The sequence below is a fragment of the Strongylocentrotus purpuratus genome, unplaced genomic scaffold, assembly GCF_000002235.5.
Source record: "Strongylocentrotus purpuratus isolate Spur 01 unplaced genomic scaffold, Spur_5.0 spur5_scaffold_12, whole genome shotgun sequence".
Lineage (NCBI taxonomy): Eukaryota > Metazoa > Echinodermata > Echinoidea > Camarodonta > Strongylocentrotidae > Strongylocentrotus > Strongylocentrotus purpuratus.
Window position 1 is genome coordinate 26,510,672 of NW_022145597.1, and position 245,180 is coordinate 26,755,851.

General features: G+C 37.0%; 12 protein-coding genes and 1 long non-coding RNA gene across 16 annotated transcripts in view; 5 read left to right on the forward strand and 8 right to left on the reverse strand.

The window, feature by feature from the left end:
• The window catches only part of LOC105438134, an 11,127-nt gene extending 1,273 nt beyond the window's left edge, over positions 1 to 9,854 (reverse strand). Inside the window, exons 1-10 of the mRNA XM_030982238.1 lie at positions 9,702 to 9,854; positions 7,817 to 7,976; positions 7,199 to 7,328; positions 6,275 to 6,450; positions 5,488 to 5,746; positions 3,826 to 3,965; positions 2,820 to 2,972; positions 2,234 to 2,371; positions 1,501 to 1,598; positions 1 to 650 (exon numbers count right to left, since the gene is read on the reverse strand). The exon at positions 1 to 650 is cut by the window's left edge and continues 1,273 nt beyond it. Of these exons, the coding sequence (XP_030838098.1) occupies positions 21 to 650; positions 1,501 to 1,598; positions 2,234 to 2,371; positions 2,820 to 2,972; positions 3,826 to 3,965; positions 5,488 to 5,746; positions 6,275 to 6,450; positions 7,199 to 7,328; positions 7,817 to 7,958 (1,866 nt within the window). The 5' untranslated portion in view covers positions 7,959 to 7,976; positions 9,702 to 9,854 and the 3' untranslated portion in view covers positions 1 to 20. The remainder of the gene's footprint in view (positions 651 to 1,500; positions 1,599 to 2,233; positions 2,372 to 2,819; positions 2,973 to 3,825; positions 3,966 to 5,487; positions 5,747 to 6,274; positions 6,451 to 7,198; positions 7,329 to 7,816; positions 7,977 to 9,701) is intronic.
• A 46,755-nt stretch (positions 9,855 to 56,609) lies between these two features.
• On the forward strand, positions 56,610 to 61,834 carry LOC105438085 (galactose-3-O-sulfotransferase 3-like). Its single transcript, XM_030981450.1, has 3 exons — positions 56,610 to 56,935; positions 60,563 to 61,187; positions 61,814 to 61,834. The coding sequence occupies exons 1-3, from the start codon at positions 56,610 to 56,612 to the stop codon at positions 61,832 to 61,834; spliced, it is 972 nt and encodes a 323-aa protein (XP_030837310.1).
• Positions 61,835 to 68,511: 6,677 nt separating this feature from the next.
• Positions 68,512 to 88,225, forward strand: LOC100888984. The gene is made up of 9 exons (XM_030982239.1): positions 68,512 to 68,607; positions 72,866 to 72,964; positions 81,463 to 82,542; positions 82,926 to 83,157; positions 83,909 to 84,016; positions 84,836 to 84,980; positions 85,627 to 85,780; positions 86,415 to 86,559; positions 86,997 to 88,225. Exons 2-9 carry the CDS (start codon positions 72,950 to 72,952, stop codon positions 87,173 to 87,175), a joined length of 2,058 nt encoding a protein of 685 aa, XP_030838099.1. The 5' UTR covers positions 68,512 to 68,607; positions 72,866 to 72,949; the 3' UTR covers positions 87,176 to 88,225.
• Positions 74,463 to 79,447, reverse strand: LOC115922733. 2 transcript variants are annotated; one of them, XR_004063586.1, is made up of 4 exons: positions 79,340 to 79,447; positions 77,970 to 78,121; positions 77,145 to 77,279; positions 74,463 to 74,662 (listed from the first exon to the last, which is right to left on the reverse strand). It is a non-coding gene; the product is annotated as an uncharacterized LOC115922733 (long non-coding RNA). The 2 variants fall into 2 exon arrangements; XR_004063585.1 differs by having other exon boundaries at positions 77,955 to 78,121.
• A 2,270-nt stretch (positions 88,226 to 90,495) lies between the features above and the next one.
• LOC105443534 (neuronal acetylcholine receptor subunit alpha-9-like) lies at positions 90,496 to 94,392 on the reverse strand. The gene is made up of 5 exons (XM_030981451.1): positions 94,352 to 94,392; positions 93,667 to 93,776; positions 92,731 to 92,984; positions 91,750 to 92,034; positions 90,496 to 91,183 (listed from the first exon to the last, which is right to left on the reverse strand). The coding sequence occupies exons 1-5, from the start codon at positions 94,367 to 94,369 to the stop codon at positions 90,546 to 90,548; spliced, it is 1,305 nt and encodes a 434-aa protein (XP_030837311.1). The 5' UTR covers positions 94,370 to 94,392; the 3' UTR covers positions 90,496 to 90,545.
• A 10,644-nt stretch (positions 94,393 to 105,036) lies between these two features.
• Positions 105,037 to 114,954, reverse strand: LOC579552 (aqualysin-1). Of its 2 annotated transcripts, none has more exons than XM_011676830.2 (10): positions 114,873 to 114,954; positions 113,771 to 113,883; positions 112,603 to 112,725; positions 111,786 to 111,912; positions 110,649 to 110,758; positions 110,084 to 110,222; positions 107,884 to 108,068; positions 106,757 to 106,928; positions 106,077 to 106,182; positions 105,037 to 105,612 (listed from the first exon to the last, which is right to left on the reverse strand). In XM_011676830.2, exons 2-10 carry the CDS (start codon positions 113,876 to 113,878, stop codon positions 105,609 to 105,611), a joined length of 1,074 nt encoding a protein of 357 aa, XP_011675132.2. In that variant the 5' UTR covers positions 113,879 to 113,883; positions 114,873 to 114,954; the 3' UTR covers positions 105,037 to 105,608. The 2 variants fall into 2 exon arrangements, with proteins under 2 accessions (XP_011675132.2, XP_030838489.1); XM_030982629.1 differs by having other exon boundaries at positions 106,073 to 106,182.
• A 2,959-nt stretch (positions 114,955 to 117,913) lies between these two features.
• Positions 117,914 to 127,278, reverse strand: LOC579612 (aqualysin-1). The gene is made up of 10 exons (XM_779717.5): positions 127,158 to 127,278; positions 126,852 to 126,964; positions 125,168 to 125,290; positions 123,939 to 124,065; positions 123,429 to 123,538; positions 122,936 to 123,074; positions 120,912 to 121,102; positions 119,779 to 119,950; positions 119,290 to 119,396; positions 117,914 to 118,242 (listed from the first exon to the last, which is right to left on the reverse strand). The coding sequence occupies exons 1-9, from the start codon at positions 127,261 to 127,263 to the stop codon at positions 119,290 to 119,292; spliced, it is 1,188 nt and encodes a 395-aa protein (XP_784810.3). The 5' UTR covers positions 127,264 to 127,278; the 3' UTR covers positions 117,914 to 118,242.
• Positions 127,279 to 131,770: 4,492 nt separating this feature from the next.
• Positions 131,771 to 140,487, reverse strand: LOC579680 (aqualysin-1). Its single transcript, XM_779782.5, has 10 exons — positions 140,397 to 140,487; positions 140,102 to 140,214; positions 139,121 to 139,243; positions 137,250 to 137,376; positions 136,565 to 136,674; positions 135,988 to 136,126; positions 134,694 to 134,884; positions 133,525 to 133,696; positions 132,944 to 133,050; positions 131,771 to 132,113 (listed from the first exon to the last, which is right to left on the reverse strand). Exons 2-9 carry the CDS (start codon positions 140,210 to 140,212, stop codon positions 132,944 to 132,946), a joined length of 1,080 nt encoding a protein of 359 aa, XP_784875.2. The 5' UTR covers positions 140,213 to 140,214; positions 140,397 to 140,487; the 3' UTR covers positions 131,771 to 132,113.
• Positions 140,488 to 159,188: 18,701 nt separating this feature from the next.
• On the forward strand, positions 159,189 to 166,984 carry LOC579754 (aqualysin-1). The gene is made up of 10 exons (XM_779851.5): positions 159,189 to 159,309; positions 159,522 to 159,634; positions 160,471 to 160,593; positions 161,655 to 161,781; positions 162,648 to 162,757; positions 163,084 to 163,222; positions 163,782 to 163,972; positions 164,926 to 165,097; positions 165,852 to 165,958; positions 166,653 to 166,984. The coding sequence occupies exons 1-9, from the start codon at positions 159,204 to 159,206 to the stop codon at positions 165,956 to 165,958; spliced, it is 1,188 nt and encodes a 395-aa protein (XP_784944.3). The 5' UTR covers positions 159,189 to 159,203; the 3' UTR covers positions 166,653 to 166,984.
• A 13,218-nt stretch (positions 166,985 to 180,202) lies between these two features.
• Positions 180,203 to 187,986, forward strand: LOC115918540 (aqualysin-1-like). Its single transcript, XM_030982240.1, has 10 exons — positions 180,203 to 180,323; positions 180,535 to 180,647; positions 181,484 to 181,606; positions 182,667 to 182,793; positions 183,642 to 183,751; positions 184,078 to 184,216; positions 184,787 to 184,977; positions 185,931 to 186,102; positions 186,857 to 186,963; positions 187,655 to 187,986. Exons 1-9 carry the CDS (start codon positions 180,218 to 180,220, stop codon positions 186,961 to 186,963), a joined length of 1,188 nt encoding a protein of 395 aa, XP_030838100.1. The 5' UTR covers positions 180,203 to 180,217; the 3' UTR covers positions 187,655 to 187,986.
• A 4,313-nt stretch (positions 187,987 to 192,299) lies between these two features.
• Positions 192,300 to 208,741, forward strand: LOC588746 (26S proteasome non-ATPase regulatory subunit 1). The gene is made up of 17 exons (XM_030982242.1): positions 192,300 to 192,412; positions 194,363 to 194,406; positions 195,425 to 195,498; positions 196,991 to 197,054; positions 197,556 to 197,661; positions 198,157 to 198,359; positions 199,165 to 199,242; positions 199,772 to 199,906; positions 201,708 to 201,871; positions 202,432 to 202,510; positions 202,923 to 203,063; positions 204,275 to 204,363; positions 205,632 to 205,884; positions 206,450 to 206,561; positions 206,959 to 207,035; positions 207,851 to 207,910; positions 208,502 to 208,741. The coding sequence occupies exons 1-17, from the start codon at positions 192,394 to 192,396 to the stop codon at positions 208,724 to 208,726; spliced, it is 1,923 nt and encodes a 640-aa protein (XP_030838102.1). The 5' UTR covers positions 192,300 to 192,393; the 3' UTR covers positions 208,727 to 208,741.
• A 2,688-nt stretch (positions 208,742 to 211,429) lies between these two features.
• On the reverse strand, positions 211,430 to 244,050 carry LOC105440540 (5-hydroxytryptamine receptor 2A-like). 2 transcript variants are annotated; one of them, XM_011670843.2, is made up of 4 exons: positions 243,778 to 244,050; positions 226,008 to 226,057; positions 213,847 to 214,263; positions 211,430 to 213,395 (listed from the first exon to the last, which is right to left on the reverse strand). In XM_011670843.2, exons 3-4 carry the CDS (start codon positions 214,187 to 214,189, stop codon positions 212,317 to 212,319), a joined length of 1,422 nt encoding a protein of 473 aa, XP_011669145.2. In that variant the 5' UTR covers positions 214,190 to 214,263; positions 226,008 to 226,057; positions 243,778 to 244,050; the 3' UTR covers positions 211,430 to 212,316. The 2 variants fall into 2 exon arrangements, with proteins under 2 accessions (XP_011669145.2, XP_011669144.2); XM_011670842.2 differs by lacking the exon at positions 243,778 to 244,050 and adding an exon at positions 228,101 to 228,161.
• LOC105439081 lies at positions 218,941 to 221,298 on the reverse strand. The gene is made up of 3 exons (XM_030981452.1): positions 220,732 to 221,298; positions 219,645 to 220,231; positions 218,941 to 219,306 (listed from the first exon to the last, which is right to left on the reverse strand). Exons 1-3 carry the CDS (start codon positions 221,258 to 221,260, stop codon positions 219,025 to 219,027), a joined length of 1,398 nt encoding a protein of 465 aa, XP_030837312.1. The 5' UTR covers positions 221,261 to 221,298; the 3' UTR covers positions 218,941 to 219,024.
• Positions 244,051 to 245,180: the final 1,130 nt, after the last annotated feature.

Sequence of the window (245,180 nt, forward strand, 5' to 3'; positions counted from 1 at the left end):
ACACATGGCAATGAATAGACTTACACTACCATTGAAGCTACATTTCCAGCATGACTAGCAACTAATCGTTTAGGCGGCATTTTCAAAAGAAGTCTTTTCTCATACTTTTCCCTCTGCTTCTTCGTCTTCATCTCCCTCTTCTTTCTCTCCCCTTCTTCCTGGTCCTCGATAAGCTGATCACTATCTCCATCTCTACGAGTCATCCTCATGCCATTGTTGCTATGGCAGGCAAGTGTGCCTTCATCATCATTTGTACTGTTGATACTCGTGTTACTGTCGATAGGCATTTCTCCAGTACCACACCCAGAGACATTGCTAGGCAGCTCTTCTGTGCTACTCCCACTCACATTGTTGCTAAGCATTTGTCCTAGGCCACTCCCACTCACATCGTTGTTTGGCATCTCTCCAAGGCCACTCCCACTGCTGCCATTGCCATGCACTCCTTCTGGGCTACTCCCACTGATGCTATTACCAAGCTGGTTCTCAGAGGAACCAGCATCTTCCATCTCCTGCCAGGTGATGCAGGGACACACCCTCACGATCTCGGCCAGACGCCGGTGTCGCTTGAAATGCTCCCTGGTGACGCCTCGGTAGAGGATCGGGATGATTCGACTTCTCTTCCTTAGAGTCTGGTCAGCTGCCAAATCAGTCTAGGTGGGGGGGGGGGGGGGATTCAAAAATTACAACAACAATATTAATATAATTCTATAGTGCTGTATTTGTCAGCTCAGGTTCCCATGGGGCTTGCTCAATGCATACATACATCAGTTAAAGGGGTGTAGCATGGCAAATACTGGTTTACCCCAACTACGACTTCTTTTGGACAACTGCACGTAAACGAATGGACTTGATTAACTAGCGTTCGTGAAACAGATCAAAGTTCTCCTGATACTTTGTATGTTGCCCACAAGTGAATATTGTGGTCGCGTCGTTCGTAGTCGTTTTATACCCGATTGGCCCGAGTCAGGCCACGAGAAAGACACATAGTCTCGTCATGCTACACCCTCCTTAAACCTTGAGGTGCACTGCTAATGGTAAATAAATGTACAGTTATAGTTTGCTTGTGTTATATATTATAAATGAGCCAGCATGAATTCTGAATGCTGTATTGTTTATTCAAAAGGAGACATCTGGAAGAATAAATGCACCTCTTTGAAAAATTTCACATAATTCCAACTTGCTTAATATTTAATTTTCAAATGATCTTGGTGAATTGCATGTACTTATCAGTTTAATTAATAAGTCAAAAGTGAGAGCCAGCACCCCTGGCAAAACCAAATCAGGTATCTAGCTAGCATAATAAAATAAAAAGTGCAAAAATTCTGTTTATATACCCCACGGTAAAATATTTTTACTTACAAAGGGTCAAGGAATGTATGATATCCTTCATTTTTCTCACTCAGTGTTCTTCAACTTGTCATTAATATTTGTTGTACTTGTACCCGTAACCCTGAGGGAATATTGCACCCCCCCCCCCCACTGTAAGTATAGCTCACTCACCAATACTTCACTGTGAGAAGATGTTGAGTATTCGGGAGAGATGATGAGAATACATCGTCGGCTTCGTTTCATGCTGACAATCTCCTCCGCTATCAATGCTACAAAAGATGGAGAAGAATAGCAATGGATTATAAACATACAATCATGAAGGTTCATCTGGGGGGTGTTTCACAAAGACTAAGATCGACTTTAAGTTGGACTTAACTATGGCAGGCCATTCATGCCACTGTTTGCTCTCACCATTTACTGGCATTAGTCTCTCAAGGGGCATACAAATCATGGTCACAAATCTACAGAATTTACATTTCTTATCTTATTTACATTTACATTCATTATTGAAGGAAAAAAAGTTATATCTAAAGATCATAAGTCCAACTTAAAATCGATCTTAGTCTTTGTGAAACACTCCCCAGTATTGGTAAGATTTATGTTGTTAGGTAAACTTTTGATCTCAATACATAAAATATTTACCTCCAAAATTGCTGTTCACTACGCCCTAAGTCAGCAACATGACCTGACTTGACCTTTCTAACCTAATTGGCAATAATTGGGTAATAAAATTCAAAAGTAAGTAGCCCCCTAGTCTTTGTTGAGAAAAGGTTTGAGGGGTCTGTCGAGATTGAACCTACGACCTTTGTATTTCACATCAAGTGCTTAAACCACTCCACTACAACACCTCTATTCATTCATCTTCCAGCAATCTATTGATACGTCTGAACTGGCATTTTCTTACCTTCTCCTGGTATAGCATGCATATCTCTCATCCATGCATCATAACCCTGCTGATGGAGGCGCTGCGCTACGGCAATGGCAAACCTCCCATCCTCCGGTGAGTCGCTGAAGCTGATGAAGGCATCATGTTCCATTCCATCTACGTCAGCAAGAAACATAGGGAGAGGAAAATCAAATAAAAGTTAGTCATTACGTCTGCTCGCAACATATATTGAAAGTTACAGAGATGTGAAGTATGTTACGCTTTACGTCATAAAACAATAACGTTGTTGTTTTTTCTGCATCATGTCCGAACAAGCCTTTAGTATTTGATGGGCTTCAGCTAATATGAGACTGACAGTCAACACAATCCACGACCCTCGAGACACACAATATCAGGGGCTTGGGCTTTCTAAAAAGGTATTTTAAGACAATGAGATCAACAGCCAATGAGACTCACACTTTGATCTTGCGGGCCTTGTGACAGATCTTCTTAAGGTTCCTAAGACTGAAAATAATGTTCCCATTGGCTGTTCATCAACCCAGCTGTCCAAGAATGGACAAATTGGTATCGGGATGAATGGTAATTTACCCGTTGTAGATCTTACCATGTTCTTCAATCTTTCCAAACCGATTCTTCCAGTAGAGCTGTAGAGTCAGATGGTATTTGTGACAGGTCACTGTTACCACGGTAACAACCAAGAAGATGACAGTCAATGATACCACGACGCCAACAGTGATCTCAATCATCGTGTCAGGTGCTTGCAGTACAAACAAAAAATAGAATCAAAATTTACTTTGATGATACTGTACTTAATAATAATGATAGAATGAGATGCAATACGCAAAGATTGCTCTGGTGACCACCTGTATAGAATCATTATGACAGATTGCTTTTTCTTTAAAAATTAAATAAAATAAACTTCACATTGATGATTGAGGTTACATCTTTCTTGGTCTGTATGGGCTTTCTTTAGTAAAGTCCAGTGAAGAAAATTTTCATGGAATTTATTTTGTGCCATATCGTATAATTAAAAAACAAACACAAACCAATTTGGCATACCCGAAAGTAAAAATTAAGTCTACACAGTACACATAGATATTGAGTTTTATTTTATATGAATACCCTTGCTATAACACAAGCTCTGAAATAGGAGTTTGTCCAATATTTATATTTTTGTTTTGTATTATTTAGAATGACTGCTGATCTTGAAATCTCACAAGTGTGTTACCTTTCTCAGACTTAAGATTCATTAAAAAAAAAATAGAATTAGATTTGTGTTGACTTGCAAATGCCTGCATCAACCTTTAAACCAAATGCTCATCCTAACATCCTGAAGTAAGATTAAAGGGATCGTTTAGGCGCCTTGAATCAATTCGAGTGGCAGTAATCACGCATGCTTCCTGCAATGCTATGGAAGGCCGTTGATGACTTTATTCACATGCCCCAGACGAATGGAAAAGGGCACACGTGTGCTAACTAACAGGCAGACGTCTACTAATTGACCAATCACCGCCTGTTATTTACCAGATGTGTGCAAGGTGGGATAGTTGATCTCTGTATTAATCCCATGGAATTAAGATAATTCAGCTGTCAACAGATTAAATACATACCTTGTGAGACAATGATTTTTATGGAGTCTCCCTTGTATGCTCCGTTGAGGGTGTAATTCCCAGTGATGACGTAGCTACCAAACATGCCTGATGTAACATCTCTGATTATTAACTGCCTTCCAACTGCAGCTGGAAGATTGCTAGGGGGAAACAAAAATTACAATAATATACAAATGATGCATGGCAATGAGTTCATTATACCATCTACAGTATACGCACTCAAGTTGAGGCTCTGTGCATCTATCGTACACAGAGTCAGGCTGAGTACGATACACGTATAAACAGCCTCAACAAGATCGAGAGAATAGATCTTGTAATGAGCGAATGAAAGTACACATCATTTGTTCTATACATTAAAACACCTAGATCCTTGTTATTTGACGTAAAATGAATTCATTTCAAGATTGTTTTTTGTCATTATTGCTGACGAATAAACCTAAAGTTGAATAGGCTTACTTTAGCAAGCACACAGAGATAAGCAGACTTCGATTCATACACATTAACCAGTAGTACTATCCAAGAATAGGCCCACATACAGTATAAGCATACTAACCTCTATGTAAACTGCTGAGCATCACATACTTAAAAATCATTGGATAGTACTGGAAACTATTGCACGCTTTTTCATGAAGAAAATGTGTGGTAGTCTCAGTAAATGAATCACATGTGATCGCATTCGACCAATCATTTGATTAGGATCTAGGAGTGTTTGGATAATACGTGATAGTAGGGATAGGTGGAGGTGTCGTGGTTTAGTGGTTCATTCACTTGACCCTCAATCTAAGGGTTGAGGGTTCAAATCCCCACCTGGCACTTCTGTCCTTTGGCAAAATATTAATCCACATTTACCACTCTCCACTAAGGTGTTAAATGGGTACCTGGTAGGATGCAATAAGTCAGTGTAGTTTGAGCACCATTGTGGACAACTGAATATTGGGGCCTGGCTGAATTGCTCCCCAGGAAGTGGAGAATGTGCATACGTTATGTGTAGGCAAGCAGCCTGAATTCAATGACCGGGGTAAAGATGTGATATATGTAAATCGCTTAGAGACATTGTCGAAGTATTAAAGGTAATAAAAAGTTTGGGTATGGGGTCATGAATTTAGTTCAAATGAACATATTGGAAGCATATGCGATCCTAAATAATTCAGTGATCGCTGTCGCCGTTGAAATCGAGTCTAAAGTTATGAAATTGTAAATAATACACTCTTTATGTTGTATAGCTCCCTCTCAAGGTCAAGATATTAATTAAGCTATAAAACAATGTTTCTTGACTAAAATTGACCGATTAGATATTCCCGTTTGGAAATTATATATCACAACTACATATTCTGAGATTTTCACGGTCGCAGCTACCATTGTACGGCCATAGGCGCTATTTGAAATTTATCAAAATTTACCGGGAGCACTGGTAAATTTTTATATTCAATATTTCTCGAAAGCAGAAGCGTTTTAGGGGCTAAATTTTCTAGTGCTTATAATACATCCACAGGGGCATCCAAATATCATTATCCACCAATTTTCAAAATTTCCTAAAACTTTGTATTACCTTTAAACTCATTAGAAAAAGGGAAATTTACAAGCTATTCCTGATTTTTCCTATTTCAAATCAAAGATTTTTAAACTCAAATCGAATCGAATCAAATCAAGAGACATTCTTACTATGTTTCAAAACAATCTCTGGAGTAAGTGTTGGGCGATTCCCAATACCGGCTCCCATCCTCATCCTCTCCATCCGTCAGCTGATTTACAGGTACCAGATTCTCATCTTCATCCAGCTTGTTCCATCTGACTTCGGTTACATGAGATTTGTCACCTGCACAGAACTCGCAAAAAAGGTAGACGTCTTCCCCAGGTTTCACCGCCATATCACTGCAGTTGGCATGGTCAATCGTAGATGGGTCATCAGTGAATTTCTCATCTGTCAGAAATGATTTTGATCCTGCATTAATCGTTGTTCCTTCATATGCTGCTTAGCATTAGGTTTTGGGTTAGGTTAAGGGGTTTTAGGTTAGGTTTAAAGTGAAGTGATTGGTCTAGGGGTTAAGACTTTGGCTGATGTAGGAAATTGTCACAGGAGCATGTGTCGTATAATCCTTCAAAGCATTTGAAAAATTACTAATCTAACATTGAATTTGTTATCATTATTAAGATCATTATTATCCTCCTCCTCCTCCTCCTCACCATTACCATCACCATCATCATTTTCATCTTCATCATCATCATCATCATCATCATCATCATCATCATCATCATCATCATCGTCATCATCATCTTCATCATTAGTACTGTTAATTGAGTCAATCACACTCTTCACTAGAACATGGGACACTGGCAAAGTAGAGGCTATGATTGTAAGCAATTAAAAAAAAAAATCATTTGCTATGATGAGGCTACCCAATGGATATAAGACCATACCATAATACCGTTCCCCTGTCTTACCACATACCTTCTACATACACATGGAATGTCCTCTGTATCGTCTCTTCACCATTGGACACCAGACATGTATAGTTCCCGATAGCCTCTTTCTGTGTGTTGGTTATCTCCACGGTCTGATTACAGTCTTTCAGACTCGTATAACATTTACTGCTGCCAGGCATAAAACCAAACGGGAACTCAATCCTGAAATGAATAATGTGGTGGTGGTTATTTTACCTGACTGCTAAGAAAGCATAAATGCTTGTAAGTAAGCAACCAGATGGCCGACGGCTTTCGGTCATCTCCGAGGGACCTGGTAATGAGGATTAATGCCTTACCAAGGGGCACTAGCACATCGACTTGGTTTCGAACCCGGGTCACCAGATTACGAGACCACTGCTCTACCAACTGAGCTATCACGCATCTCAATATGATAGTGGAGAAAGACTAAATACGTACAACATAATTATACTAAGTATTGGAATGCCAAAGCGTATTTAGGGGACCTCCACTCCCCCCCCCCCCTTATCATTGAATCACTTGGCATACTTCAAGTATTCTACCAACAACAGAATTGCCCCTTTATCAATTCCACAGAATTGTGCCACTCCACTTGCAAAACAATTCATAGATCTTCCTAAGATGCTTCAGTATTGTTTTTCTGGGGTTGGAATCAAGTGCTTTATTTTGCTTTGAAATAACCTTGTTTTAAAGTTTCATTTGATGGCAACCCTTCCATTACAACATACATTGTTTAAAAGTAACACAAGTTTATATGTAGGCCTACATGTATGTAGATTGATGAAAAAAACAAAAGCAGAGTCATGTTTCATAAAACTTATTATCAATAACAGGTGTCATTTTTCTATAACAAATTTGCTTAAACATCAATTATTGAAACTTCTTAATGATTTAGTTTTTCATGTTCACAGTTCACAGAGAGTTTAAATACCTGTCATCCTTCAGCCATGTGATGCTGGTGAAACCCTCAGCTTTGCACAACATTGACGGATCCATGTATTTCCCTCTCAAAACGCTGATGTCTAGCTGAACATTAGGGTATTTGAATTTCAAAGAGCTACCTGTGTGGAAAAAGAGAATGAAAACAAAGAGAATTAAAGAGATCCTATACATGTAGGCCCTTAAAGGTAAAGACCAGTATTGGAAATGCCCCAATTTCAAAAAATGAAATGGAAGCTCTCATTACCAATCATGTGAAAGAATATGTTTTGACTAATACATGATGATAAAAAATTTGCTGGGAAACCACCTACTAATTCATATATTTGGTAAATTTGTTTCTCTCATGGTCTGTGAGAGATATAGGGTAGTCCCATATACGTTTTTCTGTGTAAAGTGCTTGTAACTTTACGAAGAATGGGCCAAATTTCTGATCATTTTGATGAATCCAGAACCTTGCAGATGCTAGATGCTAGATGATCAACTTTTTCTGATCGATTCCACAGACCACAACGTTTCTTTCACAATGCAATCGCATGACCATAACTGGTCTTTAACTTTAAAATACAATCTGCCAGATTCTGGACTTTTGAAGCTAATGAATGCTTACCATTATGATTTTCTTGGCAGTTCTCTATCTTTACACAATCAGTGGATGCTCCAGTGATTGGAAGATCAGGCAGAAGAAGATAGACGATAGTTGGCAGAAGACAACACAGCATGCCATGTTCCTTCATCGTGTCAAGAGTCATCAGTTTCTTCCAGGAGAACTGCATTAAAGAAAAGAAAAGTTCCGTTTATTTATACTTCTCAACTTATTGAATGGTTTATTAAAAATCCTGAAAATAGCAGCCCGAGAGCTGAATTACATTCAGTTTACAACAAAAGCACATGAAATACATAGGAATAGTGAAACAATTATTACATACAGTTTTATAGGAGTATACATACAAAGATAAAATTAATAATATATAATATTATTAAAAAACCAAGAATAATTAACACTATTCTGAAAATTAAAATATAGAGCTGTGATATCTTTTATATTACTGGAACTTAATAATGAAAGAAATCATGAGGAAAAAATTAAAACCAGTTTAATAATTTTATGCATACTTTTTGAACAAAACATAAAAAGCTAGCCAGAAGCTTGCCAAAAAAGTGTACAACAACCATTGTATGCAAAGTGGATTCCATCTATAGAGGATCCATTAGGCCAAAAAACAACATGTTAAAGGTATTACAAAGTTTTGGTATGGGGCCATGAATTCGGTTCAAATTAAAATGTTGGGAGCATATACGTTCCTACAATATTCATTGATCGTTGTCGCGGTTGAAATCGAGTCTGAAGTTATGAAATTATAAATAATAAACTCTTTATGTTGTATAGATCCCTCTCAAGGTCAAGCTATTAATTTAGCTTTGAAACAATGTTTCTTGACTAAAATCGACCGATTAGCTATTCCCGTTTGGAAATTATATATCACAACTACATATTCTGAGATTTTCATGGTCGCAGCTACCATTGTACGGCCATAGGCGCTATTTGAAATTTATCCAAATTTACCGGGAGCACCGGTAAATTTTTGTATTCAATTTTTCTCGAAAACAGAAGTGTTTTAGAGGCTAATTTTTTTAGTGCTTATAATACATCCACAGGGATATCAAAATATATCAAAATTGTAAAGATTTAAGCATCGATCCTGCCTTTATGAAAAAAAGGAAGGAGGCCCTTTTTTATATATATTTTTCAATTTGGCTGCTCGCCACCTCTTCGAAGATGTTTGGAAGGGCTATTTCTCAAGATAGAATAGAATTAAAAATTGTTTTTTTAATTAAAAACAAAAAAAAGCAGATGCCCTCAAAAAAGGAAGCACGCGGGGACACTATAAACATGATTTTTTTTTTTTTTCTCGCCTTATTCAGTGAATGGAATGGCTGGCAAACAGAAGTTGTTTTAACATGAAAAAGATAGAAAAAGATGACAAAAGACTAATATTAATCAGTCAACAAGGCATTACAGTAGCAAATCTAAATTTCTAGCTGCCAAAAGACCATGAGGGGGGGGGGGGGGCATGTTAACCGCCATGCTGAGCTGGGGAAGATTTGCAAGATGTAGACTATCATGTTTATTAGAATTCCCCATATTGGCAAAAATCAAGCTGTTATTTCTGTCTACCCATGCCCATAATCTCCATGTGAATGAAACGATTATGAAATATACATACCGTCATATAATATCACACACATTGGCAACTATAAAATGTAAACAACCGATTAGCCGGAACCGCTCCCAGACCCACCAGGTTAATTTACAGCAAGCAGCCATTGAGGAAAGAAATAGCTTCCACGGCCACGAGGGGTTCGTTCGGGCTGCTGGCCGCGCCCGACCGGAGGGCTTCGTAGCACAGGCGTAGCTGACTGTCCCAAGCCCAGTGACAACAGAAATATACTCGACTCAGCTTTTCCGTTTATAATTATATATTAACACTCACCTTTAAAAATACTGTGATTCCAGCGAAATGATTGTCACTCTAGAATCATCACGTGTGTATTGATGCCAAACATTATGATGCATGATATGTTAGACAGTACCAGTATTAGGCAGTAATTGTAACCGGACTCTTTAAAATGGCAGTCTACCCGGATTCTAGTTCAGAGAATTAATCGAGTATGTATATGCGATGGACACGCGCGCATGCGCATGCGAATTGACGAGCACTAAAGTTTTCCCCTATAAACTAAAAGTAGTACATTACGTCATACATGTTATTGGTTGCTGGCGACTTCCTGGGCGGTTTTTCATCAACTAAAATCAATTTCGATTTTAAAAATCAATTTTAAGGCCGAATCAGTTTTAGCTGTAAAACCGATACTTGTGAGCTGTTTCATCAAATCGATTTTAAGATCGATTTTAGGGCTTACACCCCCTGGATATGTGCACCTGTGGGTAGGTCCATGCAAGCATCATTTAAGAGGGGGCATTGCGGCCTTACTCTGCAGATGAGAAGTAAATTAACAGGGTAATTAGCCAGGGACAGGGTTTCGTTACACGTTCTTTTCATTTTCCATTCCCCTTCTCCATCCCCCTCCGTCATTTTATATAGGGCAGCCTGGGCGGCACGTATAAATACCCTCTCCCAGATTTATATTATTTAACCACTATTGATGACGAAACGATCCGAATATAATTCTTAAACAGTGTACCCAACCCCCCCCCCCCCCTTCCCCCTGCATGGGCGGCCAGGTGGAAAAAAGGGGGAAAGGGGGAAAAAGAAGAAGCAAAAAGTAAAACAGTAAAACGGCGCGATTTTGGAAAAATCCTGGATCAGCGACTGGGTCAGCCCCCCCCCCCCCCCTTGGCAAAAAGCTAGATCTGCCCCTGGAATTCATATCGTTTGTTGAGGTCTTCCCCCTTCACCGCCAACTTGAATTGCAGTCACTGACAGTAGGCGTACATTAACGTAAGTGACGGGTCTTCATGTCCTTTTGGTTGTGAACCGACAAGGGGGAGATGGGAGATGGGAAGTTAAATAACAGTGGTATTTAGAAGGTGGCTGGGAGATCCGTGGGCGCGAACTCATTTCTGGTGATATAATATTTTATTCATAAAACCCTCACTGGAACTTGATAATCCCCGTGATAATCTTTTAAATTCGTATTCAAGATTTTAGATGTGATTCTGGTTTTCAATTTGTTTTAAGTGCCGTTTTGCATTAAAGATAAACTCCAGTACTGGTAAAAAAAAAAAATTAATTCTCACAGAATCAAACAAAACTTACACTGAATGTTCAAGATTACAAATAAATGACATGTGCCAAACAATTTTGGAAGAAAATGTATACTGGCTGAGTAATGAGCATAGAAAGACAAGGAAACCAAGGCAGTACCATCCCCGACACCATGTGTGTTGTCCCATATATGGCTTTCTATGTGAGTGTTTGTTACTTTACCAAGACTCGGTCAAATTTATTATGATTTTGATGACTCCAGAACCTTGCAGTGCACACCAATACTTACATGCTACATGATCAACTGTTTCTGATCCTTTCACACCTTTTCTTTCACAATGCAATCGCATTACCAGTACTAAAGTTTAGCTTTAACTCGCTCCCCTCTTTTTTGTTACGATCCTAGTCTAATATATACTTTTGCTTCAAGTATGTGTATGTCTATCGACAGTTGTATGCCTATGGACAGTTCTGTGCCAATTAAGTCTGACCCTGTGTCCTGTGTCATCTCATCACTCACGACTACCCCAAGAATAATATCATCCAACAACAGTTCTTTCCATAACCACCCTCCCTTCCCTTATCCAGAAATGATAACCTCCACCTTATTATATTAGATGTTATAAATATTATTTCACTTTCGTGTTTATTCTCTGTCAGCTTCCTGAAGACTTTGTGCGTCTAATAATAAAGACACACTACTCTTTAAAACACTCGCTATATTCCATTCTTGCTCTCTTTCAAGTTCCTTCCGAATCTTTCTCCCCGCATTCAAATTCTACTCTAATTCAGATAACTATCACTCAAAACACTTTCTATATTAAAAATTCAGTTATCGTGAAAAATCACATACTCTCCAGTCTCCAACGACTTTATTACAAGAACGACAACCTCACTTTCACTACTCTCACTGAAACAATAATGAACATATCATACTATAGGTTTCAATTATACTGAAAGCTTCTTTATTGAATAACAAACATTGACAACCAAAGAGCTTTGAAAAAATTCAATCCAAACACAATTTCTTCATATTTCTCGTCGAGAATTCATATAAACGGATAAAATATTAACCACTGATCTGGGTCCAAGATTGTGGTGATACAAATTGATACAAAAATTAAATCGAAAAATGTGAAAAACTAATTGTTACACGTTTGTAGTTAATAATAATGGCAGTTTCAAGAGAGTTGTGCGTGATTTCTATATGAAACATCAGGGGTGCCGTGAGAGAAATTTTGTTACATCTAAAAGTTATTTTGGAATAATATCGATTAAAACATCATTTTAGTTTACAATTCTTATAAACTATTGACCACTGACTGTGTCCAAGATTTTGATGATACAAATTTAACTCGAAAATGGGAAAAGGTCTTTGTTTCACGTTTGTTACAAATTTTGAAAGATCAAGTCGATGCCAATTTCAATATTGCAGAGTTCTTCAACAGGTGTGCCGCGAGAGGAATTTAGTTATACATGCATCAATTTATTTTAATAACGTCGATATCGCAAATTAACTTTTGAAACAGACTTAGAGTATGCTGTTTCATAAAGAAATAGGAAATAGCACTTTGCAATAAAGTTTCAAAAAGTGTACTTCTTTCTCGCTGGCATTATTTAGAAACGGGATAATTTTAGGATGTGTAGTGTCTGAATAACGCCATTTTCGGCAATATTATCATTCTATTATCCAGTTTACGGTTGCAGTCTGAGCATGAGCAGATAAAGGTCATTCGTACCCAAAAGGTAAAACCCACAGAGATGAACAGGCGCGGATCCACGGGGGGGGGGGGGGGGGGGGGGGGCGACGGGCCGGCCCCCTGGCTTTTTTTCGGGATCAAATACAAAAAATAAATGATGCATATACCCCCCTTCCCACTGAGCGAGATATTGGTAGGCTCGATTTTCACATTTTCGGGGACATATACCCCCAAAAAATGATGCTCACTACCCCCCCCCCCCTCCTCCCCCTCCCACTGAGCGAGATATTGGTCGGCACGATTTTCACATTTTAGGCCCACCCTATCGGCAAATCCTGGATCCTCCCCTGGAGATGAATACTGGATATGCGCTCATGAAAGTTATGTAACATTATTCATTTATGCACCAACGGTACATTATAAGATACGCAGGTGGAAGTATTCTTTTCAAGAGGGCAAACAAAAGGTATTCATGAAGCACATCTAGGACTTTGGCAGTTAGTATTCTAAAATGCTCAAAGTGGAACTTCTCCATGTGTAAAAGATCTGTGGATATTTGGGGTCGTTTGTACCATTTGCCATTTTTGTGTTCATTGTTCTGTTTTCAAAGAAATAAAAATGAGGATGAATTACAGTAGGTCATAATTCTAATTCAACCCAATTAGATAATTAAGCGCACAACGCCTGATTACTAAGCGGCTGACAGCAACAAGCTGCCGCGCGTTACGCCTCTCTTGAAAATCACTGTCAAAATGCAGAAATAGATAAATAACAACAAAATATAAAATGTCATGTCTCAATCCATCTTATAAGCCTTCATGACAGCGCCGCGAACGCTACGGTAATACCTCAACATGCCAGCGTCGTTGAAGTTGAAACCGTCAGACGAGAAAAGCCTGGTGTGATTGAGCGCAAAAGAGCGATGGCGCCAAAAGTGCACGTTCGGCAAACCTTTAAGAAATTTGGCGAGCAGACGGTTAGTGTCTTGTACACTTGCGTTGAAGTTCGGCTTCCAATTCGGCACAAACAAACGCGGGATAATACTACACACGAGTACATGACGCACGCCGGGTATGCGCGCAATACGAAGCGCAAGATCGACAATAGAAAGCATGGTGGATTCGGTAGTCGCGCGCCCGTCACACAGGTCGTTGGACCCGAGATCGAGCACCACGGCGTCTGGCGATAGATTCCAAACGAGATCAAGCTGTGAAGACGCGGAGAAGACACTGCCCGGCTGATCATGGCCCACATCGTGCATGAAAGAGAGAACGGAAGATTTCTCGAGACTGAGGTTATCCCGCTTGGGATCGCGCGCGATGTACTGATTGAGACGGCTGATGTAACTGTGACCGAGTACAAGAACAACAGGAGGTTCGCGATCGGAATCGGAAGAGCAGCACGACATACTATCAGCAGACATTTCGGAATACGTCGAAGCTTGGAGAAAATGCGAAGTAATAACGTTTAAACGGGGAGCTTTGGTGTAAATAATGCGGTAATTTGAGAGATTTCAAGAGCAAGCTAGATGCAGCGTGAAAACACGTTCGAGAAGTCACAGAGTAGACTGAAGATTTACAAGAAAAGTGTAGTATTTTATAGAAAACCTCGCCATTGAATTTGCGACGAAGTGCAAAGTCAATGCGGTTGGTTAAGACTTAGCACCAATGAGGTTGCTCCGTCCCTATGACAATAGAATACAACCAATTAACATTCTAAAGCTCGCCCGGAATGCAGGGGGCGTGGATGTGAAGGTTACGTAACAACGTGATTGGTTCAGACTTTGCACCAATGAGAGAGCTCCGCCCTAATACAATGGAAGACAACCAATTAACTTCCGAAAGCTCGCCCGGAATGACGGGGGCGTGGATGTGAAGGTTACGTAACAACCTGATTGGTTCAAACTTTGCACCAATGAGAGAGCTCCGCCCTAATACAATGGAAGACAACCAATTAACTTCCGAAAGCTCGCCCGGAATGCAGGGGGCGTAACAATGTGATTGGTTCAGACTTTGCACCAATGAAAGAGCTCCGTCACCAATACAATAGAAGATAACCAATTAACATTTGATAGCTCGCCCAGAATGCCGGGGGCGTGTGTGTACCAGTTACGTAACGTCCATCTAATACAATCCAATGTCAAAATTGAAAGTGATGCTTTTGTTTAAAATCACGACCTGATTAACAGGTCTCGTAAAACATAGCATGTTCGAGAGTAGAATTATTACTTAGTTTACGATGCCCATGTTAATATATGTATTTATGAATAATGCATTATCGTTGTAAATACTTGTTATATTCTCTCGTAACTGTTGATAAACAACAGAAGGATACTCGTAACTGTATTTGAACAAAGTGTAACTGTAATAAACCTTTGTTTAAATGCTAGAATCATAGTCTCAAAAAAGAGGATCGAACGTCAAAATTGGTCACTGTTCATATCTAATAGGTCTCATTTCCATGGCTCTAATGTGTTTTTTGATTAGATTTATTTATCCCCATCTCATTATCAGTATCTCATGATACATTTTGATTCTATAGTTAACACCAAAAAATGTAATAATTCATATTGGCGACCAAAAAAATATATTGAGAAGAAAATAAAACTGATCGTGAAAAGAGATCAATAACTAATTATCTAAATGTAGGCCTATGTGAAAATTTCTATTTTGTAATGTAGTATATAATTATGTAATCATACTTGGCAATGCATAAATCCATTATTCTTAACCATATATATATAATCATAATATAGCATCCTGTCTCTATCTATGTAAATATAAATCATTTTAATGTATTACTGACAAGGATATTGTATTTATTAGAAAGTTATCAACATAATCTGGTCAGAAATGGTTTCTTTCTAAATTGTTTAATTCCAAATTCAATTTTTTATTACCGTTTTTATAAACATTTCAATTACAAACTTTTATTTATACCATCAACCATAGTTTCCATCTTTCATCTTTTCCTTTATTTTTCTATTCTTATTTCTTTTTCTTTTTTTTTGCTCCTCTTTTTTGTCTTTTATCATATCAATTTGACCAGTAAATGTCTGTTTTATTTCATAATTGTTTATTTGACATTGTACTATTTGCATGTATTTTTATATAATTCAGTTTTATTTCTAAATTCAAGATGTGTCTGCTTTAAGCTGTTACTTTGAAATTTGTATCAATAAACCTTGTCAATCCCATTCAATTCAATTCGATTTCACAGTTTCATTGATTTCATTTACTAGACTTAGCACTGAATTCATTATGAAGTAACAGTGTGTGTCAGAAATAAGAAGAAAAAAAACCATGCCAATCGTAAACTGGTAAAGTAAAAACAAATAATTTACTTCATGAAATAGACCAGTTTACAACCTATTCAAATTGTACATGTATGCATACTTTTAATATAAATGTTGTTCCCGACAACCCTAAAGCTTGATAGAGTCTTGTTGGGACTTCACAATAATGAATATACAACTTAATATATGCCTTTAAACGGGCAACCAACACTTTTGTAAACTATGAGGGCTCACCAGACAACTCTTTATCGGATCTCGATCTATCCGCCATTTTCAATTTAGCATTTATTCGGTTATGATACTATTATTCCTTATTTTGCCTATTCAAATTATTCGTTTGATCTCGGAATACGATTTTTGACAATGGGGTTCATTCAGTGTTTGTTTCAACATGAAATATAATGTATGATTGGTGTTATGTAATCTTACAACCAGCCCCCTCCCTGGTTTTGACCTGTGTCATCCCGGGTGTCATGTAATCACTCACGACTATACCGCAATAATAATATCCGCTAACAACTATTCTTTCCACAACCTCACTCTGTTCCCTTATCCTTGAACGATTACCTCCACCCAAACATGATTAATATATATTATATGTCATATAATGTAAACAATTGTTTCACTTACTCGTGTCCATGCACTGTTAGATTCCTTAGGCCGATGTGTCTAATAATTATATAGACACACTACTCTTTTAAACACTCGCTGTATTCCTTCCATCCGCACTCTCTTTCTAGTTCCTTTCGAATCCTTCTCCCCGCATTCAAATTCTACTCTCATACACCCTATTTATATAACTATCACTCAAGACACTACCTTTATAAATAAAAAAAAAATCAGATATCTTGTAAAACCACATGCTTTCCAGTCTCCAATGATTTTATTACAAGAACGATTACCTCACCAATACTCAATTGAATAATAATCAACATCTCATACTTTAGATTTCAAATATTAAACAGAAAGGTTCTTTATTGAATAAAAAAACATAAACAACAAAAGAGCATAACATAAAATCAATTCAAACACAATTTATTCATGTTACACGTTGGGAATTCATATACACAGGTAAACAATTAACCACTGACTAAGTCCAATATTGTGAGGATACACAAATAATTCGAAAATGGGAAAAACTATTTGTTACACGTTTGTAATTTACAGATAATCGATCACATCGCAACTTCGTTCGAGAGAGTTGTGCGTGATTTCTATGAAACATCAAATAGGGTAGCGTTTTTCAACAGGGACGCCGTTGAAGAAATTTAGTTACATCAACAAATTATTTTCGATTCACACCGATTTATTCATAATTTTAGTTGAGAATTCTTATAAACTAATATTTTTAACCTCTGACTGGGTCAAGATTGTGCTGATAAAAATTTAAATCGAAAATTGGAAAAGGTCGTTGCTACACGTTTGTTACTAATTTTGTAAGATCAAGTCAATGCCAGTTCCAAAATTGCACGGTTTTTCTACTGGACGGTGTGTCGCTAGAGAATTACCAACAACACATTTTTGTTTAATAACGTCAATATCCTAAAAACAAAACTGTTGGAACTGTTATAGTATGCGGTTTCATGGTGAAAAAAAATAATGGTGAAGGAATACGTAATAAAAGTGTACTTCTTCCTCGCTCGCATTATTTAGAAACAGGATAATTTTAGGCTGTGAAGTTTCTGAATACCTACATTTTCGACAACAAGGTACCTTGAAAATTATCATCCTATTTAGCAACGAGGGGCCCAAAGATATTTTATTATGTTCGGATTACAGTATATGTCATTCTCATGATATCATTGGAAAACGTGAGGGGATTGAGTATGTACCTATCAAAATGATAACAGAGTGGAATTTACTTTCTTTAAAAAATGCATTTTGGCGAAATTTCTCTTACAACATGCCAGAGAGTCGAAAATGCAACGAGCAGCGTATCTTATTCCATGTTACGTTTTTTAAGAAGAAAAAAATGAAAAATTGAAAAATGCAACTCGATTTGACGCATTTACATGATGACAGTAGGTCATTATTCTAATTCAACCAAACTAAATAATTAAACGCACAAGGCCTGATTAATAAGCGGCTAAACAGCAACAAGCTGTCGGGCGTTTCGCTTCACTAGAAAAAATGTAGAAATAAATAATAGAAAATACATGACATCATGTACTTCTCAATCCATCTTATAAGCCTTCATGACAGCGCCACGAACGCTACGATAATACCTCAACATGCCAGCGTCGTTGAAGTGGAAGCCGTCAGACGAGAAAAGCCTGGTGTGATTGAGCGCAAAAGAGCGATGGCGCCAAAAATGCACGTTCGGCAAACCCTCAAGAAATTTAGCGAGCAGACGGTTAGTGTCTTGTACATTCGCGTTGAAGTTCGGCTTCCAATTCGGCACAAACAAACGCGGGATAATACTACACACGAGTACATGACGCACGCCGGGTATGCGCGCAATACGAAGCGCAAGATCGACAATAGAAAGCATTGTTGATTCGGTAGTCGCGCGCCCGTCACACAGGTCGTTGGACCCGAGATCGAGCACCACGGCGTCTGGCGATAGATTCCAAACGAGATCAAGCTGTGAAGACGCGGAGAAGACACTGCCCGGCTGATCATGGCCCACATCGTGCATGAAAGAGAGAACGGAAGATTTCTCGAGACTGAGGTTATCCCGCTTGGGATCGCGCGCGATGTACTGATTGAGACGGCTGATGTAACTGTGACCGAGTACAAGAACAACGGGAGGTTCGCGATCGGAATCGGAAGAGCAGCACGACATACTATCAGCAGACATTTTGGGATACGTCGGAGAAAATGCGAAATAATAACGTTTAAATATTATTCGGCAAACGGGGAGCTTTGGTGTATATAGTGCGGTAATTTGAGAGATTTCGAAAGCAAGCTAGATGCAGCGTTAAAACACGTTCGAGAAGTCACAGAGTAGACTGAAGATTTACAAGAAAAGTGTAGTATTTTATAGAAAACCTCGCCATTGAATTTGCGACGAAGTGCAAAGTCAATGCGGTTGGTTTAGACTTAGCACCAATGAGGTTGCTCCGTCCCTATGACAATAGAATACAACCAATTAACATTCTAAAGCTCGCCCGGAATGCAGGGGGCGTGGATGTGAAGGTTACGTAACAACCTTTTTTTTTTTTCTTTGCCTCATCAGAGGATTTATTGATTATATATACATGGTTACATTCAAAGATACAATACTACAAATCAAATTTACATAATCGCAAAAACATTATTATTGTCATAACAAAGAATTGAAATTAAGTTTTGCTTTGCAAAGCAATTGAATCATAATTAACATACAAATTATACTGATAGTTTTGATTCCCTTTCTTTTTTTCTTTTTTCTTTTTTTTTCTTTCTTTCTTAAATAACACCCAACAGTTCTTTTGGTAAAAGCTTTCTGTTCATCTTTAAGTTTGATTTACTTTCCATTCTTTTTATAATTTCTCTATGGAGATTTTGTTTAGAAGCAACTTTTCTCTTGTCTATCCCAGTTATATTTCGTTTAACAATCAATTTATAAATGGTCCAAAATGCTATTGTAAAGAATAATATACAATGACTTTCACAATCTATTTTGAGTAGGTGTTGGATATTGAGCGTCAGTATCCTTACTTTGTATATATCTCTTAATATTTCTTTGATATGTTTAATGAAGGGCTCAATTAGTTTGCATTCTATAAATGCGTGATTCATATCCTCTTTTATATTACATGTTGGGCATACATCGTCATTGGATATTCCCCATTTGAAAAGATTACTTCTTACTGGCAATAGGTTATACAGTAATTTCAAATTAAACTCTCGTAATTTGCTTTCTCTAATTTGAGCAAGATTACGCTTGAATACCTTAGACCAATCAATATCTACATTAAGTTTTTTTCCCAATAAAGGCAACATGTGTTAGTTAATACAGTTCTTGAAGGAATGAGTTTATAGAAACGATTGCTACTTATATCAGTAACATGTTTTACCTTATTTGCCACCAACAGATGTGGAACATTGTTTTCATTTTCTTGTCTAGTATAATCATGCATAAATTCTTCTTTTAAACTATTGACCCATACAGGAGGTATCGCTCGTTTAAGTCTTGCATAGTCGAACATTGCATTGCATTTTCGTTTGGAATGCACCTGCGATCTAATATATTCTGTTGACCGAAAGCCATCTCTCGTAAAAAGGTCTCCTAAATATACTAGACCACTGTCATACCAGCCTTTATAAAAGAGCGACTGATTATCATACACCACATGTTTGTTGTGCCAAATAATCTGATCTGAAACTTTAACTGGTTCATGTATAGATATACAAACATCTTTCACTGTAGTGCAGTATCTAATCATTTCCCATGCCTTTAAGATTTCTACGTAAAATGACGGAATTTTCTTTTGAACTAGAATATCATTAAGTGTGGTTATATTATAAGAGCAGTTCAGCAGTAGCTTGATGCTTCCCAATAAGTTGAACCAGTAAGAAAAAAATGTTTTCCACGCTCCATTACTCTCATTGAAAAATCTACCTAACCATTTCATTCGGAAGCTGAACAATTGCCTTTGTATGTCAAGTATTTTTATACCACCTTTACTGTAGTCTTCCATAAGAGAAACCCTTTTGATTTTTTCTGTTTTCCCACTCCAAATAAATTTGAATATAATGCCTTCTATCAACTTCAAAAAGTTTGGAGGGATGGAATCAACCATGATCAAGTGAGTAACTTGGCTGAGTGCTAGACTTTTCAGTACCGTGACTCTTCCAAAAATGGTTAAGCTTCTTTTTGTCCAGCTATCAAGAATTTTCCTCAATTTTATCAACTTCTGCTCCCAGTCCATCTTTAGAGCTTCATTATTATTAAAATATATGTAGTGACCTAAGTATCTTATAGGTTTGTGGGACCATTTCAGATCATGATTCTCTACGTAACAACCTGATTGGTTCAGACTTTGCACCAATGAGAGAGCTCCGCCCTAATACAATGGAAGACAACCAATTAACTTTCTAAAGCTCGCCGGAATGCCGGGGGCTTGGATGAGAAGGTTACGTAACAACGTGATTGATTCAAACTTTGCACCATTGAGAGAGCTCCGTCACCAATACAATAGAAGCTAACCAATTAATTTTCGATAGCTCGCCCGGATGGCGGGGGGTGTAGGTGTGACAGTTACATAATGACCATCTTACTATGCAAATGCCAACATTGACAGTGATGCTTTTGTTTAAGATCATGAATTGATTAACAGGTCTCGTAATACATAGTAGTTGAAACATGTTCAAGAGTAAAATTATCAATTAGTTTACGATTCCCATTATGTATTTATGAATAATGCATTTTCGTTGTAAATACTTTTTTATTCTCTCGTAACTGTAATAAACACTTTTTTAAAATACTACAATCTTAGTCTCGAAAAAGACGATCGAGCGTCAAAATTGGTAACTGGTAACCGATCATATCTAATCGGTCTCATTTCCATGGCACTAATATGTTATTTGATTGATTTAGCCCCATATCATTATCAGTATCCCTTGTGTTTGTATTGGGTTTTTACAGACGTGTTTCAATCAGATATGATTATTTACGTCTGTGGACTGACCTTTAAACGTCACCGTCCGAAAGACGTGACTCAGTTTCGAATCTTCGTCCTCGGCTGAATCAGTTTGTAACAGGGGTTTGTAACTTCCACTGTTAGCTGGATTACAAGCGCACGCCACAACGCCTAGTTAGTCAGTATCCCATGATAGATTTTGATCATATAATTAACACCAACAGATGTACTTATATTGTTGAATGCCATTCAAGGTCATTGTAAGGCTCATAAGCTTTCTGTAGATATGAATATCTTCATATTTAGAGATCTCCTATGAATGTCAACTTTGAGAATGTTCAGTACTAGTGATGCAGTAGTACCGCAGTACTTTTTTTTTTGCCAGGGTTATACATTCAATTAAATATAACCAATGACAAAGCACACTAGATAGAGTGATTTGAACTAGGTACCGAAGAAAATGGGAGGAGCCTACAGCCTCGCTAGAATGTCAGATCCCCGGAAAAACAGTCTATTTTTAACGTATTTATCGGAAATGAACACCTGTAAATGTAATGCAGGATCAAGTCCAACGTGTTTATCGGAAATGAACACCTTCATCTAATGCAGGAATTAAAGTCCAGGGGTTGGTTAGCCGTTTCCGGCATACTAACGGGAACATAATTAATGCTGTTCAACTTTTAGATGTATACAAAGTCAAACTAATAACCGTATAAATGATCAACTTAACCCAACTCCTCTATTGCTATAGCGCCCCCTTTAGGTCAATATGTTGCCCAAATCAGCGTAGCACTACAATACATGTTGGAAACAGAGGGGTCCACTAAAAAGCAATGCTTGTACAAGTGTGAACACCTCAAATGATACTTACATGTAGAAATAATCTGCTCACTACCAGAAGAGAGTAACTCCTAGATTTGAATACAGAGTTAAAACCCTTCTGGCTCTCAGCAGCTGAGCTGTAATCTTGAACATTCAGAGAAAAATCATTTTGATTCTGTATCTATTCTCTGTCATCGACTGACCTAAAGACGACCTCTTGAGATAAAGGCAAACAAATGCACAATTTATCCAGACAGTTGTACGGAACACATTCCTAAAAAGGAGAACAGAGCTGGCAAACATCATTTATTCTTACCTTTTTGGTACGTGAGTATTTGCTACCTGCTCTTAACTTTGAGATATATAAAATACTTGTCTTGTCTAAAGGTAAAAATCAATCAAAATTAGCTGCAGTAATTTATAATTTCAATACAGGAACATTGAACATGTAACCACTGTGCCATTGTGGTATTATGTTTATCATGTAATCGCTTTTTATCGTTTATAAAAATATCAACCTTGAGACGATAGACAAAGTATTACGTGAGTGATGGAAGCAATAATATTTGGAGATTGAATATTTGCAGTTCCTACAATGCAAGTGATTTATAAAGGGTGAAGTTTAGAAAACTAATTACAAAGTTCACTGAAGATAGTCATAACATTTTTATTGTTGATATAAATTTGGAAAAAAATAACATATAAGAGCTACGAGAACCAGCATGTGTGGTGTTATTCAAACCGATTACATGCGTTTCATCCATGAAATGTGTCACAAAGTCATGAACACAAAGTCACAAAGTCTGTCAAATTTACATTTCTTTTTTCCATTTTACCTCGCAGCTTGTAACCCTTCACACCAGAGTGATTTCATGTATCTCTTCTTTCAGATCAAGAAGGACCCTAGGGTGCAATTAAAACCCCGAAAAGTCGTAAAAGCTTTTGAATCCGTAACGGCTATCGAGGCCCTGCTCGAAGAGAGGAGCAAAATTCGTCCAAAATTCACCTTGGCGTATGTCCCTTATTTGGCTTCAAAGCTCATGCAAATCTTACATCGCATTAAAAATGATAATGTATTCTTCAAATAAATAACAAAATAGGCATTTTTCCGTTTCAAAGGTCGGTGAATCTGTGCTCGCTTGCGTACGAAAAATGGAACGCCACCCGGTCAGCCAATTAATTTTCCCACGAGGGCGCACATGCGATTATTAATGATGAACATACAGTCATCCTTGTCTTAGCGGCCATCTCTCGTTAGTAGACACCTTCCTATCAGTGGCCACTAACATGGGCGTCAATCATGGGGCGGACTAGAAAAGGGACGTGTCCCCCCCCCCCCCCGAATTTGTTTCATGGGTGGGGGACACAATATTAAATGTGATCCACATGTTTTTGACCTCCTTTATCACAAAAAGTTTTGAACTGTGTTAGATTAAACCCTGTGTCTCGTTGCCCATGGCCCAAACCTATATCACGTTTTATATAATGCGAGGGTAAATCTTATTGCTTGTTGGAATTTAAATAAAGCGTATAATAATGTTGAGCTCCACCAGCAGGACCAGACGGTCTGAGAAGCTAACAATGCAATTTGTGCAATTTGGTATTATTTACTTTTTGTTCTCATTTTGCTGAAAATCAATCATATTTAACTAGTATATTTATATAATTCAGTCGTAATAAGCTTCCTGAGAAGAGATTGGTAGTGACGTTAAAGGTGTCTGTCTATGCGCGCCTAAGTTATTTCAAAATGCCCCTCAGTCATAATAGAGTCAAAGACTATCTGAGGGTTTGCGTCATATCACCATTATGGAACTAATATAATAACCGCGCCCATCTTCACACGTTGAATATTGGAAAACACTTAACACCCGATAATATAGACATCTGTGTGGAAACCCTATGTTGTTTGAAGGCTAGAAATCCCTTGTGCTATTAATTGATAGTAATGGTGATGATGATAATGATAATGCTTTATTATTGTTATTATTATTTTCATTTTTATTATCTGTTATCATTGTCATTATCAACTACATTATCATTGGGTGGTATTCCGGTAGCGCGTACTAAGTTAGCGCGTACTTAGTCCACACTTTTATGGAGTGCCTGTTGCCAACTCATTTACCCTGTACGGATTTTTTAAATCCTGCAATGAAAAGTGTCCCAAAATTAATTTTGCAATGAAATGGAAAGAAAAAGATAATATGAGTATGAACTGAATTTCAACAAAGTCTTTTGTAGATTATCGTGTCATGAATATTGAAGGAGGAAGATGAAACATAGCATTCCATAAAAGTGTTACCTAATATTCTTGTTTAGTCTGTACTTAGTCCCTGCTTATTTTATGAGAATACCACCCATTATCTTTTACATTATGATTGTCATAGTCATTATCAATTCTATCATTATTATTCTTATTATAATTTTACTGTTATTGTTGCTATTTCAGTTATAAATTGGAATGTATGTTATAACTCAAATAAGAATTAAGTGGTGCAAAGGTGCCCCTCCCCAACTCATGCAGTAAATGACAATTTGTTTCCCTCCTTTCTATATATACCTTTTTCACGAAGTGACGGTAGCGAGGAAAATCGTAACGCAAAGTGAAAGCAATTTTTTTTCACTACCGTCACTTCGTGAAAACAGCGACGCCTAAAGGAATTCCCATTGAACTCTATGCATCAGTGCACGAAACGATCCCAGAATACATCTGAAATGGGGCCTGCACGTAGTATTCGGTTATTTATATATTGACAAAAGCGAGAATCAGTGTATTCATATCTTAATGCTCTGTCGGACAGACGCATTTTTGTAGTTGGAAACTGTATTCGTCATTGCATTAGGACGATACTATAGCGACAGTAGCGAGTGGTCCAGTGTCTCCCAAACATTTTTAAACTGTTGATTGGAAGACCCGGGTAAGTGATTAATACTAGGCGTAAAATAGACAGGTTTATTAATTTCATTTATACTTATTTATATTATATATTTTTAGTTGGAAACTGTATTCGCCATTATATTAAGACGATAGCGGCAGTAGCAATTGGTCCAGTATCTCCCCAACATTTTTAAACTGTTGATTGGAAGACTCGGGCAAGTGATTAATATTATGCGTAAAATAGACAGGTTTATTAATTTCATTTATACTTCTTGAATAAATGTTTCTCTTGACAACTCAACAATTTTATGTTTATATTTATGTTTTTGTTATGTTTTAATCATTGCTTGTAAGAAAATCTATGACAAAAAGGGTACCGTCCAAACGTGAAGGCCATTTATAGGGGACCCTTCAGAAAAATATGGATATTTCAACTTACTAAATCCACCTGCCAAGCCAGCATTTTTTACCGCTGCTGAAACTTTGCAAATATAGGCCTTATCAAATTCAAGCCTCCTCATTACAAAGAAAATTCATGAAGACTCCCTGTTTTTCTTTGTAACATTTCTGGCAAACCTGCCATAATTATGGTCTACAACTCTCTTCAAAGGTTCGTAGCAACGCTTACACAGAATGGCTAGCTTCACGGAAGAGAGCCATGACAAGAACGATTAATGATAATCACATACACTTTCGTACTTCATATTGTAATATGTTCCTGATTGATTACAATATACATTGCAAAACAATTCATGAAACGAAGCTAAAAAATTCTTCATTATTGTCACTGCATAGTAGGAGTGAAATACAATAAATTATACTCTCTGTTATTGTGGAAAATGAAAATATGAAAGTGAATAATTAAGGGAATATTTTAAGTTTAAAGTAAAAGCAAAATGTCCTCTTTACACAAAAAAGGAAAGGAAACTAAAATAGATGTTTTGTTAAGATATCTTGAGAAGCTCCAAGAATTTTTGGTAGAAAATCAAGATGATGAAACGTTAAAAGGAAAATTTATTTGTAAAGAAACAGAGTTAGAAAAAAATACATAAAGAATATGTTCGCGGAATAATGGTCCGTTCAAGAGCAACATGGATTTCAGAGGGAGCAAAGAATTCACGTTATTTTCTGAATGTAGAAAAAAGGGAATTTTAATATTAAAGAAACATATATAAAACGTGATGTTATTACAACGGAGCCATCTCAAATATTGACTGAAGATCCTATGAAAACTTGCACACTTGTAACATTGATAATGTAATTATCTAGAGCACATTGACAAATCTGGATATACCTTGTACAGCCAAACCTGCTTTAGAACCCACCTGTATAAAAAAAAACACTTGTCTATACAGACCACAATTTGTGTTTCCCTTGAACAGCTTTTCCAATTAAAACCCCCTTTTTGCTGTAACTTTCAAGCGGCAGATATACATGTACATTCCTTTAATAAATCAATTCTGTTTGGATGTCTTAACGACACGGTCTTCTTATAAGTACTACAATCCGGTAAATTCAAGGATATTGTGTCACAACGTATATGGATTAAGTCTGCCTCAAAGTAGACGATAATTATATTTTATAGAAAATGGTATGATTCAGGAGTTAAAGAGAAGGTCGAGTTCTAGGGAGAGGTGAAGACTGATTTATGAGCGTTTACATTGTTATTATGCAGGTGTAGAAGAACATTAGAGGGAAAAATGTTCCTGGAAAGCAAGGCTCTCCAAATGCCTCATATTCTAAATGTGACATGTAACAGCTTAAAAACGTGGGCCTCATTCTTTACGTCACACGTTTGTGTAATCCCATATACATCTTTCTGTGTACAGTGCTTGTTACTTTAACCAAGACTGGGCCAATTTTAAAATCGTTTTCATGATTCCAGAACCTTGCAGTAAACACCAATACTTATATGCTACATTATCAAATTTTTTCTGATTCCACATCGAATCAATCACAATACAATCGCATGACCAGAACTCAACTTTATCTGTAAATACAAACATGATATTTTGAAAGAAGATGTTAGCTTCAAAACATTTTCAGAAATTCAACATGATTTTAAACTGAATTTTATTAATGTGAGGATGCTTTGGATATAGCCTAAGTCCTGAGAACTTACCTCAATGGCAAGACCGTTCTGTTAAATCATTCAAAATCACTTTAAAAACAAATATTCGAACATTTCAATTTAAATTCATTCACCGGAGAATTGCTACAAACGAATTTCTTTTTCGTATTGGTATAAAGACATAACCAAAATGTAATTATTGCTTTACATAAAGGGAAACTTCATGTTCATCTTAAAAATTCATCTTAAAAAATGGAAACCCATTGTGTAGTCTTAAAGGACGCCCTTATTTTCATTTGCCTTCATCCAATTTGTTTACATTTATGATTCTGACTTTAATGTACTATTTGGAACTTGTTAATTTGTAGAACACCTATGAATGTATTTCTATTATTTCCTCGTTTAAATGAAGCAGCAATAAAAGTATTAAAAAAGGCCTATATTGACATGTATTGAGAGTGTCAAATAAATATATGATAATTCAAACCTATGATTTCAAATCTTGATTAGTTCTAAAAAAATTAACACGACATACGCAATGAGAACAGTCGGGCACTTAAAGATAAACTTGAGTTCTGGTAAAGAAAGAAAATGAATTCTCACAGAAGCTAACGAAACTTACACTGAATGTACAAGATTACAAATAAATGTCACGTGCCAAACAATTTTGGAAGAAAATGTATTCTGGCTGAGTAATGAGCATAGAAAGATAAGGAAATCAGGGTTGTACTAGCCCCGACACCATGTGAGATGTCCCATATACATCTTTCTGTGTAAGTGATTGTTACTTTACCAAGACTCTGCCAAATTTATGATGATTTTGATGACTCCAGAACCTTGCATTACACACCATTACTTACATACTATATGATCAACTTTTCTGATCCATTCCACACCTTTTCTTTCACAATGCAATCGCATTACCAGAACTCAAGTTTATCTTTAATTGAGAGTAGACCGAGATATCGTATGCTGGCATGTTGCTGACATATTTGCCCGTCAAAAACTCCGGGTCACCTGTTTTATCCTTTGATATGCGAAAGGAGATACCAACGCCACAAGCGCTTAGTCAGGTTACTTTGTAAGAGTGGTAAAACACTCTATAAGAAATAGCTATTATTGTTAAAATAATGTTAATTTATCAAACGAACATTTCAAGATTTAATATAGGACATCCCATCCATTTTAACACATTTTCATTCAATTTCGTCCCCAAAACTTCCTTAATTTGCACGTCTGAGTCAATTTCGTCTTTGGTCATTCATTTTCGAAAATTGTCCAATCAATTCATAATTTTGCTTCCAATTTCAAGTTGATACAAACACCGATACAAACAAATCATTTTCATAACAGGTCCCGAGCAGCGGAGCAGGAGGAATTGCAGGTGTGGAAACATGAGAACTTCCTTGAAAGTTCTCTTCACCTTCGGGGGCTCGTCCATCGTCACTTTGTTTATCGCATGGACGTCGATTTTTCAGCAATTAAGCCTTCGACCAGCTGGGTGAGTTCACGATGTGGCCATGTTTTACTCCATACGATGATTTTAAAATTAAATAAATTTGCCACTCACCATCCGGGATGGGGTGGATGGGGCAGGAGGGGGGGGGGGGGTATCAGAAAAATACGGAGTATTATATGGTAAAATGTATCATGTATTGGTTATTGTAATGGGCTTCTCTCTACCATTCCCTCGACTAAATTGGATCGTGTGCAATGATACACAGAATACAATTTAGATTACTCTTGTTTGTTTTCAAAATATCCACCTCCACAATATTTAGATACCTGTTTGAATTTATATACACCTGCCAGTGCCAGGGCATTGAGGTCAGCCGGTAATCTTCTCCGTATCACATATTAAGTTTCCCGCACATTAGCCCGTGAAATTTACTGTATCTGCTTCAATTAAAATAAGCCAGTCTCCATCTGTTACTACATTCAGAAAGGCTTTAAAAACACATATTTTTTTGCAGTTTGTAGTTGTAAGACTTATTACATGTATTTTACATGTATAAAAACACAAAATCCAAGAAAGGCATATTTCATTATGTTATTTATGTTTTAGGTTTATACATGGTTTCTCAAAAGCCATGCATTTTGTAGACTTGAAATTTGGCACACTAATAGACCTGAAGTCTTTAATTAAAAAAATAAGAAATAAAATGGATGTCACATTTGACGTGATTTTTACATCTTTTTATAAAAAGACGTCTTAGAGACATAAACTTGTATCAATAGTTTAAATCGTACGGACATCTTTACATATTTTTTTACATCTTATTTGGTTAAAAAAGGACATCTTCCAGACGAAAACTTGTACCAATGGAAGACGTCATAGGGACACCATTTCAATGTCCTTTTTGTTGTATTGCTGGTCAGAGACTAGATTGTTGGGACGTCTTTAAAATGTGGTTTAATACCAACAGAAAACGTCATAAAGACTTCACATCCTTACATGATCTGTACGTCTTTTTTGTCCTCTAAATGACATCTATATGACCACCTGATACAGGAAGAAAGTGTCAAAATCACTTCATAAATACATTCTGAGCAATCACACAGTACAATCAAAGCGACAAATGTTGCATCACATAATATATACATGCAATACAGAAAGTAATTTTTATATTTTTAATGTACATGAGTATGGTATGAAAATGGATAACACAGAAATATATAATTCTTTTTTTCTATACCTTCTTCTTCTTATTTTCAATAAAATATCAGATGGGAGGTTGATATTGATTTTTATACGTAAAATTGCAATATCTTCATTTTGTACAAGTTTGCACGATAAAGCCTCATTATCGTGCAAACGTGCAAGTTTTACACGTTGCAACATTTCTACATTACTTAAATTCAGCACCAAATACACACATTTTCAGGTGGAGCAAAAAGATGGACAACGAAAATGAAGCAAGCCCTTTTTTCCATGTCATCCCATGGTCTATATCTGAATAAACCAATAAAATACAACAGCTAATTGTTCATGCTGTACGTGTGATTGTTGTCCCGCTTTACTTGTGATTTCCAGCAAGCTCGGTCTTGATTAAGACCATTCCACTACCTAACAGTACGTGTTAATGCTGTACATAGCAACCTTTCCTAATTGGTTCCCGTTTCTTTCATAATGTAGGCCTACTCGCATGGCCAGTACCCCCACCTTATCGTAATTTTTGATTACTGACATATGAAGATTAATACGCCTTTTTATCTCTCCCATAGTAAGAAGAAATTAGGAGGAAGACGTTAAAAATATTTACATTATATTGATCACAAAATGACAAGCAAGCGAACGGGCAAGCCAAAATAATTTGTCTACTGCATAAAATGAAAAGAATTGTATGAATTTATATTCTATTCAATTCAATTTAAAATAACCATTACTTCCTTCTTATCCGTTTAAGAAAATAATATCACTTCACTAACGAAAGCACTCAAATATAATTGAATGAGGCATGGTCCCTGAAAACCAGTGACGAATGTCAGTATCGCAAATACGTTATGATGACATATGGGGTGGATATGTGCGCATTATAAATGTTGTTATTATTATTATTATTATTACCCTATGTGAACATTGGGTAATTTAGGCACTTCATTGGGGTATTAATATTGCCCTTGAGATTATTATTTTGTATATATGTATATATATACGATCGTATTCCAGCACGCATATTCAATAGAAATCAATGTAGTTATTAGCAGATACTGACTCATTCACTAAAGATAAGAAACTTCCCTTATTGCCGCCTCCCTGCATGGGAGGAGCGTAGGAAGCAGCGATGGTTGAACGTGATTCTGCAGTAAGATACCCATCCTCGCCCGGCGTGCTATCTCGAAACAAGGGGCTGAAAGGTGGTGTTACGACGGTTGTGCACCGGAGTGAAGTTAGAAAGATATTCGATATTCGATATTCGATATTCAAAATGCGAATATAAAGCCAGTTTGATATTCGGATTTTCGGATATTCAAAATATCTCAATTCAATACACATAAACATATCTGATATAAGCTTGTTTTAGGTACCCAACCCCTATTGACCGGGACCATCATCTGTTGTCTGATAGATATGAAAACAACATACATTTTTATATGACTTTTATCCCGGTCAAAAGGGGATAAGTCACATATCTTAGCAAAAAAAATACATGTCTCTCTTTAAAATATAATTATTCCATACGCATGCATATATGGGATAACGGGGCCTTTTTTTAGGTACCCATCCCCTATTGACCAGGAACATCTTCTGTTGTCTGATAGATATGAATACAACAAACATTTTGATATGACTTTTATCCCGGTCAAAAGGGGATAAGTCGCATATCATCAATAAAGATACCGGTCTGTCTTTAAGAAATAATTATTCCATACACATGCACATATCGGATATATGGGCCTTTTTTAGGTACCCATCCCCTATTGACCGGGACCATCATCTGTTGTCTGATAGATATGAATACCACGAACATTTTTATATGACTTTTATCCCGGTCAAAAGGGGATAATTCACAAATCTTATCAATAAAGATACCGGTCTGTCTTTAAAATATAATTATTCCATACACATTCACATATCGGATATGTGGGCCTTTTTTAGGTACCCATCCCCTATTGACCGGGACCATCATCTGTTGTCTGATAGATATGAAAACAAGAAACATTTTGATATGACTTTTATCCCGGTCAAAAGGGGATAAGTCACATATCTTAGCAAAAAAAAATACATGTCTCTCTTTCAAATATAATTATTCCATACGCATGCATATATGGGATAACGGGGCCTTTTTTTAGGTACCCATCCCCTGTTGACCAGGAACATCTTCTGTTGTCTGATAGATATGAATACAACAAACATTTTGATATGACTTTTATCCCGGTCAAAAGGGGATAAGTCACATATCATCAATAAAGATACCGGTCTGTTTTTAAGAAATAATTATTCCATACACATGCACATATCGGATGAATGGGCCTTTTTTAGATACCCATCCCCTATTGACCGGGACCATCATTTGTTGTCTGATAGATATATGAATAAAACATACATTTTTATATGACTTTTATCCCGGTCAAAAGGGGATAAGTCACATATCATCAATAAAGATACCGGTCTGTCTTTAAGAAATAATTATTCCATACACATGCACATATCGGATATATGGGCATTTTTTTTAGGTACCCATCCCCTATTGACCAGGACCATCATCTGTTGTCTGATAGATATGAATACAACAATCATTTTGATATGACTTTTATCCCGGTCAAAAGGGGATAAGTCACATATCATCAATAAAGATACCGGTCTGTCTTTAAGAAATAATTATTCCATACACATGCACATATCGGATATATGGGCACTTTTTTTAGGTACCCATCCCCTATTGACCGGGACCATCATCTGTTGTCTGATAGATATGAATACAGCAAACATATTTATATGACTTTTATCCCGGTCAAAAGGGGATAAGTCACATATCTTAGCAAAAAAAATACATGTCTCTCTTTCAAATATAATTATTCCATACGCATGCATATATGGGATAACGGGGCCTTTTTTTAGGTACCCATCCCCTATTGACCAGGAACATCTTCTGTTGTCTGATAGATATGAATACAACAAACATTTTGATATGACATTTATCCCGGTCAAAAGGGGATAAGTCACATATCATCAATAAAGATACCGGTCTGTCTTTCAGAAATAATTATTCCATACACATGCACATATCGGATAAATGGGCCTTTTTTAGGTACCCATCCCCTATTGACCGGGACCATCATCTGTTGTCTGATAGATATGAATACAACGAACATTTTTATATGACTTTTATCCCGGTCAAAAGGGGATAAGTCACAAATCTTATCAATAAAGATACCGGTCTGTCTTTAAAATATAATTATTCCATACACATTCACATATCGGATATGTGGGCCTTTTTTAGGTACCCATCCCCCATTGACCGGGACCATCATCTGTTGTCTGATAGATATGAATACAACGAACATTTTTATATGACTTTTATCCCGGTCAAAAGGGGATAAGTCACAAATCTTATCAATAAAGATACAAGTCTCTCTTTAAAATATAATTATTCCATACACATTCACATATCGGATATGTGGGCCTTTTTTAGGTACCCATCCCCCATTGACCGGGACCATCATCTGTTGTCTGATAGATATGAATACAACAAACATTTTGATATGACTTTTATCCCGGTCAAAAGGGGATAAGTCACATCTTATCAAAAAAGATACATGTCTCTCTTTAAAATATAATTATTCCATACACATGCATATATCGGATAGCGGGGACATTTTGTAGGTACCCATCCCCTATTGACCGGGACCATCATCTGTTGTCTGATAAAAATGAAAACAACAAACATTTTGATATGACTTTTATCCCGGTCAAAAGGGGATAAGTCACATATCATCAATAAAGATACCGGTCTGTTTTTAAGAAATAATTATTCCATACACATGCACATATCGGATGAATGGGCCTTTTTTAGGTACCCATCCCCTATTGACCGGGACCATCATTTGTTGTCTGATAGATATGAATAAAACATACATTTTTATATGACTTTTATCCCGGTCAAAAGGGGATAAGTCACATATCATCAATAAAGATACCGGTCTGTCTTTAAGAAATAATTATTCCATACACATGCACATATCGGATATATGGGCATTTTTTTAGGTACCCATCCCCTATTGACCAGGACCATCATCTGTTGTCTGATAGATATGAATACAACAATCATTTTGATATGACTTTTATCCCGGTCAATAGGGGATAAGTCACATATCATCAATAAAGATACCGGTCTGTCTTTAAGAAATAATTATTCCATACACATGCACATATCGGATATATGGGCATTTTTTTTAGGTACCCATCCCCTATTGACCGGGACCATCATTTGTTGTCTGATAGATATGAATAAAACATACATTTTTATATGACTTTTATCCCGGTCAAAAGGGGATAAGTCACATATCATCAATAAAGATACCGGTCTGTCTTTAAGAAATAATTATTCCATACACATGCACATATCGGATATATGGGCATTTTTTTAGGTACCCATCCCCTATTGACCAGGACCATCATCTGTTGTCTGATAGATATGAATACAACAATCATTTTGATATGACTTTTATCCCGGTCAATAGGGGATAAGTCACATATCATCAATAAAGATACCGGTCTGTCTTTAAGAAATAATTATTCCATACACATGCACATATCGGATATATGGGCATTTTTTTTAGGTACCCATCCCCTATTGACCGGGACCATCATCTGTTGTCTGATAGATATGAATACAGCAAACATATTTATATGACTTTTATCCCGGTCAAAAGGGGATAAGTCACATATCTTAGCATCAAAAATACATGTCTCTCTTTAAGAAATAATTATTCCATACGCATGCATTTATGGGATAATGGGGCCTTTTTTTAGGTACCCATCCCGTATTGACCAGGAACATCTTCTGTTGTCTGATAGATATGAATACAACAAACATTTTTATATGACTTTAATCCCGGTCAAAATGGGATAAGTCACATATCATCAATAAAGATACCGGTCTGTCTTTAAGAAATAATTATTCCATACACATGCACATATCGGATATATGGGCCTTTTTTAGGTACCCATCCCCTATTGACCGGGACCATCATCTGTTGTCTGATAGATATGAATACAACGAACATTTTTATATGACTTTTATCCCGGTCAAAAGGGGATAAGTCACAAATCTTATCAATAAAGATACCGGTCTGTCTTTAAAATATAATTATTCCATACACATTCACATATCGGATATGTGGGCCTTTTTTAGGTACCCATCCCCCATTGACCGGGACCATCATCTGTTGTCTGATAGATATGAAAACAAGAAACATTTTGATATGACTTTTATCCCGGTCAAAAGGGGATAAGTCACATATCTTAGCAAAAAAAATACATGTCTCTCTTTCAAATATAATTATTCCATACGCATGCATATATGGGATAACGGGGATTTTTTTTAGGTACCCATCCCCTATTGACCAGGAACATCTTCTGTTGTCTGATAGATATGAATAGAACAAACATTTTGATATGACATTTATCCCGGTCAAAAGGGGATAAGTCACATATCATCAATAAAGATACCGGTCTGTCTTTCAGAAATAATTATTCCATACACATGCACATATCGGATAAATGGGCCTTTTTTAGGTACCCATCCCCTATTGACCAAGAACAACATCTGTTGTCTGATATATATGAATACAAAAAACATTTTGATATGACTTTTATCCCAGTCAAAAGGGGATAAGTGACATATCTTATTTAAAAAGATACATGTCTCTCTTTAAAATATAATTATTCCATACACATGCATATATCGGATAGCGGGGACATTTTGTAGGTACCCATCCCCTATTGACCGGGACCATCATCTGTTGTCTGATATAAATGAAAACAAGAAACATTTTGATATGACTTTTATCCCGGTCAAAAGGGGATGGGTATCTAAAAAAGGCCCATATATCCGATATATGCATCTGTATGGAATAATTATATTTTAAAAGAGAGACATGTACCTTTATAAATAAGATATGTGACTTATCCCCTTTTGACCGGGATGAAAGTCATATCAAAATGTTTGTTGCATTCATATCTATCAGACAACAGATGATGGTCCCGGTCAATAGGGGATGGGTATCTAAAAAAAGGCCCATATATCCGATATATGCATGTGTATAGAATTATGATGTGCTACAGATACCTGTATCTTAATTGAATAAGATATGTGACTTATCCCCTTTTGACCGGGATAAAAGTTATATAAAAATGTTTGTTGTATTCATATCTATCAGAAAACTAATGATGGTCCCGGTCAATAGGGGATGGGTACCTAAAAAAGGCCCATATATCCGATATATGCATGTGTATGGAATATTTAAAGAGAGTCATGTATCTTTTTTGATAAGATATGTGACTTATCCCCTTTTGACCGGGATAAAAGTCATATCAAAATGTTTGTTGCATTCATATCTATCAGACAACAGATGATGGTCCCGGTCAATAGGGGATGGGTATCTAAAAAAAGGCCCATATATCCGATATATGCATGTGTATGGAATTATGATGTGCTACAGATACCTGTATCTTAATTGAATAAGATATGTGACTTATCCCCTTTTGACCGGGATAAAAGTTAAATAAAAATGTTTGTTGTATTCATATCTATCAGAAAACTAATGATGGTCCCGGTCAATAGGGGATGGGTACCTAAAAAAGGCCCATATATCCGATATATGCATGTGTATGGAATATTTAAAGAGAGTCATGTATCTTTTTTGATAAGATATGTGACTTATCCCCTTTTGACCGGGATAAAAGTCATATCAAAATGTTTGTTGCATTCATATCTATCAGACAACAGATGATGGTCCCGGTCAATAGGGGATGGGTATCTAAAAAAAGGCCCATATATCCGATATATGCATGTGTATGGAATTATGATGTGCTACAGATACCTGTATCTTAATTGGATAAGATATGTGACTTATCCCCTTTTGACGGGGATAAGATCATATCAAAATGTTTGTTGCATTCATATCTATCAGACAACAGATGATGGTCCCGGTCAATAGGGGATGGGTATCTAAAAAAGGCCCATATATCCGATATATGCATATGTATGGAATTATGATGTGCTACAGATACCTGTATCTTAATTGAATAGGATATGTGACTTAACCCCTTTTGACCGGGATAAAAGTCATATAAAAATGTTTGTTGTATTCATATCTATCAGAAAACAAATGATGGTCCCGGTCAATAGGGGATGGGTATCTAAAAAAAGGCCCATATATCCGATATATGCATGTGTATGGAATTATGATGTGCTACAGATACCTGTATCTTAATTGGATAAGATATGTGACTTATCCCCTTTTGACCGGGATAAAAGTCATATCAAAATGTTTGTTGCATTGATATCTATCAGACAGCAGATGATGGTCCCGGTCAATAGGGGATGGGTATCTAAAAAAGGCCCATATATCCGATATATGCATCTGTATGGAATAATTATATTTTAAAAGAGAGACATGTACCTTTATAAATAAGATATGTGACTTATCCCCTTTTGACCGGGATGAAAGTCATATCAAAATGTTTGTTGCATTCATATCTATCAGACAACAGATGATGGTCCCGGTCAATAGGGGATGGGTATCTAAAAAAGGCCCATATATCCGATATATGCATGTGTATGGAATTATGATGTGCTACAGATACCTGTATCTTAATTGGATAAGATATGTGACTTATCTCCTTTTGACCGGGATAAAAGTCATATCAAAATGTTTGTTGCATTCATATCTATCAGACAACAGATGATGGTTCCGGTCAATAGGGGATGGGTATCTAAAAAAGGCCCATATATCCGATATATGCATGAGTATGGAATTATGATGTGCTACAGATACCTGTATCTTAATTGGATAAGATATGTGACTTATCCCCTTTTGACCGGGATAAAAGTCATATCAAAATGTTTGTTGCATTCATATCTATCAGACAACAGATGCTGGTCCCGGTCAATAGGGGATGGGTATCTAAAACAAGGCCTCGATATATCCGATATAATTATGCATGTGTATATGGAATAATAATATTTTACGTAAGACATGTATCTTTTTTGCCAAGATATGTGACTTATCCCCTTTTGACCGGGATAAAAGTCATATCAAAATGTTTGTTTATTCATATCTATCAGACAACAGATGCTGGTCCCGGTCAATAGGGGATGGGTATCTAAAACAAGGCCTCGATATATCCGATATAATTATGCATGTGTATATGGAATAATAATATTTTACGTAAGACATGTATCTTTTTTGCCAAGATATGTGACTTATCCCCTTTTGACCGGGATAAAACTCATATAAAAATGTATGTTGTTTTCATATCTATCAGACAACAGATGATGGTCCCGGTCAATAGAGGTTGGGTACCTAAAACAGGCTTATATCAGATATGTTTATGTGCATTGAAATGTTATTTTTTGAATATCCGAAAATCCGAATATCAAACTGGCTTGATATTCGCACTTTGAATATCGAATATCGAATATCGAATATCTTTCTAACTTCACGCCGGTCAATTGTGCGGGTACTTTTATCAGCGCTGCTTCCCGCGCCGGCCGGGCTTTGGTCAGAGGCGTTCGCGTAGCCCTGCGTTGGATCGCAGGATACCTCGCTTATCGTAGGGGTAGGAGATCCATGGTTGGAAACAACGCCATATACAGCGCCTGTACTGCATGTACCCGGGGTGGTAGCGGGGGAACTAATTTCTCCTATATCAGCGTATTCATGGTATGAATGCCCATCTGTAGAGCACTGGTATGTCTGAGCGGTGTGAGGAATCCGTTCAGTAAGACTCGGCAAGTGAGATTGCACCGTCAGAGCCTGACGATGGCGTCTCAGTGATAGAAGCCCCATTCCAATGATGATAGCGATGGAGATTGGTAAAGAGATATACAGATACATCCAACCTGTCAAAAAATTAAAAAATAAATAAACAAGAAAGTGCTGTTATTTATTGTAATTTGTTGTTATCATTATCATTATTATCATTGCTGTTATTACTATTACAATACATTAAAAAAAAAAAAAATCATTATTAGTAATAATATTATATCATTGTTGTTTTTATCATTATCATCACATCGTCGGCCTTATGCCAAAAGGGCCTTAACCCGATTTTGGGGGTTATTGAGAAAGGGAAAGAAAGAAGAGGAAGAAGAAAAGAAAAGGGGGAAGAAGGAGATCGGGGGGGGGGGTGCGAGAGAGAAGGAAGGAAAAGGAAAAAAGAAGAGCTAAAAGGGACCAAAAAAGAGGAAGAAGAAAAAAAGGGTGAAAGAATTTCGATGCGGTGTTCGAGTAGAATTCTGTGAGATGATGATATACTTTCTCGTAGCTTGATGTGACGAGGTGTCTCTATCCAGATATCTGTTGATAGTATTATAGAATATAGAAGCCTGAAATGACCTTCTGCTCGTAACCGACAAGTCACCGCATTAACATTAAATTGCAAATAGTGTTCAACAACACGATGGTGGATGAAACTTTCCAATATTTGAAGATATATGACCTTCAGACCATATTGTTTCATTATTTTTTATTCAATCAATCAACGTCAAAGAATTGATTTATCATCGCTCTTCAATTTATTATTTCACCTTTTAATGTACTTTCATTCTTATGAATCACGAAAGAACACTGAATTGGATTCTTCAATGTTTGTTTTGATTAATTTCCTCCCCTTTCCTTCTCCCTGTTTAATACTGATAAATTTCAATTTTTCTTAATCAAGGCCTTGCCTCCCAGGCTGTTGCCTCCACCCGCCCCCGCTAAAAAAAGAGAGAGAGAAGGAAGGAAAAGAAAAAAAGGAGAGCTAAAAGGGACTAAAAAAGAGTAAGAAGAAAAAAAGGGTGAAAAGAATTTCGATGCGGTGTTCGAGTAGAATTCTGTGAGATGATGATATACTTTCTCGTAGCTTGATGTGACGAGGTGTCTCTATCCAGATATCTGTTGATAGTATTATAGAATATTGAAGCCTGAAATGACCTTCTGCTCGTAACCGACAAGTCACTGCATTAACTTTAAATTGCAAATAGTGTTCAACAACACGATGGTGGATGAAACTTTCTAATATTCGAAGATATATGACCTTCAGACCATAATTGTTTCGTTATTTTTTATTCAATCAATCAACGTCAAAGAATTGATTTATCATCGCTCTTCAATTTATTATTTCACCTTTTAATGTACTTTCATTCTTATGAATCACGAAAGAACACTGAATTGGATTCTTCAATGTTTGTTTTGATTAATTTCCTCCTCTTTCCTTCTCCCTGTTTAATACTGATAAAATTTTCAATTTTTCTTAATCAAGGCAAAATATTATTTTCATATTTTCTTTATGCAAGACAGGAAGAGAGAGAGAGAGAGAATATGTTAAGTGAGAATTATCGAGTACAACTATGAATTGCATCCTTTACAATATTTTTCAATTCGCTGAAAATATTCAGAATATGAATATGATAAATCCACATAATACACCAACGCTGTTCAACGCATCCAACGCTCCAACCATAGCCCATACGCCAATGTACCATATTTATCAATATGAAAAGATTTTTAAATGAAATTTGAAGAAAAATCAAATTTACAATGCACTGACAGGCATCAGTTGAAATCATGAATTCTCTGTGACTGGCTTAGCACTAGTTTCTGAGGGACCAGTCACTAAAGAGAAAATAAAGGGAAGGGAAATTGAAAAAGAAATAAATAAAAGAAGGGGAATATCAGTTGCAATTTTCCTGCCAACAAGTTGCGGATCGGGATGGGGGTGGGGCAAAAGGCCTTTGCCTCCCCTCCCCCGCCCCCGCTAAAAAAAAAAGAGAGAAGGAAGAAAAATGAAAAAAGGAGAGCTAAAAGGGACCAAAAGAGAGGAAGAAGAAAAAAAGGGTGAAAAGAAGGGGAGATAGAAAACCTAAAAGAGAGAGAAGGAAGGGAAAGGAAAGGGAAAGAGGAGAGAAAGAGAAAGAAAAAACGTAGGGGAGATCAGTTGCCAACAAAGTGTAAATCAGGGGGGGGGGGACACTGGCGTACTGATTGGGGAGGGGGCTCGGGGGAAATAAAATTCAAACGTGGTTTATTTCTAATTCCATAACGGTGGTTTACACATAATGCTGAAATGACATAATTTTCCGAGATTCTTTTAGTAAATTATATTTTTTTATGCGTTTGTTGTAAAATGACAAATTCCTAAATTTACAGCCAGGCAAGAAATATGCTTCTTGAGATGCCTAGGGGCCTACACGTCAGGGCCTGCGGAACGGCGGGGATCGGGAGCCTTGAGGTCCCTCCCCCCCCCCCTCCACTTTTTTAAAAATAGTATGTAAAGAGAAATGGAAAGAAAGAGAGCAAGTAAGAAAAAATAGTTAACTGCCAGTGTCACAACAAAATAAGGTATTAACCGTAATTAAACGCCTAAAATCCCTGAGCTTCCGGGGCTCTGGCCCTGGACCCAACCGAGGGCCCCAAGGCGGCCCCCTTGATACTCAGCTGACCGTAATTTAGTGCCTAAAACCCTTGAGCCGAGTCGAGAACGGTACAGCGAATCGTCTTCTTTCTTTAATAATTTTAATGAAACGTCAAAGCTTTCGCGCTTCGCGCGGGAGGGGGGGGGGGGGGGGGGGGGGGGTGGAACCGAATTCAGACAAGAATTAAGAATCGAGAACGGTACAACGAAACGTCTTATTTCTCTAATAATTCAATGGAACGTCAAAGCTTCCGCATATCGCGCTCGAGGGGGAAACTGAATTCAGACGAAGTTTATGAATCGAGAACGGGCAACGAATCGCCTTCTTTCTCTAATGATTTAATGAAACGTAAAAGCTTCCGCGCTTCGCGCGGCAGGGGAAAAACTGAATTCAGACGAGGATTATTTTCGAGAACAGTACAACGAATCGTCTTCTTTCTCCAATACTTTAATGAAACGTCAAAGCTTCCGCGCTTCGTGCAAGAGGGGGGGGGGGTAAACTGAATTCAGACGAGGATTATTTTCGAGAACGGGCAACGAATCGCCTTCTTTCTCTAATACTTTAATGAAACGTCAAAGCTTCCGCGCTTCCTGCAAGAGGGGGGGGGGGGGTTAACTGAATTCATACGAGGATTATTTTCGAGAACGGGCAACGAATCGCCTTCTTTCACTAATGATTTAATGAAACGTCAAAGCTTCGGCGCTTTGCGGAGGGAGTGGGAAAATTGCCCCTCCCTGCACCTCCCCCCCCCCCCATTACGTCAATGCTGGTCACCATTACGTACCAATATTTGGCTCGCATAATTTCAAATTTGCCCCCCCCCCCCTAAGAAATCCTGGATCCGCGCCTGCCCGTGATGACATTCTCTCCATTTCTTCCCGTTCTGCACATAATGTCCTCCTCATTATTCGGAGCAACCTTATTTACATTCTTTCTTTACTTTTAGTCTTTACCATATCCTTCCAAAACACAGGGGCGGATCTAGCTTTTTGCCAAGGGTGGGGGGGGGGGTAAACCAAATGCGATGTGGAGCATCGTCCATTGGCCGCATAGCGGCGAGGCGATTTTCGTTGTTGCTATTTTTAACCCTCGTAAGTGATGTTTTCCTGGCATCTACTAACATGCGGAGCATCGTCCATGAGCCGCGAAGCGGCGAAGCGATTTTTTGGTGCTATTTTGAACCCCCGTCGGTGATGTTTTCATGGCATCTACTGAAATCTATTACTACTGTGTAGGTCTGGACACATGATAGCATTTTTCTATGCACATCACATTTTCACTTGGCAGCCCAAGGGGGATCGGGGGATTTAACCCCCTAAACCGCCTAGATCCGCCCCTGCAACATCTTTGCTGATCTTCGTCTCAATATTGATTTATTGGTCGAGTTACATTATTTGCTGGTCTTTTAGAACAACCAGATTTCAGAGGATTCACACTTTTCACAACGAAAAACTTCTCGATGTTTCAGTCCTTGCGCGATCGTCTCCAGCTCCAGCAGATATTGGGCGTCATCGTGCACACCGGTACTACCGGCGCGCCGCGGCGCAGTATGACGGCCGCATTAGCTGTGCACTGCGAGCTTCCGTAATTGTTTGTATCGGTAATACTCATAGAGATGGGAGGGAAAGCGCCATCTAAGTTCCATTTCATTGGTTTAAGGTTTGAAAATTGATACTCAATACTTTTTTGCACATAGCATGTAAAATTCTGAATATTTTATAACACATTTAATACATTTCATGTAAAACTTAATAACTTAACACATTTTATCGAAATTGGCTTCAAAAACAAAAAAACGACCACAAACTTTTGATTATTAGAGAGGCCAAAAATTTAAACGCGATTATCTCGGATTGGCCAAAAGCAGTAAAGGCCCTTTTGGCATAAGGCCGACGACATTTACTATTATCATCATCATCATCATTGCTATTGTTGTCATTACTATTTATTTAATTTGCTGCAGGGTTTTCTGATCATCTAGCAACTGCCCACTAAATAAACAGTTAAAGACAGAACAAAAAATACCTACCATTCATTTGATTATCTTCTTCCCTACAATTCTGGTTCAAAGTGATCCGAAGGTTTACTACAAAGAACAAATCGAAACTAGACTTTAATTCGTCACTTAGACGAATTAGGTGATACGTATGATAATGGTTTGCATAACGAATAATACATTACACGATATATTATTTTGTAAAATGCTTCTCCCATTTATATGCTTCTCCCATTATGATCTATTCATATGTCAAGATTAAATTGTGTCTCCTTGATCATCATGGATCTAGGGAAGATAGATTGAAACAATATATGACCTTTGACCCTGTGCAGTAGCCAGTTACACATTTGACTCTAATTTACATCATGAAGAACACCTTTTGACGATTTTATCTTATTCAAAGAAATGAAAATGTAATTGATAAATGATTATCATCATTATGATAATGATGATCATGATGATAATGATCATGATCATGAGCGCAATCATGACATCTTATTGAAAAAGATGAGGATTGATTTAGATAGCATATAGTCTCAGGTACAACATACTCTAAAATCAACAAAATTCAAGCAGAAATAACGGCGATATTGCTCGCAAAAGACAGGAATGTAGACTCCAGATTTGAGAAAAAGTCATCTCCCATAGATTACACGCAAAAAGTAATGGATTAAGTGAAAATAGGGTAATAATAAAGTAAAAAGGGTTTTTTATGACATTATTTGCGATTCTACGTGTTTAAATAATCAAAGGAGATGGTACAGTGAAGGTCAAAAGGAAAAAAAAGTGAAGAAAAAAAATTGTTGGAGACACCCGGACTCGAACCAGGGATCTCGAGGTTGGAAGTCAAGTGCGTTACCGATATACCAAAACATCTCCCATAGCGATTACACGTAAACGGGAAATTGAATTCTGAAATCCTACATTGCAAGTGAAATATGAGCATAATCCCGGCATCTAATCGAAAAATAAATGCTACACTTGTGATAGCTCATTGTCTCAGCTACAACATATCCGAAGCTCAGCGAAAACGAAGCTAAAACATTGGAGATTTTGCTCGCGAAAGACAGGAGTGTAGAATCCAGTTTTGAGAAAAAGTCATGTCCCATAGAGAATACACGCAAAATGTAAAAAATTGACATGCCTCCTTTAATCGCAAAAATACACCATGATACTTTTGTCAAAAATAAAAATTGTGAATATTGCATTTGTAGAAAATTGTCTCAGCTAGAACATATCAAATTTAAAAAGAAAATTGATCAATATTTACAGAGATACAATCAATTTTCCAAAATTATGCTGACGTCATAATATGCAAATTGAAATTTTGAGTTTGGAGGCCATTATGATGACGTTATGAGTTAATTGAGGGTCAAATGAGACATGAAATCATATCTCCAACTTATAACCTATCTAAATATGAAAAAATATTGGGAGTTTCTATCTATTCTGAAGAGTTACAAAGAATTTTGTATAGACATGTTTTTGCTCATGTATTGTGGATAAAGATAACGCAGGTCCGCGCGCGCTGTCAACTTTGACGGACGCTCATTGCGTTATTAAAAGGTGAACAAGTTATCAAAATGCTTGGAAAGATGTACCAAATATGATGATAGAGAACATTCGGCGATTCTATGTTGCAAAATGCTAGTACGCGCAAAAAACGCGCGCGCATGCGCGTTTGCGTGATTTTTTGTCAAATGCTCCATATGGCCTGAAACGTATGCAAAAAAAATTTGGGATGATTTGGAGCATTTTAATTTTTTTCGCGCGCGTAAACGCGCGTACGAACGCGCACGCGCGCATTTGCGCACGTTTATTGATCTGAAATTGACCGGATGGATATTGATCTTCTTCCTGATAAATATGAATGAAAAATTCCTTTCCGTTATGAAGATATGATCATAAGTTTATTTTCACAAAATGGCGCCTGGATGACGTCACGATAATTTTTAGTCTTTGAAAAGTCACGCAGTTCTAAGTTAGACTAAGATCTATCATCATGGCAAGTTTCATGATAATGGCTTTATTCAGTCTTGAGATATCCTGCGAACAAATTCGAGGAAGAATAATAATAAATAAACTAGACTTTAATTCGTCACTTAGACGAATTAGGTGATACGTATGATAATGGTTTACATAACGAATAATGCATTACACGATATATTATTTTGTAAAATGCTTCTCCCATTTATATGCTTCTCCCATTATGATCTATTCATATGTCAAGATTAAATTGTGTCTCCTTGATCATCATGGATCTAGGGAAGATAGATTGAAACAATATATGACCTTTGACCCTGTGCAGTAACCAGTTACACATTTGACTCTAATTTACATCATGAAGAACACCTTTTGACGATTTTATCTTATTCAAAGAAATGAAAATGTAATTGATAAATGATTATCATCATTATGATAATGATGATCATGATGATAATGATCATGATCATGAGCGCGATCATGACATCTTATTGAAAAAATGAGGGTTGATTTAGATAGCATATAGTCTCAGCTACAACTTACTCAAAAGTCAACAAAATCCAAGCAGAAATAACGGCGATATTGCTCGCAAAAGACAGGAATGTAGACTCCAGATTTGAGAAAAAGTCATCTCCCATAGAGATTACACGCAAAAAGTAATGGATTAAGTGAAAATAGGGTAATAATAAAGTAAAAAGGGTTGTTTGTGACATTATTTGCGATTCTATGTGTTTAAATAATCAAAGGAGATGGTACAGTGAAAGGTCAAAAGGAAAAAAAAGTTAAGAAAAAAATTGTTGGAGACACCCGGACTCGAACCAGGGATCTCGAGGTTGGAAGTCAAGTGCGTTACTGATATACCAAAACATCTCCCATAGCGATAACACGTAAACGGGAAATGGAATTCTGAAGTCCTACATTGCAAGTGAAATATGAGCATGATCCCGGCATATGATCGAAAAATAAAGTGTACACTGGAGATAGCCTTTTGTCTCAGCTACAACATACCCGAAGCTCAGCAAAAACAAAGCTAAAACAACGGAGATATTGCTCGCGAAAGAGGGAAATGTAGAATCCAGTTTTGAGAAATAGTCATGTGCCATAGACAATACACGCAAAATGAGAAAAATTGACATGCCTCCTTTAATCGCAAAAATACGACATGATACCTTTGTCAAACTGGAAAATTGTGGACATTGCATTTGTTGAAAATTATCTCAGCTAGAACATATCAAAATTTGCAAGAAAAAAAATCAATATTTACAGAGATACAATCAATTGTCCAAAAATATGCAAACGTCATACTATCAAAATTTAAATTTTGAGTTCGGAGGCCATTATGATGACGTCATGAGTTAATTAAGGGTCAAATGACACATGAAATCATATTTACGACCCATAATCTATCTAAATATGAAAAAAAATTGGGAGTTCCTATCTATTCAGAAGAGTTACAAAGAATTTTGTATAGGCATGTTTTTGCTCATGTATTGTGGATAAAGAAAACGCAGGTCCGCGCGCGCTGTCAACTTTGACGGACGCTTATTGCGTAATAAAAAGGTTAACAAGTTATCAAAATGCTTGGAAAAATATGCCAAATATGATGATAAAGAAAATTCGGCGATTCTATGTTGCAAAATGCTAGAACGCGCAAAAAACGCGCGCGCATGCGCGTGAGCATAATTTTTTGTCAAATGCTCCATATGGCCTAAAACGTATGCAAAAAAAATTTGGGATGATTTAGAGCATTTTAAATTTTTGCGCGCGCGTAAACGCGCGGATGAACGCGCACGCGCGCATTTGCGCACGTTTATTGACCTGGAATTGACCGGTAGGATATTGATCTTAATCATGATAATTATGAATGAGAAATACTTTTCTGTTATGAAGATATGATCATAAGTTGATTTTCACAAAATGGCGCCTGGATGACGTCACGATGACTTTGAGTTTTTGAAAAGTCACGCAGTTCTAAGTTAGACTAAGATCTATCATCATGGCAAGTTTCATGATAATGGCTTTAGCCATTCTTGAGATATCCTGCGAACAAAATTGAGGAAGAATAATAATAATTTCTTCTATACAGACACAAAATAAATACTAGACTTTAATTCGTCACTTAGACGAATTAGGTGATACGTATGATAATGGTCTACTTAACGAATAATGCATTACACGATATATTATTTTGTAAAATGCTTCTCCCATTCATATGCTTCTCCCATTATGATCTATTCATATGTCAAGATTAAATTGTGTCTCCTTGATCATCATGGATCTAGGGAAGATAGATTGAAACAATATATGACCTTTGACCCTGTGCAGTAACCAGTTACACATTTGACTCTAATTTACATCATGAAGAACACCTTTTGACGATTTTTATCTCATTCAAAGAAATGAAAATGTAATTGATAAATGATTATCATCATTAAGATAATGATGATCATGATCATCATGATCATGATCATGAGCGCGATCATGACATCTTATTGAAAAAATGAGGGTTGATTTGGATAGCATATAGTCTCAGCTACAACATACTCAAAAATCAACAAAATCCAAGCCGAAATAACGGCGATATTGCTCGCAAAAGACAGGAATGTAGACTCCAGATTTTAGAAAAAGTCATCTCCCATAGGGATTACACGCAAAAAGTAATGGATTAAGTGAAAATAGGGTAATAATAAAGTAAAAAGGGTTATTTATGACATTATTTGCGAATCTACGTGTTTAAATATTCAAAGGAGATGGTACAGTGAAGGTCAAAAGGAAAAAAAAGTGAAAAAAAAAAGTGTTGGAGACACCCGGACTCAAACCAGGGATCTCGAGGTTGGAAGTCAAGTGCGTTACCGATATACCAAAACATCTCCCATAGCGATTACACGTAAACGGGAAATGGAATTCAAAAATCCTACTTTGCAAGTGAAATATGAGCATGATCCCGGCATCTAATCGAAAAATAATAGAAACACTTTTGATAGCTCATTGTCTCAGCTACAACATATCCAAAGCTCAGCGAAAACGAAGCTAAAACAATGGAGATTTTGCTCGCGAAAGACAGGAGCGTAGAATCCAGTTTTGAGAAAAAGTCATGTCCCTTAGAGAATACACGCAAAATGCGAAAAATTGACATGCCTCCTTTAATCGCAAAAACACACCATGATACTTTTGTCAAAAATAAAAATTGTGAATACTACATTTGTAGAAAATTGTCTCAGCTAGAACATATCAAAATTAAAAAGAAAATTGATCCATATTTACAGAGATACAATCAATTTTCCAAAAATATGCTGACGTCATAATATGCAAATTAAAATTTTGAGTTTGGAGGCCATTATGATGACGTCATGAGTTAATTGAGGATAAAATGAGTCATGAAATCATATCTCCGACTCATAATCTATCCAAATATGAAAAAATATTAGGAGTTTCCATCTATTCTAAAGAGTTACAATGAATTTTATATAGGCATGTTTTTGCCCATGTATTGTGGATAAAGATAACGCAAATCCGCGCGTGCTGTCAACTTTGACGGACGCTCATTGCGTTAATAAAAGGTGAACAAATTATCAAAATGCTTGGAAAAATGTACCGAATATGATGACAGAAAAAAATCGGCGATTCTATGTTGCAAAATGCCAGTACGCGCGAAAACGCGCGCGCATGCGCGTGTGCGTAATTTTTTTATCAAATGCTCCATATGGCCTGAAACGTATGCAAAAAAAATTTGGGATGATTTGGAGCATTTTTAATTTTTGCGCGCGCGTAAACGCACGGACGAACGCGCACGCGCGCATTTGCGCACTTTTATTGACCTCAACTTGACCGGACGGATATTTATCTTAATCGTGATAATTATGAATGAGAAATACTTTTCCGTTATGAAGATATGATCATTAGTTGATTTTCACAAAATGGCGCCTGGATGACGTCACGATAATTTTGACTCTCTAAAAAGTCACGCAGTTCTAAGTTAGACTAAGATCTATCATCATGGTAAGTTTCATGATAATGGCTTTATTCAGTCTTGAGATATCCTGCGAACAAATTCGAGGAAGAATAATAATAAATAAATAAATAAATAATAATAAAAATCTTGACGAAATCAAAAGGTGATACGTCTACGTACGTATCACCTAATAAATAAATAAATAAATAATAAAAATCTTGACGAAATCAAAAGGTGATACGTCTACGTACGTATCACCTAATAAAGTCTGAGTTTTTTTTAAAAGTAGTTATGTAGCTATCAGTATCAGTATTTATTTAAAGCTAGAAACTATTAAAACAAAGAACAAATCGAAACAAAATCTGTTTTTTGTATAGTTATGTAGCTATCAGTATCAGTATTTATTTAAAGCTATTTAACTATAACCTATCAAAACTATATGAACTGAACTGCAGGAATAATTATAATAATAAACTGATTCTGATTGACTGGTTGTAAATATTTGATTAAAAGCACTTTAAACTTGTCAAAGATAAAGAATCGCGATTTTAAAAATGAATATTTCAAAATATATTTTGCCCATTCCAGTTAAAGCATGTTGGGTTCAATAAGTTATGCGTGGAAAATCAAACAAATACAAAGTTAGAAATAGATCAAAGATCACTCCTCTTGGTATAATACTTTTTCTAATGAGGCTTTTGACCTTTAAAGTGAAAAGTTAAAACATCTATCAAACTGACACATTGTAAAGTTGAAGAATGTCAATTCGTATATAGGACTGAGTTTAATGAAATTTCAACTATTCAAATATTCAAATATAGTTTTTGAAATAATACTACGATTACTTAATTATATTGTCACTTTTTAAAAGATTAGGGCCAGAAAACTGTGTGAATTGATAAATACATCCGAATGCAACATTTGTCGTTATAAAAGGCAGTTCGATTTTAGATCACCTCTTTAAAAGAATGGAATTCTAAGTACAGAAATTATTTCAGATAATTTTGACATCCTTCAACTTGAAAATGTCTAATTTTGTTAGTCACACCGCCAAACCGACACTAGTATACCCACTCCAAACCTACTCCATACCGACTCCATACCGACTCTATACCCACTCCAAACATACTCCAAACCTACTCAATACCGACTCCTACCGACTCCATACCGACTCCATACTGACTCTATACCCACTCAAAACCGACTCCACACCGACTCTATACCTACCCCATACCGACTCCATACCCGACTCCATACCGACTCAATACACACTCCAAACAGACTCTAAACCGACTCGAAACCGACTCGAAACCGCCTCTATACCGACTCCATACCCACTTCATACCGACTCCATACCCACTCCATACTGACTCCATACCCACTCCATACCTACTCCATACCGACTCCATACCGACTCTATACCGACTCTATAACAACTCCAAACCTACTCAATACCGACTCTATACCTACTCCATACCTACTCCATACCCACTCCATACCGACTCTATACCGACTTCATACCGAATCTATAACAACTCCAAACCTACTCAATACCGACTCTATAACAACTCCAAACCTACTCAATACCGACTCTATACATACTCCATACAGACTCCATACCGACTCCATACCGACTATATATTACCGACTCAATACACACTCCAAATAGACTCTAAACCGACTCTAAACCGACTCCAAACCCACTTCATACCGACTCCATACCGACTCCATACCCACTCCATACCCACTCCATACCCACTCCATACCTACTCCATACCCACTCCATACCGACTCTATACCGACTCTATAACAACTCCAAACCTACTCAATACCGACTCTATACCAACTCCATACCTACTCCATACCCACTCCATACCGACTCTATACCAACTCCATACCTATTCCATACCCACTCCATACCGACTCTATACCGACTTCATACCGAATCTATAACAACTCCAAACCTACTCAATACCGACTCTATAACAACTCCAAACCTACTCAATACCGACTCTATTCCTACTCCATACCTACTCCATACCCACTCCATACCGACTCTATACCGACTTCATACCGAATCTATAACAACTCCAAACCTACTCAATACCGAATCTATAACAACTCCAAACCTACTCAATACCGACTCTATTCCTACTCCATACCTACTCCATACCCACTCCATACCGACTCTATACCGACTCTATAACAACTCCAAACCTACTCAATACCGACTCTATTCCTACTCCATACCTACTCCATACCCACTCCATACCGACTCTATACCGACTCTATAACAACTCCAAACCTACTCAATACCGACTCTATACCAACTCCAAACCTACTCCATACCGACTCCATTCCTACTCCATACCTACTCCATACCCACTCCATACCGACTCTATACCGACTCTATAACAACTCCAAACCTACTCAATACCGACTCTATACCTACTCCATACCTACTCCATACCCACTCCATACCGACTCTATACCGACTTCATACCGAATCTATAACAACTCCAAACCTACTCAATACCGACTCTATACATACTCCATACAGACTCCATACCGACTCCATACCGACTATATAATACCGACTCAATACACACTCCAAACAGACTCTAAACCGACTCTAAACCGACTCCAAACCCACTTCATACCGACTCCATGCCCACTTCATACCGACTCCATACCGACTCCATACCCACTCCATACCTACTCCATACCCACTCCATACCGACTCTATACCGACTCCAAACCGACTCCATACCCACTCCAAAACGACTCTATACCGACTCCGTACCGACTCCATGCCGACTCCAAACCGATTCTTGGCCATTTGTGTCAATGTACTTGTTTGTTCGGTTCCCCAAGGACAATGACCCTCCAGGGACAATTCCCCCCCCCCCCCCCGAGGACAACTACCCCCAGGAAAATCACCCTTCAAGGAATTTGCAACACTCTGACGTATACTGCGAGCTTATCTCCAAATTGCTTTTTACAGAAAAATTTCATAAACTTTCATTTTCTTAGTTATTTATGAAGTTCGATGGGGGGGGGGGGGGGGGTCCTCAATTCCCCCGATTCTGCCACCGAGTAAAGTACATAAATTACTTTTTTTTTAGAGATTTAACAATACATTGCGCGCAGCTGAGTCTCCCCAGCAATGATATTATGATGTAAGATTTAATTTATGCATCCTCTGTAAATTTTCTAATCGGCTGATCGTGTATTTGTCTTTGTATGTAAATTGGGCCCTCATTCCTGACCCCAAATTAAGGTTTTCTTCACGTTATACACAGTGCGTCCCAGAAAAAAACGAAACCGAGAATTATCGATGTTTTATCATAACTTAATCACAACTATAATTAATAAATGACACATATTTGTAAAGCTTAGATCCTCCTTTTTCAGTTGATGCAACTCATATAATGCATATTTCACGCAAGAGTGATTAAAAACAATTTGAAGAGAGGAAACTAAAAAGTCATTTTTAAGGCGGTATTTGAATTTCTAAGAGAAAATCACATGATAAAACATTGATTTTCCTGGGACGCACTGTATGTATATGGACATATAAATATATATATTTCCGTTGTCATGCTGAAGTAAAATATGTTTTCTTGTACAGTAATTTATTTTGAAATAGAAATTGCCTTCAAGTTATATGTACGGTGCCCGGGACAGTGCCATGTCAAAAGAAAATATCCGCTCTCTGGTACATTCATCTCATTTGATTGTGTAACTCCAGAGCAGCGGTGAACGTTGGTTTTTATGAAAAACAAATATCAAAAACGGTTAGAGAATGTAATTACATGAGAAAGGAATTTTTAAAGATAATTAAGTGTCTTTCTTCGTCGTTCGCTGACACTTTTTTGACAGCAAGGCTCCCGGATATATATTATATCTTTTTCTCGAAATGACATTGTTACCAAACTTATTGCATTTAGGAACATGATAAGTAAGGGCAACGAGAGACCCGAATAGCCTCATATTCGTGTATCAAGGTCATGACCGAATATATCATTTTTTAACATTCATGTACATTCGGCGGCGAGGTGCCCGCATACAGTATTTTAAATCGTTTCTAGTGTGTTGATTACAAACTAATTTTTTACCAGTTTGAAAATGTCTTCTCCTTTTTTTTTAATATTCTTGTTTGTTCGCTAAATTAAGAAACAAATGTGCCCATAAAATTATGTGTAAATAGCACTTGATGAGGGCCAGAGTGATGTAAAATAAATAGTCTGTGAAGAATTTGGGATAAGGAGAAACTTGTCATTTCTTAACAAAAAGTTGAAGTAATGGTACTCCAGGAAAAATGTATTTCCATGCATTTTGAGACGCGCTGGACAATAACTTAAAACTGTCATCCTTCGTGGAAAACAGCAACCGCACTGGTGTTGCATAAAATTAAATGGAAATGTGTAGTATGAGGAAGATAACGTGCTATAGAATTTGAACGAATGTGGGTCCATGCATGGGATTTTATGGGCTCGTAGCCACCTCTCGATGTGTCAGTTCCTAATTGTCCTCGGGGAGTATTTATCCGGGTGGGGGGGGGGGGGTGTATTTTTCCGAGCGTTAATTGTCCTTTGGGGGTTGTTTTCCGGGGGGTTGTTTTCCATGGGGTGACTGCCCAAAGGGTTATTCTCCTAGAATCGGTGTGACTGAGGTATACATTTTATATCAGCCTGATACGAATTTTCAGTTTGAGTTATCAAAAGTGTCAACTATTTTTTGTTTTGTTGTGTTTTTCATTTTTCTTGCTTTCTTTTCCCCCTTTCTTTTCTTTTAACGAGTAAAATTTTATTGAAAGTTATATATTTTTTCAATCATGATATATGTTAAAATATGATTTGATGCCTCACCTTCAAACAAAGTCATAACGCCAATGCCTACACATTCAGTTGGAACCTGGTATCCTACACAAGGAAGTGAACAGTAGACACCAATTCGCTCTACGCAGGTCTCTTGACAAAGACAATAACACTTTGAGCCCCGTTGCATTCCCGCAAGAGGATATCCAATATCCTGACATCGGTCCAAGCAGATTGTTGAGGTCGATGCGTTGTCGGACATGCCCACATAGTGAAGGCTTTGATGACATTCAGAAGAAAAGCAAGCCAGTGGTGCATGTTCTGTAGAAGGAGAGATACCATGGCAATAATATAACCCAGTCGCTACAACGAGACCGGCTCGCGACCGACGGCAAACCAAACAAATACCTTGAAGTGAGGATTGACCCAGAGTCAATCACAAGTATGTTTAATAAAATATAAGTGTGAACTGTTTGATGTTTTCAATCAGTTACTTTATTCGACATTATATTCTTTTGAAATGTGTAAAATTTGCAATGTTTTGTTTGTTATATATTTGTAAAAATGCCACAGAAAAAGAAAATCAAACAGAAATAAATAAATCAAATCAAATCAAATCAAATCAACTATCATGATGACTGAACAATAATTATATGTTATTCCATCAGTGATATAAATATGCTGTTTAGGGAAAAATTTAAACTTCTTAAATGGCACAGAGTCAATAATAAGTCAAATGAATTAAACAAAAGTGTATACTATCATGAGAAATTATTGATCAATATAGGTCATTCCAACAATAGTAGAAATATGCTGTTTAGGGGAATTAAAACTTCTTAATTAGCCCAGAGTCGATCACAAGTAAAATCAATGAAACAAAAGTATGTACTATCATAATAAATGGCCGTTCAATAAAGGTTTTCATGGTGAAAAGTGAAATTCTACATAAACCTACCTTCGATACTTTCTGCACACTGGATGGGGTCAGAACAAATCGCGTAAGATGGTGATATAGATGATATGAATAGGACGGAGAAGAGAACGATAAAGCTGTCTATTTTCATTTTCGATAGAATTGACAGTCACGGTGAGGAAAACTGCCTTGACGGAATTGCAAGTAAAATGGATCTGTAAATTGTATTCAATTATTTGAGCAATTAAGAGACTGCTTTGCTTGTACGGCGTTGTAAGGTAAATGTTATCATGTCAGAAACTGGAGAGAAGGAGGGAGGGGGTATCACGCTTTCGGGGAAGTCATTTGTCAAAAGTTGTCCAACGTGATACCACATACGAGAGTGGCACGATGATACACAACTTTCGCTTGCGTCTTGATTGGGCCTATTTATCAAGAGCTGAGAGTTACTGAAAAAAAGTTACTTTCAAAAACTCAAACTAGAGTAAAAAGCTCCTTGAAAATCATCAACTGCCCACAAGAAGGTGGTAGGAGCTATGTATTGCCAGTGACAGTAACGGCCGCTTTGCGGGCAGCCGACGAATAACTAGCCTCTATCATTTAGGGAAAGTTATTTGAAGCCATGGCAACACCATATAGCTTGGACCTGAAACATAAAAACGACTTGTAATCAGTCGTAAAATTACATTGGATCTCCAATATTTCATATATTAAGGAAGATGAACTGGAAAGGTAAGGGACAGTAGCGACTGCAAAGTGAACAGAATATATCAAAAGTCCTCTATTATGTCATCCCTATGTCGTGTCCTTTCGCATTTCGTTAACATGCTGCCACCCTCTTGATAATACCAGTGCCACTTCCATTGCTGGACCCACTTTACACCTCTGCTTTCAGCCGTTTCAATATGGTTCATCGTTTTAATATTGTTTTGATTTAAAGCTACCATAATGACTTCACATCTTCATCACAACGCAGAATTGATAGAAGTGAAACCCATGAATGATTAATTACCGTTCGGTATCATTCAGTTTATCAATTGTTCAGTAATTGATATTAATCACAATCGTGAACCTAGCCTTAGACGCAGATTGTATATTTCAATTGCTCTGTAAAGGGTAATTAATTATCATGCATACATAAGTTTACATTGGCAGAGCCCTCGTACCTACCACACTTTACTAAAGACGCACAAGACACATCACCGTCATCACCGATGAAACTCGCTTTATAATAATTATCGGTCATGTACCCCTCCATCTGTCTTTTCGTCCAGTATTCATCTGCTTATAACCATCGCTTTCTCTTTAACAGATTAATACCTTCTAGCTGGCCCAGATGAGCCTTTATAAAACCTCTTTAATGAACTCTCATCAACTAATACTCTCCCCCTTTCTCTCCATTCTCTTTTGACTCCCACTTTATTTTTCCTGATTAATGCTTTCCATATCTTCTCGCTTGTCTACCATCTTTAATAATCAATTATCATCAATCCTTACCCCCTTCTGTCCGTTATCTCTTGACTATCCCTTTCTTTCTCCCAGACTGATGGCTTCAGTACCTTCTCGCGGGCCCACTGAGCCCACTTGCTTCCCTCACCACAAGGTGGTCTACCTCAAGACCCACAAAACTGGTTCCACAACAGTGGGTTCCATCTTCAATCGCTACGCCTTCACCAGAAACCTCACCGTTCTTGTTCCGCTTCTGGGGCACTTCGTGAACTGCCGGACACTCTTCAACACCAAGCAAATCACCGAAGGGGGTGGCAATCATTCGAAGAAGGAGAACTGGAGTTTCAAAACGGGCTACGATATGCTGACTAATCACGCTCGGCTCGACAAGAAGGAGATGGACAAAGCGTTCCATAATGCCAGGTTATTTAGTTTAATTTCATCTTTGTTTCTACATCATGATCGCAAAGGCCTTTAAGATATCAAGCTTTGACAACTTTTAAAGCTCCATTGTTTTTCAAATTCCTGTAATATTCATTACAATATGCCATTCTTTTGCAGCGCATATTTATCATGATACAGTGTGTAGATGCGTTTTCAAAGGACGTTGGACTATTATTCCCCTGGTTTTAACTACAGCAACAGTAGCGCTCAGACTGAGTATGCAGGGAATACATCCTACCAAGTACCAACTATCTATACTTGGATCGCGTTTGGCAAAATGTATATTAGGGACTTTTAGATTTACACGACAAGAACGTGGACCATCACCTGTGACATCCTTGTAAGGTAATGTGACGTCCTTTTAAGGCACTGCCGGGCAGCGCATATTTTTTTTACACAACTGTTTAGCCATTTTCGCGAAAAAATTCCAAGAAGTGCTCTGGTAAAAGAGTCTAAGTCGTCAGCGTACATGTGCAAGCACGTACACCCAGCGAAGGGAATAGATGATAGAAAGGGGAAAACAAGGATAGTTGAGAGGATGGAGAAGGAAAAACAGGGAACTAAGAAAAGAGAAGAGGTTAAGTCAAAGGAAGAACATAGAAATACATAATTGAAGAGCTAAGAGGATCATAGATCTAGACTAAGGAAAAACTGGGAAACATAAGGAGAAAAGGAATCTATCACGGATTAAAACAAAGAAATAGATGACGAAGGAGAAAAGGATAGATTGAAGGAGAAACAAAGAAATACATAAAACAAAAGAGAAGAGGATAGATTGAAGGAGAACACAGAAATACATAATAATGAAAGAGAAGAGAGGACAGATTTAACCCGAAACGAATAACGAGTATGTACACATGTAGCTCCAGCAATCCAACAAAACTGCTAAGGGTAATGCTAGACTCTGTCTCTAGTCGTTTGCACAGTTTATTTGACTGAAGTGACTGAACAGTTGTGTAAAAAAAAATATGCGCTGCCGGGCATGGCCCAGTGCCTTAAGTCACACGCAGCAGTCCACGTACGCTCTCGTCGTGTAAATCTAAAAGTCCCTATTGTCTTGAGTGAGGACGTTAGTGCTGCGGCAAAGTTCCAACTCCGTGGTATACAGTCAGGAGACTTATTCAATAGACCACAACTTCTCATGTTGGGATTGTCACAGCTTATGTAATGTCGTCGTCATTTTTCAGCATTACAACTTGTAACGCGAAATGCTAGTGGAATTGCCTTAAATTAAGGGCCACTCTAACCCAACTAAACATAGCCTTTCAAAACATGAATACACCTCTGCTTATTAATATTCCAGCCTCCAATTGTTCAGAAAATCTCTATATTGACCAAATTGTGATAATAACCATCAATTTTTCACAGATCTCACGCTTCCTGGGCTACACCCCTCGAAAAAAGGTAAATACGGTCACGTGACTTGTTGACGCATTAGACGTCATTGCGGGAATGTCCTTGTATTTTTCATATAACTGAGGATCTTACAATCTCATTGTAATTCATAATTAGGAATAACGAAATGGCCACAAACGTTCTGGGGTTATCAAGTGCATTTTTTGAAAATTTAAATTGGTTTATTGTCACAAAATATGCACTGGACATGTAAGTGCAAGGACTGATATTATTCAATTTACAAAACGAAAAATACAAAATATCAACACGAAAATCGAGAGGTATATTTCACACGTATGTATGCCTCTATTAGATAAATATTTCCATTTATACAAGTCGTGTGCATTAAAACATTTTACAGTATGTATCTTTCATAATGAACTGAGAAGTGGGATAATCATAAGGCATTAAAATAAATTGTATGTCCTTAATACTGTCATGTATAGTTTATGGCTAGGCACTTGCTAAAGAAGTATGAATTTGAGTAAAATAAACATTGGTTTACGATGAAAAACCTTTCACCAACTGAAGAAAATCAAATTAATCCCTTGTATCTCCTAAACCTTATGGCTGATTGTTCAATGGAAACGACAAATTCATCTATAACAACCATTCTGAAAAATATGGTGACAGCCCCCTCCCCCCCCCCCCCCTGCGTTCATGTTCTTAGTTGAACTTAAGAATTTTAATTTAGCAAAGAGTGTGCACCAAATCAAGCCATTTATGCATCAATTTCAACAAAAAAAAACTTCAACTTCTGAGGGGGGCAAACCCCCCTCAGAAACCCCCTGCGCTCTTTTCCTGTTAATTGAACTTAAGACTGTTTTCTTTTTAATTTGGCAAAAATTATGCACCAAATCGAGGCATTTATCCATCAATTTAAAACAAAAAATCTTCAACTTCAGAGGGGGCATATCCCCCTCAGACACCCCCCTGCGTTCTTCTTCCTGTTAGTTGAACTTAAGACTGTTTTCTTTTTTATTTGGCAAAAAGAATGCACCAAATCGAGCAATTTATCCATTAATTTCAAAAAAATCTTCAACTTCTGAGGGGGGGGGGGGGGCGAATCCCCCCTTAGACACCCCCTGTGTAAGAGGACTTTTTTTTTTTTTAAATTTGGTCTCGAAATTTGAAAAATTGACATTTTGCTTCGTCTTTAAATTTAAATTTAAATCAAAAACAAAAATAAGAGGGGGGGGGGGGAGTTGCTCCAAAATACACACATAAACAAAAATGAAGGTCTAAACAAAAATCTATTTATCGATAAAATACATATTCATGACGCTCACATCCAATCAGAATGCCGCCTAGGGTACTTATTTCGTCTTCAAATGATCCAAAAAAGGCGGAGCCTAATCCCATTCGTGTAATGGTTTCCGTGCGTGCTGCTTTCCGTCTAGTAATTATATTTAAATTTCTTTAATTTGGTACCGGCGATAGGGTGCGGGTGCGCGCGCGTGCGTGAAGTAAGCGACCGTTAATGATCATCATCAATTCATAATGTGAATTACTTTCATGAATTTAATGAGGATCTAAGATAACAGTCGCTTACTTCACGCACGCGCGTTACCCGCACCGCATCTATGTTATGCACTTGTATTATGCAGCGGTTTGCCTTGAAACCTGTGAGAAATGTATTTTGTCTTCGTTTTTAGGAAAAATACTCCAAAAAATATAAGAAAATTGACACGAAACAGGTATAAAAGATAACGACCTCTAAATCATGATCATTATTTGAACAATTGTTGAAGACTTAGTTGATTTTTGTTATTTTATAGAACTTATAGTAAGGTATCTTCATTCAAGTGCTATGTTATGTTGAGTATAATGCCAGTGTTGTCTCCTGCAGTGACGTCATATGCTATTGCGCAATACAGCTCCGAAACTGGGATATTTTCTGAGCGTTCTGAGTTGTCATTTTTAAAGCTAGATTCCAGAATTATTGATGATTTCTAAAAGAAAATCATAGTCATGTTCGGAATCTACGTCAAAGACTATTCTACATGTCTTTTTTTTCTTCATTTTTTAGCCCGTTTTGGTTAGAGTGGCACTTTAACTTTGTTTTTTGAAAAGTCCTTGTGATCGTGTGCATACACTATATATTTCGAAAACAGTTCAAAGTATGACAGTAATTACTTTAATGATGTTATCATTATTATTATCATAACTGATATCATTATTATATTTATGATCATCATCATTATTCTACAGGTACGTGACGATTCTTCGCGAGCCAGCAGCGCAATGGCAGTCGGCCTTTAACTACTTTGAGGTCTGGAAATCGATGCCCCAGTCGGAAGCGCCTATGGATCTTTTTCTTTCTCAGCCGAAAAAGTACTTCGCGCATGTCATGTCGAAGAGTCAATACTTCAAAGTTAGCATGCACAACGAGCAACTCTATGACTTCGGTTTGGAGCACAATGACACGGACGACGAAGAGAAAGTCATGAATAAAATTCGCGAGCTCGAGTCCGTTGTCGATCTGGTGATGATCACGGAGTACTTCGACGAATCCCTTCTCTTGCTTCGAAAGCTACTCTGCTGGCGCATGGAAGATGTAGTTTATCTGAAGCATGGGGTTCGCTCCGCAGACTATCGGAATAAGAACAACGACAGCTTGGCAGATAAGATACGCGAATGGAACAAAGCAGACTTAATGCTCTACAACCATTTTAACGAAACATTTTGGCGAAAAGTTCTTGAATACGGACCTTCATTTTCCCAAGACTTGGCCAATTTAAAGAATATGCTCTCAGATACCTTTGATACGTGTCTCAATAAAACCCGAGTTCTAAAGACTGACCGGAGGGCAGAGACGTTTGCCAAGAACAAGAACGCGCCAAAGATTTGTGACCGCTTATATATGGGAGATGGACAATATACCAATATTTTCAAACATCGCATGGAAGTTCAAAATATATCATTATATAACAATACGGGGGACCAACAATGTCACTAACACATTCGTTAGGAATAATGATATAAAACTATATGTTAAAAGTATAGACCAGTTTTGGAAACGCCCCCTCTCAAAAATGAAGTGGAAGCTCTTATTACCAATCATGTGAAAGAATATGTTTTGACTATAAATACGTGATGATATATTTCGTAAATTATATTATCTATCCTGACCGGATAGATATCGCACACGTGTCGCGTAGTCCCATATACATCTTTCTGTGTACAGTGCTTGTAATCGACGACCAATATAAGAGGTCTTGTAAATTACGTTATTCTACTGTACATGTAATAATAATAATAATAATATTTAATTTATATAGCGCTTAATACAAATGTCTCTAAGCGCTTTACAAATATACTATTACCCCGGTCATTGGATTCAGTGCTTGCACATAATTATTTACCACGTCTCTTCCATACATTTGCCAGGTTTGCAAGTTGCAAAAGAAATCAACTTTTAGTTTATGACAGAGATTGTATTATTTCCCCTGTTGTTTTCAGAGTGTAATTGACGACCAATAGAAGAGGTCATGTAAATTATGATATACAACTGTACATGGACTAACACTTATTTGTCATGTCTCTTTCATACATTTGCTTGGTTAGCAAGTTGCCAAAGAAATCAACGTTTTGTTTATGACAGAGATTGTATTATCTCCCCTGTTTTTTCAGAGTCTAATCGACCAACAATAGAGGAGGTCATATACTGTAGATGTACTTGCATAATTATTATTTTGTTGCCATATCTCTTCTATACATTTGCCAGATTAGCAAGTTACCTAAGAATTGTTTTCTTCCCTCTTTTCATGTTCTTTAAAGGCTCACTGCACTACTTGTAGCTACTTGCGCCCTCTATATAACAAACAATGCCTAATCGGTGACCATTGGTCCCCCATGATCCTCTTTTTCTTATGTTAACTGAGAGCTAAGTTGATGAGATAACCACCTGTCCAGTGACCTTGCAGGGCAGTCTAATCCCTCCTGTAAACTACGGCAGATAAGCTTTAAAATCTGCTCGGTTTACCCCCACCAATATTTTGTTGTTGATATTATCACATTGAATTGGAATTATTGGTTTATTACTAATTGTGTGCGGAGGGAAAATACCAGAAATTTGAAATGATTAAGATTGTATCTTCAAACTGTTTTCATTGAATTAATGATTGTTTAAAGATACCTTTATTTATTTCATCATGCATTTTTGTTTTGTTTCATTTAGCTTTTCTTTGCTCTCATTTTCTTCTCTCTATACGTTTCAAAGAGGACACACTTTCTCTCCCTCTCCCTAGCTTCTCTTCCCCGAGAGTCACTCATCTGAGTACCTTTCCGAAACTGATAATCCATTTAATGTTCGCCTTAAAACATAGTATAAATAAGATAGTATGAATGATATGAACATATTCCCATTTTATATGTTAGAAGACGATGACTTACTATTCTCATCATATGATTCTCATTGTACACTAGATAATTCAGACGAAAGTGATTCGCTTGATGCTGATTCTCTAAATTTCGATGAAGCTGACTATGGCAGAACATTTATGGACTTGACCCCGGAGTACAAATATTGTGCTGACCAAAATGACCCTGTTCCCGCACCCTCATCTTCCCGATATTTTACTGTGAATCAATTATTTCAAATTCTTCAGAGTTTGAAAATAATTTCTCACTGGTGCACTTCAATATTAGAAGCTTGAGTAAAAATATTGAACATATGAAATCCGTTATATCCAGTCAACAGTTTCCATGTTCAATTCTTGGTTTGTCCGAAACATGGTTACGTAATAAACCTCATTCATGTTTTTCTATTGATGGGTACAACATGGCCGTTAATAATAAACTAAAGCCCCTTTCACACCGGATCTGCGTAGAGTTGCGTAGTGTTGCGTACCGACTACGCCGAAGTTAAGCTGCGTACTCATGAATAAATTGATGCTTCGGCGTAGTCCCTGCGTAGGTTTTGCGTAGGCTTGCGTATAGTTACGTACCCTTTGCGTAGGCACCGCGTACCTACGGCGTAGGCAATTGGCGTAGGGTTACGTACGCTTGCGTAGGCCTGGCGTAGGGTTGCGTAGGCCTGGCGTAGGGTTGCCAAAAGTGGCATTTGGTACACGGTTTTGACCGTTATTTTTTCAATTTTTTTAGTAGGTATTAACAACTGCTGAGGCTAATTTGCAGTAATGTTACATTGTTCAAGATACTATTTTCCAAAAAATGCAGGCATTTTTGTGGATGTACTACATTATTATACTCATTCACAAGGGTAATAAATGAACTTTCTGTTGATGTACATTGCAAGGTCACGTGATGTGATTCGATACCTCAAAACGCCAACAAAAGAGCGCTTATTTTGATTTGTGAATAAATGTGGACAGAAGTCTGATATTTGTTGACCATATCCCTTTTTTTCACTCATTTGTAAATATCATTCCATAACAGTTTCCTGAAAGTTTGAAGACGATAGCTGTTGTCCTTTGTCCGTAGCGTATATGTATGTGACAATGTAATGATATAAGTGTTAGTCATTTATTACTTCTGACATACACACTCACTCAGTCTCACTAACAGAGTGAGACAAAATTATTTCTTTGCTCATTTCAATTAAACAAAATTATTTTACAAACATACAAACAGGGCCATAAACGTACACACAAGCAAACAAACCGACACAAATACATACAGATTTCCACAAAACATAATAACATTTCGCATGAGGCATCAGTTTGTGAGTCTTATCTCTGTTTATTATATCAACAGCCTGAGATGTCAACATCACAAATTGAATAAACCATAACAAGCAAAACATGTCAGTCTGAAAATCCTTGTAGTAGTACAAACATAATTACAAGCAAGAATACAACATAAAGTCAAAGAAACACTTTTTCTTCATGAACAGAATAAATGTGAGAACGCACACATTTAAACAAAAATAGCATTTCCCTTCAAAATAATGATCAATACCTGCCAAGTTTACATCCAGGTATATACAACAAAAAATCTTTATACGTTTTTAATGCTTCGTCGGACTGGCGTAGGGTAGCGTATTGTTGCGTAGGCTTAGCGTACAGTTGCGTATGCTTGGCGTACAGTTGCGTAGGCTTGGCGTACAGTTGCGTAGGCTTGGCGTACAGTTGCGTAGTTTCTGCGTAGAAAGTCTACGCCGAAGGTACGCGAAAAAATATAAACATGTTTAATTTTTTGCGTTCATCTCGCGTACCCATTTTCGTCCCTCCGCGTACAGTTGCGTAGGGTTGCGTACGATCGGCGTAGTCGCTACGCAACTCTACGCAACTCTACGCAAGGCCCGGTGTGAAAGCCCCTTTAATAGACGCGGTGGCGGAGTGGCATTGTAGGTTTCCACTTCATTGAACTACAAAGTAATATCCGAATTAAGTTACATGACAGATGCAGTTGAAACGGTATGCGTAGAAATGAGTGTTCCAAACGGGATAAATATAGTGGTAGCAGTTGTTTATCGACCACCAAATTTATGTCACGACGATTTCATTACTTCTTTACAGACAATAATATCATCAAATTATTTACAAGACAGGTCTTCTTTTATTATGGGAGACTTTAATATAAATATTTTGGATGAAATCAGAATTTATTCTGCAATGAATTTTTGGACACTTTGTCCTCGCAATCCTTTATGCCTCTCATGAATAAGCCTACTCGAATAACAAAGACAACAGCATCGCTTATAGATAATATATTTACAAATATATATGTTCAATCTATTTCTGGTATCATAATCTCAGATATAAGTGATTTTCCCAATTTATACTCACCTATCTTTCAATTATCTACAACACAGAATGGTCCTAGTCCAGGTTGTCGTAAGTTAACTGGTGAAAATATTGATAAATTTAAACAAAGCTTATTAAAATTCACTTGACAGGGTTGAGGTTTAACTTCTCGCGATGTAAATGAAGCATTTGAACTTTTTCTTGAAATCTTCAATCGATATTATGAAAGAGACTTACCTGTTCAAAATACAAGTAGGAACTCAAATTATAGAAAGACTCCACGATCTCCATGGATAACAACATCCTTTTTACGTTCAATTAATAGGAAAAAATCGCTTATTTTACAAATTCAAGTCCAAGCCGACAGAGTCAAACAAAAACAAAAACAAGACTTATAAAAATACCCTAGTTAGCATTTTACGTTATGCAAAAAAAGATTACTTCTCTAAAAAATTACAATTTCATAGAAATGACATTAAAAATACTTGGAAGCTAATTAACAATGCACTTAATAGAAACAGTAATAAACAGGATATTAAAGAGATTTTAGTCGGAAACCCTGCTTCTATTGCTGAGAGTTTTCAAAATTACTTTGTAAATATAGGACCTAATCTTGCACATGCCATCCCCACCTCAAATCAATCATTTTATTCATTTCTAGATCGTCGAAATCCTGTTTCTCTTTTTTTGTCCCGGTACAAGAGGTAGAGGTTATTGATATTGTTAGCAATTTAAAGAGTAAACAGAGCACTGGATATGATGGCATATCAACTTAAATGGAACTCTGATAGGCGTAATGTATGATGTTGTAATGCCATCTGATCATAATGCATTTACATGTAGGGGAAATGGACCTTAGGTAGGATTGTATGGAGTGTATCCTGGGACTGTTGGAAAGGCTAGGACAGTTAAGGTAAAGTCTAAAGGGGCAAAGTATCGAAGTCCACTGTTCAGAAGATTGCAGTAATATACCCAGCAGAAGGTTACGAGGAGGATTAGATTAAGTACATCGTAAGTGATATTACATGTACATTCGTTGTAACAATTATTTTCAGGGATTTATACTGGAAATTATTTCAATTGTTGGTTAAACTGAAAAATATTATATCAAAGCTAAAAAGGTATATAATCCGGAGCATTGGGGTTTGAATAGTTGTCTTGGTACAACAAATATTTTTGATACCTGTATGTAATTTGTAAATAGTCTTCTTTTACATTTATTAGGATTTTTCCCCATGTTTACTACCATTTTAGTGGTGGGGGAGGATGGTTTGTTGACAAACCAGGAGATAGCTTATTTGTTTTCCTTTTAATTTAGAAGACACCGTAGCGTATTTCACATCTACCATAGAGCGCAAGGGAATTATGCTGATTCTAGTTCTGAACGACATATTCGCAGATGCCATGTTTCTTTCGTTTGGAAGAGACATTGTATGTTACATGTACCATCGCAATACTTTAAAGGTAAAGACCAGTATTGGAAACGCCCCAATTTCAAAAAATGAAATGGAAGCTCTCATTACCAATCATGTGAAAGAATATGTTTTGACTAATACATAATGATAACAAATTTGCCGGGAAACCGCCTACTAATTCATATATTTGGTAAATTTGTTTCTCTCATGGTCTGTGAGAGATATAGGGTAGTCCCATATACATCTTTCTGTGTATAGTGCTTGTAACTTTACGAAGAATGGGCCAAATTTCTTATCATTTTGATGATTCCAGAACCTTGCAGATGCTTGATGCTAGATGATCAACCTTTTCTGATCGATTCCACAACGTTTCTTTCACAATGCAATCGATGACCATAACTGGTCTTTACCTTTAATTTTGTTGAGCTGACGTGTTCCCCTCTCTTTTATTTAAACCCCTAATGCCCCTCTTATGTATGTTTTAATTGTTTTCTTTTGGACTCTCGGTCTGTGCCTGATTTAGTTATTGCACAGCTCGAGAGTCCCTGTAATTGTCATGATATATACTTTAATTGTTGTTATTGTTTATATGTCATTTTTGCAATATTTAGGGATGATAGTTTAGTTATTCAATATTTTAACTTATGTAACTTATTTTATTATGTATATTTGATTTAAATTATATTTTGTACCCGAGACAGGTGTCAGTCTTCGGACTGTTTGTTCTTGGTTTTTGATGTGTCTTGATTTCAATAAAATCCTATTTATATAATAATTCATGATATAGTCGCTGCGAGGCAGATGACGTCATTCACATTTCCCCCACGCGACGCGCCTCGCCCTGTCAAGTTTGTCTTGTCGAACATCAGAGAAAGTGATAGAAGGAAGAAACGAAGAAAAACACAAGAGAAGGTGACAGAAAGAAGAAACAAAGAATAACATAAGAGAAGGTGATAGAAAGAAGAAACAAAGAATAACATAAGGAAAAACAAAAAGAGAAAGTGATATAATAATTAAATCAAAGAATAGCATAAGAGAGGTTATAGAAGGAAGAAACAAGGACTAACATAAGGAAAGACAGAAAGAGAAAGTGATAGAATCATTAAAACAAAGAATAACATAAGAGAAAGGAATATAATTATTAAAACAAAGAATAACATAGGAGAAGGTGATAGAAATGAGGAAGAAACAAAGAATAACAAAAGGAAAGACAGAAAGAGAAAGTGATATAATGATTAAAACAAAGAATAACATAAGAGAAGGTGATAGAAGGAAAAAGCAAAGAATAACATAAAAGAAGGTAAAAGAAGGAAGAAACGAAGAATAACATAAGGAAAGACAGAAAGAAATTTTTTTAAATAATAGATAATGGAAAGATAGAAGAGAAGAGAAGATGAAAGATGAAAAAACAAAAAATAACATAAGGAATGGTAGGAAAAAATGATAGAACGATGAAAAAAATTACATAAGAAATGGTGATAGAAGGAAAAAAAGAAGAATTATAAAAACAAAGAATAACATAAGAATAGAAGGAAGAAACAAGGAATAATATAAGGAAAGAGAGAAAGAGAAAACGATAAAGAATAGATGATAGAAAGATAGAAGAGAAGATGAAAGATGGAAAAATGAAGAATAACATAATAAAAACAGAAATAGAAAATGATAAAAGGAAAACAAGGAATAACATATGACGGAACAGGACACGATAATGACGTCATAAAATCATGATTGAGATCTCCGTTCGTTCAATCGAATTTTAGCGACCGTGATTCTGCAGAATTACGGACCGAAACACATCTTTTTCAGCGTTTCATGTTTGTGTTTTTATAACACGTTTTTAAACACGGCCGACGAAAGTCGCTTGAACGCAACCGTGTTTTATTATACTAAACGTCTTTGAAAACCGTGACTCTATACTATATAGGGTGAACAAGTCTCGATTAAACCGTAGGTCCATGATTGAACGCACCACTAGCGCGCGTGTAATAATGTGTGGGTGTATTGTGTGCACGTCCGATCCGCTCGTATCGCACGCACAGATCATAACATGTGTACAGCAACTAGAAGTCAGCACAGGAAGTGGGATAGGCATACCCTGAAGAAGGCTCCAATTGATTGCGGAATATTGCAGGTACGTACCCAGATAAACTATACTCTCCTTCTTCTTTTTCTTCTTCCCTCTTAATTCTTCGTCATCAACTTCTCCATTATCATCTTCTCCATCATCATCTTCTTCTTTTTTTTTTTTTTTGTCTTCTTCTTCTTCTTCTTCTTCTTCTTCTTCTTCTACTTCTTCTTCTTCTTCTCTTTCCTGATATTATTGACATGTTCTTCTTCGTGTCTCTTGCTTGTACTTACTTGCTCTTCTTGTTCTTCTTGTTCTTCTTGTTCTTCTTGTTCTTCTTGTTCTTCTTGTTCTTAGTGTTATTCTTGTTCTTCTTGTTCTTTTTGTTCTTCTTGTTCTTCTTGTTCTTCTTGTTCTTAGTGTTCTTCTTGTTCTTCTTGTTCTTTTTGTTCTTCTTGTTCTTCTTGTTCTTCTTGTTCTTAGTGTTCTTCTTGTTCTTAGTGTTCTTCTTGTTCTTCTTGTTCTTCTTGTTCTTTTTGTTCTTAGTGTTCTTCTTGTTCTTAGTGTTCTTCTTGTTCTTAGTGTTCTTCTTGTTCTTAGTGTTCTTCTTGTTCTTCTTGTTCTTCTTGTTCTTAGTGTTCTTCTTGTTCTTCTTGTTCTTCTTGTTCTTCTTGTTCTTAGTGTTCTTCCTGTATGTGCATACAATTGAAAGATAAGTTTATATTCATATTGTCCACTTTAATGTTTTCATTGAGAGTATATATTAGCGATTTGCATCATCATCATCATCATTTTCCTCGTAACGTGTTTCCACTGTGCGCCTACACCCATGCGTTTACTATACTGGATATAATTAACAATGGACGGGTTCACAAATATTCTGTTTACCTTCCTCTTCAGCATCTTTTCAAAGGGAAAAGTTGATTCTGGCTCTTTGTTTGTTGCATAATACGTCGATCAAACATTCAAGGGAAGGAGGGGGAGATGGCCGAACATGCCGTGTGATAAGTGACTCGTTCACGTAGCCCACCTCCCTGCGTAGCCTAATAACTGTTGACGTGGTGTTATTAATTTGCATTTCCCCCAATTTATAAAAGTGCCCGTAGTAGTAGTACCCCGCAGCGATTGGGGGGGGGGGGGGGGGAGGCGCCCATAGGTTTTGTACACGAACATTTCAGTAATCTCTCGTGTACACATTTTTGACATTTATTTTCGAGAAAAAACAGACTTATAACACGTGTGTCCAGGGGATTTTGACTTTTTGAGTTTTACTTATAGATTTTTCTTGCTGGACTTTTTTTTTTCGAGCAAAAGGTGCCTTACAACACGTGTTTTGATGGGAATGTTGTCGTTTTTAACTTAACTCGTGTGTTTTCATGGGAATTTTACTTAGAGATTATTCAATATCCTGCAGACTTAGTTTTTTCGAGCAAAAAGTGAATTACAACGCGTGATTCTATGGGAACTTTGACGTTTTGAAGTGTACTCTGTGTTTTTATGGGAATTGTTGACGTTTTGAATATTAGATAAGTATTTCCTTGAAGGACTAATAACACATGCGTCTATGGAATTTTGACTCTTTGACTTTCTTTCTATATTTTGTGTTAGACTTTCTGATGAATGTTAACAACGCCGTTGGAGGTCGGATCAATATATTATTCGATCAACTACACTGTTAGTCATAAAGGTGGAATAATTATTTTTACCACAATTTAATGCATGGCCCTACAGAGGATATTTTCCTGTTGGGGACCGGGGCGAAATGCAATGAATTATTTATAATTTATTGCATTTTCTTTGTTTTTTGTATTTCTGGGGGCGGCCCCAGGATCAAAACCGTGTCGATCAGCTATATTAGTGCCCTTAATTAGTGGCATTAATCCTCATTACTGTCAGTTATGACTGATAAACGTAGGTCCCTTAGTTGATTAGCATAGTAGCACACACATGCTTTAGCAGTCGCCCCCCCCCCCCAAAAAAAAAGAAGAAAACACTCGCAAATTATTATTCAATAAAGTCTGATAATGTATACTATTATCTAGATCTATTAGGAATAAATCAGTTTTAAAATCATTCCATAAAATGAAGGTAAAAATAATTATTCCACCATTATAGAGGAACTGTGATCCTCGCATGGCAACACGAGGAAGCGTATTGTACAGTCTATTTTGTAAAGGTGTTGATTTTTGAACAAGTCTAGACGTCTAGTGTCTTCTGCATTTGAATTACCTCTTTTCAGCCATAGTACTGTTGTTTCTTATTGATCGTGCATTTAACTTTATAACCCTCTCACAAGACTTGTATCGTCGACTTCTTTGCACTTTCCCAAAATACTTTGATATATGCAAGGCTGTGTTTGAACTCTCTCAAAACATCATTCTAGACTTACTTTGTATGTCTTTTTGATTATTCTGACGCAGAATACACACATCAATGAAAACAACACCATGATGTTGTACAGAAATTTTACTTTATTTGTTCCGTTTCAACGTGGACAACTTCATGCAAAACAGATTTGAATACAAAGATAACAATTACAATTAAGTTATGTTACAAGAACACGGAGATAAAATATACAAAACATTTTTAACCAGAGAAATAAAACCTAAGAGCAGTTATAGCAGTGAGTATGGGGATTGCCATAGGATTTGTGCAAGATTTTTTGTTCGTTCTTATACTATTTCTTATTGACTCGTGTACAAAAGTCTTGACATAGTCCATTTTTGTAAAAAACGGAATGATCAACACGCGTGTCTAGGGGTTTTGACTTTTTGAATTTTACTTTAAAATCTTTAGGAATTGTTTACGTTTTGAATATTGGATGGGTATTTTCTTTTTGGAACTGACTTTTAACACGCGTGTCTACGGAAGTTTTACTCTTTGACTTTCTTTCTATACTTTAGATCAATATCTATTGTTCGATCAACTAAATAAAGGAACGTGTATTTATCCATACTGTGATCCTCGCATGGCAACACGAGGAGGCGTAACGTAACCCATGTGTCAAGGGTATTGATTTTGTATAGGTATAGTGTCTTTTGTATTTGAATTACCTCTTTTAAGCAATAGTAAGCTGTTTCTTATTGATCGTGCATTGATTTTACGAGCCTCTTCAGGTACGCTGGAAGCAGTTTGGGATTAGGGGGGGGGGGCAAACATTCCAGGGGGCTCACCTTCCAGGGGCATTGACGTAATGAGCAAAAACGTTTAAAAGTGGCCGGGGGGAGGGGCAGAAGAAAAATCTGCATCACCACCACTCCTACACGTAACATGGAGGCCCCGCGGAACGTTTTTCAAAGTAGAGTATTAACGATCATGAAGAGCGTAAATTGGCGTGGGGTCCAGGGTCTGAGCCCCGGCAGGGGGTCAGGGGCTGATAATGTGATGTGTTGTAAGTCAGTTTTTATCGAAAAAGTCAATTACAAATTCGTGTACGAACCCTATAGCCGTCCGTCTACTCACTGCTAGTACATTATTTTATTATTTTCACTGTAAATATATTTTAAAACATGTTAACATAATTGTACAGCATACATAATAAATAAGTATAAATATCTTTAAAACTTTTAAAAACCTTTAAACTCAGAAAGATCGATTCATGTACAACAATGCACGCAACCCCATCATTTCCTAAATTCGCAAACTCAAACGGAAATAAATCTTTTCCTATTGATCTTACGACCTTTACTATACTATACAAACATATTATATATATATATATATATAATGACACATTATAATTACCTTGGGGAGCACCGAACTTCAGCTACGAGCACAAGACCGCGCGCGATACAGGCAGAAAGTAGATCAGTAAGACATCATGAAACGATTTCAAGATGGAAAACAATTATCCTTTATTAGGAAGAAGTAACACGTCTTCCTATCGACAAATAAGATGTAATCTTTAACAGAAAAAAGTGTATCTCCTAAAAATATAAAAAGGGCAAATGAACGAAAAGGCTTACCAAACCGACACAACAAAGAACACCACCATATCTTTATATTTGATCATTTCCATTTTATTCCAGGTAGAACCAAACAAGATATATCATTATATAAAAACTAAAAAAACTAAAGCGGCCATGTAGCTCGAAGCGAAAACGGTCAATGGCTAATCCATTCACTCTGTACGTCCATGTAATGTACATGCGTACACATGTGCCTTAACCTTCATCTGCATAGGAATGCAAAGCATCTTGTAACCTACAAAAGGAAATTACATTCAGATATTGCCTCTCAATATGTAGAAAATTAACAAGTCTTCTATTTGTACTACCTTTCACTTGAAAACTTATCGATGCTTTATTGAATGTTACCCTTTCAGATATCGCCAATACATGTATATTTGTCGGGCATCGTGAATTGTCATTTACACACCTTTGTGGAGAGCTGATCATTGTCTTGCAGGATGAATATAAAAAAAGTAAGTTTTTCTTTTATGTTTTTGCATGAAATTATTTTTAACCATACATGTTAATTGTTAATTAGATACTTTTAATCTTTTACTTTTACTTTGGTTTGAGTCATAAAGATTATGTAATGAATACACCAGTTTACGGTTCTGGGCGCCATTTTAATTTACGAGTAAACGAACCAAATGGCCTCTAGAGGTCAGTGGTTAATGCGTAAATTAAGATTGCGCCCATGCAAATTATTGCGCGCAGGCAGTGATGTTATCATAATGGGCGCAATCTTAATTTACGCATAAACCACTGACCTCTAGAGGTCATTTGGTTTGTTTACTCGTAAATTAAAATCGCGCCCATGTCTGCGCATGCGCACTGTTGTAACCGTAAACTGGTGGATTAAGTGAAGGGCATGATGACCCTATTATGCTATTTCGTTATAAACGCAAAGACCGTTCGAGATATCTCAATGCAACTACAGGGCACTAACCTATTGTATATCCCGTAAAGGAATCATATATGTTTGGATAATACATAACACGATATTGTCATGTTCGCATATTAAAAAAGATAATGCACAATTCCTGATAGCAGAGACTGGTAAATATCACGTCATATTTACGTCTTGTACTACGTCTTTAAGACGACATAACACGACGTCAAAAAGACATGATTTTGCACCCGCGCACGTCGTCATGAGGACGTCATATTTTGACGTGATTTTTACGTCTTATTAGTCAAAGAAAGACGTCTTTAAGACGTCAACTTGTACCTTAGGAAGACGTCGTATGGACGTCATATTTACGTCTTACTAGTCAAAGAAAGACGTCTTTAAGACGTCAACTTGTACCATAGGAAGACGTCATATGAACGTCATATTTACGTCTTTTAGTTAAAGAAAGACGTCTTTAAGACGACATAACACGACGTCAAAAAGACATGATTTTGCACCCGCGCACGTCGTCATGAGGACGTCATATTTTGACGTGATTTTTACGTCTTATTAGTCAAAGAAAGACGTCTTTAAGACGTCAACTTGTACCTTAGGAAGACGTCGTATGGACGTCATATTTACGTCTTACTAGTCAAAGAAAGACGTCTTTATGACGTCAACTTGTACCATAGGAAGACGTCATATGAACGTCATATTTACGTCTTTTAGTTAAAGAAAGACGTCTTTAAGACGACATTACACGACGTCAAAAAGACATGATTTTGCACCCGCGCACGTCGTCATGAGGACGTCATATTTTGACGTGATTTTTACGTCTTATAAGTTAAAGAAAGACGTCTTTAAGACGTCAACTTGTGCCATAGAAAGACGTCGTATGGACGTCATATTTACATCTTTTGGTCAAAGAAAGACGTCTTTAAGACGTCACCTTGTACTACAGAAAGACATCGTATGGACGTCATATTTTGTCGTGATTTTAACGTCTTATTAGTCAAAGAAAGACATCTTTAAGACGTCAACTTGTACCATGGAAGACGTCGTATGGACGTCATATTTTTTTCTGGTCTTATTGGTCCAAGAAAGACGTCTTTAAGACGTCAACTTTTACCCAAGAAAGACGTCCTACAGACGTCGTGAATACGTTGTATGGACATCAAATTTTGACGTGATATTTACATCTTACTGGTCATTTCGATGTACCTTTTATCCTTACATGATCTTTACGTCTTTTGTGTCCTCTAAATGACATCTATATGACCACCTGATGAAGGAAGAAAGTGTAAAAGTCACTTCATGAATACATTCTGAACATTCACACAGTAAAAATAGAGCAACAGATATTGCATCACATAATATATACACATGCCAGACAGAAAGTAATTTTCATATTTTTAATGTTCATTTATATGGTATGAAAATGGATAATAAAAATATAGAATACTTATGTTTATACCTTCTTCTATCTAACTTGTCTTCTATAAATACAAAATCTTTCCATCACCATCCTGAAACTTCTTCCAAAACATGCTGTATAAATACCTAGTGTATTTCTGTCAGTCTCATAATTGATTTTAAGAAAGTTAACAGGCCATCACAAAGATATTTGTTTCGTTATAAATTGTGCTATTTCATTTCAAATTTAATTCAGATACAAGAAAATATGATATATATTGGCTTAACTTATAAGTCTTGCGGTTGTGAGAAGCAGGTTAGCAGCATAGAGACTAGGTAAAGCTACACTGATACCCGCAGTTGTTTAGTAGACAAGAAAACATCAGACTGGGAAGTTCCTCATATTCAGCAAAACAGCATAGTGGAAAGCTGGGCATTCATCAGTGCAGCTCTATTTCTTCTCCATGCTGCAACACTGCTCCTCACAACCCCAATACTTTAATGCAGATAAAGACTATAACATAAAACAAAAGGTTGTTGGAAACAATTCCTGAGCATGAAAGATCAATACTTGTTACATACAAGGGGAATATCTAAGTTTATGGCAAGAATTCAGTATAAAGTATAAAACTATACAATCTAAATCACACACAAGAGAAAAATGGCACAAATGATAAACACATGGCTTAGCTAAGTTATTTCTTACACTCAAAAGGAACAAGTTGGCAGCAAGGGGAACAGGGACAGCTTCACTGATACCTGCAGAGTTTTCTGATGATGGTTGCTTGCCCGTTGAAACCACGATGTTCACATTTGGCGATACAGCATATTAGAAAACTGTGCAGATATCAGCTCAACTGTACCTATTTTCTGTGCTAAAAACCTGCTTCTTACTGGCACATGACTTAAATACAAGAAAAGGCATTAGTGGCAACATTCATATTTTATAAATATCATCCAAAAAAAATTGTTGCAAATACAGAAGCTGAAGTTCAAGTATAAAAATACAATTTCTATCAGATAACATTCCCGCCAGTACGAGTGGCTTTGTTGGGCAATTCCAAGGTGACTGTGCAATAATTATTCAGAAGATATTTCCAAGTTTAAGATAAAATAGCAAACATGCTGAACAAGTTTAGCACAAAGAGATACATTCTATTGCTAATGTCACAACATTCATTTGGCACGTTTGAAACTCCTGGGGGGAGTTTCACAAAATATTAATTTAACTTAAATTTTAACAGCGAATTCAATAAAGGTAAGCCATATAGTGCTCTCAAAATCACAGATACAATCCAAGAATTTTATACTTTTAACTACCAAAAAATTCTCAAACCACAAAGATATTTATGGTTTTCTTTGAAGGCGCCACTGTGTGTCACTCTTTAACACTTCATTCTCCCAATAAATTTTTGAATTTTCCCCCAACCGTTTTTCCATGAAAATAAGATATAAAACAGGCCTTTAAAAATCTAAGGTATTAGAGCCAATTCTTTTCTTTGTGATGATTTACATTCACCTAAAATTTAATTAAATTATAATAATATAGTTGGAAGAATTAAGGAATCGATCAGATCAGTTGTTCCCAATTTTTATCATCAATAATGGTCTTTTTTCACTCAAACTTTCAGATTATCTTTAAGTGTACATATAGCATTGAAGTCAATACCTTAGCACAATTGTCTCTCATCTGAACAATTTTACCACGTCCCGTTAAGGCTTGCTCAGATATGATGCTGCAAAACAGTCAAAATCACAGAGTTTTTTAAATGCTGACATAGAGTTCAATACGCTTTACATAGTGTATATTATTAAAAAGAGCTCACTGAATTTGCGCAGTCCAAAACATACAAAGACACGCACCGGTAGGTCCTTTGTTGCCATTCACTTTACACATAAAACCAAACTGCATCATTTTTGAAATTTGTTGGAGGTTCACGTGCCGTACCTGAACAAGTCTTAATTGCTTAATAATGGATTCGATTTGTATTGCATTTACCTCACTCAATTTTTCTCTATTACCAACTTACAATGTATATATAATTTGCAACATGTTTTAAGAACTGATATGAAGTGAATGGGGTGGGGGGAGGGGGGTGAGCATGAGACATTATGAAACAGGTCAACTTCATGAATAGTAATTACAAATATCCTCAAAATACTGGAATCTTTTAGACTTTTACTCAAATCGTTATTATGTCAGTTCGTAAATCCTGTAATTCATTAAAATTGCAAGTAACATGACTGGAAATTTCAGTTCTACAGCTTATCCATTCAGGTTTGTGGCTACACCTCACCCCTCCCCCTCCCCCAATCTCTCTCTATAAAGTTTAATGAAGTGAAAAAATAACCTTTCTCTAGCAGTAAAGCTATCGGGTGAGTGTAGAAATATTCCACTTCAGCTTGGACTTGTGGGTTAGCTTTTGGGTGGAATCTCCTGCATTATGCACTGTTTTCAGATCCAAGGAACATAGACGCAAGGAATTCTAATGCATGAATAAAGCAAAAAGAAAGGAATACAATTTAAGAAAAACTTTTATATATTTTAAAACTGGAACGTAAATAATTAATTCTGTCAGAAAAGTACTGCTTGGTAAGATTTATCAGAAATAATTTCTTATTGCTCACAAACATAAAGTCAACACACCTTTGGGTTTTAAACATTTGTGGGCAATCCAAAACGTGATTCAGGATTTTGTTTGGTTAATTATCAATACAATTCTAGTTTCAGCGATGCCAGTTAGAATTGATCAAAGGACCTGAAAAATCACCTAGAATGAGCTAGCTTGTACACAAAAAACCTAAACTATGGTATGAAAATAACTCCTCAGGGCCTGAATTCAGGCTATTGCCTGAAAACTGGCATTCCTGTAGTTTGCTGATGAGGGTAGAATGAAAGCTCCTTGACCTATGCTGAAGGGTAAAAAAACACTGTTTGAAACTCACATAATATTGTCGGTTATTGCAACATACCTGCAGGTTTTAGTGATCTAAAATTAATTGAATTATAAATATATTTGAAACTTAGGACAAATAACTGAAATAAGCCTTTCAAATGAAATGAACCATTATGTAGTGTCTAATTCGTCAGTGTCTCAGTGATCATGCACAATATGACAAATAAATGTACAGAAATAATACAAGTACATGTACACATTTACCGATAATGGCTTCACCTGTTTCAAGAGGCTGCTGATCCTTAGGGAAGTAGGGAACATCTACAAGGTTGAGAGAAAGTAGCATTTTCTGCATGTTTTCACATCAATATACTGAGGCCACAATTTGCTTTGAATCCACTTCTTTGACGAAAGATGTTAAAAAAAGATGCCTACAAATAAATGAGAAAATGAATAAAGTTAAAACAAAATGAAAGGTTGATAATGTATGCATGTGCAACACAAATACTACAAGCTTCTTTGAACAGCCTGTGGGGAAAGAATTTTGTTTACCATTTACAGGTCTAACCGATTATTTCCAGATAAGATTTCTGTATACGGTAGCCTATTAGCTAAATTTGCTGTCTAAAGACTGTAGAAACAAATTGTTTAAGGTTACATGTTTGTGACACAAGTCACTGCTTTATTCCTCTACGTATCGACACGCAATGTTCAATTTTCAAACATCTGGGCCAGGGCCGGTACTATAGTACACTTTCTCACAGGTTTCACTGTAAACCGCTGCACATTACAAGTGCATACCGATGGTGATTGCGGGCGGGTGCACGCCTCTGTGAAGTTATCTACCGTACAATGAGGAGGTAGATCACTTCACACAGACTTACGTGCCCCCGCAACCCTCCATCTGTATGCACTTGTATTGTGCAGCGGTTTGCCGTGCAACCTGTCAGAAAGTGTATACTACAATCAACGTTTTTCCCGAAAAATACTCCCCCCAAAATAAGAAAAATTGACCAGAAACAGGTTAGAAACATAACGACTTTTAAATCATGACCGGCATTATTTGAACATTTCATGAATATTTGCTTGATTTGGGGTAGGCCGATCTAGACCTATGTTTTAGATTTTTAGGACTCTCACCGGCCACGCCATGGGTCACTGGTCAAAAAGTCTGGATATGATTCTGAACTAGTAGTAGATCTACAGTATTGCTTGGAATAAAGGAGTGACTGCATGTATTATCCATCTTAGGTGTGACTTAGCAGTAGACCTACCTAGTGCCAAAACTTTCATCAGTTTGCTTCTCTTATTTTTCTGCTTTCTTTCAGTTTTAGAGCAGTTGTATATTCGAGTTAGATTTCCCTTTAAAGCCATGCAGCCCATGTGTAGGCAAATGAGTAAACTTTTTTGCTTTAAATAATGCCCCATGCCATGCATCCCATCAATCAAAACCCTACATAAAAATACATATATGGGATCATACATTTCGAATCTAGTCAGCAAATGTTGAAAGTCCGAGCTCACTATCACTGACATAAGATCATGCATTACAGTAACAAAGAGTCTACATATCAACTTTTCAGAATAAAAAACAGTAACTATAGATTTATGTACTTTTCGTAAATAAATTAGGTAATTCTAGGACTTACCCATACTGTAAATTTGCAGGAGAAAACGAGAGTATTCAGGAGGATGATACTACTTGCAACGGCTTTTTCACTCTGAATTCAAATACATTACATACACACAGTGCAATGCAATTGCAATGCATTGTAGTCCTACGCATTGCCTTGAGTGCTGAATGTACCTGTACACACACGTACGTACACATTCCCGTTTGAAATAGCAAACTAGATGCGAGCATGTATAGTCTTGATCCATATTGCAGACCTTGGTGTGAAATTGGTCCACTATTAATGACTAATGACATTTGAGGGGGGGGGGGGCGGGGGGGGGGGTTGTTCCCTATTTTTAATTCTGATAATTGCCCTATTTACTTTGACTTATGCTCATATTAGATGTTGTAGTCTTAACCCAATTATTATCTTTTAAAAAAAAGTTATTAGAGACGTCACAATGACGTCGTTATAACGTCGTCCTTACGACAATAAAATATCTTGGAAAAATAGTCTTTAAAAGAGGTCATAATGACGTCGTAATGACATTGTCAATACGACAAAAAAAAAATTGGAAAAAATAGTCTTTTAAAGACGTCGTCGATACGACAACAATTATCTTGGAATAAATAGTCTTTAAAAGAAGTCATAATGATGTCGTAATGACGTCGTCAATACGACAACAAATAGCTTGGAAAAAATAGTAATTTAAAGACGTCATGATGACGTCGTTATCACGTCGTCAATACGACAACATTACATTGGAAATAAAATAGTCTTTTAAAGACGTCAAAATGACGTCGTCGATACGACAAAAATTAGCTTGGAAAAATTAGTATTTTAGAGACGTCATAATGACGTCGTTATCACGTCGTCAATACGACAACATTACATTGGAAAAAATAGTCTTTTAAAGACGTCATAATGACGTCGTCGATACGACAAAAATTAGCTTGGAAAAAATAGTCTTTTAAAGACGTCATAATGACGTCGTTATCACGTCGTCAATACGACAACATTACATTGAAAAAATTAGTCTTTTAAAGACGTCATAATGACGTCGTCGATACGACAAAAATTAGCTTGGAAAAAATAGTATTTTAAAGACGTCATAATGACGTCGTTATCACGTCGTCAATACGACAACATTACATTGGAAAAAATAGTCTTTTAAAGACGTCATAATGACGTCGTCGATACGACAAAAATTAGCTTGGAAAAAATAGTCTTTTAAAGACGTCATAATGACGTCGTTATCACGTCGTCTATACGACGACATTACATTGAAAAAATTAGTCTTTTAAAGACGTCATAATGACGTCGTCGATACGACAAAAATTAGCTTGGAAAAAATAGTATTTTAAAGACGTCATAATGACGTCGCTATCACGTCGTCAATACGACAACATTACATTGAAAAAAATAGTCTTTTAAAGACGTCATAATGACGTCGTTATCACGTCGTCAATACGACAAAAATAAGCTTGGAAAAAAAAGTCTTTTAAAGACGAGAAAATGACGTCTTTATGACGTCGTTAATACGACAAAAATTATCTTGGAAAAAATAGTCTTTTAAAGACGTCATAATGACGTCATTATCACGTCGTCAATATGACAAAAATTAGCTTGGAAAAAATAGTCTTTTAAAGACGTCAAAATGACGTCTTTATGACGTCGTTAATACGTCAAAAATTATCTTGGAAAAAATAGTCTTATAAAGACGTCATAATGACGTCGTAATTACGTCGTCCATACGACGTACGACGTGTTTACCACTTTACGACCAATTTATGACGTCTTTAAGACGTCAGTCTGCTATCAGGGTTAAGGCTATAGAAGTTGCCTTGTTTGATTTTCAGAAAGTCTTTAAGATCGTGTTAATAATTAGAGTACAATTATTGGTACATGGTAACGGAATTTACCATATGATATCATTGTGGATTTTTAAGACCAAGCGGCCTCTACAGTAGTTCCCCCACTACTAGTAGCAGCAGCAGTAGTAGTAGTAGTAGTAGTATAATTAGTAGAAGTAGCAGTAGTATAGAAGTAGCAGTCGAAGTATTATTAGTACCTTTTGCGGATGTCTCTTATATCCATTTAACATTTTTCGTTATCCATACATTTGGTTTTTATCCGATTTCTTCTTAACCTCTCAGGCAAAAAGATGGTTTCTTATTCTCGTGGTATCATCGTGTTTAGTTGTCATTCTCCTCATCTTGAGTGGCTACCGATTTTCACATCTTCATGACCACACCCTACTCCTTGACTGGAAGAACGGCCGCTCCCAGCAACAAGGTGTGCGTGGTGTGAAAACCCAGGCTAGGAATCGAATCCCTGGTCAAACGAGGGAACCGGTAGATTCAATACATCTCACCCGAAATCACCATGTAGGGATACATGAATCCAAATACGACAAGAAAGATGCTGTATCAAGTAATCCGGGAATTCCCCAATCGGATGTTTCAGAAATGTTAACATTAATCGGTGACCAAATATGGAGACCTCCGATGGAAAATCTAGCGAGTGGGAAGAAAAACAGTGGTTCTCTCATGTTAGATAACCATGGTAACAAACAGACCAATTTAGCTGAAACAAATGTTGATGCTGCACACGATATGGAAGGAAAAGCCGATTTACAAGATTTGGAAAGTTCAGTATGGGGCTTACGTTCAGCAGAAAGCGCTGCTAATTCAGATGACATTGGAGAGTCGTGGATAGCGGATCAACAGATAAAAGGGGAAACGCAGCACAATAACCAGGGCGAAGATTTCTACCACTCGGAAAGTTTAGTGTCGAATTTCTTTTCAACAAAAAGCCCTGTAAAATTTATAAATGTCAGTAGAGAGTCGTGGATAGATCAGAAACAGACAGAAGACGAAGCAAAGCAGCATCATCATAACCCTGGCAACTCATCGACATTGGCATCAAGCCTGTCAGCGCGGACGTTCAAGAGAAAGGTGGAAGTTCATCACAGACAATTCCAGCTGTCTAAAGGGTTCCGAAATCAACCGGATGGTAGGGACATTGGTGTCATCAAAGATGAACATATTCGGCATTTTGCTTCCCAGAAAACATCTCATAAGAAGATGTTCTCAATGAAAGAAGATGTTGTCATGGAATTGATGCCAAAGTATACAAACATGCCTCCTGTTTCTCAAACCGAGTTCCTTCAGTTAAAAGCAAATGGTATCCTCCGTCGAAACATTTCAAGGGAGCTTTTCAACTTGGCTCCCGAGGTATGATGATTTGTCACTTTTATTGGTTCTCTATCCATCTCATTCCTCAAGAAGAACAAGAACAAGAACGAGAAGAAGACGAAGAACAAGGAAGAAGAAAAAGAAGAAAAAGAAAAAGAGGAAGAAGAAAAAGAAAAATGAAAAAAGTAAGAGGAGAAGAAAACTATTCCATAATACATGCAATACGATATGTAGTAGCGTTTAAACAAGGTATTGTTTGCGAAAGAAGGAAACTATAAGTGAAATATGTTACTAGACTAAATATTGATCTTGGATCTTTATCCAATGGTTAGAATTCACTTGGAAATCTTGTTTGTCACCAGTGTGTTACCCATATATTCGGATATAATGACGTAACACTTTTTTTTTTTTTTTTTTACCAGGTATTCTTGAAGACACCACTAACTTTCAGCAGACAAACAAGGGGACAGTGCTGGTTCGTGAATGACGTCAATGCCTCAGCCAATCAGAGGATGCGCTGTTTGCCTTACTTCTACGTCATGGGCATGCCCAAATGTGGGACCACTGACCTCTACGCCAAAATCGTTCGGCACGATTCGGTTGTAAATCTTCTAAAGGAGCCCCATTGGTGGGCTAGAAAGAGAGTAGGACGAGGTAAGAGAGATTTTTTATGGTAGTGGAAGCGATGGTGTTGGTGGTTGTAGTGATGGTGGTGGTGGTGGCGGTGACGGTGGTGGTGGTGGCGGTGACTGTGATGTTGGTAATGGCATTGGTATTGATGATTGTGGTCGTGGAGGAAAAGTAGGAAAATGTTTGCAGTGTTGGTGTTGTTGGTGTTTTGTTGTTGGTGATGGTGATGATAGTAATGGTGGTAGCGTATTAAAAGAAAGCGATATATTTGTGGTGTGGGTGGTGGTGATGCTTCTGGTGTCGTTGTTGGTGATGGTGGTGATATCTATGCTGGATTGCTGGTGATGGTAGCAGTGGTGATGATGGTAGTGGCGGCTGGAGGGGTGATGTTGGCAAAGACATTAACCTGTTGACTACTGAATTCTATAAGTCCCATAGGCTTTTCACAGGGACCCCCAGGTTCCCGTAAGCAAAGTGTTAACCTATCTCCTTTCTACAGTTTGTCTTCAGAAGGAGCCGTATTGTTGAACCAGTGAAAAACTACCCACTACTATTTGTCACCAATCACTTTTGATACGCCTCTCCCTCTATAGAACAGGTCTTCTGAAGGGGAGAATATCGGCTGACAATATTAAAACATCCGTCATTGTGCTTTGTCATTATACGCAAAGTGTTTAGAATGGTAATAATAAAGAAATCAATATTATCATAGACGTATTGTAACCTGTCTATGCAGAATGACGTATGGAATGCTGATGTTTCCATTTTCCTCCAGGTATTAAAGGTGCAAAGAGAAGACTTTCCTTTAATGATTATCTTCATCACTTTTCTAATGTTGTCGAGGCGGTCTTTACGAAGAGAAAACCAAAGATATACGTAGGAGGTGAGACAAAATTATTTAAAACATTTTCCTTCCTAATCTATTACACTCCTATATCAACTATTTGCAATACTTAAAATCTCCGATTCTTTTCTGTTTTCTACGTATATTTGATCTTTTTGTTCGCATTATTTCATGTGCAGTATTTATTTTTTTTCTTCTATCGCTTTCTGTTCTTCATCCCTCTATGTGGCTCACTATCTTCTTCCCACGCTCCCTTTCTTTCTCTCTCTCTCTCTTTCTCTTTTTATGTTTCCTTATCTTTATTTTTCTCTCTCTCCATTTCCCCCTCTCTCTCTCTCTCTCTCTCTCTCTCTCTCTTTCTCTCTCTCTCTCTCTCTCTCCCCCCCCCCCCCATCCCTCCCTCTTCCTCTCCCCCTCCCTCTTTCTCTTGGTATCTCTCTCTCTCTCTTTCTCTCTCTCTCCATCTAGCTGTACCAATTATCTATATATATATATATATATATATACACTTTAGGTAATATTTTGTCAAACTGTCCCAAGCTCACTTTTTTGATATATAGAACCCCGTCTCATTAATAAAAGCGTACTTTATTGTTTCGACCAGGCTTTGACAATTGATACAGACAACAAGATCAATGACGTAACATTGGTCCATCTATGATGTGACACTTGCATCCTGGGGGCGAATTAACAAGGACACCGATAAAGGCGGAGGGAGGTGGGGGATGTTGGAGGAAGTACAATTATCTTCTTTTTGCGTTATTCTTGCTCTCCCCATCATTTCTATCATTCATGGGGGGGGGGTGTACCCTGTGCTGTACCATTGACCAATTTTTGTTTATTCACATCCTTATTTAGGGGATGGATCTGCATCTACCATGTGGTATATCTTGCATTACATCGGCGTGAAGGATAAGCCTGACTATCCAGCCCTTCCAGAGATAATCAGAGAGATTCAACCGGAAGTCAAACTTATTGCAATGCTAAGAGAACCAGTTCAAAGGTCACTTTCGATTTTTTTTTTTGTCTTTCTTTTCGGGTTTTTCTATCACAACGATCGCGAAGATTTGAAAACCCTACCTAATGCAATGCCAATAGCTTTGACCATCAGGCTAACAGTAAACTGATGCATCGGAACATGGTTTCTATTGGGTTTACAAAAGGGTTCTGAAATTGCCCATGAGTTGATTACTGGAAAGGTTTTCGATCGGATTGATCTCCGCTTTTGTTCAAAACATCACAAAGACGTGGCAATAATTAATACTAATAATAATTCACCCGAATGTTCAACAGTACATTAGCTGGTGAAGAGAGCCTTCTACATGATCTTATTTTCTTTTAGTGATCCTTTAGCTGATAGGTTCGTTTGCTTGTGTGTTTCAGTATTTTTTCTTATCGCTACACCATTTGTGTTTCTAGAAAAGAAGGTAAATTATTGAAACAAAACAACTTCTATAAAGCATCCACGTGTCCAAGGCGGTGAAAATATATTTTAAACGTAAATTACAAGCTTTGAAAAAACGGTGCTTAGTACTCAGCCAATCTTTGACAGAATTATTCTATTACACATTTTGAAATTTGTAACTTTTTCAGCAACAGCGGCGCTAAATACTTATGTTATCTCTTCTTTTCATTCATTTTCTATCCAGGCTGTATTCCGATTATATGTATTTTCATCACAAAGTGGTGAATGCCAACGACTTACACAACCTAGTAGAGTCTTCAATTTCCAATTTCACAAGTTGCACCAAATCGCACTCATTAAGATACTGTGCCGGGAAAAGAGTTCGTGCCCAAGAGGCAGTAAGTCCACGCCCCTCTTGAGGACTTTTTTTTGGGGGGGGGGGGTGGGAGGGGGTGGAATCTTGATAATTTTCATAAAATAGGGCAGCTGACCGGGGAACTTGCTGATACATTGTAAGTGCACATACTGAGACAACCATCAAGGATATTCTTTAATGGGACAGTGAATTCGTATGGTAGTCTCATTCCAGAGTTATCATTACCAATTACCTCATTATTTTCTTTCCCTATTTATAAGACTTCATCTTTTTCTTTTTCAGCAAGATTTGTAGGCATTTTTGGTGTCTTCATCATTTGGTGTACATTAAACAAAAACACTTTGGCCCAGTGCCGTATTTATGGATGGCCCCCGTGGCAAGCAATGACATTTAAGCACGATATTACTAGAACCTGAATGCAACGCAATCTAACTTGTGAATTGTGAGTAGTATTATCCTTCGTATCATTTATTCCCCCCCCCCCCCTTATTTTTCCCCATTTACCTTTGATTTGTGTACATTTTCGGGCGTGTGTGTTTGCACCCCATTCAAGTGCCGCCCGGGCCTCGAGCCCCCTGCACCCCCTCCCCGTAGATGCCTGTTTTGAACCTAAAATTCGTTGTTTTATCGTGTTTTTCCTGCTTTTGCTTGTACAGAGGGTTACTGTTGGGTTGTATTCGGTCTTCCTCGCTGATTGGCTCAAAGTCTTCCCACGTGACAGCATACTGATACTGCGCCTGCGCGATTGGAACGCCAATTGTTTAACGCTACTCCCGAAAGTCTATGCATTCCTTGAAATAGGTATGTACAGCCATCGTGTTCATATTTTTTCCTATCATTATTCGTCGATGCATAATGTTCGGATTCCCGAATAAGATATCACTATTAACATGATTTAAAGATTGAATATTTGTTTGAAATTCCTCCATTTCACATGTTAACATTCCAATTTTGTCGAGGGATCGACATGGGATATGAACAAATTTCTATTTAAACTGATTAATTAAAGATTAGCTTTACTAATCCAAATGGATTATTGGAAGTAAAATATATTCATGAGACCATCATTTGCCAAAATTTCGACAAATGCATTTTGTATTTCCTTTTCACTTGACAGGTCCTAAATATCTTTTGATAATTTGTGTTCATACGTTAACAAGTGTAATAATTGAATATTAAAAACGAAAGAAAAAATGAAATAAAGAAAGAATTATCAGTATCAAAATACTTTTCAACAGAAACACTATCGGACACGGCAATCAAAATGATATGCAACTCCTGGGCCCAAAACGTCAATTCAAAGACAAAGTTTCCCATGATGAATGCTACAGTTGAAATACTCTCCGATTTCTATCGACCTTACAACGAAGATCTTGCTGCATTACTTCAAGATGATCGATTTCTATGGCTGGATTAGCTATGTTCATGTTAATTACGATTTCTTGTATACCATGATTACAAAAAGTGAAGAAAGATCAACAAATGTCAATACCAATAGCCTGGAAGAAATGGCTTGCTACGTGTTACGAGTAAGTTTTCTAGAGGCAACGCAATAGATTATTGACTTTTGTTGTTGCCCCAAAGCCATTGCGATCGTGCTGTATATACCATCTGTTTTTTAACCTGTAAGAAGGTAAGGTAGAAAGTTTTGGAAGGACTGCGTTGACCTTTTAAAATATATTTTTCAAAGTTACAAAATTTACACTAGCAAGAAATTCATATCGGGATATTACAGGATCCAATGCTGGTGTAATACAACATATGATAATTATGTATAGTTCAACTAAAAATTGCCCCCAAATCCCTCGAGAAATTGAAATTTCCTGTTTTAGAAAATAGACAAGTCTAGAAGAAATTGAATTAGTCGAGGATAGAGGTAACTTAACCCTTTACTTAAGAAAATGGGACAACTTCCATAGTTAAAGACGGCGAGGCAAATATTTCTATATCAGACTCAAACATTTAATATAATTTGGTCAGTGAGAAATGGAAGAGAATGGTTTTTCCAACAACTATGTAGATGTAGTTGTGCTCGGGAAGGGAGGGGGAATTGTGGAGTTTTGGGTATGGAAGGAGGGGGAGGATGGATAGGTAATATTGTATGTGTGCATGCGTGTCTGTGTGTGAGGCTATTTTTTGAAATATTTTGTATTCAGTGCACAACAAATTATATTGTTATAAATGAGTAATAATTTCCAGCTGTTTATAATTCTGTTTATTTTTCTGTGATAATTAGTAACTAAACGTAGCCTATATATGCTTTGTTATGCATTTGTAATGACTTGATAACAAGATGTAAAATTGAAAGAAAACTTTTAAATGGTTTTATATTTCAAGAGTTCTGATTATGTCATGACATATCATTTGAAAATATTGTTGATCTCACTTTTAACCAAAGCTAACCACCACTTGAGAAAATGACGTCGACGTACACACAGTAAATAAAAGCTGGCTGGAGTGAAAAGTAGCCCTGACTTAATGAATATGTCTTTTTCATTTTCGAGTTTATTGCGATTAACATTTGGGATTCATACAATAATATTATTTGCAAACAATCATTGCGAGATTCAACTTATGACATTGATTATAAAAAATTATGCTACGAAAAAGAAGAATCTAAGAAAATAACGTTGGAAGTGACCTGTGTATTAAAAGCACATGTTGTCGGGCCTACTTGGTTTCCTTATCTTTCTATGCTCATTATTCAGCCCCTTTCAATTTCAACCAAAATCGTTCGGCACATGTCATTTATTTGTAATCTTGAACATTCAGTGTAAGTTTTGTTGGATTCTGTGAGAATTTATTTTCTATCGTTACCAGAACTCAAGCTTATCTTTAACCAAGCGTCGCGACGTGTCCTGTTATTTGAGTAGAATAAGGGCCAGAATACCTGATACACTTTGCTAATAAATGTCGCAAGAACACAGCAAACATACATTTGAAAACAATAAAATCACTCTTTTTCATAACAAAATCCGTCCCGCAGATGCTCGAGCTAGAATAACACAACAGTTTTCTTCTACCACTCTCTTCTTTTCTACATTTTTCCTACACGACCAACACTCAACCAAAAAAAAGGTTGTCCAAAGCATAAAATGGACAGATATTTACAATTGTGTTTTATACTTAAACCGTGCTCAACTTAATAATATATCGGTACATCGTATAATTAGGAATATCAAAGAATCCTAGAAATAATGTCCAATACCCAAATCCATACACCCCTCCTTTCTTGGGCCTACATAATTTTTGTTTAGCTCATCGTTAACTTCATAACCATAGAAGGAAATGAGGCTAAATATTTTTTTACCTCCTGATGAGCACACCGAGATACATTTCTAAATATATGCAGAGACGATTTAGACAATAAGTTGATACTGACATAGAGGAACATTATAACATCAACTACGACAAGGTCCATTTGGGCTAGCAAAGATTATGTAGATGATGAATTGTTAGTTGACATAGGAGATTACTACAACATCCTTCAGGATGACTATATGCTATTTGAGCTAGAGAACCATTTCTAACATCCATGTGTTGCTTGTCACGGAGGACCATTACAGCATATTAAAGATAAAGATAAAGTTGAGTTCTGGTCATGTGATTGCATTATGAAAGAAACGTTGTGGAATCGATCAGAAAAGGTTGATCATCTAGCATATGCTTGTAAGTATTTGTGTGTATTACAAGGTTCTGGAATCATCAAAATGATAAGAAAAATTGGCACAGTATTTGTAAGGTAACAAGCACTGTTCACAGAAAGATGTATATGGGACTACACAAACATGTGGCATACAAATCTGTCCCGATTTTTATGTTGTTACATGCCATATTTAAAATATTAAGGCATTTGAAAAGCCATGCTTTTCGTGGGATTTTTTTATCTGATGTTCTTCCACTCTTGATAACGCTCACAGATTATTTTTTAATTCCCAGAACTCAACCTTCTCTTTAAGGACAACGTAGACTAAGTAGATGATCAGAAAACTATTTCAAATTCAGTGTGCTAGTCGGGCAAACCATGAAAACATCAATTCGGACTGACAAAGATTATTCTCATCTTAGTAGTTGAGCTCTAAGAAAAATTATAACATCTATCAGCCTATAATGAAGACATAGATTATGTCGAGGGTGAATTGCTAGTTTACTCGGGTCAAGCTCGCTATCCATAAGGATCGCTGTTCATAAGGACCACTATTCATAACGACCGCTATCCATAACGCGCGACAAAACGAATAGCGTTCCTTTATGAATAGCGGCCCTTATAAATAGCGAGCAAACCATAGACAATTTACCTCGCTATTCGTAAGGACCGCTATTCATAAGGACCGCTATTCGTAAGGACCGCTATCCATAACGCGAGACTAAATGAATAGCGGTCTTTTATAAATGGCGGTCTTTATAAATATCGAGCAGACACCGTTGACTCTGAGTTAGGAGAACCATTTTAGCATCTTTGAGGATTGTGACTTGTTTATTATGTAGATCATCAACTCCTTTTCATTTTGCGAACTATTACGAATTTCCTCAAGGATGTTAATGATGGGTTGCTAGGTGACCTAGTGAACCATCCCACCATCCATTGATAGATATGAAGAACCATTATAACATCATTTACAAATGAACTCATGATGTCGATGAGTTGTTAATTGAACTCCAAGAAACATCACAGCATACATAAGTCCATGACGATGACATGGATTGTGTAGATGGTGATGGGTTGCTTGTCTTAGGTGAACGTTCCTTTTCACATCCTTGTTGCTAGTCCTCGAGAACCAAAAGTGCTAGTTGACCTGAAGAACCATCACAACATCCATGAGGATTACACACACGATGTAGATGATCAGGAAGAAGCGGTCCACCACTCTTGCCACATTCTGCCAATCCGATGTAATCTGTTCGTCCTGATCTCTATCAGCGTACCGACTGGCAAGAAACTTTACGTTGTTCTGGATGTCCCTGAAAGAACGATCCTTCCAGCTATACTGACGATGCCCCCCTCCACTATCCCCTCTTCCATTCCCACGACCTCCACCACCTGCTCCGAGTCCTGTCGTACCTCCCGATCGGCCATGCAGCCCACCGCTGTCAAGGTCATTACAGATGTCTCCAGACCCAAGCAGTGTCTCTTCTTTGAGGGCGTAGTCCGTCGCCGAAGCGGAGAGGGATTCGTTATTGCTGATAAGCTCGAAGTGGATCCCCGTGCTGTGGACACCAGCAGGACCAGTGGGTCGATCGTAGAGACTTCCTGTTGAGTTCTTGGACGATTCGACCCTCATACAGAGCATACTGCTGAGGACACGTAGGAACACATGGCGCACCCATCGAGGTACAGGAGAGCGGCGATGGTGTAGGCTGAGGACCAGAACAGTCATGACTGTACTAAACGACACCAGGAATATCGTGATGATGTAGTACCGGGCTGCGGAAAACAACACAAAAGTCCTATTATGTAAAACTGTCCAAGATTAAAGAAAATACTGTAATTTGTGAGATATAAGGCATATTTATTATCAACGGTGGGGAGCATCGTCAGGTAGTAAAGCAGTAATTCACTTTAAATCGGAAATTTTAAAATGCTAGTCAAGGACATATGCCAAATTACTCATAGTTCGGTCTAGTAAAAGAGTGTGACAACGGGATACTAAATAGGAAGAATCTATGGCTATGTTTTGAGCCTCAACGAGTAGTTGACTTAATCCTCCCCCCCCCCCCCCCCAAAAAAAAAATAAAATAAAAAATGTTTAGATATTCAATCGCAATAACGGGCGTTTGACTGCCTAAAATACTGACCTGTTTTACTACATAGAAACTGAAGCCCGATAGCAATTCTATTTTTGAAGACTTAGTATTTTCGCCAGTTTTATGAACTTTGAATAAACCAACATCACGCTAATGAGCTGTGACTCGTATCAATCCCCCGTGTCATACTTCAAATAAATAGCCATATTTTATTCACCTGAGTCCATGAACTGCTTAAAGACTCACCTAGAACTGGAATATTATCACTGGTGGCCGGCATGTTCTCTGCGATCACCAGCATGAAGACTGTAAGGGAAAGGAGAACCGTGATACCCAAAGACACCTTCTCCCCAGAGTTGCAGGGGAGGATGAACTCCAGCACTGACATCATCGAGATCATGACGCATGGGACGATCAGGTTGACGACATAGAACAGAGGCTTCCGACTGATGTTGATGGTAAAGGTGACATCAGGGTACTCTTTATCGGGACAGCAGGAGTACACCTTGATGTTGCTATGAGCTTTGATACCTCGAGAGAGAGAGAGAGAGAGAGAGAGAGAAGAAAGAAAATTGATACAGACAACTTTATTTTTTGGGTAGTCGTATTGATTATTTCAGATATGACGGGGTAAACCGGGGCGGCTTTCTTATGATGTAAGTTGACGATGATGATGATGATGATGATGACGATGATGATGATGATGATGGTGATGATGATGATGATGATGAAAATGATTATTAAAGGTTGTAATTTATCGATTAATGATGGTGATGATGATGATGATCTTGGCGATGAGGGTGATGATTATGACGATCATGAAGAGAGCTTCTGGTGATAGTGATGATGGTGCTGATGATTATGTTAGTGATACTAATATCGAAGAAGAAGAGGATGAGGATGTTGTATCGACGTCACTGATGATTGTAAAGGTCATGTACATGATCATGATCTATTGCATTACCATAAATCTAGCTGGGAAAGATCATCCCAGACCAAATCTACTGGGGACCATATCTGCCGTCGAGTAAACACAAACATCAAGATCGCAAAGACTGTCGAAAAATCAGCCTAAGGCCAATACCAATACAACACTGTACAGCCCTGAGAAATCACGATCGGATTAGGTAATTCATTAGTGTTACATCCGCACATTTCAATATTAAAGTGACGTACATTGTCTTAGGTTTGTTTTTTCAAAAGTAGTTGCAATCTTGTTAGACTTACTCGTTGTGTCCCACTCTCCATTACGCTGCTCGGTGGCCGAATCAGCAGTTCCATCTAGATAGTCGATGAACTTCCTATCATGTTGCCACGACCCCATCTTGAGGGCGCACTCCTGCTGGTCAAACGGGTAGTAGTACACATTGATACTGCATTCGCTGATCATGGTGAGGGGGGCACTCCAGTCAACGGAACCGTCGCTTTTGACAATGGTCAACGTCTCCACTGTCATGAGCTGGTCGTTGTTCGATTGGCGACTGGGAAGGAATCATAATACATAATTTTAACAAAAGCTATTGATCTTAATACATGTTGATCATTACATGTGTATTAATGAGTCAATTCCTTAGAAGCATACATAACTTGGATATTGAACATTCATGACAACTAATTAACTTTGAATTTGACCCTCTGATCTGAGATAAATATGTGCTGATCACTATCAATGTGCATTTTGTCCTTTTGTCCTTTTGAATTGTACTTAGGTAAAATTCCACGTTTTAAAACAAGGTGTCAGTGATGAAGGCTATTCAGAATATTCTGGTGATTTCGAAAATGCCCATCGGACAATTGTCATCCGAGAATTTGCTCGGTTGGGACCATCCATCCTCGGAATATAACAGAATCACATGACAAAGAAACAGTTATTGCCCGGATAAAATAATGTAATGATTCGTACACGTAGTAATATATCTGTAACTGAGAGGGCCTGCGGTCCTGAAAAAGCGCTATATAAGAACTAGCTATAATTATTATTAATTAAAACATAATTCACCCAATCGACTTGATGTGAGAGAGATTTCAGTCGGGAAGTAGGTATCATGAGGGACAATAATCGTGATGGCAAATTTCATCACGGCTTGAAATCGTCCTGGGTGAAGGATTGTCCGGAGATGGTGTGATTTGTCCGGAGCAATTGTCCAGATATTGAAAACTCACGTGTTATAGAGAACAGTATCTGGCAGCCATATCTTGCTTGCGGGTATACGAAGAACTGTAAGGTTGTTGTAGGCTCGGGGCTCCCACATCAGATACTCATCGCGCCACCTCTTCAGAACGTAGGAAGAACATTCAAAGGAGAAAGATAACACTTTCATCACCGGTTTTATTTCGCTAGTCAGCCATATCCTTTCCTAATAGGCCATTTTCGTAATGTAACCAATTTCAATGCATAGGTCTTTGTGAAGTGCCTCAATACAAATTATTTCATTCACCCGATAAGAATAACAGTATTTCAATAGACAGAATCCAAACTGCACACATTAGTTGTTGCCAGGTAGAACAAACATTATGGCTTGACCCACCTAGCAACACTTAATATATGCAGTTGCATTCTGACTATTGAAATTATATTATTCTTATCAGGTGAATGTAATAATTTGTATTGAGGAAATTCACAAAGGATTATGCATTAAATTACGTTACATTACGTTATATTACGAAAATGACCCATTATGCCATCCTTATCTTAATTCAAATAATTAGATACTGTAGCAATTTAATACATCATAATTAAATGCTTCCATATTGTTCAGTAAAGTAAAGACAACTTGGTATAATATACTTAAAGTCGATTAGAATTAAAGTGCATTTCATACTTTGATTAAACAGTGACTGTACTTACCTGTGTCAGCCAGACCATCGTACTCAAAGTCTGGTATTTTTCGTTCTGTAAAAGGAAAAAAAAAATCATTAGTAATGGTATAGTAAAATTGTAATTACCGTATTATTATCATTATCATTATCCTTATTATTATATTGAGCTGCTTTTCACCCATCCCTTCTCTCACCACCCCTCTCTCTCTCTCTCGCTCTCTTTCTCACACACAACCTTGCCCCTCGCACACACACACCCACACTCTCTCTCTCTCTCACACACAACCTTCCCCCTTGCACACACACACACACACTCTCTCGCTCTCTCTCTCTCTATCTATCTTTCTCTCTTTGTCTTACAACCTTGCCCCTCGCACACACACACTCTCTCTCTCTTTCTCTCTCTCATTCTCTCTCTCTGTCTCACAACCTTGCCCCTTTCACACACACACTCTCTCTCTCTCTCTCTCTCTCTCCCTTTCTCTCGCTCTACCCTCACACATCCCACCCTCTCTTTCCCTCTCTTGTCGCAAACAAATCAAGTGACAATGATCGTAATGATTGGCTTCCATGTTTTCGCTTGCTTCTTAAACGCATGACCTACAGTCATACCAGTTATCTCACTAACACGATTATTGGGCCCGCCGCAGTACACTCTCCTCTTCCGTTAATCCAATTTAGGCATCATTATACGTCCATTATCGCGTGTTCTTGCGCATAATAGTCTATGTAATGATTTTCTGTGTTCTGATTTTATCGAACGGGCGGGGCGGAAAATTGTGCATTTGAGAGCGTGTACAGTGATATTTAGAGCATTCGTGGGGATGTTCTACAATTTTCTTGTTTTCTTTTAAGGTAGGGTCAAGGTTTTTCTCCGAAGTTTGATTAATTTTCTCTAAGCATCTCTTTCAAGGTATCCCCGAAGAAGTTAAGATCTTCGGAAGATAGGGAAAATAATGGGACCCTGCTCTTTAATCCCTTTACGCCATGGTTGGCTGTTTAGGAATGTTACTAATTGCGAAATCATTGAAGTGTGAATGATATATCACTGTCTTATGAATATTGACAGCTGCGATACAGACACCTGAGGCTTTAAAACATTTCATGTTTTACAGTCTTCTCCGTTATGTTTTTAACAAAATCAAATTGCATATTTTTGGTTAAACCGATTTTCACATTATGACAGAAATAAAGAAAAAGAAAATAAAGAACAGGGAAAATGAAAGAAATGATAAAAGAAAGAATAACAGAAAGAAAGCCCCTTATAAAGTGTATTATACAGGTATAGTTCCAAAGACCTAAAACTTACCAAACACAATACAGTCAACTAAAAGAGCTTGTAATTCAAACGAAATTTGTCCCTTTGCTCCGTCAAATATTGCAATTTCATTGTCCTCTGTACAGTACTTTTATACATGTTAGGTAAACGCTAGTACAGTTGAACTCTATCATATAATAAGGACTTTTAGATTCTGCACGACGAGAACGTGGACTGCCCTTTTAAGGCAATGTGACGTCCTTTTAAGGCACTGACAGTGACGTCACATTGACTTAAAAGGTCAGTCCGCGTTTTCGTCGGGCAGAATCTAAAAGTCCCTAATGTATCGTAGCACGTTTCCAATCTCTAAACCTTAAATCATTCCTTTCCTCTTTCCTTCCCTTCTTTGTCTATTCCTCTATTGTATAGTTAGTTTATGTTATTACTGACTCAGTTGTACCGACACAAGCCTACTCTAAATGGAATTAACTCCTTCTTCCGTGCTTTAACATACTCTTCAAAATTATTGATAATAATAATAATAATAATATTCGGCTTTTTTATAGCGCTTATATAAACGATTGTGTCTAAGCGCTTGACATGAATACTTTTACCCCGGTCATCGGATTCAGGCTAACGCACACACAACGTATGCACATTCTCCATTCCCTGGGGAGTATTCCAGCCAGTCGCCATTTTACAAACGCACACTTGCTCATCTAACCACATTAACTATATATCATTGATAAGTTATATTGTTTTTTTGTGTTAATATACTCCTATTGTGATCGCAAAGACTTCAGAAAATCAACCAATTGCAATTGCTTTAGCCATGTACGTCCTCTATCCATCGAAACGTGCGAATGTCAAATAATATATTACAACCTCCGAATATGATTTATATAGGATATTTTCAAAAGCGTTTTGAAAATGCCCTTGAGTGGTTCTTCGACGTTCTTTGCGATGGTGTTGCTGTGTTTACTCGACGACAGACGCGGTTCGGAGCTGATTTAGTATGGGATGATCCTTCCCAGCCAGATTTTTAGTAATACAATAGATCAGGATCATGACCATTCATGAAATCTACAGAACATCCTCCTCCTCTTCCTCTTCCTCCTCCTCATCATCAACACGACCACTATCATCATCACCATTGCGATCATCATCATCATCATCATCATCATTATCATCATCATCGTCATCATCACCATCACCATCAACGTCATCATCATCATCACCATCAACATCATCATCATCATCATCAACATCTTCCTCATCATTATCATCATCATCATCATCCATCATCATCCATCATCATCATCATCATCATCACTAATGTCTTTTGGCAAGACGTTAATCTACATTTGCCACTCTCCACCCAGGTGTAAATGGGTACCTGATATGCTTGAGCGCTAGTTACTTTGGCAGCTCGGCTACGACCAGGGTAATATGTGTAAAACGCCATGAGCATCCGAACCTGACGGATACCGGCGCTATATAAATAACCATATTATTATTATTATTATTATCATCCTTATCATCATCGTCATCATCATCCTCATCATATAAAAAATGGAAGAAACTTAATATTACTTTGAAACGTATTGAATTGAATGTCTTTCCTCACCACGTCATTGATCTGTCCTACATAGAGTTCCACAGTGACATTTACACGACTAGTCTCGTTCAAGACTGGCCTTGCAATCCTGTTATACTTGTGGTTAACGAAGAGGTCCTCAAGTAGCTGCTTCTGCTCGAGCGAGGCAGCAACTGAAACAAGATGTGAAAAGTAGGCAAATTATTCATATTATATTGACTGGGCTTGTTCGACTCGGGGCAATATGATCTTAGCTTGGTCAATATTTCTGATGTACCCCGAAAGAAACCCTGTCAATATAATTATTATTACCCATACAAGACATTTGTTTACAAATTATATACAATATTGGCGATTACACAAGCTTGATCCAGAATTTTAGAGGTACTATATTGTTAAAAAATTAACTCACAAATCACAAACCAAACAATACAGACAACAGATTATGATGTCGGAGAAATGAACATAACCAGGGGAATAATTTGTGTTAAATAATAAAATGAAAATCAAGACTAGCTTTTTAAATGTCGTTCAATAGAAGGGTGATGAGAAAAATAATATATACATTTTCATAACAATATAAGTGCACTTAGCACGGAATCAAATTTAATACCATGACAACAATAACCATTCGATGTAAGTAGGTTATTGTCGTCTGGTATAGCGAGAAATCATTTCCTTTCCTATTCGTCATCATAATCGTGTCTTGGGGGCATAAATGACACCTTTTCATCTCTTGCACAGCCATGCCCGTCTGTAGCTACGGACCGAAAGTAGCCTTGTTATGTGTGGTCACGTCGGGGGCGGAAACGCCTTTTGGCTACTGACTGAAATTGATTTACTGAACGTTTGTTTTCTTTTTTTCTCTTTTCATTTTGTCTCATTACATAACGCCAAACGATTCAGAAAATATTTCGATCGATTTTATCAATATTATGCTTTCACAGTCCGAAATGAATGAAATGGAACCCAGTCGTATGTAAGGAAATGCCATTCGTCCAAAGCTGTGATTGTGATGAATGGAATTATCTTAGATAGCTGATAGATGTGCCTCTCAAACTCCTTTTATTATATATATTTTTTTTTTACTCAATACTGAAGTGAGACTATACAACAAGTTGATGCTAGTATGTCGTTGTCAGTTTGTCTAAACATTGATATATCAGTCATTTCAAAACAGCTCGAGTAACTGTTCTGTTCATCAAGTGACACGTATTCTTATTTCAGAATCGATATAAAAATTATCGACTCCGAATTTAAACACCGGGAAAGGGGGGGGGGGGATGGCAATGGAAAGGGATACTCTTTCAATTCACTTTAAAAGTGGGAGGCCTTGGAAGGTTTTGTGTCATATAAATACGCTTGAAAGAAACACTTTCACAGCCCTCTTTCCCATCACTCTTGCTTTGCTTTGTTTGTTTGTTTTGTATTTCAGTTTTTGCATCTTTCTCACTCTCTCTCTGGCGGAGTTTTTCTCTTTTCAGAAGTTATACTGTTTTTATTATTGTTTCTTTTATTTACAGATTATATCATGTCATTTTCAAGCAATTTTTTTTTACTTCGACAGATGAAGCGTTTTTGAAAGAAGAAAAATGAACATGAAATAACTAAGTAGTTTATCATTATCATTATTACTATTATTGTTTTAAGCGAATATGGAAATGCATCAAAGAGTTGTTTTTATTAGCGATGGATGTTGATTAAGAATTATAATTTTGTATTGTATCTTGATTATTCTGAATGTGATGTAAAGTCAGTATGATGTAAATTGCATGATTTTGATTATATGTACCACTTCTGGTATTAAGGAAATTAAACACCTTATACACACACAAAAAACACAATAATATAATATTTCGAGCAGCTAGAAGTAAGAGCACACTTTGTTCTTCTTCTAGCCATAGTTTATCTGTCCATGTATTTTTTATCATGCTTAAAGTGAACGCCGAATTACAAAACCCAAATTGAAAATGATATTACAATAATCGCTATGATGACTTCTTTAAGACTTTCGTTATGGGATACCAGTCAATTCCATCGATTTCAATAAACCCATCCATTTCTCAACTCATATGTCTGCTACCCCCCCCCCCCTTTTTTTCTCTCTCTCTCCCTCTCTCTCTCTCTCTCTCTCTCTCTCTCTTCTCTCTCTCTTTTATTTCCGTCTCATTTTGATATCGTCCCCCCCCCCCCCCGTCACCGGGCATGGTGGCTCAGTGGCTAGAGCACCCGCCTCATGAACGGGAGGTCGTGGGTTCGAACCCCGGCCGAGTCATACCAAATACTTATCAAATGGGACCTTCTGCCTTCTAGCTAGGCTCTCAGCATAATATATTGGAGAAGGGTATTAATAACATATTATGTTATACAGGGCCCGCTGGAAGAGCAGTTTCATAAACTGAAGTGGCTACTCTGGGTAAATAAAACGTTATTATTATATTCTAGTTTTATGTTGTCTCTATATATAACCACTCTCCCCCCCCCCCTCTCTCTCTCTCTCTACTTCATTTTCAATCTTCTCCCCAAGTTCCTCCTCCTTTCACCACTCTCTCTCTCTCTCTCTCTCCACACCTTCCCTCGAGTGCTCCCTGGCTCCCTGTTTAATGCTCCCCTGTCATGTGCTTGATGAGATAAGGATTCTCGCTTTGCTTTTCTTTCTGTCCCATTATCATCTCTTATTACCGATCTGCTTTCATCTCTGTCTCTTTTCCATTCCACAATTTCGCCACCTCCCCCTCTCCCTCTTTTTGTTATTATCTCTCTCTCTCTCATTCTCTCTCTCTCTCTTACACTCTCACTCTCTCGTTCTTTCTCTCTCTCTCCTCTCTCTCTCTCTCCTCTCTCTCGCTATCTCTTTCTCTCTCTCTCTCTCTCTCTCTCTCTCTCTCTCTCTCTCTCTCTCTCTAACCATCCTACTTAGCCAAATGCTTTCACGCAACGTTATATCAGTGCCATGGGCTATCCCTATTATGCTCAGGCGTTTTGCTATCTCAACATAAATACACTCAAGGAATTTAGCCGCCAAAGTTATGTTTGTGACGGTGAAATTTAATTATTTTTGATTCAGACGTTGCGATCTGGAATTACCTCAGGTTGTTTGTCACATATACGGATTCAGGGTGGAGTATCCTGCTGTGTGGATAAATGTGCGTATGTTTGTGTGTGGGTGTGTGTATACATATTGAAGTCGACTAATTCAGCTCAAAAGCAACTCAAGTTGAATAGTGCATTAAAAACCCATTTTACTGTTATTTTCAATTTCCGATGGTCCTGTTTACTATTGTTTTAAAATGCAAAAGATTATTTTGGAAGGACCCATGATTTATTAAACTTGCAGCATATCTTTAGAAATAACTCTTTAATTGTTTTAAATGTCTGTGAATTTTTGAAAATATTGGCAAATTTGACTTTTAGAAATACAAAAATAAACAGGGTTTCACTTTGTTTGCCCAACCAGACCATGTGGGATTCGCTGGAACTCTCTCACACACAGAAAAAGAATCCTCTTTTTCTTCCGTTTTTTTTTCTTCAATCTTACAAAAATAACCATTTAAACAAACAAAAAAGAACACTCTCACATTTATCTCTCTCTTACGCTATTACAATTGGAGCATACACTCTCTTCTTATTATACACATGATATAATGTCGTGCTTTTTTTCATAATTATACACTGATGTATAATAAAACGTGACACACATACTATACTATTTATGTATCTTACTTATAAATGTATCTAAGTTTAGTAGTTGACTCGGGACGCCCAATTGGAGTCGTCTGCCACCTTGTCGGTACGATCGTTGTTGTTGCTCAGAATCACATTGAAACATAATAATTATGGACATTGTTTAATTGGGTGTCAACTAAAGCGGGTACACCCAAGCATTTTCGAGTAGATTTTCTACGAATTCTACATTATTCTCTGTCAACCATTAGGCGCCACAGCACAGTGGTAGAGCAGTGGTTTCTTAAACTGGGATATCCCGGGATCAAAACCAGGCCGATGTGCTTGCGCCCTTTGGTAAGGCAGTAATCTTTATTACCATTGCTTTAGAAGAGGACATGAAGCCGTCGGTCCCCTCGTTGCTTACTTTTTTTGAAGCATAAAAATGCTTGATTTGTAGTCAGGTAAAGACAAACGATCATATAATCAAACAAAATAAACTCCACCCCCAAATTTCGGTTCACCACTAGTATTAAAACATCATCGTTCGGTTTGTTCAAAACAATTTTTAAAGTCTTGTGAAGAATATATTTGTCATATTTTCTTCGTCCCAAAAGAATATGATGTTCCTGGATGTGTCTTGGTTCAATGAGTGATTCAAATAATTATCAATCAAAGGTCTGAGGGTTCGAATCCCAACCCAGCACTAACGTCTTTTGATTCACCATTAATCCACAATAGCCACTCTCTACCAAGTTGTAAATGGTCAAATGGCAATTGCGGGAGGAATAATAATTGCATGGCGCTCATAATGAATATTTATGCAGATAAGGCTTCCCTGAGTAAATAAAATTTTGTAAAAAAAACATTTATAAACCGTACAATTTTATCTCTCTCTCTCTCTCACCCACTCTCTCTCTCTCTCTATATCAGCCTAGCTTTATGTACAGATAGAAAACATTGGAAGTTGATTTAATATCTTGCCCTTATTTATTGGCCCTCACTTAACTTTCCACACTATCTTGGGAATCTCAAAAAGTAGAAAAGAAATCTCAACGGAAAAAGAAAATTTCAACTTACCTTCCTCCAAAAATAAGACATCATATATTGCCAGAGTAAAAAAAATGAAGTTGAGCAATCTAGAAAATGTAGTACTCTCTCCCATCTTCCCTGCTTGGGATGACTGACCCATACAACTCTCCGATGATAAAGTAATAGACACCTACGGATAGTCGTACCTCCACCCACAGTTCCGCTTACCCGTGCTCAGGATTACCCATACCCTTCGAGCAGGACGAATGCAGAGAAGGAGGTCGAATCTGTCGAAGATGTGATATTGTCGGCCACTTTCGCTCAAGCCAGCAGACGACATCTGAACGATACTCTTGTGGTGGTATGACTTTTTTTTTGCGTGCGCTGACGCGGTCGTCGTGAGGACGGTTCGCGCGCCTAAATCTTTAAAAGAAAAATATCTTCAGATGATGTCCTCTGATCCAGTAGGAGCTATACAATGATGATACAAAATACAGCAATATTTATAATGATGGTGGTGATAAAGAAGATGATCATGATGATTTTGATAATCATTATGATAATAGTAATGATGATAGAATATTAGGAATTACAATGATTCTTTTTACACACACATGCGTGTATTAAAAGTATGTAATGGTCTACGTACGGGTTATATAAGGTTGTATACAGAGAGAGGAAAGAGAGAAAGGGAGAAAGAGAGAGAGAGAGAGAGAGAGAGAGAGAGAGAGAGAGAGAGAGAGGAGGGCGAGAGTGAGAGAGAGAAAGGAAAGTTTCTTTTAAAGGGAGGGAAGGAAAGGAAAATCGAGAGAGAGAAGGATGTGGATAGGGAAGAGAGAAAATGACGAGAAAATAAACTCCTAGACCGCTTCCAACACCTCTTAGGAAAGTCATTTTTAATTTTCAGAGTAAAACCAGAGGTAGAGGTAGGGTGGAGGAAGGGTATATAGAGGTAGGATGGAGGGGTGGTAGAGGTAGGGTGGAGGGGTTGTAGAAGTAGGGCGGAGGGGTGGTAGAGGTAGGGTGGAAGGGGTTGAAGAGGTGGGGTAGTGGGTTGGTAGAGGTATAGGTGGAGGGATGGTCGAGGTAGGGTGGATGTATAGTCGAGGTAGGATGGAGGGGTGGTAGAGGTAGGGTGGAGGGGTGGTGGAGGTAGGGTGGTATTAGAGGTAGGGATGTAGTAGATGTAGGGTGGTAGGAGAGGTAGGATCAAATGAGAGATAAGGGTGGAGACGTGGTAGAGAAGTGGTAGAGGTAGGGTGGATGGAGGAGATGAAGGTTGGAGGGGTGGTAGAGGTAGCATGGAGGGAGAAGATGAAGGTTGGAGGGGTGGTAGAGGTAAGGTGGACGTATAATAGAGGTTGGCGGAGGGGTGGTAGAAATAGGGTGGAGGGGAAGTGGAAATAGGGTGGAGGGGATGTAGAGGTAGGGTGGAGGGATAGTAAAGGTAGGGTGAGGTAGGGTGGAAGTAGAGGTAGGGTGGTGGCAGAGATAGGTTGGTAGTAGAGATATGTCCATGATTCTACCAATATACCAGTTCGTAATGAACACATGGTACGAGTTCAAATGATCTTAAGTATCCACAGACATTCGGGAGATGGCGCTTTTTGTATTTGAGAATAATCGCTGCCAATGTGATAGCCGTGCTTTATGATTCCCCCTTTAAAAAAAGAATATTTTCACTTGTGTAGGTACCATGCATGTCATATAATTCACTTTTGATTACGTAATTTTCATGACCTCCGAGTCTATATGTTGTAGATTGTAGGCTATCATCAAAATAACTGCATACAAACATACACAACAGGCCCCGCGAAACATTTTAAAAATTGTGGGGGGGGGGGAGCTAATGTATTTACCATCAGGTAAGTTCAAGTTCATCTTATTCAAAACCACACAAAACATGATATAATCTTTCACCTAAAAAAGAGACTGGCAATATACATTAATCAACATAATTATACTAACTTGATTACATCATAAAATGAATGGTTTTAGAACCCCTTTAGAAGCTAAGCTTGTGAGCGGGGCCCTTTATAGTCAACAAAATACATTCATTAACAATATTATGACAAGGTGAACAAAAAGAATATAACGTAATACAAGGGATGGAAGTATTAAGCTATAGAATAATAGAACACACACACACGCATCCTTTCTCTCTCTCTCTCTCTCTCTCTCTCTCTCTCTCTCTCTCTTTCTTGCTCTCTCTCTCCCTCTCTCTCTTTACCCCTCCCTCTCATTTTCCCTCTCTTCCTTTCTCGCCCATACATACATACATATTAATATTTATATAGTGCTTTACATAAACATGCTCAAAGCGCTTTACATTCAATTCAATTCAATTTATTCATGTTTCCAACAAAACATTAAAAATCAATTATAAGCATTTAAAACAAATGTAAGAAATGCATTTTGGAAACAGAGGGGTCCACTAAAAAGCAATGATTGTACAAGTGTGAACACTGTAAATGTGTTGTAGAAAGCTGTGTAAAGTAAAATCAAAAAAAGTTGTGTAAAACATGAACCACGCCTGGTTCTTACAGTACACAACCTCGCTCACATCACACACAACTCCACACAACGCCTTGTCAAAAAAAAAAAAACAATTGCAAAGAATACTAATAAGTTTTGAGATTTTCCTCAACTGAACCGACTGAGGAGCAGGAACAAATGCTTAATGGGAGACTATTCCAAATAGTGGGACCAGGAAAAAATATATTTTGTCGACCCTTCATCGAATTGATGCGGGGGATTTGCAGAAGAAGAGGATCTGACCTTGGGCGTAATGAATATCTTGATTGCTGGATGGGACAAAACAGACTAGAAATATAGGATGGGATAAGGTTATACATGGATTTATAATCAAATAGTCCAACTTTATACATTATTCTCTTGTGCATACTCTATCTCTCTCTCTCTCTCTCTCTCTCTGTCTCTCTCATTCTCACATTCTCCTTCCTTTTATCCAAAATATCTTTCTAACTCTCCAGTACTATATTAGATTACTGGAAAATATTAGAGAGGAGCACCCCTCTAGCAAATTCCTTGTTTTCATCTTGTATTTTCTATAATTATGTCAATCCATAGTACAGATCTATTCTATATGGCTGTACACAACCCTTAATGTTCCACATGAAAAGAAAAAAAATACAAGCTTTAATCAAGAGAGATGAGGTCTCATCAATAGTTTAATCGTTAAAGAAATAACATGGCGCTAGACGAAGCCAAGAGTATAGAACAAACTCGGAATCATCGCGAAGCTTGGTTTTAACAATAAACAATATAACATAACAATATATAAATAAATAACAACATTACAATAAACTGACAATAAAATTGCTAGTCGGATAAAATAAGATATTTATCGAAAATTATAGATCCTCAAGATACACTGCTGAAATCCTAAACACTTTGTTTCTTTATTATTCCTGTAGACATACAATTTGAATAACAGGCCTTTATCCGTACCCAGAAGATTTCCTAGTCATCATAGTTTTTCATTTTGGCTAGGTAAAATACGTAAGTAATTTTAACCAATCAATTTATGGAAAAACTATTATCAACAATACAGTCGGGGGGAAATGTGATTATATTATTGTTAGTCGTTATTTTTATCACTTAAAAATTTGATATGAAGTGGATTGTGTCATTGAATCTGATTGGGATAAAATGTCTGTATTTTTGTATTTCAGTGATTTCTTTTTTTGGTCAGCGTTAGAGGAGCCTGTTCCATCACCTGAAATATAAAAAACAGAATATACTTTTTATTAATAATAGTGGTAGTGTAAACAAACATTGAGTTTATATGAGGATATTCCAATCATATTGATTTCATGATCCTTATGAATCACGCATTGATCAAAATTGCAGGGAATTGTTTAACTCTGAATTGCAAAACATTACTCATAATTTCACCAATGCGAGTTCACAAAATAACTTTAAATATTTATATATATATATATATATATAAAAGATCAAAGATCAAAAATATTATGTGTTGTTAAGTACGGCAAACCATGATGTTCGTCATACCTAGCAACGAATAATGCATGCAATTCGCATTCCGACTATGGAAACACGATTATCTTATCAGGTGAGTGGAATTATTAGTATTATACGATGAATAATATAAAAAAAATACGCATTAGATTTGTTAACATTACACAAATTATCTACTGTATAATTCTATTACCAACCTACACATAGAGAAGCTTGTTAGGGCATGCCGAGGACAGCCAGCCCAGCTTGTCTTTGTTGCTGTACGCTAACAAGTTGTCAGTGTTCTTGGCGTAGAGGGCGATAGCACCTGTAATCAGAGCCATTGATGAGCATTGGTTAGTTTGAAAAGTTTGCAAACAGAACCCATAGTCAATCGTTATGGATAATAATCATGATCATAAGTTTGTATAAACAGCAACAAAGGTGACTTCACGTTTTACATATCATCTTTATTGTGCAAAAAGAAAAGGGAAACACAATATAACTCTAGGTTACGTGTTTTTAAAAAACCGTGTACAGGACAATATACTACATTGGAACATGAAATATACATAAAAAGTAATTTAAATAAAATTGGAACGCAATGAACAATAATGATGAGGATGATGACAATGATGATAATAACATTGTTTATAATATTGATGATAGTAATGATAATGTTAATGATAGTAATAAAAATAATACCAACAAAAACAATTTTTAAATGAGAATTTATCAAGCTGTTGATTACGGGGAGATGGTGCAGTCGTCTCATTTTCTCGTGCGTTTCCCTTCTCTCTTTCCCTTTTATTTTTTTTACACCAGTCGATTTTTTTTTTCGAAGGGGAAGGGGAGGGGGCACGTGTCCCCGAACCCCATATTTCTTTGCCTCTGACACTTACCGGCAACATGCGGGCAGGCCATGGATGTTCCGCTCTTTTGTGTGATTTCATAGTCAGTACGGTAACCCAGCGAGTCTATGTATAACCCAGGGGCGTAGATGTCTAGGCAGGGGCCCCAGTTGGAGAACTCAGCACGCAAATCTTTCCAGTCAGACGCCCCTACGGTGATGGCCTGTTACGCAGATCATTAAATATACTTCCGTTTTTACTTAAATTAAATTAATGAAAGAATACATGAGACTGATATGCAGTGTGTATCCAAAAGAATTGTACCCAACTTTGGTAGCTTCTCATTACAAGCGCCTTTTGGATGGTGATGTTAAAGGTCGGTCCCCAGACGTAAATAATCATATCTGATTGATATTTTTTTTCTTTTTTTCTTTTCTTGTAATTGTTTTTTAAAATTGATTCCAAACAATACAAATAAATGTTAGAAATGAAATACAGTTGTTTTTCCTTGACATGAATTCAAAACATTTTCATTACATAAATTGTAAAATTGATGAAGAAAAAAAATGAAATCAGTTGTAATACAAAATAAGTAACCCCATCCAACCAAAGACACTACTAATAGGATAGGCATTCTATAGCGTCGTCTATCTAGAAATTCTATTTCGAGGCGCACTTATTATTACCCTGGCTTTAGCCTAGCTGCCATTACAGCGCTCTAGCATTTAAAAGGAATTATTTCCTTGTACTTGTAATTCCTGCACAAAGATTAAATTAGCTAAATTTTGACCATTATTACAAGAAGCGGGTTATTGTTGTGTACTAAAACTCGTGTCCTTTCCAGCCCAATTTTATGTATGTTATTACCAAAGAAAAAGAAAGACAATCAGCCACTCAATAGTGTCTGACAGTGAAGTCTGGAAAGTAAACGGGTTTACTTGCATTACGTTAACGTTTACATTTCACAGATATGAAATACTTGACATATAATGCAAAGTTCTACAGAATTTGATGTTTTCTGCAAAAAAGGAAACACTACCTCATCAACTCAGCTCTCAATTGACATAAAAAAAAAGAGGATCATGGGGGACCAATGGTCACCGATTAGGCATTGTTTTCTACATAGAGGGAGCAAGTAGCTACAGGTAGTACAGTGGGCCTTTAAGAGCTAAACTTACAGAGGGGGCAGCCGCAGGAGAATGATCGCAGGCATTTTCATTCTCATTACCAGCCGCTACGGCAGCGGGAACTCCTGATTTGACCAACTCTTCGACGGACTCGTCCATTGATCTTGATTTCCCGCCACCAATAGACATCGATGCTACGGAATATCTGTTAGCGTATTCTATCGTGTAATCTACAGCTGTTGATAAAATGATAATAATTATTATTATTGTAGTAGAAGTAGTCATTGTAGTAGTAGTAGTAGTAGCAGTAGTAGTAGTAGTAGTAGTAGTAGTAGTAGTAGTAGTAGTAGTAGAAGTAGGATTATAGTAGTAGTAGTAGTAGTAGTTGTAGTATAGAAGTAGTAGTAGTAGTAGTAGTAGTAGTAGTAGTAGTAGTAGTAGTAGTAGTAGTAGTAGTATCAGTAGTAGTAGAGGTAGTAGTAGTAGTAGTAGTAGTAGTAGTAGTAGTAGTAGTAGTAGTAGTAGTAGTAGTACTAGTAGTAGTTGTAGTAGTAGATGCGGTAAATCATCAATAATTCATAGAGAAGGTTGAGTTTGGGCTAAGGAGAACAATTAATTTGTGAGGTTTGTTTACATTCTGTTTATGTTAGTGTGGAGAATTAAAGTAACATCCCATTAAAAGGATGGCTCTTCATATGCCTTCATATTCGAAATACATAAGTAGCAAATTAATGTTGTAGAGCTTGCTTTCAAGCCATATGTTTGTGTATTGGTATTTCCATGGGCACTTGTCTGTGTAAAGTGCGTGTGACTTTTATCAAGACCGGGCCAAATATTTTCTATTTTCTTACAATGTATAATATGTTATGTGTATACTTGTTAAAGGTTCTAAGTCCCATTTGCAGGCCAAAAAAATGAAAAGGTTAAATTCCAACGGCATTTGAAAGACAATACTAATTCAGAACTTCCCTCAAAACGAAAGGGCTTGAAAATGTCTTTTAGAGGTAGAATAACGACCATTAGTTGTCGAATCGACTTAAGTAATTGCAATCACTTAATTAATAGTCTGGCTTTCAGACCATTTTACCGAATGGTCGTACGTTTTGTGCTGCACCAAGATTCAATCAGTTTAATTTTGGCCATTACAAGTAGTGGGTTATTGATGTAGACAATTGCTCAAGTACCTGTTAAAGCTCATTTTATGTATGTTATTACCTAAGAAAAAAACGTCAGTCAGTCACTCAATAGTGTCTTACAGTGAAGTCTAGAAGTTAAACGTGTTTCCTTGCATAATTTGAATACTAGGAAACTGTTATTGTTAAAATTTCACAGATGGGACATACATGACATATTCATAATTCCTATAAAGTTCTACATAATTTGATGTTGGCTGCAAAAGGGACATATTCTTTAAGGGGTCATTTTTAGTAAGCCAACTAGTGCTTTTCTTGATCCCGCCACTATTATTAATATGTATACGGTATTGATTTGTAAATAGTTTTTAAAGTAAAAATTAAATTGATTTGAATTGAATTGAAATGAATTTCGTAACATTTAATGATTCCAGGACCTCAATGCATACCCTAATTTATTCAAGAACGAGCTTTTCCTATCGCTTCTACAACGTTTCTTTCACATTGCAATTACATGGCCAGAACTCAACGTTAGCGTTAACATGATTGCATATACTTTCGAGAAATCATCTCAAGGACATGTTCTTCAGTACACTATTTTTGTTTCGGGGGGGGGGGGGGCCTCAATTTTGTGTCACTTGATATTTTGGTCTCAAACAGAAATAAACGAGAATCTGAGGACATCTAAACAGTTAGTAATCAAATCTTTTGACTCCGTTTTGAAACCCTGATATGCACACCAAACGAAATTATTAATGCTTGTGTTGACATTGATCAAAATAGCGTTCGTATAAACAGGAGAAATATCATTCATCAAGAAAGTCCTGCTCATTGGCGACAAATCTAGACGATACACGAAGAAAGAGGAGAGGCGATGGCTCGGTGGTAAAGCAATGGTCTCGCAACCGGGAGGTTCCGGGTTCGTTCCTAAGTCGATGTGATAGTGCCCTTTGGTATGGTATATCTCCTCATTACCAAGAACGTCGGAGAGGGCTTTAGGCCGTCGGTTCCCTGGTTGCTTACCTACAAGCTTACAAATGTTTTCATAGCAGTCAGGAAAACCATCAAACCATCAGACCATCAATTATTTTAAGTCGGCCTTAAAAATGTTATATTACCCTTGATGATCCAGCTGGTGGTCGCATAACCGTTGCAGTCGAAGACCTTAACACTATAGATAGTGACCTCTGAAGCAACTCCGTAGTTCTTAGCGCCGACTGTTCCAGCACAATGGGTTCCATGCCCGTAGCAGTCATACTAGTGTTAACAAAAAAAGAAGACGTTAACGTAGAAATATCAGGTTGAAATTTAGTCACTGCTGGGCTCACCCACTTTACAGTTGCCATACAATTGTATACTCGTGCTAGTAATAAAGCTACGTTTATCATCAATCGACCTCACTTTATTTTGTAAAATGTACAGCAAAATGGCTGACATTTAATTGTTAATATTACTAATAATAATTGAGTATAAGATAGACTTAGAACACTATAATTAAAGACTTCGTTGAGACGTGTACAGGTGGAACAATATTCGCCCAATGGGATTCCACAAGTTATGATCATAACTTGAAAAAGACCTTTATAAATGACTTGTTTCATCTATAAACGTGTTCTTAGTCTATTGTATAAATATATACATATATATATATATATATATATATGAAGTAAGAAGCAAACTCACGTCATATTTGTCAGCAAAATTTGCAACCTGGTAGGCACGCCCCTCGAATTCGTTGTGGCTCTCTCTGATACCTGAGTCGAGTACCCAGACTGTGTACCCTTTGCCAGTAGCTTTGATAGAAACAAACAAAATTAACATGCGACTAATTTGTGCGCTGACAGGTGGCGTAGATTGCCTGATGTATAATTGCTTCAGCGACTGATGCTGTCTTTGACGCACCCGGTGAGGGCGACACTGTACTAAATATACTATTATTATTATTATAATTATTGTTGTCATTATTATCAATATCATCAAATTATACAATTTTATATCATTATTGCTTTTATTATCATTATCATTATCGGCGTTGTGGCGTGCGCCTGTAATCCAGTGAACAGTGGAAGTTACAAACTGATTCAACCGAGGACGCAGGTTCGAAACTGAGTCACGTCTTTCGGATGGTGACGTTTAAAGGTCGGTCCCCAGACGTAAATAATCATATCTGATTGACACACGTCTGTAAAAACACAATACACACACACACACACACACACACACACACACACACTATGATTATTAATATTAAAACTACCATTTATAGTTCTATTGGTAATATTACTCCCATTATCATTGTTGTTATGTTTTTTTGCTGTTCAGTCAGAGAGCACGATTTGTCTACAGACAGGCACAGACGTCGTATACACATCATGGACATGATCAATCCTTCATAAAAACTCGCTAACCATTTTCTTGTATTTATTTAAATCTTTCACTAATTTACGCCGTTTTCAAAATTATCAACATTTGGTGAGGTGCTTATTTACTCTCCTATCTCTTATCTCTAGGTTCCAAAAGTCAAGTGTTTCTTATTTTAGGTGTCGTTTGGTATTGAATAAAACGTAATATATTAGGTTTTAAAGGGTTTACAGCCGGTCTGCACCCTCTCCCTTTATTCCACCACTGTTTTCCTTTACCAAAGGAGATGTTGTGATGTAGTGGATACGTCGCGGCAGTAATGTCCTTTGGCAAGGCATTAATCTACATTAGCCTCACTCGACCCAGGTGAGGTAATTACAGTCAATTTGGATTCGAAGACAAAGAGATTACCGGGTCACGGATATTACCGCTAGACCAAACCCACGCCTTTTTATTTACCGAAGGGGTTATATCGGCCGTCGAGTGGAAGATTGGTTTGGTCGATACGGTCTAGCCCCCACGTGACCCCCTGAGGGCGGTAGATACCCTCTTGTTCAACATACTCAACGGCAGGGAGGTTGCGGACCTGTGGAATAAAGCAAAATCCAATATTTACTGAGTAGGCATAACTTTTAATAAGCATAAACCCTTAAATTTGAAAGTTTTCGAAAGGTCTATACATCAGCTTTTCCTCCTCAAAGTGCCAGCAAAGCCTTAATCAGAGTGTTCTGGATCAAAATATAACAAAATAAAAATTCACTAAAAGGTGACACTAAGGTGTCATAAGGCATGCTGCGGCATTCTGAAGACAATTGAATTATGGAGGCGAATATTATGACATACAAAACGACGATACGCATTCATTGTTTGATATAAATGCATAGAATTTGGAGGCATCTACGACGTTTCCAATACATTGCTTCTTTTCAATACATCCCTTTCAATTAGTGCACCTTCAGATTGCCTTCCGTTTCCAATATTTCGCAGAGTAGATGAGAAAATACGATTAAAAAGAAACATTAAATAAGGTCCCAGCGCTTACTATTCAAAATATATTTTCAAAGTCACTTGATCACATGTCAACATGTCATCCAATTTCATTCAATGATCGAACAGTTGGTAATGATTTTAGATGTCATTCGAATGACCCCCCCCCCCCCGTCTTGAATCTTAGAATGCGTAAAACTGTAATAAATATAATTATTATCATGCTAATAGATAGAGATTAGTAAGGTTCAACTCAGAACTAGGTAAATTGAGTTAAAAACTAACTTACAATGTCAAGTACATTATCGGCGAGTTCGGCGGCAAATCCATTTAGAGCGCGACGAAACTTGTAACCAATTTTTCCGCCGAAGAGACTTACAGTAGTGGTCATTTCATCAACGTTGATTCCATTCTGTTATGGTGGTTATATAAGAGCACGTGATTATACTTATACTTACACAGTTACAATTGACATAAATTATTCACTAATTTTTTTTAAACGTATACATGATTATCTCTAGAAACCCTGGGCCTATATTCATAAAAGCTTACTGAACGTAGTTGGCAACTAGTAAGCTTTTTAACTGTCAAGTATGCACTAGTATGTTTTCATAAACCTTATGTTTTGGTTTGAAAGTAGGCCTTATTCATAAATGTTCCCCAGTTGTCGACTAAATATACTTCAGTTGTGAACTACATCAAAATGGTATCTATAAAACTAGGATTAATTGGCAACTAAATTTCTTCCTAAATTGAGAGTTAGTTGGCAACTCATCACCTTATCACCGACTATCAAAGGGGCAACAGTGGTCAGAAATTATAAAATCGGAAGAGATTTGTCTCGAAAAGGGAAGAGGAAGTATATTTCAAGACAGGAGATTACCCACAGACAACCATAATGTAGTGATGCAGAATAGCTTAGTGCCATATTATTTTAATATCCATATATCTGGCGTATTTATTAATCTTTTTGTACAAAATGTAATTTATTTTACAGCCACATTGAAAATCTTTATCTTCAAACGTGGCCATTATCATACAATCTTTTGCACTGTGTGTTGATTCACTGGCACATATTTTGCAAGGGATCTTCACATCAAGAGTCCCGGTAGAATGTTATGCATGGTCAGGCGCGTACGCAGAGGGGAGGGGGGGGGGGCTACCCCCTTCAATTTTGTTTATATGTGTATATTGGAGCAACCCCCCCTTGGTTTTCTTTCTTTTTTTAATAAAGCAAATAAAAAAATAAAAAAAATAATGCCAATGGCTAAAAAAGGTGACCTTACCCCCCCCCCCCCAAAAAAAAAAAAACACGAAACAAAATGTCAAATTTTCTAATTTCGAGACCCCCCCCCCCCCCCCCAAAAAAAAAAAAAAAAAAAAAAAAAAATTACCCCGCCCTCCCCCCCCCCCCCACCCCCATGTTAGAGTAAAAGTAAGGTTAAGAATAGATATACCTTTAGCTTTATGATGTACTTTCCCGGGACGGGCTCGCTGTTTTCTAAAAGAGGCGCCAGGTCAGCAGCGGCCGCAGCCACCAAGAGAAGAGAGATGATAGCACGCATCGTGACTGAAAATGGTAAAATATAAAAGATGTAGACATTATAATAATGATAATAATAATAATAATATTTAATTTTTATACAGCGCTTAGTACAAATGTCTCTAAGCGCTTTACAAATGTGCTATTACCCCGGTCATTGGATTCAGTGCTTGCCCACACACGCTGTGTACACAATCTCCACTCCCTGGGGAGCATTCCAGCTGGGCGTTACTTGACGCTCACAAGCTATTTGACCAACAATGACGGCCGCATCCTACCGGGTACCCATTTGACACCTGGGTGGAGAGTAGCAAGTGCAGGTTAATATCTTGCCAAAGGATATTAGTGCCGTGTCGGGATTCGAACCCTCGACCTTCGCACCTCTAGTCAAGCGCCTTAAACCACTCGACCACGAGTACCTAGTACATTTGTATAGCGCTTACAACTAGGTTTCTAAGCGCTTGACATTGTAATTATTATAACCCCGGTCATTGGATTCAACTGCTAATCCGCACATGCTAGTGCACACGCTCCGCTCCCTAAGGAGTATTCTCGCCAGGCGCCATTATACACATGCCAATCCAACCACATCAACGTTCTCATCCTAGACCGGGTACCCTCTACACATTGGTTTTCATACCAGACCATTATAAACAATTGACAAATTACAGTACATCTTTATCACTTTTTTTAATTTTTTTATTTTATGGATCCATCTTTTATCATAATCCACCAGATTTTGACGGTGTACTCCATTACAGCCTTCTCATTTTTCTATGTGTATATTTTACATAATATATGTGATAATTGAAAGATGAAGAATAATGAAATCAGCACTGATCTTGTAAAGACTAAACTCATTTAACGATGAATGAATTAAATGAGACTATGAACAACTTACATGATTCTTGGGCTAGGAAGATTTCACTGAGAAAGCTTCGGTGGTTCTTTAGAGTAAAGATCTTATAGACAACCGATCTATCTGAATCAGTAAAATAATAACTTGAACAACTTACCAGGTTATAAGCCTTGAACGAGTGATAGTCTCAAAGCTTCAGTAGTTCTTTAGATTGATGATGTAGTAGAAAACTAACTAGATCTGCTGATTGGCTGGGTGATACAAGTATTATTTTAAGATGCTTTATAGGAACAGGTGTATCATTCCCGTGGCGTACGTGTAGTACATGGGGTGCAAAGGTGAGGCACTGACTTGCAATGCAACGTAAGCAATATCTTTTATTGCTTTTGTCTCTTGTCTCTGTCAATAATTTTGTTAGGAGTTTAATAATTGTATGAAGAGGTACTACATCTTATTGTGGGCGGGGTTGGGGGTAGCGCAAAAGTCCAAGTCGTCCCCGTACCTAAAACAGGAGCACCAAATAAATAACAAAGATTATGATGATGATGATGATGATAATAATAGTAGTTATAATAACAACAACAATAATGATAAAAGTAACAATAATGATGATAATGGTCATCCGCATGATAATAGTAATTCCCTTCTATCGTAGTACATATTGCATGATGATAGCGGTTAATATCCACTTATCATTGGCGTTAAATGAAGCAGATAAATACCAAAAAAAGTTCAATGTTTAATTTTCGGAACAATTTTATGAACGTAAGCAGGTTCCTTCTTCAAGGAGGTTATACCAAAAAAGAAAAAAAGAAACTGTTTATCAATTGCAGTATAATCCTCTTAAAAAAAATATTTGTCATATATAAATATATATAAATGTGTGTGTGTGTGTGTGTGTGTGTGTGTACACGTATGTAAAGATGGGTCGTTGTAAGAGCGTGTTTGTCTGTATCTGTGTATAGGTATTGCCTATTACATATTATTACATATTAGATAATTATTTTATTTCACTGATTTTAATGAATTTTCTTTGCCACTATAAAAAGAAAAAAAGCGCCAAATGTTCTTTCTATAATATTATGTACAAAATACCTTGATCGTACACTTCCATTTTGTAAGGCATACTGATAAAGGTGTTTAAAGAAGTCGTTGAAGAGAAGTGCTTCCGCATAATCATAGTTTCGTCTGTTCATGGTCAAAAGGGCTAAACTATGGAGTTATACAAACATACAGTATGATCTGCTTACAGCTGTGAGACAAGGTGAAAATAAAATTTGCATGAAAGAGAGGACGAATGGAAGTATTTACCAATTATAATGATCTTTTATTATACATGTAAAACAAAGGGGATATAGACAGGTACAAGTAATACGAATTAGTCTGAGACAATGTTACAATGTACTAGGAAATCAACCTTTCCCAATGTCCTTTAGATAGTTCTTTTCAAAATACAATCACGCGAAGATATTGATTCGTGTACCTAGTTTTCCTTGAACAAATACACCAGGGGCTCTCTCTGTGTAACATATCAAGTTATTTCGAAAATAATTAAATATCATATCAGAGGCATCTTGAGAATAGACAGGTGGCCTTGTTTGATGGTTAAAGTTGAGGTCAGAGGTCGTTGTTATTGCACATGGGCCAGACATCTTTGAAGATAATGTTGAGTTCTCCTAGGTGCAGTATAAATTGTGAGTTTTTATATAATTCTTTAAGCTTATTTTCTTGTCGGTTTGGAAGAATATTAGAATTGAAATGTCCCCTGAATGGATTGCTTTGCAAATTCCCTCATATGAAATATGACGAATAATGAAAAAATAGACAGAAATGTCAAAAAAGGATAAAATATTTGTGCGTGTCGTGCATCTAGTGTCGTGCATCTGCTAGAATAAGCCAATTTTGTTACAATTTTGACGGTTACAAATCGTTATCGTATATACCAGTTTTACTACATAATTAACATTTCCTTTTAAATTAATGAATAAGTTAATAATTTTAGGGCTGCAAATATATCAAGCATAATGTTTAAGATCTAGTCGTCCTGCAGCATGTTTATCTAATTAATATTAATTATACATTAAACATTTATTTCTTACCTTGATTTCTTACCTTTTGTATATAATTTCATGTATTGAATTGGAAAAATGTATCAAATTCAATTCAATTCAATCAAGGATTATCAAAACATGACTGGCAGTCATAAACACACGCACAGCATGGTAAACGGACAAATTCAATGTGATTTGTGGTGGTGCAATATCAATAATATGCAATGAAGAGTTTGGTACGAATTAGGGTGTCAAAACTGTATAAGTTTAGATTTGCATTTGAATTTGAATTTTGAATTTTGTTAAACACATTTATCCAGCCTGAGGATAACCATATCTATTTAGTATAAATAGTGTTTCTGCACACGCTCACACACACGCACACGCGCGCACACACACACACACACACACACACATAATATACCATTGATATTGAGTCAAAATCTGTATTTCACCAACTCGCTGTCTCTCCCAAACTCTCATCCCCACTCCACCTTTCCTCACTCCCCCACATTCTCTCTCGCTCTCTCTCTCTCTCTCTCCCTCTCTTTTTTCACCCTCTCTCTCCCTTCTTATGTATCTATTACTTTATCTTTCTTTATTTCCTTTCTTTAATTGCTCCAACCATGGTATTGCCATCCATCTCTTTCTTCCTTAATCGTTTTCCATTTCTTCGTCTCACTCTCTTCATTTAAAACTTAGCCATTATCTATCTCTTCAACTCTCTGGCTATCTGTCTAATAAATCTTTAACTTATTTAAACTTCAAATTTAAGATTGATAGTAAGGTTAAGTTATTCGTTTATTTTATACCTAGGGACAGGTTTATATTAATTCTGAGAATACGGACCATTATGTTGATCAGTTTGCAAATACTTAATCTGTTTGGTTTAACGAGTACCGTAAGGTTAGGGTCAAGTTTATGTAGCATAATGGCAGGAAAATTTTACTAGGGGGTTGGCGCCTTTAAAGCTGTCTATTGGCTTTACTGTTTCGAGTTCTTGAGAGCCATCGAAGCAAGCTACCAAGAAACAAAATCTTTGTTCAGCTAAAAATGTTAGTTGAAACAGCCCAAATACCTTATATGTTGTTTTGACACTCAATGGAAGACTACATATGTTTTAGAAAGGAAAGCTGTACAAGTTAAATAGGGTTCAATTGAAATTTTATTCAGTAAAGAATTCGATATTTTAATGGCACTTTTATAATGTGTTTTATGACTTTAAAATACCATTAATACACCACGTACATGTTTTACTTTCTAATACAAATAAATTGCATGTTACATTGTTTTGAAGGTTATCATTTGCAAAGCGAAAGAAAATGTGAAGTTGTGAAACGTAATTGAGTATCCAACTAACGCACTTCAAGAATAATAAAAAGAAGATGATGATTTGAAAAATGAATCAAACGCAATTTTGTTTTTTCTGTTCCCATCTCCTTATCTCTGCTCTAAAGGCCCGGCCAGCGTCACCATCTGAAAATCAAACACCAGAGCAGAAAATTTACAAATACTAAAAAGCATCTACAACTAAGTAGAATATTACTAATTCGCAAAACATATCGATAAAGATACCATGAGCCCCAACACTGGTGTTTTCGAAAATATAATGTTATTTTTATGATTTTTTGCACTCTTGCTTAAAACAACCCTTTTCAAACTGCGTTTCACTAATCAAAGAATTTTCATAATGTGTTTAATGTGAGAATATATTTATATATGTATATGATAATTATGTTATTCATGGATATTTCCGTACGGTATTTAGGTTATGGATGCGAAAGCTAATGTGCTTCGATTAGCAAGTGTGCGCTTGTAAAAATGACGCCTGGCTGGTATCCTCCCCAGGGAGTGGAGAATGTGCATACATTGTGTGCAGGTAAGCCTGAATCCCATGACCGGGGTAATAATATATATATATCTGTAAAGCGCTTTGAGAGGACCTTCGGTTCTGAAAAGCGCTATATAAGAACTAGCTATTATTATTATTATTATATTTTCATATTATATCTATATCCTAACATCTCGCTTGCTCATATCTAATTTCGATATGATTTGCATAAGACTAAACAACGTCGTTATTATATTTCAGTTTTAAATTCTGAAGCATTAATTTTACCATGATTGAAATGGTGCTTTATAAATACACATGCATATTATCACTTATATGATTACTGCTATTATTATCATTATTATAATTTGTATTATTGCCATCATTATTGTTATGTTAATTATCAAAATTAGTAGTAGTAGCAGCAGTAGTAGAAGAACAACCTTCTTAATAGTACAATTTTAATACAATTGTTATTATTATTAATAATATCACTTTTTTATGATTATCATTACGATGATAATTATTACCATTACCATTAGTTTTATTCTAATGGCGTAATCCATGAAGTCTACACACCCACAAAATAGATGTCTAGGCTGATCGGAACGGCATGCATGTACACGCAAACTTTATATTTTTATAAACATGCCAAGAATGAGAGAGAAAAGAGAAATAGGAATTGTACCCACCTAGACGTAGAGGAGCTTGTTGGGACTTCCACTTCCTGTGTTAGAAATCTTGTAGTTGGAGGTGTTTGCAAGCATTTTTGAACTGGATCCGTAGCAAGCAATGGCACCTATTAAATATGACAGTCAATAAAACGTAACGAAAACCATTTTAGTCATGAGGACATAGGTCTCCGCTTCGTAAGCAACAAAACATTGAAAATGGATCATGTCCACGAGTTCCTACCCCGAGCTCGATCAATGACATTCAAAAATATAAACTCATAGTTTAGACGGAATTTATAGCCAGAGATTGGCTGGACAAGTGCAGGGATCGAATCAGAACATAGGATACATGGACATACAAGAGCGGTTCAAAAAATAAAAAATAAAACTTGATAAAAACCAACAATTACCTACAGATGTACATGTGAAATTTCCTCATTATATAGCGTGGTCCTATTAATTTGGTGAAGATATAAAACAAGAAACAATTTAAAAATCCATGCATACCAGCAACATGAGGGCAGGCCATGGAGGTCCCGCTGATTGTTTTGGTAGCACTGTTACTAGTATACCAAGTGGAGGTGATGGAAGTACCAGGAGCAAAGAGGTCTACGCAGCTTCCGTAGTTGGAGAAGGAGGAACGCTTATCGCTATTGTCGGTAGCTGCAACAGTGATTGCCTGCAATGTTACAGTGTTTTCTTCGTTTAAGCTTGACAATTGATGAGAAAGATGACGATGATGGCAATGCCAATACTCATCAAAGTAATATTAATATGAATAATGATATACATAATGATAGTGATAATGAAAATGATAATAACAATAACAATAACAAAAATACATGTAAAACTTCAATTAAATTCCATTCAATTTGATTTACTCTATTAGAAAATAAAAAGTAGAAGTCCGAGGAATAAGCATTTGACTGTCAAGTGGATTTGGCGCCTTATAAATCTTATGTATTATTATTATTATTATTATTATTAAATATTCACGATGTAAAAATGGTCAGTAAATCGGATCATTGATTAAAAAGGAAAAGTTATCAAAGTACAAATTACAGAATCATTACAAATCAATTCACACTTTAGAAACAAAACGTTTATAGTTATACAAAATAGAAGTAAAAGATTACTCGAATACTAAGCTGAAAAGTAGTTTGTAGAAATATTGATGATGATGATGATTCTACTACTAATCATGATAATAATGATTATAAGAGTTTATATGATGATGTTAATAAGTTAGATGTATGTTGTCATAAGGGTTTTCTCTAAAAAGAAACTTGCTATATTGTGAAGGTGTCCAAACCATGCCATATGGTAATATTCTGTTTTTTCTTCCTTTTTGACAACACAACTGAAACTGCTATACCAACCATATTCAATATTTTATTTTGAGTTTTGTCCGTAGGCCTACGCTTGAAACGGAACTGGCTGAAGGCAATTGGAAAAGATTAATTACCATATGTAGTACATAAGATTCTTTGAAGTGACGTGTAAAGAGAACACAACAGACCTTTTTTTTAATCACAATAATAAGTTATCTTTTAAATATATCAAAACGTATAATATGAAAAAGTTATCCTGATCCGTATGGGCCAGTATTAAATTAACCTTCATACAATGGTTAAACTTACGGTGGATTCACGAGCTGGAGACTGATTGCAAGCATTCGTATTGTCATTACCAGCGGACACGGCAGTTGGAACTCCTGCATTGACCAAGTTCTTGACGGCGTTGTCCAGGGAAGTTGAGGTGCCTCCTCCAATAGACATCGAGGCAACGAGATTCGAATTCCACCTTGCAGCATTTATTACATAATTTATCCCTGTGAAAAGGAATTAGACCCAATATTTGAAGAAAAAAAGAAAAACGGGCGTCAATCAAACTTAATATAATTGTTTTGACATGTTTGTTGTAAACTTGGCAGATACACCCCTCCCCTGCCCAATCGCTATTTTTCAAACTTTACCGATGAGTCTAAAGGCGGGATGAAACAAATTGTGATCATCAGGAGTAATCATGAAAATGTCTGTCCTTCCGACTTTTAAGGGAGATTGAGTAAAGGAGATGATATATTTCTCACTATCATCAGCATCTCAGAATGTTTCAAACATAGCCCCCTCCTCGTGTCTTCAATAACTGTTTGGAATCAATGGGAAAGATCATCGAAACTGGCAAGTTCTGTGAAAACCTTTAAAGATATGGTCAAATGATCTTGTAATGTACGTTCCCAATAACAGAATGCTGAGAGGACTTGATTCTGTCTCATGATTGAACTCTAACTTTTATTTCTCATTATATGTCGCCTCATTTCTGTTGTGTGAATCACACCTTTGATTTCTTGACGCGTTTATACACAACTGTTCATACAATATATCCTTCATCATATTTGATGGATTTTGCTTCATGGTCCTAGGACAATTACCCCCCCCCCCCCGGAAAATAACCCCCGAGGACAACTACCCCAGAGGACAATTACCCCCGAGGACAACACTTACCCCCCCCCCCCCCCACCCCCGAAGGAAAAATATGCCCCTTAGTTTAGCGAACGAACAAGAATAAATAAGGAGAAGACATTTTCAAAATGGTTACAAATTGGAACAAGAAACGATTTAAAGTTCTGTGTGTCAGCACCTCACAGCTGAATATCCATGAATACAAAATGATATATTCAATCATGACCTAGATACACGAATATGAGGATATTCGGTTCTCTGGCTGCCCTTATTTATCATGTTTCTAAATGTAATGAGTGTGGTAACAGTGTTATTTCGACATAAAAGATATGATAAATATATAAGGGCGCCTTGCCGTCAAAATGTTTTCAGCGAGCGATGAAGAAAGATACTTTAAATTTTTATTTTCTCATGACATTACAAACTCCAACCGTTTCTGATATTCATTTTTCACAAAATCAACGTTTTCCAAAAGATGTTGTTATGTAACTAACTTTCTTTTGCGGCACCCCGGCTGAAAACAAATGCAAAGAGCAGATATTGATTTTCTTTTGACATTGCACAGCACAAGACTGAATGAATTTTATAAATAACTAAGAAAATCAAAGTTGATGAAATTTCTGTAAATAACAATTTGGAGAAAAGCTTGCGTCACAGTGTTAACAATTCCTCGGGGTAATTGTCCTCGGGGGCTAATTCTCGGGGGGGGGGTATTTTTCAGGAGAGGGGGGGGGGTAATAGTCCATGGGGGAAAATGTCCTCTGGTGGTAGTTTTCCGGGGGGGGGGGTAATTTACCGGGTAATTTACCGGCTGATTTTCCAGGGAGTACATGTCCTTTTACGGTTATCTGTACATGGCATACGTAACGATATTACATATATGCAACAGTATTTTGTTGTAAAGACTCCACAAATACAAGTAGATACTTATTTTCTTCTTTGTTTCGTTCTGTTACTGTTATGGATATATATTCACGATTGTTATGGGATTTTGTTGTAACCAAACAGGGCCTCGTGGAAGACCCCCAGTTTTGGTGAAAATATGTTACCCTATAAGAATGTCAGAATTACTTCAATAAATAAATCTCGGTAGTACAAACATAAATCTTATTTTTTCGAAGTACTATTAGAGGTTCCAGAATCGAGATATCGTTACTTAATGTTAAATCACATTTAGCTGGCAATATAGACGTGTGTTTTACCATTGACAATGCCACTGGTACTTCCAGAACCCGCACAGTTCAAAACCTTGACTCCCCTGATTTGGACTGATTTGGCCACACCGTAGGTACTGGAGCCGACCGTTCCAGCGCAGTGGGTTCCATGCCCGTTGCAATCTTCCTGTAGTGCAAAGCAATTCAATTATTTTTAGGTCTATTTGTTTCATATCCCAATTTCAAAGGCAATTGTAAGTATGTAACATTAGTAAGGCTATAACCCATTCCCTCACAGCCAAACTTCATTATGTAACGTATTGCATATAGATAAGTTTAACGTCAGTTTTTAATCTAGCATTAGAGATTAAAAAAACAAAAACATGTTTCGCTTGCAGAATCCCTATGTTAATAGAAAAAAAAATACGATGGTACCAACATACTGCACACACAATTTGTTTTTGTTTTTTTGTTCTACCTAAAACGTTTAATAATCTACACCAAAGGAAAGAAATCGAAAATATATACACATGTTACTCACGTTATTCCCGCCAGCATAGTTTGCCACTTGCTGCGCACGACTACCGAAGTCATTGTGGGTCGCCCTAACGCCGGTGTCGAGTACATAAACAGTTTTCCCACTCCCCGCTCCTGTGAAAGATATGAACAATAACCATCATCAGCATCATCATCATCACCATCCATAATAATAATAACAATTATACTAATAATAATAAACCCAAAGTTCTTTATCAAGATAATCTGATTGCCACGAAAACTATACGCTCTTCCTGTATTTTACTATTCCATACACACACACGCACACACACACAAACACGCACACACACACGCACACACGCGCGCGCACAAACAAACGAACGCATAATACAAACAACTAGCGATGCCATTCAAACTGTCGAGACTGTCAGTATCTTTTGAAATCGTTTGTTAAATGATACCTCTAACGTTTTGCACAATGTTTATGTCTGAAATATTTCCCCTAATGACTCTTTATGTTACTGATGCTGTAAAGGATTGTGCTGTCTCTTACCGTTATGTGATGAATATTTGTTGTTAAGTGGGAGACTTCTTTGGTCGATACGATCCAGGCCCCATGTGACTTGAGCACGGTAGACACCATCTTGTTCAACATACTCAACGGCGGGAAGTCGGCGGACCTGCGTGAAGGATACATATCATACGTTTATTTGATATTATCGCTATCTATTCCGTTGAAAATGGCTGCTGTCGGCCTCAATCAACATTGCATTTATTTCAAAATTAAAACGGACAAGCATATTTGAATAATGTGAGGTAAAATTCACAAGAACCAGCGGAAGGAGAATCTTTTCACATGAAAATTGTTAGCAAGATTGACAAATTTGGTTTATAGGGGTTTTCAATTAATAGGGAACGTTTTATGACGCATGGTAGGAGTTCCTACCAATCAAACTGCTTTCTAAACAATTCGTATTAGTTCATGTCTGTCTTTAAGAAGTCATTATGAACGCCAATCAAATGAAAAATATGTGTGAAACGTTATGTTTGTGTTCAATTTGATGTTTATAACAGCTTGCTCAAAACTCTGGTATACTACCATTTCTAAAAATACACAGTGAAACGTTTTTTTCTACAAGGGGTACTCCCAGTGGATGTCTTTTAACATTGTTTCACAAAAATATGTCTAGAACAAAAAAAAAGAAGATTTGAACAGTTTGGTATCATTTCTCTTCTGCAACGTTTGCAATCGAGCGGTACCGGTGAAATCTGCCCTCTGTTATTGGAAGTATGCTAGTCCGTTTTAGGGCCATCCTGTCTAATGAAATACCTCCAGCCCAAAGGCAAAGTTACAATAAGGCCCCTCTAAAACAGAATAAAAAACGTGTGATTTCCAAGGCAGCAGCCAACAACATTTTTGTATTGAGTATTTGAGAGACAGAAAAAACATATCCATCGGGCATGCGCTAGCCACAGAAAATTGGTGGGAGTGAATCTCCGAGAAGCTCGGTCCTGCTATTATTCTTGTGATAAAAAAAAATATGTGTCTGTTTGCATGAAGTACATTGAGAACAAAAAGTGACCCTAAACTTAAAATGTTATTGGAAAAAGCATTCATGCTCGAATCTTAACACTTAAAAGAAGGATGTTCAATGACGCGTTCTCTTCTCACTCCAGATAAAGAAGAGTTTCAATTAAACCCCTCTCTCCTCGCTGCAGAAGCCCATGGGAGAAGATAAAGTGAACCTAAAAGTAGGAAGGTGACCTAAGATAATTACTTACGATATCCAGGATATCATCTTCGAGCTCTGCAGTCAATCCATACAGAGCGTCTTTGATAATGGAACCAACTTTTCCGCCGGAGAGACGAACGGTAGCGGCCATTTCATCAACGTCGAATTCTTCCTATATTAGTAGTTGATAACATGTTGTTAAGTCAATGTAAAAAAAAGTGTTACCCATTCCTATTTCACTTAATTTCGTTTCAAGGTCAGTGCTTTCCTTGAATTGCTGTCTTGAAAGGCACAGCGAAAAATATGTATTTAAAAGGGAAATGTTATGAAGTAAGCATTTGACTTTAAGTGTGCAATGGTATTGAGTCTCCTCTACACGGGGCCTCCATTTATGTCCTATTTGAGGGACTGGGATTGTTCCACTGTAATCTAGCCGGCGTCTATGGAACATGGGAACGCAGGCTTCAATCATCTACTTGGTTTGGATCCAAACCTATGACCTTTGGTTCGACTGGCAGTTGGTTTACCGACTGAGCCAACTCGCCTTCTGGAATAAAAAAGGACACAGGCCTTTTCTTTTTTTTGGCTTGGTATGTTTAATTGCACAGTACGTTGGAGCAATTAAGGTGGTAACTTTCCAGATCAAAACATTGCTATTATGAATCCAATTTCTTGATATAGGTTAAGAATATCGAACGAAAAAAAGAACGTTGTTACTTGCAAAAAAAAACATTCCATTCTAATTGTTGGGTGTAGAATTTATTAATTCATGTAAAAAAAAACACGTGGTTTTCGTTCAAATAACGTAAGAAGAATTAGTGTCTCAGTTCTGAGAGACTTGGAACAGTTGACTTATTATCGTCATGTAACACTAGATGAGCAGTGACGTAGAAATAAAAGTCTCCTTACCTCAGGCCCCGTGGAACGTTTTTCAAAATTGGGGGGCTAAAGTATTTACGATCAGGTAGAGCACAGAGATCAAAGCTATCGGAGCGTAAATTGGCGTGGGGTCCAGGAGGCGGAGCCCCGGAAGCTCAGGGGATTTAGGCATTTAATTACGGTCAGATTAGCATAATGTCATTTTTTATTTGTGACACTGGCAGGTCACTATATTTTTGCTTAATGACGTGAATCATGGTCTGAAGCAATATTTCATTCAAATGAGACACTTGCTAAAGATTAACATATTTAACGTTGAACCTTTATTTTTATGAGTACATTTTATAAGTGAAAAAAAGGTTTGTTTAAAATATAATACAAGCGAGTAACTTATCATCTTTTTCTTTCACATATTTCTAAAAATTGTGGCAGATTCATTTTTTTAAAGCAATATATATATAGGCAAAGGTAACGCTAAATTGCGTGTTTGTGTCCCAGGTTCACCAAAAACCAAATCTCACGCACATATTCTGAAAAAGCAGTGGGTAATTGCGTTCCGCAGGACGCAACAACGTTTTCCAGGTTGGTAACACAGGCTGGAGAAGAATCATTTTCGGTATCGTATACTGATTATAATTTCAATGATTTACGCATCTTTTCATTCTGTCCTTATAATGTAACAGTAACGACCTATCTGTGACACTAATAAACGATTTGCATGAGACTAATTTTATTCTGTATAATTTGCATACATGCACAGATTGAAGAAGAAAAACAAATGAAAAAACAATGACAGTTTCTTCTGGTCTCGGTTTCAGGATATGATGGTGACATTAAAATAACTTAATACTTACATTCAGCTTGATGATGTACTTTCCTGGAATGGGCTCAGAGTTCTCCAACAGAGGGGCCAGTTCGGCAGTGGCAACAGCCACCAAGAGAAGGGAAATGAAAAAACGCATCATGACTGGAAGAAAAAAAAGACACAAGAAATAATGAATGTCCGCTTGAGAAATGGTTCTGAACTGATTGGAACAAAGACGGGAATTATCTGAAGATTTCTAAAGATATCCAGCCCTAGTTTAGATGTGCTGAACATTCCGACTCTTCCTTTGAAGGGTCAGAAAACATATTTTGCCCCGTGTATATGAACAACTTACCAGATTCTTGGCGTCGGACGAGTGATGATCTGGAAGAAAGCTTCGGTTGGTCTGCAGAGTGATGATCTAGAAGAGCACTGATCAGATCTGGTGATGGGCTAGGCATGATGAGCTGTATTTAAGTCTTTTGAGAGCAACAGATGGAGCTTTCCCGAGGATCGCGTGATGCAACGTGCAACGTGCTGGGCAAAGGTGAGAAAAATCGACGTGATAAAAATGTTACCAAGCAAGATTAATCAGTTATTTTGTCTCTCTTATTATTTTTAATAAGTTAAAAGGCGTAGATGCATTTATGGATTTTGGTATATCTCTCCTTTTATGAAAACTGTCTGTTAGATTGTATTTTTATTATTATTTAGTCAATTTTAAATTAGTTAATAAGGTGTGGCTAATACGGAACCGAGCGATGTACCATCGGTGCCTCTCTTTCCAAAGAGGAGATTTATCAAGGACAAGTGAGACTAGGAATACAAATCTTGTTATCCTCTCTGTTAATATTATGATAGGCATAAATCCATATACACGGTGATCAGTAGTTTAGAAGGGAATAGAGTACCTGGGAGAAGGCATATAGATGTACCTTGCTTTTAGTATCAACCTATCTATTAATAAACATTATGAAAATATCTTACTAAATCAACTTTACAATTATTGTTAGTTGAGTTTACGGTGTAGTTTTAGGTTATGAGTTGCCGATAAAGTTTGATTAATTTTTATTACCATTTTTTCATGTAACGACTGTGACAATGTGGTCTTTTCTGAAAGATTTTTTTAAATATCTCCTCAGAATGTAATTGATCAGTCAATCAATCTCTATGACTCTTTAGATGGAACAATGCATTTCTGAGAAAAAATAAACTTTATCCATCAAGAATTTACCATACTGTCAAAACTTGGAAAACTTTGTTTGTGATTTTGCTCGTCCGCTTTAAAAGCTCTCTCATTAATTTGCTACATCATGATGGCCTACGTGCAATAACCATTGAACCTGAACACACTAACCTTCTAATATAAACCACACCTGCCCATTCTCAAGATGCTCCTGATATGATGTTTAATTTTGGAATAAATTTAACTCAGAAATATTGTTATCACAATATATGTAATAGGTCATGAAGATATGGTTATGTTATCTTTGCTCAGAGAAGACAAGACATGTGAACTATCGGTTGTATAATACGTGCTCTATCGACAACTGCTCCATCGTCAATATTCTAAACTGATCGAATTCGGAACTTTATTCAACTTCGACCAAACACTGTACTTACCCCAACTCTGAGACTAAACCTAACCGAAAAAGCCAATAAAAACGCCATACTCTAGCCCTATACTTTTGACGAAATAAAGCCAAGAGCAATGTTGTATCACTGATTCAATTCATAGACTCTCAAAACATAAACAGATTAATTAGCAGCTTCGCCAAAATATTTGACAAGGTTTTATATATAGAATCGGGGGCATATAGGTCTTAATTGGGATGAGTATAAAAAAAATTTCTTCATGTATTTGCTTATGCACAGGATGAGTACATTACTTTATGAAAGATTAAGTGAATATAGATTATACCAAGACCACAAAGAATACAATTATTCTGATGTACCATGAAATCAACCTTCCCCAATCATTTTAGACAGTTCCTTTCATAATACAATAACTCGAAAATATTGATTCGTGTATCTATTCTTCCTTGAACAAATACATCAGGGGCTCTATCTGTGTAACATATTAGGTTATTTCGAAAGCATTTTAATATAAAATCAGGAGCATCTTCAGTATAGACAAGTGTCCTTGTCTCCGGGTTAAAGTTAAGGTCATATGTCATTGTTATTACACATAGTATATACAGCTTTAAAGATAATGTTGAGTTCTCCTAGGTGCAGTAAATTGTGATTTAAAAAAAATATAATTCTTGTAGTTTCTTTTCATGTCAGTTTGCAAAAATATTAAAGATGATATGTTTCCTGAAAAGGACTGCTCTGCAAATGCCCTCAAATGAAATATGACGAAATATGACAAAATAGACGGAAATCTAAAAAAAATGGAACAAATATTTACAAAAAGAAATCGAAAAAATGGTTTAAATATTTACAAAATGAAATTGATGATGCGATATCAACGGGTAATACAGTTGTTAATAACAAAGGTTCCAGTGTGGCATGTAATATTACAAATGGAGAAATTGTCTCATGTTTCGGTTATGAAAAGTCCTGCTAACGTTTCCTTATTAAATACATTTGTGTATTCATTATCGCTAAGAGAGGCTCACCGACTATAAAGTCTGTTTGGTTTTTTATTCAGAAGGTAGAAACCAGCACCAAAAATTAAATAGACGAAATCAGATAAGGAATAGCTGTGTTTGTTTTACAATATTATTATTAAAATTATTAATGTCAAAATCGCTTATACTTCGATCATTTAAGACAGATTCGATACAAGAAATACATGATGACGAATTCGATTTTGGTTAGCGATAGATGATCATTATGAATAATTTTTCATTGTTTTTATGCCATTTCTATACATAGAGTTTTAATTCCATCACAATGATCTGTTCAATGACGCAGTTTGTATTGAAGGCCATTCTTATTGAATAGTCCAACACAACCTCATCGACCTAGCGATAAACCGATGATAAATTATCAATTATCAATTCCCCAATTGCTTTGACACAGTTTCTCTCACATATATTGAATTAAAGAGAGCAACTATATATTCTAACCCCTTTTCACATATCAAGCCGTAAACTGCCTCAGAACCGCCACGGCAAAATCATAAAAAATCCTTTCAAATGAGCGTTAACATGGTTACGAGATGACGGGTAGGGTAGAAAAAAAAATACCCGCGCCCAACAGAGGCCCTACGCATTTAGATAAATTATATTTCTCTCTTTAGAAATCTAGCCATCTGATTGGTCGAAATTGCAGTCGTGATTTTGGATATTCCCTTATTAGAGACGAACAAATGGTCAATAGTTCATAAGTGATAAATCAATTTTGCTGAGATCCCCATTGGTTTACGTGTAACAATTTCTTTGTGCGAGCACGGACACTATACAGTGCTTTTTGTCTGCGATTCCCAAATGATTGAAACTTTCAGTCATTTTTCCAGCAAAAATAGAGAGACAGTTCTTCAGATTTCCCGTGATGTTTTAACAAATCTTTACTCAATAAAAGGATAAAGTAAGAATTCTTGGTAGATTTTTGTTTTAATTCGGCATATAAAAGACATATCGACTGCTTTAACATTCGAGGCCTGGTTGTTTTATAGGCCCGCCTATAAAACAGCAAGTTGCGCACACGCTCCCTTGATCATGTAAAACAGCCAGGCCTCTCAAAGCAGTCGATATTTCAATACTATATAAATGTATGTGTGTATTTGCGCCACACTGTGAACGTGTGTACATGGAGCCATACGCGAGATATGGTGTGTGTATGATGAGTATCATGCCACTGTACGAGACTAGTTAACAATTGAACAAACAAAAGAAGTACTGCCCTCGACGAACGATTGCAGGCAGAGGCAACTCAAGGAACAAAATGTTTAATTATTAGTCATTATTTTAATTAGTTATATTGTTTTAAATCTAGGGTTAGGGTTAGGGTTAATATACTAGTTGTTATGATGTCTGGTTATATATAGATGTCCTGATATATATTTACTTACATACATATATTCTTTATACCAACTTATATATACATACATATATATTCTATATACCAACTTATATATACATACAGATGAATATATATATATATATATACGTATACACACACACACACGCACACACACACACACACATGCGCGCGCGCGCACATGTGATTCACCATCGATATTGAGCTAAAATCTGTATTCCAACAACTCGCTGTCTCTTCCAAGCTCTCAAACTACTCCGGCACTCGGAAACCTTTTCCTTTATCCAGCTTCTTGTACTCATACATTTCCTCACTCCCCCACTTTATCTCCCTATCTCTCTTCTTATGTATCCATTACCTTATGTTTCATTATCTCCTCTCTTCAGCAGCTCCTCACGGTCTTGCCATCTATCTCTTTCTTCCTTTATCGTTTACTACTTCTCCTTCTCACTCGCCTGATTTAAAATGTTGCCATTTATCTATCTCTTCAGCCCTCTATCCCTCTGTCTAATAAAATCTTTAACTTATTTAAACTGCAAATTTAAGATTGAAAGTAAGGTTATGTTATACTTTTGGTTATACCTAGGGACAGGTATGATTGAAATCTGAGAATACGGACCAATATGTTGATCAGTTTGTTGATACCTCATCTGTGCTAAATAGAAGTTCTCTTACGCATTTGTGTATGTATCTGGGCTTGGTTTAACCAGGGAGGTTTGAGTTTAAACTCACACCTCTTTGGTTTAAAGAGTACCGCAAGGTTAGGGTCAAGCTTATGTAGCATAATCACAGGGGAAATTCTTTACTTGGGGTTGGCTTTACAGTTTCGATTTCTTGTGAGCAATCGAAGCTAGCTAGCAAGAAACAACTTCTCTTTCATGCTAAAAAATATTAGATAAAACAGTCCGAATACTAATGTGCTGTTTTATCGCTCTTTGCAAGACTACATATGTTTTACAAAGTAAAGCTGTACAAGTTAAATAGGGTTCAATTGAGATTTTATTCGGTAAAGAATTCGATATTTGAATGGCACTTCTATATTGTGTTTTATGACTTTAAAATACCAATAATACACCACAGACATGTATTTTTAGAATATAATTTCTATCTGATACAATTAAATTGCATGTTACATTCTTTTGGAGGTATCATCTGCAAGGCGAAAGAAAATGTGAAGTTGTTGCAGGTAATTGAGTATCCAATTAACGCACTTCAAGAATAATCAAAAGTAGATGATAATTTTAAAAATGAATCAAACGTAATTATGTGTTATCTGTTCCATATCTTTTTATCTGTGTTCTAGGGGCCCGGCCAGCGTCACCACCTGAAAATCAAAGAGAGAGCAGAACATTTATAAATATCAAAAAGCATCGTTAACTAAGTAAAATATCACTAATTCACAAAACATATTGATAGAGATAACATGATCGCCACCACTGGTGTTTTTGAAAAACAGTGTGATTTCATTTTGATGATTGTTTGCACTATTTGCCTAAAACAACACTGTTCAAACTACGTTTCACTAATCAAACAATTTTTATAATGTGTTTAAATAATGTATGTATATTTCCATATGGTAGTTATGTTATTCATGTATATTTCGATATAATTTGCATTACAATAAACAACGTTGTAATTATTTTCGGTTCTACGACAACTTATTTTCAGGTTGGATTTCCCTTTAATCAACAAGGGGAATTTCATTTCATTTTTTTTTTTTTTTGGGGGGGGGGTGGTTATTGTCATAAGGGGTAATTTTCAGGGGTAGGGGGTAATTTTCCAAGTGGGTAATAATATCATTATTATGATTAATACTATTATTATCATTACTATAATTAGTATTAGTATTATTATCATCATGATTATTATGTTTATTATCATAATTAGTTGTAGCAGCAGTTGTACTTTTCGTAGGAGTATACTTGTTTTATTATTGTTGTTATTATTATTAATATCACTTTTGTTATCATTATTATTATGATTATTACGATTATTATTACAATGACTACAATTATGATGTGTAATCCATGCGGTCTACCCTCCTATAAAATAGATTCGTAGGCTAATTGGAACTGCATGCAAGTACCAGCATACTTTAGATTCATAAAACATGCCGAGAATGAGAGAGAAAAGAGAAATAGGAATTGTACCCACCTAGACGTAGAGGAGCTTGTTAGTACTTCCAAATCCTACGTTAGAAATCTTGTTGTTGGAAGTGTTTGACAGCATACTTGAACTGGATCCGTAGCAAGCAAGGGCACCTATAAAAAATGACAGTCAATAAAACAAAAAGAAAAATCGTTTTAGTCATGCAAACATAGGTTTCCACTTCGTCGACACAAAACATAAAATATAGACAATGTGTGTCACGGAGCGTACTAGTAGGCCGGGTGCACACGAGTTCGTTCTCTAGCTCGATCAATGACATTCTCGAGTATGAATTCATAGAACCTGTGTAGACAAAATTTGTTGCCAGAGATGTGCTGGACAAGTGCAGGGTTCCCGAATTTGTCCGAAAATCAACTTCGACACAGCACTTGCATTTTAACATAGATTGAATAAAAATATAGAATACATGGACATACAAGAGCAAGTCAAGTAAAAAAAAAAACGTAACATAATAAAACTAACATTTATCACAGATGTACTTGTGAAATTATCTCATTACATAGCGTGTCCCTATTAATGTGGTCGAGTTGTTTTAAAAAAAAAAACTATTTAAAATCCATGCATACCAGCAACGTGTGGGCAGGCCATGGAGGTCCCGCTGATTGTGTTGGTAGCACTGTTACTAGTATGCCAAGTGGAGGTGATAGAAGTACCAGGAGCAAAGATGTCTAGGCAGCTTCCGTAGTTGGAGAAGGAGGAACGCCTGTCGTTACTGTCCGTAGCTCCAACAGTGATTGCCTGCAATGTTACAGTGTTTATTTCTTCATTTTAGCTTAATATCAATGAGAATAATGGTGACGGTGGCAATGGCATTACTTATTAAGGTAATATTAATATGAATAACATTGATAGTATTAATGATGACGATAACGCTAATGACAATATTAATACCAATACAAAAGACATGTAATCCTTCAATGCAAATCCATTCAATTTAATCTATTTAGACAATAGAAGATAATATTCCGAGGAATAATTGTTAAGTATTCACAACATAAAAATGTTCATTAGATAGGATCAATGATTAAAAAAGAAAAGTTAATAAAGTAAAGAATAATTAAAAATCAAATCAAACTTCGGTAACAAGACGTTGATAATTGTGCAAAGTAATAATTAAAGATTACTTAAATACTTAGCTGAAAAGAAGTTTGTAAAAAGTAATGATGATAAATGATGATGGTATTAGTTCCATCATTACCGCTACTTATGGTAATAATAATGAAATAAAATAGATGATAATGATGATGCTTAGAATAGCAGTCATCAATAAGCATTGAGCCTACTAAGAATATTCGGAAATCATCAAAGCTTGAATAATTTACGGTTAGATGTATGTTGTCATAAATGTTCTCTCTACATAGAAACATGTGAAACATGCTACATGGTGAAGATGTCCAAAGCTTTCGATGAGGTAATTTTCTGTTTTTCCTTTCTTTTTGGCAACTTAACTAAAAACTGCTATACCAACCTTATATTCAATATTTTATATTGGATTCTGTCCTTGCGTTTGAAACGGAACTGACTGAAGGCAATTGAAATAGTTTCATTACAATATGTAGTACATAACATTGCTTGTAGTGACATGTATAGAAAACAATATATACCTTTTTAGACCCAAAATAATAGGTAATATTTACACATATCAAAAAGTATAATGCGAAAGAACAAAGGAACTTAATAATCCTGATATGTAAGGGCCATCATGAATAAACCGTAATACAATGGTTAAACTTACGGTGGATTCACGAGCTGGAGAATAATTGCAAGCATTCGCGTTGTCATTACCAGCGGCCACGGCAGTTGGAACTCCTGCATTGACCATGTTCTTGACGGCGTTGTCCAGGGAAGTTGAAGCGCCTCCTCCAAGAGACATGGAGGCAATAAGATTCGAATTCCACCTTGCAGCATTTATTACATAATTTATCCCTGTGAAAAGGAATTAGACCCAATATTTGGAGGAAAAAACAGATTATACGAACGTCAATAAAAAAGGAATATGTATGTTTTGACTTGTTTGTGGTAAATTTGGCAGATACCCCTGCCCCGCCTTAATTGGTATTTTTTTTTAAACTTTCACCGATGAATCTGGAGCGGACTAAAACAATTTTTTATCATCAAGGAATAATCAGAAAAAGAAAAATATCTGTCCTCTCAAATTTTAAGAGGGATAAAAAAACGGAGATGATATATATATCTCTCTATCGTCGACGTCTCAGAACGTTTTAAACATAGCCCCCTTTTCGTAGCTTTTATAACAATTTGGAATCAATTGGAAATCGAAAATGGCAAGTTCTGTGAGCACCTTTAAGGATTTGGTCAAACGGTCTTGTAATATAATGTGTCCAATAATAGAATGCTGAGAGGATAATATTCTGTCTCATGATTGAACACTTACTTTTATTTCCCATTATATTATTAGTAGAATTTAGCTACTATATTCAAATACTATATTCATTCCAATTAACGTTTATTATTAAAAACGAGTTCAATTGTGCAATATATGCAATGTAAATATGTATTTAAACCTTGTGGTATCTCATGTGTAGCTTTATGTTGACACGGGATCGTCTTTCTACTATGATTATGAGCTCCCGAAACTATACGATGATATTTTCTAAAAACATAAAGTGTCTAAAAAGTAACCATTATATTTCACCTAATTTAAGATTATCTGTACATGAAAAACGATATTACAAATATGTAACAATATTCTGTTTTTAAAAGTCCACATTCGTATGCATAAATGAATAAACCTATTTCCATCTTCGTTTCGTGTTGTTACTGTTGTGAGCATGTATTCATGATTGTTATGGGATTTTGTTGTTACCAAACAGAGCCTCGTGGAAGACTAACACTTTGGGTGAAAATGTGTGACCCTGTAAGAATGTCAGAAATATATAGATAAATAAATCTAGGTAGTACAAAAATATATCTTATATTTTCGAAGTATTATCAGAGGTTCCGGAATCGAAATATCGTTACTAAATGTTAAATCACATTTTGCTGACAATATTGGGGTGTGTTTTTACCATTGACGATACCACTGGTACTTCCAGAACCGAAACAGTTCAGAACCTTGACTCCCCTGATTTGGACTGATTTGGCAACACCGTAGGTATTGGAGCCGACCGTTCCAGCGCAGTGAGTTCCATGTCCGTTGCAATCTTCCTGTTGTGCAAAGCAATTCAATTATTTTCAGGTCTATTTGTTTCATATCCCACTTTCATAGGCAAATATAACATTAGTAAGGCTACAACCCATTCTCTCACAGCCAATTATTGCATATTGATAAGTATAAAGTCAGTTTTTAATCTAGCATTAGTGATAAAAAAACCTGTTTCGCTTGCAGAATCCCAATGTTAAGAGTAGAAGATTGTACCACCATACTGCACACACAAATTGAAATTCATTTTTCTTCTACGTAAAACGTTAAAATATCTACACTAAAGGAAGAAAATCTAAAATATATACACATGTTACTCATGTTACATACGATATACATACTGCACAAACAAATTGAACGTGTTTTTTTTTCTACCTAAAAATGTTGAATAATCTAAACCAAAGGGGGAAAAAAAGATATATATATATACACATGTTACTTACGTTATTCCCACCAGCATAGTTTGCCACTTGCTGCGCACGACCACTGAAGTCATTGTGGGTCGCCCTAACGCCTGTGTCGATTACATAAACAGTTTTCCCACTCCCAGCTCCTGCAAAAGATATGAACAATTATCATAATCGTCATCATCATCATCCATCATTTTTAATAAAAATAAAAATAATAATAGCAACCCAAAAGTTCTTTTTAAAGAATATGTAATTGCCATGAAAACTAAGTTCTTCCGGTAATTTACTATTCCAAACATACACACACACCCACCCACCCACACACACGCACGCACGAACACACGCAAAAGTGTGCGCTTGTAGAAGTGACGCCTGGTTGGAATGCTCCCTAGGGAGTGGAGAATGTGCATACATAGTGTGCGGGTAAGCCTGAATCCGATGACCGAGGTAATAGTATACATATATATATATATATATATCTGTAAAGCGCTTTGAAAGGACCTTTGGTCCTGGAAAGCGCTAAATAAGAACTAGCTATTATTATTTGTATTATTAAAATCAAGTAGTGATGCCATCTAAACGGTCGAGACCGTCAGTATCTTTATTAATCGTTTGTTATGTCGTACCTCTGAAATTTTAAAAAATTTGTATGTCTGAAATATTCCTTTAATGACTCTTTTATATTACTGATGCTGTAAAGGATAGTGCTGTCTCTTACCGTTATGTGATGAATATCTGTTGTCAAGTGGGAGACTTCGTTGGTCGACACGATCCAGGCCCCATGTGACTTGAGAACGGTAGACACCATCTTGTTCAACATACTCAACGGCGGGAAGTCTGCGGACCTGGGTGAAGAATGCATATCATACATACATTTGATAATATCGCTATATATTCGTTTGAAAAGGGCTGCTGCCGGCGTTAATAGATATTGCATTTATTTTAAAATGAAAACGGAAAAATATATTCGAATATTGTGAGGTCAAATTCACAGGGACACGTGAAAGGAGAATCTTTTCACATGAAAATTATTAGTAAGATTGACAAATTTAGTTAATAGGGGTTTCCGATTAATAATGAGCATTTTGTCACGCAAGGTTGGAATTATAACCAATGAAACTGCATTCTAAACAATTCGTATAATTTCACGTCTGTGTTTAAAAATTGAACAGAAACGCCTGCAAAATAATTTTAAAAAAACATGTGTGAAATGTTATATCTGTGTTCATTTTAACGTTTGCAACAGCTTGCCCACAACTCTGGTATAATACAATTTCCTTAACTACACAATGAAACGTTTGTCCTTCAAGGGGTGCTGCCAATGAATGTCTTTAATAAAAATAATAATGGGTTCTTGTATAGCCCTCATGTCCGTCAGATTTGACCCTCCTGGCGCTCCCGATTATTACCCTGGCTTAAGCAAAGCTGCCATATGGCGCTCTAGCATTTCAAGGAATAAAATAAGTGTGACAAATGTAGATTTTATGAGTATGTTCGTCCATTTGAGGCAATCCTGCCTAATGAAATGCTTTCAGCCCAAAAGCAAATTTACATTTAGCCCCCTCTAAATACATTTTGTTAAAGTAAAATTTTCGAGGCAGCAGCCAACAACATTTATGTATTGAGTACATATAGCTCCGTTTAGTCTCATTTGAGAAAGCCCCCTATCGTCAGAGTCCAGCAGCCTAACATGTACGTTAGCCTAGGGACTATTACAAACAAAAACGCTAAAAATTCATTATTTTTTGTTCAAACGAAAAGCACATCCACCCCGACGTACGTTATCACTAGCTCTTTCATTCGAACCCTCATGTCCCATTGACTTTTGAAAGTTCACCCACCGTAATTTGATAAAAATAGGTCGCAAGCTCACCATTGCCAATACAACACATGTACAACAAGTCGAACTTTGGACTTTGTAAGGTTATTCAATCACACGAAGGATAAGAAGCATGAATTATCATAGATCAGTTCCGATGTGTTTATTATGTCCGAGTTTATTAACAGAGGGGTGCAATTGTGCACCACATCAAACTCCCCTACTTTTTAATTGTTTAATTATCAGATATCAATGATAGTTTAAAGATATGGAAAAGGTTCTTGTATTTTATATTTAGCAAAGCAATCTCACATTCAAAATCACTATCAAATGTCGTCTCATCCGCAGATTGCCGTCTGCTATATACGCGAACTAGCTACGTTTGTGCTGGCAAAAATGAGACAACCGGAGCAATATGTTTGAGAGTTAGCAAAAGATATATCTATCGGACATGCGCTTGCCACAGCAAATTAAAGGGAATAAAAATCCGAGAAGCTCGGCCCCTTTTTGCATGAAGTACATTGAGAACAAAAAAATGTCTCTCAACTCAGTTTAAATTTTATTGGAAAAAGCATTAATGCTCGAATCCTAACATTACAAAGAAGGATCTTCAATTAGGCGTTCTCTTCTCATTCCAGGAATAGAAGAATTTCATTAAAACCCGTGTCTCAATCCCTCTCTCTCTCTTTCTCTCTCCTTGCTGCAGAAGCCCATAAGAGAAAATAAAGTGAAACCTAAAACTAGGAAGGTGACCTAAGATAATTACTTACAATATCGAGGATATCATCTTCAAGCTCTGCAGTGAATCCATATAGGGCGTCTTTGATAATGGAACCAACTTTACCCCCGGAGAGACGAACGGTAGCGGCCATCTCATCAACGTCGAATTCTTCCTGCAATAGTAGTTGATTACATGTTATACAGTAAAGCAATTTGTTAAAGCGTTACCTATTCCTACTTCACTTAGGTTTGTTTCAAGCTCAGTGCCTTCATTAAATTGCTATCTGGAAAAAACACAGCAAAAAATACTTTAAAGGGAATAGTTTTGAGGTAAGCATTTGGCTTTATATGTGCAATGATGTTGAATCTCCACTACACGAGGCCTCCATTTACGTCCTATTCGAGGGACTGGAAGGTTTCCACAATATATATAGCTTGCGTCTATAATATAGGGGAACGCAGGCTTTAATCATCTACTTGGGTTGGATTCGAACCTACGACCTTCGGTTCGACAGGCAGATACTTTACCGACTGAGCCAACTCGCCTCGTGGAACAATGAAGGACACATGCCTTTCCATTTTTAGCTTGGCATATTTAAATGCACAATACGTTAGAGCAATTAAGGGGGTAACTATCCCGAGCGAAATATTGCTATTATAAATCCAGTTCTTGATTAAGGTGAAGAATATCGAACGAAAGAAAACGGGCTTTGTTACTTGCCAACAAATATTCCATAGTAATTATTGGTCGAAGAATTTATTAATTTATGTAAAAAAAAATGTTTTTTAATTGTTCTCGTTCTAATAACGTAAGACAAAATCCTTCAGTTCAGCCAAGCTTGGAACAATTGACTCATTATCATCAGGTAACACTTGATGAGCAGTGACATAGTAAGAGAAGTCTCCTTCGCTTTGTAATGTCTAAGTCGTGATGTTGACCACGAAACCTATTGCTATTATACAAAACTAAAGTTTCTTCTAGTCTCGGTATCAGGATACCGGTGTTGATGTTAGAATAACTTAATACTTACATTCAGCTTGATGATGTACTTTCCTTGGATGGGCTCAGAGTTCTTTAACAGAGGGGCGAGTTCGGCAGTGGCAACAGCCACCAAGAGAAGAGAAATGAGACAACGCATCATGACTGAAAATGAAAAGACACACGAAATAATGAATGCCCGATGGAGAAATGGTTTTAAACAAATTGGAACAAAGACGGGAAATTTATGAAAATGTCTGCGATATTATTTGATGGTATTTGAATGTCTAGCCTTAGTTTGGAAGGATCAGAATACATATTTTGGCCCGTGAATATGAACAACTTACCAGATTCTTGGCCTCGAACGAGTGATGATCTGGAAGAAAGCTTCGGTTGGTCTGCAGAGTGATGATCTAGAAGAGCACTGATCAGATCTGGTGATTGGCTAGGCATGATGAGCTGTATTTAAGTCTTTTTAGAGCAACAGATGGAGCTTTCCCGAGGATCGCGTGATACAACGAGCTGGGCAAAGGTGAGAAAAACACGTGATAAAAATGCAACACAAGCAAAAACTTTTCTTTCTATTGTAAGTTCTTTTAATCTTATAAGAGTATAAATGATTTGTTATCTCTCTTTTTTTAGGGGCGTAGAGGAAGGTTTGAATTCGGGTACCTCCCTCCTTTCATGAAAACAAGCTGATTAGAATTTGTTCAAACTTTTATTAAGTCAATTCTTACGTTTGTGAAAATAGTGTTTTATTATTTTGTCAAATTAACGGATTTTGGTAGTCTTAAAGCCAATTGCTTCTCTGTAAATTGATAATCAAAACTTCTGAATATTGAAAAAAGAAAAACTATGTTAGATATGTTAGTATATTCTCGTCAGCTGTTAAAAGTTTACTAAAGTTGGCTTAGTTGGTTTGCTTGCATTGCAAAACATATCCAGGATGACTGCTGTATTAAAAATGGAGATTCAAACGAATCGAATCATACTGTTGTTACTTAAAATAAACATCAATAAATAACGGTATTAGATATAAAGTATGCGTTAAAGTTTGCCTTATAATAATTTTGTGAGCTCTCATTGTGTGTAATCATTCCAATTTCTTTACATTATCTACAGTCACTTTGGGATAGCAATGAATATTGATCATATTTACATTTAAAAAATGCGGGTGTAAAACGAGCAACTGTATTTAAGTGCAAATATAGAAAATATTCTGAGTTACCCATCCCCTTATAAAATGTACAATTATGCCTCTGAGCCTCCGATTATGTAAATCCAGTGTTTCAGAGCTTCCAGCATTTCTCGTCAAGATTCTGAATCATTTATTTGTACAATGTCAAAACAATGATGGATGGACTGACGCAATTACTTGACGTTTGAGTAAATAAAATTGGATGGTGTTTTCTTCATTTATCTCATTTTGGTGATAGGACAATTATATTACAGAAATTATTTTTGTGATATCTTGAGAACAGACAGATGTCGCTGTTTGCTGGTTAGGGTTAACGCTCTTTCGTGTAATAGTTCGACCATTTATCCCAGGGTCCTGTATCGAACCACCCAGGTCGCCATTCATCCCGTACTTAAAAAATCATGATTATATAATCTAAAAAAGTGCATGATCAGCCAGAAAAGTCAAAACAGTTTTACTTTTTTGTTTGCCCGCCACGTTTTAGAAACTGGGCACTCGTAATCGTGAGTTCGTGTAATGATTATGACAGTATGGTCTTTTTTGATAGATAACATTTCTATCTTAAGTTCTCTGAATTTTATTGATCAGTTGATCAATATATATGACTCTTTAGTTGGATCAATAGATTTATGAGAAAATATCAGTTTCTATCAAGAATTCACCATATTGTCACAACTTTGTTGGCAAGAGTATATTTAACCTACATTATTATGTTGGTGAAATGACATTTTTACCATAACAAAGTGTGTGTTTTTTTTCGTCCGCTTAGCTCATGAATTTGCTACTAGCATGAAAATGTTGCCCTGTCATGTGAAGTCAGGGCCTAAAAAAGTTCCTTATTTCAACATTAATAATATCGTCACCATGGCCTACGTGCATTAACCAGTGAACTTTAACACACTAACCTTCTATCATCAAAACCATCCATCAAGCAATGGCACCTGTCCATTTTCAAGATGCTCCTGATATGATATTTAATTTTGGAATATTTTTAAACTCAGAAATATTGTTATCCATATATATATATGTAATAGGTCATGAAGATATAGATAAGTAATATTTGCTCGAAGAACACAAGACTTGTGAAATATCAGTTGTATAAAACGTGCTCTATCACCAACTGCTCCACCGTCAATATTTTGACCTAACCCTAAATTTTTGACGAAATATAGAAGCCCAGAGAGTTTTCTATCGACGATTCCTTTTGTAGTGGCTTATAACATAAACAGATCAGCTATCATCTTCAGCAACATATTTGATAAGGTTTTGATGCATAGAATCGGGGGCATATATGTCTAAAATGGGATGGGGATAACCTTAACTAATTTGTTTATGTATTTATTTATTCACACGTTTAAAAACTTTTCTGCCTGATCATGCACTTTTGTCAGATTAAAGAATTATGATTTCAAAATACGGGACAAAGTGCCGTCTCGGGGTGGTTCGATACGGGACACGGACTAAATGGTCGAAATATTTCATAAACCCGGAATGTCTGGTCATCACCCATCCACGTGCAAAAAAAAACTATTACACGGAAAGCCAGCGACAAGTTAATGAGTCTGTCATAACAGAAGTTATTTTAGTCAATAAGCGATCTTCAAACAAAACTGATAGGGGTGGCAATTCAACACCGATAAGACGTTGAGCAATTTTCCTAGGACGTTCCAGTTTAGTTTTGTCTGCTTGTGTGAGATTTTCATAAAAACAAATGAGATTGAATAGAAGAACACTTTGAATGATATACTGATAGAAAAGATGCAAGATCGTCCTGTCAACGTTAAATTTGTTGAGCTTCCTTAGAAAAAAAATCCTTGTCAGCTAAGTGTTTCACGAAACCGTCTTTGCCAAGATGAACGACAACTTCCGCGACAGTGAGTTGTCACTCCTCCGAACCCGTCATATCTTTTTTAATTGCTGTAAAGCGCCATCACAAGTCAGTTTGTTGCTATTCCATGGGCCGCGAAATGTACGATTAGTTTCAATATCATAATGAGAAAAATATAGACGAGTTCGGTACGTAATTCTCTGGGATGCTCATTCTGTATGAAGCATGAATCCCTTAATTAGCATTGATCTACTACGATGTTTATGCTCTTCACATGTCTGTCATTTTAGTTCCAATAATATTCGATAGGTGACCTCATCATTGCCTTATTGGTCATATTTCATTGGCTATCTATTTATATTCATCTTTGGGGAGGGGGTGTGGTTGAAACCGAATTAGCCATGTACGTGTAGGCTTATGGATATGCTTACAAGATATATTGTGGACGTTTCTTAGAAGTTTTTAAATTTAAGTCACATTTTCTTCTGGCATTCAAACCATAATTATGGTAAGCAAACCAATTAAAGTACCCTTTTTAATTGATAACAGCAATGTATTATTTTTTTATTCATATCATTTCTATTAAACAAAGCTTACAATATTATTGATCAATTCAAATTCAAAGTTTATTAAATACTCTTCATAAACACATTTAAAACATAGAAATACAGAATGGAATGATAAAAAACAAGATAGTGATATAACATGAAATGCTAAATGAGAATAAACCTTGAATTATTAAAATTACCCATATATGAACGGCTGCCCGATAAAAGGGGAAGTGGTTTCTTGAAGAAGAGCGATTATCTATCACTAAAGAAACTTGGAATTGAAAAAACAAAAGAAAATAGATAGAAAGTACAACATCATTTGTATGCCTAATTGTTGCGATAACTTGGATGTGACGGTGATGGTTAGCGAGAAAAGCTCCTGAAAATGACATATGATTGGGGAGAAGAGAGAGGGGGACGATCCCAAGGGGTAGGAGGTAGAAGTGAGAGAGTGAATATGGTATTGGAAAGGAAAAAGAGAGAATATAGTGAGCGAAAGGGAGAGAAAAGACACGCCGAGAGAGAGCACGCGATAAGATAGAGATAGTGTTATGTCAGATCAGAGAAACAGGGAGATGAAATGAAAATGTAAATTTGTGATATTACAAATTATACAGAAATGTTGAAATCATTAAACTATAACTATCAATAAAAGAGATAAGAATTTTACACACCGTTGTCCATAGTCGATTCTTTTATTAGGATACCATCATACCTTTGGGGCCTATGTGCATTATTGTCCCCTCTCTAATAATTTCTTCCAAATTATATTTTCAATATCAAATCAATTATATAACGAGTATTTATGAGACTCTAGAATAAAAACTGGCTGAGAAAAGGTATTTTGCCTAAAATTTCTCGTCACAATAAACAACAAAATTACATATTGATAAACTATCACATTACGGTATTCTTCAACTACCTTTTGATTGGATTGTCGAGAAAAAAAAACATTCACCGGTTTTTCTTCAATTTAAGAATCTTTACAGAAATATGCAAATCGTTTGATGATCTACATTTAATAATGACACTATTTATTATTTATTTTAGGATATTTATATGTATATATTTCTATTTGAACAATTCTAGCCCCAAAACTTGTTTTGGATTATTCGTGATAAATCAAATGGGTCGTGACAAAGACTATGTTCTTGAGCTGCTAGTATCGTAGTCCAGAATCTGCGGTAGCATATATTGGCACCAAGATTAGTGGCGATATGAATATTCATTATTCCCTACGTCACAGACGTGCGGCGTGCGTACTCTGTCTATGGATCTGTCTTATACACAGGTACATGTACTGTACAAGTACAAGAGTACGTTCGTAAGCATTAGTACATACATTGCTCCGGAATGAAGAGAATCATTATAAAGGACGAATTACTCCGTGAAGCCAAGTACAAGCAGGGAATTGAAATAGGAAACGTTCCTCGGAGCGGCTATAAAATCCCTAATCTAGCTAGTTTTGTAATGACAGTTTATAGGAAAATGGACATTTAGTAGGCCTACTGTTTAGTTGTTCAATAAAATCACTCAGTTTGATTTGATTCGAGATATATCTCATTAATAAAACAGTATAAAGGCGGTAGGAGTGCAAACGAACCCTAAACTTGGTGCCAACACCGTTAAACAATGCTCCAAATTTAGGAATACATGCCCTATGAAAGATCCGGGGTTGGATTATCTGGGAGAACGGAAGATTGATATTGTTACGTTGTTCCATAACATCACTCAGTTTGATTTGATTCGAGATATATCTCATTAATGAAAGAGTATAAAAGCTGAACGAGTCTCGAACGAACCATCGCCACTAATCTTGGTGCCAACATCGTTAAACTATGCTCCAAATTTAGTACTACCTTTTTGTGCTCTATAGGCAAAAGACCCAGGGTTGGATTCTTTAGGAGAATGGAAGATTGCTATTGTTAAATTGTTCCATATTATCATTCAGTTTGATTTGATTCGAGATATATCTCATTAGTAAAACAGTATAAAGGCTGTATATGAGTCTCGAACGAACCATCGCCACTAATCTTGGTGCCAACACCGTTAAACATTTAGTACTACCTTTTTTGTGCCCTATAGGCTAAAGACCCAGGGTTGGATTCTTTAGGAGAATGGAAGATTGATATTGTTAAATTGTTCCATATTATCATTCAGTTTGATTTGATTCGAGATATATCTCATTAATGAAACAGTATAAAGGCTGTATGAGTCTCCAAGAACGATCGCCACTAATCTTGGTGCCAACATCGTTAAACTATGCTCCAAATTTAGTACTACATTTTGTGTGCCCTATAAGACCCGGGGTTGGATTATTTAGGAGAACGGAAGATTGATATTGTTAAGTTGTTCCATAACATCTCTCAGTTTGAGTTGATTCGAGATATATCTCATTAATAAAACAGTATAAAGGCTGTATGAGTCTCGAACGAACCATCGCCACTAATCTTGGTGCCAACACCGTTAATCTATGCTCCAAATTTAGTAATACATTTTGTGTGCCCTATAATGACCCGGGGTTGGATTATTTAGGAGTACAGAAGATTGATATTTCATAACATCTCTCAGTTTGATTTGATTCGAGATATATCTCATAAATGAAACAGTATAAAGGCTGTATGAGTCTCGAACGAACCATCGCCACTAATCTTGGTGCCAACACCGTTAATCTATGCTCCAAATTTAGTAATACATTTTGTGTGCCCTATAATGACCCGGGGTTGGATTATTTAGGAGAACAGAAGATTGATATTTCATAACATCTCTCAGTTTGATTTGATTCGAGATATATCTCATAAATGAAACAGTATAAAGGCTGTATGAGTCTCGAACGAACCATCGCCACTAATCTTGGTGCCAACACCGTTAATCTATGCTCCAAATTTAGTAATACATTTTGTGTGCCCTATAATGACCCGGGGTTGGATTATTTAGGAGAACGGAAGATTGATATTGTTTAGTTGTTCCATAACATAACTCAGTGCGATTTGATTCGAGATCTACCTCATTAATAAAACAGTTTAAAGGCTGTATGAGTCTCGAACGAAGCATCGCCACTAAACTTGGTGCCAACACCGTTAATCTATGCTCAAAATTGAGTAATACATTTTGTATGCCCTATAAAGACCCGGGGCTGGATTGTGTAGGAGAATGGATGATTGATATTGTAAAATTGTTCCATAACATCACTCAGTTCGATTTAATTAGAGATATATCTCATTAATAAAATATATATATATAAAAGCTATAGTCTCAAACTAACATACCTGTACACCATTAAACTTGGTGCCAACACCATTAAACCATGCTCCAAATTTAGTAATACGTTTTATGTGTCTGCAAAGACCCGGGGTTGGAATATTTAGGAGAACGGAAGATTCCTATATTGTAAAGTTGTTCTATAACACAGGCGCGGTTCCAGGGGGTCAGCGCCCCCCCGCAAAAATAAAGAGAGAGAGAGAGAGAAAAGGAAAAGAAGGACAGGGAAAGAGGAGAGAAAGGGAAAGAAAGAAGAGGAAGAAGACAAGAAAAGGGGGAAGAAGGAGATTGGGGGGACCGAAATGGCCTTGCCTTCCAGGCTGTTGCCTCCCCGCCCCCCCCCCATCAAAAAAAATATGAGCGAAGGAAGGAAAGGGAAGGGAAAAAGGGAAAAGAGGAGATAAAGGGAAGGGAAATAAAAGAGGAAGAAGAAAAGAAAAGAAGGAGGATATCAGTTTTCCTGCCAATAAGTTGTGGTTCGGGGGGGGGGGGTTATTTCTAATTCCATAACGGTGACTTACAAATGTTGCTAAAATGACATCATTTTCCGAGATTGTTCCTCACTTTTTATTAAATTATACTTTTTTATGCGTTTGTTGGGAAATGACATATTCCGAAATTTACAGTCAGGCAAGAAATATGCTAATTGAGATGCCTACATGTCGGGGCCCGCGGAACGGTCGGGATCGGGAGCCTCGAGCTCCCTCGCCCTCCCCCTCTTTTTTGAAAAAGTATATTAAAGAGAGCAAGAAATAAAGAAAAGTGAACTGCCAGTGTCACAGAAAAAATGAGGTATCAAAATATGCTCATCTGACCGTGATTAAATGCCTACCCCCCCCCCGAACTTTCGGGGTCTCTCCCCTCTGGATTCCACCTAGGGCCCAAAGGTCGGCCCTTAGATGCTCATCTGACGGTAATTTAATGCCTAAAACCCCTGGAATTCTTGGGGCTTTGCCCCCTGTACCCCAAGCCAAATAGTGTCCTGCAAATGTCACAAAATAATAAGGTATCAAACATTGCTAACCTGACCGTAATAAAACGCCTAAAACCCCTGAGCCTCCGGGGGCTCTGCCCCTGAACCAAACCAAGGGCCCTAAGGCGGGCCCCTGAATGCTTATCTGACCGTAATTAAACACCTTAAACCCCTGAGCTTCCGAGGGCTCTGCCCCTAGACCCAACCAAGGGCCTTAAGGCGGGCCCCTTGATTCTCATTTAATTTAATGCCTAAAACCCTTGAGCTTCCGGGGCCTCGCCCCCTGAACTCCACGACAATTGGTGATCTGCCAGTGTCACAATAAGGTCCCCCCCCCCCAAGAAAAAAGAGGAGAAAAGGGAAGAGGTCATAGGAAGAAAAAGGAGCAGACAAAGAACAATTTTGAAATTCAGACAAGGATTAAGAGTCCAGAACGGTACACAAATCGTCTTCTTTCTTTAATGATTTAATGAAACGTCAAAGCTTCCGCGCTTCGCGTATGGGGGAGGGGAAACTCGCCCCTCCCTGCATCCCCCCCCCCCGGGAATGCGTTCTGTAAGTGATTCGCACGTGCTCCGACCCCCCCCCCCCCTAAAATAAAATCCTAGCTACGCGCTTGTCTGACCGCAATTAAACGCCTAAAATCCTTGAGCTTCCGGGGGCTCCGCCCCCTGGACCCCACGCAATTAGTGACCCGGCCAGTGTCACAAATAAGGTATAAAAATATGCTCATTTGACCGTAATTTAATGCCTTAAACCCTTGAGCCTCCGGGGGCTTAAGGTGTGCCCCTGAATGCTTATCTGACCGTTATAAAAATGACTCAAATCCCTGAGTTTCATGGGGCTCAGCAAGTAAGTTTTGAAAAAGAACAAAAACGAGTAATCCAATTGTATCGGCAATTGTGATATTGCGAATGTCATCAAATATGTTTTTTCCTTTTATTGTGTTAAACACAATAATTGTTTTGCAACTCAATTTAGGCCTGACTAAATATATACTTTTTCGTGAGGCCACAGACAAGTTATTTTATCATATAACTGATTAACATTTGAAGTTTTCCTACACTAGTGCCTGGCCGCAGTGGCGGATCCAGGGGGGGGGGCCGGGGGGCCCGGGCGCCCTCCCCTGGGGAAAAAAGAAGGAAAAAAAAGAAGGGAAACAAAAAAGAAGGGGAAAAAAAGGAGGAAAAAAAAAAAGGGAAAAAAAAGGGGGGAAAAAAAGGGGAAAAAAAAGGAGGACAAAAAAAGAAAGAGAAAGAGAAAAGGAAAAGAAGGGAAAGAGGAGAGAAAGGGAAAGAAAGAAGAGGAAGAAGAAAAGAAAAGGGGGAAGAAGTGATCGGGGGGGCGAAAGAGCCTCGCCTCCCCCTTCTCCCCCCCCCCCCATAAACAAAATAAGAGAGAAGGAAGGAAATAGAAAGAAGGGGGTATCAGTTGCAATTTTTCCGCCAACAAGTTGTGGATCGGGGCGGGGATGGGGCAAAATGCCCTTGCCTCCCCTGCCCCGCTAAAAAAAAGAGAGAAAGAAGGAAAAGGAAAAAAGGAGAGCTAAAAGGGAACGAAAAAAGCTGAAAAGAAGGGGAAATAGATCATTTGCAGTTATTCCCGCCAACAACATGTGGAGAAGGGTGGGGGCCGAAATGACCTTACCTCCCCCTCGCCCCCCCCCCCCCCCATCAAATCTTACAGAGAGAGAAGGAAGGGAATGGAAAGGGAAAGAAGAGAGAAAGGGAAAGAAAAAAGAGAAATAAGAAAGGTAGGGGAGATCAGTTGCGATTTTCCGCCAACAAAGAGTAGATCGGGGGGGGGGGAACTGGCGTATTGATCGGGGAGGGGGCTCGGGGGAAATAAAATTTAAACGTGGTTTATTTCTAATTCCATAACGGTGGTTTACAAATAATGCTGAAATGACATAATTTTCCGAGATTTGTCCTCATTCTTTAGTAAATTATACTTTTGTATGCGTTTGTAAATTAACAGCCAGGCAAGAAATATGCTTCTTGAGATGCCTACATGTCAGGGCCCGCTGAACGGCGGGGATCGGGAGCCTCCAGCTCCCCCCCCCCCAAATTTTTCTTTTGGAAAAGCATTTTTAAGAGAAATAGAAAGAAAGAGAGCAAGAAAGAAAGAATAGTTAACTACCAGTGTCACAACAAAATAAGGTATAAAAAAAATTGCTCATCTGACCGTAATTAGACGCCTAAAACCCCTGCGCTTCCAGGGGCTCTGTCCCCGGGACCCAACCAAGGGCCCTTGGGCAGGCCCCTTGATACTCATCTGACCACAATTTAGTGCCTAAACCCTTGATCTTCTGGGGGCTCTGCCCGCTGGACCTCACGCCAATCAGTGTCCTGCCAGTGTCACAAATAAAGTATAAAAATATGTTCATCTGACCGTAATCAAATGCCTAAACCCCCGAGCTTCCGAGGGCTCTGCCCCCTAGACCCTACTGGATGCTAATCTGACGGTAATGTAATGCCTAAAACCCCTGAGCTTCTTGTGGCTCCGCTCGCTGGACCTCACGCAAATCAGTGTCCTGCCAGTTCACACAAATAAGGTATAAAAATATGTTCATCTGACCGTAATCAAATGCCTGAAACCCCTGAGATTCAGGGGTTTCCGCACCCTCGACCCCACCAGGGGCCCTGAGGCGGGCCCCTGAATACTTATCTGACCGTAATTTGCCTTCAACCCATGAGTTTCCAGGGGCGGACAAGGTATCAAAAGATGTTCATCTGACCGCAGGCACGTAGCCAGGGGGCAGTGTGGGCGGCCCCCCCTCCAAAAAAACAAACCAAAATAGAGAGAGGAAGAGGACGTATGAAGAAAAAGGAGCAGACAAAAATCATTTTCAAAATTCAGACAAGGATTAAGAGTCGAAAACGGTACAACGAATCGTCTTGTTTCTCTAATGATTTAATGAAACTTAAAAGCTTCCGCGCTTCGCGCGGGAGGGGAAAAACTGTATTCAGACAAGGATTAATTTCGAGAACGGTAAAACGAATCGTCTTGTTTCTCTAATTATTGAATTAAATGTCAAAGCTTCCGCGCTTGGCGCAGGAGGTATGGATTAAGAGTCGGGAACGGTACAACAAATCGTCTTCTTTCTCTAAAGATTTAATGAAACGTAAAAGCTTCCGCGCTTCGCGCGCGCGGATAGGAGGGGGGGGGAACTGAATTCAGACGAGGATTAAGAGTCGAGAACGGTACAACGAATCGTCTTCTTTCTCTAATGATTTAATGAAATGTACAAGCTTCCGCGCTTCGCGCGGGAGGGGGGGGGGGGGGACTGAAAACAAACGAGGATTAAGAGTCGAAAACTGTAATCAAAAGAGCAGGCGCGTACGAAGGGGGGGGGGGATTTGGGGTTGAACCTCCCCCTGTTCGGATTTTTGTTATGTGTGTATCTTGGAGCAACCCCCCTCCCCTTTTTAATTATTTTTTTAATTATGCCAATGGCTGTCCTAAAAAAGGTGACCTCAACCCCCCCCCCCTACGGAACAAAATGTCAAATTTTCAAATTTCGAGACCAAAAAAAAAGTGTCCTCTTACCCCCCCCCCCCCCCGCTTCCTCTTTTTTGTTCCCTTTTAGCTCTCCTCTTTCCCTTCCCCTTTTCCCCCTTCTTTTTTGGCGGTGGGGGAGGGGGGGGGGAAGAGGCAAGGGCCTTCCCCCCCCCCCGGATCCACAACTTGTTGGCGGAAAAAATAGTAACTGATATTCCCCTTCTTTTCTTATCTTCTTCTTCCTCTGTTATGGAACAACTTAACAATATCAATCTTCTGTTCTCCTAAATAATCCAACCCCGGGTCATTATAGGGCACACAAAATGTATTACTAAATTAGGAGCATAGATTAACGGTGTTGGCACCAAGATTAGTGGCGATGGTTCGTTCGAGACTCATACAGCCTTTATACTGTTTTATTAATGAGATATATCTCGAATCAAATCAAACTGAGAGATGTTATGGAACAATTTAACAATATCAATCTTCCATTCTCCTAAAGAATCCAACCCTGGGTCTTTTGCCTATAGGGCACAAAAAGGTAGTACTAAATATGGAGCATAGTTTAACGATGTTGGCACCAAGATTAGTGGCGATGGTTCGTTCGAGACTCATTCAGCTTTTATACTCTTTCATTAATGAGATATATCTCGAATCAAATCAAACTGAGTGATGTTATGGAACAACGTAACAATATCAATCTTCCGTTCTCCCAGATAATCCAACCCCGGATCTTTCATAGGGCATGTATTCCTAAATTTGGAGCATTGTTTAACGGTGTTGGCACCAAGTTTAGGGTTCGTTTGCACTCCTACCGCCTTTATACTGTTTTATTGATGAGATATATCTCGAATCAAATCAAACTGAGTGATTTTATTGAACAACTAAACAGTAGGCCTACTAAATGTCCATTTTCCTATAAACTGTCATTACAAAACTAGCTAGATTAGGGATTGTATAGCCGCTCCGAGGAACGTTTGCTATTTCAATTCCCTGCTTGTACTTGGCTTCACGGAGTAATTCGTCCTTTATAATGATTCTCTTCATTCCGGAGCAATGTATGTACTAATGCTTACGAACGTACTCTTGTACTAGTACAGTACATGTACCTGTGTATAAGACAGATCCATAGACAGAGTACGCACGCCGCACGTCTGTGACGTAGGGAATAATGAATATTCATATCGCCACTAATCTTGGTGCCAATATATGCTACCAGAATCTGCACGGTCCTTTATAATTTCCCTACACATTTGATTCAATCCGTCGAAGATGGCGTTATCAACAAACTCATAATTATGCTCACTAGCCCAGCCTGAGGACCGGGCTTCCTAATTTAATGATCACGCCATCATCGGCTGGTAGCAAGTAAGTAGGGAGAGGTAGGGTTGGTGTGGTGGAGATCAAAATTAAATAGGCTGTGTGGGGGAGATCAAAATTAAATAGGCTAGATTCTGGACTACTAGTATCGCGATATATCGATATCATGTCTGTCATGGCTTTGTGAAACGTATTATCCCCTTCATGACATCTCCGTAGGTCGCCGACAAAGATATGACTGTCAATCAACTGTATTTGAACAGAATATACATGCACATATATTTACCTTTTTGCATGGAAGGGTAACTTTCATTTAGATATTGGCGTATTGGTGTTACAATGCTACAAACTCTTGTCATCACAATATACATGTGCATGTAAATTTTACTGAAATGGAGAAGTGAGACAACAGGTTTCCTTCAAATAAGCAAATCAGAAATAATAAACCTACACATTTCTGACGATAGGAAATTTTGAATTTCTTGTACTTTTTCTAAAGTATATGTATGTATTTTTTTTTAATTTTCAAGAACCATACAACCTTTCACAATAATTATTTGACTAATAAATTATCCAAAGTTGTGTTAATCAGCTCAGGGGTCAATAATGAAAACTGTGACATATGAAAAGAGTATTATCAAAGAACATAAATGACACAGTAATGCTTAAATCACTTAATTTGTGTGATCTTGTCATTTTTCATTTTTCAGAAGGCAAATATATCCATCCTGTGTTTACACTCTTTTATTTCAAGGAAAAAAAAATCAGAGGGTAGAAACGAGCAGCCAAAATAAAATCTACAAAATTAGTTACAGAAGATTTTTCTTCTTCAATATTATCAATGTTAAAATCGCCCGTAATGTATGAATTCAAAATAGTTATACTTCGATCACTTAAGACAGATGGTAAAAAAAAAACGTTCCACACAGGAAGAGGCAGTAATAGAAGGACCCTGAACCTGTTAAAGATTAGTCGAGAGTTGTCTAGATGTTTTAATTGCAGGAACTTTATCTCTGCAAAGGAAATTAAATCAAATGAAGAAGATTCAGATGGAGAATTAGCATTTCCCTGGCAATGCAATTTGTATTTCACATTCAATAGAGAAGAAAAAGAAAGGAAAAATAGAAGAAATTGCCACTCCAAGCTAGAATTTCAAAATTATTCTTGAACTAAACCAACATTCAATGTACGTTTGTATCATGCATCATATTGTGTGTGTTTGTAGTTGATAAAAGGTAAAATGCTTACAAAATGAAAGAAAAAAGTGTTTATTACTTGCAAACTAATCATTACAATTGTTATAAAAATTACTCTTTTTTTCAGTGGAGGACGTATTCAATTCATTCGTTTACTTCTGCTTTTGGCATGAATATTTGTTGTTGTTGAAATCTCATGACAGTATTATCTCTAACTTTTTTAAATAGTTGTTTTGTCTAAATATTTCATGACACCCGTGATGATTTCTTTGTATTCTTTGCTTACTTTCATTTGTTTTGGTTTTTTCAGCGTCAGGAAAAGGACGGTGCTCATGTCAACAGTATGGCGTTCTAGAACAATACAAATTCAACTAAGCAACTTTTAAAATCAAAAGTGGTTGCCATAACCTTGAAATTTCCCCCAAACCTATGGATAAGAAGTTGTTAAATGTTTGTCACCGAAACGGCAGCCATTTTGAATGTACATGGTCAAGGTAAGCACTTTAAACTTTAAAAGTTGCTTAGTTGAATTTGTTATGTCAGAAAACATATTATTAGAAACTAAAATCATTAGAATCGGACGATGTTAACCGTGTTGGTGAATTTCTAAAGTGCATTGACCTTTTTTTTTACCATAGCGCCCTCATTTAAGGTCGGAGGTATAACAAACTAAACATTTTCGGAATCCTCATGACCAGACGAAAAATTTGATATGCAATTTGATTAGGTAAACTGTGTTGGTGAATTTGACCACCAGTCAAAAGTGTGTTGACCTTTCAACGTTTTATACCATAGCGCCCTCATTTAAGGTCGGAGGTATAGCAAACTATACATTTTTAAAATCCTCATGACTAGACAAATAATTTGATATGCATATTGGCACGATTGGAATATATTTGAATTTCTACCCCTGTTTGACCTTTGTTGACCCCTCACAAAATGCCTGGGATTTTCAAGGGGGCAGCCAAAGTAAAAATTGTTCGGTATTCATCAGGGAACACAAAAACACTTTCAAACCTTTGTTCCCAGAGATTGGTCTAAGGACCTACAGGCTGGTCTCCTACTAATAGACCAGTGAAACGTAGACAAAAAAGTGAGAATCAGTGACTGTTAGGTAATTACGAAGGATGGATGATTGATTGCACGAGGGATGATCAATTGATTGATGCTGTGCATAAGGAAGGTGTAGATTTACTCCCCACAGGGTATGGAATCGATCATATAAGGTATAAAGTTCAACCCCACGGGTGTAAATTTGAACCCATTTTTCATGAAAATGGAACCAAAAGGTGTTAATTAAGCACCATTGGGTGCGAATTTCGCTCCTTAAAGGGAGTAAAATCATAACCTTGGGGTGCAAATTTACACCTTCATGTACATTTACTCCCTACATTGGAGAGTAAATGTACTCCCTGAGGGGAGTCACTTATGCGACAAGCACTTACTCCCCATAGGGAGTAAAAATTAAACCTCTGTTTCTCTGTGTGTATAATAATAATAATAATAATAATAATAATAATAATAATATTTAATTTTTAAATATCGCTTAATACAAATGTCTCTAAACGTTTTACAAATATACTATTGCCCCGGTCATTTGATTCAGTGCTTGCCCGCACACACTGTATGGGACTTTGACAATCCAGTAGTCAACAAGTGAACATTATCCTCATCCCATTTCAGACCTATATGCTCCCGATCCATGCATGAAGCCTTGTCAAATCTATTGGCGAAGATGCTAATTAATCTCTTTATGTTATTGTGTCTACGAAATGCATCAGTGATACAACATTGTTCTGGGCTTTATTTCGTTAAAAGTACAGCTAGAATAAGGGTTATTTATTGGATTTTCGGTTAGGTTTAGTCTTAGAGATTGGGGTTTAGTACAGTTTTTGATCGAAGCTTGAATAAAATTCGGAATTCAATTAGTTAAGAATATTGACAGTGGAGCAGTTGTGGATAGAGCACGTATTATACAACCGATAGTTCACGTGTCTTGTATTCTTTGAGCAAATATGACAAACCATATCTCCATAACCTATAACATATATTTTGATGATAATATTTCGGAGTTAAAAACATTTCAACAATAAATATCATATCAGGAGCATCTTGCGAATGGGCAGGTGTCACTGCTTGGAGAATGGTTTTGATGTATGTTAGAAGGTTAGTGTGGTAAAGTTCACTGGTTATTGCACGAAGGCCATGGTGACGATCTTTTGAATGTTGAAATAAGGGACTTTTCTAGGCCCTGACTTCACAGGAGAAGGAAAAATATTCAAACTAGTAGCAAATTAATGAGAGAGCTAAGCGGACGAGCGAAAACACAAACAAACTTTGTTATAATTACAATGTCATTTTTATAAACAAAACAGTTTTTGATAAGATATACTCTTGCCCACAAAGTTATGACAATATGGTAAATTCTTGATGGATTAAGTTGATATCTCCTAAGAATTTTTTTGATCAATCTAAAAAATCATAGAGATTGATCGACTGATCAATACAATTCTGAGAAGATATAAACAAAATTCTGTCAGAAAAAAACCATATTGTCACAATCATTACCCGACAAAATGGTAAGAAAATTAATCAGACTGTGATTAGAATAACATACCTGGGCAACCCACTGCCTGAATCTACTCTGGAAAATACACTATTGATAATTATGAAGTTAATTTGGTAAGATATTTTCCCAATGTTTCTTCATACATAGGTTAATCAATGATAGCAAGGTGCATCAGATTCTGTGCCTTCTCTCTGGTACTCTATTACCTTCTTAGCTACTTATCAACGTGTACACGAATTTATGCCTATTATTATATTAAAATAGATGAGGAAATTATTTGTAATCTCGTCTTTAGAGAGAGAGACGCTGTAGGTCTATTCCCAGCGGTGGCGACAATCCACCTTCACAATTTATCTGGCTTTCTCATTAATGAATCCCTGAAGAGGACGATTCATCGATACTGGAATCTTGGCGTTAAAAATTTCAGCTGCACGAATACGAGTTTCAAGTTTCTAACATTTGGCGAGCGAACGAAGGATTGTGGTTCAATACGGGACATTGGACAAAATGGTCGAAATAGTTTTAAAATCTCCAGAACGTCTGGTCACCGTGGGCCTACGTGCAGAAAGGAACTCGAACACGATAAAGCGTTAACCCTAACCAGCAAACGGTGACATCTGTCTGTTCTCAAGATATGATAGAAATAATTTCTGAATTATAATTTTCCTATCACCGAAATGAGATAATTGGAAAAAACAGCATCACAATTTTTAGTTACTCAAAAGTCAAGAAAATGCGTCAATCAATCCATCATTTTTTTTGACATTGTACAAATAGATGATAAGATAAGATAAAATATTAATCCGTCTTTCTTTTACACTTTTAAAATGCAACAAAAACTTATGGCAATGATAAAAACAAATTGAAACAAAAGAAAGACGAGGCAACCCTGGTAAAAGCAGGGCTTATAAGTTTTAGGGTCCCCTCTGGACCAAATAATTGGTTGGTACATAAATAAACAAAAATGTAAACATGATGGGAGTTTACATTTGTGACTACCTAAGAATACATTAAGAAAAAGATGGTATAAGAAACAAGAAGTGTACACAAAATTGGGAGACTAGACAAAACAGGAGAAAAGAGGGAAAATATGAGAAATATTAAAAGGCTACAGCACATCAAAAATAGGCACAACACATAACTGGCACAAGACAAAATGGGGAGGGAATAAAAGGCTGACAATCTGAAAATATTCAGTTAGACAAATAATATAAATAATAAGAAATTTTACTTCTATGGTTATACATGGTTGGTCAATAAGGTGGAATAATTTTTTTACCCCAATTTATGGAATGAATTTGACAATGATTTATTCCTAATAGATCTTGATAATAGTATACATTTCTGTAGTGGGTTTTATTTCTTCAGGATCGGAAACTTTCCTGTTGTCTCAAAAGGGGTAGCCAACTATCGAAACTGCTAGATTTCGTGGGGGCCTGGGCAAATTTCTGACAAAGATGAATCCTTCTATCTTCAAGTTTCTCAAGATGTGTGTATTCCAGCGCTTCATCGAAAGATGAATAAGCTGAACCCATGATCAATATTCATTGATATCACCAATGAAGAATTAATAATGATTACAAACCATAAGAGCTAGCATCAGCATTATGAGGCATACTATAAAGGTACTATGTCCCGTTTGCAAGCCAAAAAATGAAAAGGTTAAATTCCACGGGCTTTGAAAGACAATACTAATCTTCCGTCAAAACGAAAGGGCTTGAAAATGGCCTTGAGTGGGAAAATAACGACCATTAGTTGTCGAATTGACTTAAGTGGTTGCAATCTTCTAAGTAATAGTCTGATTTTCAAACCCTTTTACCAAATGGTCGTACGTTTTGTGCTGCACAAAGGTTCAATCAGTTTAATTTTGGCCATTACAAGTAGTGGGTTATTGATGTAGACAAGTGCTCATGTACCTGTTACAGCTCATTTTATGTATGTTATTACCAAAGAAAAAAAGTCGGTCAGTCACTCAATAGTGTATGACAGTGAAGTCAAGATGGTAAACGGGTTTCCTTGCATAATTTGAATACTAGGACACTGCTAATGAGTTAATTTCACAGAAAGAACATAGAAGACATATTCATTATTCCTGCAAAGTTCTACAAAATTTGATGTTTGCTGCAAAAGGGACAAAGTATCTGTAAAACATACTTTATATCTAATACCGTTATTTACTAATATCTAGAGTAAGTGACAACAATATGGTTTGATTTGTTTCAATCTCCATCTTTAATACAGCAGTCATCCTGGATCTGTTTTAAAATGCAGGCGAAGCAACTAAGCCTACTTTAGTTAAACTTTCAACAGCTGACGAGAAATATACCACATATCTAACAATATCTTCAATATCCAGAACTGTTATTTATCATTTTACAATGAAACAATACGCTATAAAAGTACCTAAAGGCGTAAATCCGACAAAATAATAAAACACGAACGTTAAAAACTACCAGATAATAATGAAAATACATTCTAATCAGATTGTTCTCATGAAAGGAGGTATATACCCAAATTCAGACATGCATCTACGCCTTTTAACTCGTAAAGATAATAAGAGAGACAAAATAAATGATAAATCTTGCTTGGTTGCATTTTGACACTCATGAGACTAAAGAACAGACAATAGAAATACAATTTATTGATTGGGTTGCATTTTGATCACGTGTTTTTCTCACCTTTGCCCAGTTCGTTGCATCACGCGATCCTCGGGAAAGCTCCATCTGTTGCTCTAAAAAGATTTAAATACAGCTCATCATGCCTAGCCAATCACCAGATCTGATCAGTGCTCTACTAGATCATCACTCTGCAGACCAACCGAAGCTTTCTTCCAGATCATCACTCGTCCGAGGCCAAGAATCTGGTAAGTTGTTCATATACACGGGGCAAAATATGTTTTCTGACCCTTCAAAGGAAGAGTCCGAATGATCAGCACATCCAAACTAGGGTTAGACATTCAGATATCATCAACAAATAGTGTAGATTTTTTTCAGAAAATTCCCGCCTGTTATCAAATTATTTCAGAAACATTTCTCAATCAGGTATTCATTACTTCTTGTGTCTTTTCTTTTCCAGTCATGATGCGTTTTTTCATTTCCCTTCTGTTGGTGGCTGTTGCCACTGCCGAACTGGCCCCTCTGTTGGAGAACTCTGAGCCTATCCCAGGAAAGTACATCATCAAGCTGAATGTAAGTATTAGTAAATAATTTTAACGTCACCGCCAGTATCCTGAAACCGAGATCAAGAGAAAGTTTTGTTTTGTTCATAAATACATCACGACTTTGACATTACAAAGTAAACAGACTTCTCTAATTATCTCGCTGCTTATCAAGTATTACCTGACGATAATGAGTCAACTGTTTCAAGATTTGCAAAACTAAACGATTTACTCTCTTGTTATTTGAACGAAAACTATGTTTTTTAAATACATATATTAATAAATTCTACACTCAATAATAAGTATGGAATGGTGTTTTGGGGGCAAGTGACAAAGTCCCTTTTCTTTCGTTCGATATTCTCCACCTATATTAAGAAATTAGATTAATAATAACAATATTTTGATCGGGAAAGTTACCAATTAAATTGCTCCAACGTAGTGTGCATTTAAATTTACCAAGCGATAACAGAACGGAATATGCATGTGTCCTTTATTATACCAGGAGATGGCTCAATCGGTAAAGCATCTGTCTGTTGAACAAAAGGTCGTTGGTTCGAATCCAAACCATGTAGAAGACCGAATCCTGCGTTCCCCTGTTTCATAGACACAGGCTAGGTTACAGTTAAAAATCCCATTCCCTCGAAATAGGACGTAAAGGAGGCCCCGTGTATAGGAGACTCAACATCATTGCAAACATGAAGCAAAATGCTTTCTTCATAACAAATCCCTTTGAAATATATTTTTTCGATGTGCCTTTCCAAACAGCAATTCAAAAAAAGTACTGACCTTGACACGAAATTAAGCGACGTAGGAATGGGTAAGGCTTTTAAAAAGGGCTATGTAACATCTTATCAACTCCTATTGCAGGAAGAATTCGATGTTGATGAAATGGCCGCTACCGTTCGTCTCTCCGGCGGAAAGGTTGGTAACATTATGAGAGACGCCATATATGGATTCGCTGCCGAGCTCGAAGATGATATCCTCGATATTGTAAGTAATAGCCACCTTCCTAGTTTTGGTTTCAGTTTATCTTCTCGTGTGGGCTTCTGCATCGAGGAGAGAGGGGGATTGAGACACGGGTTTAAATGAAACTCTTCTTTTCCTGGATTGAGAAGAGAAGGCCTACCGTCAGTAATTGAAGATCATTCTTTGTAGTGTTAGGATTCGAGGATGAATGCTTTTTCCAATAACATTTAAAATTTAGAGGCACTTTTTGTTCTCAATGTACTTCATGCAAACAGACACAGTTTTATTAAATCACAAGAATAATAGCAGGACCGAGCTTCTCAAATACTCAAGACATAAAAAATTGTTGGCTGCTGCCCTGGGAATCACATGCTTGTTTATATTTTTATCTAGAGGGGGCTTATTGTAACTTTGCCTTTGGGCTGGAGGTATTTCATTAGACAGGATGGCCCTAAAACGGACTAGCATACTTCCAATAATAGAGGGCAAATTCACCGGTACCGCTCGATGGGAAACTTTGCAGGAGAGAAAAGATACCAAACCTCTAAATTTCTTTTCATCGTTTTGTTTTAGATAAATTTTTTTGAAGGAATGTTGAAAACATCCGCTGGCAGTGCACCTTGTAGAAAATAACGTTTCGCTGTGTAGTTTTAAAAATGGTATTATACCAGAGTTTTGGGCAAGCTGTTATAATCGTTGAATTGAACACAAACATAACATTTCACCCAATTTTTTTTTATTTTGCAGGCATTTCTAATGAATTGCTTATTATGCAAAGACGTGAAATTAAACGAATTGTTTGGGGAATGCAGTTTCATTGGAAGGAACTCATATCTTGCGCATTAAAAACGCTCCCTATTAATCGAAAACCCCTATTATCCTAATTTGTCAATCTTACTAACAATTTTCATGTCGAAAAAATACTCCTTCCGTTGGTTCGTGCGAATTTGACCTCACATTATTGGAAAAATACTTGTCCGTTTTCATTTTGAAATGAATGCAATATTTTTACGCCGACAGCAGTCTTTTTCAAAGGAATATATAGCGATATTATCAAATGTATATGATATGCATCCTTCACCCAGGTCCGCAGACTTCCCGCCGTTGAGTATGTTGAACAAGATGGTGTCTACCGTGCTCAAGTCACATGGGGCCTGGATCGTGTCGACCAAAGAAGTCTTCCACTGAACAACAAATATTCATCACATAACGGTAAGAGACAGCGCAATCCTTTAACATAAAGAGTCATTAGGGGTGAATATTTCAAACATAAAGGCCCGAATTCACAAAGCAAGGTTTGAGCTCAGACCAAGGTTTGACCTCAAACCTCCTTTTGTTTCGCCAAACCTCCTTTTGTTATTTACAAACCTGGTTTGTAAATAACAAAGGGAGGTTTGGCGAAACAAAAGGAGGTTTGAGCTCAAACCTTGGTCTGAGCTCAAACCTTGCTTTGTGAATTCGGGCCAAAACGTGTGTGAAACGTCAGAGGTACGACATTACAAAGGAGTTCAAAAGGTACTGACAGTCTAAACCGTTTGAATTGCCTCGCTAGATGTTTTTATTATGCGTTCGTTTGATTGTGTGTGTGTGTATGTGCGTGAGTGCGCGTGTGTGCACACTTAGAAAAGATGTGCACATCTTAGAAAAGATAAAGACAAAAACAGAAAGCATTTTTAAGTATAAGGATGAGGAAAAGAAAATAGCCAGTAGAATGGGAAAGCTGGGATCACATTTCTTAAAGTGGGAGTAGCTTAAGATTGATTAAGATTTGTTTTCTTCTCCACCGTGAGCTTGTTAAAATTGTAACTCTATTTGGCAGCCTGGTAAACTTACTTAATAAGTATATTTTTCTTGAGTTGAAAATGTTTAGCAGACATCCACTGAGTAAGCAGTGTTTTTGTGTGGGGGTGGGTGGGTGGGTGAGTTTGTGTGTGGGTGGGTGGAGGTGTTTGTGTGAGGGAGGGTGGCAATTTAATTGTCTTTATTAAGAATTTTTGGCTTGTTATTCGTATTTATTTTTATTGAAAATGATGGATGATGATGATGACGTTTATGATAATTGTTTATATCTCTCACAGGAGCTGGGAGTGGGAAAACTGTTTATGTAATCGACACCGGCGTTAGGGCGACCCACAATGACTTCAGTGGTCGTGCGCAGCAAGTGGCAAACTATGCTGGCGGAGATAACGTGAGTAACATGTGTATATATTTTCGATTGCCTTCCTTTGGTGCTGAGTATTTAACGTTTCGGGTAGGAAAAAAAATGAATTTCTTTGTGCAGTATGTTTGTTTGGACAATTGTATTTTCTGTTATTAGCATAGGAATTCTGCAAGCGAAACAGGTTATATCATAATGCTAGATTCAAAACTGACGTTACACTCACCTATGCAGTAAGTGACATAATTGCAGTTTCACAGTGAGGGCATGGGCTGTAGCCTTACTCATGTACATTTGCCCAAGAAGTGGGATTAAAAAAATAGACCTGAACATAATCGAATTGCTTTGCACAACAGACCGATTGCAACGGACATGGAACTCACTGCGCTGGAACGGTCGGCTCCAATACCTACGGTGTTGCCAAATCAGTCCAAATCAGGGGAGTCAAGGTTCTGAACTGTGTGGGTTCTGGCAGCAACAGTGGTGTCATCAGTGGTAAAACACACGTCAATATTGTCAGCAAAATGTGATATAACATGAAGTAACGATATCTCAATTCTGGAACCTATTCTGGAACCTCTGATAATACTTCGAAAATATAAGATATATTTCTGTACTACATTTATTATTATTATTATTATTTGTATTTCTACCAATAGTGGTGGTCTTCCATAAGGCCCTGTTTGAAAACAACAAAATTCCACAAAAATCATGAATATATACTCATAACAGTAAACAGAAAGAGACAAAGAAGAAAATACGTATATATATATATATATATGACGATAGAAAGATTTTTCTATATATATTTCATCTCCTCTTTTTAATCTTTATTAAGATTTGGAAGGACAGGCATTTTCCTGATTAATCCTGGATGATAACAAATTGTTTCATCCATTCGGTAAATGTTTGAAAAATACCGACTTGGGCGGGGCTGGAGTGAATCCGCCAAGCTTACAACAAACGTGTCAAAACATTAATATTCGTTGTTTTTTTACGCCCGTGTATTTTTTTTCTTTTTTCTTAATGTATTGGGTTTTATTCCTTTTCACAGGGATCAATTATGTAATAGATGCTGCAAGGTGGAATTCGAATCTTATTGCCTCAATGTCTCTTGGAGGAGGCGCTTCAACTTCCCTGGACAACGCCGTCAAGAACATGGTCAGTGCAGGAGTTCCAACTGCCGTGGCCGCTGGTAATGACAACGCGAATGCTTGCAATTATTCTCCAGCTCGTGCTTCTACCGTAAGTCTAACCATTGTCTTAACGTTTATTCATGCTAGCCCTTACAGATCAGCATTGTTTAGTTTATTTATTCTTTCGTATTAGACTTTTTGATATGTGTAAACAATTACGAATTATTGTTGTTCTAAAAAGGTCTGCAGTGTTTTCTACTTTTCTATACATGTCACTATAAACAATCTTATGTACTTCATCCGTTTATTAAACTTTTCCAATTTCCTTCACTCAGTTTAATTTTTCAAACGCGCGGACAGAACTCAATAGAAAATATTGAATAGGGTTGGTAAAGCAGTTTCAGTTGTGTTGCCAAAAAGACAGAAAAATAGAAAATTACCGCATCGAAAGCTGTGGACATCTTCACCAAGTAAAATGTTTCTTGGTAAAGAAAACCCTTATGACAACAAACATCTAACTGATTATTCAAACTATGCTGAATTCCAGATATTCTTAGTGAGCTCAATGTTAATTGCCGGAAACTGAAACAAAAAACAAAAACGAATAGCATAAGCAAAATCGTGATTATTATTTAGGTTACTGTTATTTTCAGCAGCATTATTATCATCATTATTATATGAAAAAACTATTAAGATTATTATTATTAGTAGTAGTGGTAATCATGGTAGTAATAGTATCATCAACATAGTCTTTAACTTCTATTTTGCACAACTATAAACGTTTTGTTTCCGAACTGTGATTTGGTTTGTAATTATTCTGTACTTTAATAACTTTTGTTTATTAATCAATGATCCTATTAAATGAACATTTTTACATTGTGAATATTTTGCAATTAGTCCTCGGACTATTACTTTCTATTTACTAAATATTTTAAATTGAATGGAATCGAACCGAAGTTTTACATTTTTGTTTGTTAACGTTATTGTTATTTTAATTGCCATTATCATCATTATTCTCATTGATATAAAAGCTTAAATGAACAAAACACTGTAACATTGCAGGCGATCACTGTTGGAGCTACGGACAGCAACGATAAGCGTTCCTCCTTCTCCAACTACGGAAGCTGCCTAGACATCTTTGCTCCTGGTACTTCCATCACCTCCACTTGGTATACTACTAACAGTGCTACCAAAACAATCAGCGGAACCTCCATGGCCTGCCCACACGTTGCTGGTATGCATGGATTTTAATTAATTTCTTGTTTCCAAACTCAACCACATTACTAAGACCATGCTATATAATGAGATAATTTCCCACGTACATCTGCAGTTAATTATTGGTTTTATTATGTTAAAATTATGCTTGAATTGCTCTTGATTGTCAAAGTATTCTATGTTTTGATTCAATTTATGTTTAAAATGCTAGTGCTCTGTCGAAGTTGATTTTCGGACAAAATCGGAACGCTGCACTTGTCCAGCACATCTCTGAGCTACAGATTGCGTCTGCACATCTTCTATGAATTCATATTCTTGAATATCATTGATCGAGCAAGATAAAGAGATCGTGTGCAATGGGCCTAATAGACCATTTTGTAGTTAGCAAATGGGTAAAATGACCCCAAATATCCACAGATCTTTTACTCATGGAGAAGTCCCACTTTGTGTATTTTAGATTAATCAATGCCAAAGTCATGTATGTGCTTCATGAAAGGCTTTTGTTTGCCCTGTTGTATCATAAAGAGTACCGCAGGTGCACCACATGAATAATGATTACATCACATGAGCACTTATTCAACTTGATGGGTTTTACAATTTTATCAGAAATGACCTTTATCTGCCCATGCGCAGATAGTACTTACGAAATGGATTATAGTACGCTCCCTGACACACATGGTTCATATTTAATGTTTTGTGCCTACGGAGCGGAAATCTATGTTTGCATGACTCAAATTATTTTCTGTTTGTTTATTGACTGTCATATGTTATAGGTGCCCTTGCTTGCTACGGATCCAGTTCAAATATGCTGGCAAACACTTCCAACTACAAGATTTCTAACACAGGAAGTGGAAGTCCCAACAAGCTCCTCTACGTCTAGGTGGGTACAATTCCTATTTCTCTTTTCTCTCTCATTCTCGGTATGTTTTATGAATCTAAAGTATGCGTGTGCCTGCATGCAGTTCCAATTAGCCTACGAATCTATTTTATGGGAGTGTAGACTGCATGGATTATTCAATTATAATTGTAGTCATTGAAATAATAATAATGATAATAATAATAATAATAATAATAATAATAATAATTACACAAATAATGATAATAAAATTATCATTAATAATAATAAAAACAATACTGCTGTTCCTTCTTATTATGATAACAAACATTATAATCATGCTTATAATAGTCCTAATACTAATCAAAATAATGAAAATAATAGTAATAATCATAATGGTGTAAATATTACCCATTTGGTCAATAACCCAAGGTGACAATTACGCCATCCCTGCAAAAGACCCCCGGAGGAAAATTCCCCCCCCCCCCGGCCCGGAAATGACTTCCTGTCGAATATCCACCCTGAAAATAAGTTGGTTTTAACTAATGCAGGTTGTATCGGGGGGAATTGTCCTCGGGTGGGGGGGGGGGGGGTATTGCCTTCACATTGGTTTTTCGAAAACACCAGTTGTGGCGATCATGGTATCTTTATCGATATGTTTTGCAATTTAGTGATATTTGACTTAGTTTTCGACGTTTTTTAGTATTACAAATTTTCTGCTCTGGTGTTTGATTTTCAGGTGGTGACGCTGGCCGGGCCCCTAAAGCAGAGATAAAAAAAAAAAGTGTGTAACAGATAACACATAATTGCGTTTGATTCCTTTTTCAAATCATCATCTACTTCTAATTATTCCTGAAGTGCGTATTGGAGACTCAATTGTGTGTAACAACGTCACATTTTCTTTCGCCTTGCAGATGATAACCTCAAAAAGAATGTAATATGATTTTTAATTGTATTGGATAGAAATACAAGAACGACGTGTATTATTGGTATTTAAAGTCATAAAACACATTCTAAAAGTGCCATTAAAATATCGAATTCTTTACCGAATAAAATTTCAATTGAACCCTATTTAACTTGTAGAGCTTGCCTTTGTAAAACATATGTGGTCTTGCAGTGAGTTACAAAACAATGCAATAGGTATTTGGGCTGTTTCATCAAACATTTTTTTCGGAAGAGAAGCTGTTTTTTCGAGCTGGCTTTGATCGCATCCAAGAAATCGAAACAGAAAAGCCAATAACAACGTTAGAGCCGCCAACCCCATGGTAAATAAATTCCCCTGCGATTATGCGACATTAGCTTGGCACTAACCTTACTCTACCCATTAATTATGCTTGGGAGAACTTCTGCGTAGAACAGATCTACCAAACTGATAAACGTAATGTTCCGTTTACTCAGAATTCAACTTGTCCCTAGGTCTACGATCACGTCCACGAAAGGCAAACATAAACTAACTTTTAATCTTAAATTTTAACCTTAAATAAGTTAAAGATCTCATCAAACAAAGGGCCAGAGAGCTAAAGAATAGGTAAATGGCCAAAATTTAAATGAGGCGAGTGAGAAGGAGAAGTAGTAAACGATAAAGGAAGAAAGAGATAGATGGCAAGACCGTGAGGAGCTGCTGAAGAGAGGAGATAATGAAACATAAAGTAATGGATACATAAGAAGAGAGATAGGGAGATAAAGTGGGGGAGTGAGGAAACGTATGAGTACAAAAGGCTGGATAAAGGAAAAGGTTTCCAGTGCCGGAGTAGTTTGAGAGCTTGGAAGAGACAGCGAGTTGTTGGAATACAGATTTTAGCTCAATATCGATGGTGAATCAAATGTGCGCGCGCGCGCGCATGTGTGTGTGTGTGTGTGTGTGTGTGTATACGTATATATATATATTCATCTGTATGTATATATATAGACCGAAGAGCGGAGCTGTTAAAGAGAGTAAATAATGAAAGATGAAGTAATGGATATATATTATGAAAGGACAAAGAGAGAGAGAGAGAGAGAGAGAGAGAGAGAGAGAGAGAGAGAGAGATGTGGGGGCGTGGGGAAAGGTAAGAAAACAAGAGGCTGGATAAAGGAAAGGTTTTCGAGTGGCGGAATGGGGTGAGAGCTTGAGAGAGAGAGCGAGTTGGCGGTATACAGATTTTGGCTCAATATCAATGGTATATTACCTGTGTGTGGGTGTGTGTGTGTGTGTGTGTGTGAGGGTGCGCGCGTGTGTGTGAGTGTGTGTGTGTGCTCTTGTAACACACCTGCCAATAAGGGGTAAATCGGAGATAGCCCCGATTTCCAAATCGGGGCTATTTGAAATGCTTTTAGAAACGCTTACAAATAATTAAATAATACCGCCATCTCTTGTTCTGGTCTTTTGGAAAAATGCCTCCATGGAGAAAATAAAATATCATTGAAAACAAAATTATACGCATTGCCTTTAAAATTTTATTTAAGGGTACCATTGCTAAAAAATAACACAGATTTGATTACGTGGTAAAGTTCTCGCACACGTTTGATATCCCCGATTACACGGTAAATTTCTCGCACATAATTGATACCCCCGTTTCCACCCTAAAATCTTTGCACATTACCTCGATATCCCCAACTGTACGGAGAAATACTCGGCAACTTAAGGTTCATGTAACATCATCAGGGCGGCTCTACAAGGGAGGGGCAGGGCGCGGCCGCCCCTTATGTGCTCAAACAATTAAAAATATAGAGTAGAAAAGAAGATGAGGAAGAAGGAAGAAGGCTATGGGAAAAGAGAGGACTAGGTCATACAACTTTACAATTGATGAAGTCTGTCGTCTTTGGCTGATCGTCAACGAAACGGAGTTAATTATTTTGTCAAGTCTGCTTGTTGCTACGACAGGCAGCCAGTGAAAACGAATTCGTTTAATAAAATTATGGAAATGCAAGCATTACTTTAAACAAACAGAACTTTCTTATTCCTTGCTCATTTTCCTGATTGAGGTTTTTATGAAGGGGCAGAGACTGAACTTTCTAAAAAATGGGTTTCTCTTTGAAATTCAGATACAGTCCGCAAAATGACTTTTTGATTCCTTCACTTCAAACTGATTTTATTCACTCATGCTTAAAATATGCATCATACGAGTTGCATCAAATGAAAGAAGAGGATCTAAGCTCTACAAATATGTGTCATTTGTTATTAAATTATAATTGTGATTAAGTTATGATAAAACATTGATAATTCTCGGTTTCGTTTTTTTCTGGGACGCACTGTATATAACATAACACAAAACAAATTGAAACTCTAAATTCTACAATCCTTTGAAAAGACAATAATTAGCTCAGTGATCGCATCATAGAGGGCAATACAAGACATGAAAGAAATCCATTTTACAACAATAGTAAATGCAACCAAATTTGAACTGCCTGCAGTATAATTATGCTTCTTGGGATTCAGGGTATGAAATTTCAGTATGATATACATGTAGTATTTGTTATTATGAATGTTATTATTAACTTGCATAAAAAATCTCTATGACAAGCTCATTTTCATCTCGACAATTAAACCTTTTGATTTGTTTATACGTAATTTGTTAAAGAATTACCTAAATGACTGCTCCGATGATTTTCTACCGCTATTAATAAACATTTAATTCATATTATGGGAAAGCAAATTCGTAATTACACCGACTTAAAGGGATAGTTGAGTTCTGTTGCAGAGGGCGCTACACAAAATAATTTTTTGTGAGATAATGAAAAACTGAGTGTCAAATTTGAAAGAACATACAATTTAAATAGCAATATCATCTTTGTTTGATCAAAATCGGTTCAGAGACGGCTGAAATATTCACAAATATAACCATTTCTCATAATTTGTGTACCACCACAAATATTCGATAACTTGAAAAAGCCGTTGAAAAAACGAAATAGCGCCTTTTACGTTGTATTTCAGCCAATGCCGATGTTGGCTTTTTTTGTTGGCCTTTTCGTGTTGGTTATATTAAGCCCAACCAGCCGGCCCATGTTAATTAATTAACGGTCACCGTATTTTTTTGAAAATGAGCTGAATTTGTATGATCGTATTGGCTAAATTTCACACATTTTGGGGTCTAAAATTACCTTTATAGCAATTTTAGGTCCTCAAATGGCACTAGAAATGTCATAGATAAGAATAAGAGCAATAACCCTGTACTTTGAAGGCAATTGCGGTCTGAAAACAGAACTCAACTATCCCTTTAAGTTGTATTCTTTTTATGAAAAGTATATAGGATCAAGGCAAATATGCCTTGCATTTTCCCCGAAACCCCACGATTTCCTGTTTATGATTATAGCACATTATTAGGCTTGATACCGTTTTTAGACTGATGTATTAATAAGCAAATACATATATGCATAACCAACGTCTATAATCATGATTATGATGTCCTCGTTTCGTTGTATGTTATCAATTAAATATCATGACGAGAAGCGCGTCAAAAATATCTGAACAGCGAAATGATTTCCGATCTTGGTCAACTATTTCGATTGAAGGATTTTTACTTCATCTAATAAAAAATTTTGATGACAAATATTCCGCACTAAATTTGACAATTATCAACATCTATACTATAGTCGTAGTTTTCACAATTAATAACTCACGAACCTCACACTGCAAGGATAACATTCATCCAGATTCTCCATGACAACCCGGGCACGAAGCTGGTTCTACGCAAATTATCGCTGAAGAAAGTGGTCTGCAATACCGAACAAGCAACTGTGACATCCCCTCTGCTCACTGAAAAGTGCAATCCTCCATTTGCACTCTGGTTGTTGTTGTTAGGTTTATTGGCGTTCATCATTCAGGAGTGAATATTTACGCCTTTTATAATAATAATAATATTCATTTGTAAAGCGCAATAACTATGTGGATATATTCTATTGCGCTGCAAAGAGCTCGTAAATGCTGTGCTATACATACTATATGAACAAATGAGTTTTCAGTTTTGATTTAAAATTATCTAGTGATGGGGCTTTCCTTATTTCTAGTGGTAATTTATTCCATAATCTAGGGGCAGCACAGAGAAATGACCGGTCCCCGATGGTTACTTTGGTTTTATATGGGGGTATTTGCAACATAAATGTGTCTTGTGTACTACGAAGGTTACGACCATGAGTTTGAGACTTGATGTGCAACAATTCAGTAACGTAACTAGGAGTTTGACCATTTAGAGCTTTGTAGACTATCATTAATATTTTAAATGTAATTCTCTGGCGAATTGGCAACCAATGTAGTTCCTTTAGAAGTGGGGTTATTCGAGAGAATTTTGGGAGGCTGCAAATTAGTCGTGCACATGTATTTTGGACCCGCTGCAACTTGGAAATTTGTGAGTCTGGCAATCCATACAATAAACTATTACAGTAATCTAGTTTACTAGTAACACATGCATGCATGATAGTTTTCATGCTGTCCTGATCAAAGTATTTTCGAAAGCGTCTCAAATTATAAATCATGAAATAGGCTGATTTGCATATTTTAGTGATATGTGAATCCATATTCAGGTGGGTATCAAAAGACACACCTAAGTTTCTAACAGTATCAGATGGGGTTATGGTTGAGTCACCAACTGATACACTACGCGACCTAAATTTAGAAACCTGGCGTGGAGTACGAATGGCCAAAAGTTCTGTTTTGTTATCATTTAACATCAACTTGTTTTGCAACATCCAAATCTTAATATAAACAACACATGATTCTAATTCAGAAATACAATGATCTTCAGCCGGTGTGTTAGGACAGAAAGATAGGTATAGTTGGGTGTCGTCTACGTAGCAGTGACAACTAATACTAGGAAACTCTGTATGGATATTTGTAAGGAGTCTGCTTGTATACAAGGTAAACAACAGAGGGCCTAATCGCGACCCTTGAGGAACGCCAAAAGGCACATTGAATACATCAGAGACAACGTTATCAATTTCAATTTTCTGTTTTCTATCTGACAAGTAAGATTCAATCCATTCGATAACCTTTCCATCAACCCTAAAATGGCTTCTTAGAGTTTTCAGTAAAAATGAGTGATCTATTGTGTCGAAAGCACTGCTCATATCAAGGAGAAGCAGCAGACTTATTTTCTGGTTGTCCATTGACATAAGAAGATCACTTTTTATCCTAAGAAGTGCTGTTTCAGTACTGTGAAATTTTCGGTATGCTGATTGATTGAGCGGCAACAGTGAATGATGTTCAATGTGCTCAAGAATCTGTTGGGTAGCAGCACCTTCTACCAACTTAGAAATATGTTAGGATGTCAATTTTTTCGAATTAGATTTACTTTTTTTGGATACATAGATTTGGATAAATTAGATTTTTAAACTATTTATTTAATGTTGAAGAGGTCAGTGGCTGGCGAGCAAAAGGCTTGTCGGCTATTATGTTCAGACGTCCAAGGACCAACCCGGAAACGGTACGTTACGTTACGTTGTCACAAGCCAAATGGTGAGCCTAGGTCCTTCGACGTCCTCCAATAAGCCAGGCCGCCCCCGCTGCATTTCTTTAAAATTTTGTCCGAAAACTAATGAAAAAAAAATCATATACATGGACATTCTAAACGTTAATACAGGCAATTTCTTTTTCTCTCTCTCTTTTCTCTTCTGAGTACTTTTCTAATTTAATTTTTGTCCTCTTCTTCTTCGTCATGTATCACTCACTATAAATAAGCGAAACATCTTGGGCTCGAATAATTATGTGCAGTGCAAAATGGTTATTGAAGTTTCGGAGCTTGTTGGTTGATAGTGTCTGTGGAATTCAAAAGTAATGGGATTTCATTTTCATTTTCCATGCCAGTTTCTGTAATAAGCATGGCTCTCATTAAAAGGAAGCGCGGGCAATTGCATAAGAAATGGTTAACTGTTTCTTTTTCGTTTTCACAGTACATGAACATTGTCCAGTCTCATGTTGTTTCAACTCGATCGAAAATTTTCATTTAACCCAAGTTTTCAATTTTTAGGCTATGGAGAATAGCTTCGTTATTTCTGTTGTTCAACTAAGTAGCCAAAAATGTTTTTTGTTACTAGGGTTTGTGTTTCCCGTAGGGGTTGATGACGTTTCATTCCATCTTTTTTGCCATTTCTCTATGTAGAATTTCGTTAGGGCATAGTTTGATTCTACTCTGGTAAGCTAGTGCGTTGTTGGTTTCTATGTTTTTATTTAGTCCTACTTTAGCATACTTGTTATCTCATTGTGGTGTAGACCACAGTGACTGGGAATCCCTTCGAAATAGACCTGGATGCTTTTGTATTTTAATTGACTATACAGGGTTAGAATTTCAAGAACAAAAGATTCGTCCTTACGAGCTAGTGGCCTAGAGTGAACTCAATGAGTCGGAAAATATATCTACCGGTGTAGAGACTTGGGAGTTGTAATTACCATATCTTGTTACAGAAATGAGGGAAGGAGAGTAAATGTACTCCCTGAGGGGAGTCACTTATGCGACAAGCACTTACTCCCCATAGGGAGTAAATTTAAACCTCTTTTTCTCTGTGTGTATAATAATAATAATAATAATAATAATAACTAGAAATTTAATTCGTCATGGGGACGAATTAGGTGGTCTGTCTTCAAGTCTTATGATGTATTATAATATTTACTATATTGAGAAAGGGAGAAGTTATATAGACATGTAAACAATGATGATCATGATGATGATGATGATCTTGATAGTAATGGGGATGACGATGATGATGATGATGATGATCATGATGATGTTGATGATTATCATCAACAGACCACGATGACATCAGACTGAAAAAAATGAGAGAACATTTAGATAGTATATAGTCTCAGCTACAACATACTCAAAAATCAACAAAAATCAAGCCGAAATAACGGCGATATTGCTCGCAAAAGACAAGAATGTAGAATCCAGATTTGAGAAAAAGTCATCTCCCATAAGGATTACACGCAAAAAGTAATGGATCTAGTGATAATAGGGTAATAATAAAGTAAATATGGTTGTTTATTACATTATTTGCGATTGTACGTGTTTTAATATTCAAAGGAGATGGTAGAGTGAATGGTCAAAAAGAAAAAAAAGTGAAGAAAAAAAAATTGTTGGAGACGCCCGGACTCGAACCAGGGACCTCGAGGTCGGAAGTCAAGTGCGTTACCGATATACCAAAACATTTCCCATAGAGATTACACGTAAACGGAAAATGGAATGCACAAATCCCACTTTGTAATTGAAATATGAGCATGATCCCGGCATCTGATCGAAAAATAAAGGACACACTTGTGATAGCTTATTGTCTCAGCTACAACATACTCAAAGTTCAGCGTAAACAAAGCTAAAACGACGGAGATATTGCTCGCAAAAGACTGGATGTAGAATCCAGTTTTGAGAAAAAATCATGTCCCATAGAGAATACACGCAAAATGTGAAAAATTGACATGCCTCCTTTAATCGCAAAAATACGCCATGATACCATTGTCAAAATGAAATATTGTGTCAACTGCCTTTGTAGAGAATATTCTCAGGTAGAACATATCAAAATTTGAAAGAAAATTGATCAATATTTACAGAGATACAATCAATTTTTCAAAAATCTGCTGACGTCATAATATGCAAATTGAAATTTTGAGTTCGGAGGCCATTATGATGACGTCATGAGTTAATTGAGGATCAAATGAGACATGAATTCATATCTCCAACTCATGCTTTTTCCAACCATGATATAAAAATTGGGGGTCAATGGACTATCTGAAGAGCTATTTTGATTTTTAAAATGGCATGTTTTTGATCAAATTTGCATTATATTGCCCATAGCAGCACGCGCGGATTTTGAACTTTGACGCGCGCTCACGGCCTTATGAAAGGTCAAGAGTGACTGAAATTAATGTAAATTGTCATTTACGGTAAGAGGAATCTAAATCATGTAAAAAAAATTAAATTTGACTTTTTACGCGCGCTGTGAGCGCGCGCAACGCGCGCGGGGACACTTACGGACGGAAAATTTTGAAATGCTTAAAATGACCTGAAACGTGTGCAAACAAAATTTGGGACGAATTGGAGCATTTTAAAAATTTTAAGCGGGCGTACGTGCGCGTCGAGGTGCGCGCACGGATTTTGTTGACATTTTTAGTTGACCTTTGACCGGAAGTTGATGTATACTAAATATGGTTTATTTTTGATTACTCGTTATTGAGATATGATAATGACCTGATTTTTACAAAATGGCGCCTGGATGACGTCACGATGACCCCATGAACTTGAAAAAGGTTTCGGGAACTTCATATCATAGGGCCTGATGACTAGCAGAAATTTGAAGGAAATTGACCAGGTCGAGTTCGAGTAAACGTATACACAAAAAAAGTGTACGGAATAAATAAAAATAAATAAAGAAAGAATAAAGAATAAAGAAAGAAAATTCTAACGAAATCAATAGGTGATCTGTCATCGACAGACCACCTAATAATAATTAATTTCTATATAGCGCTTAATACAAATGTCTCTAAGCGCTTTACAAATATACTATTACCCCGGTCATTGGATTCAGTGCTTGCCCGCACACACTGTATGGGACTTTGACAATCCAGTAGTCAACAAGTGAACATTATCCTCATCCCATTTCAGACCTATATGCCCCCGATCCATGCATGAAGCCTTGTCAAATCTCTTGGCGAAGATGCTAATTAATCTTTTTATGTTAAAGGTGTCTACGAAATGCATCAGTGATACAACATTGTTCTGGGCTTTATTTCGTCAAAAGTACAGCTAGAATAAGGGTTATTTATTGGATTTTCGGTTAGATTTAGTCTTAGAGATTGGGGTTTAGTACAGTTTTTGATCGAAGCTTGAATAAAATTCGGAATTCAATTAGTTAAGAATATTGACAGTGGAGCAGATGTCGATAGAGCACGTATTATACAACCGATAGTTCACGTGTCTTGTATTCTTTGAGCAAATATGACATAACCATATCTCCATAACCTATAACACATATTTTGATGATAATATTTCTTGCATTTCTTGCATCTTGCGAATGGGCAGGTGTCACTGCTTGGAGAATGGTTTTGATGTATGTTAGAAGGTTAGTGTGGTAAAGTTCACTGGTTATTGCACGAAGGCCATGGTGACGATCTTTTGAATGTTGAAATAAGGGACTTTTCTAGGCCCTGACTTCACATGAGAAGGAAAAATATTCAAACTAGTAGCAAATTAATGAGAGAGCTAAGCGAAAACACAAACAAACTTTGTTATGATTACGATGTCATTTTATAAACAAAACAGTTTTTGATAAGATATACTCTTGCCCACAAAGTTATGAATGTTTTTGATCAATCTAAAGAATCATAGAGATTGATCGACTGATCAATACAATTCTGAGAAGATATAAACAGAATTCTGTCAGAAAAAGGCCATATTGTCACAATCATTACTCGACAAAATTGTAAGAAAATTATGTGGCTGTGATTAGAATAACATACCTGGGCAACCCACTGCCTGAATCTACTCTGGAAAATACACTATTGATAATTATGAAGTTAATATGGTAAGATATTTTCCCAATGTATCTTCATACATAGGTTAATCAATAGACAGTGGCGTAATGAGCAAAAACGTTGGGGGGGGGGGGGGCTGACAAAAAAAAATCTGCAGCACCTCACTCTAACATGCAGGCCCCGCTGAACGTTTCGCAAAGTGGGGTCTAAGGGCGGAGCCCCCGAAGCTCAAGAGGTATGGGCATCAGTGGCGGATCCAGGAATTTCTTACCGGGGGGGGGGGCAAAAAATAGCATGGGGTTAGATATATGTAAAAAGATGAAGCGATAGCACGAGGCTTTAGCGGCGAGGGAGCGGAGCGACCAAGCGGGGATGGGGATGGGAGGGGGTTCTGGCCCCCTCCAAGAGTAAAAAGCATTTGCAATTTTAGAACCAAATTAGACGCATTTTCAGGTACTTCCTGGAGTATTATGACGTAAAATTGCTTTCTCCTACCCCTTCCAAGAGTAGGGATCTTTTGCAATTTGAGAACCACATTTGGCGCATTAATGTCCACCGGCATTTCCTGGAAGAAAAAAAAACGAGGCCTTCTGATTGGTGAGAAGTTAGAAGTCACGTCTTGAGACGTTGTATATGCCTTGATGCCGCACAATGCACAGAGACGGTGGTCCGGTACTTCATCAGTAGTACTTGCAAAAAATTTCTCGAGTGTATAAACTTTGTCGTTATCAGGCGCGTCGCTAGATCTTTGTCAGTGGGGGGGTGGGGAGGGTGTAGAGGCCACCGATTACCGACAAAACGAGCAACCAATTACCGATAAATATAATAATGCCAATGTCCAAATGTCTACAAATTTAACCCTGTAAACCCGGGGCCAGGAACTAAGTTATTTTTCAGTCTTCCCCCTCCTGCGCGAAGTGCGGAAACTTTGACACTTCATTAAATTTTTAGAGAAAGAAGACGATCCGTTGTACCGTTTTCGACTCTTAATTCTTGTTTAGATCCAGTACCCCCCCCCCTCCCGGCAGTTTTGACGTTTCAATAAATAATTACTCTTAATCCTTGTCTGAATTCATTTTCGCCCATCCCGCGCTTCGCGCGGAAGCTTCCCCTTTTTATTAAATTATTAGAGAAAGAAGATGATTCGTTGTATCGTGTTCTTGTCTGAATTCAGTTGCTCCCCCCCCCCCCCTTCCGCCCGAAGAGCGGAAGCTTTGACACTTTATTAAATTGTTAGAGAAAGAAGACGATTCATTGTACCGGTTCCGACTCTTAATCCTTGTCTGAATTCATTTTCGCCCATCTCGCGCAAGGCGCGGAAACTCTGACGTTTCATTAAACTATTAATCTTAATCCTTGTCTGAATTCTTATTCCCTCTCTCGTGCGAAGCGCAGAAGCTTTCACGTTTCATTAAATTATCAGAGAAAGAAGACGATTCGTTGTATCGTGTTCTTGTCTGAATTCAGTTCCCCCTCCCGTCCCGCGCAAAGCGCGGAAGCTTTGACACTTCATTAAGTTATTAAAGAAGGAAGACTATTCATTGTACCGGTTCCGACTCTTAATCCTTGTCTGAATTCATTTTCGCCCATCTCGCGCGAAGCGCGGAAACTCTGACGTTTCATTAAACTATTACTCTTAATCCTTGTCTGAATTCTTATTCCCCCTCTCGCGCGAAGCCGACAGTGCCCGACAGTACTTGTCACAGTTGCTTCTGGAATGGATATTTTACTGGAGTTACTGTTAGTGTCCACGGCTAAAAAAACATATGCTCTTCCTGGCCATTCGGGAATGTGTCAGTTTGCAACAGAAATGGAGAAACGCGCATTTTGTTGAAAATCTTGCGATATCACGAACATTTATACATCACTTTGGACATTGGACAAAATGGTCGAAATAGTTCTAAAATCCCAGAACGTCTGGTCACCGTGGGCCTACGTGCAGAAAGGAACTCGAACACGATGAAGCGTTAACCCTGACCAGCAAACAGTGACATCTGTCTGTTCTCAAGATATGATAGAAATAATTTCTGAACTATAATTTTCCTATCACCGGAATGAGATAATTGGAGAAAATACCATCACAATTTTTAGCTACTCAAAAGTCAAGAAAATGCGTCAATCAATCCATCATTTTTTTGACATTATGCAAATAGATGATAAGATAAGATAAAATATTAATCCGTCTTTCTTTTACACTTCTAAAATGCAACAAAAAGTTATGGCAATGATAAAAAACAAAGTGAAACAAAAGAAAGACGAGGCAACCCTGGTAAAAGCAGGGCTTATAAGTTTTAGGGTCCCCTCTGGACCAAATAATTGGTTGGTACATAAATAAACAAAAATGTAAACATGATGGGAGTTTACATTTGTGACTACCTAAGAATACATTAAGAAAAAGATGGTATAAGAAACAAGAAGTGTACACAAAATTGGGAGACTAGACAAGACAGGAGAAAAGAGGGAAAATATGAGAAATATTAAAAGGCTACAGCACATCAAAAATAGGCACAACACACAACTGGCACAAGACAAAATGGGGAGGGAATAAAAGGCTGACAATCTGAAAATATTCAGTTAGACAAATAATATCAATAATAAGAAATTTTACCTCTATGGTTATACACTGTTGGTCAATAAGGTGGAATAATTTTTTTACCCCAATTTATGGAATGAATTTGACAATGATTTATTCCTAATAGATCTTGATAATAGTATACATTTCTGTAGTGGGTTTTATTTCTTCAGGATCGGAAACTTTCCTGTTGTCTCTCCAAAGGGGTAGTCAAGTATCGAAACTGCTAGATTTCGTGAGGGCCTGGGCAAATTTCTGACAACGATGAATCCTTCTATCTTCAAGTTTCTCAAGATATGTGTATTCCAGCGCTTCATCGAAAGATGAATAAGCTGAACCCATGATCAATATTCATTGATATCACCAATGAAGAATTAATAATGATTACAAACCATAAGAGCATCAGCATTATGAGGCATACTATAAAGGTACTATGTCCCGTTTGAAGGCCAAAAAAATGAAAAGGTTAAATTCCACGGGCTTTGAAAGACAATACTAATCTTCCGTCAAAACGAAAGGGCTTGAAAATGGCCTTGAGTGGGAAAATAACGACCATTAGTTGTCGAATTGACTTAAGTGATTGCAATCTTCTAAGTAATAGTCTGATTTTTAAACCCTTTTACCAAATGGTCGTACGTTTTGTGCTGCACAAAGGTTCCATCAGTTTAATTTTGGCCATTACAAGTAGTGGGTTGTGTACCTGTTGTGTACAGCTCATTTTATGTATGTTATTACCAAAGAAAAAAAAGTCGGTCAGTCACTCAATAGTGTATGACAGTGAAGTCTAGATGGTAAACGGGTTTCCTTGCGTGAAGTGAAGCAACTAAGCCTACTTTAGTTAAACTTTCAAAAGCTGACGAGAAATATACCACATATCTAACAATATCTTCAATATCCAGAACTGTTATTTATCATTTTACAATGAAACAATGCGCTATAAAAGTACCTAAAGGCGTAAATTCGACAAAATAATAAAACACAAACGTTAAAAACTACCAGATAATAATGAAAATACATTCTAATCAGATTGTTCTCATGAAAGGAGGTATATACCCAAATTCAGACATGCATCTACGCCTTTTAACTCGTAAAGATAATAAGAGAGACAAGATAAATGATAAATCTTGCTTGGTTGCATTTTGAAACTCATGAGACTAAAGAACAGACAATAGAAATACAATTTATTGATTGGGTTGCATTTTGATCACGTGTTTTTCTCACCTTTGCCCAGTTCGTTGCATCACGCGATCCTCGGGAAAGCTCCATCTGTTGCTCTAAAAAGATTTAAATACAGCTCATCATGCCTAGCCAATCACCAGATCTGATCAGTGCTCTACTAGATCATCACTCTGCAGACCAACCGAAGCTTTCTTCCAGATCATCACTCGTCCGAGGCCAAGAATCTGGTAAGTTGTTCATATACACGGGGCAAAATATGTTTTCCGACCCTTCAAAGGAAGAGTCAGAATGATCAGCACATCCAAACTAGGGTTAGGCATTCAGATATCATCAAAAAATAGTGTAGATTTTTTCAGGAAATTCCCGCCTGTTATCAAATTATTTCAGAAACATTTCTCAATCAGGTATTCATTACGTCTTGTGTCTTTTCTTTTCCAGTCATGATGCGTTTTTTCATGTCCCTTCTGTTGGTGGCTGTTGCCACTGCCGAACTGGCCCCTCTGTTGGAGAACTCTGAGCCTATCCCAGGAAAGTACATCATCAAGCTGAATGTAAGTATTTGTAAATAATTTTAACGTCACCGCCAGTATCCTGAAACCGAGATCAAGAGAAAGTTTTGTTTTGTTCATAAATACATCACGACTTTGACATTACAAAGTAAACAGACTTCTCTAATTATCTCGCTGCTTATCAAGTATTACCTGACGATAATGAGTCAACTGTTTCAAGATTTGCAAAACTACACGATTTACTCTCTTGTTATTTGAACGAAAACTATGTTTTTTAAATACATATATTAATCAATTCTACACTCAATAATAAGTATGGAATGGTGTTTTGGGGGCAAGTAACAAAGTCCCTTTTCTTTCGTTCGATATTCTCCACCTATATTGAGAAATTAGATTAATAATAACAATATTTTGATCGGGAAAGTTACCAATTAAATTGCTCCAACGTAGTGTGCATTTAAATTTACCAAGCGATAACAGAACGGAATATGCATGTGTCCTTTATTATACCAGGAGATGGCTCAATCGGTAAAGCATCTGTCTGTTGAACAAAAGGTCGTTGGTTCGAATCCAAACCATGTAGAAGACCGAAGCCTGCGTTCCCCTGCTTCATAGACACAAGCTAGGTTACAGTTAAAAATCCCATTCCCTCGAAATAGGACGTAAAGGAGGCCCCGTGTATAGGAGACTCAACATCATTGCAAACATGAAGCAAAATGCTTACTTCATAACAAATCCCTTTGAAATATATTTTTTCGCTGTGCCTTTCCAAACAGCAATTCAAAAAAATTACTGACCTTGACACGAAATTAAGCGACGTAGGAATGGGTAAGGCTTTTTAAAAGGGCTATGTAACATCTTATCAACTCCTATTGCAGGAAGAATTCGATGTTGATGAAATGGCCGCTACCGTTCGTCTCTCCGGCGGAAAGGTTGGTAACATTATGAGAGACGCCATATATGGATTCGCTGCCGAGCTCGAAGATGATATCCTCGATATTGTAAGTAATAGCCACCCTCCTAGTTTTGGTTTCAGTTTATCTTCTCGTGTGGGCTTCTGCATCGAGAAGAGAGGGGGATTGAGACACGGGTTTAAATGAAACTCTTCTTTTCCTGGATTGAGAAGAGAAGGCCTACCGTCAGTAACTGAAGATCATTCTTTGTAGTGTTAGGATTCGAGGATGAATGCTTTTTCCAATAACATTTAAAATTTAGAGGCACTTTTTGTTCTCAATGTACTTCATGCAAACAGACACAGTTTTATTAAATCACAAGAATAATAGCAGGACCGAGCTTCTCAAATACTCAAGACATAAAAGTTGTTGGCTGCTGCCCTGGGAATCACATGCTTGTTTATATTTTTATCTAGAGGGGGCTTATTGTAACTTTGCCTTTGGGCTGGAGGTATTTCATTAGACAGGATGGCCCTAAAACGGACTAGCATACTTCCAATAATAGAGGGCAAATTCACCGGTACCGCTCGATGGGAAACTTTGCAGGAGAGAAAAGATACCAAACCTCTAAATTTCTTTTCATCGTTTTGTTTTAGATAAATTTTTTTGAAGGAATGTTGAAAATATCCACTGGCAGTGCACCTTGTAGAAAATAACGTTTCGCTGTGTAGTTTTAAAAATGGTATTATACCAGAGTTTTGGGCAAGCTGTTATAATCGTTGAATTGAACACAAACATAACATTTCACCCAATTTTTTTTTATTTTGCAGGCATTTCTAATGATTTGCTTATTATGCAAAGACGTGAAATTAAACGAATTGTTTGGGGAATGCAGTTTCATTGGAAGGAACTCATATCTTGCGCATTAAAAACGCTCCCTATTAATCGAAAACCCCTATTATCCTAATTTGTCAATCTTACTAACAATTTTCATGTCGAAAAAATACTCCTTCCGTTGGTTCGTGCGAATTTGACCTCACATTATTGGAAAAATACTTGTCCGTTTTCATTTTGAAATGAATGCAATATTTTTACGCCGACAGCAGTCTTTTTCAAAGGAATATATAGCGATATTATCAAATGTATATGATATGCATCCTTCACCCAGGTCCGCAGACTTCCCGCCGTTGAGTATGTTGAACAAGATGGTGTCTACCGTGCTCAAGTCACATGGGGCCTGGATCGTGTCGACCAAAGAAGTCTTCCACTGAACAACAAATATTCATCACATAACGGTAAGAGACAGCGCAATCCTTTAACATAAAGAGTCATTAGGGGTGAATATTTCAAACATAAAGGCCCGAATTCACAAAGCAAGGTTTGAGCTCAGACCAAGGTTTGACCTCAAACCTCCTTTTGTTTCGCCAAACCTCCTTTTGTTATTTACAAACCTGGTTTGTAAATAACAAAGGGAGGTTTGGCGAAACAAAAGGAGGTTTGAGCTCAAACCTTGCTTTGTGAATTCGGGCCAAAACGTGTGTGAAACGTCAGAGGTACGACATTACAAAGGAGTTCAAAAGGTACTGACAGTCTAAACCGTTTGAATTGCCTCGCTAGATGTTTTTATTATGCGTTCGTTTGATTGTGTGTGTGTGTATGTGCGTGAGTGCGCGTGTGTGCACACTTAGAAAAGATGTGCACATCTTAGAAAAGATAAAGACAAAAACAGAAAGCATTTTTAAGTATAGGGATGAGGAAAAGAAAATAGCCAGTAGAATGGGAAAGCTGGGATCACATTTCTTAAAGTGGGAGTAGCTTAAGATTGATTAAGATTTGTTTTCTTCTCCACCGTGAGCTTGTTAAAATTGTAACTCTATTTGGCAGCCTGGTAAACTTACTTAATAAGTATATTTTTCTTGAGTTGAAAATGTTTAGCAGACATCCACTGAGTAAGCAGTGTTTTTGTGTGGGGGTGGGTGGGTGGGTGAGTTTGTGTGTGGGTGGGTGGAGGTGTTTGTGTGAGGGAGGGTGGCAATTTAATTGTCTTTATTAAGAATTTTTGGCTTGATATTCGTATTTATTTTTATTGAAAATGATGGATGATGATGATGACGTTTATGATAATTGTTTATATCTCTCACAGGAGCTGGGAGTGGGAAAACTGTTTATGTAATCGACACCGGCGTTAGGGCGACCCACAATGACTTCAGTGGTCGTGCGCAGCAAGTGGCAAACTATGCTGGCGGAGATAACGTGAGTAACATGTGTATATATTTTCGATTGCCTTCCTTTGGTGCTGAGTATTTAACGTTTCGGGTAGGAAAAAAAATGAATTTCTTTGTGCAGTATGTTTGTTTGGACAATTGTATTTTCTGTTATTAGCATAGGAATTCTGCAAGCGAAACAGGTTATATCATAATGCTAGATTCAAAACTGACGTTGCACTCACCTATGCAGTAAGTGACATAATTGCAGTTTCACAGTGAGGGCATGGGCTGTAGCCTTACTCATGTACATTTGCCCAAGAAGTGGGATTAAAAAAATAGACCTGAACATAATCGAATTGCTTTGCACAACAGACCGATTGCAACGGACATGGAACTCACTGCGCTGGAACGGTCGGCTCCAATACCTACGGTGTTGCCAAATCAGTCCAAATCAGGGGAGTCAAGGTTCTGAACTGTGTGGGTTCTGGCAGCAACAGTGGTGTCATCAGTGGTAAAACACACGTCAATATTGTCAGCAAAATGTGATATAACATGAAGTAACGATATCTCAATTCTGGAACCTATTCTGGAACCTCTGATAATACTTCGAAAATATAAGATATATTTCTGTACTACATTTATTATTATTATTATTATTTGTATTTCTACCAATAGTGGTGGTCTTCCATAAGGCCCTGTTTGAAAACAACAAAATTCCACAAAAATCATGAATATATACTCATAACAGTAAACAGAAAGAGACAAAGAAGAAAATACGTATATATATATATATATATATATATATATGACGATAGAAAGATTTTTCTATATACATTTCATCTCCTCTTTTTAATCTTTATTAAGATTTGGAAGGACAGGCATTTTCCTGATTAATCCTGGATGATAACAAATTGTTTCATCCATTCGGTAAATGTTTGAAAAATACCGACTTGGGCGGGGCTGGGGTGAATCCGCCAAGCTTACAACAAACGTGTCAAAACATTAATATTCGTTGTTTTTTTACGCCCGTGTATTTTTTTTTCTTTTTTCTTAATGTATTGGGTTTTATTCCTTTTCACAGGGATCAATTATGTAATAGATGCTGCAAGGTGGAATTCGAATCTTATTGCCTCAATGTCTCTTGGAGGAGGCGCTTCAACTTCCCTGGACAACGCCGTCAAGAACATGGTCAGTGCAGGAGTTCCAACTGCCGTGGCCGCTGGTAATGACAACGCGAATGCTTGCAATTATTCTCCAGCTCGTGCTTCTACCGTAAGTCTAACCATTGTCTTAACGTTTATTCATGCTAGCCCTTACAGATCAGCATTGTTTAGTTTATTTATTCTTTCGTATTAGACTTTTTGATATGTGTAAACAATTACGAATTATTGTTGTTCTAAAAAGGTCTGCAGTGTTTTCTACTTTTCTATACATGTCACTATAAACAATCTTATGTACTTCATCCGTTTATTAAACTTTTCCAATTTCCTTCACTCAGTTTAATTTTTCAAACGCGCGGACAGAACTCAATAGAAAATATTGAATAGGGTTGGTAAAGCAGTTTCAGTTGTGTTGCCAAAAAGACAGAAAAATAGAAAATTACCGCATCGAAAGCTGTGGACATCTTCACCAAGTAAAATGTTTCTTGGTAAAGAAAACCCTTATGACAACAAACATCTAACTGATTATTCAAACTATGCTGAATTCCAGATATTCTTAGTGAGCTCAATGTTAATTGCCGGAAACTGAAACAAAAAACAAAAACGAATAGCATAAGCAAAATCGTGATTATTATTTAGGTTACTGTTATTTTCAGCAGCATTATTATCATCATTATTATATGAAAAAACTATTAAGATTATTATTATTAGTAGTAGTGGTAATCATGGTAGTAATAGTATCATCAACATAGTCTTTAACTTCTATTTTGCACAACTATAAACGTTTTGTTTCCGAACTGTGATTTGGTTTGTAATTATTCTGTACTTTAATAACTTTTGTTTATTAATCAATGATCCTATTAAATGAACATTTTTACATTGTGAATATTTTGCAATTAGTCCTCGGACTATTACTTTCTATTTACTAAATATTTTAAATTGAATGGAATCGAACCGAAGTTTTACATTTTTGTTTGTTAACGTTATTGTTATTTTAATTGCCATTATCATCATTATTCTCATTGATATAAAAGCTTAAATGAACAAAACACTGTAACATTGCAGGCGATCACTGTTGGAGCTACGGACAGCAACGATAAGCGTTCCTCCTTCTCCAACTACGGAAGCTGCCTAGACATCTTTGCTCCTGGTACTTCCATCACCTCCACTTGGTATACTACTAACAGTGCTACCAAAACAATCAGCGGAACCTCCATGGCCTGCCCACACGTTGCTGGTATGCATGGATTTTAATTAATTTCTTGTTTCCAAACTCAACCACATTACTAAGACCATGCTATATAATGAGATAATTTCCCACGTACATCTGCAGTTAATTATTGGTTTTATTATGTTAAAATTATGCTTGAATTGCTCTTGATTGTCAAAGTATTCTATGTTTTGATTCAATTTATGTTTAAAATGCTAGTGCTCTGTCGAAGTTGATTTTCGGACAAAATCGGAACCCTGCACTTGTCCAGCACATCTCTGAGCTACAGATTGCGTCTGCACATCTTCTATGAATTCATATTCTTGAATATCATTGATCGAGCAAGATGAAGAGATCGTGTGCAATGGGCCTAATAGACCATTTCGTAGTTAGCAAATGGGTAAAATGACCCCAAATATCCACAGATCTTTTACTCATGGAGAAGTCCCACTTTGTGTATTTTAGATTAATCAATGCCAAAGTCATGTATGTGCTTCATGAAAGGCTTTTGTTTGCCCTGTTGTATCATAAAGAGTACCGCAGGTGCACCACATGAATAATGATTACATCACATGAGCACTTATTCAACTTGATGGGTTTTACAATTTTATCAGAAATGACCTTTATCTGCCCATGCGCAGATAGTACTTACGAAATGGATTATAGTACGCTCCCTGACACACATGGTTCATATTTAATGTTTTGTGCCTACGGAGCGGAAATCTATGTTTGCATGACTCAAATTATTTTCTGTTTGTTTATTGACTGTCATATGTTATAGGTGCCCTTGCTTGCTACGGATCCAGTTCAAATATGCTGGCAAACACCTCCAACTACAAGATTTCTAACACAGGAAGTGGAAGTCCCAACAAGCTCCTCTACGTCTAGGTGGGTACAATTCCTATTTCTCTTTTCTCTCTCATTCTCGGTATGTTTTATGAATCTAAAGTATGCGTGTGCCTGCATGCAGTTCCAATTAGCCTACGAATCTATTTTATGGGAGTGTAGACTGCATGGATTATTCAATTATAATTGTAGTCATTGAAATAATAATAATGATAATAATAATAATAATAATAATAATAATAATAATTACACAAATAATGATAATAAAATTATCATTAATAATAATAACAACAATACTGCTGTTCCTTCTTATTATGATAACAAACATTATAATCATGCTTATAATAGTACTAATACTAATCAAAATAATGAAAATAATAGTAATAATCATAATGGTGTAAATATTACCCATTTGGTCAATAATCCAAGGTGACAATTACGCCATCCCTGCAAAAGACCCCCGGAGGAAAATTCCCCCCCCCCCGCCCGGAAATGACTTCCTGTCGAATATCCACCCTGAAAATAAGTTGGTTTTAACTAATGCAGGTTGTATCGGGGGGAATTGTCCTCGGGTGGGGGGGGGGGGGTATTGCCTTCACATTGGTTTTTCGAAAACACCAGTTGTGGCGATCATGGTATCTTTATCGATATGTTTTGCAATTTAGTGATATTTGACTTAGTTTTCGACGTTTTTTAGTATTACAAATTTTCTGCTCTGGTGTTTGATTTTCAGGTGGTGACGCTGGCCGGGCCCCTAAAGCAGAGATAAAAAAAAAAAAGTGTGTAACAGATAACACATAATTGCGTTTGATTCCTTTTTCAAATCATCATCTACTTCTAATTATTCCTGAAGTGCGTATTGGAGACTCAATTGTGTGTAACAACGTCACATTTTCTTTCGCCTTGCAGATGATAACCTCAAAAGAATGTAATATGATTTTTAATTGTATTGGATAGAAATACAAGAACGACGTGTATTATTGGTATTTAAAGTCATAAAACACATTCTAAAAGTGCCATTAAAATATCGAATTCTTTACCGAATAAAATTTCAATTGAACCCTATTTAACTTGTAGAGCTTGCCTTTGTAAAACATATGTGGTCTTGCAGTGAGTTACAAAACAATGCAATAGGTATTTGGGCTGTTTCATCAAACATTTTTTTCGGAAGAGAAGCTGTTTTTTTCGAGCTGGCTTTGATAGCATCCAAGAAATCGAAACAGAAAAGCCAATAACAACGTTAGAGCCGCCAACCCCATGGTAAATAAATTCCCCTGCGATTATGCGACATTAGCTTGGCACTAACCTTACTCTACCCATTAATTATGCTTGGGAGAACTTCTGCGTAGAACAGATCTACCAAACTGATAAACGTAATGTTCCGTTTACTCAGAATTCAACTTGTCCCTAGGTCTACGATCACGTCCACGAAAGGCAAACATAAACTAACTTTTAATCTTAAATTTTAACCTTAAATAAGTTAAAGATCTCATCAAACAAAGGGCCAGAGAGCTAAAGAATAGGTAAATGGCCAAAATTTAAATGAGGCGAGTGAGAAGGAGAAGTAGTAAACGATAAAGGAAGAAAGAGATAGATGGCAAGACCGTGAGGAGCTGCTGAAGAGAGGAGATAATGAAACATACAGTAATGGATACATAAGAAGAGAGATAGGGAGATAAAGTGGGGGAGTGAGGAAATGTATGAGTACAAAAGGCTGGATAAAGGAAAAGGTTTCCAGTGCCGGAGTAGTTTGAGAGCTTGGAAGAGACAGCGAGTTGTTGGAATACAGATTTTAGCTCAATATCGATGGTGAATCACATGTGCGCGCGCGCGCGCATGTGTGTGTGTGTGTGTGTGTGTGTATACGTATATATATATATATATATATATTCATCTGTATGTATATATATAGACCGAAGAGCGGAGCTGTTAAAGAGAGTAAATAATGAAAGATGAAGTAATGGATATATATTATGAAAGGACAAAGAGAGAGAGAGAGAGAGAGAGAATGTGGGGGCGTGGGGAAAGGTAAGAAAACAAGAGGCTGGATAAAGGAAAGGTTTTCGAGTGGCGGAATGGGGTGAGAGCTTGAGAGAGACAGCGAGTTGGTGGTATACAGATTTTGGCTCAATATCAATGGTATATTACCTGTGTGTGGGTGTGTGTGTGTGTGTGTGTGTGAGGGTGAGTGTGTGTGTGTGCTCTTGTAACACACCTGCCAATAAGGGGTAAATCGGAGATAGCCCCGATTTCCAAATCGGGGCTATTTGAAATGCTTTTAGAAACGCTTACAAATAATTAAATAATACCGCCATCTCTTGTTCTGGTCTTTTGGAAAAATGCCTCCATGGAGAAAATAAAATATCATTGAAAACAAAATTATACGCATTGCCTTTAAAATTTTATTTAAGGGTACCATTGCTAAAAAATAACACAGATTTGATTACGTGGTAAAGTTCTCGCACACGTTTGATATCCCCGATTACACGGTAAATTTCTCGCACATAATTGATACCCCCGTTTCCACCCTAAAATCTTTGCACATTACCTCGATATCCCCAACTGTACGGAGAAATACTCGGCAACTTAAGGTTCATATAACATCATCAGGGCGGCTCTACAAGGGAGGGGCAGGGCGCGGCCGCCCCTTATGTGCTCAAACAATTAAAAATATAGAGTAGAAAAGAAGATGAGGAAGAAGGAAGAAGGCTATGGGAAAAGAGAGGACTAGGTCATACAACTTTACAATTGATGAAGTCTGTCGTCTTTGGCTGATCGTCAACGAAACGGAGTTAATTATTTTGTCAAGTCTGCTCTTTGCTACGACAGGCAGCCAGTGAAAACGAATTCGTTTAATAAAATTATGGAAATGCAAGCATTACTTTAAACAAACAGAACTTTCTTATTCCTTGCTCATTTTCCTGATTGAGGTTTTTATGAAGGGGCAGAGACTGAACTTTCTAAAAAATGGGTTTCTCTTTGAAATTCAGATACAGTCCGCAAAATGACTTTTTGATTCCTTCACTTCAAATTGATTTTATTCACTCATGCTTAAAATATGCATCATACGAGTTGCATCAAATGAAAGAAGAGGATCTAAGCTCTACAAATATGTGTCATTTGTTATTAAATTATAATTGTGATTAAGTTATGATAAAACATTGATAATTCTCGGTTTCGTTTTTTTCTGGGACGCACTGTATATAACATAACACAAAACAAATTGAAACTCTAAATTCTACAATCCTTTGAAAAGACAATAATTAGCTCAGTGATCGCATCATAGAGGGCAATACAAGACATGAAAGAAATCCATTTTACAACAATAGTAAATGCAACCAAATTTGAACTGCCTGCAGTATAATTATGCTTCTTGGGATTCAGGGTATGAAATTTCAGTATGATATACATGTAGTATTTGTTATTATGAATGTTATTATTAACTTGCATAAAAAATCTCTATGACAAGCTCATTTTCATCTCGACAATTAAACCTTTTGATTTGTTTATACGTAATTTGTTAAAGAATTACCTAAATGACTGCTCCGATGATTTTCTACCGCTATTAATAAACATTTAATTCATATTATGGGAAAGCAAATTCGTAATTACACCGACTTAAAGGGATAGTTGAGTTCTGTTGCAGAGGGCGCTACACAAAATAATTTTTTGTGAGATAATGAAAAACTGAGTGTCAAATTTGAAAGAACATACACTTTAAATAGCAATATCATCTTTGTTTGATCAAAATCGGTTCAGAGACGGCTGAAATATTCACAAATATAACCATTTCTCATAATTTGTGTACCACCACAAATATTCGATAACTTGAAAAAGCCGTTGAAAAAACGAAATAGCGCCTTTTACGTTGTATTTCAGCCAATGCCGATGTTGGCTTTTTTTGTTGGCCTTTTCGTGTTGGTTATATTAAGCCCAACCAGCCGGCCCATGTTAATTAATTAACGGTCACCGTATTTTTGTTGAAAATGAGCTGAATTGGTATGATCGTATTGGCTAAATTTCACACATTTTGGGGTCTAAAATTACCTTCATAGCAATTTTAGGTCCTCAAATGGCACTAGAAATGTCATAGATAAGAATAAGAGCAATAACCCTGTACTTTGAAGGCAATTGCGGTCTGAAAACAGAACTCAACTATCCCTTTAAGTTGTATTCTTTTTATGAAAAGTATATAGGATCAAGGCAAATATGCCTTGCATTTTCCCCAAAACCCCACGGTTTCCTGTTTATGATTATAGCACATTATTAGGCTTGATACCGTTTTTAGACTGATGTATTAATAAGCAAATACATATATGCATAACCAACGTCTATAATCATGATTATGATGTCCTCGTTTCGTTGTATGTTATCAATTAAATATCATGACGAGAAGCGCGTCAAAAATATCTGAACAGCGAAATGATTTCCGATCTTGGTCAACTATTTCGATTGAAGGATTTTTACTTCATCTAATAAAAAATTTTGATGACAAATATTCCGCACTAAATTTGACAATTATCAACATCTATACTATAGTCGTAGTTTTCACAATTAATAACTCACGAACCTCACACTGCAAGGATAACATCCAGATTCTCCATGACAACCCGGGCATGAAGCTGGTTCTACGCAAATTATCGCTGAAGAAAGTGGTCTGCAATATCGAACAAACAACTGTGACATCCCCTCTGCTCACTGAAAAGTGCAATCCTCCATTTGCACTCTGGTTGTTGTTGTTAGGTTTATTGGCGTTCATCATTTTACTTTTCTTCATTTCTATTGCTGTTTAACTTTTTATAATTCCGATATATTTGTAGACATGTTTCCATTTTGTGTGTATTTTGTGTTTTCTATATTGTATATAATCTGTATCTTATATGTTTTTTATGGACTTGAATTGAAATAAAACTTGAACTTGAACTTGAACTTGAACTTGTTATCTCATTGTGGTGTAGACCACAGTGACTGGGAATCCCTTCGAAATGGACCTGGATGCTTTTGTTTTTTAATTGACTATACAGGGTTAGAATTTCAAGAACAAAAGATTCGTCCTTACGAGCTAGTGGCCTAGAGTGAACTCAGGGGGTCGGAAAAATACCGGTGTAGAGACTTGGGAGTTGTAATAACAATATCTTGTTACAGAAATGAGGGAAGGAAAACAAAGACTGAATTAGAAGGGGAGGTATTCTATACAAATATAAGAATTAAAAAAGATTAAAAAGTTATCTCTATTATTTTTCCATACTTTTTCCCTCTACAGAGATTTTGTTGATTTTCATTTGCAACAAATTAACAAACATAAAATATAGCTAGACTAAACTTTAGCTCACAAAGATATTCAATACATAGCGCCCTCTATGTACAATTTGTAGGAAACGTTTTCTATCTTAAATTTGTTAAAACAAGTGCCCGGTGCTGTTCCAGATTATTTTCAGTGATTTCAAACAGGGAAGGCGTTCTAATATCGATATGAAGATTACATCAGCAGGTACTTTCATTTTTTAATTATATTGAAAATGTTGTGTTTGTGTATATTTCAATGGGTATGTCTTATAGCAGTTGGATGGAATTGACGTGAGAAAAGTTTGCTGACTCACCTACATTGCCCTGTCCCACACGTTCATATCTGTGTAGTAAGTTTCATTTGTTTCTCCAAATCTCTGTATGTGGTGCAGCTGCAGGTAGACTAGGCTAGGCAAAATACATATTCACAAAATTGACTTGAAAAAAGTTGAAATCACATCTGACAATTAGTCTGAACCACATCAGGAGCAAATTTGAAGAAATTTTCCTTTTAGTTTTACTGGGCGTAGAGTAAAGGAGGGGGTAATCGACCGTCGACAGTTTTCGGCCGGTCCGTTGGATGCATGGAAAATCCCTTTAGAGTAAAGGAACCGGTTTTCGGCCACTTAAGACAAAATCCTATTTTTTTTTACCCTTTACTTCCTATTTATAATCATTTTTTGTTCAAATCATGAAGCAAATATTATTATTTAAACAAAACAAGAATCCCAGAAAAAAATCACGAATTGCCATGACAATATTCATTTCAATTTTCACTGTTTCGGAGTCAGTTTTCGGCATAGCGTACCAGTTTTCGGCCGCATGTACAAAGTCAATAGGAAGCGCGCGCACGCGCCGTGCGTTTCCGTGCTGATCTATAGCACTAGCGGGCGGAGCAGATATCCCACGCCGGAGCTCCCCGGAGCTCGCCAGGCCGAAAACTAGTACTGCGGTGATCGGATATTGGAATGTGAATTAGACAGAGATATCGTGTGTGCGTTGCGGTGTGCGGCTGCATTGATTTAATACATGCGATGAGATACTTTTGAGCTTGCGACTAGCACAAAATCGGGCTCTAAATCTGAAAAATACTTGAAATAAAGCTCATTTTATGGTACCCATATTTCTTACAGACACGCATAAGATACTCGATTTTTCAGATCCGGGTAGCGGGACCGCCGATTACATCGCTAAAATGTGATATTTTAGGATATATTTTTCATCGCAAATGTGGTTCTTCAGTGACACTGGCATGGTATGGTATGTGTGGGATATGTGTTATGCTATTATGTGATGTATTTTAGAGGGATCTTACCTTGCATCCAACCAATCGGCCTAAAACTGGAGCTGGCCGATTACCGGCTCCTTTACTCTATTTAAAATACATTGCATAATAGCATATCACATATCCCACACATACCATATCATGCCAGAGTCACTGAAGAACCACATTTGCAATGGAAAATATATCCTTAAATATCACATTTTAGTGATGTAATCAGCGGTCCCACTACCCGAATCTGAAAAATTGAATATCTTACGCGTGTCTGACATGTCAGTGTGTTATGTAATATTACGTATTGGCCTTGCCATTGCACTGTTAAGTTGCGCTTAAGTTAAATTCAAAGCCGCTCGAGCCGCTCAGCCAATGAGAGAGCGTTAACTGTGTGCACAGTGCTCAATGCGGAAAGTTCTACTAGAGTAAAGGAGGGAGTTTTCGGCCATTTAACTCATATCCTGCCATAAGGCCGCATGCACGCTATCGCGAATGGAGGCTTCACGCTAGCGAGCCACAGCTTAACTGTTCATTTTTCCTCTTGTTTCTTTGGTTGTACCCCTGACAGGGTTGATATCGATTATCTGAGGCTTTATCAAGTCCATGTGGTGAAAATGTTTTTCCTGTTTGAATTTGAAGCTTGGGACTCACAAAAAATGTCGAGAAATTCAACAAAGATAACTATCTAACCAATCCTCCCCAAACAAATAATAATAATATATTTACATTTGGAAATGAAGTCTATACTCGACCTTCATTCCATAAACATATGGTTTTCAACAGCTAAGCATTGTGTGTACCAGACTCATCAATTTGTCTATATTGCTATCTAAAATTTTAACCAAATTTCAAAATGCATTCTTATTTGTTTCCTTCTAGGAGGGGTGATCTCTCTTCTGGACGAGCCAGACTTTCAGCTCCAGGTAATGTGCTAGAAATTTTTAAACATCAACTTTATGTGTGCCTAGTGCCAAGTAAAGGCTTGTTCAAACAGCTGCAAAAAATGCCTTGATTTTTATTGTGTAAATGAATAGCGACTGTGAGCAACAGAGGACCTTGTCTATTTGATGAGCATTGTGTTATCAGATACAGAAATGTGAAGCGTATGACACTGTAATTAGGTCATTTAAAAAAAAGCCCCAGTCTAAGACCAGGGGGGTGTTTCACAAAGATCCTAAGTCAAACTTAACTCTAAGTTGGACTTTAAAATTATGGAGAGCCATTTGTGGCCTTAGAATAAAATATATTCAAAAGCGAAATTGAAGTATTTTAGACTTTTTATAAATTCCACATCAAGAACATGAAATCTCCTTGAAGATAGAAAATATGAATGATTTGAATCAACATTTTACGCCTTTCAAAATAACTTTTACAAAATATTTTCAAAGTCGCTAACGGCTTTCCATAATTTTTAAGTCCAACTTAGAGTTAAGTTCAACTTAGGATCTTTGTGAAACACCCCCCAGGTATTTGAAAAAGCTTATATGTTTGCAGACACTCGATTGAATTGAGAAAACCTTGGAGACAGAATTAAATACAATTAGTATTTTGTTCGATTTACATGTTTGAAATTTCATATTTCATTGTCAGTTTGGAATTAAAACACCAAATATAAATTTACTTATACATACATATTTACTTATGTGCATATATTGTGTGCGGGTAAGCCTGAATCCAATGACCGGGGTAATAATATATATCTGTAAAGCGCTTTGAGAGGGCCTTCGGTCCTGAAAAGCGCTATATAAGAACGAGCTATTATTATTATACGGTATAAAGAATAAATGAATGACCATTCATGTATCTTGTTAACATTTTTGCAGTGACGAAATTAATGAAGCATTGGATCTAGAGTACTTTAGACAGTTATCAGAAAAGAAAGCTTTGTGGCTGCAAAAGAAATACAATGTAATCTTTCTTTCCGCCCACATTTTCATTTAGTCCTTTGCATTGGAGAGGCTGAACCAACTTGTGGATGACTTCTGGGCAGAGATCGCAGACACAGTTGAAAAGATGTAAGCGTATACAGATGATTCATGCATATGAGTTCAGCACCGTATTTGCCTGCATTATTGGCCGCAGCGCCGTATAGACCGCACCCCCGATTTTGACATTTCGTAGACGGAAGGAAGGAAAGGAAAAAAGGGGGGGGGGGGGGAAGGTGCAACGCTACATGACTACAATTTTAAGGAAAAAAACTTGTTTAAAAGTGTATTTACCTCAAAAATTATTGTAATTTAGCTTCGCCGATATATACCCCTACCTACCACAATGCAATGCAAAATTGCCTGAAATGGATACAAAGAAAAGCAGATGCACAGTTGCGGTGCGCGGTAGCTCCGTTGCGGTCCATACTTTAGCGATGCGCTGGCACGAACTTTGATATAGTTCTACCCGTAGTTTTTGCTTGAAAAATAATTCATGAAGTTTATTCAGGAGATTGACAAAACTTCATGTCAACAATGCAACACATAATTTTCGGTAAGATGTGTGGAGTTATTTTAGAAATTTCCTGTACCATTGTACGTTGACTGGTATAGTCATTGTAGTCCCATATGTAAGCATACATGCTGTTTTGACCGGCGATTCAGTGTTCGAGGTGACCCGATTTTGACTGTTACGCATAGGCCGCACCCAGACTTTTTGATATTTTCTCTTTCGAAAATACTGCTGCCTTTACGCCGGCGAATACGGTATACTATCTATTCATGTTTGTTCCGAGGCTGTTAGCATCTATTGTATGAAGCTGTCGGCTTGAGTACGATAGATGCACATAAAATTATGAGCGAATAATTTCTTGTTATGAGAGAATGAAGGCATCTTACGTTATCAGGTTAGCTTCCCCTGCATTATCCTTCTAAAAGAAGGATCATTTTGCCCGTGAACACGTTACAGCTCTCACAGCCATTATCCAGATAATGGCAGAGAAAGTCAGTTTCTATTATGCAAAATGATGAAGGCTTCAGTCAACAGCCTGGGTTGGGTTCAAACCTATGATCTTTGATTTGACAGGCAGACTCTTTACCGTCTATCTGAACCAAATCATCTCTATATGGCATTGTGTACTTCTAAATTTTGTTGGATATGACTGGAAACTGGTGCACAGTTTTATTTTTAAATGGTGATAGTCTCAGTGCATTTGCCACAACTTTTATTCACACACGATCTTTAAAAACCACATGGACATATTGGCCCGATTATCACCCTATTGATTTGCCAAAGAATACACAATTTCACGTCCCCTACTGATGTTTACACGTTTATGTAATGTACCGGTACATGTAATTTTCATGTACATTACATGTAGTAAAGATTATTAGCAATTTATAAACAAATTGATTATTCAAATCATATTGTAACACCTTGTACCATCATCTCTCTTTTCTCATTGCCTTCCTCTTTCTCTCTTTATTTCTCACTCTTCTCTTTCTCTCTCCCTCTTTCTTGCTGTGCTGTCTCTCTCTCTCTCTCTCTCTCTCTTTCTCTCTCTCTCTCTCTTCCACACAGTGAGATGCTGTATGAAGATGAGTCTTTTCCAGAGAGGGGACTGGCAGCTCTTGTTGCATCAAAGGTATGTTGACCATGTTTTATTTCTTTTCACATAACTTTTACTGGCTGATGAAAGATATATATTGCTCATACTGTTAGAACTACACTGGTACATGTCAAATAATTCACATCATAGTATAGTGAGAAATCTGAATTATGTGGTGAATCTCAGTAGAAAATTTGAAATGTAACTCGCCAATACATAATCTGAAAATCTTTTTTTTGTGTGTGTATTTTTCTTCACTTTTTCCAAACTTGAATATAAGAACAGGCATTTTTGTTTTTGTTCATGTTTTGGTGAGATTTATATTGGTTGGCACTCATTGGTATCAGGAATTAGTATGCGATTACATTTGAGAATCATTTCAGGAAATACAGGATTATTTTCTTGTGCAAATTTAATTCAAGTCTTAACAAGGCTGATATACATGTATGAATCTTCATTATATCTATAACCATTGACGTTATTCCCTTCTGTGACAAATCCTTAGAAAGTCTGTGTTTTGAAATGTTTGTCACGTAGGTCTATTATCATCTTGGTGCCTTCGAGGAGTCCCTGACATATGCTCTAGGAGCGGGAAATCTCTTTAATGTCAACGCAACGGCTGAGTACGAAGAGACAACCATCTGTGAGTCAAATATTTTTGAAAAATATTTACTGCCTTGAGTGACTTGTTTAAAAATACTGCCTACAATAGTGTTGACAAATTGTTCTCTTTATCTTGCTTGTATATTTAGTTTAGCATTTACTTATAATCAATTGGTTTTTGGTTGGTTAAAAAAAAAATTCAGCATGACTTTGAACACATCTGACTGGGGAAAAGACTAGAGGAACTTGACATAAAAGCCTTTTTGTTCTCTTCTGTTTGATATTCAAAGTAGTGATTAATTTACAAGTACCTACCATGAATTAAGTCCACATGCTTTTATTTTTGTAGTGGTTCAAAATTCAGTTCAAGCTTTCTGAATAGGAAAGGGAGCCACAAATCAGTAAATGATATGACTATCCAATTGAAAGCATTTTTTAAAGCTGAACATTTTGGGGAGATATGAATTGGATTGTCTTGGGGGCTAGATTTCAATTGATATGTCAATAACTGAATATGAATCTATTCACCACACAGCTAAGTGCATTGACTTCTATACCAAGCTGCGTGTGCACAACCACGATCACCCAGATGAACCAAAGGCTATCGATTCTCGCCTGGAAGAGATAGTTAATAGGATGTTCCAGCGTTGCTTCGAGCAGCGTCTCTACAAACAAGCCATCGGTATTGCTCTGGAAACCAGGAGGATTGATGTCTTTGAGAAGGCTATCCTTAGTTCAGTGAGTACCTGAATGATGATGGTGATGATGATGATGGTGGTGATGATGATGATGGTGGCAATGATGATGATGATGATGATGTTGGTGATGATGATGGTGTTTAACGATGGTGGCGATGATGATAGTGGTGATGATGATGGTGTTGATGATGATGATGATAGTGGCAATGATGGTGATGATGATGATGTTGGTGATGATGATGGTGGTGGTAATGATGGTGGCTATGATGATAGTGGTGATGATGATGGTGTTGATGATGATGATGATAGTGGCAATGATGGTGATGATGATGATGATGGTGGTGATGATGATGGTGATGATGATGTTGGTGGTGATGATGATGATGGTGGTGGTGGTGATGATAGTGACGACAATGGTGATAAAGATGATGATTATGATAGTGATGATGATAAAGATGATTGATAATGATGGCGATTTTATGTGATGATGACAGTGACATCGATGATGTAGTGATGCACTTTGAAAATAATTAAATTCTAGTAATTTTGTGTGTGGGAGCGAAATGGCATTTTTTGTCACAAAAAAAATCAAAGTGACCAAAACTTTTCACCAAATTAAACTTTCTCAGGTATATTGATCTCAAATTTTGGATATATATGTAACTTATTCACCATCCATCAAATTTCTTTTAATTTGTGTATTTGTCTGCTTTCATTGAGACTTTCGGAGCAATTTTCTATAAAAGTTGGCTTTCTCTTTAACCTTTTTACAGGGCAAGACAGAAGCAGGATGAGAGTTTTATACAGACTTTCCTTAAATTGATTATCATTTGTTCTCATTTCAGGATGATGTGAAGGGAATGTTGAAGTACAGTGTGAACATCGTCATGTCACTACTCCAAGAGAAAACATTCCGAAGCACAGTAAGTATCAAAGCCCATATAAGGTTCATTCACATATGACGTAGTAAACCCCCCAGCTTTAAATTTTTTTTTTTTTAATAAATGTAACTTGTTCTTGTCTTCCATAAGCAGTCTTTGTGTATACAGAGATACCAACCAGCAATATTAAATCGTATTTAGTACATTTTTGTTATTTTTTTATTTTTTTAAAACCCCATAAAAACAGCAGAATCGCATAGAAACATGTACAAGTAAACCCCTGCAACCCCCAAAAAAACTTTGTTTTACAATTTTCTCATTAAATTTTAATGAAAGAGCAAACATTTTACTTGACCGTACTTACCAGAACAACATTTTTCAGAAATTTTTACCAGTGGTAGTGTCGAGTTTTCGTGAAAATCTGATTTTTTAGGATACTCAGTCTGTTTTTTTTTGTGTCAAGAGGTTGGCATATCTGAGTATAGGTCCTTGCTGTACCTACACAATACATCATTTGAAGGGAGATACAGCTCAAATTAGTGAAGTTTTCAATACAATTGCTCATTCTCAGATCTTGCGCATGCTGGTTCGTCTGTACCTCAACTTGGCAACCCCAGACTTCATTAACGTCTGTCAGTGTCTCATCTTCTTAGACGATCCTCCTGCCGTTGCTGATATCCTTGACAAGCTCATCTTGGAAGGAGGGGTAAGGTCGCCATTTTTTTTTTTAGTAGAGAGAGTGAGAGGGAGATGGTACTTTCCCAAAATTTTCTGACAAGCGAAATAAATTTCACATTTTGTCAAAGTAAATTTCCAGAAAAATATGGTATTTTCCCCAAATTCTCTGACAAGCGAAACAAAATAAGTTTTCACATTTTTTAAGAGCTTATTTAAACAACATATGTTGGTACACTCCCAAACTTTCTGACAGGCAATACAAAAGTAAGTTTTTTTGCATTTCGTAAAAGCTAAAAAATTTACTAAAAATATAATGTGTTTTTTTCCCAATATTTTCTGACAAGCGAAATGAAAATATGTTTTTGCTTTTTGCAGTTCCTAATTTAAAAAACGTCTGTGAAAAAGAAGAATTTGTTGATGTACCATATGGGTACATTTGTTATTTATGCACTTGAGGCTTCTTTTAGGGTGTTAGGTGGAAGGGGGGGGCAAGGGCTGGTTTTGGGTCAGTTGTAGTAAGATCTCCACCTGCAGTTGGGAAGGAGTCTGTGATTCTGTAAAAGAAAAAAAAAATAGGGGGGGGGGTACACTTCCAGAAAAAAAATGGGGCTAATTTATTCACGAAAATCTCTGATAGTCCCCATAAAATGCCTTTGGGATGTGAAATTTAAAGAGGGCTCATAAAATTTCAAATTAATTCACTACCAAAATCTCTAGGAGGGGGAAAGCTTATCACATGATTTTCAGCTGTTAATTTACTCACAAAATTCTCTGATAAAGCCAAATTGTTTAAGTACCTTTTGGGTCTCAGATTGAAAAAGAGGGCATATGGAACTTCAAACTTTATTCCAAAAATTTCTAGGGAAAAACGTTTATTACAGGTGCTAATTTACTCCGAAAAATCTGACAAGCAAGCTTTTTTATGCCTCCATTACGAAGTAGCCGGAGGCATTGGCCCGAATTCACAAAGCAAGGTTTGAGCTCAGACCAAGGTTTGAGCTCAAACCTCCTTTTGTTTCGCCAAACCTCCTTTTGTTATTTACAAACCTGGTTTGTAAATAACAAAGGGAGGTTTGGCGAAACAAAAGGAGGTTTGAGCTCAAACCTTGGTCTGAGCTCAAACCTTGCTTTGTGAATTCGGGCCATTATGTTTTCGGGTTGTCCGTCCGTCCGTACGTCCCATTCTCGTGATCGTGTTATCTGAAGAACCGATTGATGGATTCCTGCCAAACTTTGGTCATGTATGTATCTTGCAGGGCTGATGAACTGATTAGATGTTGGGGTCACGAGGTCAAAGGTCAAAGGTCACAGGGCTCATTATGTATGCAAAAATAGCTTGTGATCGCATTATCATTAGAACAGATTGATGGATTCCTGCCAAACTTAGATCATGTATGTATCTTGCAGAGCCAATGAACTGAGTAGATTCTTGGGTCATGAGGTCAAAGGTCATGGGCTCATTATGTATGCAAAAATAGCTTGTGAACGCATTCTCATTAGAACTGACATATGGATTACTATTTAACTCAGGACATCTTGCAGAGCCAATGAACTGAGTAGATTTTAGGGTCATGAGGTCAAAGATCAAAGGGTCATATATGTATATGAGAAATTGCTTGTAATCCCAATATTCTGAGAACCTGTTAATGGATTACAATTGAACTTGAATTTGAAAAATTTCTTTTGTTTTGGTTTGTAAAATTGCTCTATGATGGAGGCATCAAAGTTCCATCTAGTCACATATCTTTTTGGTTTGAAATCTAAAAGGGGAGCTGCAATAACTTTTGACTTTCAAACTCTTCAAATGCATATGTGGTTTCTCTTTATAGGACCAACCTCTAATGGCGTTCCAGATTGGATTTGACCTGTACGAGAGTGCTACACAACACTTCCTTTCCCGCGTCCAAGCTTCACTCAAGACTGTGGGCACACCCAGTACAGATAGCACCCCAGCTCCTGCAACCACACCAGCAGAAGGAGAGAAGAAGGAAGGGTAAGCCAACAAGAAAGAAGGATCAAGCAATGGATTGATGGATAGTTAGATAACACTACATATATTCCTTAGAACATAGAATAATAATACAAGAACAGAATTTGGAAGAGCCAGGTTATTCCTTATGTTATCTATTGTTTTGATAATTTTGTATGTATTTCTTTGTTATTTTTAACTCATACCTTTTATTTTTTTTATTGTTTTTATTTCACTTCTAACTATAATTCAATTATGCATACCCCAGCTGAAAAGTAGAAAGAACAATGCATAGATGAGATCAGTGATAGATACAAAACTGATTGATCAATGAACATGTGCAGACAAAATACTGTATTGTTTATATCTAGTAGTGGTGGTGGCTATTTTACCTGACTGCTAAGATTAAGAAAGCATAAATGCTTGTTAGTAAGCAACCAGAGGTCCTCTCTGAGAGACCTGAGGATTAATGCCTTACCTAAGGGCACTTGTGCATTGCCTTGGTTTTGAATCCGGGTCGCCGGGTTTTGAGACCACTGCTCTACCGACTGAGCTATCGCTTCTCCTCATTTTTCTATTTTCAGTGAAGCCATGGAAACAGATGTTGACAAAGCAGAGAAGATCGAAGCCCTTTCATCTCAAGCTCCTGTACCTGATGAACAGGTACGCTTCCAATTTAACCCAATATAGCCCGGGGAAGGGGGGGGGGGGGGCTTCTAAGCTCCTTCTCCCCCCCCCCCCCCCCCCCAAGATTTTTGTTAACATCTGTTTAAAAACACATCAAAAGATATACAAACAAACTGTTTGAATTCAACAATATAAATATAAAAACATTCATTGACTTTGAAAGAAGGATGAAGGGTGGTGGATCAACAAAGGCCATGCCTGTCAAGGCTGATTCCCTATATAACCACCCTTCAAGACAACAATGAAACAGACAGATTATATAACGTAGCATAATCACATAAAAACACAACATAACTATTTTCATAAATCACATAAAATGCAATTAGATCAAATATAACTACTCACTATTAAGAAGATAAGATTTATATATTTTATTTTACTTCTACAGTTATCCCCAGAGGAGAAGGAGCACAGAGATCAACTGAACAAGCTGACTCAGATTCTTAGCGGTAACCTCACCATAGCCCTTCATCTACAGTTCTTGATACGAAGCAACAAGACCGATATGCTTATCCTCAAAAACACCAAGGTCAGTGGAGCGCCCTTTTAGTTTTTGATTTTCCGTAGAAACTGTACCAGTTCTATCGGTAAACATCTTCCATGGCTGTAAGTGTCACGATGGAAGTAATATCTATTTCCATTAAATTTACCATTGCTCTTAATCTATATTTCTTGATATGTAGCAACAGGGTCAATATTCTTTTCCTCGAAAACACTAAGGTCAGCTAGGTGCCGTTTGATTTTCCTATAAAATTTTATTGAAAAATGGGGCATAAGATGACTTCCATGGCTGCAAAGTTCATGCTGGAGCGAACAGTTTCTGTTTCTGAAAGAGAAGGGGATTAAACAAATCTTGTTCCCTCAAAACTTGTTCTCATAAGCTGCGCTAAATTGCCACAGTTTATCTTGGCGGTTGTTTTGTGCACTGAATGCAAAGGAAGTGAGAATAATGAAGCAAGTGGATGCGCACAACCACAATGGTCCCACACATACTTAATTATCTGTTTGTTATGAGATACAAAAGTGAAGTGTAGTAAGCGTAAGTTCGCTTAAAGGTATAGAGCAGTTCTGGTCATGCGATTGCATTGTGAAAGAAATGTTGTGGAATCGATCAGAAAAGGTTGATCATCTAGCATATAAGTATTGATGTGTACTGCAAAGTTCTGAAATCATCAAAATGATAAGAAATTTGACCCAGTCTTGGTAAAGTTACAAGCACTGTACAGAAAGGTGTATATGGGACTGCCCTATATCTATCCAGTCCGGATATATATAATAATTTACCAAATATATCAATTAGTAGGCAGTTTCCCAGCAAAATTTGTATCATCACGTATTAGTCATAACACATTCTTTCACATGATTGGTAATAAGAGCTTCCATTTCATTGTTTGAGAGGAGGGCAGTTTCCAAAATGGTATTTACCTTTAAACAACGGCACATATGAACAAGCCTATATACATGTACATGTACAGCAATTAATCATAGATTGCAATGGAATTCCCCATAGACAAGAAAATTGCAATGTAACGTCATGATTCTTGTATTACAGAGAAAAGGGTGCCTGACATCAGTTCCAACATTCTTCTTTTGATAATATTAATGGCTGTATTTTGAAATGGTCAAATCCTGTGAATACTGATGAAAGTAAAGGAAATGTTGTGTTATCAATGCCTTTGTACATGTTCCTGTACATCCCACAATATTGTATTTGCTTTTCACTTTATTATATTTGTCCAGGAATCTGTGAGGAATTCAGTGTGTCACAATGCAACAGTCATCGCTAACTCTTTCATGCATTGTGGTACAACAAGTGATGCTTTCCTCAGGTAATTATTGCCTCACCAATTCTCCAGTCTTCTTTTGTTTTTCCCTATACCATATTAAAATTAATTATCACATGTAAATAAAGACTTTCAAAACCTTTGATAGCCAAGTTGAGGAAAATATTACACTATAGGAAATGCAGGTTCATCTAACCTTTTTTAATTGCTTTATTTAACCCTATTTTAACTGGGCTATTTCAGACCAGGTTTTTACTGGGGGGGGGGGGGGGGGGGGGGGGGGGGGGGGGGGGGGGGGGGGGGTCAATTTGACCCCCCCCCCCCCCCCCCCCCCCTAAGATCTCGGCCGTTTCACCGCCGATCGCCGCGAAAATTTGCATGCACGTCAAGTGAAGTGTATAGAATACTATGGTAATTTCAAAAATTCACTCATTTGCATATTTATGGTAATTTATGCAAATAAGGTCATCAAATTCACATTTCTGCCCATAAATCATAGATTATTCATGTTTTAAGTATTCTTTTTCACTACATATATTTATTACACCATTTGGAATAATAAAACAACACAAAAAATTGGAAGAGCCAGGTTATTCCTTATGTTATCTCTTGTTTTTATAATTTCTTATGTATTTCATTGTTTTTTTAACTTATGTATTTTATTGTTTTTGTTGTTTTATTTCATTTATAACTAAAATTCAACTATTTTGACCCCAAAACAAACATCTTAACTTTAAACAAGACTGAATAACCAATGTTTTATCTATTTTTAGGAAAAATGACTTTTACATATGTTTTGTACACAAATCACGAAAATGAGCGATTTTCAGCTGACATGCAAAGACTAAAGGTCACGTGACCTTGTAACCGTAGATCCGATTTTCGAAAAAATTGTTTTAAAAGATGCGTAAGACTCGAAAGTAAAAAGTCATGAAAGGAAAATTTTATATCTGCCGCGGTTTCGGAGTAGTCGCAAAATTTCTACAGGGGGGGGTCAAATTGACCCCCCTCCCCCCCAGTTAACATAGGGTTAAACAAAATTGTCTTCTACTTGTATTTGTGGAGAACTTTCATAAACTTTCCAAAAATAACTTACTTTAAATTGAAGCAGAAAAATCAGACAAACCAATCAAACAAAGTTTGAGCAAAATAGGACAACTAATAAGAAAGTTATGAACTTTTAATGATATGAAAACTTTTATGAACAGCCTTGCTCAAAATTTTCTGAATTTGTCTCAGTGCAACTGGGTAAACTTATCAATTTAGGAATCTCTTCCAATTACACATTAATAACGTTTTATTCACAACTGTAGAGACAACCTTGAATGGCTTGCTAGAGCCACCAACTGGGCCAAGTTCACTGCCACAGCCAGTCTAGGGGTCATCCATAGAGGTCATGAGAAGGAGGCCCTCAACCTGATGTCGACGTACCTCCCTAAAGATTCGACGGGCGGGAGCACGTACCAGGATGGGGGCGGTCTCTATGCCCTTGGTCTGATTCATGCCAATCACGGAGGAAATATCATTGAGTACTTGCTCGGTCAGTTGAAAGAGGCTACGTCAGAGGTATGTGAAATAATTGGTGGTGGTGATGATGGTGGTACTTGTTGTGTCAAGATGGAGGTGGTGGTCATGTTGCTGATGGCGATGGTGGTGGTAGTGGTGCCAGCATAGTGACGACACTAACAACTACACGTATGACAGGATTAGGGATTGTGATGGTGCTCATGTAATCTGAAAATGAGGGTTGGTAAATGGAGATGAAGATGATGATGATGATGATGATTATGTACTTCAGTGAGTCCATGAACTGGTAAGGCCGAAGTAAGTTTTTTAACTATAAAATGTGAATGAAAGATGATAATGGTGATGATGATGAGCCTAATAATACATGTAATTGAGATTGAGAAAGATGTGGGGAAGATCGTAACTGGTTCTGGAAGTTTGCTAAGGAAGGATGATACTGACTTTTGAACAATAGTTGTAGTGGGTACAAAATACATGTACAGTCACCAAGACAAGACATAATCAAATTATTGCATCTTTATCTAAGATTTACAAAGGACTACTTTTGGATAACTATCAACTGTTTGTTTCAATTCTTTCTCCCCCCCCCCCCCTCCTTCCTCAGATGGTGCGGCATGGAGGTTGTTTAGGTCTAGGTCTTGCTGCCATGGGAACAGCAAGACAAGATGTGTATGAACAGCTCAAGTGCAATCTCTATGAAGACGATGCAGTCACAGGTAATCTATCTCTCCAATTCTCTTTCTCTCACACACTCTCTATCACGCTCTCTCTCTCCATCTCTTTCTCGCTCTCTAACTCTCTCTTAACATCATATCCTGACTTCCCCAGTGTATTTTTTTTAAATTCCATTAAAAAAAATTGTTAAATCTGATCTTTTGCTATTGTCATAAATCAGTTGATCAAATAATGCCCATTTTGTGTAAACTTAACCATTAAAAATCCTTATTTTGAGGCCTCTGGATACCCTTTCCTAAATGCCTGAAAAGGTCAAAACCCATGAGCTTGCAGCCCCCCCCCCCCCCCCCCCCCCCCCCCCCCCCCCCGGACCATGATCCATGTATTTACTTAATTGATTGATTGATTAATTCATTCTTTGTTCATTGCATACCGTAGGTGAGGCTGCTGGTCTAGGCATGGGTCTAGTCATGGTCGGTACCAAGTCAGCTCAAGCCATTGAGGACATGGTCAGCGTAAGTATCCCGAATCCCAACAAATACAGTCAAACCTGTCTTGGAGGCCACCTCTATATAAAGGCCAGCTGTCTATAGTGGCCACCCCCCCCCCCCTAGAAGGAAACATGCTTTGTAGAACCTGTCTATAATTCCCACCTGTGTATAGTGGCCTCTTTTTGTGTTCCCCTTGAATGGCCTTGATAGACAGGTTTGACTGTATTTTTGCTGTCCTGAAGTTGCAATTTACAAAAGCTTTCCAAATATACTGACATATTTTTATGTCCATTTGATCTGATTACATTGAGTGTTAATTTAGGAAAAATACACTGCAAAGTGGCAGAGCCATATACAGTGGCACCTCGGACCAAGGAAATTCCCTTTTTTATGTTGAACCTTGATATATCATTAAACTTTAACAAACAACACCAACAGCAATGAAAGTACTAAGACACGTAGTCTTTGAACTGGTAAAATTCCTTAATATTACATGAGTTTGCTGTTACAGTGTTCTTTAAATAAAGGTCCCATTGTAATAAGATTTACAACTAGTGTATCAATTGGACTAAATGATAATGATAAAGTCAGGACTTTTTGTATATATAACCTTATTTGGGGATTTAACACTTTTAAGCATTTGAATTCTAAGCTAGAGGTAAAATAGATCAGGTCTATAGAAAATATTTGTTTAGTAATCAAATTACATCTAACAAGTAGACCCTCGTGTAATCTGGAATTTTCCTGGCAACAAGGAGATGTAGCAGCATAGAGTTGCAGCCTATTGTAAAGAAAACACAATAAGCCAATACATGTATTATTTCTCTTTTGTTTTGCAGTATGCTCAAGACACACAGCACGAGAAGATCCTGCGTGGCCTTTGTCTTGGAATTGCTCTGGTGAGTGCAAACCCTCATCTATCCTACAGGAAAAAAATCTTGTGTCAAGATTCAAAACTGATGTACTGTATGTCATACTGGTTTCTGGGCAATACTTTCTTCACCCTCTGCCCATATTGAGTGAAATTTCGGTTTTCCGCATCCAAAGCGGTTAATATGAGAAGATCAAAGCAGATTTAAGGATTGAAAAGTATGCACTGACATATATTTTTCACTTGTTGATACCCTTCTCTTGGAGAATTTTCCTTGGTATTATCTTTTTGTGATATTCCCTAAGCTTGGTACTGGCACCAAAAGTTTTATACACTGGTGAATACCCTGCATACAAACATATCAAGTGTGGATGTAATGAGGCACCTCTTTCCAATGCAATTTGTTGGTTATGTATTTGATGGAATCCAGAAGAACTCAACTCAATTCATGTTAATTAAAAAGAAACAACCAGAAGAAGAAATCTGTTTTATCCGTTTTTGATCTATATTTTTACCATTTACATATTAACATCAAGAATTTCCATTGTTAAAAGTATGGAGAGTAAAGATGAATCTTATGAACCTTATTTAATTGCACTGCTTCTGACTTGCCCATTAGACTATGTACGGTCGCCTTGAAGAGGCCGATACTCTGATCGAGAGTCTGAGCCGAGACAAGGACCCCATCTTAAGACGGTCCGGGATGTACACCGTTGCCCTTGCCTATTGCGGCACCGGCAACAACAAGGCCATCAGGAAGCTTCTCCACTTCGCGGTCAGCGATGTCGATGATGATGTCCGCAGGGCCGCCGTCACCTCCCTCGGTTTCTTACTCTTCAGGTGAGTGGGTGTTGGCGTTGTAATATGTGCTCTTAACCCACTACCTACAGGAACCGGGTAGCTCATGTATAAAGGCTATGTGAATGAGAGAAATCGGGGGTCAGTGGGTTGACCCCTCCCTGCTGTGCCATAGGTGACAAATCCTGTCCAAAATTTGTCAGGTTCAAACTATATGTGTGAACTAAGAATGTCTTCTTTCTTTTTTTCCCAGAAACAAAACATGTACCTGCATGAATAAGTTAATTCCCACAGTAGATATTTTTTGCTCAATGTATTAACCCCTGGGCTTTTGAATGCACTCAATTTCTTAGAATTGTAGTACAAAGGAACTTCAACCTTTCCAAAGGCAGTGTGTCGTTAAAAAAAATGAGCATCTGTCTCAATTTTACTCATGCAAATGTTTGAACAATGTTTGCTCGAAGAAAATGTTGCTAGCACAGAAGAGGGGTTAACCTAATCTTACCACCAAATATTCTCTGTCAGTACATGCTTAAAACCTCTGTGTACAGTTGTACGTGTGTGTGTGTGTTTATGTTTGCTGTTGGGGTTTTTTAAGTACAGGAATATATCCATCTGATGTTATTATTTCATTTTTTGAGACTGAATTTTAATGTCATTATTTAGAGGATGTGCGCAACTTAGTATCAAATTCTAGAATGTTGTATCCATGCAAACTATAAAGCCAACAACGAGACCGACTGATATCTCATTAAGTGACTATGGCCCCGTCTCTTGAAGAGTTTGATTCAAAGTAACTCAAATCACCTATTGTTTGATATCAAACACATCTCCTAACAGTTGAAGGCATAGCCTACTGTTACTTTTAGAATCCCTGCTTGTAATTTTTATTATGCAGTAGTGTTCATTTGAATATTCATTATATACCTCACTTTAGAAATCTAGCCATCTGATTTTGTCGAAATTGGAGTCGTGATTTTTAGCCATGCCGCCTACCAGTCAATAGTCTTTTAAAAAATGCCCTCATGCTGCGATCCCTATGGTTTACATGTTAAAATTGTCTTAGTGCGGACACCATACAGTGCTTTTTGTCTGCAATTCGCAGATGATTGAAACTTTCAGTCATTTTCCAGCGAAGATTAACAGACTGTGTCTCTGATTTTCCGTCATGTTTAACCAATCTTTACTCAATAAAAGGATAAGATAATTCTTGGTAGATTTTTGTTTCAGTTCGGCATATAAAAGACATATCGACTGCTTTAATATTCAAAGTCTGGCTCTCAAGGCAGTCGATATCTATAATATTCACCTGAGAGTTACATTGTGGCTACATCCGGATTTAGACTGTGATCAATTGAGACGAAGAGGACCTCTTTATAATACAGAGCCTTGAAATCACAGAGATTATGATGATGATAATGATTAGTACTATGATTGTGATGATGGTAATGAAGATGATGACAAATGATTACGAAAATATGGGATGTCTTGTACTTTAAGTGATTTCTTGCAATGCCCCAGGTCATTATGTTCTTCTGTAGATTTTCGTTCTGTATGCAGATCAAACATAAAAAATGAACAGTTTTTTTTTTCTTCTTTCCATTTCATTTAATACTTAAAACACAGATTATCATTTCATTATCAGAAAACGATGAACGATGAAATATACTGATATTTTGAATATAATGGTAGTTTTGCGTATATTTGGCCTCTTCTATTTATTTACCGATATTCTATATCTTTAGGCTATGTAACGTACATGTATAGTATATAGGTACATGTGCCTACAACTTGAACTCTTTTTCAAACAAAACCTCTTTAATATCATTGTACATGTATGTGTGGTTTCATATAAATAAATAATTTATATAGATGCATTTTGAATCCTTCAATGAACTTCACTCTAGAGAATTAGTATTGAACACTCAACAATTACATTCAATCATAATCAACGAAAGAACTTTGACATGTAGATAAATGCACATTTTACCAAGACAAATCCTCTTATGAAATCAAATATTTAGTATCAATGATAATTCTTGCATTTACTGTAAAGTAATTTGGTCAACTTATTTTTTATTTCTACGACTTGCAAACAAAGTGATGTTCATACACATGCATCCTGTAACCAATAGTAAGAGTGATGTTCATACACATGCATCCTGTAACCAATAGTAAAAAATGATTTGCATTGGTCATTAAAAACTAAAAATCTACCAATATAATTTAAAAAAAAATATTTTGAGATGCATTTATTTTTTCATATCTATCAAATATATTAATTTATGACTTATAATATATTATTTATATATTTATTTATAACAATTTTGAAATGTTATACAAAAATGTCCCCAAAATTGCATTTTAAAGTTTTTCTTGAGTGACTCCCACATTAGGCTATTCTTTCTGCACTTCTTTTTCCTTCAAATATTGCTTCAATGTGGTTAGTAACTTCAGTTAAAGGTAAAGACCAGTATTGGAAACGCCCCAATTTCAAAAAATGAAATGGAAGCTCTCATTACCAATCATGTGAAAGAATATGTTTTGACTAATACATGATGATAAAAAATTTGCCGGGAAACCGCCTACTAATTCATATATTTGGTAAATTTGTTTCTCTCATGGTCTGTGAGATATAGAGTAGTCCCATATACATCTTTCTGTGTATAGTGCTTGTAACTTTACGAAGAATGGGCCAAATTTCTTATCATTTTGATGATTCCAGAACCTTGCAGATGCTAGATGCTAGATGATCGACCTTTTCTGATCAATTCCATAACGTTTCTTTCACAATGCAATTGCATGACCAGAACTGGTCTTTACATTTAACCCATTGCATACTGGGACAGAGTGGTTCTTAGGGAATATGAGAATTCAGTAGTCAATGTGTTAATACGGGAAAGAATATCTATTTTTACCCTTTTCCATACACGTGGGTACAAAACTGTATTGTCCTAAAGACAGTTTAATTGAATCACTTGAAAGTGAAAGTCTTTTATGTGGTAAAATGTCAGGAATAAATCTAAGTTTTTATGACAAATTATCATCGTTTAGTAAGAGAAAAGAAATATCAATAAGAATAATGAATTCTTTTCTTTTTGCAGTGCAGTACAGAATAGGTTAACAAATAGATACAGGTACCATCTGGGCTAGAGGGGTAATGTTTTAGGAGCTTCATACCATTAATTACCACCGATTGATCATCACCGATTTATCACCCAGCTTCCCATAACTTTTAGTGGACCAATAGTCCAACATGTGGATTTTCAGGAGTTAAACAGTATCTTTTTATCCGTCGTCACCTCAGTTCCCTTTTTAGTCAGCTATTACATACTATACATCTCACATACTTAATTATTACACGTATGCTGCAGTGTCTAGATGATAATTTGTTTCATGAAGCACAAGGAGTTGTAGCAATAAATATTTCTTTTCACACCATATCGTATTCTTTCTATTGATATCTACATGAACAAGAGCATCTTAAAACTATAGGGGTTCTGTTTAACGACCATGTATCCCATTTCCACCCTTTTTTTTCTAGCAAAAATACCTAATATTTCAGTGTCAAACTTTTTAGCACTAGTCAGAAAAGCATAGATATGATATGATATGTTTACAAAGATTATCGTCATATCACTGGGATGCCTCTGGCAATGACCAAAGAGTGTTACCATTGCGATTCATGCTGCCATCGTAGGCAACAAACTTACGCCGCATAGGGATGCTCCTGTCTGGACCCCTTTCTCTACCCCTCTCAGAGATTTTAAAGGGATTTCTCTTTGGGAGGGTGTAATACCTATTGCATGATAAGAGCCCGATGAAAGCTTGTCTGAATCGGACGTTGAAGGCTGTATAGATGAATGGATTCACCATGCTGGACCCCCAGCCAATCCATGTGCAGATTGTAAACACGGTTGCATCAAGGGCACAACTGGGACAGAGCGCGCCGATGATATTTGCCACAAAGAACGGCGTCCAACCCACCACAAAGGTAGTAAAGACCAGTCCGAGTACCTTGCTGGCTCGTTGCTCAGTGCTGAGCCGTTTCATACCACTCCGGCCTTGGTGCGACATAGTTCGTCTAAGGCTGAGATGAGTTGCATTTGGCTTAAGACCACTGTTGTCGCTATTGATTGATGAGAGAGATGATTGAGACAGTCGGCACTCTTTTGGGGTTGGCAAGCTTTCAATGCTTGAGGTATCGCACTTGGTGTCTTTGACAGGCTCAAAGCCATTCCTCTTTGCCATCTGCAGAACGAACCTTGGATAGGTCTTCTGTTTGTCTTTGTTGTGGATCATGTCGCTAGTCTCTCCCTCCTTGCAGAGTTTCATCTTCTTGTAAAGAGTATAAGTTGTTAGGCAGTACGTGATGATGACGATGCACAGTGGGATGAAGAATGCTACGACCGATCCATAGATCATAAAGTGGATGTTGGTTACTGCACATTGGCCATTGTTGAGGACCGTTGCAGGTTGCAAGAAGCCCATGATGCAAAGAGGACTGGACAGTCCCGCTGCACAGGCCCAGACGATGCAGATCTTGATGATGATACCACGTCTTGTTCTTGGTTGGCGTTTGTTGCGCAGTGGGTCGCTGATCGCCAGGTAGCGGTCGATACTGATGGTACACATGTGCAGTATGGACGATGTGCAGCAGAAGACGTCCATGGTGGTCCAGATATCGCACATACTAAGGCCCATTGACCAGTGTCCTGAAAGGCAAAGATAATTAATGTTTAAATAAAGATAAAATAAAGATAAATAATAGCCTAATAATAGCCTAATAGTCCACTCCAAATTTTATTAAACCGAAACGAAATTTATAGATGTAGGAAATCCAGCTCAAATATTTAGGATGTTTCTTTTCAATAACTAGCAAATCTTTTGCAAGACCTGTTACATTTTGATCTGCATGCAATGCCCATTCTTGTGAATATTTTCATTATCTCTCTCAAGTAAAACATCCTCCTCACTACAGTACAACTGTCCAGGGACCTGTTTCACAAAACCTTTTTTCAATGACAAATGACAAAAATCAGTTAAAATTTGCTGATAAGCAATCAGAAGCAAGGATTTCAGTAGCTTATAACGAAAACTGTCATTTGTCACTGATGACAAGTTTTATAAAACATCCTCCCAGGATGTACTTGTAGGATATCTTACCTAGTAGGTCTTTTGTAAGTCCAAATGGCATGACGAGCAGCGCCACCAAGAGGTCGGCAATGGCCATGGAGAAGAGGAAAAGATTGGTCAGGTTGTGTAGCCTGCGATCCCTGCTAATGGCCAAGCACACCAGGAGGTTTCCAATGATGGTGCAAAGGATGATAGGTATCAGAAGCAATACAGGCCAGCTGAGGCCACCATCGGATACAACATCATTGTTGTTGTAGTCTGTTTCTGTGTTTAACGGCAGTGCTGTGTTGTTGTTGTTGGTGAGGTAGTTGTTAAGTATAGCCTCGGTAGGATGTAGGGTTGATGTCCAGGTAGTTGCCATGGTTACCTTCATCACCAGTGTGGCAACCTGGAGAGGATCATCTCAGATAGGCCTCCAAGTGTCCTTCAATATTGTTGATGGGTGTCCTATTAAAAGAGAATGAAAACAACCAACCATTAGCGAGAATATAATTCACACTGACTAGACAATGGAGATTCATGGTTACATGTATATATTTTTCTACCAGCATATTTGCGTGTGGGTGTTAGAATGCTAAGAAATTAATAGAGATGTCCATTTTCTATGGAGAGCTTTTTTTTAAGGCAGTAAGGACTGAAAGACAACTTAGTAAACATTTGCTGGTTTTAAATAGACATATGATATTAATGCATTGTCAAGTAAAACAATAATAATTTTTTTAAAAAATGGGTGGGGGGGGGGGGGACATGTCTCCCTGTTCCCCTGTTCCCCTGTTGAAACCCTTGCTCAGCAGCCTCAGCTTGCTAATAACTAGTTAATAATTTACAGTCCGATTAGCCAGTTGTCGTAGGATAATGTGGTTTATGACATACAGTAGAGTAGTAATACAAGTAGAAATAATTACAGTCCCTTAGGCATAGTGAAGGTGTCTTGATGAGAGGCGTGAATGCCTTTTTTAAGGTTTGATTTAAGATGACCAGTAGGTATCATACGTACAAGGACACAGCGTAACGAGCGGAAACCAATGACTTGGCCGGAAAGGTTGTTTACATAGCAACCATGTCACCACTAACATTCTGTTTTTCTTTTGTTACAATCATGTTAAAGATACTATGTCCCTTTTGCAGCCAACATCAAATTCTGTAGAACTTTGCACTCTTTTGCAGGAATTATGAATAAGTCAGGTATGTCCTATCTGAGAAATTTAAACGTTAGCAGTGTCCTAGTATTTAAATTATGCAAGGAAATCTGTTTACTTTCTAGACTTCACTGCCACACACTATTGGGTGACTGACTGACATCTTTTTTTCTTTGGTAATTACATACATAACTGAGCTGTATCATTTGGATAATTCCATGACTTCACAGTATAACACCAGTACTTAGTGCTACATGATTAACCTTTTCTAACGCTTCTCACAGTTTCTGTCACAATGCAGTTGTATGACCAGAACTCTGCTTTATCTTTAAGTGGGGAAAAGTGGATGTTATTGAAACCTCTCTTAGGGGTCTTCTCTCTCACAATTACAGGGTGTCGTATTCCCAAAGGATGGCAACAAAAAAGAGTAAATGGTGGGTTACGAACATGGTCAGCTTTTTAAATTTATCCCTGACCATCCCTTCTTTACAAGGCTGCAGTCTTTAAAACAACAAAAAGAAGGTGAAAAAAAGGGGGCCTCAAATTCAATATTGTTTAATGCAGTCATTTTTATGACATGGTTGTGTTCATTTTTCACCAGTCTCTCGCAAAAAGGGTCAAAAATGGTCATTCCAAAGTGTACCTTTTTTATCAGTTGTACATGTGTACTTTTGAAGAGTCAACTTAAGTACAATGATACTCCATGCTACTGCCTGCACATTTCAAAAGGTGATGTAACTAGGGTAATGACATATTTATATTGTTTTAAAAGTAGAACTTTGTGACCGACTTCAGGCTGTCTTGAGACTTTCTGAAGTCAAAGGAACACAGTGATTTCTACAGATAATGAATGCACACCGAATTATCATGATTATTCTAGAAATGCAAGTGATACAGATAGACTTTCCTTGTGCGTCTTTGCTTCTCAAACACACATGTACAGTATTCAGATACCAGCAAACCCATTAGAACTCAATTTATACTTTCTGAGGGCTCTAAGGCTTTTGAATAAAAAGACTCAAGTATGCTGTTCACTATGGAAAAGACTGAGAATGAAAGAGAGAAAGAATGAGAGAGGGGGAAAGAGAGATAGAGATAACACAGACTAGTGGTAAACAAAATCAGGCTTTGTAAAACCTTTGAGCTGAAATGCTAATTTATAAAGATCCTTTACAATGCTTGTCAAAGGTTTGTACTTTGATAATACTCCAGACTAACTACAGCTTTAATACATGTATACGTATTTATGGAATTGAGTATAAATCAGTTTTCTAAATAGTCATTGTGCAGTGGCAGATAGGAATTTTTAAAGGGGGCAAGTTCTCTTCTTTGTTTAGACCAAGCTTAAGCTTTAACTCTATTTACTTATAATGGGAGAGAGCCGACATTATTTGAACACATCTACTACATGTAGATTAGAAGAGTCATTGAAAATGTAAAGCACTCTACAGAATGTGTATACAGTGTATCTGATTTCACCATGTAAGTCAAAGTATTTTGTTTTTCCTGTAGGTTGTAAAGGGATCTACACTTTTACTTCTAAGCCTTCCAATTGGTATAAAACTACATACCACACATACATGTACATGTAGTCTATCTCCATTTGGTTCATGCACAAATTTAATTTGACATTGCTCTGTGATACATCTGACTCTTGTACTTATGTTAATATAAATATAGTTATTTCATATTTATCATACTGACTTTAGTATGCTTTATTTAGGGAGGGGGGCATTTACTCTAAAGAGCCATTTGTGTGCAAGCCTGCTGTCTTCTTCTAGAACTATAAGGTCTAAACGTACCATATATTGTCTAACTTGATTTGGGCCATGCACAAAGTAAGATAGATGTGACTAAGTAGTACATGTATAAGGCTTCTTCAGACCTATATACAGTATCATGCTAGAGGTTGGGACTCCCCTGGGATTATCAAATCAGAGACGAGGAATCATTGTCCCAGCTTAACAAAGTAACAGAGTAATTAACTTTAATAGTTCGCCTTGGATGATTTATTATTTCAAACAAACAAACACGCATACTCAACATGTATGTTAATTACACTAATGTTGACATATACACTGCATAAAATGAACCTCTATTCAGACAGAAAACATTTCTATATTAAGAGGCCTGTCTTCAACAGCTCGAGTCTGCCAAATAATCCTGAGAAATCTTGGTCTTGTTACCAAAATATCCTGCCATTTGGGAAAGAGCAGACTAATTTGGGCCTGTCCGAGCTAGTTTGTGATGAGCGTACCTGTCTGGTGAAGACGCAATTTTGAGCTTCGGGGTACATGTAGTATCCCAAGTCTGAAAAAGGCGGGTTATTTGGCAAACTGGAGCTGATGAAGACAGGCCTGAGGTGTTAGAAGAAAAACCCTGTTCTTGCCTGTTTAATGTCGAGTGGCAGTTACACTGACAGGTCTACTCTTATTGCAAGTCTTCTGTTTTTCTTTAAAATTGCTGGTACTTGTAGCGAGTACTTGTTACCCTACATGTACCTTCCGATATCATATACACTGTGGCTAGTACTTTTACCCTGTGTTCGAATAGTCTACCAAAATTTATCATATAGCTACATGTGTATGTGTATGTGTCGTTTATACAAGTATTGTGTAGCTATAGATATTTTAAGTATTTCCTTCTTCCTAGTCTTGGCAATAAAGAAACGTCACGTGACGAAACATTTTCTATACTATAATTCTTTATACAGTCAAACCTTTCTATAAAGATCACTCAACCGAAACTGGGCTTTCATAACACAAAGATACACTGTATAGTGGGGTAGCTTAGTGAAAAAATCGTGACACGGTGGACAAAAGCATGATTTTTTCACCAAATTATCTTCACGATGTACCTTCTTAAAAAAGGCTATGCTCCAAGAAAATTGATGCTGGAAAGGTGGTGAAAATGACGTCATTATGACATCATCATTTATTCATTACATAATCACAGGAAAACCCCAAAAATAAAGCAACCGTGGTCCTACTTCTATAGTTTTGAAGCAAAAAAGAAATGAAACTTGGTGTATGTGATGACATTGAGGGGTAGATGTGCGAGACATGTTTTTTTGTGTTTGTCGGACAAAGCGTTGCCATGGTAACCACAATTTTACCAAACCTTATAGTGCAAATTACTTCCACAGAATTTAAGCAATTAATGTCAAATTTGGTATCTATAACGATCTATGAATGTGGTTATAAAAAACACCCTTTGTGATTGTGCGCCACCTAGCGTTGCCATGGTAACCAGATATTTTTGCAAAACTCTTGCTGAGCGAACTACTTCCATAATATTGAAGCAATTGAAATCACATTTAGTGTTCATGACGGCACTGGGGTATAGATGTGCAAGACATACTCTTTTTATTTTTCGGACAAAGCATTTCCATGGAAACTGTACTCGGATAAAGCGTTGTCCTGGTAAACACATATTTTTGCATTAACATGAAGCATTTAAGCTATTATATGATCAAATTTGGTGTGTACGATGATCTATATGTGTAGTTGTGCAAAATGCCCTTTGCGTTTGCACCGGACAAAGCATTGTCATGGTAACCACAAACTTTTTGTAAAAATCTTGTTGAGCGAATTACTTAACTCGAAAAGAACTATGTTTTTTTTTTACACACACACACACACGACACATATACACAAATAATTTTTAACCCAAGTTACATTCTTTATGATCACATGAGTTGGATATACTGGATTAGGGGTATTAATCACCTTCAGTGATATTTCTAGTTTGCTCTGTTTTTAAATCTTCTTGGCATCAGAACTGATGGGTCATTACTATTATGGTACCACTTGGACTACATGTTATATATGTTATTGCATCTGATCACATATGTACACTAGCAAGATTTGGAATACATGTCTGACCAGACAAAGTATATATCTCATAAATAATTAATAGCTTACCATGCACCTGGAGAGTTGTGTAAACAGTAGGCTAAATAAAAGGAATGGTATTCCCAATATTTTCATCATTACAAGCTTCTGAATGAGGGAAATGCCTACCTGGTAAGCGCAACCATACATTGTTGCTAATGAGATAAATGAAGGAATTATTTCTGACAGTTGCAAGAGCAAAGTTCTGTGCAGGGTAGCCCGGCTTTTGTGCACCTGCAGCGACTAACACAACCAGATTCTGACTTGCAGCCACACCTGATGAGCTCCTTACAGACTTTAGCTGCCTCGGGGATGGTCATCCAAACGGGTGCCCAGTGATTATCTTCCATTGTCCATCCCCACCCTTCTGGGGGAGGAACCGAAGGTTGTGCCTGGCGACATGTTGTCCAGATACCACCTTGGTATAGCACTCTCTTGATATGCTGGAGCAAGGCATCCTAATATTGTGGGAAAAAAACAAAACACATGGGGTAAAAGGTTAGTCAACTGTTTGGAGAAAAAAATAAAATACTGTGGGTGGAAATACATGTATGTTATCAGTAGCAAAGGATACTCATCTGAGCATCTTCCCATGCCAGATTCCAGTATAACACAATATTCTTGCAAGGAGTGTTCAATAACATTTATAAAATGCAGAAAATGATATAAAGTAATGACCCCCTCCCTTCCCACTTATTGGTCAGCTATCTCTCTTATTGAATTTCTTGCTACGTTCAATATTCTGTCCCATCTCTTGAAGTAGGAAAAGTGATTGAGAAGGTAAAAATGGAAATACCTGAGTTGGGGGTATATTCTCCAGGCTTCTTTTCTTCTTGCAGAAAAGCTCTCGGCGTGCTTCATTCACAGAGAGGAGATTGCTTGTGATGTCATACAGCAGGACTGTAAATCGCTCAAGATGACGGAAATGTTCACATGAAACATCGACTGCTCGGAATGGACGATCCACAAAGTGAAGGAATGCCTGTGTTACTTCAGGATAAGATTTCCAGACCCTCCAAGCACTTTTTTTCCCTTTTGCAAGAAAGCAAGACGTAGTATCACAGCCAGTGTAGGCATGAAACAGGGGCAGCGCTAGTGACTTGTCTTCTCCGAGATTTCTACAAATGTTGTTGATGTTATAGTGGCAGAAGTTCTTGCCCATACCGAATGCTACCCAAATGTCAATGTCAGGATATTCTACGATCAATGATGGAAGCTGCCCGACGAGAATAGCAATGATATCTGTGTCCACTGTTCGAATTACAATCTTCTTTGACCCTCTCTCCGCTGCATGTTGAAGATGAACTATGATTCGCGTGTCAGCCTCTTCATGAGTGCAGTCTTCCATGGGCTCGCAATCACCTCTTGTAATTACTGAAGTACCTGAAATATTAAAGAGAAAGAAAAAAAGTTTCATAATTTTGTAAAGTTCTATTGATAAATTGTCACGATGGAAAACTTTTTATGTTTACAATGTTCTTTCCATATAAGTCACAGATAATTTATTTCAAAACTGACCTCTCAAGCTCAATAAGCTCCTTTCTATACCTGCCAACCTCTTGACATGAAAATTTTTACTGATTTAGATAGAAAATCTTATTTTTAATGCATACTGGAGGCAAAAATCTTACTGTCTCACAAATTTGTAAAATCATACAGTAACACATTTTTCAAAAAATCTTATTTTTGTATCAGAAAATTTCAACTTGGGCGGTGAAAAATCTTACTAAATCTGATAAAATGTTACTGGTTGGCAGGTATGCTTTTCTACATTTATTGCTTATAATTACACTAAATGATATTGAATTTTGCTGTTTTTTCAGTCAAATAATTATTACAAATTAGTATGAATCCGAATTAGAAGCACAGGAACAATAAAGTACCTGACGTTACATACAGCTCCTTGCCCTTGGGACACTCTCCTGCAGCCACGGTCTGTGTCAGGAATGCAAACAGCTCTTCTTTGTTGGTGCTGTCTTGGAGGAAGTCTTTCCATTTGACTGGCATTTTAGTCTTGGATGCTACCTTTGTGCGTACTCCACTTCCTCGTTTCTGGCGAGTAGATTCCTTGATACTGCAGGCCAAGTATCTGTCCCACACCAAATCCAGTCGTCTGACTCCTTGCAATTCACGGTTGAGAACGGGCTTGAAAACTGTTCTTGCATAGTCCTCAAATGTTGACACGGAAGTTGCTGGTAACCCATGAACTAGAGCTGCACCATCAAAAATCTTGCAGTCCACTTGTGCCGGAGGCTCTCCTTGTCCATTTGTGTTCAGACATGTTAGTAATTTAGACTTGCTGGATGTCAAGCGCAGTTTCCTACTATTTGAGATAGATGGCGGGTATGCCTGATTCTCGTGGCTGAAGAATACGGCTGGGTCACCGTCACGCAGCTGGTTTGCAATGTACATATGACCAAAGAGGCTCACATCATTCCGAAGAGATGCAATTTTCTCATTTTTACGATTCCCTTTTGCCTTCACTGGTGTCTTGAAAAGTGGGAGAGAATTCTTCTTGATTGGTGCATGGATAGTTTTGCTTTTTTCAATGAGCACTTCCCGCTTGTATGTTTGATACTGATCAGAACCCAGTGCTTCGATATGTTGTACTGTCTCCACCACTGATTTATCAGCACATTCCCGAGAGTGCAAGACCAATAATTCAGAGTGATCCTCGAGGAAAGGGCTGCCATATTCGTTGATTGTCTTCATCAGTTTTGCTGTTTGATTTCTGAAAGATTCTTGGTTTGATTGTGTCTCTTCATGATGTCTGAAATTTTCCTCTGGATCTTCTTCAGGTATTCACTTTCAAATTCTGTCAGCAGCCTGGCTTGCTCAGGACCTGCAAGCATCCAACGTTGGAAAGCAACAGGATTTTCAGTTAAGCCCACGGCTCCACCCTTTCCTTTGACTTTGGCATTTTCCTGTTCATGGACTTGATCAATGGGAAGTGCAGAAAATCTCTTTTGTGTTTTGCTCACAACCCAGTACTTCTGGAGTTCCTCTGACACAGTGGCTGGTAAGGACTGCATATCTCGCAGGTGGACAGAAACCCAACGGCTGTAATTGTAGTGGTCCAGCGCAAAAAACAAGAACATGAGGCTTTGCAGTGACTCCACAAAGAGGAGGAAGTCTCTCTCTCGATGAGCTCTAATGAATATCAGGATCAAAATCTCAGTTCGCAGCACCAAGTCCCAATATTGAAAAGTAGGGCTTTTACTGGACATAGCCTGTCTCCAGTCTTCAAATGTATCACCCTCACTTGAGACTGCAACCTGTTCATATGCACGTTCTTGTAGTATTGAAAGAGCTAGGGCAGTTACCTGATGAGCATGACGGGTCCTTGTAACATGAGCAGCCTTGATGAATGAGTTGGCTGTGCCCGATGATGCAACACCTGAATCACTCAGAGCTACCGTCCATCCACTTTGGTCAAGGAAATCACCAAGTGCTGTCCACAAGGCTTTCTCCAAATGGAAGCCACCAAACATGATCACAAATTTATCCTCACCATGCGTAGTAGGCCAGGTCCATTGTATATGCTTGCAGTTAGCAAAGATTGGGCAGTCACACGCCAGCACAGGGGTTTGACCTGGATTGAGGAAGTTAGTGATGGCCTTGAGGACATTCATAGCATGCTTTATCATAGCAGGGGAATCTGCTTTCTCTTGGAAGAGAGGGAGAAGTGCAACCACAGCAGGAGGATCAAGAGGAGGTGATTGCTGAGATGCATGATATGCAGCCCAAGAGATCGGTTCACCTTTTTCAAGAGGATCTTTGTCAAGGAGTTGAGAGGCATGCTGAATCCATCTTCCTTCCTTTTCTCTTGCTTGTTGAAGCTTTCCATCTACAGCTGTCATAGTGGCCTTTGGAACAGTAGTTGATGAGGCTTTGAGGTGGACTGATTCGACTATGCTATAAGCATCAAGGAGTTGAGGTTTTTCATTTGGATTTGCAGGAAGGAACCACTGTGACATCCGCCTACATCCGTGATGGTCGTGTGTTGGAAATTGGATGACACTTATACCACTGCCATGGAACGACCCTTGAGCTGTAGTGGACGAAGGGTTGTGGTCCAGGTTATCCAGTGCCCCAACAGAAAAGAGGCCTTTCCTGAGAATGGATGGGCACACGATTTGTTCAGCTGTGAATTGTTTGCACATTGCCACTGACAGTTTCTTCTCAAGCTGTAGAACTCGGTCGTAGGAGATGCTTATACCTAGCCTGGCTAGCTGATTGATAAGTTGCTTGTTCCTTGTCATTGTGTGGATGTTAAGGCCAATGTAGATTGGAAGTGGAGGCTCTCTGTCCAGTGACTGCCGTTTATGTGGAGTCGGTTTCATACACCTCTTTTTGGAATTATGGAGGAACATCTGGGCTATCGTGTGACATACTTGTGAGTCATCATCGTCATCATTGTTCTTCATATCTGGTCCATACAGGATCATTGATGATAGGAGTGAAAGACTTGGAAGCATTTTCTGACAATTTGTAGGGAAGCTGCCAGAAAACATAAAGTGTGTTTTCCCGAACATTTCTTGTCTGCAGATTTTTGCAACTTTGGCAAACAGGAAAGCTTCATCTTGGTAATCCTTGTCCTTGAGAGCATCCTTCAGCAGTTGTTGCATGCCTTCAGGGAATACAAGAACAACATTCTTGCCATCTGACTGTTCCTGTACGTCTGTTTCAAAGAAGTGATCCACAAGCTTGGTTTTTAATCGCCCCTTATTCACCGAGACATGATATCCAAGACTTTGAAGACGGTGTTCATACTTCTCGTGGAGATCAGATAGTTTGAAGATGTACTGCCCATCTTGTATTGCAAACTCAACATAAGAAACTAGCTCAACAAATGCTTGAGCATGTGCTCGTTCTCCTTCCACTGTTTCCTTGTTGGACTTAGAAGAACTACATTTCCGCTGATGGCCCCTGTAATTGTTCCTAAATTTTGTCAAACAATCCAAGTGATACTTTACTTCGAGAGCAATGATATCACTTCCTCGTATTTTTGACATGAGTTTTTCATCTTGCATGTCACTTGCCATTCTCTTGAGAGACTGATCAGCTTCGAATGTTTGGAAATTGTGCAATGTTTTATTTCCAGCTTGTTCACAGAAGAGGCACAAACTCTTGTATTCAAATTCCGATTTCTGGCGCTTTGACCGTCGTAAGTCATTAGGTATACATTCTTTCTCATCTTTACTTTTTCCCTCCAATTTTCTTTTGAGTTTGTTATTATTAAATTTTTGATGACAAGAACGATGCCATGAGGCGTTGTTTCTCACAAATGCTTCAACTGTTCCCTCAGGTCCAAAGTCTACATCAATCGGTAATGAGTTTATTTTCCGGAACTCGTCAACATTTTCCAAGAATGAAGCATAAACTTTTTCTGCATTGTGCATTAATCCTTTTTGCGGACAGTTCACTTTTTCCTGTGTATGTTTCTTGCAGATTATACAAATGCTCCAATCCATGATGACCTATATAAAATGAGAATAAATATACTGAAAATCAAACCTGCAGATACAGGTCACTTACTTTTTTATTTATCCATTTATTTTATTTATTTATTTGTTTATGTTTTTTTAATTTTATTGTATTTTTTGCCTCTCATATCACTCATATTTGTTTACTTATAATCTCTGGTTTATTCAGCTGACATAAAGTTAAACTGCTATAATCTAACGTCATCATTGGCTAGGAAAAATCCAATATAACGGCTTGATAAAAAGTTGATAGCCTTGATTAGTAGGCCTATACTACATGGTAAGTATAGTTATGGGCCGTATGAATAAAGAGTGGCAATTGCTTGAGGGAGCCTGTTACTTGAATCTGTACGCATATAAATTGATTGCAAGAAAAAGCTTTTGCTAGCAAGCTCAAGCATTTGTTAAAAATGTAGTCATAAATTAAATATTTTGCTTTTACCTAGAAGCAGTTGTACAGAAGAATTTGAGTGTGAGTACTGTATACGGCCCAATGTACAGTATATACTTCTTAGAATCAATAAAACATGAACCCGTAACTATACCAGTGTAGATAAATATGCTTGGTCCCCATTTACAGAGACATTCAGAGAGGCATCGGTCCAATTCTGATGTAAAGACATAAACTTAAAAACCGCATTGCAGTAATGAATTTTCACCCAACTTTAAATTACCCAGGTCTGGCCTATGTGTAAAGTTATGCGGGCTTAAAGTTGATTGGTACACACTTCATCAAATTAGCTCTGATATATGACCATAACACACCCTAATACACCTATAATAATGCACACAAACACTCACTCGAATTAGATTTTGACCAACCTATGCCCCGTTCAAAGTTGTTAAGGTGTGTCTGGTGGTATAGACTAGCAGAGTATGGCACAATTCTACTTATCTTCCCCTTTGTTTTCAAAGTACAATTCATCTTGGAAGAGAAATGAATAGCACCAATTTCATGAAAGGTGATGCAAAGAAAAGAAAAATTATTTCTGACTAGTACTAAAATCAGTTTTGTTCATCGTCTCTTGAAATGTTATTTTACTTCCTTTCCAACCCTTCATATATTTCATAACACAAATTTGCATGGGTGGGACTGACTCTTGGTTTGTTCTTAGCAAGTGTACATATCATCATTGAAATTACAATATGCCTAAATAGTTAAGAAGATGTTTATTACAGTAAAAACTGATTTACTTACGTTTGTAATGAGGGAAATGTCTGAAATAAATCAACTGGATCCGGAGAAGGATGAAAATAGCTTTCTCTGCAATCCCATTGCTTTCTAATTCTCTGAAACTACAGCTTGCAGTACAAACTCTTGACCAATCAGAAGCCAGCATTCATGGGAGTCAGGGGAATTCCCTGTTATGCTAGTCTATGAATGCAGACACATTGTCACACAGGTGGGACTTTTGAAATTATGTAAATTAAGGCTACTTACTCATGATTCGTGTCAGCAGATTTTTTGGAGCATAGCCTAATTTTGATCCTCATACATATACAAATGTCTGGTGAAAAAATTATGCTTTTGTCCGGCCTGTCATGATCAAAGGTATATTTGTCACTAAGCTACCCCACTAGTAAGGGAGAAAGATTATTTGGAAATTTTCTAATATAGATCATCATAAACATATAATCATGTAAGTCATGGATGTCATGGAATTTCTACTCACAATTCAAGAGCACTTGTTTTGTCCACAGCATGGTTTATCCTCGTACAAACCTACAAGAACAAGCAAAAAGGTTGAACATTTCTTTCGAGAAGTGATTTATGAAGATGAAGTTATCTTTAAAGTCATCCAAATGGCAACAGCATCATATACCACAGCCTCTGACCATGCCTCATTATTCAGAAGTATGTCACATCATGGCACACTCTGAAATAGGTTACAGTTATTTACTGAAGAAGCCTGCTTGGGCTAAGGGCCCCCAAGCCTACAAGTGCCCCTTTATAAATCCATTGCCCTCTTCAACTGATCTTTGCTTCAAGGGGAGATGTTTAACAAACTCTTTCTTTGAGCAAAGGCCCATTTACTGGAAAGCGAGCTACATGTCCATGGAGAGGTGTGAATCTGATTTTCAATCTCCACACCAGGGCCATGTCTTTAATACAGAGAGTTGATATTAATCACAACTCATTTGCGATTGATATTAATGGCAACTATGTACATAAGAGTGTAGCTTGCTCTGTAGGTTGTTAGATGATCTGCTGCACCTGTGAAATTGCTAATTTTGTGCCTCGTTTAAATATTGTGCAGAATAGGATAATGGTAATTAGGTACCTAGGAGGGATATTGATCTCTTTAAACTTTTACCAGTGAAAAACAAATTTCTGAATAGACATCAAATAGGTTACTTGATTTCGATTTCAATTTCATTTTTCTTCTAGAATATTCAGATTATTGACTGAAGCATCTGCAGTACATGTCCAACTGTTACTGGAATGTTCTTCAATGTTAGAAATATCACATGCATTTAAAATGCTAGAAATGTCTAAATTTGGAAAAAGACTGCTCTGTCCTTTCTTACAGTACAAAAGTGAGTTCATGCAAGTCCTCAGTCTCTTCCTCTTAACAGGGTTAGCTCAAGTGGAAAAGTATAGGTTGAACATGACATTATCCAACTGAGTAAGCAGAGAAGAAACGATGCATTTTGGGCGTGAAAACTAATTCCTTGGACTCTCTTCTCCCTTCAGGAACTATTCAAGAAATCATTCATCCGTTTCACTCTGTTTGATTACTGTCTTGAGCTATTTACAAACTTTGTCTCACATTCACACGTATCTGTTGTTCCCTCGTTTCTACCCAAAACCCTTCTGGACAGCTCAGCTTTTCATCCATTGAATTATATTTGATTGTTAGGGATGGAAGTGAAAAGATCCCTTGTTTGAGTGACAGAACAAGAATTAGAGTCTCTTTCTAGATTCTTCATCTTGTATATTACACAATTATGCAGTTTGCAATTCAACTGTTTTTCTCACAATGTTGCCAGGAGTTCAATATTTTACAGATATGATGCAGTACATACAGAAAATGAGACATGATTTATGGATATTTCAGCCGTCTCTGAACCAATTTTGATCAAACAAAGATGATTTTGTCATTTGACGCTAAGTTTGTCATTATCTTACAACAAAAATATTTTGTTGTATCCCCTCTATTCCAAAACTCAACTTTCCCTTTAAAAGTGGTTCACTCCCAGTTGTGGAGGAGAAATAAGAAAGTCTTTGATTTTTGTTTACACCGGTTGTCCTTGCGACCTTATAAGATACATCTATTGCAAAACAGTGTTTTTCAATGCAAAGGCCATTCCACAATGCTAAAATGTAAGCATTGGGTTTCATATGTATGTGTACATTATTGAAGATGCTAACTCTCTCTCTCTCTCTCCCTCCCTCCCTCCCTCCCTCCCTCCCTCCCTCCCTCCCTCCCTCCCTCTCTCTCTTGCTCTCGCTCTCACACACACACACCCACACGCACATACCATTTAAAACTATACTTTGTAAAAAAATAATATCAGATTCAATATTCTAATTTGCTAATATTAGATTCAATATTACACTGTGTGACAAATAAATGGGCATCTGCCCTGGCTGTAATCATATCTACATGTACATACATACAAGTACATGAAGACTTTCGCTAGGAACATCTGGAAGTAGGATTGCTTCGACTTCAGTGAGCTAAATTACAACGAAAAATAGTTTATAAATTACCCATTAGAATATACACTGTCTGCAACTACATTTTTGTATGTTTTAGCTTACCGGTACATGCTAGGGCATATATTTTGATCACTTCTTGCTTCAAGTACCTGCTTGAGTGCTATAGACAGCCTGTATATAGAGTGTTTATACAGTGCAGCAGAGTACTCGCATTTCTTCTTCGCGTAGAGGCTATCACAACAATGTAGACATGTGGCATCCTATTGCACAACATGAATGAATGAATGAATGAATGATGGCCGGTAATGTGCAGCAAATACTTGAGAAGCTTCCAAGGACATGAATGAAATTCCTGTCCATTTCATGCAAGGATTTATATTAAAGGCATCATTCAACAATGTTAAATCTGAGATGCATGGCCCTACATGTACGTGTTATCAGTGTCTGTGATATGGTGTTATATTGAAGTCCTAAAAAAATTGCGTTTCAAAATGATCAAGAAGTGCCTCAAAAAAGTAAAATCCTTTGAGTGACCAGTTTTGCCATACTCTTTTTCCCCTTTAGACTGTAGTGTTATGAAAACCGTTTTGGCAAACGCAAACTTTGATTTAGATTTTCAATCATCAATATTTTGATAATCAGACGGGCGATCGTCTTGTAAAAGTCATAGGATTCCTGACTGACCTAAAGGTTTATAATTATCATTGCAGCATGAGCTAAATCAAGAAATTTTTTAAAGGCCCACTGCACTACTTGTAGCTACTTGCGCCCTCTATATAACAAACGATGCCTAATCGGTGACCATTGGTCCCCCATGATCCTCTTTTTCTTATGTTAACTGAGAGCTGAGTTGATGAGATAACCACCTGTCCAGTGACCTTGTAGGGCGGTCTAAACCCTCCTGTAAACTATGGCAGATAAGCTTTAAACGATCTATTAAAGATAAACTCCAGTACTGGTAAAAAAATAAAAATAATTCTCACAGAATCAAACGAAACTCACACTGAATGTTCAAGATTACAAATAAATGACATGTGCCAAACAATTTTGGAAGAAAATGTATACTGGCTGAGTAATGAGCATAGAAAGACAAGGAAATCAAGGTAGTACTAGCCCCGACACCATGTGTGTTGTCCCATATATAGCTTTCTATGTGAGTGCTTGTTACTTTACCAAGACTCGGTCAAATTTATTATGATTTTGATGACTCCAGAACCTTGCAGTGCACACCAATACTTACATGCTACATGATCAACTGTTTCTGATCCTTTCCACATGCACCTTTTCTTTTACAATGCAATCGCATTACCAGTACTAAAGTTTATCTTTAAAGACAAAGTTACCGGATCCCTTTAATCGCTGTTTTTGCTACAGTCTACAAACTTTGGCCTAGATACATGACGATTGACGAATTTACCAAATATATATTTTGAATGTAAATATTTTTCAGAGCTGCTCCTTGGAAAGCCCACTTATACTGCATTCCATGGAGCAGTTACACTTTGTTTCATCTGCTTTAAAGGTAAAGACCAGTATTGGAAACGCCCCAATTTCAAAAAATGAAATGGAAGCTCTCATTACCAATCATGTGAAAGAATATGTTTTGACTAATACATGATGATAAAAAATTTGCCGGGAAACCGCCTACTAATTGATATATTTGGTAAATTTGTTTCTCTCATGGTCTGTGAGAGATATAGGGTAGTCCCATATACATCTTTCTGTGTATAGTGCTTGTAACTTTACGAAGAATGGGCCAAATTTCTTATCATTTTGATGATTCCAGAACCTTGCAGATGCTAGGTGCTAGATGATCAACCTTTTCTGATCGATTCCACAACGTTTCTTTCACAATGCAATCGCATGACCATAACTGGTCTTTACCTTTAAGTGGATGGTTGTTTGAATATTCTTGCCATCAGAGTTGTGACAAGACAAACTTCAAGGGCAGTGAGCAAGTGAGCTCTGCGGGGAGTTCTGAAAGAGCTGCATTGATAGAAATAAAAAAAACATTTTGAAAAGTCTGTGAGAGGATCAGAGGAAACCCCACTTGTTTTATTGAAACTCAGAAAGAGCTTCAGTGAACAAACAAGTGTTTTGTAAGTTACTGCATCTCAGAACATATGAAAGGTAGCACTGCTTTATCTTTGTTGAGCAATACATGTATTGTAGGTGGTGTAGGACAGTAGGGTATCTTCTATGGTAAAAATCCTGGGGGAAAAACACTTAGTATAAAACCAGAAGATGGTGTTCATTCAACCCAAAGAAATTGCACTTTTTTTCTGAAGCAAACTCCAAAGAGAGCAATTGTGAACAAGAAAGTAATTTGTACACAGTTGCTGTGATTTCCCCCGCCTCTGCAATCATTTCAACTTCAAATTCTTGTGTTGAGGAGAAGTTAGTGTAAAACTAAATTGCCAGATTGCTTCATTTGCTTCAAGTGTCCTACTTCAGTAGGTCATAAATCATCTTGATGTGTTATGATTATGAATTGAAATGGATATGTGCTTTTAGAAATTCCGAAGAGAAGAGCTTTTCCTACTGTCCCTCAAGACCTACATGAACCTCTCTAAAAAGGCCTGTTTTCATTAGCCACAATTAACCTAACTTGTGGAAATGAAAATTGACTTTTACTCTTGTAGAATAGCTTTTCTTTCTGTGCCGTACGTTGTTACTATCTATATATTCTAATGGAACTGTCCTCATTAGCCCCAGTTTTCTAATTAACTTGCTTATTTAGATTCTTTGGAAATGATGCCCGATGGCTAGTGTTAGTCAAGCTACATGTATCTTGCATCTTCAACACAAATTAGCTGAAGCCGCTGGAGCCATTTAACGGGGAAGGCACAAATAGCACACCTGGGACATTAAACAGTTTAGCTATCATCCCAAGAAAACTGGGGCTTGTTTGCAAAACAGCCTTCCATTAGCCCAATTAGCAGGCTAATTCGCAAGTGAAGAAGCACTCAGACAGTGATATGCTCTGAAGATTAAGCGCCATCAGGGATTGCTTTTCCTAAGGTTCAGATTCTGAATATAAATCAAACCCTGTCTTGTTTTTAGGAATTACAGCCCTTCCGAATAATGGACCCTATTTCATCTTCAAAGTTATGTACCTTTGGATAAACTAATTTTCGGAATAACGCAACTTACGTTTGGAATTATGAAACCTATTTTATTTTCAGAATAATGAACACCCTTTTGTGGGGATTTTTGTTTCAGAAGCAAAGAACCATGGGGAAAAAACGAGTGCCTCATTTTGAGTGTGATGAAGAAGATTTTTTCAGTCTTATATCTCAAGCTTGAGCTTGTTTTACCTAATGAGAATGCACCTACCTACATGTAGGCTGTGCTTTTTTTTGTTTTTCTTTTTCTTTTTCTTGTTTACTTCTCTACTCCTTCGTATGACCATTAATTTGTTTACAAACACGTCTTCTGTTTACATGCCCATCATCACATAACATTCTTTATGTTGCATTCCATTTTGATGAAAACATCATTTAGTATGGTGTCCAAGCGATTCCGAATGTATACTTCACCAGGACCTAGCCTCCTATTCACTGTCGGCTTTTCGAGACTTAAGGTAAATTTTACATGAGGGAGTGATTAGGAACAAATGCTGGGTTCACATAATGCTATCAGCTTTGAATAGGCGCTTTCTTAAGCCTTCTATGCCGACTGCAATGGTGAAGCCCTTAAGTCTATGCACTTTGGTAGAATTTTCATGTTTGCGGTGATCTTCAAACCAAAAATCATTTCCTTCCTTCGTTGCACTGCAAAGGCTCCTGAAAATTGACTCTCAACAGGACGGATATATTTAGCAAAAACGATGAATAGATGGATTATGTCTCTAATGTGATCTTTGTTTAACCTCCTCTTTTCTTCCCTTGTCCTTTTTTTGTTATAATCCTTTTTTCTTATATTCTATGCTTTCATTCTTTCCTCTTTTGCTCCCCTCCCACTCCTCTCTTTCTCTCTATCTCTCTCTCTCTCCCCCTACCTCTCTGTCACACTCTACCTCTTTTACTCTCTCTCTTTCTCTCTCTTTCTCTCTTTCTCTCTTTCTCTCTTTCTCTCTTTCTCTCTCTCCCTTTCTCTCTCTCTCTCTCTTTCTCTGTGCACATGCTTGTTTGTATCTCTATATCTTTATCTCAGCATGATCCAAATCTGTACAACATAATTTCTCTTAAGAAAGAAAGAAAGAAAGAAACATGCCAGAGAAAAGCATCATTATCCTTCTCTTATTTCTTCTCTGCCCAAGGTTCGATCAATATACAATACCCTCACAGTTGATACTCCTTATTTATTTTGTCTGTGGTTGTGTGCACTCTAGAATAAAATCATCATCACGTTTTTCTCACTTATACGGCTACTATTAAAGAGAAGGTGGAGTTCAAGTGAAGTTAGAAAATAATGAGCAACATTTGTCATTCTTTTTATGGTAGTTTGGAAGAAATCACAGTAGAAATGACCCCTGAAAGGAATTGCTCTTCAATTGCCCTGATTTTCAAATTTAACAAAGAATAGCATTATACCACATGTGTTTGTAGTCCCATATACACATTTATGTGTGCAGCATATGTGACTCAAATGCGATTGAGTCAATTTCTTATCAATTACTGCGGGCTGATTAAGACGCAAATTAACTGGCTAATTTGCGATCGGGATAGTTAAAATAGCGGGTTATTTGGCAAACTCGAGCTGATGAAGACAGGCCTAATTTAATCGTTTGACACGACTTGCTCTTTAAATCAGCGTCACGTTCTCCTCACTGATACAGTTAACAGAGTCTTTACACAATATAGAGCTGCAAGGATTTCTGACCAACTTTCCAACCGAGTAGCCAACATAATCAATATATAATGTTCAATAAGTGAGACAAAAAATTATGAATTTCTACTGGGAATGTGACATGAGAGATGGCCTTTTCTTCCTTAGAAGCCATCTTTAAAGCTAAAGACCAGTTATGGTCATGTAATTGCATAGTGAAAGAAACGTTGTGAAATCGATCAGAAAAGGTTGATCATCTAGCATAGATGTACTGAAAGGTTCTGGAATCATCAAAATTATAAGAAATTTGGCCAAGTCTTCATGAAGTTAGAAGCACTGTACACAGAAAGATGTATATGGGACTACACACACGTGCGCGACACGTGCATTTGTATCTCTCAGCAGTATATAGATATACTAATTTACCAAATATATATATTAGTAGGCGGTTTCCCCGTCAAAATTTTTATCGTCATGTAATATTCAAAACATATTCTTTCACATGATTGGTAATAAGAGCTTCCATTTCATTTTTTGAAATTGGGGCATTTCCAATACTGGTCTTAACCTTTAAAAAAATATTTTCAAGGAAAAGAGAAGGTGCTTTAATAAAGAGTGTAGAAAAAAAATCATGTATGACAATTAACAGAATGGAAATTGTTGAGCAAAGTAATTCTAATATTGTTGGTTTGAAAAGGAAATTCCTGTTTCTTTTGGATTCCATTTATCAATAAATTCTTTGTGTTTACAAAAATGCATGAAGAAAAAAATAGCACTACTGTATATCATCTACAAATTGTTTTTATTTGAAACATGTTTCACTCAGTTTTGTAAAATCGTTAATGATCTTACCACTCTTGTCAGGATCAACTTTATGTTCCTGCCCAAATTAAGTTATACAAGTGAACGGTGAATACATGTTCATGTACCTGTCATGCATTATATTGAAATTGTACCACCCAGTTTGCGTTTAGTACATGAAGACTTCAATTATCAGTTAAATAAGATGTATTTGTATGTACCGATATACAATTCTAAGGCCTTTTCTATTCTGATTTTTTTCCCCCAACTAAATCGATAGATGTCAGTTAACATTATACCACATGGCACATCTACAATGACCTATCTTCTTAAATCCCTATTTAGGGTTTTTGTACTGTTTGACAAACCAGTTTCTACGCTAGTAGAAGTAATAGCCGAGGGCAGGGTTATAGCTGGACCAATTAACTGTTAGGCCTCTCATTAAGATAATTGTACAAACTTTTCTCTGGAGGATAGTAGGTGTCTCACTTTTGTATTCCTCCCGTAGTCTACGATTATTCATATAGTAGCTAGTTTCTTTTCAGTGAAGTATGCAGAACTGGGACCACAGAAGTTAGATCCTGGCTTATTTTGACTTGACATGTCGGCTTATCTCGTTCAGATGTCCTAATAATACATAGTATGCTGTGCCATTCTTTCTTTTTAGTGCTCAGCTATTAAATATGAGCATAAAAATGTTATGTCTTGAGTCTGAAATATGCAGACTGAACATGTGGCTAACTATAATCCTCATGCTGACATCATGTGCAATTACGCTGGATTTTGATGATGCGAATTCACCTCGACTGCTAGCAAATAGATCATATGACCTCAGTGTTTTGGATCCTTTACAATAGAAGAAGAAAAGGGAAGAATTTGATATGCATATGCAAGAATGTTCACTTTTGTGACGAAAATGTAGACTTATAGGATAACATAGAAGTGAATTTTGTTATGAAGCCAGTTTTTCCTCTATATGATGTAGGTCCACAATAGGGGCATTTACACCGGAAGCAAAAACCCTGAGTTTTCCTCACATAACAAACAACTGTAAATTATTCCAGTTTTTGCTCCCTTGACACACCTCACTTCCGCGCTTTAGCATGCAGAGCAGTGACAAGTCGTGCATGCTTGCTACTCACCAAATACCCAATTAGCAAAGGCCAATTAATAGATGTTATGGGTTTTTCAAGTAGTGTACTTGGTAGTTTAAAAAGATTTTTCAAATAGGTTTTTCTATAGTGTAAATGGGTCAGATGTCCATGCTAATAGTTATGACCATGGGACTACTGGTGTCTGTACCTGGGCGGCAGTCTTGAGGTTGTTCACTCATGTGTGTCAACGTTCTAATAAACAACCGAGTCCCAAGGAAGACCACAATAATGAGAGGAATTTTCTTCATTTTCCCCCTCGCATTCAATCCAGTTTTGTCAATGTTGGATGTAATGTATCACCATTTTTTGTATGCTAATTCAACAAGATAATTATCTAAAGCCTATCATTAGACATTACCAGTATAAAAGGCTCATTTCTACGTATTCATCCTAGATTAAACGAACGCTTGGTACTTAAAAGTTAAGCTGTATTTCTTGAGAAAATGGTAATTTAACATTTTTCAGAATATTGTTGACATGAAGCTTCCATCCTCTAAAGAGGTTGTGTAGACAACCGAATGTAAACTTCATGAAGCGTGCTAAAAAGCACAAACATGGATACATACACATGGGAATACATAATGAAGACCCTGGCCCAGTTGTAGTACCAACCTGTGCAAAGTTTGTTTGTTTGCTGGGGAACAAGTTTTATGATACTGATTTCAATCTAAAGTTTATATAAAATTTATTTTAAAAATCAAATGAAGTCTTTGCATGATCAAAAGATAGAGAAAGTGAGAGGGGTACATATTGGCGACATCAATTACATCGTTTTCATTTGCTGGAGCCAATTAAAAGCCTTTGAAATTGCCAGCTTTCTTATGACAGCGACTATCATACACCTGTAGTTCAGGATTTCCTTTGAATTTTAAAGTTTTATTATTGTTGTTGCTTTTGTTGTTTTTAATGTTTAATATTTGTATTTAATGGCCTCTACTTTCCACATTATTCCAAAATAGCCCAGACTTTTGTAATGGAGATACAATGAACATGGGAAATTAAATTTGGTTATTTACTTTTTGCTAGTGAAAAGCCATCCACATGTAAAACACATGTAAAGAGGATCTCTTTGGCGCCGCTTTCACTGTATATACATGTAGGGGGCTTTCTCCGGCCAACTCTGCCTGCCGCCATTTCCTTTGCCCTTTGAAATCCATTGAAGTTCACATAATATTGATGTCAATTGTATACACCATGGTGTTAAAGACATCTGTCTTTGCCACGTCTGTTTTGGATATCCAAGAAGTCAAGGAAAAGGTGTCTGGTCTAGACCTTTCCTCTTGAGTTGGTGGCATTGATTAACGATTATTCGATCAAGAGGTGTGATTGTGTAATGAAGAGATCGAGCGCTGCATTCAGCCGTCTTGTGAATCACAGCATTTCGAAAGCTCTCGGATAGGAAAGCAAGTTGGCATTTATAGTGCTTAGGGTCTGAAGCAAACGTGTCCTGATTCTCGCTAATTTCAAGTCCAGCTACTGCTTATCACACTGTGCAGTTTGACCCAGGAAGTATAGGTCAACTTCGCCGCGTGCTTTCTGTCTGTGTTTACGGTCGACTGTCGGTCAAACCGCAACAGGCCACGATAATGACGTCACAGAATCATGATTGAGATCTCTGTTCGTTCAAGTGAATTTTAGCGACGATTCAAAACGAAAACATTTTCAGCGTTTCATGTTTATGTTTTTAAACACGTTTATTTTTACAACCAACGAAAAATCGCTTGAGCGTAGCTAAACGTCTTTGAAAACCGTGTTTCTGGGGTGAAAAAGTGTTGATTGAACGCACCCTTAGTCATTAATCAAATGAAATATTAATGGAGGGTCAATCACAGGCTTTACCCTTGCAGAAATAATCAATTATGAAAACCAATTCATGGTCGCTGTACGGGGGAGTATTTTTAACCTGTCCTAAATCCATGCTAGATCCCTTGCTTGAAAAAAAATCTCTTAAACTTGGATAAAATATTTCTTTACAGGTCTAGAACAGTAATTACCTTTTAGGGTTTCAAAGATGAAATATTATTAAGGTGAGATTTATAAAAATAGTAGAACAACATCGTTTTTTGGGTGCTTGCGCTGATTTAAGGTGAATTTTCATTTGATAGCCTGAATAAAGGCATTGCCTTTGGGTTAGAGGAAGTGACTTAACTTTCAAAATAGTTTTTGTGTTATTAAAATCATATATAGTTGGAATCTCAATAATTTGAAAGATCAGTTGATGATTAAACAAGGAAATAAGGAACTGGAGTGTATTGTGTGCCGAGAGTGAGAAGGCCACTGTATTGTAGAAGATTAAATTGAACAACCTTCTGGCACTCAACAGATTGGTTGTGATCTAGAAAAGATTTGAGATGGCCATTTTCTCTTTTGTATGCTCTACCGGGTTGTCAATCCAATGTCAGCGGTGTGTCCAGGTTTTTGTAAAGGGTGGGGGCACAATTCTTTAACATTTCTGACAAGCCCCCCCCCCCCTAAAAAGGTTATGATTTTTCAGGTGTCTTTTGGAAAGAGGGCTCTTTTTTGTTTTTTAAGTGTACATGTACTTTAAATTGCCATAATGGTCTTTATTAAAAATGGGGAGGGCCACTTTTCAGGCACAAAAACTTTTTTCTTCAAATCAGCACCCCCCCCCCCCCCCCCACTCCCTACCCTCAGTCTGTAATTCAAACCTGTCATTGGGGCTTTACTATGTAAGATAAAGATAAGATAAGATAAGATAAGATTTTATTTGTCTTTCTTTCAAATGACATACAGAGCATAACATTGGATCATAACACATTTACAATGCAAAATAACAAATTATGGCAATGATAAAAAACAAAGTTAACTAAAAGAAAGACGAGGAGACCCTGGTAAAAGCAGAGCTTGTAATTATTAGGGTCCCCTCTGAGCCGGATAAAACATGATGAATAGATATTTGTGACTACCTAAGAATACAATAGGGAAAAGGGGGTATAAAAAATGGTTTTATAACACACTTATTCCTGAATATTTTGATTCAAGCATGTTTAGGATGCAATTACGCATTAGAGCATTTAGCCAGAGAAGAAAGAAAGCACCGACAGATTAACTAGGGTAGGAATAATCTACTTTAATTGAATGCAACAATGCGGCTTAACAAAGTTCATAGATTTGGGTATATGGCCTTCTCCTTACTGATCCAGCTTACTCTGTTCTTCTCTGTATCTATATTTATTTCCTTATTTTGGGTCTACCTTCTTTGTTAGTTTCTCTAGGGCTGCTTCTCCCTGTTTAGACCCTATATGTCATTCTTGATGGGGAAGAGGGGGATTGGTTTCCATGTCTGTGTAATTAATCTTCAACATGTAGCCCCCCCCCCCAAAAAAAAAAAATAATAATAAATAAATAAATAAATAAATAAATAAATAAATAAATAAATAAATAAATAAATAAATAAATAAATAAATAAATAAATAAATAAATAAATAAATAAATAAATAAATAAATAAATAAATAAATAAATAAATAAATAAATAAATAAATAAATAAATAAATAAATAAATAAATAAATAAAATCTACATTAGTTTGACCCAAATTGATATTTGAAGGTAATGTGGGTTCAAAATCAAAGAAAATTTGCGCTTTTTTTTCTTCACTTTTTGCATATTTCCAGTTTTTAAGAATGAACATTTTCCAATATAATTGTAGATTTTGGGTTATTAAAATCATTAATGATTGTAATTCTTTACAAAGTTACTACAGTTTTCTTGAGCATTTACAATATCTATAATGAAAATAAAGCTGTCCCTTTTTTTGGTAATGTATTTCCAATTCATAAAGACACTATTTTTAGGGAAATTGCCATTAAAATTTCCATCTTAAAATCTGATATTAAAGTCTGTGAAGCATGGCGCGTTCCCCGTTGCACAATACTTACCATTGATAGTAATGGTAACTACCATGGAAACCTAGATTGTGATTGGCTGTTGAGCCGTGTTACCTTGGTAGTTGCAATTGATGGCAAAGTTACCATCAATGACATTTCATCAGAGACTTTCATATTTAACTTTATGGCATTTGGTTAGGCTTACTGGTGTTGCTATAATCATTTAGACCAACTTATAATGATATGCAGTCTACACAATAATGAGATTAAATTGGCAACACTGGAATGCCAGGGCCAAAATGTTTATCTCATTTTGTGTTCACTTAACTTCTTGTCCTACTTCCATTTGTATCCAACGAAAGAAAGCGATTATGGTAAATCCACATGCGTGACTGTGAGAGCATATATGTCAGGTCCTCATCACTAAACTAATTTAGTCAAAGCATGGGCAATTTCGTTGTGTATATTGATATAATTATTCATTAGAACACCCAGTATATTGTGAGAGGGAATAATCAATTTCACCAACTGGTACTCGCAATGCATTAGAACCTACTCATGCATGTGATGTGAAGTCTTCCTACTTGACTCAAATTTAATTTCTAACTTCAATCAAAATAAATTTACCGAAATTGGATTTTATATAGCGTACGCATGCATGTGATGTAGTCTTCCAACCAGACACAAATTTAATTTCTAACTTTAATCAAAATAAATTTACTGAAATTGGATTTTATATAGTGTTCCATTCTGCCATCCCCATCTCATCTATGAAGTACCGGAAGGGCGTTAACTCTGTGTTATACATAGTATACATGAGTTATTGTCCTTCTAGCCCCAAACAAACAAACAATTAGGCGCGTCTTCATCATCTCGAGATTGCCAAATAGCCCGCTATTTCTGATTTGGGAAATAATCCCTCAAAACTTGAAACTCGACCGTGAGAAATTAGCTCGAGATATTTTGCTCAGCGTTAGCGCGTATTGCAAATCTTCGGTCTAGTGAAGATGCATGGGACAAATAGCTGGATATTTTGCCAAATAGTGGGATATTTTGCAAACTATCCCAAGATATCTTGGGATGACAATCCTGACCAAATATCCTTCTAATTGCTACTTCGGTCTGATGAAGACGCAAATTAGCTGGATAGTTTGCGATCGGGATAGTTCAAATAGCTGGATATTTGGCAATCTCGAGATGGTGAAGACAGGCCTTATGTAAACTCATTTTCAGGGGGCAGGCAAAATGTCATTAAAGAGAAGGTCGAGTTCTGGGAAGAGGTAAAAAATAATTTGTGAGCGTTATCATTGTTATGCAAGTTTCAAAGAACATCGGATAATACATGTTCCCTGAAAAGCATTGTTCTTCAATTGCCTTCATATTCTAAATATGGCATGTAACAACATAAAAATTGGGACAGATTTCTATACCACATGTTCATGTAGTCCCATATACATCTTTCTGTGTGCAGTGCTTGTAACTTTACTAAGACTGGACCAAATTTCTTATCATTTTGATGATTCCAGAACCTTGCAGTACACACCAATACTTATAAAGTTATATGCTAGATCATCAACCTTTTCTGATCTATTCCACACCATTTCTTTCACGATGCAATTGCATGACCAGAAGTCAACTTTGTCTTTAAATTAAGTTTGAAATGAGGTCACTCTTAGTGATTGCAATCCTTCATGAAATTTGCTACTGATGGACAGATGTTCCAAGGGGGAGAAGAGGAAATCTCAAGTAGCTCTCCCAGCACCCCTGTCGTGTAAACGTGCTCATCAGTGTAAGCAGTTGATAACAAATTGGACAGATGGATGCCCCAGCTAAATCTGATTTAGAATGACTGTGGAGAGAGAGAGAGAGAGAGAGAGAGAGAGAGAGAGAGAGAGAGAGAAAGAGAGAGAGAAAGAGAAAGAGAGAGGGAGGGACCCTATTTACACTTCCAAAGAAAACACATATCAGATCGCATGAATCAGTAGTGTGAATGAACCCAAGCTAGTCCATATGTGGAGTGTTTCATATCGATCCATACAATCGAGGCATCTTGTTATGGGAATGGGGTCAAGGAATGATGAGGAAGGGAAATATTCAAGAGTTTCGTCTGAAGGTTGAGATATAATTATTTTCCAAAATCATTAAAGGGAAAGTCCACCCTGAAATTAAGTTAGTTTTAATAGGAGTAGAAAAATGAGAGAAACAAGTCAGTGAAAGTTTGAGCAAATTCCGATTGAAAATAAGGAAGTTAGGATTTTTGAAGTTGTGATCAATCAAACACAAATTGGCAACTCTATGACGTATCATGCGAGCTCAACTTCCATTTGCTCAGTAATAAAAAAATCTAAAATTTTCATTTTCCCTCAAGAAAAATTTCAACCATACATGCACCCTAAATATAATAATTGCAAATATGTTTCTATACTCCCCCTGCAAGGAACAAATATATATTCCGTCATCAATAACGAAGAAAACATGATTTTATGGAATATTATGCACAAAGCAAATGAAGGAGAGCTCGTATAATAAGTCACAGAGTTGCCAATTTGTATTTGATTGATCACAACTTCAATAATTCATAACTTTCTTATTTTCATTCAGAATTTGCTCAAACTTTCACTCACCTGATTTTCTTATTATTCTGCCTCTATCGAAACAAAATTATTTTTGGGGTGGACTTTCCCTTTAAATAGGACCTACATGTACATGTACCCATTTCGACAAGCAAGCAAAGCGTAATAAAACAGGTCATTTTTTTACTGATTGTGGAAAAGTACCAATTCGTCCTTGTTTTCACGAAGTGACGGTAGTGAGGAAAATCGTAACGCAAAGTGAATGCAATTTTTTTTCACTACCGTCACTTCGTGAAAACAGCGACGAATTAAGAAGGGAATATTTCTAGTCAAACTCGTGTTTTTGAAAGCGTGACAATAACTAGAGATATTGCGTGACATTTTCATCTTTAGGAGGCACCTTTGATTTATAAAAGTTTAACTTCAAAGCCACTGTGTACAGATTTCTCTTAATTTTTCATATTTGGGGTTTGCTTGATTGCTTCAGCAGGATTCTTGCTTCCTGAACCATTGGAATCCTTTTTGTTTTGATCAGGGACTTGTATTTGGGCAAGTCCAAGGCATGCCCCATACAATACCAAGAATTATCAAATTGTAAACAGGATTTGATTACATGATTTGTAATTATTTGATTTACTATTTTGTATGATTCAAGCTCTAGAAGGGATAATAGTTTGATACATGTACATTCATCAGATATCCTGAAATCTTGTGTGTTTAGTAGAGAATGGACCGAATAGTTTGACTTGCATCTTCAGTTCCCTAGTTTGATGCTGTTACATTATGAAGCCAGAAGGAGATTAAATCATTTACCTTAAAGGTACTATGTCCCTTTTGCAGGCCAAAAAATGAAAAAGTTCAATTCCAACTGCATTTGAAAGATATTACTAATTTAGAACTTCCCTAAAAAAGGTGGGGCTTGAAAATTTCTTCAAGTGGGAAAATAACGACTATTAGTTGTCAAATCGACTTGAGGGCTATAGAGCCCAAAAGTAATAGTCTTGATTTTTAGACAATTGTACCGAAATAGTCATACGTTTTATGCTACGCAAAGATTCAATCAGTTTAATCTTGGCCATCACAAGAAGTGGGTTATTGATGTAGACAAATGCTCATGTACCCTTTACAACTCTTTTCATGTATGTTATTACCAAAGAAGAAAAAAAGCCAGTCAGTCACTCAATAGTGTCTGACAGTGAAGTCTAGTAAGTAAACGGGTTTCCTTGCATAATTTGAATATGAGGACACTGCTAACGTTTAAATTTCACAGATAGGACATACATGACATATTCATAATTCCTGCAAAGTTCTACAGCATTTGAGGTTGGCTGCAAAAGGGACATACATGTAGTACCTTTAATGCAGTGTTCTGCACTTCTCACCAAAAATCAGAATGAAAGAACACCCATGTTTTTATGGGTTTTTCCAGTAGTGCAAAAGGCAGTTGATAATTGAGACAATTTTTCATGTTTTATGTTTTTATGTGACAGGTAAAATGACCCTTGGCATTTGTAAATAAATGTGAAACAGGTACTGACCATGGCAGCCAGTAACTTTTTCTTCACTTTCACCTTGTAAGGTGCACATTAACATTAATCTTGAAGAACTCGGGTTATGGCAATTGTCAGTAAAAAAGCTGAGTGTTCATGAAAAAAAAACGAAGAGAATTGTACATGTATTACTAAATGATTTTGAGACTCGTGACTACTATTCATGAGCTTTAAATGAGTGAAAATGTGGAGAAAAATGAAAAGGGATTGGATTAATGAATAAGGGAAAGAATTACTATGATTCATTTCATGAAGAAAATTGTACATGTATTACAAAATGATTTTGAGACTTTTGGATACTATGCTTGAGTTTTAAATAAGTGAAAATACTATTCATGAGCTTTAAATGAGTGAAAATGTGGAGAAAAATGAAATGGATTGGATTAATGGATAAGGGTATGAATTAATGTAGATGTGCAATATGTGCCCCCCCCCCCCCCCCAAAAAAAAAAAAAAATAAATAAATAAATAAAAAAATCTGGAAGATTTGAGGACAACGAATCAGTAAAGATAACATCTCTACTAATATTTAGAGTACATCTGTGTAAGTAAAAAAAAAAGGTTTTAGAAGAAATTGAAAGGAAAAGAAAACGCGATAGCATAAAAATAGCAATTGTAAGATAATGTAATACGTTAGATACAGAAATCGGAGTCTTAATGCATACATGTAAACAAAAATAATGATTTGAAACCTTTCATCCCAAAACATGCAGGATGGGAGAAAGCAGATGTGATCATTCATTGAATTTAATGTGTAAGATCAAATTTCCACAAAAAAAATTTGAATAGTAGGGATAGGAATAAAGTTACTAACTAGATAGTTTTCAAATTTAGTTAGTTTCAAAAAGAATATGTAATATCATTTGTATAAAGCATGCATGTACAAGCTCCTCTTTAAACATGTGACATTTTTGTTTTAACCCTTTCTTTTTTTGTGAAGTAAATCTATTTCTGCTTCTTTAATAGTTTCCATGAAGATATATATATTATGTAATTTAATCCAAAGCTGCCTTGGCTACTTGTAGCTTTACCATTCATTACATAAGAAGAAGAAACATTCATTTGCGTAAGTCTATGCCTCACCTTATAGTTTGTGCACAGTTATTATGATAATCCACATTCCTTTAGTAACACAATCCACAAATTGGAGATTTCTCTTTAACATACAAATATCCCAGAAGCATTTGTCAAAATCTGTCTCCAGGCGAAAAATGCTCGATCCAATAAGTCAATATTAGTTCCTCGAAACAGCAGCTCCAATTGAAATAGATAAGCGTGAAATCCTTATATACAAATCTGAAGTGGGTTGTGAAAAGCTAGCGGTAATACTAATAGAACAAGAGGGTGTAACCATAGGTGTAACGTTCCTTGGACAACAGCTATGGTCATTCTGGCTGGAATCAGCTTTGTTGACCGGCTATAATAAGGTGAGATGATCGGTCAGCCGCAAGCAGATTGGCTGTAATCATCACTTGTCCAGTCTGGCTGGCTGACCAGCCACTGGATAGCGCTGGTCAAGCAGAGTAGCTAGCTGGAAGGCTATTTTGGTGTCCTGGATTGATGTTCAGTGGAAAAGCATGCACTGGTCAACTAACACTGTAATCTTGTGTGAAATGAAAGAGAAAATTAAGATTTAAATAGCTGCAGGAGGTGCTTCTCATCTTGTAATTGGTTTGTCTAGGGAAAATTTCTAAACTTCTCTTCCTTAAAAAAGAAATTGGGGTGTGAGGGGATTGGGAATGAAATTAACCTCTGATATCTGAATTCTTGCAGCAAATAAATGCAATGCTAATTTCATGTGCTTTTAACCATAAATTTTTGATAGCTTAATTTCACAGAAGGTGATTAATTGATAAAAATCTTAACCAATAACTTAGGATTATAAATGAAATTATATGAAATCATGAAATGTTGACAGAAAGAAATTAGCTGTACTCTAAAATAGTATTCCCACCCCATGTATGTTACAAATTCCTAAAAAGTGGAGGGAGGGGCATTATTACAGGATGGTACATGAAACATCTCTTAGAAATAATTTCATCCACCATTCAGAATAAATTCTTGCTAGTTTATTCCAAAATTCAATAGCCTGACAATACTCAAAGTATTCTTTGTTTCTACCCCAAATTTGAAGAAAAAAACCTGGGGAAAAAAAAATTGAGAAACACTTTTTAATACAGAATTAAAACTTTTAGAAATCTGGACAGAGAAAAAAAATATTGATGCTCTTTGGGGTATTTTTTTTTCTATTTTTTTTTGCCATTGACTTTCACACCAAAAAGCAGGGGACTGGAATCAATCATTGTCAGTTTTGAAGGATTACATTCCATCCTAAACAAGAGTTCAAATTTTAAAACTCTTATAAACAGTCAGAAAAGGTTTCACTATGGCTTCGTGTTGAATATGACTTCGGGGGATTTTTTATTATTCAGATGTGTAGTAGCCTTCTGCTTTGATATGAAGGACAAAAATGAAGGGTGTATCTA

Coding starts and splice junctions, on each gene's coding strand:
- LOC588746 (XM_030982242.1), top strand. Junction 197,055..197,555: donor CAGCTCTTGTTGCATCAAAG/GTATGTTGACCA, acceptor TTTGTCACGTAG/GTCTATTATCATCTTGGTGC. Junction 199,907..201,707: donor AGCTCATCTTGGAAGGAGGG/GTAAGGTCGCCA, acceptor TTCTCTTTATAG/GACCAACCTCTAATGGCGTT.
- LOC105439081 (XM_030981452.1), bottom strand. CDS start 221,260: ATGTACATTGCAAACCAGCTGCGTGACGGTGACCCAGCCGTATTCTTC. Junction 220,232..220,731: donor GGAGCTGTATGTAACGTCAG/GTACTTTATTGT, acceptor TTAATATTTCAG/GTACTTCAGTAATTACAAGA. Junction 219,307..219,644: donor AGAATATACCCCCAACTCAG/GTATTTCCATTT, acceptor CCACAATATTAG/GATGCCTTGCTCCAGCATAT.
- LOC579754 (XM_779851.5), top strand. CDS start 159,204: ATGCCTAGCCAATCACCAGATCTGATCAGTGCTCTACTAGATCATCAC. Junction 159,635..160,470: donor AGTACATCATCAAGCTGAAT/GTAAGTATTAGT, acceptor CTCCTATTGCAG/GAAGAATTCGATGTTGATGA. Junction 163,223..163,781: donor CAACAGTGGTGTCATCAGTG/GTAAAACACACG, acceptor TCCTTTTCACAG/GGATCAATTATGTAATAGAT.
- LOC579680 (XM_779782.5), bottom strand. CDS start 140,212: ATGATGCGTTGTCTCATTTCTCTTCTCTTGGTGGCTGTTGCCACTGCC. Junction 136,127..136,564: donor ACTATGCTGGTGGGAATAAC/GTAAGTAACATG, acceptor TTTGCACAACAG/GAAGATTGCAACGGACATGG. Junction 133,697..134,693: donor CTCCAGCTCGTGAATCCACC/GTAAGTTTAACC, acceptor GTAACATTGCAG/GCAATCACTGTTGGAGCTAC.
- LOC579552 (XM_011676830.2), bottom strand. CDS start 113,878: ATGCGTGCTATCATCTCTCTTCTCTTGGTGGCTGCGGCCGCTGCTGAC. Junction 112,726..113,770: donor AGTACATCATAAAGCTAAAG/GTATATCTATTC, acceptor CCACCATAACAG/AATGGAATCAACGTTGATGA. Junction 108,069..110,083: donor CACCAGCTGGATCATCAAGG/GTAATATAACAT, acceptor TTTTATCAACAG/CTGTAGATTACACGATAGAA.
- LOC105443534 (XM_030981451.1), bottom strand. Junction 92,985..93,666: donor GATACTGTTCTCTATAACAC/GTGAGTTTTCAA, acceptor ATTCCTTCCCAG/TCGCCAATCGAACAACGACC. Junction 92,035..92,730: donor TGGAGAGTGGGACACAACGA/GTAAGTCTAACA, acceptor CTCTCTCTCGAG/GTATCAAAGCTCATAGCAAC.
- LOC105440540 (XM_011670843.2), bottom strand. CDS start 214,189: ATGAAGGTAACCATGGCAACTACCTGGACATCAACCCTACATCCTACC. Junction 213,396..213,846: donor ACTTACAAAAGACCTACTAG/GTAAGATATCCT, acceptor TTTGCCTTTCAG/GACACTGGTCAATGGGCCTT.
- LOC579612 (XM_779717.5), bottom strand. CDS start 127,263: ATGCCTAGCCCATCACCAGATCTGATCAGTGCTCTTCTAGATCATCAC. Junction 123,075..123,428: donor ACTATGCTGGCGGGAATAAC/GTGAGTAACATG, acceptor TTTGCACTACAG/GAAGATTGCAACGGGCATGG. Junction 121,103..122,935: donor TACCAGTGGCATTGTCAATG/GTAAAACACACG, acceptor TCCTTTTCACAG/GGATAAATTATGTAATAAAT.
- LOC115918540 (XM_030982240.1), top strand. CDS start 180,218: ATGCCTAGCCAATCACCAGATCTGATCAGTGCTCTACTAGATCATCAC. Junction 180,324..180,534: donor CGTCCGAGGCCAAGAATCTG/GTAAGTTGTTCA, acceptor TTTCTTTTCCAG/TCATGATGCGTTTTTTCATG. Junction 184,217..184,786: donor CAACAGTGGTGTCATCAGTG/GTAAAACACACG, acceptor TCCTTTTCACAG/GGATCAATTATGTAATAGAT.
- LOC100888984 (XM_030982239.1), top strand. Junction 82,543..82,925: donor TTTTCAACTTGGCTCCCGAG/GTATGATGATTT, acceptor TTTTTTTACCAG/GTATTCTTGAAGACACCACT. Junction 83,158..83,908: donor TAGAAAGAGAGTAGGACGAG/GTAAGAGAGATT, acceptor ATTTTCCTCCAG/GTATTAAAGGTGCAAAGAGA.
- LOC105438085 (XM_030981450.1), top strand. CDS start 56,610: ATGGCTTCAGTACCTTCTCGCGGGCCCACTGAGCCCACTTGCTTCCCT. Junction 56,936..60,562: donor AAAGCGTTCCATAATGCCAG/GTTATTTAGTTT, acceptor ATTATTCTACAG/GTACGTGACGATTCTTCGCG. Junction 61,188..61,813: donor CGTTTGCCAAGAACAAGAAC/GCGCCAAAGATT, acceptor TGTTGTTTTCAG/AGTGTAATTGACGACCAATA.